Here is a 288,358-nt window from a genome sequence, read left to right as displayed (position 1 = left end):
TTTGTGCTACAACTTTTGTGTCAGTTTTTTGATAATCGTTATTTTGACTATGGAGCTTCGCGGTAACCACACAAATTATACCACTAAGGACTACACGCAAATAGTGCACTTTTATTACCTGGTGCAGGGAAACCTAGAAAAAGCTGCACGTTTGTATCGAGGTCGTTGGCCAAATCGGCGGCATTCGGATCCTCGAACCATTGGGGCTGTTCATCGCAGATTCCTTGAAACGTGAAGTGTTTTACCTGTTCGTGACGATGCTGGTCGAGGTCGCCCCCACGAGATCCTAAATCCCGATATGGAAAAGGCGATCCTAGATGCTTTCGATGATAATCCAGCGATATCGATACGTGTAGTTGCTCGTCATATGAGAGTTTCCCAAGATCAAGTCCAAACGGTAATGGCTGATAGCGGTAAGCATCCTTATCATTACCATCGTGTGCAGGAACTGCTACAGCCTGATCGGCAACCACGAGTTAACTTTTGTACGGGTTTGTTAGCTCAAGTGCGCGTAAATACTACATTTATGAACAACATTTTGTGGAGTGACAAGTGCACGCTTACGAGAAGTTGTATGATGAACCAGCATAATTACCATTATTGGGCTGAAGAAAATCCGCGGCTTACACGACCTACAATATTTCAGTGCCGTTGGAATATTAATGTTTGGGCTGGAATCATCGGTGATCGAGTTGTAAGTTTATAATTATTATTTAAACATATCGAGCCTTATATTAAAGTTTACACGTCCATAATTGGAAATCCTAGTATTTAGCATAACAATTTAATCCTTATTCAATTTGAACACAGATTAGACCAGTATTCTTGCCACCCAGACTGAACGCAGCAGCTTATTTGCATTTTCTGAGGGATACACTACCACCCTTGCTAGAAGTTATCCCACTGAACATTTGTTTGGCTATGATCTACCAGCATGATGGAGCTCCAGTGCACTTTTTCGCCAACGTCAGGAGGCTCTTGGATGAGCGCTATTCCGACCAATGGATTGGACGAGGTGGTCCAATTGAATGGCCTGCACGATCGCCAGATCTGACCCCACTTGATTATTTCTTGTGGGGGTGCGTAAAGGAGATCGTGTACAAATCTGAAACTCTTGGGGAAGAAGACTGTCATGAGAGAATCATCAACGCCTTCAACATTGTACAAGAACGGGGTATGGTGCAGTGAGCCGTACACAACGTCATTCGTCGTGCCAACTTCGTTCTAAGAATCAACGGAGGACCCATTGAGCAACTCCTGTAATCATAAACTTTAGCCATTAGCCCTTTTTAGGGCTAAAAAAATAATGTTAAGGTTCCATTACACTTTAGTACAAAGATAGAACTGTATGTCTAAACAAAAGGAGCTACAAGTATCTGCTGTAACTGCCTAAAATATTTTTTTTTTTTTTAATTAATGTTCCCTTGCATCTCATGAGGTTTTTTTTCCAAAGAAAAACGGGAGGAACATCTCTATAGACATCCTGGCTATTCTGGTTGTAGTATCGGATTCACCCAATGCGCCTATCGAGTAAAAACTAACTTTCCGTATATCACAGGTCCGTTAGAACTAGAAAACAAAAGGGTATGAGAGAAGAAAAAAAGGAAAATAACAGAGGAATTCGGCGGCCAACTCGCTCTCCAAGGGATGAAAAAGGAGGGGCACTTACGCATATGGGCGAAGCGTCACAAGATTGAAGGGCGCGTTTCGAAAGTCAATTTTGCCGTGTAAACGGCAGCGCTGCTATCACAGATCGTCATATAAGATTTAATGACTACACGGAGGATTATTGTCCTAAATAATCACTGTTCTCACATGCAAGCACTGAAAACTTGGATGAAAATAAAAGAGCATCGTCCATAAGCATGTGTGAACAGTAAAGTATGATGTATGACACGTTATTTTTAACGTACACTGATAATAAAAAATTAAGGTGTGTGTGCACGGTTACTTTGCGTGTAAATATATCGTACATTGAAATTCTCGATGAACGACACAGCGTACACCGAGATTTTCGATGTACGACGCAGGATGCATCCAAAATCTCGGTGAAACTTAAGGTGCCGTGTAGGATATTTATAAGTTGACACATTACAGGTTATGTGGCTCGTATCAAATGGTCGTGAGTATCAAACGTTCCTGGTTACACAAACGCATCATTAAAACTTTGTACCTTCCAACTTATTGGAAAGTCAAACCCTTTCTAAAAACTTTCCGTGTATTAATAACTTTATTAACGTATCATTGTATCATGGTATATGGATACAAAATCTCAACTTGAGTAACCGCTTCAACGTACACTGGAAATTTCAGAGAATGCTTCAACGTACACTGGAAATTTCAGTGACTGCAGGAGCGTTCACTGAAAACTTTGGTGTATGTATTGTGACATCGATATTAGCAATGTATGCACGCAATATAACCGTTTACATACACCGCAACTTAATGATGCTGCATGCACTTGAAATGTTTGTGTCATACATCGTACTTTTTGGTTTCAACACATTAATTAACGAAGACGCCATTTTAAGAATCGATTTTCATTTCGACAATAATTCTCCGTGTACTTGAGCTGAGATCCGAAATATTAAAACACACTTATAGAAAAAAGTGCAATTTGTTTCGGCATTTCGGACCTCAGCTCCAGTAGTCACTTTTACCTTACATGACGATCTGTGATAACAGCGTTGCCATTTACACAATGAATTTGACTTTCAGAACGCACCCTTACATAAGTAGACATACATCTTCAGTTCTTGGTCGTCTGTTCCTTAACCGTCATGAGAGACGTGATTGACGTGTAAAAAAAGATGTGAGGTTATAATATCTACACGGCGGGAATTGCCACCGTATTGAATTATCTAGCAGAAGCTATAGACTGTTTCTGTTGGCGGCAGAGTGTAAGTATACGATTGATTAAATAATAAATTCGTGCTCATGTTAGTGTTGCTGAACCCCAGACTCAGTAAAAGCCTTATACCTGCCCGGACATCGGCCGTGCCGTAACAGCAGCTTGCGCCTATAGGTAACGATCTAGATTCATCATCAAAAGTTATGTATTATGGTACCGGACATCGTTTATGTAAATCTTGCTACGTCAGATACATATACACCATGTACCCATACATTTACATTAATTTTTTTAAATGCGTGGTTCTTTGTAATTTTTTCTGTTTCAGATAATGCAGTACATGCATGACAGTATTTTTACCTGAACAATACCTAATCCACAGTTTTGTGTACTTGTGGTTAACCTGAAGCGTTTATTTTGAGAGCTGTACTGCAAATAAAGAGATATTCTAGTTTGACAATGCAGAGCACCTGCGCCAAGTACACTTCTGCTGGTACCAAAAGCATCCTGCAACCTTTGTCATTTTTGTTTATGCCCTAGCTTGTAATCAGATTTTCTTTCTTTAGTTGTGCTCTGAACTGACTGGCAAGAAGGTTTCAGTTGTGCTAGTATACGGAGTAGTCAACAGTCAGTGTGCGGACAAGTTAAAGGCCTTCCAGTGGATTAGTACTAAAAGTGACAGTGTCACTTGAAATTTTTGTATTTGCTCTTGTAAGTACTCTGATTATCTTTGTATTTAGTTGTGTAATGAATTAACTGGTCAGTTGGTCTCAAGTTAAGGGGTCCTATGCAGCTGTTACTAGTGACTATGCGAGGAAGTGGAAAGTCATAAAATGGACTGCTCCTCTTAATGAAACCATCATCTGGCACTTGATAATTATGTGCTTGCTTTCATCCATACTATGTTTGGTTTTCAGATATATAATAAGCCAACTGGTCAGTTAGTCTCAATTTTTGGAGTATACTGAGCTGTCACCAATGAGTGTGCCCAAAGGTAAGAAATTATTATTTTGGCTCTTCATATTCAAGGACTGGCAATTTGAGTCGAGTTTTCATACCGCTGTGTTAGTGTACTTTTTTACTCTCTGCATTAAATTATGTTTTTCTTTCTGTAGAGTTTATTTTTAGAAATGTCCTGAAAATTTAGAGAAAATAGATTCGTTGATTAAGAGCACCAGTACCAAGAACGTCCTGTGGACTTGGAATTTATGTGTGGATTGACTGGCCAATCGGACTTAGTTGAGTATCTTACTTATGTTTCACCAGTGAGTATTCGAGGAAGTGGAAAGTCATAATGGACTGCTCCTCTGAATGGAATCACCATCTGGCACTTGAAAATTATGTGCTTGCTTCAATCCATACATTGATTGGTTTTCAGCTATGCAATAAGCCAACTGGTCAGTTAGTCTCAATTTTTGGAGTATACTGAGCTGTCACCAGTGAGTGTGCGCAAAGGCGAGAAATTATTATTTTGGATCTTCATACTCAAGGACTGGCAATTTGAGTAAAGTGTTCATACCGCTTTGCCAGTGTCCTTTTATGCCTCCTTTTCTTTCTGTAGAGCTTATTTTTAGAGATGTGCTAAAAATTTGGAGAAAAGTGAATTGTTCATTGAGAGCATTACTAGCAACAGCATCCTTTTATTATCCCTTTTTTATTGCTACATCCTCGTTTATTTTGGCGGTGTTTGCATTACCCCCGGTTCGACGACTCATTGAATCTCTGCAGTCGATAAAGCTATACTCTGTGTACCAACCTACTTTTCCCCTAGGCACCTCCCGTCCGCCGCGCGCCGCACCTTCCATCAAGAGTCGATTACACTACCGGCACTGAGAGCCTGCTTCCCGACTAAGCACTCTGTGGTTGGCCGAAATTATTAATGTTAATTCGTCAATACCTTGGAGAATGCGCATCAATCAAAATTGTGTAAAGAGCTTTTCTATCGTCTTGATGAGCTTTCTTGCGTAGTATAGTTTCCTCACTCATTCTCGATACATGCTGTATAAGGTGTTGGGTTCTGTTTTTTTTATTTACCATGGTTATATATTACTAAAATATACGCACTGTGAAGTAACACAGGATAATATTGAGTGTTCTGTATGTGCAACGCGCAATTTATGCACCTATGAATCATGAATAAGGCAAGGGGAAATTATAAGAAGTCTTTAATTGTTTGTAAATTATTAGAAAGTTTTCAGACTTATTATTTTTTTTTTCTTTTTATTTTGAGAGTTTTTTTTTCGCGAAGATATTTAAATTGTTTTATTGTTTATTGATTTTTACTTTAAAATTAATAATTTTACTACCCGATAGTTCAATATTTAATTCGTGTAAATTATGGAAATTTCGTATTTGATCATTAATTAATTTCAATCTTTTTTCTAAAACATCTTTCTCTTTTATTAGCTTCTGCACAAGTAATTTTTCACCAGTTCTTTTACTTTTATATTACTCGCAAAATAAAATGGCAGAGGTTTCATTAAATATTATTTTATGAGCAATTGTGTGTATATAAGTGAAATTCTTAGCTTTCATTAAATCCTTACTCCATTTTTGAAAATTGTTCTCCTATAACTACAAATATTTAGTGCTAATATGTTTGTTTATATGTATTTGTTATTTTGAGAGATCGCTTTAAGTATCAAATCTAGGGTAAAGAGTATCCACTATTTTAGCAGAACTAATGAGGATGAACCGCTCTAGTTAGTAGATTCAGGGTAGGAATAGAAAGACCGCCCTGATTAGCAGATCTTGGGTATAGAAATTCCGCTACTCAAGTAGGACTAAAGGTATGAAACGCTCTCGTTAGCAGGTTCAGGATAGAGGTAGTGTATTTGTTCTGTCTCCTAAGTGTGTAGTATAAGAAATCACCTTTTTTTCTTTTATTTTTCTATTGTTATTTAAAACACAAAATTATTTTATTTTTTACTTTACTTTTTTTTTTGTTTTATTTTATAACAGCAACCTTTTCTTGTTTATTTAACTATTAATTTATTAATGTACTATTATTTACAATTTTTTTTTCACCTCTGTTTTTTGTATTATAACTAAGTATTGCGTGTACCGAGCTCTCCGCACAGGCACAGCATATACGCGTCCGCGCACACTTCACTACATGGGGTATTACGCATCATTCATGAACATGCTTCTTTGAATGGTGTTCATTATTTCTTAAAAAATAGAACTTGTAGTAAACAAACAAGTAACTAGAAACCATTAACCACGCTCTGCTACCATATTTTGTTAAATGATAATTAATATCATTTTATTTTGCCTTTGATTGCAAACCAAAGATTGTGGACTACAGTCTCACACTTCTTTATAGGCTGCGGGACAGCAGATAGTCCAACTATTTAGTCGTTCGTATATTGGAAAAAGGAAAAGCAGAAAATGTAATTAAAGAGAGAGAGAGAGAGAGTGTTAAGCTTTGTAAAATATAAATATCTACGTACCTTTTTTTCCTTTTTTATTTAACTTTATATGATTCCTTAGTTCTGCTTCTTTTGAGATTATTAACTTTATTGAATTTCAACAAATAAAATATTCTGCACAGTCAGGTATGCTTTTTCTGTTAATTTTATTTACCTTCACAATAAATCACAATAATAACTATGAATTTGTCAAGTAATATAACTATAAATTTATTGAGCAATATAACAAGTTAGATTGAAATATTTAACTAATAGTTAGGAACCACACTCGATGAGCGGTGAAAAGCTACTAACTAAAACGCCGTGCAAAGAAATGTACCTTGCACGAAGTTTTAGTTCAAATATCTTTGTCTTACTTGCTATGGGGCCGGTTCTTGCTGACTTCATGTGTTTTGGCTTAGCGGTTCGCTTCGGTTGTCACTTGAGCCACGAAGTACACAGTCAGCTTTGTGAGGTGACGACTTCCGTTAAGTACGACCTTTTTTAAGAGTCTTAAAATCTTATCATGGGAATAAATATAATATTAAACGAAGTAAAAATATAAAATTGATTAATTTACCCAAGTCGTCACTTAACATACAACGTTACACAATAAAAAGCTATTTTAAAAAATAGACAATAATTATTAGTTTTCGTTAATTAATTTTTTAAAGTCTTACTTTGAAGTGTTATTACAAACTTAATTGTTGGTTTCCAAGAAAAATGGTGCTGTTGTGTTGACACAGTCACAATTCATGTTTTAATTTTTTCTGATCTCGTGAGACATGTGCGAACATCAAATAAAATTTATACTAAACTCAAACTTAGTGCATATTCAAATTACTGATTCACTTGGTTGATTCACTTTAAATAATGTGTTGTTTTTTGAAAGTATTTCTGTAAGTTATCGTTATTTTTTATAGACATAGTAAACACATCGGACCATCGATTCTTTTTTTTCGTTAACTTGATATTTTATCCTTTACATTATAACTGTGCGTAGCCAATGTCTACAAAAAAGCGAATGGAAGTTCGTTACGACCGGGGGCCCGTCGACCCCTCATAACTGGTTTTTTACTTGGTTTTTAATGCTTCAAGATATTTATGGTAAAAATTTATGGGAAAAATTCAAACAATTTTTATCGAAGACTTTGAAAAAGAATCAGACAATAATGTTTTTTTTACGTCTGAACTTCTATAAGTAAAGGGTGGAACTCGTAGATTCGTTCTACAAACAAATAAATTTAATTTTTGTTCGTCAGGAACCAGCCATTGGCCCAAAGACCTTATTTGCTTTTACTTACAGTATACTTTTCTTTGAAATCATTGACTCGGCGTTCTAGTGTTAGGTTTTACCGAGTGATATGTATGAAGTGGTGTACGCTGAGCTGGCGTTGACTTACTGTTAAAGTTTATGTCTTATGTCATACGGTAGTAGCGTATCTTATTCTTCTTTTTATTTCACGTCCTTGTAAAGGTCTTTGTCCTACAGTGTCTACTTTTTTTTCCTCGATATTTAATTTATTCATTAAGGTAAGAATTATATGTCAAACAATTAGAATTATTGGATTCTAAAATGTTTCATATAATTTAGCAATTGGAATGTTTTTGAATTAAGAAAATTAATTCAATCAACAACCAAGTTATGTCTTATTTGATGATTTAATAAATTTAGAAAAGCCAGAAATAGTTGGTTTTACAAATAGTATAAATAATAAAGTTTTGGATTCGCATTTACGATGTTATAAGATTTATAGTTTCCTTAACTTAATTTACTTCTATGATCGTTGGTTAGCCGCTGCTTGCGCACATTCAGTTGCAAGATTTTACAAGATTGACTGCAACGATATTCCTAATCCTTCACGAGAGTACTCGTGGTGGTCACAATAGTTAGGCTTCTGCTTTTAACGTTGGAATCCAAGTCAATGGTATTTTCTTTCTTGTTTCTCCTTGATTCACTTTTTAGGCGAGTTTACAGTGGACTGGTTTTCTCGGGCTTTTAACACGTAGCTTAATCACCGAACTAAGTCTTACATCCTCTTAAAAGACGCAACAGAACTCACTCTCCAACCTTTATAGTTACTTTGGATTACTTGATGGAAGAAAAAAAGCGAATATTGTTATGTGTGAGGAGTTTTTATACTCTTGCATTTAAGGAAGACGTGTCAAGTTGGGGATCCGAACAACCAATCAGAGCTTGACTTAATTACCCTTGACTGTCACGAGCACTGTCGTGGTGCAATTATTTCACAGTAATTGATGGTTAAAGCTGCTGATCTCTCGGATTTTACATTAAGTACAAGTTGCTGTCAAAATTGTGTATGATGTTTCTTGTGTACATCCGCAGTAAAGAATGTTGAAATTGTTGATTAATTACATTATTTGGTGTACTGATGCGAATTGATTTTGTAAGATGAGAGTTCTATAAGATTATTTGAGGTTGCACGGGTAGTTTGAGTTTTGCGACGTTAGCTTGTTTCAAATGAAGTAAGTTATCCGTCACGCGATTGCAGAATCAGGTATACCGCTCGATGGTTCGAGATCGCTGAGCTTTTGCTTTTTACAATTCAAAAACGAAACTGTGTGTTTTGAAGTAATAAATATTAAGTATATGATATGAGATGTCACACTTTAATACAGCTAAATTCAATTTTTAAATTAGATGAAAACCTTAAACAATTCCCAAAAAAGCCCTAGAAGTAGTTAAAACAACGTTACATGATTCATGTGAAATAAATATCAATTTTTGTAATAAATTTATTGTTTTAGCAGAAAATTTTTGACAGATTTTTCTATTTTGAAAAAATTTTAATAGAAGCATGACTATACAAGAAAGTATTAAATAAGTTTTCAATTATCATATCTTTAGTCATTGCTCCGTGTTCTAAAAACTTACTATCAATATTCGTTCAATTGCGAGACATTTTTAAAATTATTATTAGATATTGCAGAAAAAAATAAGATCATTGCAAGCACGAAATATATGGAAAGTAATTTATGTCTGTTTCAATATTTTTGGTAAAGACATAAGCTCTTCAATGTGTAAAGTTTTACTTACTTCTGGTGAATATACTTACTTTTTGGATAATAAAACTTTAAAACATGTTAAAGTAGAAATAAAAACATATCTCAGCATAGGTCGTGCTACTAACAAAGGTGTTTATGAATCTCATAGTGATTTTTATATTAATTGAAAATTGAATTTATAAACAATATTTGTAAAGGCTTATTTCCGCATAAACTTTATCTACAAGTGGAACAATCGTTATGTTAAAACGAATTAAAGCAATTAACAAACAACTTACTAACAACTTATAAAGAATTTAAGATTTAAAAAACCAATGCGCTGTAGCACTACCTCATGAATGGTGTAGAAATGTGCTTACAAATTATATTGATAAAACAATTAATGAGGAAACCTGTGAGTTAGGGTGCAAAAAGTAAATTTACCAGAAATTACATAAAAACCCTCATAATTTAATCCCATTTCGAGATGCAGCTGAAGAGTGGCTGAAGGGAGTTTTTTTAAATTATGAAGAACGATTATTGGATTATCCAGTTACTGAGTTGTATAACTGAGTAGTGGGGTGGACGGGGGGGGGGAAGCTTAAAGAAAATTTAATCCAATAAAAATAAGATAAAAATCGATAGAATTTCACCTTATTAAAAGGGAGGATCAGAAGAATCTTCAAAATCGAGCGAGGGTGACTAAGGGTCCGGGGGGGCGGGGCACAACAGAAATGCATACTAATAAAAATAATATTAAAAAAATAGAATTTCACCTCTTTTAGAGGGGCAGTCGAGGGATGGCTGACGGATTATAGAGAGAGGGGATTGTGTAAAATGATTTACTATGATCACTCTATAATATAAAAATGTGTTATTTGTTATATGCAAAATGTTTTTATGTCAATTAGTCAATATATATATATACTACTGAGCTTCGCCCTCTGCACGCTCTACGCACCAATTCCCTATAAGACATTAATTTATTTTAGAAATTATATCCTATTAATTAATTTAATTAAACACTACAACTGGAAGATTAAATTTTTTTTTCCAAAAGATGATGAACGTATTTATTTAAAATTAATATTAAATGAGGTATAAGGTGTGACATCATTAGAGGATTGAAAAGCATATATTAGAATCATTTAAAATGACGATATATTTGAAGAATCTACTATCATCATGTTGCCTTATTCATTGAGATTATTTTCCGCATGTTTCTTACTTTCAGAAAAAGTTTTTAGTGAAAATATTTGGAATAAACATACAACGCATTTTACAGAAATTATTTTTTTTTCTTAATTTTGTTATTTTGCACATAACCCAAATTCTTGCAATAGAAAACATTTTTGTACATCGATTAATTTATCTACACTTAAAAATATTGATTGTGTACAAAAAACAGATAGCTCAGATAAAATTGCTTTTGGTAAAAAAAAATGTTTGAATTATTTAAGAAAAGCGTGAAAAAAATGAGGGGGGAGGCCAGCAGGCGTAACAACAATTTGAGGGGTGGTAAAGAAGGGCTGAGGGGGGAGCAAGAAAAGCGTGGAAAAATAATGAGAGGGACTAGCATTTCTTATTATCATTCTCTTAATAATAAAGTTTTAAATAAGACAAAAGTTAAAATAAAGACATATTATAGTAATGATTAAGCAACATTTAGAGGAGTTAACCAATACGACTATAATATCTACATCAATTTTCCGGTAAAAATACTAAATAATAATGGTAAAGATTTATTACCTTATGAACTTAATTTAAAAATTAACGCAGCTGTTATGTAAATAATAAATTTGAGTACATCAGATCGCATACGTAATGGTGCAAGGTCGAAAAATAACGAAGTTGATGAAATTCTATATTAAGACAGAAATAATATTTGATGGAAAAGTTGGACGATAAGTTTTTATACCAAAAATCATTTTAAATACTGAAAATACACCTTTATTGCCATTAATTCTTTCAAGAAAGCAAGTTCTCTTAATTTTAGCTTTTGCAATGACTATAAATAAATTACAAGATTAAACTTTTGATGTTAGGACTATCTTTTAAAAAATCATTGTTTTCACATGTTCAATTATATGTTGCCTTATCAAGATGCACAACAAAGGATGGTATTTTTGTGCAAATTGAAAATGGAAATGACGAATATTAATATTGAATGAAAATAAAAAATATTGTGTGGAACGAAATTTTTCAATCATAGATAAATTGACTTAGTCATTGTTTGCATTAATTCTGTGCAGCTCTGTCTCTCCATGGTTCATAGAGCTAATTAGCTTTTTACGTAACTACAGAAAAGTACCCTATACAAATACACACATGTATATACATATGTATACATAATTTATATATTTTTATTTTTTATACATATTTTATCATTACTGTCATGTATACGGAAAAGTGATACGATGATGTAAAGATTTCTTAAAAAGTGTTCTACTGTCTAAAAATTTTTTAAAATTATTTCATAAAATTCTACTGGCAAAATTCTAACCAATTGCTACATTGTTTTCTGTTGCAAAATTTTTTCACGTAGTACTTTCGGTTAATGTATTATAGTATGAATGTAATTTTCCATACAGGGCACATTTTTATGGTTCCACAAAACAACTGATTAGCGATGATATCCACTATTCTTACTGTTTGACCGTAGCATAAAATTTTATAATTACACGTAAGGATGCCATGTCATACACTCATCTACATGATGATGACAACAACAAAAAATCAACGCACCTGTCTGTTTGCGTCATGGACAGTGTAGAGAAAAAAAATAATATCCCAAATTGGATTAATAAAACAAAGAACCATTGATGAAGATTATCTTACTATTATATAAAACAAAGTCGCTAAAACCGTTGTAATCGCTAACCACGAAAACTACTGAACCAATTTTGCTGAAATTTTGCATAGCGATTCTTGAAACTCCCTAGATAGTTTTAGTAAAGTTTATATCTTGAAAAATTTAATAACAATAGCAATAAATAAGCTCAAAGTTTTGAAAAAATACGCCAACTTTTCACTTTAGTTCAATAGGATCCGATAGGCGGCGTCGACACAAAATCGAGACTACTTGCAACAGAACTAAATAAGTAAGATTATAATTGGCTGGAGCGTCTCGGGAATTTCTGCACTTATCTACCGGGAGTTCGTTGCATAGTCTTGCTACTGGGTATCCCTGTTACCGACGACACTATTCTCTAATAGACAAGTGACCTAGCTCTACATCCACCCCGAATCTCCAGGATTGACGAGTGACACCAATAAGAAATTATTAGAACCGATAACGTCTGCGGCGAAATAACAGGAGACGTATCTAGCCAGAACACAACCTGCTCCAACACTTCAGAGTAATGTGGCCGTACCACCATCCTGCCTGGTGCCGTCAGAGATTTTTTGGCTACAAATGTAAGACAGGGAAGACAGCCTTGAGAAGCACGGGCAGCCACAACACCTTCCTTCTCAGTGGTCGTATCCCCAACGGCATACCCACATTTTTCCGATGAACGATGAGCGGTTGGTTATCCAGAAAATGATACGAAGACAAGATATTCTTTAATCAGCGGCATGGCTCCCTCCATCACGGTCTCCGTACACAGAGACTTCAAGGGTAAGAGTCAAGCTACCCGCAGCCAGCTCTTCATCATGCAGAATAATGATAAGGAATAGCTGCAAGTTTCACCACTGGCCCGTTTCAGGGCCATTATGAGTATTTACGTTCCCTACTTAACCATCAATCTCATCAGTTCTTTTAAGGGCCACCTAAGTTTAAACTATGTTGCCAACAAATACATTTTTACTACTATTTCCGGAAGCGATTTATCGACTAAAAGACTATGTTAACTAAAGACGGGCACTATTAAACCAAGTCAGTCATTCACTGGCAAACGTCACGAGCAGAGTTGTTCTTTGCCAGGCTGGGAACCTCAATGACCGACGACCATATAATACTCTCTTGACTCTAAGCATTCAGCCAGGAATCACCGATCCTCTCCAAGGTCTGCGCTGGGCGAACCTAACAGCTATGAAGAAAAAAAAAATTGAGCCAACGGGACAGTCTCCAACGGGCAAGCATCACGAACCAATCTCCGCATCTTAGATTACCAAAACAACTGAGTCTGCAAAAAAAGGTGCTTTAGACACCAACGTCTTCAATGTTATACCAGGAGACGTTGGGAAAGAACCCTACAATTAGTTTCAACTCTTTAGACTTCGTTATTTTTCTCCCGATCAGTCTGGGGCTACAACGGCTGGCCAGAGAAGATCACCCTGAGGTATCCAGGCAGTCACAATTGCTGTAAACTTGAATCGAAAAAGTATACTTACGAAGCTCACCGGTCTTTTTTAGGATCATCGGACTTCGAACTACCTTGCCAACAAATATATTAGAACTAAACAAAGTTGACAGAAGACACCCTTTAGGGGTCACAAAAGTCTTAAGCATGCCTGAAGTCGTAAGAGGGTGAATTGAAAGAAAAACTTTAAGTATATCTAATAAATACCCTTTCAGGCATCAAGAAACTGACGCAGAAAATTTATCGAGATTAGAACAGCAGCGTCAAAATCGACAAATAAAGAATCCATTACGTGAGAGATCAATTTTTCATTTAACCCTCACAGTAAACTCTTAAATCTTTCAGTTTTTCAAATAAGTAGAAAATGTATTTGTATTTTTGTGGCGAAAAAAAATGTAGAGATTAAGTTCTAGGACTTTGTTACTCTGGTAAAAAAATTGTGAGACAAGAGAAAAAAGATTGTTTTAGTATATATTTTTTAGGGGTCTTACATCTTAACAATTTTAAAAAATAGCCCTTTTCGTAAAATATACGGGAGGAACTGCAAATCAACGGCCCCTTATGGCTAACGATTATTTTATGGCATAAAGAACGCACGGTACTTTTCAACATAGTTGTATTTTGTTTAATTTTCACAGTTTATTATTTGACCAAATAAACTGTGTGGATTCCGAACAAATATGTTTTTAATAAGAAGATTTTTGTTCTGAGAAGTGTCAGGAATATATGTAAAATTTCTAACTAAAAACGTTTTGCATTACATGTCAATACACTACAATGTTCTATTCAGTAAGTCTTGGGCAAAGTCGAGAAGGGGGGCCGCTAGTATTAAACAAATCTAATACTGAAGTGAAGAAAATTTCGACTACGTATAAAAAGAAGCTAAGGAGGAGAGCTAAAAAACTGTGAAAAGGGAATGAGAGGGGCCAGCAGGTACAAGAACAAATTAAAGGGCAGCGAAAAGGGCTGGAGTAGGCCAAGAAAAGCGTGAAAAGAGAATGAGGGGTGGGAACAAGCAGGTGCAAGAACAAATGAAGAGGTGCCAAAAGGGAGTATTAAAAAATTTTATTAGGTTGATTTTACATTGAAATAAAAACTTTTTCCTTATTTTGAGGGGGGCGAGGGGGGCTGTGGGGGGATTAAAAAAAGCTTAGAAAGAAAATGAGGAGTTGTCAAAATTTTTATTGGGTTTGTTTTACATTATTATAAAAACAATTTTGTCTCGTTCTTAGAGGGGCCTAGGGGTGGCCAAGAGAAGGGGAGAAAAATTTTAAGGGGGCTGATAGGGGGTTAACTGATTACAACGAGGGGCCAAATCAAAAATTTATTGCGTTAATTTCCTATTGAACAAAAACAATTGTCCATTGTTTTGAGGGTGTCTGAGGGGGAGTCAAATATAAGGTGAAGTGGGTAGGGAAGGTAGGTGTGGACAGCTTCTCCTAAGTGAGTATATTATAGGAAAATATATTACTGGGGCTTTTAGTGCCAACCCCCCGTTATTAATTAAGTATGCTTAGACTCAAACAAAATTCTTGTGATCTACCTTGGGGTCGATTGGTTAAAGAGAGGCTATGTATGTAGATGTATAGAGCTAGAGCTCCTGCGACGCACTGTCGTATGCGTGAACAAAGAAAAGATGGATATGTTTGAAAAAGAGTATACATATATACATGTACACATACACACACGCACACATTTCATTATATGCTACATCACATGGTATTCGTTTCGTGTCAGTGCAGTGGAAAAGTGAGAGAGATCAACAATGTTGTTGTTGACCACTGTACATTGTCGTTCTCTCTAGTACCACCAGCCCATTTGTTTACGATGACTTCGTCTGCATTTGCAAATCGAGCGCATAGCTATAGGTATATAAGCCTGCCTTCGCTAGCTCGCTCGTTTCACAGGTTAACTTCCCATACAAGGCGAGCCTAGAGAAGTTTCACTCCAAAAAGGGAACAACCGAACCAACCGATAAGAGCGAAAATTGAACGCTCCTAAAGGTTCTCACAATAACTGAAAATGGTTGTAAGGGAACTAACTTTTTTTTATGATGCAGTGACGTTGCGCAGGCTTTTTCTGCCCCATGTAACCGTGGCTATTAGTATGGATGTACCAAACAACTACACCTTAACTTTAAGTGTATGTACGTAGAGGAGTAGGTGTAATGAGCTTGTGCTGAAAAGTTTTATTTGGTAAACGTTAATTAAATTTTCTTGTTAGAAAGTTAAAATGTTATAGTTTTTGTTTATGACGAAAACTATACATTAAGTCGTTAATTTTTTTTTTAATTTTGATTTTATTTGAATTCTCATTACACGTATTAAAACAATTACTCATGAATGAATTTTTAATTAAATTATTTTTTAGTGTAATATTATTTGAAAAAATTTTGAAGTACTATAATTATTGTAGAGATTTTTAGCATGTTTTTTTTTGTAACTTAGTACCCTTTTTAATTGTTTTTACTACGAATAAATCCAAGGAATTAGTAAAGGATAGACAGGTTCTCTAGGAAAGTATTATCTAGGTCCACTTCTCCGACTAATGGTAAACGGTTGGTTATCTAGAAAATGGTCTGAAGACGAGATATTCTTTAGCTAGCAGTGACCAGCGTACCTCTCTCTAGCATGATCTCCGTACGCACAGACTCCGAGGGTAAGTGTCAAGCTACACACAGCCGGTTCTCCATCATCGAGAGTAATAATAAGAATTTGCTAAAAATATCACTACTGGCCCTTTTCAGGACCATTATAAGTATTTACGTTCCTTAATTAGATATAAATTTCATTAGTTCTTTTTAGAACCATCCAACGTCAAACTACCTTGCCAACAAATACATTTTTACTACTATTTCCGGCAACGATACATTGACGAAAAGACTATATAAAGCCGGCCACTATTAAACCAAGTCAGTCATTCACGGGTAGACATCAAGAGCGAAGTTGTTCGTCACGAGGCTAGGAACCCCAGCCACCGGTGAAGGGTCACTACGTAGGGACATTACGCTCTCGACTCTAAGCATTCAACCAATAATCACCGATCCTCTCTGAGGTCTGTGCTGGGTGAACCTAACACAATAAAACTATAAAGGAAAAATTAACTAGAGTAAACGGGATAGTTTCCAACGGTGGGTACTTGCTGGATACTTTGCGGGCGCTTGGCAAGTATCTGCTAAAAACTTTATTAATCTTAGCGGGTACTTGCCAGCGAATTTGCGAGATCTTTGTGGATACTGATCGGGTACTTGCCGGGGACTTGGGGGGGGGGGGTATTTGCTGGAAACTTTGGTAATCTTGGTGGGTACTTGTCGGAAAATTTGCGAGATCATGGTGAGTACTTGCTAGGGGACTTGGGTTTACTCGTAGATATTAGAGTCGGGTAATGGGGGACTACTTCTTCAACATTCTACAACACACAGCACCAACACTAAGTACAGTCACCTACCAGGATATCACTGGTGAAGATCTCCTTGATTCTCTTGGCAATGCTATCTGCGTCGGGAAACCTGGGTGGCCATGCAAGGACTCGCTAGTGTGTGTGTGGTATTGGGATCTCGGCGTTACTGCTTATTGCTTTACTGCAGCTTGGCAGGGGAGAGTCTGCTAATGCCACTCTACGCTGCTCCAGTGCTAACCTTGTAGCAAGATCAAGTGTCTATTCTTGTCTCGCCACGCTGGTGCACCGTATGCTATGCTGTCCACCACACACTATCAGCCAACACAGCACTACAGATTGGCCACCAGTACTACATTTGCTTCCAGGACACCAACACACCGATAGATGCCGACGGGTTCACACTCTCCACATCGCACACACACACATCTCTAGGGTAGATATGGGTAGGAAGCACGGAAAGGAAGTCAGACTGAGCTCTATAGTTACTCTTAATGCTTTGGCCTCCGGGCCTCACACAGGGATTTGAACATTACCTCAAGCCACATGCAGGAGAGAGAGAGAGAGAGAAAGCTACCTACGAGACTCTTGCTATTTATTGTCAGTGACAAGAGCTCTGTAACATGTTTGGATGTATTTCCAATTCGCCATGTCACACCTCTCATAATACTGAGAGACTCTACGAGAGCGTGCGTGTGAGGCAACGGGCATGTACTGTCTTTTAGGTGTATCACTGTACAAAGTACATATACATATCATATTGCACTCATAGTGTTTATGCAATGTCACTAGCAATCTATCTAATATAAATTTATTCATATTCTTACACGCCTCCTCAAATGTACATTACAATCTCAACTGAGATATCTTAAACTACTTAACATTTAATATGTTGCCAAATCTTTTAAACTTATTTCTGCCAAAAGCTTTAGTAAAAATACCTGCTGTATTTTCTTCTTAATCAACTTTTACAATATCAATTTCGTGTTGAGCATAACTTTCGGTAACAAAGTGATAATGATTTTCAATGTATTTCGATTTTTTAGTGAAATTCCCAAATCTACCTAACACTCATTGCACCAGAATCATCTTTATACATAATAATTAGATCATTAACTTGAATATTAAAATTAACTAACAAATCTTTTACAATTTTCAATTCACTTACACTCTTAGACAACGCTACAAACTCAGCTGATGTCAAAAATTTCGTGACACTATTTTGCTTCTTAGATTTCCAATAAATTACATTTGTATACATTTATATAACATAACCTGTCGTTGATTTTCTGTCAATAATATCTCCTGCCCAATCAGCATCAGTATAAAAATCTATAATATTATCAGTCTCCTTTGAAAAATTAATTTAAAATCTTTTGTTGAGTACAAATCTCTTAAAATTCTTAAAGCATATTTATAATGAGTAATATCATAACAATTTTGAAATATGCCTAAATGATTAGTACTATAATTAATATCGCGTCTAGTTTCTGAACTGATGTATTAAAGAGCTCTATTTAAATTTCTGTACTTAATTTCATCACATGCTGATTGCGCATCTTCCGGTTTAAAATTTTGTTTCATGGAGTTACATACAGTTTAGAATTTATAATTTCATATTTCTTTGCTAGTGTTTCAATACAGTTTTTCTGATCAAGAGTTATTTTTACATTTTCATCGTCATAGTTAATGATAATACCTAAATAAGTTTTTATTTCTCCCAAATCGTTCATATTAAATCTTTTTAGTAATAACTTTTTTTTTAAAGTTCAACTTTTCTTTATTTTTACAACTAATTTATGAGTCATCCACAAAAAGAATTAAATATACATAAATAAACATTTATATTAAGTTCTTGGGCTTTCTCTTAAATCATACAACGCTTTATCTAATTTTAATATCTTATTAGAGATATCATTATAGCCTTGTAGCTATTTTACATATACCTTAGATCTTACCTTTCCATTTAAATATGCTATTTCAACATCTATCTGTTCAATAATTAGATTATTTTGACAACAATAAAAAAGTAAATTTTTGAAAGTTTGCAACTGATGAATAAATACCATCGATCAAAACATGTTAATAACCTCTAACAACTAATCTAGTCTTAAAAATATCATTATATTTTTAGATATAAAACAATTTAAAAACTAAAGCTTTGTTATCCTTTGGTTTATTTACAGAAATCCCAGTCTTATTTTTGTTTAAACAATACATTTCTTTATCCATTGATGTTTTACGCTTTTCAGACTTATTACTATTCATTGCATCATTATAAAGAAAGGAGTCTCAGCATTTGTATAATTTACATAAATAATATTTATAAAATAATATTACAATAATAATATTATTTATCAGAACTCTATAACCAACATTTTCATAACCTAACAAAATTCCTAAATCTTCTTTTTTTTTCCATTTTGAATTTCTCTTTTGTTCGGGTGTTCTAACAAAAACTCTACCATAAATTGTTAAACTTTTTATACTAGGCTTCTCCCCAAACATAATTTTAAAGGGTGCGTTATTCTTTTCAACAGTATTAGTGATAATTCTATTTTTTAAACAAGCTCCAGTTTTAACTATTTCTGGCCAAAATCGATCATGAACCCCTGCTTGTTTTAATAAACATCTAAACGAATCCATAATATCCCTGTTTTACTTTTCTGCCGTTCCATTTAATTCATGCATATAAGGTAGACACGCTTCAATAGAAATACCTCTCTCATTTTTAAAATTACATATATTATTTTTTATATTTATTTTTGCTTCCTATGTTACTTTCAATCAAATTTACGTAGTCAACAAAACAATTATATACTTAATCTTTTGATTGAATACAATAAGTTCTAGCTACTTTACTATTATCATCGATAAAACTTAAAAAATATTTTTTGCCATCAAACCAATAATACTATGAGGTCCCTTTTAATCGGTATGTATTATTTCTAAAATTTCATTGGCCCTGGACCTTTCATTATGGAATGGCAAATTATGCATTTTATTTCTCAAACGAATTCCACATTTCTAATCATCAGTTTCTAATTTCCTGGATAAACCATTAAGTGTTCGTTTATCATACATTGTTTTCAAATAATTGAAATCTATATAACATAGTGTTCTATGCTTTTTTTCTGTTAACTTATTCTTTGTCATTGAATTTGACTCTTTATACATAATTTCACTGGTTATATCATATGATACATATCATTATTTTTAATAGCCAACGCAATTAAATTTTCAATTTGATTAAAAATTTTTGACATATACAATTTTATTTTATTTTGTTACTTTACCGTTACTTATTATATTCCTAACCATATCTTAACCAAAAAAACATTTTTCATTATACTTGTTTTACTGTGACCAGAAAAATTAAAGTTGTACCTAACATAACCAACTTTTGTTGCTTTTAAAGACCTTTCGTCTCCTTCTTTTACATTTATAGGCTCTTAAATCACCAGAATCATAAAAATATCGATCATCATTTATAAGATGATCTGAGCAACTACTATCGAGTTCAACGTAACCATTCAACCTTACTCGCACAGCTGTTTACTTCAACACGTGACTCATTGAGTATTTCCTAGAATTCCACATTGAAACTACTCACATTACTGTCTCCATTTTGATGCCCCTGATTATTTTGCTGCTGAACGCCTCCTCAACGATGTTCACTAGAGCTTCTACCAATTCCATGACTTTGGCCTTGGCCGTCGCCTATGTGGCCTCACTGTTGCCATTGCTGGTTTTGTTGGCGCCTGTCTCGTTGCTGCTGCGCATCACCTTGCCCCCATGAATCGTCACTTTGTCTCGTTCTCGTATATTGTGCCTTGAAGTGTCCATATGTTCCACACTTGAAATATGCTTCATCTTTTTTTTCAGTTTTAAATGCACTTGAACTGTTATTGCTTCCATCTCTCTTTTCTTTTAATTCAAATATTTTTAATTTACTTTTCACGTATTGAACTGTTTAATTAGATTCTTTTGAGTTATCGATTAAGTCACTAATATATCTTGATGAACTTGGAAGCATTTTTATCATGTAGCTTAATTAATTTTTTTCAGCTACATTTACATCAGCACTTTTCAATTCATTAATTGATACTTCAAACTCAGTAAAAAATGCACTATAATTTTCAAAGTCTTTTATTTCAATTCTTTCAACTTGTTTCTTACACAAATTTACAAGATTCTTTCATGTACATTTCATCAAATTTCTTTATTATTTCGTACGCCATTTCTTTGTCCTTCACAAACTGTAACTGATCTATGCAATATATAATGAAATTCTACTATATATTATACTGATCGCCTTTAAGTCCTTTTCGATCGACTCTTCTTTTTTATCAGCTCTTGTCATGGCTGTCTTTACTTCTACATCACATTTCTTCAATCTCAGAATTATCGTAATTCTCTTTTACTAACACTCAAAATCTTTTCTGTCCAAAATTTTTACTTCATCCGCCATTTTGGCTTCTTCTTCTCCTTCTTTGTTCGAATCTTCGAGAATTTTCTATATTGTAAATACTTTTTTTTTATTATCATGAAACTTTTTCTTAACTACCATTCAATTTCATAAGTGTTGAATCGATACTTTCACTTGTACCCGTAGTTGTTGATTATCACGAGCCGCCGAAGCAACACGTACAAATAAAAAACAGAGCAATACTAACCATGGACTCGGCTACCATGTTAAATAAATGTACTTGGAGGTAGTGGCTCAATAATATTACACTTGTTAACACTTGAATTCATATGTTTAACAACAAAAATAAAGATTAATCAAGATTACAAGATCTCCTCTCATACTACCGGGAGACTTTACGAGATCGTGCGTGCGCTGCAACGGGCATATTCTGTCTTTTAACTGTATCACTGTACTAAGTACACATATCATCTTGCACTCATAGTGTTTATGCCGTATAATAGATGTCACTAGTTATATATGTAATAGAAATTCACTCATATTCTAACAGTATCATTAAAACCAAGTAACAGAAAGTAACTTTCCATCTTTTAATCATAACGCTTACTTTATTCTTATTAGAAACATGCATGTGTCACGTGACCATGCCACGTATATATGACTACTAGAGGAGAACTACCCGAACAGAAATTGTAAGTAGGCGATCAGTATGGCCTACTTAGGCTGCCTCTCTTGCCAGCTGAGGTCCTACGTTGGCAGCGTTAGGTGGCATTTGGTAGGCCCTAAGTAGGCTGCCTCCATTGACGTAACATAACCACCTTTCAATCAACAAATATAGATATGTACATATGAGAATACACATTGTGTTATAATTGAACAAAAATCTTGCTTCATTTCAAACGAATCATATTTAATTTCTTCATGAAAATTTTTCATTACGGCATTGTTGATCACGTGTAGTTACAAAAGTATAACTCTAAGATAAATAAAATTTTCATATAAATAAAGATATAAATGTAACCTTAAAAATATCTCTCATTCACAATTGATATCAAGTTTACAATACAAACATGTGATTCGGACTTGGTTATTGGCCGCGCGAGTGAGTGGTTGCGTCTGAGAGAAGCTCTGTGGCAATCGATCTGTATCGTGTGTTTTAAGCATTCTTTATTATTGTTAACTGTGTGATTTTGAGTGAGTTATAAGAATAGATCGGATCATGCAGGTAGTTTTTGTGGAAACTGTGCGTCTCGGTTATTTTTAAGCGAAAAGGTGAAGGTGTGTGTTTTATAGGTTAGGGCGTGCGGCGCGGCAAGACGCGGCCTGCTTGTGTGCGTTTTAGACGAAGTATAGGAAAGGTTTTTCTTCTATACGGAAGACAATATGTCAGGGAAGAGCGGTGAGAAAGTTGATAAGAAGACGATGGACATTAAGAAGAAGTGTGAGAAAAGCGAGGTCAGTGCGAAAGAGAGAAATGTGGCGGTGGAGGTGTGTACGGGGGGGAAGGCGGTGGTGAAAGGTATAGGGGAAACGAAGCGAAACAAAGCAAGCGTGACTACGAACAGGCAGCCAGCTATAACGGATAGCTTTGCGAGAACGGTGAGATTCGACAAGAGATAGAAAGTGTTGGAATGCGGGGGCTGTGAATTGTTGAGGGAGGAGGTGTGTGAATTAAAAGATTGTTTGAATAAAGAACGGGAGGCGTTTAACAAAGTGAGAGATAGTATGATAGAAAGAATGGAGGTAGAGCTGAAAAAGATAAGGCAGGAAAATGTTGTGTGTGAGAAAAACAAAGTTGAAATTAAGGCGATAGAAGTTGATTTGTCTGAAAGAGTCGAGAAATTGGAGATTGGGTGGCAGGATTTCAGGGCTAAAGTCAAAGCTACGATGGATAATTTTGAGAAAATGGTCGATAAAGCAGATAGCATCGAGGAGGCATTGAGGGCGGAGGAGAGGGAAGGCAGTAAAACGAGTAGTAGTGTTGCTTCGGGACAATCGGGAGGGTCGATATCTAACGATGGGAAATCGCTGGCCGGTAGGAGCTGTTTCTCAGATTTTGAAGTAAGCGCGATGAAAAGATTAGTCAAATGGCAGGATGAGATGTCAAGACAAGCAAACTTAGTCTTTAGAGGCTTGTCTCTGCACGGTGAGTGGCGAGTTGGGATGAATGTATTTTTAAAAGAAAAATTGTATGTCGATGTGAATGTAGAGCATGTGAGAAAGAGAGGAAGTGTGTTCGTAGTGAGGTTTAGCAAGAAGGAGGATAGGGATCTAGTGTGGCAAAATAAGCATAAGCTAAGGGGCTCGAAATTTTACATAGAGAATGATTTAAGCTATGAAGAGAGAAAGAGGCAGGAGTTGCTGGGGAAGTGGGTGAAGAGTAAAAAGGAGGTAGGTTATCAAATAAAAAGTAGCATGGGTGGTTTTTGGTTAAATGACAAATGGTTTAAGTGGTTAGGTGAAGAAGCAGCAGAGAAAGTATGCGTGAGAATAGAACGTGCGAGTAACGGTAACGGCGATAAAAGCGGTGAGCAGAAGTCAAGGGGGAATGTGGAAGGGGAAGATGGTGCAGTGCGACAGCAGAAGAAGAAAAGTAACTTGACGCAACCGGAGTTTACCGAGAGTATGGAAGAGATTTTTCGGTAGGGCCCGGAAAAAGTGTGTTGGACGCTGTGCGAAAGAGGAAAGGTAATGCATGTAAGAACGTAATAGGTTATAATAATTGTAAAAGTTCTAGGAATTTCATTTTTTGGAACTGCGCGGGAATTTTAAATAAAGATAGAGATTTTTGGAACTTCGTTGAAAAATATGATTTTATAAGCTTATGCGAAACATGGTTAGAAAATAAAAGTTGGTTAAATTTAGAAAGAAAACTGTCAAAAAACTTCATTTGGAAATCTATAGATGCGGTAAGAGAAAATAAAAAGGGTAGAGCGAAAGGCGGATTTTTGTTAGGTATTAGAAAAAATTGGTTAAAAAATGGAAATGGTTTGAATGTAACAGTTGAAAAAAATATTGTGATAAGTAGTTTTATAAATAATAATAAGGTTGTAAATGTATGGTCGGTGTACAATTCCGGTAATCTAAAGGAGGTGGTCGAATTTTTAAAGGCTTTTGAATTTGTTGAGGGGGAGAAGGTAATTATTGGGGGGGATTTTAACATCAGAACGGGAGGGCTAGGTAGTTTCGTGGAAGGGGAGTCGGGTGAACTTAAAGGAAGGAAAAGCAAAGATGCAGGGATTGGAAATGAAGGTAGGCATTTGATAGAGGTAGTGAAAAATAAAGGGTTTTATACTTTAAACGGGTGGCATGAGGGGGATGAGGAAGGTGAGTTTACATACATAGGGCCGAGAGGAAGTACAGTAATTGATTACGTGCTAGTTAATTGTTTTGCTTTGGACTGGGTTAATAAATTTTATATAAAGGGAAGGGTGGATACGGATCACTTGCCCCTCTGCCTCGAAGTACACGATGCTGAAAGTAGAGCGGAGCGGGAGTGCGGAGCGCAAATGAAAAAAATGTTTTGTTCATGGTCGGAAGAAGATACAGCGAAATTTCAGCAGGCGGCAGAAGATTTGTGCGAAGAATGCATAGTAACGGAGAAGGATTCCGTACAGAAAATTTGGGATGGAATCAAGAGTATAGTAGACAGATCTGTTATAAAAAAGGAGAACAAGTACAAGGTATGGAGGTTAGGAGAAAGAAAGTGGTGGGATAGTGCATGTAGGAAGAGGAAAAGAAAAGTGAAGAAGGCGTATTATAAATGGAGAAAAAATCTGGTAGGAAAAGTAGTATATTTGAAAGAGAGAAGGGAATGGAGGAAGATGTGTGAAGATAAGGCAGCCAACCTTAAGGAGATGGAAGCAGCACAGCTAAGGAGCATCAAGCACGAAAAAGATGTGTGGAAGTTCTTAGGCGCTGGTAAAAAGAAAAATTTTGTTGAGAATGACATTTCAATGGATGCATGGAAGGAATATTTTAGAGTTCTCATTGAGGGAAGCTGTTAGAGAATGGTGGGAGCAAGAAGGAAATTGGAGGCAGAGGATACTGAAAGTCTAATGGAGGAGGAGGTAATAATGGCGATTAATTCGTTAAAAAAAAGGAAGGCAGCTGGTTGCGATGATATTTCGAATGAAGTCTGGAAACACGGTGGACCAAAATTATCCAAAAGATTGATGTTTATGTTAAAGAAGATATGGGCGGGAGAAGGTTTGCCCAAAGATTGGAAGTTGGCGGTAGTGGTCCCGCTTTACAAGAAAGGTGACGTCAACGAGGAAAAAAATTATAGGGGGATCTCCTTGCTGCCGACCTCATATAAGGTGTACACAGAAGTATTGAGGTGTAGACTGGTGAGGGAGGTGGAGGCGAAAGGAATTTTCCCGGAAGGGCAGGCCGGATTTCGTAAGGGGAGGTCTACTATGGATAACATTTATATCCTGAATCATGTGGTTCAAACGGCAAGGTCTAAGAAAGAAAAAGTTTTTGCAAGCTTCGTGGATCTAACTGCGGCTTTTGATACGGTTAATAGAGAGAGGCTATGGGAGGTGATGAAGGAGGAAGGTATAAGCAAAGGTTTAATTGAAAGAGTGAAAGAACTATATGAAGAAACGATGGTTACGGTAAAAGTGAACAATACGTACTCCGACAAATTTTAGAGTTCGAAAGGTGTGAGGCAGGGATGCGTGCTGAGCCCGATCCTGTTTTGCATTTATATAGCTGCTTTAGAAAAAGAATATAAAAATAGGAATGTAGGTGGGGTAGTTATTGGAGGAATAAGGGTTTGGTCGTTAGCTTATGCGGACGATCTAGTCCTACTAGCATTAAACAGGGAGGCAATGTTAGATATGTTGGGGGTATTAAAGAGGTTTTTGGAAGGCAGAGATCTGATTCTAAGCGTAGTAAAGACAAAAATTCTAGTGTTTAATAAGGGCAGGAACAGTGGGAAAGAAAAATGGCTGTACAAGGGAGAGGAGATGGAGGAGGTTAAATCCGTTAAATATTTAGGTTTTATCTTTAATAGGGAAGCAAATTTTAAAGATCATATAGAGGAGCTTAAAAAAAAGGGGATTATTGCGGCGAAAAGAGTGTGGGGGCTGGGGGAAAGAAGGTGTAAAAATGATTTCAGGAGAAGGAAGATGTTGTTTAATTATCTGGTTAGAAGTGTTATGTCATATGGGGCGGAGATCTGGGGTTTTGAGGAAAAAAAGGAATTGGAAAAAATACAGCTGGATTATTTTAGATGGATATTGAGGCTGGATTTTTGTACACCGAGATACATAGTCTATAGGGAAACCGGCATAGATAAACTATGTGTTGCGTGGCGGGTGAGAGCGTTAAAATTTGAACGGAAAATACAAAGTCTAGAGGAGAATAGGTTATTGAAGGTGTGTAGAAGTGAGAAAGAGGAATGGAATGAGTGTGATTTATATAGTGCGGAAAGAAAAAAATTTTGTAACTACGTAGGTCTAAGCACAATGATTGTTAACCAAGGATTAAACTCTGATAGGGATATTATTGCGGAAATCAGTCAAAGGATGAAAGATATAGAAAGGCAGGTATTGGATAGTAAAATTAGGGAATCTAGATATAATACTAGATACGCGAGTATCATACCCAAAGAAGTACCGAAGTACCTGACTAGATGTAGAAAAGAAAGTGAGATTAGCATAATTGCGAAAATAAGATGTGGTAATTTTGATGCGAGGAATAAATATTGGTTAAAAGCGGAAGACAGGTTATGTATGCTATGCAAAAGAGACTCAGGTACATTGTATCATATTATAAATAGGTGTGAGGTGTGTACGAATTGGTTTGAAAACAGAGCGGAAATAAAAAGAATGATCAATAAATATGTTACTAGCGAGCTCGGAATAAATGAGGTAATTAAACTGTTCATAAGGTATGAGAAGGAATGTAAAAAAGGAGAGCGGACGGTATGATTTTGTTAGCGAGGATTGCGAGGAAAATTAGCCACAGAGCTGGGTATGTGAGGTATGTTTGTATGATTTTATCTGGGACATGTGAGTATTTAATTGTAAGATGTGGATGGATTGTGTGGGATCGGATAAGTTATTTATTTTCTTTGTAAACCAAGTCTTTTTTCTGGGCCAATAGGCTGATCAATAAATAAATATTATTTACAAACATGTGATTCGTGAGTTAATTCTGAGGAACTATTGAATAATAACCAAGTAATAAATACAAGTGCTCACGCTGCAGTTTACTTTTCTTTCATACAAAAATATATTGACTTAATCAAATAACAGATGAACTTGATTTGATGGTGGACATCTAAATTACAGTGTACAAGCTGTTGGATGTTAAATTTTAGAATCTTAGTACACTTTTTAAATAGTTTTTATTGAAATTTTTTGAAGCAACAATTATTATTTCTAATTCAGTATTTAGAGAAACTTTGTTTAGTTGACAACAAATTTAATGTCGATTGATTTTTTCAGTCACATATGTACGAAAATACTCATTATTTAAATAGGACTCGATGGAAAACACTTGTAACTTGTTTACCTATGTATAATTTTACGCTACAGTTTACACTGCAACTGTAGCTGATACAACTCTATATACCGTTCGAGAGGTAAGATAAAGATCGGTTACGTAGGCTGCCAAATGAGTACCTCACGCACGCCCCCTGACGTACCTACGTGTGCCCTCAGTAGGTTGCCTAAGTAGGGCCTCATGAACTAGAGAGGCAACCGACTTTTGTTTCTGTTCAGGTACTATATGCCTTATGGGAGAAATTGAGTTATAATTTTTTTCTCGATGGAAAAGATGTTGAACACAAAAAATTATTAAGGTACATATTTTTAAAACTATAAAAGTTAGGTTAATATTTTTTTCGTATGATAAAATAATTTATCAGGGCCAGAAATAGTGGTTTGACATTACGGAGTACAACTAAGCCTACATTTTTCTGCTGCTGCTGCTGCTCTCAGGCCTTTTAAAGGTAAACAAACAGATCGATGGGTAGGGTCAACTGTACTCCGCATCTTTAAAACGCTGTTTTCAGCCCTAATCAACTATTTCAACACATGAAATAAATAGCAACCTAACTCTCAAAGTGTCAACAATATGTACTCCAATAACTGTTTGCGTTCAACATATTTTCCATCACGAAAATAAATTAAAACTTAATTTCTCTTACAAGACTTGTAGTATTTTTCTTTTAGTGGACACATAAACATAGTATGGTCACGTGGTACAGGCAAATTCCCAATAGTGACATAAACGAAACCAATAAAATTATTTAGCCAGGGTTACTCCAAAAAACGATCATCTTTATTAGCATTAGCTGCTTGTCAATTAATAAATACCGCTCGCTTTTTGACTTTCTCAACTCATTCTTAATTGTATGAGCACCACCTCCCAGCCGCTGTCAAACATATTTTTACATAGCTTAACAATGTACAACTCATTGCTATGCAGTTATTTATCGATCAACAACATGCTCTATGCCAGCCCGGGCTACTGGAAAAGCATTCTAAATAGGCCTAAAACGAACAATCTTGAAATGGATCTTATTTAAAAATCCAATCGTCCGAAAATTTTTTTTTATGCTATTCGACTCAGGATGAATTGCTGTACACGCTGATCACTGCTGTTAAAGTACTTTAGAAGATCTCTGTGCATAAGTTGAGAGTAGAGTTAAACAATGTTAATTTTTAAAGGCTTCAAAAGAAATATACTCAGTGTATTAAAAATAGCTAAATTTAGTAAAATTGTAGTAATAGAAAATTTTGCAAAAATATATTGTAAGTCAAAGAACGAACTAATGACTACAGCTAAAGTAGAAAACGGCTTGTATTATACGAAAAGTTTTTCAAATAGAGATGTCAAAAAATATGTCAACAATATTTAGAGAAATAAAAACAATATAAATAATAAAATATTAACAAAACAAATGGCACTAACTATTCAGACATGTAAATTTTCAATATTGAGATAAATTAGTGAAAAATAAAATGATCGATAATATGCCAGATAAACTAAAAAACATTGAAAAGAAGAGTGTGAATTATATTAAAAGCAAAATGGCAAATAAACAATTTGAAAATCGAAGAAAAAACGTGAAAGAAATTTTAGAAGTTATACACACTGATTTAAATGGAACACACAATACAATTGGTTACAAAGGAGAAAAATGTTTTTTAACTTTTATTGATGAATATAGCAAATGTGCAAAAACTTATTGTATAAGATAAAAATCAGAAACTATTGATTGTTTTAATGACTATGTCAATTTGGTTGTAAATCGATTTGGTAAAATAATTAAAAAATTAAATGACGGTAATGGAAAAAAATATTTTAACAAAGGCATGGATAATTTCATTAAGTTTAAAGGAAATTCATTATTGTCATGTGCACCATATCTACATGAAATAACCAGTATTACAGAAAAGTGTGATAGGTCAGCTACGGATATGGGTTGATGCTTAATAAGAGAGGCACAAACAAATGTATGATACTAGCCAGAAGTTATAAAAACTGTAGCAAGATTAGTAGTAAGAGGTTTTCAGTAAATGCGTGTTAAAACAGCGTTTGTATATAAAAACAAGTGGCTAAATTTATGCAAAAACTGCGTTTTTGCATTTGAGGTACAACTGATACGAGGGAATATATTTCTGTTACTACCGTACTGTGTGAAAAATTGGTACTATTCGGTGTAGGGTTGGTAAAAAAATGTTCACATTTCCATGAGATGAAAAAAAAAAGAAAGCCATAGAACACAATGGTTATCGCCCTTAACTTTTCATTGAGTGTCAAACGTATGTATTCTGAACAAGCTAGTATTATTTCGTTTTTTGTGATTTATGGCTTTAATTTTATCTTACAGACATAAATTTTCGTTAAAAAAATGTTACATTTTTTCAAGATCTATAAGTTTTACGTTAACTTTGTCATTTGAAATGTAAATAAAAAAACGAGTAAGTTAGATAGGGGAAAACGATAAATTTACAATTTTTTGGCATTTTTGCGATTTAGAGCCTAAATTTAATATTATAACTAAATATGTTTAATACAAAAAAGTTATATTTCGACAAGATTTTTAACTATCACGTTTAACTTACTATCTCAAGTGCAAAACAAAAAAGTTGTATAGGGGAAAACGACTTTTATTCATTTTACAAGCACTTTTCGGCTCATAGAATGTGTGTGTTACATCCTAGGTAAAAATGTTTTACACAAAACAGTTGTATTTAAATAAGATCTACAACTTTTACGTTTAACATCATTATTTAAACAACAAAACAAATAAGTTAGATAAGGGAAAACTACGTTTTTGAGATTTTTGAGCACTTTTTGGCTCACAGAGCGTTTGGGTTTTGGGTAAATTTTAAATATGAAAAAGTTGTATTTCAAGTATATCTACAATCTTGTTTTTCACAGCAAACCTCAAAAATATCACGTTATAAAGTTATAGCCAAAAAACTATTTTTTTTCACTGAAAGTACCATCTTAAAACGGCTACCATTTTTTTCTAAAAGAGAAAACTTGTGGGTTTCAAACCATCACGTAAGACTTAAAAGACGAAATTATTTATCAAATCTTAGCCCAATCCAACAAAAACTGCATGAGATCATCAAAAAACTTGAATACGCCCACACATACATACACCCCTGGCGCTGAGGTCCGCGATCGCAATTTTTTTTCATACCAAAACTTTTTTTACACAAAAACAAATAGTTTTAAAGGTACTTACCCTTTTTGCTCTGGCAAAAATATAAGGCACTACTGAGTATCAGTCGTGCCTAAAAATTAAATCTGAAATATATAAAAATCAACCCAAAGAATGTTAAACTTACGGAAACAAAGTCTGTTAATAAAATCGAGCGTTGTATAGATTTTAAAATGTCCTAGAGTATTGTATGAAACATTTGATGAGTTAAAAAAAAATTAAATTTCAAACAAAGCAATTACGACTTTTGTCTTTACGTTAACAATGAAGGATTTAATTAGAATTATGTATTAATATTTGTAGATGGTTGGTGAGACAGATTTGAAGGTTAATAGTTCGGCAATATAAGTAAGCTTTTGTGACGTAAGAATTCTTTGCAAAAGGCACAACATAACATTTTTTTGTTAGAATATGACATACTACCGTATTTTTTGTAAACTGGCGTGATATGCTCAAATTTTCGAATATCATCAATAAAGCGAAGAGCAGCATTCATGCAGCGAGTCATCTTAAGCTCTATTCCCGAGAGAGAAAGAGAGAGAGAGAGAGAAATAGGTAGTGAGTATGTTCAAGCTTTGTTTTCATTTTCAAAGTGAGGCCCACGACGACAGGGGCACAATACGCTAGATGAAGGAAGACGAGTGATTTAACAAGCAGTAGTCTAGCGTCAATTCTTCATTAAGCGTAACACCTAAAAGAGTAAGCTCTGATAAGAACCTGACAGGACAAAACGACACTTAGACCATTAACACAATCTACAATCTATCCAACTTCTAGGATACTACCAGAGGCATATATGCAAAAGTTGTCAGCGTACTGGTGCACGCTAACGTCCGTACATATACTGCAAAGATTGTTGGAAAACAATAAGAACAACAAGGGGCCGAGGACACTACCCTTCAGAATACCACTCGTCCTACGTAGTGGCCAAGATAGCCGGCCCTTTAGATCTCTAACAGCCTGAGAACAACCGGATAGGTATGACGATATTCACCCGCAAACATCAGAAAATTCAAATGCACGGAGTTTTTTGGATAGTATCAGGACATTGACTAGGTTAAAAGCTCGAGATACCTTCTGAACCCAGACTGTCGATGGTTCAAAAGATAAACATCATCAATGAACTCCATCATTTGCTTATAAACAACGGTCTCTAGTAGCTTGCAAAAAGCACATAGTACGCTGATAGGTCGATAGCAGTCAAAGGAAGTGGCCAATTATTTTTTGGGCATCGGTATCACAATTGCTCTCTTTCAAGCCTCAGGAAAAACACCGTGCCGTAAGAAGAAATTAAAAATATTAACTAAGACTTTAGAGATCGCAGGTTAGCACTGCTTGATAAATGGGAGTAGAAGGTCGTCAGAACCAACCGACGCAGCCTGTGAATCGTGAGTTGCCTTTTCTATTCCTCTGTGCAAATCACCAAGAGAACAATCTACATATGGTCATCAGTATATATCAAGTGTTTAGAGAAACGAAGAACCAGGAAAGTCATTTATAAAAATGAGAGAGAGCAGTTTGCCAAGTATACTGCTTTGTGACACCCCAATTAATAGTGAAAGTCATTTGGATCCTGCAGTTCCATCTCGGAAAACGGCTTGCTCCCACCATACAATATAGCTATAAAACCAGTTAATGGCGGAGTCATCAAAATAAAACATCCGCAGTTTTTTAAGAAGAAGTTTATGAGAAATTCAGTCAAAATCCTTTAAGAAATCAAGTAGGACAAGCTTTGTTAATTTGCTGGTATTGATAGCTGATCGCACGTCATCAAGGACATTAAACATCGCCGCCTAAGTGATAGGGCCCTAATGGAACTCTGCCTGATTAAGGGCAAGGACACCCTGACTCTCCAGATAATCAGAAATCTGAACATGTGCTAGTCTTTCAAGGACCTTAGACAACTCAGACACCTCAGAAATTGGTATAATGACAGACATGATAGTGAGGGCCCTCGCTTTTGAGAGCTGGGTAATCAAGGTACTTTTTCATATTACCGGAAAAATACCATCCCTAAACGAGGCATTTACTAATGTAGTAAGCGGACCAGGGCTCACATTGCTCGGCATTGCAGCGGAAACACCATCCGCACCATTAGAGATTAGAGTCACTACGCCGAAATGTAAGTCTAATATCTTACTACGAGACAGGCAAAAATCTAAATATCGATCAACTGTGATTTAGAAGATCAACCCAAACCTCCAAAAGGTCCTACAATTTAACGAGGGCCCCAGAATTTCAACGCTTGCAAAGTTAACATTAAGATAATTGAGGGAGAAACGACTCCGTGGCGATTGCAGTCTTGAGTCTCAAAGCTCAAATATTCGGATTTCGGACCATTTGGTTTTAGAATCCAGAGCAGATTTAATTTTGTCTGCAAGAAATCGTTTTTTCAAGGTATCAAGCAAGTTTTAAAGTTAACTTAAAAGTCCGAGACGACAACACGTTTGTAGGCTTTATCATGCCGTTTCACCACGCAACATATTTCAGGAAAGGTTAATAAGATGTCATAATCGTGATTTTGCGAAAGGGTGCAGTCGCGTCAAAAACCGAAATAATCGACTCAGTGAGGCCAATCGCAAGAGAATAAGGATCCTGCGATAAATGGATATGTAACGGTAAGGCTCGTGCTATGTATTAATTGAGGATCTTCACCTATACAGCCTTCAAATTGCGTGATCTAAAACTATTGGTGGCTGAAGGTGGTCTTTCAAGTTTGAGTGTCATTTCAATTAGATCGTGACCCGTGATAAATGGTGTATTGGACTGCTTTAAAAAACGTACAGCTGGAAGATTGCGGCCTATAAATAAATCTAGCCGTATGTGCGATAACCGTTTACGATAAACGATATGATGAGTTAGTCCAGATGGTACTAAAATTAATCAATATAAGTCAATGCAGCCACTTAAAAAATGAGATGCTGGATCTATAGTTTACATATTCACATTACAGTTTTCAGTAAGGACAACATTATTGTATTTGGGCAGGAAAGTAGACGATATCGGGAAGAAGGCATGGGGAAAAACCGAGTAGGAACGCCGAGAAAGAACTGTGAATGAAATAATCTGTGTAACCAACGTAATTTTAATGATCAAAAACTTGGGTGTATTATTAAAAATTGGATCTGAGAGTCCTAAAATTTTTACTAGAAAATTTCCCTTTAATATACTTCTACACCTCCGCCTTCCTTACACCTACAATTTAGTCTTAGGAACTTATATCCAGGAAGCATTAAAATTGCATCATTATCAAGATTTATAAAATTTGGAAGCGCGTAATTTATTATCTTATAATTTTTAATGGCTTAACGCCACAGATTATAAACTAATGAGGGATGTAAGGACCGAAGCTAGATGGTTATATTACCACCTATGCCACACAATGCATTCGAATTTACTTTTGTAAGCTGACTAGCATATTGCACGACCTGCTCTTTAATATCCACCAAAATCAAGCGTTCCACAACATCGTGGCTTGCAGTCCTTTGATTTCCTGGCACTGCTGAGACTTTTGAAGCCCAACGATGGTGCGATGTGACTAGTGGGAAAAAAACTATAGCATCTAACGGCATTAAAAACACACTTTATTATTTCTTCATCCATTAAAATAACTGATGCAGTCACATAAGTTATATTACTATTTCAACTATGAGTGTGATCATAGACCTCTGGCATCATTGGCCCTCACCGATGCGCGCAATGAAGAGATCACCTCATTGACTTTAGCAATCGGCGATGTAACGAAACCTTCGAGCTCGTCAATATGGGTATTTACTAATGTCATTGATTCACGAAACTCCTTCATATCATTATGATGATCATTTTTATAATCTTCTAAGGTTTTAGGAAGGTTTTGCAGCATGATCAGCTCGAAATTCTGAGTATTTATGGTATCATATAATTTTTTGGGAAGAGACGATCGAATATGCAATCTAGACACCTTAATTGTTATAGAAAAAAGTAATGAAGTGTAAAAGCTTACGGTTAGATTCTTCACGCAAGGGCTTAGAAATCTTAGAAAAATAATCCAGAGCCTTCTATGGTAAGTTAAAGTTAACATATAAATCTAAATCTCGCACGATAACCAAGGAGTAACACTAAAAATATCTCTTTTGAAATTAGTAAACCCAATTAAATCCACGCATCTGGAGTAATAAGGCTTAAAGCAAGCAGAGCAACGTACATGTTTATTTAGCCCAGAGAAAGAATCAAAACGGCGACATACAACAACAGATTTATGCATAATATAGTTACAGACTTAGGAACAAACAAATGTCCTATTTAAAGAGAAAAATTTGTTAAAGCTACGCATGAAACATATATACTGACGTAATCAGACATTACGGCGCATTTGTATAAAAATAACAGAAAAAATAATTACAAGACCGATACAAAAAATTACACGTATACGTACATACTAATATTTGATTAAATACGCAAGCTAAGACAATTGTCCACCGATAATCGTAATTAACAAATAATAGCACAAATTTATATTATAGCATATATTAATTTAATAAAACTTATTATCTTACGATTTTAATAAGACTTGAGAAAACGCTTGTTGTACGTTATTAAATAATGTAATAATAATAGAACCGCACTATCACACAACACGTTGAAACTCAAATTCACATTGAACTCAATAAAAATAAATACCTTATCAGCCAGTAATAAGAGTCTCATTTGCTAACGACAGTACCTTGTGATAATTTCCAGCTGGTGAAAATTCAAGCTCTACAAAAAAGGGGGATATGGCAGTCCAGAAAGCACTTAGGCAAGACAGATCCTACCACAATAAAACATTACAACAATTGAAAAAGATTGTCTGCTTAATAGTAACAAGATTTGAATAGCCATCGTTAGTTGTAGTAAGTAATAGCAGACTCCATGGTGAGAAAGCGGCCGTTTGATGCTCTCAGAAATTAGAGCTAACAGGAGTCTGGATGTGCCTGTGAATTAAAAAAAAAAAAAACCTAAAAGAAGATCAACGATAGTGTGAGAAGGCGAAATTTGCAAGCTGTCAAGAGGAAATTTGTACACACGTCTATTCGGACGTACTCTATTGAAAGATAGATAGATAGATAGATAATAGATTTTATTATGCCAAGGATTCAAGATCCGAATGGCAAAGAAATACATGGCGAATAATTAAATAAAAAAATAATTACAAAAATATAAGTATAAATTCAATAAGTAATTCTTAATACAGCAGAACGTAAAAGCCACGCAAGCATAAGAATCTTTTATAAGCTAATAAGATTATACAATTATAACTAGTTAAGTTAAATCGATACAACAATCAAAATAACAATGTCATTTTTACACAAAAGCCGCTGAATGGTTGGCAAGATAGGGCTAACTTCAATCAAGTAAATGTTTGTAAAGAGCCTCCTTAAATAAGGACTGTGACTCGATCATTTAAATATCGAAGGGCGCATCTCTCTATGAGAGAAAGAGAGAGAAAAACAGCATGAGCGTAGAGAGCAAAAGCGAGTAGGGCAGAGTGGAGAGAGGATCAGTGGAGTAGAGTACCTTGGGATTGTGAACAAAGTGAATGAGTGTGTGTTACTGTGTGACGAAGACAGGCGTGCGTTAAAGTAGAAGTCCCTCCTAGGATTTTTGAAGTGAAACTTCTTATGTTGGGCCGTGAACAGCCACGTAAGGGAAAATGCGTTACGAAAAAACGTAGCCACCCACCCTGCGGCCCAAGCCCTCTCCTCAATTTTCTCTCTTATACACTTTCTCCCGCTCCGTCTCACTCTATCACAGCGCGCGCCACTCTACTGTCTACCGTTCCGTCTCTTTTTCTCTTGCATGTATGCCGCTTGCTCCCTTCCCCTCACGCTGGTACTATACTCATGTATGTATACATGTATTATAGCTATATTAGTATGTACGTTTCTACAGTTAACACTAAACTGATTCGCTTGCTCAAGGCGCTTAAGTTCAAGCTAAGGTGTATAAGTATAGAGAACAGTCTTGCTCGAGCCCTCGTACCGAACGCACGCTTTCTGCGCACGCCCGTTACGCATTGCTCTTACTCAGACTTGAGTCCTCTCTAAACGGCCCTTTTCAGGGTTACCTATTCCTCTTTCCATAAACGCGACTTAGTCGCACCGCGCGACTGTGTTTCCACTAAATTATACACCCACGTACACACCGCCCTCAGGGGTTTCCTAATTGGCTAGCCCTTCACTAGGGCACAGCCAAAAAATGAGCACTGTGGATAATCCACAATTTCAAGTCAGTGTGACTAACTCTTTCGACGCGCTGTTGGAAGAAACAGACTCATCATCTTCCGAGATGTCTGGGCTAAATGGTGCAAATAACAGTGCTAGTGCAAGTGACAATAGTGCACAGTTCCCCACAGTGTCTGACATGACAGTCAGCCGGCCAATGGACCAGCGATCCCTCGAGCTGAAGAGCCGAGACCTCCGCATCAACCGACACAACTCTCAGCGGGAACGCAGCCCACTTTCCCGTGGCGATACACTGGCAAAAATCGCAGCCGAACTCGCCAAACTCCGGCAGCGGAACGAGTATCTGAAAAAGATTACGAGTGAGTACTCTATCCAGCTGGAAAAATCCAACCAGCAAATTGCTAAACTTGTCCAATCCAACGAGAAGAAGGACAACAATATCGCGGCTATTTATACTAAGTCTCCCCACGCAGCGGAAAACACCCTGGTAAAAGTTCCGGATTTCATCTCTCCGTCACCCGCAAACCGCGACCCATTAAACCTGCTAAATCCCTCCACTTCAGGAACAAAGCAGCCCCCTCCCATGCCCAGCCCTAGGCCAGTGGAAAATGTCTCCACAAATTCGACCGTCAAGAAACCCGCCGCAAAGAGAAGGCGTACAAAACTAGTGACCAATGTGTCACTTTCAAATTCCGAACTCTCCGATATGAAGTTTGAAGAGTCTCGCGACTCCCAACCCCCACCAAGCTCCACCCAAGCAGGGAAAAACGCGATCGACGGTCACCTCGAGGACCAAGCTCAACATGACTCGGAGGAAACCAACAGTGCCCCCAAAAAGAAGGCACCTCGACCGATCACAATCCTGGACCAAGAATTATGGCCCAGGATTAACAAAGCCCTCATAGCAGAAAACATCCCTATCCGCCGCGCCATTACGACCTCTGAAGGCACTCGCGTGTACCCCGAGAACGTTGACAGCTTTCGACGAATCGTCCACAACCTTGACGAGAAAAAGGTCAAGTTTACAACCCATCAACTTCATGAGGGTCGTGAAATGATAGTTGTCATCTGTGGAGTCAACATCGGCTACAAGGAAGCAGAAATCCTGGAGATGATCCAGGAAAAAGTACCATTCGCCCGTCAGGTCTATCGCATGACCAAGGGTGAACGGACCTGGTCCCTGGTAACCGTGTACCTGGATGCGTTGGATGCCAAATCCAACGACATCTATAACCTCAGGTCACTCGGGGGCACTTCTGCCAGAGTGGAACAGAAGCGCAAATCGAGTGATGTACCTCAATGCCGTCGCTGCCAAAAGTTCAACCACACGGCAGCCGACTGCCGCGCCGCCTTCGTCTGTGGTTTTTGCAGTTTAAACCACGCTACCGCAACCTGTCCAAAAAAGGACAAGGACCAAGTCACTTCTCGCTGTGCTAACTGCCATGGTGAGAAAAACGCCTTCTACCGGGGTTGTCCGAAAATCCCCCAAAACGGAGTTCATGCTCCAAAGAAAAGCACTACCCCACCTCCCCCCCCTTTTGGGAGAGCCACCCCTCGGACAACAGCCCAAGGCTCAAACATCATTCGCCCGGAGATGTCATACGCGAATGTGACATCCTCTCAACAACACCAAACGGGAGCTCCTCCCCAAACTCCTCTGCTCAACACACCCCCGACCACCGAGACAATCCTCCACTCAATCATGACCCTGCTGACTCGCCTTGACCAAAGAGTGTCCGGTCTCGAGGGCAACAGAACAGCAGCACGCTAGACAGAGACTTTACGCTACTCAACTTAAACGCGAACAGCATCACACACAAAACAACTGAACTCACACACATACTCCAGACAAAAGACATCGACATTGCATGCATCACTGAAACACACCTAGACAACATAAAAACACTCTACACACCAAACTACATGGTACACAGACGTGACAGACGCGAAAAATCCCATGGCGGAGTGGCTATCCTTGTATGCAAGGGTATCCGCCATCGAGTCATAAGTACGGACGCTGCCAACTGCGAAGCAGTCGGCATCACAGTACACACCACCTCATCTACTTCCATCAGGATCATCTCCCTCTATTCTCCTCCAACGGATGATCCAAACCTCCAATGCATAATCCCGCTGTTTAACTCCAACATTCCTACGATAGTTGCTGGTAATTTAAACGCCAAGCACAAATCGTGGAGATGCAAACACGAAAATCCTAAGGGTCGTTCCTTCCTCAAACACTTACGCAACCTCAACATCAACATTGAGGTTCCGAGTGAACCGACTCACTACCCCAGCTCACCAGACCAAGACCCAGACATCTTAGACATATTCCTGACGAAAAACTTGACCATTCCTACGGAACCACGAACATCCCCAGACCTCCCTTGCAACCATAACCCAGTCTACCTAGAGATCCCAAGATCCCTTCTCACCATACCCGTCACCACCAGCCGCATAGACTGGGTCCACCTTGCGTATAACCTCGAATCCTCCCCATTTAAATGTCGTCCCATCAGGTCCCAAACGGAACTCGACGTAGCAGTAGACGAATTCACTGTAGAACTCAACAAATGCACACACGAAGCCACCTCAACAACCACAGCTCCCCAACACACACTCAAACTCCCTCACGACCTCCTGCGTCTCATCAAGGAGAAGAAAAGATTCCAGAAACTCTGGCAAAAAAGGAGAACCCCCGAACTTAAAGTTCATCTTAACTCCCTTGAAGGGAAAGTCAAATCCAAAATCTTCGAATTCCGAAACAAGGAATTTCAAAAATTCATAGCCAAGGCAGAGTCCCACCCAAGAAATGCTTGGAAGGTCGTTAAAAAACTCCGTAACAAACGGCCTTCCCCCTCCTCTCTTCAACAAGGGAACAAACTCTACTCGGTAGATTCGGACAAAGCAGAGATCTTTGCAGATTCGATGCTCCCCCAACCTTAGCGCTGAAGAACAAGCGCAGGAACACACAAGGATCACCCACACGGTGCAGCAACAGGTCCTAGACAATCCAGATTTCGAACACTGCACACCCTTCGAAATCAGAGGCATCACCCGATCCCTAAGAACTCGAAAAGCCCCTGGCAGGTATCTCCAATAGCGTCCTGAAAATCCTCCCTCAAAAATTCATCACGGCGATTTGCAACATCACCAACGCCGTGATGCGCCTTCGTTATTTCCCAATTGCGTGGTGGGTAGCTACAGTCATCTGCCTTCCAAAGCCGGGAAAACCCCTCAGCAATCCCGCGAGCCACAGACCCATTAGCCTACTCTCATCGCCCAGTAAAATCACTGAAAGCGTCATTCTCACCCGCCTAAACAAGCACGCCACGGAAAATAACATCCTTCCAGACGTGCAGTACGGTTTAAGAGCCAGACATTCGGCAGTTCACCAGCTTCTGAAAGTCACCGAAGACCTCTCCGATAGCCTCATCCACAAAAACTTCACCGAGATAGCTTTTCTAGATGTACAGTAGGCCTTCGACAGAGTTTGGCACGAGGGCCTCCTGTACAAGCTTATACAGTTAGGTTTTCCACAATACCTTATGGGCACCGTCAAATCTTACCTCTCGGACAGATTTATCCGTGTTAAAGTAGGCGACTCCCTCTCCGACCCCCGTCCAATAACCTCCGGAGTCCCCCAAGGCTCCAAACTTTCACCCACCCTTTTCAACACATTTTGCCACAACCTGCCCCAGCGCGAAAACATCAACAGGTACGTCTATGCAGACGACGTCTCGGTCAGCTGCACGTCAAAACAACACTCTCGGTGCACCACCTTTCTAAACGAGCACATCGTCACTCTCCATAACAGGTATAGTCTTTGGAAACTGGTCGTAAACGAGGCAAAGACTATAGCCATGCTCGTCTCCTGGAAATATCCAAGGAAGAAACTGTAGAAGATAAAGGTCAACGGAGTAGAAATTGACTGGAGCTACTCCGCCAAGTACCTTGGCATAACGCTAGACCGTCGACTCACGTACGTTCGGCACATCAACAGCACCCACGGAAAGGCATATAGAGCCTTCGTGCAACTAAAGCCCTTCTTTAACAACAAAGCCGTCTCCCAGAAGACCAAGCTGCGCACCTTTAACGCCATCATTAAGAGCATTAGCACCTACGCGATACCAACGTGGGGCGCTGCAAAGAGAAACCAACTACAGGGCATCCAGGGCCCTTTCATGAAGATTCTGAGGTCGGTCCTGGGCATTCCGTGGTACATCAGGAATACCCAGATTATCAAGGAGTTTAACATCGTCCCTTCAATACAAGCAGCCCCCGTCCTTGCGTCTAAAATCCGCGCCTCCATTACGGACCACCCAAACCCTACCATCGCCGCACTCGCGAACCTTCAACCCAGTCGCTTCGACCTTATAAGACCTTCTATCCGCCGTATCCTCTACGGCCTCAACCCTATACAACACTTACACTAATCACAAGTACGCTTCCAAATACACAGCGGACTCACACATCTACACACACACACATACAATAACACAAAATTTAAGCTTCTCTAACTCTATTCCGGCTCAAGCCAAGATTCGAGCTTCGCCCAGATGTGTAAGTGCCACCTCCTCTCTCTTCGAGAGCGAGTCGGCCTCCGAAATTCTCCGTTATTTTACTTCTTCTTTCTCCTCTTATGCCCTTTTGTCTTCTAGGGGAGTGGTCTTCACGGACCTGTCCCATGCGGGGAGGTTAGTTTTTAGTCGGTAGGCACACCGGGTGAATCTGACACTACCACCGGATTAGCTGGGGTGTCTATGAAGATTTTCCCCTCCCCGCTCCATCAAACAAAAAAAAAAAGAAAAAAAAAAGTAAAGAGAAAAGAGAAATGAAGAGAAAAGAGAAATGAAGAGAAAAACAACAGCTGTACTCATACAAAAGGTAAATTAGACGTGTGTATTTCGTATACATATATACGCATTGCATGTCCCGGTCATTACATACATTTTTATACTCAAAAAAACGTTCATAAAGTATAAAATATGTATAATACGACAATCTTACTTTTGAAAACAAGAAAATAGCTATACTCGTGTGTTTATTATTTTTCTTAATCTCAATCAAATACGTGAAGTGAGTTATTTTACTTTCATGGTAGCCAAAATTGAAAAAAAAATTTAATTTGTCAGGTACAATGATTTAAACAATAATTGATTATATATATATGATGTCATAGAAAATGCACGAATAGTAATTTTAAATAAAAGGAATTTTTGTCCCACGTAACTGGACAACAGTACCTTTTTTTCGGGGCGTTATGGGCAAAATTTTTGTTTCGTTTTCCATTACATGACCAACAATTCGTACATATACTAACACATTTATCAAAGCAAACATGATAGTACTTAGAATTCGCTAATCACATGCAACATAAGTATATGTATGCTCGCGTGAGCTCGCGTGTGCTCGAATGCGTAATGATAAAATTTTTACTCTTTTAATATCGGATTCTTAAAGACATATTAAAATTTTTTGTGATCTAATTTTCTCAGTTTTTGTTATACTTACTAAGTTTCATAATATTTGAGTTGGAAGTTTCACTTCTGCCGGGAGTCCCAAGACCCACACATGGTTTTTTGAATCTTACTTTATCTAGCAAAGAGAGAATTGATTTAGCCCCTAAAAAATTTTTCCAGGAATACGGAAAAAATAGTTTTTTGCAAATCAGAAGTTGACTTCATTTATTTATTCAACATTTTATAGACAAATGCCAATTTTTTTGTGTAGAAAACTTCAAAATTTTAAAAATCAGTTTTTATTTGTTATCATTATTAAAATTAAATATAATTTTTTTAGCAAAGCAAAATGTCCATAAATCAACCGTGAAGTTTATAATAACACTTGAAACTTTCACTTCAAAAAATTAATTAGCACAAAACTAATAATTATTTTACTATTTTACAAATAGTTTTTCGTTTTGCAACTTTGTACATATATTCTTACTGTTACATTAAAATTGACATGATATTTTTTTTTCTACGTCGATTGAAAGTTTTTCGGTACAAAAAACTTTTTTTCTCAGTGCCTTGACATTATAGTGTTATTACCAATAAATAATGGATTGAAAAAGCGTTCACTTTATAGGAAATTAAATAACAAAGAGATTGACGGTCGTAACATACCACTAAGAGCAACAGAAGTGGAGATATACGCAAAAAACTAAATAAAAAAACCAGGTGTGGATCTTGGGACCCCTGACAGATGTGAAACATCAAAGAATACGTCATTGATATCAGTGATATTTAATTGTCTACGATAAAAAAGTAATGATCTTTTTTTACCCTAAATAATTATAATTTCATATTTTACTAGTAAAAAGACGAATATGTATTTTTATAAGTAAATATTATAGGTTAGAAAAAAGCTAATAAAAAATTATGTTAAAAGTTTTTTATTCATGAACGCATAAACAAAGAGAACAAGAAAGAACAACAATACATGTCAAGAATATCTAAACTACCTAGGTATATACCTATGTTTAACAGTACGTTCATGTATATTATTTTCTCTATCTCTCTCCTCTTCGTCTTTTTTTGGATACCTGTGCGTAATTGTGCCCGAGCGTAAGCTTCGTTGAAAAAGAGAGAGAGAGAGAGAGAGAGGGAGCGACAGCGACAGCAGACGATGAACGGCTCTTTCTATCTTATTTACTCTTTCACGTACTGCCAAAAGGCATAATTTATTTTCCATCTCAACATTTTGCGCTTGTCAAAACAAAAAAAAGTGCTTATTGATAAAAAATTTTCACCCTATAAGCTGGTATTTTTATTTTTTTGCATTTCAAACCGTTATGAGATACAGCAAAACAAACTTTAAAACATAATTTGAACGTTATCCAACAACTTAAAAATAATCATAACTATTTTATTCGCAATAAAAGGGCTTAATTACATATTATATAAAAAATGCCGAATCATCGATCAATTTTCTAATTAAGACGTTTCTCGGTTGGTATCCATAAGTAATAAGAACAGTAAGCAGGTCTGCGTTATGCGTAGCATAATGAAGAAGGTCTCTGACGAGCAATCTGAAGTTTGGGGGTTCGATTCTTGGAGTAAATAAAGTTTGAAAATTTTTTCCAACACATATATATTTACATAATATATGCTCTTTCGTACTTTTACACATAATAATATGTATATGCTACAAGCATAAAATATATGTTATTTTTTACACACAGATACACACATTTTATATATATATATATATATATATATATATATATATATATATATATATATATATGTACGTATAAGGCCTATTTCAAGGACCCTCAGAATTTTTGGTATCAATGATATCTCCGGAACTGCCTTATAATATATTTCAAACATTTAAAGTTGTATAGTACATTTTAAAAAAGTTGTGATCAATTAAAAAAAAAATATTTTCAAGGACTTAAGATACTAATTTTTCAAGGACTACATATTTTCAAGGACATGAATATTTAACGGAACTACATTATCCAGGACTTACATTGTACATCTTTGGGGACTTTCTATTTTCCAGGACATAAATATTTTTATTTCAAGGACTTAAATATTCGTATTTCCAGGACTACTTATTTACGGGGATGAGCATCTTTCAGAATAGTATTTCATTTATGTTATAAATAGTTTATTGGTACAAGATTTTGTTGCAATACTCTAAATTTTTCAGGACAAAATATTTATACGAAAACTGATGAGAAACAAAATCCACGTCAAAACATGGAAACATTCTTTCTTGTACCTCTCATTCAGAAGAAATAAGTTTTTCGATCATACTATGAAGTGACTGTACTTAAATTGATTTACTTAAATGTGCATGCTTTTCCGTATCCGAAAGTGAGATAAAGTAAAAGCTATTTAATGCTCGTTTTACTGCAGGAACTAAAAATGAAGATAAAATTACTTTAATAACATAGGTGCTTTTCTCTACAATAATCGTAAAAAGTTTGTAGAAGTTTTTACTTTACACTACCTTATACACTTACTCAATGTTGTATGGAACCACACAGAAATAGTTGCTTTACTTTAAGTACTAAATCTCAAGGAATCTACAGTATTGAGTTAGAAAAACGCTTACATAGAAAGTATTTGAAAATCCATACATATTAAATGTCTTAGATTTAAGCTCTTTACAGCAATAGATTTACATGTAATGTTGTAAAACAAAAGAAATAAGTTGAAACTATTTTTTTTTTATATTTAAGTTTTTTTTTTAATTTCTTATAAAGAGTAATTTTAAATGCTCGCTTACGCGCATTTTCGTCATTTACAAGCACAAATCATATATTTTCTTTTAAGCAAGAAAGAGCGTATTGTAATGAACTTGGAACAATAGTTAAAAAATTATGCAGTGTTATTTAGCATTAGTTTGCTTTTAACAAAATTACTTTTTTTTAATAATAAGACCTAACCCAAAGAAATTATATGAAAAAGTGGTACAACGCTTTGGTTCTTTTGAGTTCTAAAATAAATAGTCCCATGATTACAGCTAGCAGTATGACAAATACAAATAATTTATCCGTTTCAACGCTAGAAAAATAGATACTATGGATGAGGTTTTTAATAAGGACATAATTCAATAACATTACGATTTAATATTTCGTTAATTGTAAGATACTATACAATTAAAATTTGTTTTTTGACATACGCTGTGTGGCTCTTAACTTGAAATAGTAAAAAGTGCATTGTCACTCATTTACAGCCGACGACGTCACAAAACAAAATTCATTTGTTGATGTACCTACAACAATAGGTCGAAAAAGTACAGTTAAGAAAGGAGATAATGTTTGAACGGATCTACACACATTTATTTTCGTAAAATCATAATTTATTTATTTAACTTTAAAATGAGATATCAAAAAACTACTACTCTTTGTATTTGTAAGGCTCCGGAGAATATAACATGGTGGATAACCGAGAAAGATAGAAAACCGCATCTCAACCACTTAAAATATTACATGTTACAGCACTTTCTTAAGTTTTGTATTTATTAAGCAATAGTTTAAATCTTTCATACGATAAGGATTTCTAATTATATTTCTTAGTACATATGGTCATTTTCAAGACACAAAAAATCTTTACAAATAACAAGCATACAATTCAATTGCGTCTTTTGATGTTTGTTAGGTTTGTAACGGAGATTTATATTATTACTTGTTTCAAACTTCTAGCCAACTGTAAAAAAAAATTCTTCATCAGTTAATGGTAGTACATAAGGTCGCCAAATAACGGTATTTACTAAGAGAGTGATACGCTAACCACACAAACGTTACTTGTTTTATAACATTTAGTATAATAGAGGAATAGAGTAAGAGATGCTGTAAAAAATAAATACTCAATTCTATGACACTTTCAGTAAGAGTAAAATACAGCTTTTATTCAGTAAAAATGAATGATCTTAAACAGTAATGCCATGATAAGGTACATCAGAGTGAAATGCGTTGTTTTTTCAAGCATAAATGTCAGACTAAAATAAATATGAAATTACGTATGAAGTCTCTTCATTACTCAAGTTTTTATTCTATACTGTCAAAAAAGCTTGCATCCAAATCACATTTATTATGAAATTAAACATGTGTGAGTTCACTAAGTAAAAGAAATACGAAAATAAAATAAATGCCGAATTTATTTTATCAAAGGTGTGCTTAAATATGTTTTTGTAATTGACAGAATCAAATTTCTTACTTTTTTGAAGGCACAAGGAAACACTTGTTGTATTACAACATTAACAACATGTCGCAAAAATAAAGTGTTACTATCCAGGAGTATGATTTAATGTAAAAATAATATTACTTTTTACGTGCCTGATTCTCAGAAAGTGAACATTCTTGTCCACTGTGCGGATGGTAATATTGACTTTCCGAACACCAGGACACGTAAAATTTTATACGCACCACGTTTGAAGGTTAAAAAAATGCCATAGATTTCACGTTATTCACGTTTATTCACGTAAAATCTGTGACATTCTTAACCTTGCTCACTAGGTGCGTTAGTATACTATGGTGAGCGATAAGACATAATGCAATAACAAATTCTGTCTAAATATCTTTAAGGTCTTGATGCAAAATGTTAAAAATCTTGTCGTCTCAAGCTGACAGCCAGTAGTAAGAAATATACAAAAAAATAGCTGATTTTGCGATAAATTAGTGTACTACAAAAAAACGATTTTTAACACGTCCATGATTTAGTAATATACCGATTCCACCTTCTATCCGTTGTAAAAGGGGTTAAAAAAGATTTGATTTTTAAATACATAAACACTTTAATTAAAAAATTGGAATTAAAACTAATTGCCTCTTACTTTGCATATTTGCATCATGAATACAAAAAAGTTTTAAAATTTGTCTTTAAACAGGAGGTCACAAAAGTACAATTTGAAAAAAAAAGCTTCAAGAAATGTACCTTACTTTATTTAAATATGGTGTAAACATGTATATAAATTTAACAAAAGTTTGTAATGTAATGAAGGTGAAACTCGCAGACAAATTCCAACAGCAATATCATCAAATAACAATTGAACTTGGGGTACCCTCAAAGCTAAGACGAGGTACCTTTTTAATTTAGTAAGATAAAAAAGTACCTATCTTAGTTAAAAGGGTACCCCAAGTGGAACTTATTATTTGACTATACCACTGCTGGAATTCGTCTGCTAGTTTCAGCTTCATCCATTAGTATGATGAAAAAAACAATACATTTTGGTTGTTAGACTACATAAAGTATTACATGATAAACAATTCTTAAGAAAATTAGTCAAATAAAGAAAAGATCCTATGCTAACTACGTGTAACCATCAACGCTAAAGCAATTTTTGTGATCTTGCTTTTCTAAGGCAATAATTTTAAATTTCAATACATTAAAACCTTTATTAATTATTTATTTGTAACATATAGTTATCTACTCCGGACAAGATGTTATACGACAGAAGATTTTAAATACTAATGTACGGTGTCGACTATTGGTGGTAATTGAAAAATCCATTACTACTTTTTGTCAAGAATGCCGTTCTTTCATAACTTTTTTTTGAATTTCACCTAACAGCACTTTAGAAGAAGCATATTTTTCATTGCGTCATAAATGTAATAAAAACAGTTAATGTTTTTTACTAGTAAGACTTCTTAGATTAAAGATATTATTTTGATTAAAAATAGTCGAATATCCTAAATAGGAACTAACAAATATATCATAGTTTTCGCTATTTCTAATGTAATTGTTGTTACTAAATTATTACTGTGAAACTTTGAACAACCTTAATAACGATGTACTCGATTAAAATTAATGGGGAATGTATGGTGTCCAGCTCAGTTCAGAGGGAGCCAGTGCCCGCTGATCGAGAACGTTTAAATAAAAATAATATTAGTTTAAGAAACAAAGTGAAATAAAACTAGAATTTATGGACAACAACATGGATTTACTTTTGCAAAAAATGAAATAGCGCAATATAAAATGATAGTCGTTTTTGAAATCACTCCTAGCATTATCGAGGACTCCAAAAAAATGGACAATAGATTAAAGATCAACATCCTTAAATTTTAATATTAACATGAAAATACATAGAGAAACAATATAATATTTTTTACGCAATTAGTAGTGCAGGTTAAATTACAATGTTGTGCAAAGTACACAAATGCATGAATAACTTACTTTTGTTGGCTTCGCATCCCTTGTTTCAGAATATAGAACACAACAAGTTGAATTCTAGCCCTTAAAGTTTGTTGGCATAACACTAATATTTATATTCGAACTACTGACTTTTTTCTACCTTTTTTAATTTTTGGCAAACTGAAAACTAAGCGGTTGTTATTAGTACTGTAATAATTCCCAAGGTCACCAGAACAAGGAGTAAGATCAAGAACATTTATCTTGGAATTTATTTATCAACTGTGTGCAAAGATACTATCTCTTTTATTAACAGTGTCAAATTTTTTAATGAATATAAATTTTTTCATATCATAATAACTTAGCCGTAGACTGAAATATGGTTTTTGATTAAAGCATGGATTCACAATTAAACCTTCTTTCAATTTATACCATATGGGCATGTAAAAATAAAAAAAAAAAGCAGGTAGATACATTAAAACTTCTCTTCGTATAATAGGTAAGGTAAAAGTACGTAATATGAAACGTGCCCATATTATGAAAACTCAAGATTAAATAATCATGAAAATTCTAATAATAAAAATAAAATATACTGAAGAATCTCTATAATACTACCGTATCAAATTAACAAAAATAGTAAACAATTTCAAACATTATTATATTGAAAAATATAGTATTACGAATCCGGTTTTCATAATACGGACAGTTTGAAACATAACCTGCAATATGTGATGTTCCTATTTATGAAACGCACGAGCCCATTTAATTAACATGTAAATTTTATAATTGGGACTTGTGTCTCATAAATATGGACACAACTTTTTAGCTATTCCATAGTTATGGACATTTTGATCGTGTCAATATTTGCTTATAAAATTATTTTTTTTCATCTAAATTTCATTTCAAAAATGTCAATTTGTTCAGAAGAGCATAACGCTTTTATTAAAACCAAAAATTATGGACATATGACTTTTTTTTTATTTAATATTGGTCGATGAAACGTAACAATCGAAATTTGTATCCATAATACGTACTTTTACCTTAACGAAACGGCAATCACTTTTATTTAATAACGTAAAAGAATGACACTTTTTGTGTTACTTAGATTTTTTTTACAACCAAGTAGATTTACACCAAGGTGTACACTGAAAAAAGTGTTTCATTTAAAATGACCACTTGTTTCTACCTAAACCTTTAAAAAATAAATATAAGACTTAACACAACATGTTATTAATTGTGTTGTTTAAATAACACCTAAAAGCAAAGTTCTTTTTATTGCAGTTTTTCAATAAAGGCAAATTATGTATAAGTGTTAAGTGTACGATTCCTTACAACACAAACTCTCAGGAGATTGGCTTAACTAATTGTAAGACCTAAGTCCTTTACCATTTAGTTTTAAACAATGATGAGTGCAAAAAAGTGCACTGGCATTTCTACTATTATTTTTATTATGTTGTGGCCGATTCTGGAAAAAGGAATTGTTTAACTCTTAAAAGAATACGTAAGGTCACGAAAGTGCAGTTTGTTACCGAGAGCGTTCGACTAGATGTTATTTTCAAGAATACTTCGTAACATGATTTACCTTATAAACAAAGTCAAATTATGTAATAAGTCTAAGGGGGATTAGAAAAATCCTTGTAATCTCACTTACATTGCAGGTCGCAGAAGTGCAGTGTTATTACCAAGACGTATGGCGCAGCAAACGACTATAATATTTAATATTAATGTTAAGATAAAGTGCAACTTTGAAGAATAATTAATAGTATTAAAGATCCCGATGCAGAATGTTTTAAAAACGTTTCTTTTTATGCTGGCAGCCGGCAAAAACATATTAATAAACAATTCGAGCCCATAACAATAAAATGTCAGATCAAGATCATAGAATATCAAATACAATAACGCTTAAATTAGGAAAAATACTGGTTCAGTAAGGGATGAAGAAAAATAATATGAAAATTTTTTGGAAAACAACATTGATCTACTTGTGCAAAGGATAAATTAGTGCAATACATAATTAAAGTCGCTTTAAGACTCACTACTTGTCTTATCCAAAACTTTAAAAAAAAACGAGAGATTCTACATCAACATTCTCAAATTCTTATAAAAACATTTAATCACATAGAGAAACATTCGTACGGTCGCGAAAGGGCGGTTTGTATTAAAAAGTGTTTAACTTAAAAATATTCAATAAACCGCTTTGTAACATAATTTTCTTCATTAACAGATTCAAATTATAAAAAATGTTCCAGGAAGTCTAGGTTAATATTTATAATATAACTAATATCATAGGTCGCGAAAGTGCGATGTTATCAAATAGGTGTATAGCTCAGTAAACGACTATAATGTTTTATATTAATAAAAAGGTGAAATGCATTTTAAGAGTATTTGAAAAATTGTTTAAGACTCCAATGCAAAATGTTAATAGATATTTTTTTCTGTGCTGACATCAAGCAAAAATATTTCAATACAGAGATACAATCTATAACAATAAAATACAAGATTGATAAATAAAATATAATATATTAAATGGCTTCATAAATAAAAAAATAGTTTAACAGATACAGGACAATCGAATTAGGATTAACTAGACAATATCATGGATTTACTTGTGCGAAAAAAATTGGTGCTTTATAAAATTAAAAGTGATTTGCTCTCACTCCTAGCATTATCCAGGACTTTAAAAAAATGAACAAGAGATTCTAGATCAGCATTCTTAAATTCGTATAAAAACATTTAATTACACAGAAAAATTACAGAAAATTTCTGAAGTGATCAGTAGTGCAAATTAAATTATATGGTTGGGCCCCAGTACGCAACTGTCTAGATAACTAACTTTTGCAGGCTTCGCGTCCCTTTTTGCAGCATATTGAACACTAAGAATTTATAGCTAACCACCAAAGTATGCTGGCATGATAATATTATTGTATTCTAACTTCTAACATCTTTTTACCTTTTTTAGTTCTTAGACAAAGACAAACTAAGCTTCTTTTATTATGACTAGAATAGTTCTTAACGTTATCAGAACTTAAAGTATGATCAGGATCTTTTAATTTACTTGTCAATAGTGTACTGTCATACAATTTCTTATATAAACAGTGTCAAACTTCTTAGTAAGTTACATACGCAATAAACACCTTTTTGTATCAAATTTCTATCAACAAGGGGCAATGTGTCGCCTACTAAGCTAGAGGTATTAAGAACTATGATATGAATATTTCTTTCGTCAACGGTAAGTCCAAATAAACTTTTTCTTATCATTATGATTAAGTAGTTGGCTATAAAGTGGTTTGTGATAAGAGCATAGATAAATAATAAGAAATTTCTTTATTTTTAACTCAATAAGCATGTTCGAATAAAAAAACAGTTAAAAACATAAAAAATTTTTTTCAAATAATAGGTAACAAACCGTCGACCACCTCTATTTATCTAAGTACAAAAATTATGCTTTTTGTGCAACTTAGATTTTCTTGACAAACGAGTAGGTACATACAATCCGAAAGTAGTGTTGAATTCAGAATTACTGCTTGTTTCTTTCAAAACTTTTTAAAAAGTTATATGATACCTAACACAACCTGTTATTTATTTTGTTAAAAAATATTACTTTAAAAAATTCATATCTTCTTATTGCGATCAGTTTATAAGGGCAAATTATGTTGGAGTGTTAAGTACACGCTTGATTACAACACAGCCTCTCATGCGCTTGGCTAACTTTTATGTGTGCAGAAAAGTACACTGGAATTTTAATTAGTATCGTTGTTGAATTGAGGTGAATTCTATAAAAAGCAATTGTTTAACTCTAAATAAAATACATAAGGTCGCAAAAGTGCAATAGCTTACTTAACACGTTTGACGAGAAGTTATTTTATAGAATGCTTCGCCAAATGGTTTTCTTCATTTTAGTTAGCCTAGTTAAATTTTGTAATATTTTCCAGGAAGACTAGACTAATTTTTTTAATTTTTTTTGTTTTACAGGTCGCGAAAGTGCGGTGATATCAGGTAGTTGTAAAGCTTAGTAAACACCTTTAGTATTTTATATTGATAATGAGGTAAAATGGAATTGATGAGGGTATTGAATAATGTTTAAGGTCCTGATGCAAAATGTTTAAAAACATTTGTTTTTTTGCTGACATCTAGCTAACATCTATCAATATAGAGATAAAGTTTATACCAATAGAATACTAGATTGAGCCAATCAAATATATACGCGAGTATACGCTTTATTACAACAGAAAATTTCAGCTTGGCTTAACTTATTGTAAAATCTAGGACCCGTACAGTTTAATTTTAATCTTTCATTGGACCAGAAATAAATCCTGGCATTAATATTATTATTGTTGTTGAATTGTGGCCGTTACTTTAAGAAGCAATTGTTTAACGTTAAATCAAATACGTAAGGTTGCAAGAGCTTGGTTTGTTCGTAAAAGTATTTGACTTAAAAATGTTTAATAAACAGCTTTGTAACATAATTTTCTCAATTAACAGAGTCAAATTATGAAAAATGTTCCAGGAGTACTAGGCTAATCATTATAATATAACTAATATCATAGGTCGCGAAAGAGCGGCGTTATCAAATAGATGTAGAAGACTATGATATTTCGAATTAAAAATAAGGTGGAATACCACTTAAGAATGTGATAAAAATTGTTTGACGTTTCGATGCAGAATGATAAAAAATATTTTCATATATTCTGACACTAAGCACAAATATATCAATATAAAGATAAAGTCTATAAATAAAATACTAGATTAAGTTAATGAAATACAAAATATAAGGAAGTTTAATAAAAAAGACTAATTCAACAGATGAAGTGATATCTAATTAGGATTTGATATAAAACATAATAAATTTAGTTGCACAAAAAATGTATTGCAGCGTTATGAAACAAAAGTTGGATTGGACTTACTACTAGCATTAACCAGGACTTTAGAAAAATGATCAAGAAATTTTAGATCAGCATTCTCAACTTCTCATAAAAACTTTTAATTACATAAGGAAATGACCGAAAGTTTTTGAACGTGATTAGAAGTGCAAGATAAATGATATGGTTGGGCCAAGTACGCAAATGCCAGATAAGTAACTTTGGTAGGCTTTGCGTCTCTTTTTTTAGAATATAGAATACAATAAGTTCAGTTGTAACAACTAAAGTCTGTTAAAATAATAATAATTATGTATTCTAACAACCTACTATACTCTACTTTTTTTATTTATAGAAAACTACAAACTAAGCCATCTTTATTAAGTTCAGAATAATTATCAAGGTAGCCAGAATAACAAGTATGATAATCAAGAACACTTCTTTCAGAATTGACCTGTCAACTGTGTGATAACATTGAATTTTTAATATCAACAGTGTTAAACTTTGAAGTTAGTTTATAACGCTGTAGAATACTATTCGTAGTACAACTGTTGTACTGGGGTTTAAATGTGCACTCTGATAAGCTAGAGGTATTATTAACTGAACCATAAATTTTGTTTTGCGAACCGCATGTTAAGATAATTACTTAGTGTATTTTAGAAGGATTAAAATCTTGATACAAAAAAAATATCTTAATGAGTCATGCTAACGGCCAGGAGTAGAAAGAAGCGAAGAAAAAATTTATTTATATGATCATAACTTAGTAGATGGCTGTCATACAATTTTTGATTAAAGATTATAATGATCATAAAATAAATTTTTCGGTTTACAGTACATGATCATGATCAAAGAGAAAAAACAGTTTATCACCTTAAAGCATACCTATAAATAAGAGGTTAGACTTTAATCTCTAACCTATACGTAACTACGTAAATAAAAATACCGATTTTTGTGCAAAATAGATTTACTATACAAACAGGTAGATTAATATGATCTAAAAATAGTATCAGATTCAAATTTAACAATTTTATGTTCCACGCCCATCAAGAAAGTGACATAAGACTTAAAACAATCTCTTATTAATTTTCTTTTAACTTAATAATTAAAAATAACATATTTTCTAGTTGCGACAAGTTAATAAGTGCAAATGATGTGAAAATGTTAGGTAAACGCTTTGCTACAACGGAAAATCTCAGCTTGAATCGACTTAATATATAACCTAAGACCTATACAGTTCAATTTACATTTTTCATTAGTGCAAAAAAGTGTACTGGGGTTTATAGTGTTATTCTTATAAATACATGGATGATACCTTAAAAAGCAATCGTTAAACGTTGAAAAAAATACGCAAGATCGCAGAAGTGCCATTTGATTTGAAAAGCACTTGACTTAAAAATATTTGATAAACTGTTTTGTAACATAATTATCTCCACTAACAGATGCGAATTATAAAAAATGTTCCAGGAGGACTAGGCTAATCTTTATAACATAACTAATACCATAGGTCGTGAAAGTGCGGTGATATCAAATAGCTGTATAGCACGGTAAACGACTATGGAATTTTGTATTAATACTGAGGTGAAATAAAATTTAAGAGTGTTTTTTTGTTTCACGCCCGTCAAGAAAGTGACTTAAGACATAACAAAGTCTGTTATTTATTTTCTTTTAATTTAATAATTGTAAATGACATATTTTTTAATTGCAATAAGTTGTTAAGTGCAAATTATGTGAAAATGTTAGGTGGACACTTTTCTACAACAGAAAATCTTAACTTGGCTCGACTTAATATGGAACCTAAACAGTTTAATCAACAATATTAAGAAAAGCAGTTGTATAACTATCAAAAAAAGGTTAGGTTGCAAAAGTGCTGTTTGTTTTCAAAAGTGCTTGGTTTAACAATATTGAATAAATTGCCTTAAAACATAATTTTCTCCATTAACAGATTCGAATTATAAAAAATGTTCCAAGAGGACTAGTTTAATCTTTATAATATAACTAATATGGTAGGTCGTGAAAGTACGGTCTTAACAAATTGGTGTATGGGTCAGTCAACGACCATAATATTGAATATTATTAACAGGAAAAATGCAATTCAAGAGTGTGTTTTTGTTTCACGCCCATCAAGAAAGAGACATAAGATTTAACAAAATCTAACATTGGTTTTCTTTTAATTTAATTATCAGGAATGACATATTTTCTGATTTCTGAGAAGTTGTTAAGTGCATATTATGTAAAGGGTTAGGCGCACGCTTTGCAACAACAGAAAATCTTAACTTGGCTCGACTTATCATAAAACCTAAGTCCTATACAGTTGAATTCACATTTTTCGTTAGTGTGGAAAAGTGTACAGGCCTTTAGGGTGTTATTGTTGTTGAATTGTGGCTAATACTTTGGGAAGCAATTGTTTAACGTTACAAAAATAGTAAGGTCGCGAAAGTGTGGTTTACTTTTAAATGTGTTTGACCTTTCAATATTCAATCAGGCATTTTGTAACATAATTTTCTCCATTAACAGATTTGAATAATGAAAGATGTTCCGGAAGAACTAGGCTAATCTTGATATTATAACTTATATCATAGGTCGCGAAAGTGCGGTGTTATTAAATAGGTGTATAGCTCCCTAGATGACTATAATATTCTATATCAATCATAAGGTAGAATGCAATTCAAGTGTGTTTTTTTGTTTCACGCCCGTCAAGAAAGTGACTTAAGACATAACAAAGTCTGTTATTTATTTTCTTTTAATTTAATAATTGTAAATGACATATTTTTTAATTGCAATAAGTTGTTAAGTGCAAATTATGTGAAAATGTTAGGTGGACACTTTTCTACAACAGAAAATCTTAGCTTTGCTTGATTCATTATAATACCCAAGAACTGTACAGTTTTTTTACATTTATCATTATTGCAGTTAAATATTCTGGCATTTATGATGTAATTGTTGTAGAATAATGGCCGTTACTTTAAAAAGCAATTGTTTAAAGTTAAAAAAAAATGCGTAAGGGCACAAAAGTGCAGTTTGTTTTTAAAAGTGTTTAAATCAAAAATAATAATTAAACCACTTCGTATTGAGATTTTTTCAATTAACGAATTTAAATTTTAAAAAATGTTCTAGAAGAACTAGGCTTATCTTTGTTAAATAACTATATCATTATAGGTTGCGAAAGTGCGGTGTTATATAAAAGGTGTATAGCTCATGAAACGACTTAAATATTTGATAATAATAATAAGGTGAAATGTGATGTAAAAGTGTTTTTTTGTTTGATGCCCGTCAAGAAAGTGAAGTAAGACTTAAAAAAATATGTTATTAATATTCTTTTGATTCAATAACACAGGACCTGTAATTAAAAATGATTCGATCAGTTGTTAATTGCACAAAAAGTAAAGTGTTAGTTGCACGCTTAGCTACAACAGAGGATTTTAGCTTGGCTCGATTAATTATAAATCCTTAAATCCCATACAATTTAATTCACATTTTTTATAAGTACAGAAAAGTCTACGGGTACTTATGGTGTCATTTTTGTTGAATTATGGCCGATATCATATGAAGAAATTGTTTAACTTTGAAAAAAATTCGTAAGCTCGCAAGAGTATTGTTTGTTTTTAATGTGTTTAAATGAAAAATATTTATTAAAACGCTTTGTAACATAGTTTTCTCTATTAACAGATTTAAATTATACAAAATGTTTTAAAAGAACTAGCCTCATCCTTATAATATAACTAATATTTTAGGTCGCAAAAGTGCGGTTTGTATTAAAAAGTATTTGACTCAATAATATCCAATAAATCACTTTGTAATATTATTTTTTTCATTAACAGATTTAAATATAAAAAATGTTAAAAAAGGACTAGGCTAATGTTTATAATATAACTAATATCATAGGTCGCGAAAACGCGGTTATATCAAATAGATGTATAGCTCAGTCGACGATTATAAAATTGACTATTCATTACAAGCCTAATGCAATTCAAGAGGTTTTTTTTCATTTCACGCCAGTCAAGAAAGTAACATAAGGTCTAACAAAATTTTTTATTGATTTTGTTTTAATTTAATAGTTAAAAATAAAATAATTTCTAGTTTCGATAAGTTTATAAGTGCAAATTATGTGAAAGTGTTAGGTGCATGCTTTGCTTCAACAAAAAAGCTACGCTTAGTTTGACTAATTATAAAACCTAAAGCTTATATAGTTAAATTTACATTTTTCATCAGTGCAGAAAGTGTAATGGCGATTATGGAGTTATTGTTGTTAAATAATGGCTGATACTTAAAAAAGCAATTGTTTAATGTTAAGACAATTACCGTAGGTCGTGAGTGTGCGGTTTATATTAAAAGTGTTTGTTTTCAAAAGTGTTTAAGGCGAAACTATTTAATTAACCACTTTGTATTAAGATTTTTATTATTTACAAATTTGATATATAAAAAATTTTTTAATAGGACTAGGCTAATCTTTGTTAAATAACTATCATTATAGGTAGCGAAAGTGCGGTGTTACCCAAAAAGTGTATAGCTCATAAAACGACTATAATATTTTATATTAATGATAAGGTAAAATGCAATTAAAGAATGTTTTATTGTTTCATGCGCTTCAAGAAAGTAAGATAAGACTTATCAAAATCTGTTTTTTATATTCTTTTGATTTAATAATTAAAATTGACTCACTTTCTAATTTTGATAAGTTGCTAAGTGCAAATTATGTAAAGTGTTAGGCACACGCTTGTCTACAACAGAAAATTTCAGCATGGCTCGATTAATTATATAACCTTAAAACCCATACAATTTAATTGACAATTTTTGTAAGTGCAAAAAAGTCTACTAGCATTCATGGTGTTATTGTTGTTCAATTATGGCCGATACCTTATGAAGCAATTCTTTACCGTTAAAAAAAATACGTAAAGTCACGAAAGTGCAGTTTGTTTTTAAAAAATATTTATTAAACCGCTTTGTAACATTATTTTTTCTATTAACAGATTAAAATATAAGAAAAGTTCTAGAAGGACGAGGCTAATGTTTATAATGTAACTAATATCAAAGGTCGCGATAGTGCGGTTATATCAAATAGGAGTACAGCTCAGTAAACGACCATAATATTTTATATTAATAATAAGGTGAAATGCAATTTAAGAGTGTTTTTTTGTTCCACGCCTGTCAATAAAGTAAAGTAAGACTTAACAAAATATGTTTTTGATTTTCTTTTAAATTATTTATTATAAATGACATATTTTTTAGTTGCGATAAGATGTTAAGTGCAAATTATGTGACCGTGTCAGGCACACGCTTTTCTGCAAAAGAAAATCTCAGGTTTGCTCGACTTATTATACAACCTAAGACAGTTTGAAACACATTTTCCATTAGTGTAGAAAAGTGTACGGGCCTCTATGGTATTATTGTTGTTGCGTTGTAGCTAATACTTTGGGAAGCAATTGTTTAACGTTACAAAAAAAGTTAGGTCGCCAAAGTGTGGTTTGTTTATGAATGTGTTTGACCTTAAAATGTTCAATCAACAGCTTTGTAACATAATTTTCTCTATTAACAGATTTTAATTATAAAAAATGTTCTAAGAGAACTAGGCTAATCTTTGTATTATAACTAAGATCATAGGTCGCGAAAGTGCGGTGTTATGAAATAGGTGTATAGCTCAGTAGATGACTATAATATTCTATATTGATATTAATGTCAAATGCAATCTAAGTGTGTTTTTTTCTATTCTTCTTTTTAGTTCTACACCCGTCAAGATAGTGACATAAGACTTAACAAAATCTGTTATTAATTTTTTTTTTAATTAATAATTATGAATGACATATTTTTAAGCTGCGATAATTTGTCGAGTGCAAATTTTGTAAAGTGTTAGGCGCCCACTCTGCAACAACAAAAAATCTCAGCTTTGCTTGACTCATTGTATTACCCAAGACCTATACAGTTTTATTTACATTTATCATTATTGCAAAAAAATGTTCTGGCATTTATGTTGTTAGTGTTGTAGAATTATGGCTGTTACTTCGAAAAGAAATTGTTTAACGTTAAAAAACGTACGTGAGGTCGCAAAAGTGCGATTTGTTTATGAAAGTGTTCGATTTAGAAATATTTAAGTAACCGCTTTGTAACACAACTTTTTCCAATCAACAGAGTTGAATTGTAAAAAATGTTCTAGGAGGACTAGGCTTATCTTTATAATAAAACTAAAACCATAGGTCGCTTAAATGCGGTGTTATCCAATGGGTGTATAGGGCAGCAAACGACGATAACATTATATGTAAATAATAAGGTGACATGCAATACAAAAGTGTTTTTTTTTACGCCCGTCAATAAAATGACATGAGACTGAACAAATGTGTTATTAATTTTTTTTTAATTTAATAATTGAAAATGACATATTTTTAAATTGCAAAAATTTGTAAAGTGCAATTATGTAGAAGTGTCAGGCACATACTTTTCTACAAAAGAAAATCTCAGCTTGGCTCAACTTTAGATAAAACCTAAGACCTATACAATTTTTTTCACCTTTTTTATGAGGGCAGAAAGTGAATTGGCATTTATGGTACTATTGTTGTTCAATTAAGGCCGATACTTTACAAAGCAATTGTTAAACGTTAAAAAAATACGTAAGGTCGCGAAAGTGCTGATTGTTGTTAATAGTTCTTAAATTAAAAAAATTTAATTAACAACTCCGTATTAAGATTTTCTCTATTAACAAATTTAATGTATAAGAAGAGTTTTACTAGGACTTGGCTAATCTTTGTTGAATAACTATTATCATAGGTCGCAAAAGTACGGTGTTATTCAAAAGGTGTATAGCTCATGAAACGACTATAATATTTTATATTAATAATAAGGTAAAATGCAATGTAAAAATGTTTTTATGTTTTACGCCCGTCAAGAAAAAGATGTAAGACGTAAAATGCAAATTATGTGAAAGTGTTAGGCGCACGATTTGCTACAAAATTAAATCTAAGCTTAGCTCGACTTATTATAAAACGTAAGACCTATTCTGCTGAATTCACATTTTTGATTAGTGTAGGAAAGTTTACGGCCTTTATGGTGTGATTGTTGTTGCATTGTGGCTAATACTTTGGAAAGCAATTGTTTAACGTTACAAGTAAAGTAAGGTCGCGAAAGTGCGGTGTTATTAAATAGGTGTATAGCTCAGTAGATGACTATAATATTCTATATTGATAATAAGGCTCAATGCAATTCAAAAGGTCTTTTTTTTGTTTCACGCCCGTCAAGAGAGTGACATAAGACTTAACGATATCTTTTATTCATTTTCTTTCAGTTTAATGATTAATAATAACACAATTTCAAGTTTTGATAAGTTTATAAGTGCAAATTATAGGAAAATGTTGGGCGCACGCCTTCCTACAATAGAGAATCTAAGCTAGGCTCGACTTTAAATGAAATCCAACACCTTTACAACTTTGTTTAAATTTTTTAGTAGTGCAGAAAGTGGACCGGCATTTATGGTGTTATTGTTGTTGAATAAAAGCCGATACTTTAAAAAGCAATAGTAAAACGTTAAAAAAAACGTATGGTCACGAAAGTAAGGTTTGTTTTCGAAAGTGTTTTAATCGAAAATATTTAATTAACCACTTTGTATTAAGATTTTTTTTATTAACAAATTTGATATATAAAAAGTGTTCTAGTACAACTAGGCTAATCTTTGTTAAATAACTATCATCATAGGTCGCCAAAGTGCGGTAATATACAAAATGTGAATCGCTCATGAAACAACTTTAAAATTCAATATCAATAATAAGGGGAAATGCAATTTAAGAGTGTTGTTCTTTTCTAATGCCTGTCATGAAAGTGATGTAAGATTTAACAAAATATGTTATTGTTATTTATTTGATTTAATAACACAAGACTACAAAAAAAAATAAGTTGAAGGGGCCTTTCAAGCTGCAGAACATTTCCCACGTATTTTGAGGTGCTGAATTTAAATCCGTTTTCTAAATTGCTTTATTACGTTACAAATTTTTACACTTGTCTACGTAGGGACTAACTTACTCACCGAAATTATAGCATTGTTACTTATGGACACGTTTTTTCCAGATAAAACAAAGTCGTAACGTGATAGAGCAATTCTGACAACAGATTGGAATTAAGCATCTAAAAATACGTGGAAAATGAATAGTAGCCAAAAAAGACCATTTCACTTATTTTTTTTCGTGGTCCTGTATGATTAAAAATAACTTACTTTCTGATTTTGATAAGTTCTTAGTTGAAAACGACGTAAAGTGTTAGGCACACGCACAGCTACAACAGAGAATCTCAGCTTGGCTTGGTTTATTATAAAACCTTAAGACCCATACAGTTTAATTTACACTTTTCATGAGCACAGAAAAGTCTACTGTCATTTATGTTGTCATTTTTGTTGAATTATGGCTGATACCGTATAAAGCCATTGTTTAACTTCAAGAAAATACGTAAGGTCGCAGAAATACGGTTTGTTTTTCAATGTGTTTGCCTAAAATTTAATTATTAAACAGCTTTGTAACAAAGATTTTTTCATTAACGGATTCAAACTATAGAAAATGTTTCAAAAAGATTAGCTTTATCTTTAAAATATAACTAATATCATAGGTCGCAAAAGTGCGGTTTGTTTTAGAAAGTATTTGACTTAAAAATATCCAAGAAACGACTTTCTAACATTATTTTTCTCTCAAACAGATTTAAATTTAAAAATTGTTTAAGAAGGACTGAGCCAATGTTTATAATATAACCAATATTATTTGTCGCAAAAACGCGGTTATATCAAATACGTGTATCACTCGGTAAACGACTGTTAAATTCACTATCGATAATGAGGCTGATTGCAATTTAAGAGGTTTTTTTTGTTTCACGCTTGTCAAGAAAGTGACATAAGACCTAACAATATCATTTATTGATTTTTTTTTGTAATTGAATAATTGTAATTGACATAATTTTGTAGTTTTGGTAAGTTGATAAGTGCAAATTATGTGAAAGTGTTTGGTGCATGCTTTGCTTCAACAAAAAAGCTACGCTTAGTTTGACTAATATAAAACCTAAAGCTTAAATAGTTTAATTAACATTTTTTTTAGTGCAGAAAGTGAACTGGCGATTAAGGAGTTATTGTTGTTAAATTGTGGCTGATACTTGGAAAAGCAATTGTTTAACGTTAAGACAGATACCTAAGGTCACGAAAGTGCAGTTTGTATAAAAAGTGTTTGATTTAAAAATATTGAATAAAATTTTTTTTCACATAAATTTGCTTTTAACACTTTCAAATCATCAAAAATATTCTAGGAACACTAGGCTTACCTTTATTTTATGACTAGTAGTAAAAGTCGCGAAAGTGTAAAGTTATCTAAAAGGTGTATAGCTTATGAATCGACTATAATAATTTGTATTAAAAATAAAGTAAAAGCAATTCAAAAGTGGTCTTTTTCAATTCACGCCCGTCAAGAAAAAGATATATTATCAAACAATATCTTTCATTAATTTATTTAAATTGTATAATTGAAAATAACTGAATTTCCAGTTTCGATAAATTAATAAGTCCAAATTATGCAAGGTGTTGGGCACACGCTTTACTACAACAGCAAATCTTAGCTTGGCTCGACTTATTATGAAACCTAAAACCTTTAAAGTTTAATTTCACTTTTTATCAATGCAGAAAAGTGAATTGGCGTTTATAATGTTATTGTTGTTGGATTGAGGCCAATATCTTAAGATTTAATTAATTAACGTTAAAAAAATCGCAAAGTCGCGAAAGTGCGGTTTGTTTTTAAAAGTGTTTGACTTTAAAATATTTAATAAACCGCATAATAACATGATTTTTTCTATTAACAGGTTTGAATTATAAGAGATGATGTCGGAGGAATAGGCAAATCTTTGTGATATAACAATTATCATACGTCGCAAAAGTGCGGTATCATCAAATAGGTGTATAGCTCGTGAAGAAACTATAATATTTAATATTAATAATGAGGTGACATGCAATACAAAAGTGTTTTTTTTTACGCCCGTAAATAAAGTGACATGAGACCAAACAAAATCTGTTACTAATTTTTTTTTAATTTAGTAATTGAAAATGACACGTTTTTTAATTTCGATAATTTGTAAAGTGCAATAATGTAGAAGTCTCAGGCACACGATTTTCTACACTAGAAAATCTCAGCTTGGCTCAACTTTAAATAAAACCTAAGACCTATACAATTTTATTTACATTTTTAATTAGTGCAGAAAGTAAACTGGCATTTATGGTGTTATTGTTGTTTATTAAGGCCGATACTTTACAAAGCAAATGTTATACGTTAAAAAAAAACGTAAGGTCGAGAAAGTCCCGATGGTTTTTAAAAGTTTTTAAATTGAAAATAATTAACCAACCACTCCGTATTAAAATTTTCTCCATTAACAAATTTGATGTGTAAAAAGAGTTCTAGTAGGACTAGGCTAGTCTTTGTTGAATAACTATAATCATAGGTCGCGAAAGTACGTTGATATCCAAAAGGTGTATAGCTCATGAAATGACAATAATATTTTATATTAATAATAAGGTGCAATGCAATGTAAGAGTGTTTTTTTGTTTTACGCCCGTCAAGAAAATGATGTAAGATGTAGAATGCAAATTTTGTGAAAGTGTTAAGCGCACGCTTTGCTACAAAAGAAAATCTCAGCTTGGCTTGACTTATTATAAAACGTAAGACCTATATTCGGTTGAATTAACATTTTTGATTAGTGTAGGAAAGTGTACGGCCTTTATGGTGTTATTGTTGTTGGATTGTGGCTAATACTTCGGGAAGCAATTGTTTAACTTTTAAAAAAAACTAAGGTCGCGAAAGTGTGGTATTATTAAATAGGTGTATTGCTCAGTAGATGACTATAATATTCTATATTGATAATAAGGCTCAATGCAATTCAAAAGGTCTTTTTTTTGTTTCACGCTTGTCAAGAAAGTGACATAAGACTTAACGATATCTTTTATTCATTTTCTTTTAGTTTAATAATTAATAATAACACAATTTCAAGTTTTGATAAGTTCATAAGTACAAATTACGGGAAAATGTTGGGAGCACGCCTTCTTACAATAGAGAATCTTAGCTAGGCTCGACTTTAAATGAAATCCAACACCTTTACAACTTTGTTTACATTTTTTAGTAATGCAGAAAGTGAACCGGCATTTATGGTGTTATTGTTGTTGAATAAGGGCCGATACTTTGAAAAGCAATAGTAAAACGTTAAAAAAAACGTATGGTCGCGAAAGTGAGGTTTGTTTTCGAAAGTGTTTCAATCGAAAATATTTAAACAACCACTTTGTATTAAGATTTTTTTTATTAACAAATTTGATATATAAAAAGTGTTCTAGTAGAACTAGGCTAATCTTTGTTAAATAACTATCATCATAGGTCGCCAAAGTGCAGTGTTACACAAAATGTGAATCGCTTATGAAACAACTTCAAAATTCAATATCAATAATAAGGTGAAATGCCATTTAAGAGTGTTGTTCTTTTCTAATGCCTGTCATGAAAGTGATGTAAGACTTAACAAAATATGTTATTGATATTTATTTGATTTAATAACACAAGACTACAAAGAAAAATAAGTTGAAGGGGCCTTTAAAGCTACAGAACATTTCCCACGTATTTTGAGGTGCTGAATTGAAATCCGTTTTCTAAATTGCTTTATTACGTTACAAATTTTTACACTTGTCTACGAAGAGACTAACTCACTCATCGAAATTATAGCATTGTTACTTATGGACTCGTTTTTTCTAGATAAAAAAAGTCGTGACGTGATAGAGCAATTTTTACAACAGATTGGAATTAAGCATCTCAAAATACGTGGAAAATGAATAGTAGCCAAAAAAGACCATTTCACTTATTTTTTTTCGTGGTCCTGTATGATCATAAATAAATTACTTTCTGATTTTGATAAGTTCTTAGTTGAAAACGACGTAAAGTGTTAGGCACACGCACAGCTACAACAGAGAATCTCAGCTTGGCTTTGGTTATTATAAAACCTCAAGACCCATACAGTATAATTTACACTTTTCAGGAGCACAGAAAAGTCTACTGTCATTTATGTTATCATTTTTGTTGAATTATGGCCGATACCGAATAAAGCAATTGTTCAACTTCAAGAAAATACGTAAGATCGCAAAAATGTGGTTTGTTTTTAATGTGTTTGATTAAATAATATTTATTAAACCGCTTTGTGACATAGATTTCTCTATTAACGGATTCAAACTATGGAAAATGTTCCAAACAGATTAGCCTTATCTTTATAATATAACTAGCAGCCCCTTGTCTCGGCTTCGCCCGACACTTACTAAATAAAACACCGTAGTGTGTTGACATGTAACGTGAAACATTTCAAGTTAGAAATTTTACACATATTTTTGATACATCTCAGAACAAAAATCTTTTTATTGAAAACATATTTCTTCGGAATCCATACAGTTTATTTGGTCAAATAATGTGTAAAAATTAAAAAAAAATAATTATGCTGTAAAGTACCGTGCGTTCTTAATGCCATAAAATAATCGGTGGCCATAAGAAGCCGTTGATTTACAGTTTCTCCCGTATAATTAACGAAAACGGCTATTTTCTAAAGCTGTTAAGATTTTAAACCCCCAAAAAATGTATATTAAAAAAATTTTTTTTCTCATATCTCACAACTTTATTACCTGGGTCCGAACCATATAACTATTTTTCTGTACATCGGCCTATGTTATAACATAGGCCCGTGAAGCTAAAAAAAATTATATGGTACGGCTCCAGAGCAACAAAGTCCTGGACCTTAAACCCTACATTTCGATTGCCACAAAAACACAAATGCATTTTCTTCTCATTAAAAAATCTGAAGTAGGATCTTTAAAAATTTTAGAGATTGCCGTGAGGGTACAATGAAAAGCTGATCTCTCACGTAATGGACTCTTTAGTTGTCTATTTTGACGCTGCTGTTTCAATCTCGATAAATTTTCCGCCTCAGTTTCTTGACGTCTAAGTAAAATTGTATTTATTTGATACACTTAAAGTTTTTCTTTCGATTCACCCTCTTGCGACTTTTGGCATGCTTAAAATGTGTGTGACCCCTAAAGTGTGTTTTCTGTCAACTTTGTTAAGTTCTAATATATTCGTTGGCAAGGTAGCTCGACGGTCGATGGCCCTAAAAAAGACCGGTGAGCTTTTTATGTAACTCTTTCTTGACTGCAGTTAACAGCAATTGTGTCTGCCTGGATACCTCAGGGTGATCTTCTCTGGCTTGCTGTTAAAGACCCAGACTGATTAGGATAAAAATTACAAAGTCCGAAGCTTTGCGGCTAGTTGTAGTGCTCTTTCCCAACGTCTTCTGGTATAACGTCGAAGACGTTGGTGTCTAAAGCACCTTTTTTATTTTGCAAATTAAGTTGATTTGGCGATCTTAGATGGGGAGATTGGATAGTGATACTTGTCCAGTGGAGGCTGTCCTGTTAACTTAAGTTTTTTTTTCTTCATAGCTGTTATAGGTTTGCCCAGCGCAGACTTTGGAGAGGATCAGTGATTCGTGGTTGAATTCTGAGAGTCGAGAGGGTAGTATAGGGTCGTCGGTCACCGGGTTTTCCAGCCTTGCGAAGAACAACTCCACAGGTGACGTTTGCTAGTAAATGGCTGACTTGGTTTACTTAATAAAGCTTATTTCCAAAACTAAAAAAAAAAAAAAAAAAAAAAAACAGACATGGTTTAATAGCTCCCGTCTTTAGTTGATATACTCTTTTAGTCAACGAATCGCTTCCGGAAATCGTAATAAAAATGTATTTGATGGCAAAGTAGTTTACACTTAGGTGGATCCTAAAAAGAACCGATGAAATTGATGGTTAAGTAGAGAACGTAAATACTTATAATGGCCCTAAAAAGCGCCAGTAGTGAAACTTCTAGGCTATTCTTATTCCTGATGATGAAGAGCTGGCTACGGTTGCTTGATTCTTACCCTGGGAGTCTCGATGTACGGAGACTGTAATAGAGGGAGGTACGCCGCTGACGAAAGAATATCTCGTCTCGGGTCGTTCCCCGGATAATCGACCGCTTATCGTTAGACGGGAACATGTGGGTAAGCACGTTGCGGACGCGACGACCAAGAAGGTGGCCGTTGTGGCTGCCCATGCCTCTCAGAGCTGTTTTCCTTGCTTACATTTGTAGCCATAAATTCTCTAACTGCACCAGGTTGGATGGTGGAACTACCACACAACACTAAAGAGTTGGAGCAGACTGTGCTCTGGCTAGATATGTCTCCTGGTATTGTGGCAGAGATGGCATCGGTTATAATTAATTTTTTTTTTTTTTTTTCATCGCACTCGTCGAGATTTAGAGTGATCGGACACCTAGGTCCCTTCCATCTTAGAGAAGAGTGTCGTCCGTAACCAGGATACCCAGCTGCAAGACTATCATCAGCATTCTCTACACAGCTCGTTAAATTGCCGAAGCTCGACTACAACACTATGGAGACGCTTTTGCCTATTATAACCACACTTATTCAATTATGTTGCAGGTAGCTTTGATTTTATGTCGAAGCCACCTAGCGGATTTCACTGATTTAAAGAAAAAAGCTGGCATATTTTTGCAAAACTTTAAGCTTATTTATTGCTATTGTTATTAAATTTTTTAAGATGAAAACTATGCTAAAACCATCTAGGAAGTATCATGAATCAGTGTGCAAAATTTCAGCAAAATCGGTTCAGTAGTTTTCGCGGTTAGCGATTACAACGGTTTCGCGCTTTTGCTTTATATATTAGTAAGACTAATATCATAGGTCGCGAAAGTGTGATTTGTTTTAGAAAGTATTTGACCTAAAAATATCGAATAAACCACTTTGTAACATTATTTTTCTCTTGAACAGATTTAAATATAAAAAATGTTTAAGAAGGACTAGGCTAATGTTTATAATATAACCAATATTATAGGTCGCGAAAACGCAGTTATACCATAAAGGTGTACCGCTCGGTAAACGACTATAAAATTTACTATTGATAATAAAGCTAAATGGAATTTAAGAGTTTTTTTTGTTTCACGCCCGTCAAGAAAGTGACATAAGACCTAACAATATCTTTCAATGATTTTCTTTTAATTTAATAATTGTAATTGACATAATTTCTAGGTTCGGTAAGTTAATAAGTTCAAATTATGTGAAAGTGTTCAGTGCATACATTGCATCAACAAAAAAGCTTAAATTAGTTTAAGTTATTATAAAACCTAAAGCTTATATAGTTAAATTAACATTTTTTATTAGTACAAAAAGTGTCCTGGCGAATATAGAGTTATTTTTGTTAATTTGTGTTCAATACTTGGAAAAGCAATTGTTTAACGTTAAGACAAATACCTAAGGTCGCGAAAGTTCAGTTTGTATAAAAAGTGTTTGACTTTAAAATATTTAATAAACTGCATAATAACATGATTTTTTCTATTAACAGGTTTGAATTATAAGAGATGATGTCGGTGGAATAGGCAAATCTTTGTGATATAACAATTGTCATACGTCGCAAAAGTGCGGTATCATCAAATAGGTGTATAGCTCGTGAAGAAACTATAATATTTAATATTAATAATAAGGTGACATGCAATACAAAAGTGTTTTTTTTTACGCCCATCAATAAAGTGACATGAGACCAAACAAAATCTGTTACTAATTTTTTTTTAATTTAATAATTGAAAATGACACGTTTTTTAATTGCGATAATTTGTAAAGTGCAATAATGTAGAAGTCTCAGGCACACGATTTTCTACACTAGAAAATCTCAGCTTGGCTAAACTTTAAATAAAACCTAAGAACTATACAATTTTATTTACATTTTTAATTAGTGCAGAAAGTAAACTGGCATTTATGGTGTTATTGTTGTTCAATTGAGGCCGATACTTTACAAAGCAATTGTTGTACGTTAAAAAAAAATGTAAGGTCGCGAAAGTGCCCATTGTTTTTAAAAGTGTTTAAATTTAAAATATTTAATCAACCACTCTGTATTAAGATTTTCTCCATTAACAAATTTGATGCATAAAAAGAGTTCTAGTAGGACTAGGCTAGTCTTTGTTGAATAACTATCATCATAGGTCGCGAAAGTATGGTGTTATCCAAAAGTTGTATAGCTCACGAAACGACTATAATATTTTATATTAATAATAAGGTGAAATGCAATGTAAGAGTGCTTTTTTGTTTTACGCCCGTCAAGAAAGTGATGTAAGACGTGAAATGCAAATTATGTGAAAGTGTTTGGCGCACGCTTTGCTACAAAAGAAAATTTCAGCTTGGCTCGACTTATTATAAAACGTAAGACCTATTCAGTTGAATTTACGTTTTTGATTAGTGTAGGAAATTTATGGTGTTATTGTTGTTGCATTGTGGCTAATGCTTTGGGAAGCAATTGTTTAACGTTTAAAAAAAACTTAGGTCGCGAAAGTGTGGTGTTATTAAATAGGTGTATATTAGCTCAGTAAATAACTATAATATTCTTTATTAATGATAAGGCTCAATTCAATTTAAAAGGTTTTTTTTTTGTTTCACGCCCGTCAAGAAAGTTACATAAGACCTTACGATATCTTTTATTTATTTTCTTCTAGTTTAATAATTTATAATAACACAATTCCCAGTTTTGATAAATTCATAAGTGCAAATTATGAGAAAGTGTAAGGTGCATGTTTTGTACAACAAAAATGCTCAGCTTAGTTCGACTTATTATAAAACCTAAAGCTTATATAGTTTTATTAACATTTTTCATTAGTGCAGAAAGTGTAGTGGCGATTATGTAGGTATTGTTGTTTAATTATGGTCGATATTTAAAAAACCAATTGTTTAGCGTTAAGACAAATACCTATGGTTGCGAAAGTGCGGTTTTTATAAAAAAGTGTTTAACTAAAAAATATTCAATAATATGTTTTTTACATGATTTTGCTATTAAAGTATTCAAATGATCAAAAATGTTATAGGAATACTAGGCTTACCTTTATATTATAAGTAACATAATAAGTCGCGAAAGTGTGATGTTATCAAATAGGTGTATAGCTTAGTAAGCGACTATAATATGTTATTTTTATAATAGGGTGAAAGCAATCCAAGAATGTTTTTTTGATTCACGCCCGTCCAGAAAGAGACATATTGCTTAACAAAATCTGTTATTGATTTTCTTTTAATTTAATAATTAAGAATGACAAATTCTCTAATTGCAATAAGTTGTTTAGTGCAAATTATGTAAAGTGATAAGCGCACGCTTTTTTATAACAGAGAATCTTAGCTTTGCTCGATTTATTATAAAACCTAAGACCCAGTTTGATTAACATTTTTTATTAGTTCAAAAAAGTATACTGGCATTTATGGTGCTATTTTTGTAGAATTATGGCCGTTATTCAAAAAAGCAGTTGTATAACGATAAAAAAAAGGTTAGGTCGCAAAAGTTCCTTTTGTTTTGAAAATTGCTTGATTTAACAATATTCGATAACTTGCTGTGGAACATTATTTTCTTCATTAACAGATTTGAATTATAGAAAATGGTCTAGGAGGACTAGGCTATTCTTCATAATATAACGAATATCATAGGTCGCGAAAGTGCGGTGTTATTAAGTAGGTGTATAGCTCAGAAAACGACCATTATATTTTATATCACAAATAAGGTGAAATGCAGTTTAAAAGTGTTTAAAAAACTTTTTAATGTTCCATTGCAAAAAGTTTGAGTGTATAAAATTTAATGTATTAAAAAGCTTAGTTAATACAAAAATAATTCAACAGTTACAGGAATATTAAATGAGGATTAACTAGACAATATCATGGGTTTACTTGTGCAAAATGATGTTTTGTGCTTTATGAAATTAAAGTCGATTTGGGTTCACTCCTTGCATTATTCAGGACTTAAAAAAATGAACAAGAGATTCTAGATCAGCATTTTAAAATTCTTATGCAAACATTTAATTACACAGGGAAATGACAGTATATTTTTGAAGCGATCAGTTGTGCAAGTTTAATTATATGGTTGGGCCCCAGTACGCGACTGTCTAGATAACATACTTTTGTAGGCTTCGCGTCACTTATTTCTGAATATAGAACACAGCAAGTTTAATGTTAACCCCAAAAGTTTCATGGCATGATAATTATATTGTACTCTAACTACTGACTTATTTCAACCTTTTATAATTTTTGGATAACTACGAACTAAGATATTTTTATTGTTTTTAAAATAATTTTTAAGGTCGCTAGAACGAGGAGTATGATGAGGATCTTATTATTTATTTGCTAATTGTGTGCTAACATACAATTTCTTATATCATCATTGTCAAACTTTGTAGTTAGTTACATTCGCTATATACTCTATTTTGTAGTACATTTTATTTAACAGGGTGCACATGTGCTGCATACTAAGCTAAAGGTAGTGAGAACTATTATATACAAATCTTTTTAGTCAACGCTAAGTCAAAATAAACTTTTTCATATCATCACTACTGAGTAGTTGGCTATAAAATGTTTTATGATTAAAGCATAGATTAGTGTGATGATATGATATTATCATAAATTAAAAAACAGTTAAAATCATAAAAACTGTTTTTCAAATGATAGGTTTTAAACTGCCGGTCACCTGTATTTAACGACGTAAAAAAATTACGCTTTTTGTGCAACTTAGATTTTCCTAACAGACAAGTAGATACATATAATCTAAAAGTAGTGTCAAATTCAAAATTACCGCTCGTATTATTTAAAACTTTTTTAAAAGTGACATAATACCTAACATAAGTCGTTATTAATTATGTTGTAGAATAATACTTAAAATCAAAATCATATTTTCTTATTGTCATCAGTTGACAAGAGCAAATTATGCTGTAGTATTAAGTATATGCTTGCTTACAACACAAACTTTTAGACTCTTGGCATAACTAATTTTCAGACCTAAGTACCGTTGCGTTTAGTTGTAATATTTGCTGTGTGCAAAATGTTTACTGGCATTTCTATTATAATTGTATTTGAATTTTGGTCAATTCTAAAAGAAGCAATTGTTTAACTTTGAATAAAATACGTAAGGTTGCTAAGGTACCTTTAAAGTAACCGTACGTGCGGTTTGTTTTTAAAAGTATTTGACTCAAAATTGTTGTATAAAATGCTTCGTAACATGATTTTCTATACGAAACGGAGTCAAATTTCGTTATAAGTTCTAGGAGGACTAGAATGATCTTTGTAATCTTACTTATATCACATGTCACAAAAGTACAGTGTTATTAACTAGTCGTATGGCTAAGTAAACGACTATAATATTTTCTATCAATAAATAGGTGGAATTCATTTAATTTGAATATCAAGAAATATGTAAGGTCTTGATACAGAATGTTTAAAAACTTTATTTTCTGCGTTGACTGTCAGCAAAAATATGTTAATACGTAAATAGTATTCTTTTTAATAAAATAGTAGATCAGGAAAGTACAATATTTAGTACGAGTACGCTAAAAAAAAAAAAAAAAAAAAAACATGTAACACTAGTTAAATGAATAAAGTACAACAAAATTCAGACTTAATGTACAATAACAACATTGTTATGCTTGCGGAATAAGTAGATAAGTATATTCTTAAATTAAAGTCGTTCTTGGGTTCACCACTAGCATTTCCTAGGACCTTTAATAAAGGGACATGAATTTCGAGGTTGTCAGATATAAAATTTTGTATTAATTTTTGAATTTTTAAAGAAACGATAGCAATTTTTCACCGCAATTAGTTTATCAGATTAAAATATGTGGTTGTGTTTAGCACATTTTTGCATACAGGGCTACTTCTAGAAGGCTACACTTAACTTATTATATAACATGAAATATAAACAGTTTACTTTTTACTTCTAATGTTTTTTGTTAATTATAAGGCAAAATGCAATCAAGGATTTTATCTAAAAAGATTTTAGTTCTTGATACAGAAATTAAAAATTTTTTTCTTTTATGCTGACAGCAGTAGAAAATACAAAAAAAACTCGTTCATTTAACGATAAATAAGTGCAATGTAAAGATGCAATTAAAGCTTTGCTTACATACTATTGTTTATTGTAACATTATTATCCTAAAGTTTTTATATTTACGTAAAAAAACATGCGAAAACTCGTATATGTTATTTTTCTACCTTTAGCACTTTTTAAGAGGCTAGTGTGCTCTTGGTAGAAAATATAAGATTTGCAACATAAGTACCATCGCACCGTAGCTACCTAACGTTCTTTGAGCCCTGCTTTGCAGTTATCTAGGGCCGCAAAATAGCGTCGGCGATGATGGCACTTATTCGACAAAAACTACTTTGTCAGAAACAATTGCTATGCTTGATGTAGCGCTAATAGCGTTCTGAGAAATCGATAGGTTGTAAATAAAGACTTTAGTAATGCGAATTGAATGTTTACCCTAAATACTGTCTGCAGTTAAAAGTATTCCCCAAAAATAAATAAAATTGGATAATGACTTGTACGCTGAAAAAAGAAGGGTTAAAACTGCAACATATATTTACAATTTTTATTTTCACGCATTTGCTTGGAAAACACCTTAAAGAAGCCATTTTATGTAAAAAAATGATTTAAAACTTTCTGAGGCACTATACGAAACTATGTACATTGATGCTATCCAAACAACTACACTTTTCAGAAATCTATAAAACATCTCAAATAAAAGAACGACCAAATGTTGATTTAAATTTTTTTTTTATCAATAGTAAAAGGTATTTATGCTATTAGTCTTCAAATTTAAAAAAATAAACGAGTTTAAATACATTCTGTAATTCTTTTTACTTAATGTTAATGTACTATGTAGTTTTGGCAAGTTCAATATAAATGCTTTTCTCACAATTAAGAAATCAGATGGTTTTTTGTAGGTTAGTACATTTTTATTGATAGATTTTTCTACTTGTTTATGCTGTGCATTAGCGTCAAAATATCCTTAAAGAGGATCGGTTGTTTTTTTGTGGGGCAGTGAGCAGGTATGCGAGGGCTCTTATATGACAACGCGTTAAAGTGATTTGTACAAACCGTGCATGAAAACAACCATCTACTGCATCATGGTTAATTAAATTACTTATAAAAAAATTACCGTACGTACTTAAAAACAGCTAGTTTCTGATAGTATGTGTGTAGTATAAAACTCAAAAATACGCTGTTTACATTATAAAAATAAAAAAAAATTGAAAGAGACTCGATAAATTTTCGAAAAACAAACTTATTTTGCACAACATTACAGTTTGAGGTCTTGAGGAGGGCTGTGATAAGTTTCAGATCATGATTTTAAGTTTAATAAATTCTAGACACAATTTGGTAAAGATGTCTCGCTGCCTATGGAAAGACCAGGTGGCAGCAGACGATGGTTGGTTTTCTCCCATACACATAGCACATGACCTGCTCGTGACTCTGTTTACGTTTGCATATATATTTCTTCCAAATGCCTGATAAGTGCATATTTTTCACTATAAGAGTCTTCCTTAAGAGTTGAGTTCTCCAATCGAACTTTCTCCCTATTATGAATCTATCTCTTGCCTCAAAATTTGTGCAACAAAGGCTGAATAATCGCTCTTGCCCATGAGATCAATGTTAGATAATGCGATTTTAAAAATTTTTTTCTTAAAAATTTTGGCTGGTAAAAAAAATGAAAAAAATTTATGTGTACTTTAACATGCTAAAGTACAACATAATGATTTTTTTAGTGAGTAAGTACATCTTATCAAAAACGACAAAACCTTCATGAAAGAAAAGTAGTTGAAAAAAAGAATAATAGATTACGGCTCATACTAAAATTCTTAGATTAAAATGCAATGAATATGAAAGTATACTTGAATACTTACACTATTTTACTAGTGGCCTTACTTACAAGATAATAATTTTAAATTATTTATCTTATGTAATTATATTTATTGTTATCTATTAAAATTTAAATAATCTTGATTAAAATTTCCAAGGACAGTATTTACACTTTCAAGGACTGCCCTAAAATTTTCCAGGACAGTTCAAAATTTCAATGACATAAGTATTTTCAAGAACATCACTAAAATATTCCAGGACAGTCTTATATTATTCAGGACAGTCCTTGAATATTCCAGGACAGTCCTGGAACATGACGTTAAACATAATAATTTTCCAGGACTGTCCTGGAAGTATGCAAAAATCCTTGATAGTGACGTTATACATACGAAAAGTCCTTGAAAGTTACCTTATACGTATATATGTACATATATATGTATATATATATATATATATATATATATATATATAACTCCCTATATTATATAGTTATTTGTGTGGGACACTTCACATATCCTCCCACAGCCCCCTAACAGCCCCTTTACAACCCCCCTACAGTCCCTCCACACATAACCAGAAATTCGACCGTATTCACCGTTAATTTGACATTTTTACCTTTTTCCTAAAACCTCCCCCCAGCCCCTCTACAGCCCCCTACACCATTTTTCTTGGTAAAGGTAAAAAAAAATAATTGTCATCTTTTTTTCCACACCACCAAGGAGGCATATAGATGGACTTTATAAATATTGATGATATATAGAAGTCATGTTTTATTATGTATTAATATTAATTAATTGCTTATGCACAAAACCTCAAGAAATCATTAATTAATAACATACTGTAATATGTTCATCATAAAGTTTTTTTAATTCATAAATAAGCATGTAATTCTTGGTACATTCAACTTTTTTTGTGTTACTATTATTTTAGAACAACGTAACATTCATTATTTCTTACATGTATATGTGTGACATGATAAAAATACATTAAAAATTAATTTGTTACATAATTATTAAATAATAATAACGATTGTGGAAGTATCGCTTAATTTAAAGAGGTTAAATAAATAACCAATTAAATTCAGCTATATCATAACCCCAAAGAGACAGAACTCCCAGTACCCAATTTCAAATAAGGAAAATAACTGAAATATTTATAAATATTACTAATTTATACATTTATTGTATCAATAATAATTGTAATAAATAATAATTTTTTCATAATATGTATACTAACCTACTATGTAACAATAAATTTTGTTATAAGAATTACAGATTCTTTATTCTGAAAAGTTAAAGATAAAATTTTTGTAATAAAAAAGTATCATCATAAAAAAAGAGTTCATTATGTCACGATTATTGTTAAACGATGAAATATTCATAAATATAATAACTTTTCATTTATTACCATAAATTTTGTCAATTCATTAAAAATTATCATTTACTTATAAGAATTATCAAGTAAAATCATTTAATTATTCAAAATTTTGTTCCAAACAATATTTTTCATTTTTTTATATTTTTCTATTTCTACTTAAATTAATTAATGATTTTCATTTTTACATCTTGATAAAGCCACATATAATTGATTATGAGAAAATAAGAGTTTTTTTAAATACAAACCTACACTATCAAAACTTTGACCTTAAGATTTGTTTATTGTCATAGCAAATGCCTCAACGATTGTAAATTGTTTACGATACGAAATAAAAGGTAATGTTGAGCTGTTTTATGTGTCTAAGGTTATTCTTGGAATGAAGACTCTATTTCCAATTTTTTTTCCAGCTATTATTTCTTCTTCTGTATAATACTAAAATAATTTCGTGATTCGGAAACGTGTTCCATTACACAGTCCATCTGATGTACCTCAATTTCTAAGTAGCATCACTATTGTACCAATTTTTAGATTTAGTTTATGAGGTGGTCATCCTTCACGAATATTTTTCAACATTTCCACCAAAATATTTAAATAAATATTATAGTCCGATTTATCAACTCCCTTATAAGTTGCGTTATCTATACTATCGTAAGTTTTAATTTTTCCAGTTAATTTTTAAAGTATTTTTTTATTCAAATAATCGGTGTACTCGTTATTAAATAATTTTGAAACCGTTATCGTTAGAACGAATGTTGATTTCGAGTCTTAAAACTTGGAATGAGTTCCATAAAAATGAAGATTCAATAATTTGTTGAGTAATAATTTTTTTTTACCATTTTTTATCATTGAAAAATCTGACGAAAATCGCCTTCTAGGATAATTTATTTATTTCCAAAATATTTTTCAGTATTACATAAATCTCTTAACGTTTTGTCCACTATTTTCACTGCTTTTTTTGGAATTATTGAAGCCTCATCCCAAATAGTTAAATCGATTCTCCTAATTTTTTTTTTATCAGACTCAAATTCCAAAAAGTCTTTTTCTATATTACTGAGGTCTAAAGGCAGTCTAAAAATTCTATGAATTGTCATCCCCTTTGGAAGTAAAATTGATGCTATGCCAGTCCATACCGTTGACAAAATTTTTTTTATTTTGAGAAATATAAAAATAAATTAACGTTTCATATAAATAAGTTTTTCCCGACCCTCCAGGAACATCCATAAAAAAAATGTTATTTTTTTGTTCGCAAATAATATGAAATATTTATTTTTGGTCATTATTTAAACTTTTATACATCGAGTTAAATATTTCTTTACTGAAACGTATTTCATTATTTATGTTTTCTTTTTTACTCTACATTTTTTTTTTTTGGTGTAGGTGAATTAAAGCATTTACATGATTTATCTTCTGATTCTAAAATTTGTTCGATATGTAAAAGAGCTATATTTTCTTTACCATCAGGTGAATCCTCCGTCAAGAATTCTTTGTATTTATTCCATATTTTATCACCTTGAACGTTTTCTGAAATTAAAAACCAAGCAAAAAATTGTCTTCATCGATATAGAAACATAACAACCATAGCTTTTTTAAAAGAGGCATCTATTCTTTTATCATTGTCTATTAAACCTACTGCAATCGCAGTATCTTTGAATGTTTCATGTGTTATTTCGTTATATGTTCTAATATCTTTGAACGATGTCGAACTAATTTATTCATTTAATAGAAGTTTATAAAAAAATCTTTTATGATTTTTTGGAGATACAATGTTTAATCTACCGATTGCAATTTTCTTTACTACATTTTTTCTTTGTTTCCAAATTTTTAATTCATTGTTGAAAATTTAGTATTGTGAAATTTTCACATACTTAATATATTTTGCAAAATCATCATGTTTATTTAATTTAAACTAAGCTGTTAACTGTGTTTCATAGTTTTCGATAACAGTTTCAATATTATTTTCTTTAAATACAAGTTTTTGTTTGTTTTCAAGGTAAACAGCTAAATTTACAACTGTATGACTTCTACCACAAATAAGAAATTCTTGTAATCTCCAAGCTGCTTCCATTGGACCTACATTTCTAGCATCAACGTAAATATTAATTTTATCAAGGATTTCTTCGTCTTGGTCTTTTAATTTTTTAATTTTGATATATGCTCTGTCACTACCGTTATGTATGTAGTCGTAAATACATAATATGCTTTGAAAAGATGCACAGAATTCGACGTTGATATGACATTTATATTTCATAAACAAAAAGTTATTGTACGGTACAACCATTGAATTATCTACTAAAATTTTATCTTTCCTCCAAAGTTTATAAACATGTTGTTCGGAAGTATTATTTTCTCTTATATACAATGGTGAAATATAACTATTTCATTTATTTCAGAATATTAATGAAAGTGTTTTTTGAAGAAAAATAATACCACGAAAAGATTTTATAATATTTTATTGGGTATATCAATAAAAACATAATATGTACATAAACATTACGAATATTCATTTGTATACTTGGTAGGGAATACTGAAATGAATAAAATTTTTATATTTGTGGTTTTTCAATATTCCAAAATAATGCAAAAAAAAAAAAAAAAAAAAAAATGAACTTTAAGTAACTCAAAATTCACGAAATTAAATTTTTAACTTTTTAACTTATTAAACTCATCAAAACTTTCAAAACTCATTCAGACAAGATTATAGTTCTAGCATAATCTGTGAGCGAGGGGTTGGAGTGCAGAACGATACAGAGATAACTTATTAGTTGTACTCAATTATATAACAAATCCATTATTCCGTAGAACAAGTTAATACAATGCTTGGGGGGTTGGCGCGCAAAGCACAAGGGGGGCGGAGCCCCACTAGTATATACATATATAAAATATATACATATATTTCTATACACCTACATATACATAATATACGATTAGTACACGATAGTACACATTAATATAAAAAAGACCACATATACACGTCAATAGTTATAGTTACCTCGACTATTATTCCGTTCGCTTGCGCTGGTGATGATTTTTCAGATCGTGAAGGTGCGTTAACCAACTTCGCTACCAAAGCCTTGGCGGACACCCTTCTCCACCACTGCTCTGTTTAGGCGTGTCTTAGGTTGAACGTTGATATCATACGAACCTTCCCGGTAAGAAAGAGGCCCAGGTTTAACTCCTGGCCGAAACGGATACTTTTTTTCACTGCTTTATAATTTTATTTGACAAAGTTCTTTCACACTCCAGCGATTTTTAATTTTCAATATAAAAATAAGCGCGACGCTTCCATAAATTAAAATATAAAAAAAAATATATAGCGCAATTTGGATGGAGGTCAATGTATAATAACTTGACTGATTACATATAATACTTACCCGTCGAGTAATAATATCAATGTCTATGATATCGACATTCGACCTAAAACACGCATAAGCAGAGCAGTGGAGAAGGGTATCGGCCAAGACTTCAGTTGCAAAGTTGGTTAACGTGTCTTTCTGGCAAGAAGGAGGCCCCAGTTCGACTCCTGGCCGAAGTGGATACTTTTTTCACTGCTTTGTGATTTTAATCGACAAAGTTTTTTTGCACTCCTGCGATTTTTACTATAAACATAAGCGCGACGTTTCTATGAATTAAAATATGAAAAAAAATTTAGATAAAGCAATTTAGATGGAGAAGGTCAATGTATAATAAATTGACGGATTACATTTAATTTAGATTTATTTAGAACCAAAAATTCTTCGATAGTAAACCCCATTATTTTTCGAAAATAGAAGATGTCTGGCGCATTAAGATATTCGGTTAAAAGCTTTTATTTTTTTTGAAAAACGTAGTGTAGTGAAAAAATATTTACTCTAGCGCTCTTATTTATGTGGTTAAACGCTCTTGTTCGTTGGTTAACAATGCAACTTAATAATAATAATGTAATCTCTCTAGCGTTTTAAGTTATTTAATTGAAGGTGCTTGTTTAATGTGCTTTAATTCTTTATCAGATTTCTATTTCATTCAAAAAGGCCCTCATTGCACTAAGTTATTTGCTAAGAGACGCTTGCTTATTAATTATTAACATGATTTATTAGAATACGTAAGGCCTTCAGCGTTCAGAGTTTTTTGGTTTAAGGGGCTTGTTCATTAATTATTTACTAATCTTATTCATTAAAAATGCGAGGCCTTCAGCAAACCTAATTATTGTATGAAAGGCTCCTATTCATTTATAAACGAAGCAAGTTATTAGAAAAGGGAGGTCTGTAGCACTGTTACTTATTTGACTAAAGGTGCTTGTTTATTATTTACTAATATTATTTATTAAATAATAAATATCGTCTAACATTCAGTTTTTTAATTACTAGTCTTATTCATTCAAAGTGTAAGGCCTCCAGCGTACTGAGTTAGTTTATTAAGAACTCTTATTCATCAAATAACAATCAAAATAAAAAATAAAAATTGTATGCCGTTCGAACCTCATTATCCATAATCTTATTGCTCTAGTAAAATCATAACCACACTTGGACATTGCAAAAAAAAACTAACAGAAAGTTGTTTTGAGGACGTTATAAGATGTCCTAGACATTGCAGTGCTTAAGGTGGGTGTTTCGTAAAATCCCTAGTAAACCCTTTTGGTTTACCTAAGAATATTTTATTTGTTGATTAAAGACGTAATCATCATTTATCAATTAACGCGATAATTCACTTGCAGTTTTTGTATTGAATGTACATATTTTAATTACATGAATTGATTTCTTTCATGTGATGCGAATAATATAGTAATAAGTAATCAAAACATAAACATTAAAATAAAACATGAAATAGAACCGGTAATAAAAACAAACATCAGCAATATAAATCTTAATCAGCAAAAAATTTAAACCACGGTATAAAGAATTAAAACTTTACTTTTTTTGTTGATAAAGCAAATTGTTACAAATGTAGAAGTAACTAATTCTCTTATAGAATTACTAGCAGCCCCCCGTCTCGGCTTCGCCCGAGACTTACTAAATAAAACACCGTAGTGTGTTGACATGTAATGTGAAACATTTTCAGTTAGAAATTTTACACATATTCCTGATACATCTCAGAACAAAAATCTTCTTATTAAAAACATATTTTTTCGGAATCCATATAGTTTATTTGGTCAAATAATAAGGTGTAAAAATTCAAAAAAATAATTATGCTCAAAAGTACCGTGCGTTCCTTATGCCATAAAATAATCGGTGGCCATAAGAAGCCGTTGATTTACAGTTTCTCCCGTGTGATTCACGAAAAGGGCTATTTTTTAAAGCTGTTAAGATTTTAAACCCCCAAAGAATTTATATTAAAAAAAAAATTTTTTTCCTCATATCTCACAACTTCATTACCAGAGCAACAAAGTCCTGGACCTTAAACCCTACATTTTTATTGCCACAAAAACACAAATTCATTTTCTACTCATTTAAAAATCTGAAGTAGGATCTTTAAAGATTTCAGAGATTGCTGTGAGGGTACAATAAAAAACTGATCTCTCACGTAATGGATTCTTTATTTGTCGATTTTTACGCTGCTGTTCCAATCTCATTAAATTTTCTACGTCAGTTTCTTGACGTCAAAGTAAAATTGTATTTATTAGATACATTTTAAGTTTTTCTTTCAATTCACCCTCTTGCGACTTTTGGCATGCTTTAAATTTTTGTGACCCCTAAAGGCTGTTTTATGTTAACTTTGTTAAGTTCTAATACATTTGTTGGCAAGGTAGTTCAACGTCCGATGGCCCTAAAAAAGACCGGTGAGCTTCTTAAGTTAACTCTTTCTTGACTGCAGTTTTTTCCTTCATAGCTGTTATAGGTTTGCCCAACGCAAACCTTGGAGTGGATCAGTGATTCCTGGTTGAATGCTTAGAGTCGAGAGGGTAGTATAGGGTCGTCGGTCACTGGGTTTTCCAGCCTTGCGAAGAACAACTCCGCAGGTGACGTTGTGCGTCTGCTAGTGAATGGCTGACTTGGTTTAATAGTGCCCGTCTTTAGTTAATATAGTCTTTTAGTCGACGAATCGCTTCCGGAAATGGTAATAGAAATGTATTCGTTGGCAAGGTAGTTTACACTTAGGTGGATCCTAAAAAGAACCGATGAAATGGATGGTTAAGTAAGGAACGTAAATACTTATAATGGCCCTAAAAATCGCCAGTGGTGAAACTTCCAGGCTATTCTTTATTATTATTCCTGATGATGAAGAGCCGGCTACGGGTTGCTTGATTCTTACCCTGGGAGTCTCGATGTACGGAGACTGTGATGGAGGGAGGTACGCTGCTGACCAAAGAATATCTCGTCTTGGGTCATTCCCCGGATAACCAACCGCTTATCGTTAGACGGGAACATGTGGGTAAGCGCGATGGGGACGCGACGATCAAGAAGGTAGCCGTTGTGGCTGCCCGTGCCCTTCAGAGCTGTTTTTTCTGGCTTAAATTTATAGCAAAAAATTCTCTAACTGCACCAGGTGGGATGGTTGGACTGCCACACAACTCTGAAGAGTTGGTGCAGATTGTGCTCTGGCTAGATATGTCTCCTGGTATTGTAGCAGAGACGGTATCGGTTGGAAGTAATTTTTATTTTTTTGATCGCATTCGTCGAAATTCAGGGTGAATGGACACCTAGGTCCCTTCCCTCTTCGAAAAGAGTGTCGTCCGTAACCAGAATACCCAGCTGCAAGACTGTCATCAGCATTCTCTATACAGCCCGTTGAACTGCCGAAGCTCAACTACATCATCGAGACGCTCCGGCCGATTATAACCACACTTATTTAATTATGTTGCAGGTAGCTTCGATTTTATGTTGACGTCACCTAGCGGATTTTACTGAACTAAAGTGAAAAGCTGGCGTATTTTTGCAAAACTTTGAGCTCATTTATTGCTATTGTTATTAAATTTTTTGAGATAAAAACTATACTAAAACCATCTAGGAAGTATCATGAATCAGTGTGCAAAATTTCAGCAAAATCGGTTTAGTAGTTTTCGCGGTTAGCGATTACAACGATTTTAGCGAATTTGCTTTATGTATTAGTAAGATTGCAAATCGAGCTGTTAAACTTATAATCATTTCGTTTGCCATGTTACAGCATAGTAGTACAAATACATACAACGAGTAATTAATGAGAATAAAGGATAATTTTTACCTGTCAAGGCATGAATATTGATTGTGAGGACAACGGTCCTTGCACAATTTCTGATTGATCCTATTGGATTATGTGTGTTGTATTTGCACGTGCAAGCAAATGTTGAGATTGTGTAGGTCGTTTGTTCAATCCAATCTTAGTATGCATGTTGATCCTGTCAAGTATTTAAAACATGTCAATCAAATGTTTCGTAGTACTTATGAAAACGCAGATAAAAATTTACTCGTGTGCCCTAGTAGGCAAATTTTACATCTTTTTATGACGCATGCTACTCATGTACAGGTTTAGACTTAATTTCTATGCATGACTATTTTTAAATCATTGCGTATAGTTGTAAAATGCCTGCCTCGTACATACATAAAAAAATATGAATAAATAAATAAAGATTCACTCAAACACAGTCACTCTTGTAATCACATAGAATTTAAACAGAGCATGTACGATATATTTAATCAGTTCCTTATAGAATCCATGTGGTTCAACTCGCAACAATAAGAATAAAAAATGCGCGATGATCTTATACCAGTTCACCACTGCCATACGCACACAACAAAAAAAACAAATATCGACGCAAACACTAACAGCAAATTCCCTTAAGTTTACATATACCTACAATACATGTTAGAATTGTGAAAGTTTTAACTCGTAAGACCTTGGATGCGAAAACAAACGACAATGTTTACAACCATTTACTTCTTAGAATACGCGTATGAATTCATCACGTCCACATGAGCCATGCAATTCGTATTTCGATCTCTCACTAATCGACACGTGAGATTAATTCAACAGTTTATGATATGAATAATAGGTTTGTATTTTTTTTTACCTTACAAGGTGAGATCGCTCTTTTATCGTCTATTACGACTAGAATTTTTAAGGTCCCAGGAACGAATACATATGTACACGTGAGATGCCGAGGTTTGCGTGCTAACCTTGCAAATTGCGCAGTTGTGTTACGATATGACGTGCAAGTAGGTTGGTTAACCAGCCGTCCTGGATAAATCGCTTGAATAAAAAACCTGGATGAGACTTCTCGTGGTTGACGTGCTAACTCTCGCCTTCTCACGTGCTTTTCTCGTTGCTGCCTTTTTTTTACTGCCTGCCTAACGCCTCGATCCCACACCCCTTAAGCACCCAGAGAGCACCCTAAAACGGTCCCAGCCATCGCGCCATCAAAAATGTTCTCGATAGAACAGTGGGTTGGGCGATTTTTATCGACTAGATAAAAATCTCTGAAATTCTGGGATTATGTAAATAAAGTATGCCAAATGCATTTGCGATAAAAAAATACTGGAGTCAACAACTTAATTTTTTCGCAAATCGCTACTGGAAGTTCACCAATTTAACACCTACTTTTATGGACAGTGGTCACAAAATCGACTATATCTTCAGAAATCTTTGATAAACCTCAAAAATTTTAAATATTCTTTGTGTACTTTTTTACAAAGAATCTATAAAGTTCTAAAAAATATAGGGTCAACGATTTAACTGAAGAAGAAATCAGAAAAAAAGTATGAAATATTAATCTGGTTTGCCTCGCAACATCGCCCAATTTTCACAATTAGAATTACACGGTACTTTTCTGGCAATTTCTTGACCTTGTACATTGGTTTCATCGAAATAACTATATTTATTGAAAAATTTACCGTCGAAGAGCACTCATTTTTTTGGGGCCTTCATGGCACCCTACCCTAGGTACAGTACCAACTGCCCAAGTCACCTTAATACAAGTATACATGTAAAGACACCCCTAATCAGATTTTACTGTTTTTTTTCAAAGTTATCGAACACACTTGTATCTTCTTTTTACGCATTTGTATATATTTTGTAATGAAAATAACAATTATTCTGTTAAAACAAGATTTTTTGATTTATTGCTGTATAGTGAATACAGTAATTTAAAAACACGGCAGATAACACCGATACTTTTTGGATATTGACGTAGAGAACCACAATACAACTCAAAGAAAGCTGTAATTTTTAGTAACTCATTCTTTGCTTCTTAGTAGTCCGTTTGCAAAAGTCCATTATTTCTGAGAAGTATAATCAATAAATAGCACAGAACTAAAAAAGTATTTTCTTACTTTCAGATATTCAATTATTTTGTTATTTTAAATCAATCATTTTTATGTGCCAAAATAAAAACTGATGCAATGTTAGTTCTACTTTGATTGTGCAGTTTAAAAATTTATCCATCGTTGATGCCATAAAAAACTTTGTTTATAATTTTTTATAATTAAGAAAATTTATTTACCAAGTACAATAATAGAAATTTTTTTTTCAAGACACATAACACACCCTGATGTTACTGAAGTCGAGATGGCAACAAGCTCTGGGATGTCTGGCGTATCAGGCACCCTAGACATGAGAGCCTCTACCTTGGGCAGCGAACGTGAAACTATAGATGCAAGCTCTCTGCCGTTAAGTGTTAGCTCAGATACAGCTTTCACATCTTTTTACGGCAGCCAAGCAAACCTCAAGCCTTGTCGTTCAACTGCTCGGATACCCTCAAGTGCAAATCTCCATGAACCTGGTAGTGGAAACGCAACCGTACATTCTTCCTGATCCTAAGTCGACGATGTGACATTCTATAGAAACATTCTACATTCAGGTAGAGAATGAACAACTGTGACCACTGTGACATACATACACAGCTCGATGTATTTCTGTATTACGATTATTTTACACAAAATACCATATTATTCCCCAAAATTAAGAAGATTTTTTCACTATTCAACAGCACTTTTTGGCCAATGCCTACTAAAAACATTATACGTACCAAATCTCGGGAAATTAATAATAGCATGAGAAAATTTATTATTGCTAGTTTTTTGTATTCATAACAAATTATTTAACTTTCAAATACCCAAAAATTTCAGCAAAGGCCTCAAAAAAAATTGTAAAAGTGGCCAAAACAGATTTTTTGCGCCTAGAAAAAAAAAAACTATGAATCGTACAAAAAAAAGTCAAACAGAAAAAAGTTACAGAATTCTAAGACGAAAAGAATAAGCCACGTTTTACTTCATTTGGTTCAGCCGTTTTCTCAAAAATTGCCAAAAAAACCTTTTTACCATTTTTGAAAACTTAGTCACTCGCGGTCTAATGAATATTTAGAGCCCAAATTTAGACATAAGGTAGATATCATAGTTCGATATAGATATCATACAACTAATATTGCTGAAATTCTATGTCTATGTTAAAAAACATGAAAATTTTTTAAGCTTATGTAAAACCAAGCATGTTTTATTTTGTTACGTAAAAATGTTTATTAAACAAAACATATAAATTTTTTATTGATTCTCACAAGGTTCATGTAACAAAATTCACAAAACGTAACTAAAATAGGTTTTAGTAATTTTTTACTAGAACTATTTTTAACATAAATTAGAAAGGATTGTTTAACGTAAAATCAGAAGAAAATTTTTATTTCAAACCAGTCCCCTAGTAGTGGACCCCTGTACTTCTTACGCAATTGCATAAAAATTTCGTAAGAAGTACGCGGGTCTGCTTCTCAAAACTTACGATGTTCTACTAGGACACAATTTACTAAGTATACTGCAGATGAGAGCAAGGGTTGAAAAAAGTGTTATATACGTTTTATACACCTAAATCATTTGATGTTTACAACCATTCGTGTATTCCTAGTCGTATGTAAGGAATCCAATTCTTTGTTCTTTAAGATATCCTCAAAAACAAATCTTCTTAACTTTGGGGAACTTCTCACTGGATTTTTTTTTTTTTAGGAAATACTTTAGTATAGTAAAGAAAGTTTATTAGATTATATATAAGGATTGCAAAAAACTATTAAAAGATGACTATTGTTATTATAAGTATTGTAAGTATTTTAACTATAATTATTGTATTATAAACACTAGTTAAATCTTGTAACTAATTTGTCAGTTAATAAGATAATGTTTAATCGTTAGTTTTATCAACTGAATTATTTAACTTAGGATTTGTTGATACTTTTTATATGTGGAAAATCTATTGTAATGTTTTATTATAGTACATGGTAGTAATTACTTGTGACAATCTATGTATGAAAATTGTTATCTTTTACTACCGAAGCTTTCATCACTCTTTATGTCATAATTTTAACATTTTTCTGGTAAATGGACAAAAACAATACTATAAGATTTGAAAGGCCCATTCAATTGAAAAAATTTGTATTTTTTTGTTAAAAAACAAAGAGCAATAGACACCAAATTTCACTAGTTCTTAAAACTAAAAAGCTTACTTTACTACTCATGCTAAAAAAAAATAATTATATTATATGTAAACTGAAATCCTACCGTGTGACTAAAAGACACCTTTTAAGGTTGTGATTACTGTTGCTTTCTAATGTAATATGTAGCCTTTAACAAATTTCCTAGTAGTTTCCTTTTTTTTCCTTTTTTTTTCTTTTTTTTTTCTTTTTTTTTTTTTTTTTTTTTTTATAAGGGGGCAAGAAAAAGAACTTTTAGAAGACATTTTGCAATCAGAAAACCAGACGTAGTGTTAGATTCTGAAGAGTGACTATCAATTGAAACTAATCTACTAATCTGTTTGCACGAGACCAGTCAGTTAGGAGTTCATTCCCTAGAAGACAATAAAAAGGACCTTAGAGTAGAAGGGAAATGATAAAAAAATAACGGAGAATCATGGAGGCCAGCCCACTGTCAAGAAAATTAAAAGGAGAAGCTTTTACCACTGACGCATCTGGGCGAAGCTTGAAAAGAAACAGAATTTAAAAAATTTTAAGCAACGTCTTAGTCCTGACTTTAAATAAATGTTTTAAACAAATGTTGTTTGCTTGTTTGCTAATTTAAAAGATTTTTACTAGATGTTTAGAAACATATTACATGCTTACTCTCTTCAGTTACCGTTGTTATAACTTATTTCATGTGTTCTAAATATAAGATTAATTTAATCAAATTAGATTGGAGAATTATCTATGTCATCTGTCACCTGGTTAATAAAAATAGTACTATGAGTTTAACCCTTGACCGTTTTAGCAGGCAAGTCATTTAAAAAAAAATTAGAGTACACATTTGTAAGATATCATTTTGAGAGAATATATATATATATATATTACATGACTGTACAGTTTTTTGTGATTATAATATTTCTTTTCATAAAAGTATGCTTAAGACAAGGCAAAACTAGTATACAGTAGTTGGGGTTAAGAAAAATGTTCATTATCTTGCTTATATGATTGAGGTAGATTTTATCTTAACTGACTTTGACATCATTTCTTGATGGTATGTGACCGAAAAAGATTGAAAACTAGTTGAACGTGTCATGGGATACGCATTTGGAACGAAGTTCCTTTCGCATGTAGTTGAAATACTTGATCATTAACGTACCTGGCTCTTCTTCTCTCTACCCACCTCTCTCTTTAATATTTTAACGTCAACGAAGACCTCTTTTTTTGTGTGCCTTGATAATTTCATTTCCTTCAGGAAATCCGTAAAAATTATTAATTTTGGCCCATCTCGCTTTCCCTTCGAGATATCGGGTTTTTTTTTCATTTTTTAAAGTTATGTTGTCATAAAATAATTTTGGAATTGATTCTGAATAGTTATAATAATTTTTTTATTTTGCTATATATTTTTCTCTGAGGGTTTAATAATAGTACATTATGCTAAGTGGAAGAGAAGTAAGCTTTCTCTCCCTCGTATGGATTGCCACCCAAGTGGAAGAGGAAGCTTACATTCCTTCCGAGCTGCGTATACGATCTTCTCTCATATCCGGAGGAAAAGACTCACAACATAGTTTTGAATGATATTTTTTAATCGAGAAAGTTATCGAAACAAAAAAAATGCTGTCGCTACATCGTTCCACCGCTCCGTCTTTTGCTTAGAGTGCACATGCAGGTCTGTCACATAGATATAGGTAATAGGTATAAAGGCTGTATTATATGTATGGTATATTTCGTGTACACGTCAATTAATTATTTCATAACAAACGAACTCAGCCAGACACAAAATATTCGCTCTTTACAAAAACCTCGTTGATCACTGAAGGACAAGACCATTCGTCATTTTGCACGAACGGAAGTAAAAGAAAATTACAGCGTACAGTTGCAAACTGTAACGATTATGCTTAGATAACTACATCAACTAATTCAATATTTGTTTTTCACTTAGAATATTGAATAAGAGAAATAAATATTATTAATTAAATTGTAAATAAATTAAACTGAAGTTATGGTGCCCTATGGATAACGTAGGAATAAATATATATATATATAGACAACGTATAAATAGGTCACGCTGCGCCAAAATATATTGAGAGTAGTAGGAAGACAGAGAAAGAACCCACATACATAACAGTTTCATGCAGTGGTCAAATGTATAAGAGAGTTGAGTTGAATTTATTACTGTTGACAATAAATTCAAAGGCCCTACAACGCTGAGGCATAATGAAATAGTTATGCAACAGATGACTGAGCCATTGCATTAGCATCAGCCTAACAAAATTGACGTTATCTTAATGTGTATATGTATATAAGATTAGATGAAAAAGGAGAACGATTTTTATTATGTTTATAGACCGATAGAGAAAGAAAAAAAAAAAAAGAAAAGCGAAGAAGACAGTTGGGGAAAGAGGGAAAAGAGGAAAAGCGGAGAGGATAGATTAGTTTGGGCCTGCGAGCGCGCGTGAAGCGGTTTTGTTTTGTTGTTGTTGTTATACGCGAGAAGCGTTTTTTCTCGTTGTGGTGGTGTTTGCGACAACCCGTGATATTCGGTGACCACTGCGAGAGCAGATCTCACCAGGGCGGGCGAACCGCCATGGAAAACATCCAGGCACCGAACAGAACCAGGTAAAAGAGCTGAGGAATAACCCTGAGCGACCATCAGCCTTTGTCAGCAGGGATGCCTGCTGACTTGACTTCGTCGTTCGTCCTCAACTTCTCGACGACCGGAGGTACCAGTACTTCAGGATAGCACCTGTAAGTACTTGCGAGTGCTCACTCCTTCGTATGCCTTATTTCCCCCCTTGTATTGTGTTACTAAAGTCGTCACGAGAAGCGACGACACCTGTAGCCACGATACCTAGTCCCAGCGGCGACTCGAAAAGCGAGACTCGCGTATATACATATTACAGGAAGTGTCGCTGAGGGTGTCCGGGCAACACAGGCCTGGTCAAGGTCGAAGTTTTCACCTCGGTTGCACCCCATAACATACCTTATCTGTAGCATAGGCTCAGCTTAGCCCTTATTACAGCCACATTACGATTTCTATCATGCAGCAGTAGGTATATTATTATTATTGTATTACGTCATGAGGCCAGAAAGTGGCTGATGAACGACCGTGTCGAGTTCAGCTTTGCCTTGGGCGGCATCAAGCGGCTGTCCGCAGCCATCTTACGACCAAGTGATGTATACGATTTTTCGTCATCCCGTATAGGAAAGTTTATTCAATTTTAATTTCAATAGGTTGATATAATTCAATAGTAAAATCTAAAAAAATACATTTTTTTTTCATAGTTCTTCAAAGGACACTAAAAAAGAACTTTCATCAAACGATGCTTTATTCTTGGTTTCCCAGTCCATGTATTTAATATATTTGTTTTTTCATATAGAACCCAAGACTTTTCAGGTAGCAGTCCATTAATAATTGGTTGCGTTTGATTATCCATCGTTCGTTCATTCGCACTCCATTAGAATCAATGCTTAAGGAACGTAAGGAAAAATAAATTGTTCAGTAAGCCGTACGTTCTTTAAACGTTAGTTCTAATGGAGTGCGAATGAATGAACTATGGATAATCGAACGCAATGATTGACTTTGCCTCTTCTTCCAAGTATCTGACAGTTTTTTTTCGTCAAACTCAGAGTCACTCGAATCGTCTGACGACATTTTTAATAACTATGTAAGAGTAGTTGTATTGACAATTCAATGCTACGAAAAACCGTTATTATCCCTCCTTACTCTTTTTGAGGTTGTACAAAACTTTCAGATAGCCATTAAAATTTACTCACCAGTACCTATTAGTAACTCTGAACTTGAAATAAAGTTTGTAAAAGCACGTAGTGATAGTTTTGAGTACACATGCACAAGAGACAAGAAATAGATTATACGGTAAATGATTAGTAAGTTATAAGTAAAAGGAGGTTAAAAACTGGGCAACGCTATAGTTGATAGGAGCGAACTAACTTGACGCAACGACCAAGTCAGAAAAGAGAAGGCACTGAAAAGACGATGCGTACATGCATCTGGCTGCCAAGAAAAAAAACACTTGGTCACCATATATAGACATAGATTTTTTTTTTTTTTTTTTTTTTTTAGGTTCTGACCTCGTTTGAGGTATGAACACTCATATAGATATCAATATGGATATTCGTTATAGATACCATTTATACAGATAGATATTTGTTGCACACTTGAGAACACAGACCTTGTAGAAGCGCCTCGCTCAGCGGACGTAAAGAAATCCCGCAGCCGTACATTTGCCGCTTTACGTCTTACTAAGCGGACGCAAAACAACAAAGTTTACTAGAAATTAGTGTAATTTCATAGATGAATTGTATGCGAGTAATTAAATTTATCAACATTTCCCATTCAGTACGAGATTAATACTTACCCATTGATGAAATTACATTAATTTATAATATTCTTATATACCATATGAGCAAGGCGTCGACTGAAAAATAGCCGAAATTATAAAACATAGCAGCAATTGGAAAGAGAAGTCACTGAGACCTTGATGGCGAAATTGGTAATTCACTTTCCAGGAAAGAAAAGAATTCCAGGTTCAAATCCTGGTCGAAGTGGCACTTTGTTTCGATTGCTACGTATGACAATTTTTCTACAAATTTGTAGTTTTAACTGAAAACAGAGTTGCTTTGGCTATCTCGTACTGGATGGGAAGGGTTATATATATATATATATATATATATATATCATAGATCTATTTGAAAATGAAACAGGTTTATCTAATAGTAATCTTTTATACAAACAAAAAAATGAGAGCTTTATGTAGATCTTATAAATCCCATTCAAAGTGATTTTTCCATAAGGTTACATGTTAAGTTGTAAATTCTTTAAAATAAACATGTGAAAATGGGTACTGTTGAACTGTCTGCTATTTTATAAGGATATTTCTTATTTTCTCAGGAAGTTTTTTCGAAACCATAGGAAGACTCGATGAAAGAGCACAATCTTGTACTGGCTGGCTGCCATATGGTTTATATTGTATTGTGCCATACAATTTTGTTTACGATTGTTCTGTTATTAGATGTTAAAATATTTATTGAAACCACACCCAACTAACGTAGGTATATTCATTCCAACGATAATTACATTATTTTCGTACATAATATCGTTTCATACGAGGTATACTTATACTTATAATTATATTATTTGTCATATAATTTTATAGAAGTATAACTTCTTACTTGGGAACGCAAGCACCCACTGTCCACTGTCCAATTTTAGCTTAAGCAGTTCAAAATTTTTAAATTTGATTAAAAGATTGGATGTCCAGGTCCTTACCTTCGGGGGGTATGAATAATAAATGATAGTTTAAATATACTCAAACTGAAAGTGAAATAATCTATAGACTTCTTTACTAACATGTTATAAAATTTTATTCACACGGAATATTATATAAAATGATTTTTTTTTACCTAAAAAAGTTGATTGGCCGTATTAACTGAAATTTGTAGTTCAATAATGAGTAAATAATAAATTGATTGTTTAATAACTAAATCCTCATAAAATTGTTTTTAAGAAGCCATTTTCATACTCTGAAAAATATTTTGTTTTAACATAATTCAACACGATTATTTAGTAAATTAGCCAATATTTATGCGTAAATTAACAAATTTGAAATATTTTAGCAACAATTTTTCAAATCTCACTCATTAGTTTATAAACAGCATATTTTTATTTTTCACCTTTAACAACCGTGGAAACGATGTGTAAGATATTGAAACTCTTCTTAAACAATTCATTCGAGGTGAGCCGCAACTACTAACTCTCTAGTACTTAAGAGCCCGTACAAAAGTAGATGAAGTAGCTAAAGTTGAAACTGAAACCTTAACCATTTTACGTATTCAAAAGAAGAGCGTAAGAATGTAGCGCCATTCTATAATGTAAAAAAGCATCATGCATCAATAACTGAAACTAAAACCTTAACCATGGATCTCACGTTGAATTGGAAATAATTTTAATTAAGGGAGTTCTATCAGTTACAAAGTTAACAATGAGGAATTAATAAATATTTATTTACAAATGAATAAAGTCACGAAAATGGCACTGTCAAAATTTGGAGGCACGAGGGTCCATAGAAGCCGAGTAATTAGTATTCATATTTAGATAATTTTTACATGAAGACTAATGGGCAGTCACCCTTTTAAGGGCTTCTATTGCATTTGCCTCAATTATTAACAATGAACTTTAGATAAAAGTTTTATAAATGATAAAAAAATATCTTGTGAACAAAGAAATTAATTAATAAGCGAGGTAAGAACTATAAAAGGTTATGTTATCACTGGAGAATGAGAAAGACAGATGACTTACCAAACTGTAGAGAGTGTCGCATGGACTACAGCGAGGGATTGAACCTCCTTAACGATGTTTAATTTTTACATATTTGAATGTGTTATTACGAGAGTACCCTTTCCCAAACAAAACGAAACTATGGGTTTCCATGCAATGTTAAGTATATTGGCTATCTCTGGCTAGCTATAAATAATTGCAATCATGCCATTAATCCACTTTGTTAAACTATGAATTAGAAATTCGAAGAGAAAACTGGCTTTTTTGATATTATGTGTACTTAACTATGCTAACTACGAGAAAAATAACACAACGTTTTTTTAATTAGTGGCTCAATGTGAAAATTATATCTAAAGTTTCTTAGGTTCCCATCTCGTAAGCGGTAGCAAATACAATAAAAATAAAAATACCAGCACGCAGGGCAAAAATTGTCAATTAATACAGTGTTTTACTTATCTTCTTACATGCGCAAAGTTAAGAGAAAAAATTTACAAAGCATTTTTCGCACTTGCCGTAAAAGTAAGTAAGAAGAAGAGATATCAGCCACGAGCAGCAAGCGGTGGGGTAGCACAGCTAGGCTACAGTATACACAGAAAGAAATGGTGTTGCGTTGCGGATCAAAAACTTACGGTGCTTGCAGGTCTGGACACTCTAGAATGTAAACTGACGAATACCATACTGTGTGAGTCAAAATAAAAACAGTACGCAAGCGGCCAAATACTATCAGCGCTCACCTCAAAATTTGAAATACTACAGCTCGACGCCAGATGGACTGTAGAACGTTGGTAGTGGGGATGCCACAGCTCAGAGTTTGGCACCTGAGAGGCGAAATTTTGGGCCAGCGAGTGAACGTGAGATCTTGAACTGTAGCGTGTTGAACGTTGACTCGTGGAGGTAAAAAGTTCTGAGTAACGTATTTTATGGTAATAAACAATAATAAATTATGAAACGTATTATTATATAAACGTATGAATTTATATAATAATACGTTTCATAATTTGTTATTATTTATTACCATGAAGTTCCACACAAGACTACTGGGAGTAGTTTTGTTTACAGATGTGTTTTCTTTAGGGTCTGTTTTTGTAAGAGAAGTAGATGATAATGGTCCAAAGTTTGTAAAAATCGATAAAATATATAGTATTAATCGTGAGATAAAATTTTTGGCTACCAACATTGATTCAACTTATTATGACAATAAATATCAAGCTTTCAAGGTTTTATTAAACAATAATGCTACTGCATTGTACTCTCTAAAAAACCTCCCCCAAGTAGACCCAGGTTTATTAGTTACTAGCAGCCCCCCGTCTCGGCTTCACCTGAGAGTCGCTGAATGGAACACATGTCTGTTGACACATAATATAGAACGTTTTTAGTAAAAAATTTAACATCTATTTTTGATAGTTCTTGAAAAAAAAACTTCTTATTGAAAATACCGTAAAAAGGAAAAAAATGTTATGATGCTGAAAAGTACATTGCATTCCTTACGTCATAAAATAGGTATTGGCCCTAAAAAGAGCCGTTGATTTGTACTTATTAACGTTATAACATTAAAAAGAGTTAGTAATAAAAGTAGATAAAGCTGTAAAGATAAAAATATAATTTATAATTATTTTTTCAATCAAAAAATTTCAGTACGTATTATAAACATTTTTAGTTTTATTTCCAGAAGAAATTAAAACTATCTGATGAAGTAGATCACCAGTTCTTGAAAGCTTGACATACAGTTGTCCATGTGAAAAGCAGTTTGATCGTAAATCTACACCCACAAAATTATAAGTTTGTCCTTGCGACTTGTTGATTGTCACGACAAAAGAAACTTTGATAGAAAACTGTAAACGCTTGAACTGAAAAAGGAAAATCAGTTGGTATCATCCAAATTCTTGCAATAAAAGCTATTTGACCAGATGCTGGACCTGTCAAAATAGCAGCTTCTATAAAATTATTTTGCAGAGTTTTAATTTTCAGTCTGGTTTCATTACACACGTTCGGGGGTTGAAGATTACGTAGTAGCATAATTGGAGATACAACTTTTAAACTCAACTAATAAGGTGGGAATCCTGATGGAGTTAGGGAGTTTAAAAATTTCTGAGGATAATTAACAACATCTTCAGTTGCGATGACTTAATTAATAGATAGAGAGGTACTCTCAAGAATTAGCTACAAACTTTTGAAGAATAATGTAGTTAATTTCCTCTGCTGTAGAATTTCTCGGTGAAATTATCGCTCTCTCACATAACCATTGGTATAATTTGTTTGATAAATTTTCAATGTTCAGGTAAACTTCAGATATAAAATTATCGACAGTTGTAACCAGTTTTTCAATGGATTGATCTAGGGTGATAAAACCGTTTTTATTTTTCCATCGTGCCATCGCCAATTTTTAACAGCTGTGTTGGAAATTCCGTGTTTTCTCCACAGACATGTGCTCTCATATTAGTACGTAAATGAAGAGACTCTACATAATTTTAGAGTAACGATGATTTGAAACAGGCATGAATAATATCAGCTCTAGTTCTTCTCGGAATTAACTGGTAACGCCTGCCTAAAATTACCAACAAAAACAAATGTAATGCCACCCATTAGTTTCTGGTTTAATCTTCAATCTTACAATGTTTTATTAATTGCTTAAATGTGAGCTTTGTGACTCATTGTGCACTTATCCCATACAATAAATGTTATGTCTTGAAGAATTTTTCCACGTAGGCCATTTTTGTGTATCAGGCACGCGTAATCTTCTTCGGAAAAAACACATAATGGGAATTTAAAAGTTAAGTGAGCTGTTCTACCTCCACTCAAAAGAGTGGCAACAATGCCAGAAGATGCGACAGCAAGGGATAGTTTTCCAGCCGATCTTGCTTGGGTCAACATAACATTAATAAGGAATGTTTTTCCAGTGCCTCCAGGAGCATCCAGAAAGAAGACTTCTCCACTACAGTTTAGTACACTATCAATTATACGATGAAAAGCTTGTCGTTGGTCTGGAACCATTTTTGGTTTTGTTCAACGTAAGTATGTAAATAGTTATAATTATAACCACGTCTGATGGAATGCTCAAAAGGATCATTAGTACAAAGTTCATCCTGAACCTGTGAATTTAGACCAAATGCAGCCAAATTTTTTTCTGAAAGAGAGATGATCTTGTCTTCAACTTTAATTAAACCTCTGTTTAACATTTCTTCAGAAAATTCCATTTCAAAATCGTTTAGTTGGATTTGTCGAGAGTGAAGAATATCTTCACATAATTGCTGTTTAAGCATGTCCCACAAAATTTAAGGTTGCGATGGGGTACAAAAAACTAAAATAATTGCAAATAAGTCACGTAATTTAAATAGATTTTCATACAAAGCAGCATCTCCAAGTGTTTTTTTCCGTTAATCATCATTTTTCAATAAACCAAGTGCGTAGCAGGTAGCTTTGAAAGTTGCGTAAGTAACACTATCAACGGTTTTCAAGTACTCAAATGAAGATGGGTCTCAAACATATTGGAGTAACATTCGAAGATGGAAGCACTCCGACTGGGTGGGATGAATCGTATAAACTCTATTTATGGCTGAATCTTTTTTTACTCCTGGCCAGCCTAGAACATTTTTTCCATGTTTTCTTTTTATAAATTTATTATTGTTCTATCGGTAACACACGGCAACTTCGGAATGCAAAAAAGCTTTAGCAAAATCATCTATTACGCAAAAGTTCAAAAAACGCAATCAACGTTGTTTTTTCGGATTTTCAAGAATGTGTTGAACGTTTTGCTGATTGATGTAAGCTCTTTGATAATTTTCAAGTTGGACATCTAAATATAAGACTGTAGGATACCATGCGTGAATCTCAAAATCAAAAACACGCAAAATCCCTTAGAGGAACAAATATAGCGTCCATTGATATAGTTTGCAATTTCGTCAATATTTCCAACTGAAAAAGTAGCACGATCCGATCCTTTGTTGATATATTTACAAACTTATTTAATTGCTTGCACTGAGTGACAAAATTTGACGTTAATGTGTGTATTGAAACATCGAGATAAGACGGGTGAGTACGGTACAACCCAAAGGTTATCAATGGGTACATCTTTGCCACAAATTGTAATTACAGAACTATGACCTCCATCTGCAGGAGCTCTTCTAAGATAGGTTCGTTAGCCGTCATCTGCAGTTAGGGTTTCTCTAACTAAGCTTCGAGGATACTTTTTTTTACATTTTCCATTATCCATACATGGTGAAGCCATGTTGAATTCGCCGTAAGGTCCATGAATCATACTTTTTGAAATGATATTAAATAGCAAGGAATCTTGTTGAGGATCTGGTAATTCAGCTGAAATGATCTTGTCTATTTCATCTGGCTGAATTATTGTTTTAAGCCATAAAAGTATGTGCACATGAGGTAGGCCTCGTTTTTGCTATTCAACACTATAGATTCAAGCATCAACATCGCCGTTTATTACCTTCTTAGTGAGGACATCTATAAGTTTTCTTTATTTCAAGTGAAAAACCCTTGAAACAATTTCATGCCTGTCTAAAGATTTTTGATTTTTGTGTAATTCATTTTTTATTTCCAACCACTAAAGGTTACATGTGAAGGTGATAAATAAACATGGACGCTCAAACGCACGTACTTAAGCCATTGCATCTTGAGTTTTTTCATGCATATATCGCGGTGAGCCAGTGAATGAGGATGGTAAAATTACAGGCTGTTCGATACTGAAGGGTTCAATGTTACTGTCATTATTTATTGCATCTCGTAGATGAACGTAATTTTCAGCACGCAGTTGTTTTTGATGTTTTCGCAAATAAAGTAAGCGCTCTGTGATCATTTTTGCCATCATATCAACAACAAATTGATTAAGTTTAAATAATAAAGTAGATAATTTATACCATCATTTTTCAACATAAACCTATAAGAGTAGAAGTGCATACAAGAAACAGTTTTGTTTGGAAGACTGTGAAGTGGTATATGAATAGAATATCCGTTTTTTCTGAAAACAAACATAAGAGAATATTACAAGAAGTCGTATAATCGATGGAGCTCATAAACTCGCTCCAACCACCCATGTCGACCATGTCTTATAATGTCTCTAGGGCCTTTTTTCTCGTCAACTATTAGTACAGCAACTTCATTCACTCTGGGTGCATTGAATTGTCCTCGATGCTCCCCAACAGGGAGTCGGTCGGCATGAATAATCAATTTTAAGTTTTCAAATTCATCTTCTGTTCAAAAATAATTGGATTTTAAAGTTTTTATAAGAGGATTGCAATCATGCTTAATTTTTTGTAAAGATTCAACCAAAGTTTTTTTTAAGGCATTAAGGTAAAGTACCCAGTAGTTGGATAGAAATAAAAATAGCACCAGTAGTTGGACAGTCTAATTTAATTAACATTTTAGAATAGAAGACGTTTTCAAAAAAAAAAACCAATTTATTTATAATCTATCAATGCATAATAATGCCTGATGAAAAAATTGTCTTGAAAACTCTTTTTCGTTTTTAAGTGAAAAAATATGTTTTAAATGCAAAGGCATGTAAGCTTGCTGTCCAATAATAGATCCCTTTAATAAAATAGGAGTGTTCCTATACTCAGTGCTGGAACACGGAAAAAATCGCTAAAAATTATAATTTATGGTTGGGCATAGAACGTTCAAGTTATTTTCTAACTAAAGTTACATTGCAAAATGGATATTATTATAATTTTTATTGAGTTTATCAGAGTTAAACACATCGAAAAATATAAAAAATCTGTCCAAGAATAGCTTCCATTCGATAACATAAGATTTTTTCTATACCTGGTACTTGGACAGGAAAAAACACTTAAAATTATCAATTATTACAAAATACAATATCTTGATATTACTGTTAAAAACTAAAATGAAGTTAAATGATGATCAGAAACTATACCATGTAGTGAAAAAGATTATAACCATTGAGTAGTTGAGATGTGAGAAAGCATTTTGAAATTAGGTCTACCCTGACCTCCTTTCCATTTAATTAACATGGGGTATCCAACTATTGGTCCCAAGTCTTATGTTGGTCCCAGTACATGGACACTGGTGTCCAGATACTGAGTCTTGACGATTTTTCTTTGATATTAATTTTTTCTTTGTTTATTGAGCTGATATTTTTAAATTTTTTTTTCTAATAAAAAAAAAAAAAAATTTTTAAATAATTAATGCAATGTTTTCTTGAACATCATTTTTTGTTAGTTTCTTATAAATCAGCAACGAAAATTTTGACTGTCAAAAGAGTTCAACTACTAGGTACTTCACCTTATCTGACCGAATAGAAATTTGTTCTGCTTCAGACATGAAATAGATTTGTAAGCACTGTGGGCTTTTGTTCTGTTCAGGAAGTAAGCTGCCTATTAAGTGGTATACTTGACCTTGAACTTTGAAAGTTGGCCTAAAGTTTTCTCCTCTGATCTCTTTACCTCCAAATGATGTCATATAAAATTCAGTATTGTAACGTCTGACATCAAGAAAATGTTTTGATCGGGGGTGTTCATCCATCAACAGACACCTTACCAATTTAGGAGGCTTTTCCAATGGATCAAGAGAAATTTTACCACCAGAACAACAAAGCCCTAGAGCTTCATCTCTCCATTTTTTAGCGCCACAATGAGTGCAAATACAAACCATTCCACCAATTTGAAGAATGTTGTATTATTTTTTTCGTAATAAGCGTAGTTAAGTTTACCTAATGTCAAAAAAGCAAATTTGCTCTTTGAATTTCTAATTCACAACTTAACTGAGTAGGTTACGTGAACCGTGTGTATTCGGAACGTGCAACAGTTTGAAAGAGTACCACCACTGTTAATATTCGGAGTCACTGAACTAAAGATAATGCATGAAAGCAAGTTACAATTTTTCTTTAACAAATTTATCGGGTTAGACGATGTTTATACAAGTTATAATGAATTTTCAATTGTCTCGTCCATGGTTTTTCCGAGTGTTGGCTGGTTATCATTTTTCCCTGCAATAACATAGATAAGATAATAATTTTTAACTAATAATATCACTTTCAATAAATATTTTATACTCTATTTTTGCGTACGTAACAGTTACTCCCAACAGTAACAGCGAATGAATGTTAAAACACAATTAAAAATCAATTTTGTATGCTGTTGTGTGTTATGTCTGGTACAGTTGCTCCGGCTATCGCCAGTGGTGACGCTCGTTCAAATTGTCGCACGATCCGAATAGGTTGTGCGTACGTCCAGGTATGGTCTCATTGTAAGTATGGGATCCATAAGTGTGTACGATAAGAACTCTAAAATTGATTTGTGGAAAGCAGTACCTTTGAAAAAGCCGCTGGTATACTAGTTAACAATGTTACTGATTGCAATAGAAACCGAAAAGAAAAAATTTATATCACACGAGAATAAATAAACATGTTAAGTAATATCGTCAGACTCATTTGTATTTGTTCTTTTATGTTTAAAATATACAATAAGAATTTTTTACATTTTATCTTAAATTATTTTTAGTTACCTGTGATAGTTTTCATATGTTTGAATAAATTAGTTTATGTAATAACCATAACTTAAATATAATTGATATACCACGGCCAAGTATTATAGTTACATGGAATGCCGTAGGGAAAGAAGGAGTTGCGGGCACCCTTGATGTACTAAGCTCTCATAATCATTTTAGTTTAATATTAATTATAGATATTGCTTCTCAAGGTGAAAAGCTTCTACAACAGCATTAATCAAAATCAAAGTGAAGTCAGAAAAATCATATTATTTTAAAATATTGTATATTTAAGTATGAATGTACACTTTTAAAGTAAGAATTGTGAAAGTGTAAGTTGATGAATACCTTCCTTTTTCATCAAATAAAATAACGATACGTATGATTATTTTATTTATTAAATATTTAAAATCTCTTTTTATGTTATTTAAGGACATTGCCATGGACATTTCTGTTTTAAGCAGGTACCTTTATCACAAACATTTTTATTCGATAATGAATAATTTTTGTCAACGTAAGACGTATGCCAAAATAACCTGTATATTCAGGGTTCACTTATCATTAAAAGAGCCGTCGACTAACCAAACAGTGAGCCTTAATAAGCCGTGTATCAGCTTTCATAGGAACGCAGTGAACTGTGTTTGTATTTGTAAAAGCAAGTTAGGTTAGTCTTCGTGATTAGATTTGAGTGGTAATTTTTTTGTATAAGCTTGAACCATTTATATGAGCTATTAATGGTAGTCATCGTAACAATTGTGTTTTATTGTCAGTAACACAGCCAATTGCGTTATGGGGATTGTTGGGTTAGTCGGTACTGCAGTGCTGGATACATCACCAATCTGAATGAAGGCAGCCCCAATTCTGCCGTGTTCAAGAATTTGCCAGGAGGTGAATTAAGCCAGGAAGATAAAATTCTTCTTTTCTTATAAAGATAACAACAACTGATTCATTTAGAGAGATTAGTTACATAAGCCTGGTGCCACGAGCTATATGCATAGCTCAGAGCGATTGCGCTTGAGCAACTACTGAGCGTGAACTGAACTGCGCAGCAGCTCGGTTCGACAAATCCATAAATATAAGAATAGTGTGCTAAACTTCTACAATCCTGTACTAAGTTGTGTTCCACGGTGTGACAACGCTGCAAAAATTCCTGGCGTGTCTCTATCTAACTCCTGTGATTGGAAAGACATACACAGAGAACCCTTGCATCAGTCTCTTTTGCACCAATGAGAACATCGACGGCCGGGCTCTTGTCCAACAGAACTGAGTTCCCACACACTCCCCCTACCCTCCTAGTAATGCAGCATGATGTATTATAAAACATGTAGTATTATAAAAGTAATACAATTATTAAGTCGATGTAAAACGCCGTTATACTTTTTTTGTACTTTAGCCAAATCGCAAAGGCATTATTGACAAGAATATATAAAATTTGTTTACAAAGAAGAGGTTAATGCTAGGACGCAACATTTTAAGCTTAAAATTACTTACATGTGTAATCTTTAATCACAAAAGTTACAAGCTAAGTTTACAAAAATAATCGAGAAAAATTGAATCTTAACGATTATATGAAAGTTTAAAAGTTATTTTTTCCTTGCACTTACTTGTACTAGGGTATGTTTTCAGGATGGGTATGGGCCTTGGAGGCTGAATCAGGAGTGCGGTGAGATCTAGCATTGGAGTGGTGAGATCCTCGGGAATAAAGTGAGCTGACTTGAGTTGCTCGGTGGAGACAACTTTTGTAGTTCCCTTGATGTCAATCTTGTAATCAAGATTAGAAAACCGCTTTAAAACTTTGTAAGCCCCCGAGTACAGTCGCTCGAGAGATTTTGTCACGTGAGAGCGACAAAAGACGTGAGAGCAAGATCGGAGATCTTTGAAGAAAAAGGGTCGAGGTTTGTGGTGGTGTTCGACTGGCACAGGTTTGAGTTCCCTCATAAATTAACGATAATCTCTAATGAAGATTTGAGGATCAGTAAAGAAGTTATTCGGGACGAAAAATTCACCTGGAATACGAAGAGTAGTACCGTATAAAAATTCAGTTGGTAAAGATCAAATGTCGCTTCAAACGACAAAGCTATAGCCTAGGAGACCTGTTGGTAAAAGTTTGACCCAGTTGGGACTGTTGTGATACATAAGAGCAGCCTTCAAACTACGTCGCTAGCGCTCAATGAGGCCACTGACAGCCAGGTAGTAGGCTGTGGTCTGATTTCTTGGGCAGCCTATAAAGGAAAGGTAAGCCTTAAAAATAGCAGATTCGAATTGTGAACCTTGATCGGTAGTAATGAATCTTGGGGCACCAAAATGAGAGACCAAGTTTCTTAGAAGGCACAGACTACTGTGAAAGTTTAAATATCCTTGAGAGTGACAGCTTCTACCCAACAACAAAAAGATCAATGATCGTAATAATGTAAGAATAGCCTTCACAGATTTTTAAGGGACCAACTATATCCATATGGATGTGACGGAGCCTGTCATCAGGGGCAACAAATTGACTGGTCTCGTTCTTAAAATGATACAAAATCTTTGACTGCTGGAAGTCAAGGCATCCTTGACACTAAGTTTTGATGTCACCATGCATGTTGGGCCAGACGTAGCGTTGTCTAATTAACTGGTGAGTGACCTTAGGGCCGGGATGAGAAGATGAGTGGAGAGGGTCAAGAATGCATTTGCGGTGTCTTTAGACTGAAAGGGTGCACAATTTTTCCAGTTAAATCACAAAAAAGTCGTAGATGGCTGTGACCAAGTTCGATACTCTTAAGGTTCAAGGATCGTTTTGATGACTTAAGAAGAGATTTGAGTTAGATATCATGTTGCTGATTTGGAATGATTCGGACATTTCAATGTCAGTAGAAAGACGAATCAAGTTTAGGAGACACAATGGCCACAGTATCTTGAAGGTCGACCGAGTGTTGGACTTCAACTAGGCGTCGAGCCGAGTCGATGCGAGTGAGTGCGTCAGTCGTAACATTCTCTGAGCCCAGGCAGAAATTAGTAGGGAGATTGCCAGTGCCTATGGTAGAGAGTGTGTCGCTTTTTTTCCACTGATTTGAGCGCACCGTCGCAGCAGACCAGTCAAACTATACGGACGTTTATAGCAGCGGAGGATAAGACCAAAATGTTCGTACGATAGGTACCTAGTAGAAGGGAAAGGAATATGTGCGTACACATGGGTATAACTATATATAATTTGGCTGCCTCCTGCCTGAGCTCTCGAGTCGAGTCCCTCGGCTCTTGGCTATCGCTGCAGCTCTCGCATGCACGTATATACCTATATATGTGTCGGATGCGCTGTATTTCCTCAAAAAAGATTTTGTTATGAATGTTGGACAGTTAAGTATGTTATTATGTCCGGTAATATATTACTCGTTAAATAGGTAAGTATTGAAAATATTTTTACAGCTAAATATCGTTTAATACTGAGTTTTTTCTCGTTTAAAGTGACAAATCGAGTAATGATTACGTGAATCCCAATATTTAATGTAAGTTCTCGGAACTTCTGAATAAAATTATTATTTTTACAATTCGCATAATGTATGTTATTATAGGTACACTTAAAAAAAAAAATTTTACATGATATATAAATACGACGTACCGTAACGTTGGAAATTATTAATTCTTTAATAAATATTTGCTTATTAAAATTTTTTCAATCAAATAAGAGCTCTTTGATTTTATCTTAACGTTTATTTAGCAATAAATGACTTTTCTAGAATTAAAATGTCGTTCTTCAACAGATTTAACCTTTTCAATAAGAATAAGTATTTATTGAAATATTCAGAAAATTATTAAATCTGCTTTAAATTTGTTATATTTTAACTCAATTACCAATAGAGAAAAAAACTTCAACTCAAACCTTGGAGCTTCATTATAAAGGTATGTCACTTTATGCACCCGTGAGACCAATGTGCTAGTAGTCGAGGCAGCTAAGTACTATGCCATGACTCTCTACTTTAATCACTCCCGGGTTCAAATTTCCGGCGAGGTGAACTTTTTTTTTTAACATTTGGTTTTTTTCCCCTTTTATTTCCATAATACTTAGTGTAAAATTTTTTTAATAATTCTATTCTATTTTCATGTTCACGTTGCGTAACGAATACTCATAGTTTATTCATTCGTTGGGGGATTTTTTTAAATTTAAAGTATTTTTTGTAACAATATATTGCTAATAACGAGGCACATGTTAATTAACATTTCATCCTCGTTCAGAGGGCTATGCAACTATTATTGGTATATTTAAAAATTATTCAAATCACTCAAGCTATTTCACGCCAGATTGACAAAGTGCTATTATTGACACTTTCAAAGAGGATCACACCTTTTATAACCTAATTAACAATCATATAAAATGTAGCAAAATAATTATAAGACTATTAAGAATCAGAGAAATTATACTAAACTTTTTTCTGGATGATTTTTTAATCAACAAATTGATAAAGTGGGATGTCGCAGCACAAGCTCTCGTCAAGAGCAGTGTTTCTCTGCGTTACTTTTTCGAGAAACAATACGTAAATAAGACTAATACATAAACCAAAGATTACCTCCGACTCCTGTTATTTTTAACAGAATTTTATTATAAACATTTTAACTGGCCATTTCTGCTCACGCAGCTTGCATATCAAATACATGAATTTATTATGTATTTGTTCAATAATATATAATTGGTCAATAATATTTTCCCCTTACGTAGATATATTAATGAAAAGAAACAGAATCGTTTGCAACGGCGCAACGACAATTTTATTACCCAACTCCTTAAAAATTTATGAATTAGCATAAAAACTTTAGCTTTTACAACAATACCTTTTATTCTTCGTTACTCCAACGTCAGCCAAGTTTTACTTTTACTTGAGCCTTGAAGCTTTGTTATGAACATGTGTTACATTTAATCACTACGTGGACAGAGTATTGGTAGCCTAGTTGGTTACGCCGCTGAGCGAATTTTTTGCCTCAACAATCTTGGGGATCAATTTTCACTCAAAGCATAACAACTTTTTTTTTCTTTCGAAATTTTTTCATCATACAAGTATGTAATTTTTTTGACTATAGTATTTAAAAAAAAGTCCCATTAAACAAGAATGTTCACGAGTAAAATTATGTTAACGAACGTTTTTATGTATAAGTTATCTTTTGTGTGATCTTCTTTATGAAAATAATATAATAAGTATCACTTCTTCAAACAATGCTTAATAACAGTAGCTCCTGGCTGGTGTGGAAATCTGTTAAAAAAAAAAAAATTTACAAAACTAGTCTTTTGCCAAAATATTGTTTTCAACCACAATGCTTACAATAATCTTTATCAGCGGATAATCTTACATATAATTAACAAAAAAATGTAATCTTTTAGTTCCAAATGACAGTTAAGCACAGTAAAAAATTAATACGGTCACTAATGTTTTGATGCATAACTTTAACTGTAATTTGGTACTTAACATTGCTTATATTAAACCTCTTTTTACTAAAATAAATCTTATACTTAACATTTGCATATTTGTAAGTTGATGAAAGATGTGATGAACAAGTAAGTATTTATTACGGATCGTATATATGAAGCGTAAATAAATACTATAGTCAAAAAAATTACATACTTGTATGATGAAAAAATTTCGAAAGAAAAAAAAAGTTGTTATGCTTTGAGTGAAAATTGATCCCCAAGATTGTTGAGGCAAAAAATTCGCTCAGCGGCGTGACCAACTAGGCTACCAAAACTCTGTCCACGTAGTGATTAAATGTAACACATGTTCATAACAAAGCTTCAAGGCTCAAGTGAAAGTAAAACTTGGCTGACGTTGGAGTAACAAAGAATGAAAGGTATTTTTGTAAAAGCTAAAGTTTTTATGCTAATTCATAAATGTTTAAGGGGTTGGGTAATAAAATTGTCGTTGCGCCGTTGCAAACGATTCTGTTTCTTTTCATTAATATATCTACGTAAGGGGAAAATATTATTGACCAATTATATATTATAGAACAAATACATAATAAATTCATGTATTTGATATGCAAGCTGCGTGAGCAGAAATGGCCAGTTAAAATGTTTATAATAAAATTCTGTTAAAAATAACAGGAGTCGGAGGTAATCTTTGGTTTATGTATTAGTCTTATTTACGTATTGTTTCTCGAAAAAGTAACGCAGAGAAACACTGCTCTTGACGAGAGCTTGTGCTGCGACATCCCACTTTATCAATTTGTTGATTAAAAAATCATCCAGAAAAAAGTTTAGTATAATTTCTCTGATTCTTAATAGTCTTATAATTATTTTGCTACATTTTATATGATTGTTAATTAGGTTATAAAAGGTGTGATCCTCTTTGAAAGTGTCAATAATAGCACTTTGTCAATCTGGCGTGAAATAGCTTGAGTGATTTGAATAATTTTTAAATATACCAATAATAGTTGCATAGCCCTCTGAACGAGGATGAAATGTTAATTAACATGTGCCTCGTTATTAGCAATATATTGTTACAAAAAATACTTTAAATTTAAAAAAATCCCCCAACGAATGAATAAACTATGAGTATTCGTTACGCAACGTGAACATGAAAATAGAATAGAATTATTAAAAAAATTTTACTCTAAGTATTATGGAAATAAAAGGGGAAAAAAAACCAAATGTAAAAAAAAAACTTCACCTCGCCGGAAATTTGAACCCGGGAGTGATTAAAGTAGAGAGTCATGGCATAGTACTTAGCTGCCTTGACTACTAGCACATTGGTCTCACGGGTGCATAAAGTGACATACCTTTATAATGAAGCTCCAAGGTTTGAGTTGAAGTTTTTTTCTCTATTGGTAATTGAGTTTAAATATAACAAATTTAAAGCAGATTTAATAATTTTCTGAATATTTCAATAAATACTTATTCTTATTGAAAAGGTTACATCTGTTGAAGAACGACATTTTAATTCTAGAAAAGTCATTTATTGCTAAATAAACGTTAAGATAAAATCAAAGAGCTCTTATTTGATTGAAAAAATTTTAATAAGCAAATATTTATTAAAGAATTAATAATTTCCAACGTTACGGTACGTCATATTTATATATCATGTAAAATTTTTTTTTTTAAGTGTACCTATAATAACATACATTATGCGAATTGTAAAAATAATAATTTTATTCAGAAGTTCCGAGAACTTACATTAAATATTGGGATTCACGTAATCATTACTCGATTTATCACTTTAAACGAGAAAAAACTCAGTATTAAACGATATTTAGCTGTAAAAATATTTTCAATACTTACCTATTTAACGAGTAATACATTACCGGACATAATAACATACTTAACTGTCCAACATTCATAACAAAATCTTTTTTGAGGAAATACAGCGCATCCGACACATATATAGGTATATACGTGCATGCGAGAGCTGCAGCGATAGCCAAGAGCCGAGGGACTCGACTCGAGAGCTCAGGCAGGAGGCAGCCAAATTATATATATTTATACCCATGTGTACGCACATATTCCTTTCCCTTCTACTAGGTACCTATCGTACGCACATTTTGGTCTTCCCCTCCGCTGCTGTAAACGTCCGTATAGTTTGACTGGTCTGCTGCGACGGTGCGCTCAAATCAGTGGAAAAAAAGCCACACACTCTCTACCATAGGCACTGGCAATCTCCCTACTAATCTCTGGCCCGGGTAGGTACTTGACATTGATCGAATATTATGAAATAAAACAGAGTTTTCGACTTTTTTGGGGTGAAGCTTTGTGGGCTTTTTGGAAGAAGGCATGGATCAAAGGTTTGTGATCAATAAAAATTTGAAACTTTCTACCATTAAGAAAATAGTAAAAGTATTTGATGGATCCACAGATGATCGTAAGTTCTTTATCGTAAACAGTGTAGTTACGTCGAGTCGCAGAGAATTTTTGTGAGAAAAAGGCTAATGCTTTCCACACTCCGTCAAAAAGTTGTTCAAGGGCTGCATCTATAGCAAAATCTGAGGCATCGGTGACAAGATGCGTGGGATCATCTAGAGAGGAATAAGTCAGATGACAGGTATTAATTAGGTCTGACTTGATTTTTTCAAAGGCCTGTACAGCTTCGGGTGATCTGTATATGACTGTTTGGTCGTTTATTTAGGCAGTTTCTACCACATCCATAGGAGCTACGGGAATTTAATGGTGTGTTTTGTAAAGATCAAGCTTCGAGAAGACCTTCTTTCTAAGTAGATTGATTGAATTATCATGCAAGTAAGGAATGGAAAACTTATCTGGGATCGTACAGGAGTTGAGACGACAACAATCACCGCAGATTTGCCAAAAAACATTCTTTTCCTGACCACGTGAATGGAACTGGCCCAGGGGCTCTTGGAGTATCTGCAAGTACCATGATTGACCAGCTTCTCAAATTCTTCTTGTACTGCCTTGTATTTTTCAGGATCGAGACGTCTAGTGTACTCCGTGACCAGAGGACCGTTGCTTTAGATGTGATGAAATACAACTATAGCTTTCACGGGCGAGGCTGACTTTTCGCCAGTCACCTCTGGAAAATCTAAAAGAAGCTTGGAGTAAAAATGTTTGTTCCACGATGCTGAATGAAGAAAAACAGTCAGTCAACTTAACGGAATCGATAGAAAATGTGTAAGTAAATAGATCAATAATCCTGCGCCTGTAAACGTTAACAATTAGACCAAAAAAATTCAAGAAGTCGGCGTCAAGGATTGAGCTTGAGACATCAGCATAATGGAATTTCAAAGGGAAACGACGTTAGATGCGTCAATGAAGAGCAGTATCAACTTCACTGTAGGTGTTGATAATCAAATTATGAGTGGCAAGAAGGCTTAGGAAGGAGGGAGATCTCCGCTACTGTGTCAACCAAGAAGACCTTGCTGGAGTCGATATCCTGAATGTGAAAGCGTTTTGAAGTTGTGATCCCGCTCAACGCTTCTGCTAAAAAGGGAGGGTCTAGTTCTTCGGAGGAGATTTTCTTGGGCAGTTGCCGCTTTTACAGAAACGAGCTTTGTCGTCAAACTTTTTTTGATAATAGCAAAGCTGATCACCGGTGGTTTTTTTTTGGTTGCTTTTGCTTCTGTTTCTGCTCGAATTTTTATGATTCCATGACTGAGAACGGTTTCACCGTGGAGGACTGGGAGTATTACCCATAATGATGTCTAATTGCTTTTTGAGGTTGTTAACGTTAAAAGACAGCTGCTTTAGAATTTCAAATGACTTATCGTCTATCGACGAAATCTGAAAACGACCAGCTGAGATTTTAGATAGTAAGACCAAAATTTACGATTCGATTGAGGTAGCAAAATCACGAAACGTAGCATGTGAGTTGACGTACGAGACATGAGAACCATCTAGTGGAAGAGATGCGTAGAAACAATCAGCAGCCTCAGCTAATTGTGTTACTGAGGTTATGTTGTGAAGGGCCACGGCAGAGAAATACGTAGGGAAAAATTGCTCTAAAAAAAACCACTTGAAGGATGATTTCCCCACAATCAGTCTCCAAGGCACGCATACGAACTAAAATAAGCGAAGGTTTTCCCTCAAGAGAGACTTGATTTCGAAAAATTATCAAAGGCGTTTCTATACTGAGCCACCATATGTATCTAAAACGTGCTTTTTTAATTGATCGTAGAGATCCGCCAGACAAGGGGTTTGATTTAACAAGTCAAGAGCACAGAGAACATGTTCTCCAAGTTTTTTTTGCAACAAATACCATTTGCGTGACTAAAGTTACTCGAGCGTTTTGAAGAGGAATTTCCAGGATTACAAACCAAGCATGTAGGTTGGTTCCATTAAACAGTAAGATTTTGAGCGCGTGGTATGATGCTACGCTTGACGAAGGATTATCGAAATTCTCGGTGAACCTACGTCCAAGTTCGGAAATTTTATTGTTTGCTGTAATCAGCTATGCTATCAGCTGATCGATTTGCTCTTTGGTCACTTCTATAATTTCAAGCGAGGAAATAGAGCACGCAAGACAAAATAAAAGACTAAAACAAAAATTAATCCATTAAAACAAATAAATGACAGATAGGGCATTAATAGTAAAATGCAGTTAAAACAAAAATTATTAAGTTAGTGTATCCCAATTATAAGATTCGCTCGCTTAATATTTGAAAATGAAATTCGGTTATTGCAACAGGAGTATAAAAGCAAGTATTTTAAATTGAAGCGTACGGAACCGAGGATGGTGTATGATTACAACAATAAAATCAAATCTGCACTGAAAAGTAAGAGACGCATGCAAGTAAACACTTCTTTGAATAGTGACGGTTGTCACAGTAGCGCGTCTGCGTATTCATGTGTACATATATATATATATATATATATATATATATATATATATATATATATATATATATACATGCATAAACAACTCAACTCTCGCACGGGTACGTGCCCAAGAAATAAAAAAAAAAAAAAATGGCAGTAGCACTGTTTCAGGAAGCAGCAGCTTGCTTTTTATCGCACATGCATACCTGAAACTTTTTCGACGACGATTTTGATCAAAAAGCTGGTGCGCTGCATCAGAGGATGGTTGTTGATAAGGGAACGTACGTGCCAGGTGATGCATTGTCTGCTGTGCAGAAGGTCGAGGCAGCGATGATGAGCGAAAGTAGAGGATATTTTCCTACTTTTTTAGCCCTTGCAGATGCACCTGAAGATTGCAGCGTTGCTTGTTTGTCGTTTGTTTGCTCAGCGTAGTCCTGGCGTACTGAATTTCAGAGACAACAATATGGGGATTGTTTGGTTATTCGGTACTGTAGGGCTGGATATATCGCCAACCAGGATGAAGGTAGCCCCAATTCTGCAGTGTTCAAGAACTTTCCAGGAGGTCGATTAGACCAGGAAAATGAAGTGCTTCTTTTCTTATAAAGATAACAACAACTAGTTTATTTCGACAAATTAGTTACATGTGCCTGGTGGCACGAGCTATGTGTAGAGCCCAGAGCGACTGCGGTTGAGCGACTACTGAACGCGAACTGAACTGTGCAGTAAGCCTTTCACGAGCTGCGTAGCAAATTATTCCCAATGTCCTAACCATACTTAATTAGCGCTATCAATAGGAAACACCTAGTATACAGCACGGTTCAGTACGATTAGGATAAAATTTAAAAGTGGTTCCAGAATCCCGGGAAAATCAGAAAACTTTATCGCAAGCTCTTTAACCACTTAAACCACAGAACCCAATTTACCAATTACTGCTTAACCTCATTACCTGCTGCCATAAACAGTCGTACATGCATTAATTAGTAATTAATTATACTAGCTCAAATCACCAGGTAACCAGAGGTACCTACTAGTCACTTAATAAGTTAATAAATTATTATTTTTTAATACAGGTGCCAATCACTAGATGACTTAGGATAGCTAGTGGAAACTTTATTAATTAATAAAAAACGATTTAAAAATACACGTGTTAATCGCCAGGTAACTCAAGGCACTAACTGGATACTTAATTCAACATTAACTAACAATACAAGCACGAGACAGCAGGTAAGTTCGAGCACTTTCGAGCAACGTTAATAATTTTTGAACAATTATAATTATGGATACAAACCCAAAATACTAGTAAATTCGGGGTGCTAACTATAGGCACTTCATTATCAGAGTATGAAGCAATACTTCGTTACACAAAAGACAATCATTAGATATTTTGGTCCACTTACTTGCATCTAAATGAATCAATATAAAAACAAAGAATAACGCCAGCGTGCATTGTAAGTTAATCAATTTTAACTTCCTAACACAAGTACATACTATCAAGTAACTAAGGGCGTTTACTAGTTACTTGATAAGCTAATCAACTATTACTTTTAATACAAGCGCCAATCACCAGATGACCTAGGGCAACTTCTGGCCAGTTTATTAATTAATGAAGTATAATTAAATAATACAAGTGCCAATTACCAGGTGCCTCTGGGCGCTTGCAGACAGCTTAATAAATTATTATTAAAATGATCATCAACACTAGCATAAATTATCAAGTAAGTTAAAACGCTTACTTTCTACTTTATTAATTAATAAATTGTTCCTTTCAAACACAAGTGCAAATCATTACGTAACCCAGGGAGTTTACTGCACTTTATGAATTAGTAAAGCACATTTAAATATCACAAGTTTTAATCTCAATACTTGAGAAACTTGCTGGCTAATGAATAAATTTATTGAAAAACTATAAACAACACTGGCATTGATAACTAGATACCTCAAAATGCTTGCTGTTTATTTCATTAGTTATTAAAGAGTCACTTAGTAATACTAGCGCCAAATACCACATGATCCGGGATGCTTTTTGACCACTTTATTGGTTAAGACAGCATCATTTAAATTGGTAATATAAACACCATAGTTATTTATTAAGTAGTGTATTTGTAATTACGTAATATTTTAATACTCCGTTGAGTAGAGCGCTTACGTAGTCTTTACTCTTTTTAGACAAAACGCTCCACGCTTTCTTTCATAATAAACCGTAGTAAATATTGAATAAGGATTATTACCGACTTATAACCATTTCGCATACGTAATTATTTATTATTCATCATAAACTGAAATTTTTTATATAACCCTGCGATCTACTAAGATTTGGTAAAGAGAAAACTCTTGAGTCATCAAACTAAATGTCCGAAATTATTCTGTAATTTTTAGTGCGTGCTAAAAGCGTGTTTTTAAGTTTTTTAAGCTATTATTTTTATTTTACACTTTATAGTCTTATAGACGATCGACTCCCACAGAAATTCTTGTAGGTGGGCAAGGCTAATTACAATAGGGTTGCGCCTAGTACCCTAAGGTGATGCTAGCAACATGATATTTTTTACCACCCTCATACCATTTAGCCCTCGCCGCGTATCCTACCTTGGGTTAGGTGGAATCTCATAGACTCAAAGTCCAGTCTTTGTATTCCTCTCGTCCAACCTTACTGATTGATACCCATGACATGATATTTTGGTAAGAAAATGTCATTTCGCATTATTTTCAGTAAACCCTTTCGTTTAATATATATCTGCAAACTCCCTTTACTTGCTCCTTTGTCATCAAATAATATATTAAGACATAATCATGGTAATTTGGAGCATGACTATTTATTCAGAATTAAATTACATGATTCAATATTTCGATGTCCTACTGACAACCTCTTCAGGATTAACATTCTACAATCATACAGAATAAAGAATAAAAATATAGTGGAAATCTAATGCATATGAAATAAACAAAAATATATGTAACATTTAATAATACAATGTACCATGCAGGTGCTCAGACAGCATGCATTATTGATACCTATGGCACTTATTACTACGTTTACATATTACAAAACTTTACTTAGGTCTAATAATAATCACGTCCTTTAAAAGTAAGTTAAACACATAAAATTCTTTTTTGGAAAAGACATACGCAGACCGCACTGACTAGGAGAATAAAAAAAAAAAATCAAGGTCGGTACACATACCTATTATTATGGAGAACAGTGAACCCCGAAGGCGGTACAATCAAGGATGTAAAAAGTAATACTCAGATCACTTTACCAGGCGAATATAAAAGCCAATCCAGGTCAGGGCATGTACTAGTATACGTCATAGAAAGCAGTGAAACGCAAAGGCGGCACAATCAAGGATGTAAAAAGTTATGTGGAATTGTATATATTTGTAACAAACATGAGAATTTCATGTGTGTGTACAATATAAAAATTACCTCTTGTAACCTATGATTTAATATTAATATTATTTTTTATTTGAAATAAAAAATTTTTATAAGAATTTATTAGTTTTTGTGTGTCCAATCGTCTATTAACATTATCATTATTCAATGTTATAAAAATCATTTCAGAAAATTCGCGCTTATACCTATTGGGCTCTCGATCAAGAATCACTGTTTTCTCGAATTTGAAGCCCTGCGGGCAGTGTATTGAATGACAATAAGGTATTTTCACTTGTGACGTCATTTCAAGATGGCGCGATCACTGGGTTTTTTTTTAAATTTGCACCAAATGTGCAAAACCAGCTGTGAAATTCACGAGGACGTCCAAACTAATGATAATGCGTTTAAAAACTTCAGGTTTTAATAAGCTATCGAATGAGCACTAAATTTTTTACATCTTCACTTGGTAAGCAATGCAAAAAAATGAATGAAATTATCGCGGGCATAAAGTTGATTAGAAAAACATTTTATTTTTTGTGCTTACCATGATCCAGTTATAACGAATTTGAAATATAGTCAATAGCGATTCCCGATGCATTAGAGGAAATTTTTCGTTTGTTTGCCAAAAGTGTAGTTTTAATGAAAATCAGTACAGAAAAAAAAGTACTGCAATCAGGCGGATTGTACCCGTCTACTATACATATATATATATGGTTGCAAGCTTTCTCGCCTCCGCGATCATAACAAAGTCCCATAACCTCTGACGAGCTGTTAAAATTGAAGCAGTGTGTGGCAAAAACATGAATAAAAGTTGTTGTATAAGTGGTTGTCACGATAAATCTGCAAAATAATGTTGTCTTTTCATAGATAAAGAAATAATTTCATTTCGTTCCTCTGCACTGATACTTTTGTATTTTTTATTGTCCGGAGAAATCACAGATGGAATACGAAAAAAAGATTTCGCAGATTTATCGTGACAACCACTTATACAACAACTTTTATTCATGTTTTTGCCACACACTGCTTCAATTTTAACAGCTCGTCAGAGGTTATGGGACTTTGTTATGATCACGGAGGCGAGGAAGCTTGCAACCATATATATATGTATAGTAGACGGGTACAATCCGCCTGATTGCAGTACTTTTTTTTCTGTACTGATTTTCATTAAAACTACACTTTTGGCAAACAAACGAAAAATTTCCTCTAATGCATCGGGAATCGCTATTGACTATATTTCAAATTCGTTATAACTGGATCATGGTAAGCACAAAAAATAAAATGTTTTTCTAATCAACTTTATGCCCGCGATAATTTCATTCATTTTTTTGCATTGCTTACCAAGTGAAGATGTAAAAAATTTAGTGCTCATTCGATAGCTTATTAAAACCTGAAGTTTTTAAACGCATTATCATTAGTTTGGACGTCCTCGTGAATTTCACAGCTGGTTTTGCACATCTGGTGCAAATTTAAAAAAAAAACCCAGTGATCGCGCCATCTTGGAATGACGTCACAAGTGAAAATACCTTATAGAGGGCCGACCTTTTGTCCTTGTTTCCCATGTAACACTCGTGCTCGCGCAACCGTATACGTAGGTGTCTCTTACTTTGCCCAATGTAGCACATACCACACTCACATGTTTTTTATATTCTTGGATCTGAACGAAGAGCCTGCTATTTTGAAGGTTTGTCTATCATAGAAAATACGATGGCTTTTTTTTGTCATTGTGGATTGTGTGAAAAAAGTTAAGTATTGTACCTGAATCTGAAGGTTTTTTGTATAAATTTATTGTGCTAATGTAATTTATTATACGTGCAGTGTAAGTATTTAAAAAAGGAATTGAATTATTGACTTTATATTCAACTGTAAACTATATAAAGGTATTAAAATTGTTGAACAGGTTTAGGACATGATTTATTTGATCAGTTTTTACAACCAACAAGCAATCATCTACATATCTTAAATACAAGAAAACAGACTCATGCCAACGATTCAATACAGAACTCTCCAAGAATTCCAATATGATTTCTGTGAACCAAGGTGAACAATAATCTCTCATGAGAGTTCCGCAAGATTGTTTATATACGTTGCCATTGAAAGAGAAATATTTAGAATTTATGAGAAAGTCAATTCCATCTAAAAACTGAGCTCTATCAATACCCAAAAGGTTGATGAAGTTATTAATTCTTCGCCAAACACAGCTTTTTAGAAAAAAAGGGAGATTTGTATATAGTGATACTACGTCAAAGGACATAAAAGAATAGTTATTTGGGATTATGAATTTCTTGATTTTTTCTCTAGCTTCGTAAGAATTTTTTACTGAATATTTGGATTTGTTCAAAAATTTGTTGAAAAGTGTTGAAAACCATTTATCTAGTTGATAAATGTGGGAACCAATTGAAGATACGATTAACCTTGCCAGAAATTAAGCCATCCTTATGCGCCTTAATTAAATAAGCCATAAGCTTTAGACATTTGGCTTCCATTTAGGTTCGAAATACCAGGCTCCGGAATCTCTACTGCCTTAAAAATACTCCTCTCATCCCATTTTTTGATGAGACTTTTTACTGTAGAAATCATATAAAAAAGGACCCCTTTGCTAACATTATCTTGTAATTTACTACAATATAAAACGTCAGATAAAATGGCATTGACTTTACATAAATAATCATCCTTGTACACAACAATAGTGACGACTTCCTTATTCACCCTAGTAACTAATAGTTCAGTGTGATCCTATGGAAAATTTCTGTCAATTTTATATTATTAAAAATTGTATAATCGAAATAAGAAGATCTGTAATTTTTTACTATCGGATTTTTTAAAATACTATGCACGATTTGTTGATATTTTTGCACATTTCTTTGTCTAATTTGTTAAGAGTCAAGGTACAGTTCAGAGATTTTAAATATTTTATAATAAATTGAGAATCTGGAACCAGTATAGAATTGAATTTGGCTCCCAGTTTGAAAGTGAAAACAGCAAAATCAGGGAGCACAACATTAGTAAAATTCTTAACAAAAGAACTGTTACTATGAGCTCTTGCAAAATTGTAAAAAACTAACATTTCTTCTTTATAGAATTCTATTAGTATAAAATTATTAGTATCATCAACACGTAATTTTGTTTAGTGTACATTTGAATTTACTGTGATACTTCTATCAAACTTATTCCCTAATCTATGTTTTAAATTTTAATCGAGTAATTATGCATATGATAGATAAATTTAGATAACGCAAGACAGAAACTTCTGCTAAAACACTTATTAACTTTCAAAAAACATTTTTCTTTTCCTAAAGAGAGTATTATATTTATGGCAATCCTTTATCTCAACATTCAATATAGACAATTGGAGTTTTTTCACATAACTGTTATGTTCCTTGAAAGAACTGACATTTTTGAAGGAAAGAGGATTTAGATACCGCATACTGTTGTTAATGTGTTTTGGCGAGATTCTATATGTTATACATCTTAGTAAAAGGTAGTTTTTAATTTAGTGTTGGCCAATTTGTAAGATGTATCAATATACTGTTTACACGGGTCAAAAGAATAAGAATCTGAGGATCTTTTTAATTGACAATAAAAAGAAAGAACTGAATAAAATCGGTCACCATTCAACCTTGTAATAATGACAGTGTCCAACGTAAGAACTTCAGAGATGTCATTTCGTACCAAAGCATAGTTGCAAGCCATAAAGAAACTCAGCGCCAGCAGCACCAGAAACGCGAGAGTCAATCTTTCCAACCGCATGTCTAAAATCCTTTAGATTTAGATAGAAATTCCCAAAAATAACACCGGGTAGTATCAGATGAGTTTTTTTCAACCACAACTGTCCAACTTATAAATACCGGCAAACTCCCTTCACTTCCTCCTTTGTCATCAAATAATATATTTAGACTCAATCTTGGCAATTTTGGAGTATGACTATTTACTCAGAATGAAATTACATGATTCAATATTTCGCTGTCCTCCTGACAACCTCTTCAAGATTAACATTCTACAATCATACAGCATGAAGAATAAAAACTTAGTGGAAATTTAATACATATAAAATAAACAAAAATATGTGCAATATTTAATAATATAATGTACCATGCAGGTGCTAAGACAACACGCATCATTGACACGAATGGCACTTGGTACTACGTTTATATATTACAACACTTTACTTAGTACAGTTATTACAGCAGCTCGTAATGTTCTTACCGACAATGCTTATCCTTTATCTTTTATAAACAAATGTATAAAGATTAAAGTTGGTTTTCTTAATAAACAGAAGAAAGGTACACATAAATCCGACTTTAAGGATCTCCATGAATGTGATACAAAAAGGGGCTCTAGATTTTCAAAAAGATCAGGTTTAGGCAGGAATGTCCTCCTTGCCGTTCCTTTTTTACGACCTATGGAAGCAATTCTCCGTAAGACCCTGTCTAAATACAACATACAGATGGTCTATACGAGTTCAGGCAACCTAACTCGCATTATCAGATTGGAAAAGGACTCCACAAACAAGTTAAATATGAGTGGCAGAGTCTGTAAGATAACATGTGGGTGCGGTAAGTATGTGCGACATTGGGCAAAGTAAGAGACACCTACGTATACGGTTGCACGAGCACGAGTGTTACATGGGGAACAAGGACAACAGGTCAGGTTCTATTGTCATTCAATACACTGCCCGCAGGGCTTCAAATTCGAGAAAACAGTGATTCTTGATCGAGAGCCCAATAGGTATAAGCGCGAATTTTCTGAAATGATTTTTATAACATTGAATAATGATAATGTTAATAGACGATTGGACACACAAAAACTAATAAATTCTTATAAAAATTTTTTATTTCAAATAAAAAATAATATTAATATTAAATCATAGGTTACAAGAGGTAATTTTTATATTGTACACACACATGAAATTCTCATGTTTGTTACAAATATATACAATTCCACATAACTTTTTACATCCTTGATTGTGCCGCCTTTGCGTTTCACTGCTTTCTATGACGTATACTACTACATGCCCCGACCTGGATTGGCTTTTATATTCGCCTGGTGAAGTGATCTGAGTATTACTTTTTACATCCTTGATTGTACCGCCTTCGGGGTTCACTGTTCTCCATAATAATAGGTATGTGTACCAACCTTGATTTTTTTTTATATTCTCCTAGTCAGTGCGGTCTGCGTATGTCTTTTCCAAAAAAGAATTTTATGTGTTTAACTTACTTTTAAAAGACGTGATTATTATTAGACCTAAGTAAAGTTTTGTAATATGTAAACGTAGTAATAAGTGCCATAGGTATCAATAATGCACGCTGTCTGAGCACCTGCATGGTATTGTTATGACCGGACTTGCTCAGACTGAGATCTTAACTGTTTTATTAAAGTGTCATTCGTGGGGTTCTTAGAATTCAGCTCGTGAGCTTTATTTGTTTTTTTTTCTGTATTGAATAATAATCTGTATTTAAATAATATTTTTTTATAGCATCAGAGCGAGTAAAAGAGGCCTTTGGTTGATCAATGAGCAATGTTCTTGCAAACTACGTTGACAGTTGCATGATGATGTTACATGTTATGATTTTACATATTAGGAAATAACAATACAACAGTACCAATCGCATTTTCTGACAAGTGCGATTGAGTTTTCGGGTCAGTGATGATGAAAGCTCGTATTAGCAATATAAAAACGCCAAATACAAGTTCAATTATGACAGTAAGATTACAAATTTTGAAATTAATCGCTTACAAACAATTTTGAATATAATGAAGTAATCTCAGTCAAAAATTATTAGCTATTTTTCAACTATAAATTATAGCTGTATTTACAGCTATAATCAGCTACAATAATAGCTATAATTGACTACAATGTAGCTATAATTATGTACAAATAACAACTATAAAAAGTAGCTGTTTACAGCTATAAATTTCTAGCAAATTTTAATTAACAGAATTTATTCAATAATCTTTTTTTTGTAAGGTATATCAGCCTTATGTAATGATATTATCTGTATAATAACACTAAAAGTGGGGGGTTCAAGTATTTTTTAACAATAAACGAAGGAACAAAAAATGTTACTGTTAAAATTTTTTACGTTTATTGTTTAAAAATACTTGAACCCCCTACTTTTAATGTTATTATACAGATGATATCACTTTATATGGCTGATATACCTTACAAAAAAAAAGATTATTGAATAAATTCTGTTAATTAAAATTCGCTGGAAATTTATAGCTGTAAACAGCTACTTTTTTTAGATGTTATTTGTACATGATTATAGCTACTTTGTTGTTAATTATAGCTATTGTTGTAGCTGATTGTAGCTGTAAATATAGCTATGATTTATAGTTAAAATAATAGCTAATAATTATTGACTGAGAATGTATGTACTACAAATTTTTAATTAGTATACATTATCAGAATTAAACAATTAATAAGCAAGTAACTATTCAGTCATACATACATGCATTTTTACAATGAGGCTAGCCATATTCTATGTCAGCATATTATAAAGCATTCACCTTAAAGCTAATACACACACACCCACACAAATAAACGACGTACGAGCTCCTCTTGTCATATGAGCTTGCTTTATATTCACAATACGTGTCTTATCTGAATTTTGACGGGGGGATAGTTTTTAGTTATAATATAATTCGTATCAACTCAGGATGTAAAAGTATATTGTGTTATCAAATGTTACATACATTTTTATTTATTTAATATGTATTGAATTTCCACTAAGTTTTTATTCTTTATACTGTATGATTGTAGAATGTTAATCCTAAAGAGGTTGCCAGAAGGACAGCGAAATATTGAACCGTATAATTTCATTCTAAATAAATAGTCACCCTCCAAATTACCAAGATTAAGTCTAAATATATTATTCTTTTATTTTCTACCTAAATCATAGGGCTGCATTTCAAATAGCCAATCTGCCACCTTGCATCGGCTGCTACGTTGGATTTAGGCCACGTAATAATTTTTTCGTATCCCATTCAGCAAACCCTCTCATTTAATACCCATATCATAAAGGTGCATTTCAAATAACCAGTCCACCATCTTGGGGAGGACACCATATTGGATTTGTAATGACGTTTCTTAGCTAGCCATGTAGTGCCATCAGAACTCAGCTCGTGTAATTACTGGATTGTAGATTTTTAAACTGCTTTATCCCTACAAATTTCAGAAACTACCTTACTGACTTTCCTCCCTTCTACCTGGACTTCTCTCAACCAAAGAGCTCTGCTGAAGGTAGCCCATTAGAGAAAATGAGCCCTTTCTAACAGGAAACACAAAAAAAGATGGGGTGCTATACTATATCACAGGAGAAAAGAAATTCGATCAGATGTAATCACTCTTGACCCAATGTATTCACTGCATTTCACAGTATACCTCGTTATCTAAAGGCATGCATACATAGTTGTATATATCTACATGAAAGTTGTTGTATGGTTCTCGCACCGGCTCCTGCTGGAAGTCTTAGCTCGGATTCTCGTCCAGCACAACAGACGTATGTGTATATACACGAGCACGTGGTGGCTCAGTCGGCTAGGTCGTGGATTGGCCCGCGGGAGACCGTGGTTCGATTTCCGGCCAGTGCAACTTTTTGGGCAAGTACCTCTGTGATTTTTCACATGTGCTTTTTCACCACACAATGCTCCTTGAGGAGGGTTTAGGCAACCTTCTCGCAGAAAAAATTGCCTAATTTTCCCCTACTCCCCTCCTGTAATGGGAGGCCTCCCCATCCCTCATCCCTTCCTTCTCCCAAGTGCTAAGTGCCCATAGTAAGGTAAAGTAGGTAGTACTGGAACACATTCTATAACGAAAGTTGTCAATCCTTTATTTTTTCACGAAAGTAACACTTTTATTGATGTATTTTAATTTTTTTAGTAAACTATGTATTTATTAAACTAATTACAAATTAAAAAAAATAGCAAGTAATCTTTTAAATGATAAATAATTTGATTTTAAAAAGAAACTGTTTTGCTGTAGTACTGGAACTAGTGTTCTCGTATGGCATGAATACTGGAACAATATCAAAAGTAGTAGTGAAACACTAGTAATGGTATACGTTACAGTGTTTCTAACAACCAAGAGTTCTCGCGCATGCGCACAACGGTTTTACTCTCTCTCCGATCAGGCTGGCAGTGGAGGGAGAGCTCCCCCTACCTTTACTTTTAACCCAAGCTCTCCTCGCTCTAACAGCTTAAATATAATCTTATATCTTAGAGGGGTATACTCGTCGTTGGTCGAGTGGGCTACGTCTTTTGCCCGCATATAGAATCTGACCAATATGCCATCGATTCTTCATCAATGCATTTTTTTTTTTTTTTTTTTACTTCTATCATTCATTCAAGCGACATTTTTTACAATAGTCATTTTATTTATTAAATACTTTTTCGAAAAGCATCACATTTTTTGTTAAAAAGTAATCTTTAGATCCCTTTAAATTCGATTTATAATTTAAATAATGTAATGTTAAACTTTAAATATTTTTTGTATGTTTATAATAATATTTTTGACTTGTTTATAAACTTTCTCTTCAAGTAAAAAAACTTTTTTATCATGTCTTTACATGCTTGTGCAGCAAATAATATTTTTTCCATACCACCTTGCGGTAAGTATATTGGTGCGTGGTTTTTTGAAGAAAAAATTATAATTCCACAACAATACTTAATTAAAAATAAAAACTAGATAATGTGACATAGAATTTAGTAAAATTCAATAAAAAATACCTTTGGCACTGTAATTATCTTTGCTGATTTATTTTTTCTTCAAGTGGTTTCCTACGCCTAATCCCACTCGTAATCAATATTTTATATAATAAATATTTTTATTACTAAAGGAGACTATTACTATGAATGGTAAATATTGAAAAAAAATAGCTATTCCAGTAGTGCTAAGCATTACTTTAAATAAATTTTACTAAATTCTATGTCACATTATCTAGTTTTTATTTTTAATTAAGTATTGTTGTGGAATTTTAATTTTTTCTTCAAAAAACCACGCACCAATATACTTACCGTAAGGTAATATGGAAAAAATATTATTTGCTGCACAAGCATGTAAAGACATGATAAAAAAATTTTTTCACTTGAAGAGAAAGTTTATAAATAAGTCAAAAATATTATTATAAACATACCAAAAAATATTTAATGTTTAACATTACATTATTTAAATTATAAATCGAATTTAATGGGATCTAAAGATTACTTTTTAACAAAAAATGTGATGCTTTTCGAAAAAGTATTTAATAAATAAAATGACTATTGTAAAAAATGTCGCTTGAATGAATGATAGAAGTAAAAAAAAAAAAAAAAAATGCATTGATGAAGAATCGATGGCATATTGGTCAGATTCTATATGCGGGCAAAAGACGTAGCCCACTCGACCAACGACGAGTGTACCCCTCTAAGATATAAGATTATATTTAAGCTGTTAGAGCGAAGGGAGCTTGGGTTAAAGGTAAAGGTAGGGGGAGCTCTCCCTCCACTGCCAGCCTAGTCGGAGAGAGAGTAAAACCGTTGTGCGCATGCGTGAGAACTCTTGGTTGTTAGAAACACTGATACGTTATTACAATCACAATTTAATTTATTTTAAAACAATGACTTCTAATGGTGACTTACAAAAGTAAAAAAATATATTAACTAATGGTTTACCATTGTATAATCATACAATGAAATTTATAGCTTTTCTTGCTTTACTTTCATTTTAAGTTGTAATACTTGCACTTCTTCAGACATCAACTTCTTATTGATCTCGTTTAGTTTAGCCTAAAGATTATTTATTTGTTATTAAAAGCAATCCCTATTTTCCTTAATAGATTCACTCTTTAATGACTTTTTAAACTCTTTTATTTGTAAATTACAATCTTTTTTGTTTTGCACCAATGTCTTTTTCGTTTCTTGATAAATTTTATTGGCATCTTGTTCTTTTTCTCTAATAGCTTTGGCCTTTTCTTTTTCTTGTTTCTTCAGTAAAACTTTTTCTTCTTTTTATTTTTTTTTTCATTTTCTCTTCGCTGAAGAGCTACTAGCAAATCATCAACTACGTCTGCTGGTGGAAGTTTTTCTGATAAAGTATAATTTTTCCTCTTTTTTGTGCTTGAAAGACAGGGTAAGAAAATACCCGATTAAAATTAGGTAAAATTAGTTTTTTTTCGTTATCACCTTGAATGAATATTCTTTTTAAACAGATAATAAATAAATAAAAAACTATGAACGGCACACAGTATAGCTCACTGGTACTAATTAAAGGATTAATTTTTACAATGCTGTTCTCTTGTGTGGCAATGTTTTACACTTACTTTTGATTTGATCAATTTATTTTTACTCTTTTTGTTTTGTTGAATGACTCCACTTTTCTTAATGTTCTTACTTTTATGCGTTTTTCTTTTTTTTAACCATTTTTAAACTGTAGTTGAAAATTACTGAAATACAAGTATGTCAAGTCTAATTATTTTTGTTATTAAAAAAAGGATTAAGCAAATACTTAACCATTTACTTGTAAAAGTTAATGATAAACAACCTACCGTTACATGTACAGAGTAAATAGTTTTGAGGTTAGACTGCGTTATAAGCAAGAATGTTGCAAGGGGGCACTTCTATCACCTAGAATTTATAATACACGCTTTACATTTATATTTATATTCTTTTATTTATTATATTTTCTTGTAATAAAAAATCCGTCTCATAGATAATTCAACAGTACACATTTTTTTTATACATATGTTTCATTTCTATAGGATAGGTAGTTACCTAACACTAACTTTCCGCGGTTGTAATAAAAATTCGTATTAGTCTAACCTAACGTGTTTAAGCAGAGATATTGTGGGGACCCGACCCTGCTGCGCAACCGTCGGTAAAAGAGTAGGCTCTTTAGCCTTCCTCCGCTTCTCTTTCTCCAGCGTCTCTGCTCGCCGTGCAGGCCGCTGCGCGAGCAGAGAAGTCTCGACCGTCATTGCGAGCACACATTTTGTAGCTTCTTTGAGAAGCCCTTTCTTACCAGTGAATATTAAACCTTTTCTTGTTAATGTTAACAAGCGTTTAATTACTTCACCTTCCTCCTCAACTCCTGGACACGGCAGCCATGGGACTGTCACCTCTAGCCGATTCATAGGCTACATACACACCATATCCCATATCGGTGACCCCGACTGTCTCGAGGAAGAAGAAAGGTATTATCATACTTCCCGGAAGATGTAAGCAGCAAGTTTGTGTTTAGGCAGCCATTATTGTTGCCTATCGAGAGCTAGCTTTCCTGGGGCGCACGCTAACACCTCGTCGATGATTCTCCCGAAATACATCGTCTCGGCCTCTCGACGCCAAAATCACCGAGCCATCCGAGCCCTTCTGGACGCTTCCAGTACAGTGATCTTGACCGTGCAGCATTCTTGCGTGTTTACGCCGGCCAACGGCATTGCCCAGCAACAGCCCATCATCGATGCTGCTCATCATACCAGTTCCAGCTTGCAGTGGCCCTCAGCTCATCGTCTTGCCGCAGCTCCTACAGGTACTCATGCGTGACCTTGCGAAGTGCGATTTCGCCGAACATTTGCAATTATAATTAAGGTGATTCAATAGTGTTTGCATGCTTTGTTTTTTTTGCATACCGGCTTGATTACTTGTATATACATATATACTTTTTCTCGCGTTGTTTACAATTACAGCCTTTGTGCGGGCCCACGTGAACTTGCGTATTATATGTCGTGTCTCGACGCGCGCACGCGTGCACAACTCTCAGCGTTTTCTTGGAATCACCTCGTGTTTCGCTTAAAGCCGTGCTTGCTGTTGTTTATTTTTATCTCGTTCAACACGATTTTAACATGAGGCTCTGCGTATTTTCAGACTTTTAACGTTATTATTTTTCTCTTTAATTGAAATACTCCATTTTTTTTTTTTTTTAAACCCTTGCAGTCCTACACTCTCGACGTGCATTTTGCGTTGAAATTTTTTTGTTTTGTTTGTTCACTTGGCTTGTTATATTGAAATTTTTAATCATGTCCGCCGAAGAACTACAAGCGTCGCTCAAGCAAGCAATGGACAAAATCGCAGAGCTCGAACTACAGGTGCAGGGTAGATCTAACAATTTAAACGCAAGAGGTGACGACAGCGAAAATCCGACACCTCAGGTAGTGGCTGCTGCGAGAGCACCCAAAATAGCGAACTTTATGCGTTCTCACCCTCAGGCGTGGTTTGCTCAAGCCGAAATTACGCTTAGAAATTGCGGTATCACGGTCTCCACGACCAAAGCGGATTACATTGCCGAAAAATTAGATGCGGATTCTATGATGTCCATTCTTGATTTATTAAATTTGCATCCGAGGCCTCCAGATCTTTACAAGCAAATTAAAAAACGCATAATTCCTACTTTTCGGGGCTCGTTGGAACAGCGTCTCCGTCAGCTTTTGCGCAACCAGGTTTCGCTAGAAGGCAAACCGTCCATGATTTTGAGCAGAATGCGTGCCTTGGAGACAGGATGTGGGGAGGAGGTCCTCAGGATCGTGTTCCTGGAGCAACTTTCTCCCGGTTGTCGCGCAGCCCTTTCGATCCATAATATAACATCCCTTACAGCTTTAGCAGAGGCAGCAGACAGGTACTGTGACTCCCTCGCCTCCGAACACACGAATATCTCCGCTCTCAAAACTCATGCCCAAGCCACGACCCGACCCATTAGCCCGGTAGCAAACCATTCGATTTCGTCCATGGATGATCGATCCTTTCAGCTTTTTGAAAAATTGTCAAACAATGTTGATACCTTAAAAAAAAGTGTCGATCTCCTTATAGGTAAAAATTGGATCAGCCCCTCCCGCGGCCGCTCAAAGTCGCGTAATCGTAACGACCACTCTCGCCGCAATGATGACAAGGCTATCTAAGTCTGAGTCCAACCCCGACCCCAATTCTGATGATCTTTGCTGCATCCATCGCAAGTATGGCGCTAGGGCTTTTCGCTGCAAGGGCAACTGCTCTTGGCCTAAGGCACAGGAAAACTAGGTTCTCCTCCTCGCGTGGAAGCTGCGAGCGAGGTTTCTTCTGGAGCAAGACGCTTCCGTATCCGCGACATCTCGTCTGGTTTTTTTTTTTTCTTGTTGACACAGGAGCAGAAATCTCCTTGCTGCCCAAGACTGATCCTTCAGCTAGACCCACTGACTTTAAATTGTTCGCAGCCAATGATTCCGTAATCCACACTTACGGTGAGGTAGACCTGGCGCTTAATCTGCGCTTGAAACGCCGTTTCCCCTGGAAATTCCATCGTGCCGACGTTCCTAGCCCTATTTTGGGGGCAGACTTCCTGCACTTTTATGGTCTTATCGTTGACGTTTCGCGCCGCAGGCTCATTGACCCTCACTCGAACTTCTACTCAATTGGCTGTCTCAGAGAGGCCGACTCGCCCATAGTCAGTCTCTTTTCTTCTAGCTCTCGAATTTCTCAAATTCTTGCTGACTTCCCTGAAGTCACAGGTGAAAAACCTGCTTAGTTTATCACGGCTAAAGACGTTTTTCATCATATAGAAACTCACGGTCCACCGGTCACCGAACGCACGCGTCGTCTCGATCCCGAAAAATACCAAATAGCCAAAGAGGAATTCGAGCAGCTTGGCAGAAATGGTACTTGCCGCTACTCCAAGAGCCCCTGGGCCAGCCCAATTCACATGGTGCGTAAGAAGGATGGCTCTTGGAGAATCTGCGGGGACTATCGCCGTCTAAACTCTCGCACGGTTCCCGATAAGTTCCCCATACCCTACCTTCACGATTATTCTGTTCTCTTAGAGGGTAAAAAAATTTTTTCAAAACTTGACCTTTACAGAGCCTATTACCAGATCCCTATCGCGCCTACGGACATTATTAAGACTGCAGTCACGACCCCGTTTGGTTTTTTTGAGTATGTTTTTATGCCTTTTGGCCTGCGCAACGCGTCGCAGTCCTTTCAAAGATATATCAATCAGGCTTCGGGTGATCTGAACTTTATTTTTGTTTATCTTGATGACATTTTAGTTTTCTTTTCCTCTCCCGAGGAACACGAGTCTCATCTCAAGACGGTTTTTGATCGTCTCAAAAAATTCGGCCTCCACCTCAATCTAGCCAAATGCAAATTTCACAAATCGGAAATCGTTTTTCTTGGCCACCTCATCGATCAGGATGGCTCAAGGCCGTGCAAAGAGAAAATTCAGGCCATTGCCGATTTCCCCAGACCCAAAACGGTTCTCGAGCTCTGAAGGTTTTTGGGCCTTGTAAATTTTTATCGGCGCAGCCTTCCCAATGCTGCATCTGTTCAGGCTCCTCTCTATGCATTCACGCACGACTCCAAAAAAAACGATCGCCGGCTAATTGATTGGGCGGAAGAATCCATCAAGGCTTTCGAGGACACCAAAAATAGTCTTATTAACGCTTGTCATCTCGAGCATCCCTCTTCCACTGCTCCTACGCGTCTTGTAACCGATGCCTCAGACTTTGTCATGGGTGCAGCCCTCGAGCAATTGACTGATGGAACCTGGCACCCTTTAGCGTTTTTCTCGCAAAAATTCTCTCCGGCTCAGTGCAAATATAGCGCTCATGACAAAGAACTCACTGCCATTTACACGTCCATAAAGTACTTTAAATATTTTCTTGAGGGTAGGTGCTTTAAAATCTTCACTGACCATAAACCCCTGATTTATGCTTTCGCGCAAAAGGCTGACAAAGCCTCTCCTCGTCAGTGTCGACAGCTGTGCTTCATCTCTCAATATTCCACAGAGATCGAACATTTACCCGGCACAGATAATGTCGCAGCAGATGCTCTCTCTCGCGTCGACATGATTCGCCTACCTACTGATATCGAGATGCCCGAACTTTTTCAGCATCAGCAGCACGACGTCGAGTTAAAGTCACTCCTCGAGTCTTCAGACTGCTCATTAAAACTTAAAAGCATCGAACTAGGTCACGAGCATCTTCGTCTCTTTTGCGACCTCACGGGCAAAATTCTTCGTCCCTACGTTCCAAAAGTTTTACGTAAACGAATTTTTGATCTTTTTCATAGTTCTTCTCACCCTGGCGCTTAAGTTACAGATCAACTGATTCGTCAAAGATACGTTTGGCCCAACATGCACCGAGATATAAAATCTTGGTGTCATGGCTGTCTCGATTGCCAACAATCTAAGGTCTCTCGTCATGTTAAAAATGAACCCAGTCAATTTATAGCTCCGGACGACAGATTTCGTCATGTTCACATGGACATCGTTGGTCCTCTCAAGACCTGTGAGGGTTTCTCGTATCTTTTAACCATCATAGACCGTTTCTCTCGTTGGGTGGAGGCTGTCCCTCTCAAGGACATTCAAGCCTCCACAGTCCTTCGTGCCTTCCAAGAGACTTGGGTCGCTCGCTTCGGTGCCCCACGATTTCTGACCACAGATCAGGGTTCTCAATTTGAATCCACCATATTTAACGCCTACCTTTCCTTCATAGGCTGCCAGCGCAAAAGAACCGTTGCTGACCATCCGGCTGCCAACGGGCTCATAGAACGCTGGCATCGCAGTTTCAAGGCCGCACTCATGTGTCACAATGATCCTAATTGGGTTAAACTTCTCCCCACAGTTCTGCTTGGCCTCCGCACCGCAGTACGGACTGACACGGGAGCCTGCCCTGCCGAATTCTTATACGGTACAACCTTACGCCTGCCCGGTGAATTCTTCATCCCTGACAATTTTTTTGCAAATCCTCAAATTTTTATTGAGGACTACAGGGAACACATGAAAACACTCAAACCAGTGCCCGTTGAACACCGTCACAAGGCTTGCCCATTCTTTTTTAAGGATCTTCGCACTTGCTCACATGTATTTCATCGTAACCTAGCTGCCAAATCACACTCGAACGTCCTTACTCGGGCCCTTACAAAATCATCGAGCGAATTTCCGACCTCGATTATAAAATAGATATAAACGGTACACTCAAAGTTGTCTCAACAGAACAACTCAAATCAGCTCACTTTGTTCCGGAGGACCTTAAGGCACCTACTGTGGATCTCACCACACCCTGCATTCTGCCTCCAAGGCCCATTCCTGTACTTAAAACCTATCCGTGCAATAAACAATGCAACAAAAAAGTTCATTTCAGCACATCCATTAATAGTTCTAAGTAAATTTGTTTTCTGGTCTCTTCGTTACCTAGTTGCTAATATTAAGGAAAATTAATTAATATAGTCTCAGCTTACTTAACGCCAACTGTGATTTTATATTTACTCAGTTATACCATTACTGTAAAATGCGTTACATTTAATATTTAGTCACACCAAAGTGCCTTGCGTTGGCCGATTGTAACTCAGAGACTGCGAATTTATAGTTTTTAATATCTCCGTTATTGTCAAGTCAATGTTAATTGTGAAAACAGTCTGTAAAACTTCTTTCAAATATCTTTTTAACTTGCGCTAGCAACGTTTATGTTTTACGTCTAATTTATCATTAGTCAGATCTACATAGACTTTAAGTAGTGTCTAAACACATTTTGTAATTATATTTATCATTTGAGTCTTACAACTTTATAATGGCCTACACCTGCGCGGCCACAGCGTAATTACACACACTCTGTAAATTATTTTTTTTTTTCTTTTTTTTTTCTCTCTCTTATGTGTCAAGACTCTGTTCCGTTAAAACAAATTGTTTCCAACGTTAATTGTAACTAAGTAAAAATAATCCAATTTGTGTTGTACTGCGATTTAAACAGTGATGTTTTTGTCAAGCTGCGTTCAAACATTTTTTTTCATTATTTTTGTAACTCATATCAGTTTGCGATGGCCACAGCCTTCCACTTTCTTTTTTCTTGTTATGTCTCAGGGGGGAGTAGTGTGGGGACCCGACCCTGCTGCGCAACCGTCGGTAAAAGAGTAGGCTCTTTAGCCTTCCTCCGCTTCTCTTTCTCCAGCGTCTCTGCTCGCCGTGCAGGCCGCTGCGCGAGCAGAGAAGTCTCGACCGTCATTGCGAGCACACATTTTGTAGCTTCTTTGAGAAGCCCTTTCTTACCAGTGAATATTAAACCTTTTCTTGTTAATGTTAACAAGCGTTTAATTACTTCACCTTCCTCCTCAACTCCTGGACACGGCAGCCATGGGACTGTCACCTCTAGCCGATTCATAGGCTACATACACACCATATCCCATAATATTAAGGAGGGAAAATTCAAATCGTGATTTATGTAAAATTCTCTATTAAAAGGGCGGATAGATTTTAAGTAAATTATCGAGTATATTATATTTTTTTTTATTATTAACGTAAATAATTGCGATTCCTCAAATACAATTAATACATGTAAGAAATTGAAGATATAATTTCCTTAGAATCATATGATTGAATAAATATAAGATAATTAAAAATAAATTAATTGTACTTATTTAGCAAACCTTCCCCTCCACGTAAGATTGCGAGTTCCTTTTTATAGTTTAAGATAAAAACTAGAAAAATAGCTGTTAAGATTTGAAATCGTTTATACAAACTGAAAATATTATCTGGACCCCAAAAAGGTACAGGAATAAAATAAAAAAGATATTAGATTAGAAAAATATTGAATAAGTTGAAAAAGATATTAAATTATTAAATTCATTAAATTAAGGGAATATTCAGGAGAATTCAATAAAGTAATAATCAATAAACAATTGCTGTATATGGTGCAGGAATTAATTGATTATTCAACAGATAAATTTTGAAACTTTATAATAATTATTTTTCAAGTATTCTATATAATCGGCAATCTGAGCAATTTCGCTCTTTTACACAGGGCAACGAACCCGCCCTCCGACATATAAACACAATCATTGTTTGTGTGTTGGTTCCTAATCTTAGAGTTTCCTCGGTACAGATAATATTCTTAGCCGATTGTTACCACCACAAATTAACCGGGGTTATACTCAAAGAAAGGGAAGTCGTAATGTATTATTTTGCCCATTCACATTCACCCATCTGCACTTACATGTACACTTAATCAAAATACCAAGTAAAAATACTGTTATCACAAATATTTATTCAATCTTGCCTCATAAATACTAACTACTCATTTTCTCTTGAATTAGTACCCTCTGGACCCACCCATCATTCTGTTTACCATGACCAATTATCACATACTTGGATTGATCTATTTATAGTATATTCTCTCACCGATGTAGTTTCCTTTACTAAATCTTCTTCGTCGTTCATTGCAGGAGATGACTTTATAATTCTTTTACTCAGCTTCTTGAAACCATTACCATCTATAAAATCACATTAGTAACTAGACCGCTTAATTACATCAATACTCACAATCTAAACGATATTATTTTAAATACATTAAAAAAATTAAATTATACCGCTCCTAACAAAAATGTTGATCAATTAATATCTGATTTCAATAGCATCATTCTGACATCGTTTGACGCAGTTGCTCCTCTTAAAACCATTTCTATCAAATCTACTTACAAATTGTGGATAACTGCGTCTTTACGGCGTCTGGTGTACTTTTGTTTGATATATTTACTCGATTTTATTACACATTGCTTAGAATAATACTGTTATTACTTTTATTTATTATATATTACATTTATACTTTCAATACTATGTGAATTTACTTTGCTCTAACTTGTTTACTTTCTGTAATTTTTTCATATTGTAACTATATTTTATAATTATGTTTACCAATACTGCTTATCATATATTGTAAATTACTATGTATCTTCAAGAGTTACTTTATGTGTATTCTTTGTACTGCTAATTGAGGGCCAGATATGGCATAGCCACAAGGCCTAAAGCCTAAATAAAGAATCTAATCTAATGTAATCTACGATTAGGGCAATAGTTTAGACAATCGGTCAATTGCACACTTGTTTACGTTCTGCTCCTAGCTGAAAAAAAAGTAGCAATACTGGAACAAGGTATGCCATCTCTTTCCAGTACTGAATACTCATTTTAAAATTGGGAAGCATACTGGAACGAGTGATTTTTACTTAAAAAATTTTTTTTGTTGGTCATTTAATACCTTTTTTCAATTATTATTGCCATATCAATGATAATCAACAATTATTTTTGTACTGGTCACGATTTTTTTGATATTGTATCGCAAAATGCGAAATTTATATTTGGATTCAAAATGAGGAAAATAGGTAAAGTAACCTGCATCACCTAAGGGGTAGAATAAAATTTTTTTTACTTTTCTTATTTACAATTAGGTGCTGTTATTTTAGAGTATTATTACAGATAGTATTCTAAGAAATGTAAATATATTTTTTCTATTGTAATTTACAGTAGTATAACGTCTGTAACATTAATTTATTAGTGCCGTTCCAGTACTGATGCCACTTTAGTACTACCTACTTTACCTCAGTGCCCTTATCAAGGGAACCGGACGTAAAACACTATGATATATGTATATATATATATATATATATATATATATATATATATATATTAGTGGGACTCTGCCCCCCTGCGCGCTCCGCGCGCCAACCCCTCCTTTCATTGTGGTATAAATGTAATTTTTTTTAAATAAGGTTTTTATTAATATTTTTTAAAGCCTTAAAAAATGATAAAATTAGTTGTTAGTATGAAAATAATATCTCGAAGTATATTTTACAGAATTCGGAAGACTATGGCGTTTTTCGAAAATACTCCGGAATAAATTTTCTACGCTGGTGAATGATTACTGGTCTGCTTTTAAGAAAATATGAAGAACAAGCTGCTAATTTTAAATAAAAGTGGTAAAGTCTATATAGACAGAGAGATGTTCTCTTGACTTTTTTTTGGTGAGCTTTATTATTTCTTCTAGTGGCTCCCTTTTTTAAATAAGCTGTCTATCCTGTATGTGTCAATAGATACTTCTAAGCTCTTATAACTATATATGCCCCCTACGCGCTCAGCGCACCAACCCCCGTAATTGCAAATTAGATGTACGAAGTATGGAAAAAAACCCAAATTATATTAGTTGTTACTTAAAATTTATATATGTAAAAAATGTATATTGATTATAATTAATTACATGAATTTTTAACAATCACTTTTTATTTTCCCTGACTAATAACAGCTATTTCTATGGGATTAGTAGAACACGATTTTCAAAACGATATAAGTTTTGAAGAAGCATGTAACGTTATGCTGCTTTTTTAACTACGAAAATTTTTCGCATGGTTTATTATGAAAATTTTTTTAGTAATATTTTTTTGAGCAAATACAAAAAATTTTTCATTTAAGATTGTAAAGATGATCAAAATAAAGCTCTTTTACATTTAAACAAAATATTTAATTCTGAAAATATGTCTTTTAAAGATTTCAGTTTACCAGAACCAACAGAAACGATAAAAAAAAATATCGATACTGACAACGATGAAATAGATGACTAAACGAACTACAGTGAAGTTCAATCATTATTATACGAGTGTCTTGTTCGAGAATATGAAATGTGTACTACCCCTCCTCACCGCCAGATGACGCCACCGTTCAGAAATAGTAGAGCGCAAAAATCGAGAGGACTGCCTGGGCAGCCCTCGGCGCTCTCCCCGCCCCTATTTACTTCATTTCGTTTAGATAAGATGTATAAGAGGGTGGGTAAAGGAAAAGAAAGGAAAGCAAAGGAAGCTTGAGGGTGGGAATATATTCTCGAACAAGACACTCGTACAAAAATGATTGAACTTCACTGAAGTTTGTTTAATCATCCATTATACTTCATTGTCTTTGTTGACGACGAAACGAGGAAGACAGGAACAAATCAAACAAAGGAGAAAACAGGAATAAAATAATGTTGGCTTTATTTTCATAAAGTACAAAAAGGGCTAAACGCCGACACCTACCTAATCTCTCTGCAATTCACACAATACTGCATGTTCCACTCGCACGCCGCGAGCTCCGTCGTCGCACCGCCGCGACCCTATGCTCACACTCTCTCTCTCTTTCTCATACGGTTACACCTATAGGTACATAAATGTTCTCCTAAGTGTCGGCGCCAGCGTTTAAATATACGCATACACTTGAAATACGCATAATGCAAACAACCGACTGTGATCAGTGTTGGTATCCGAAATTATCATTTATTTATTGATTATTTATACTGCTGAGGCAGAGCACCTATCGCCTGAACGGCGTAGGTCGTCCTTGACGTTCCTACCCAGATATTTTAATCCTCATCAAAGTCAAGCCACTTTAGGGCACGGGATTACATAATTACACTTTGGTTGGCTTGACAGCAAGTAACGACTTTACGATACTCTGATAGCGGCCCTCCGCCTCAACATTTAGGCAAATGCTCGCCCTATTCAGCCTCGCCACTGGTCCCTAGTCGCTTGTTCGCGAACAGATAATTTCGCGGTCCGCTCACTCTCCGAACAGGGTTCCTGTTCGTAACACTCCCCACCGTACAAGAAGCGCCGCTCCCGCTTTCTTGTACCCTACTTCTGCATAGCACAATCAGTTTGTGTACAGCTCGTTCGTACTCGCTATCGCCCGACTTAATCTTCGCAGCTCGCACGACCCCATCTCGCCCCGCAAAGGTTTCCACTACGGTACCTCTGCGCCATAGGTTAGGGGTCGTCCACAAAGGACCGTCCGGTCGTTTTGGCTAAAAGTGACCCCCCCCTTCCCTCTGTCCGGTTGTGTCCGGTTTTGTTCACCCCACCCCCTACTTTTGGACGTCCAAAACTACCTTTAAAATTAAGAAAAAAATTTTTTTTCAAGTAAAAATTAAAAACAAATAAATACGCAAGCAAACAGCGAGTGGTATCTAACGTTAATAATGACATAACTAAAGCATGTAGCACACAGACATGTGTTTCTAATGGATTTCAAAATTTTGTAAAGTCAAAAATAAATATATTTAAAGAAAATTATTTACTTAAATAAATTAATCATTATAATCTGAAGTTGTGATGCGTTCTAGAAAGAATCAGAGATAATGCGTGATAAAAATGTTAAACTAAACACGATAAAATGTTAGAATAAGGAGGGTCATTCTTCTTCCCAAGGGCTTTGTAACCAATTGGGCATATTTACCATGTAGAGATAATGTGCATATTTAGATAATACCGCAAAAGTAGAGAGCAGAGATTTTGACTCTATAACAATCAGTCGGTAAAATATACCTGAAAATATTTGATTGCTATATTGGTTCTGGACGTCCAGATTGATAAGACCCCCCCCCCACCCCTTTGTCCGGTTGTGTCTGGTATTGGCAAACTCCCCCCCTCGTCCACGACCGGACGGTCCTTTGTGGACGATCCCTTACGCGGTGCCTGTGAGCTCACAATAAGCACAACGTCACCACGCTCAATTGGCTCGGTGGTTTGAAGCCACTTATTCCGCGCCTGCAATGTTCGCGCATATTCCTCTATCCAGCGCCGCCAAAACAGATCCGATAGGATGCGCGCTCGCTCGTAGTCTTTTCTAGTACACGGGTGGAGTGTTTTGTAAACCGCAAAATCGACGGCTCCCGACGACGTGACAATCAAAAAATGGTTCGGAGTCAGCGCCTCCACATCCCCGGGGCCCACGGATACATGAGTGAGTGGTCTCGAGTTGATCGTGTGCTCCGCTTCAGTGAGAACTGTACGTAGAACTTCGCCGGAGGGAGCCTGGTCTTTAAGCACTGCGTGAAGCGCGGGTTTGGTGGAACGGACGAGCCGCTCCCATGCGCCTCCCATGTGGGGAGCGTCCGGGGGGTTAAAATGCCACTGCAAACCATTTGCCAACGCGTAACGCTTCATCCGGTCTTTGTTTACCTTGGCTACCTCCAATTGAAGTTCCGTACATGCTCCACGGAAGTTAGTGCCGTTATCGCTATACAATACCGCGGGGCAGCCTCGGCGCGCTGCCATTCGCTGAAGCGCCATTATCGCCGAGCTCGTTGACAAATCGTACGCGATTTCGATGTGCACCGCTCGCGTCGTAAGGCACGTGAACAATACTCCCCACCGCTTCACGTTACTGCGTCCAATTTTGACCGTCAGAGGGCCAAAATAGTCCACCCCGCAATGCGAGAACGGGCGCTGTCGGTACGCTAAGCGACCTTCCGGTAAATCGCTCATTATCAGTGGCTTGGGCTGCCCTCGCCGCAACTTACACGTCAAACACTGACTACAGATAGCCTTCAATTCAGCTCTCACTCCTACGACGAAGTACCGTTGGAGCACTTCATTGATCACGGTCTCGTGGTTGGCGTGCAAGTAGCGTCGGTGAAACTCGCGTATGATGTCCCTCACGATCGGATGCTTGGCGTCCAAGGCTATCGGGGTGTGGTTGAATTCAGTGTCTTGAAGCCGCGTCACTCGTCCCCGGATGCGCAACAGACCACGAGCGTCGATGAACGGGGCGTATCGCGCTAGCTTACTATCACGCGGCAATTTCATTTTTCGCTCTATAGCTGCAAGCTCTCGCGCAAAACTGTCCGCTTGCGCGACCCGCCAGACATACTCTTCCGCTAATCGACGCTCGCGCCCGGGATCCATGATCGACGCTTGCCTTGCCCATTTTAAGTACACCCGTCGAATTCTTTGCGCTGCAATGACTCGTCCTTCCCAACCTAACAGTCGCGCTATTAGAGGAGTATACGGTTGAACGGCCGGCACGGCGGCGACCCGTTCGACTCGCCTCTCCGTGGCCTCCAACATTTGTCTTTCCGCATTTGTCAGCGTTCGATCTGACGGCCACTTGGCCTCGGATAATTTTAAAAACTCCGGGCCGTTAAACCATTTTTTTTCATCGAGCTCGCCCATCGGATTCCCTCGCGTAGCAAGATCGGCCGGGTTTCGTTTGGACGAAACCCACCTCCAAGTTGCATCCGCGGTAAGCTCGGAGATTTCCCCTAAGCGGTGGGCGACGAAAACCTGTCGGACGCGAGGGTCTCGGTGGATCCAATGAATGACCGTGCGCGAGTCGGACCACAATATAGGGCGTGAACACGGAATTTCGATTTCAGCCTAGACCGTTTTCATCAAGCGCGACGCTAGCAGTGCCGCTTGCAGCTCTAGCCAAGGAAGAGAAATCTCTTTGTCCGGTGCAACTCGAGATTTTGCCATTATTAGAGTGACGTGTACCCATCCGTCCATTGTTTCGCATCGTAAATAAACGCACGCTGCATACGCTCGTAGACTTGCGTCTCCGAACGCGTGCAGCTGCGCGTCCTTGACCTTCGCCCCTTTCGGGGTGATACACAGCGCGATGCGCAACGTTCCTAACCCTTTGACCACTCCAAGCCATGCCAGCCATTCTTCGTGTTCCTCGTCCCGCAGAGTCGCGTCCCACCCGATTCCAGTGCGCCAGATAGCTTGCAATATAAGCTTTGATTTGAGCGTATACAGTCCGAGCCAACCCAACGGGTCGTATATTGACATCATAATACGCAAGCACTCACGCTTCATGGGTCGCGCTTGCCCCGTTAACAACTTCTTCTTCGGTACACAGTTCAACCCCAGCGCGAAACTTAAAGAGTCATTCGCGGGCTCCCATTTCATCCCTAGCACGCGTTCGATCTCCTTGTCGCACAGTATCGCGGACTACTCTCGCGCTCTCACTGTCGCCTCTTGCGCCTCTGGGACACGCAAGTCTGCATTACACGCCCAGCCTTGCATGTCGAAATCCGCACTCCGGTTGATCATCGCGACGTCACGGGCTAAGGTCTGTAGCTCTTTGAGTGTCGGCCGGCTCACGAGATAATCATCGACATAGAAATTTACAACGATGCTACGCGCTGCCTCGAAGTGACTTGACGCGAATCGTTGAGCATTAGCGTTTTTTACGTACTGCGCGCTACATGGAGAAGACTTCGCGCCGAATGTTAGTCGCGTCATTTCATAAGTTTGCGGGTATTTGTCTCGGTTTGACCCGCGCCAGACGAATCTTACCGCGCCGCGGTCCTCCGGACGCAATCGCACTCTGAGGAACATGTCCTTTATATCGGATTTGCAGGCTACGGCGTATTGGCGAAAGCGTATTAACACGCCAGGGAGGGACTGCAGAAGATCAGGACCCGCATCGAGTTGATCGTTCAAACTCAGTCCCTCCGTCTTGGCTGCCGCGTCAAAGACTAGTCTCACTCTCCCAGGCGTTAGTGACGCCGAAATGGGGGAGGTACTAAACTCTCGCGGGAACTTTCTCGTCTTTTACTTCGCGTACATACCCTTGGCCGACGAGACGGTGCATTTCTTCGTAGTACAAGCGTGCATAATCAGCGTCGCGATCTAATCGTCGCTCGACGTTATACAGCCACTTCAGCGCCGTTGAGCGACTGTCGGCGCTAGGGATTGTGTCGCTACGCCACAGCAGCTCGGTTTCCCAACCCGTTTTCAACGGTCGGCTCGTCTGCTGCAACGTTTCGATCGCGCGCACATGTGCTGGATTGACTCGCTCCACTTCGCGTACTCCCAGACTTTCTAACCGAAAAAATTCACGCACTGCATGGTTAAGCGCGCCGTCGTTCCTTTCGCACACCTCGCAACGCTCATACACACTCGCCACTAACGCCTGCTCGCGCTCGCTCTTTCGGCTGTTGTTACGTGCGTCGCCGCGCGTTTGACCATGCACTACCCATCCCAATTGCGTCAAACCAGCGGCAATTCCCAACACAGGTATTCGGCGCGTCTCTCGGCTCAGCAGCAAGTCCCAATTGTCTTGGCCAATCAAAATCGCCGGCGTCGCAATCTCGTAAGGTTGGACAAATACGCCTACTTCGATGCTTACTCGTCGGACCAACTCGCGTGGTAACGTCTGCGTCGGTAAAGTGATCGATGCTACCGCCAACGCGTCTGTTATTGGCAACTTATCATCCCCACCCTCTATGGTAAATGATACGCGCCGGCACGAGGTAGCCTCATAAACGCTTCTTTTCATCCCCTGAATGTGTATGATTTCGCGCTTTCCGTGCAACCCGATCCTCCTTGCCATCTCTTCGGTGATCATGGTTATTGTGGACCCGTCATCTAAGAATGCATACGTATCGATTGCGCGCGAAGGTCCTTTAACTGTCACGGGTAATATCTTTAATAGAGCGTACGGACGTGCTAGTCACAACGTCGACAGCACGTTCTCCGGCTTGACACGCTGCACGTTCGTCTGCGCCTTCGACCGTCCCCCGTCTGCTTGGTTGCCCTTGACACGGTGCAACAACGTGTGGTGCGGACCCGCACAATGGATGCACTGAGCTGCTTTGCATGCCCCCTGCAGGTGCCCCCCTCCCAAGCACTTGTAGCATCGCCCCATTCGTTTCGCCAACAACCATCGCCGCCCGATAGACTCGCGTGCAAATTCGAGGCAATCCGCCATGTTGTGGTTCTCACGCTGGCATACAGGACACGCGGGAGATTTCTCGGGGAGATTAGCGTTGTCTTCCTCATCGGAGCGTACGGTCGCCATTACTCGCTGTTGTCGGGGTGCTTGGGGGGGTTGTCCCTCGCTGGCGTTCCGTGGTTCGGTGGGCCGAAGGCCAAACGATCCGCCTGATACCGCCATTTCCGCTTCGCGATGTAAGAATTCCGCTAGCCACTCGAGTTCGGTTTTTTCGCTCGGGTGTTCAGCAACATACCGATTATACGAGTATTGTAACACCGTGGGTAACTTTTCCCCTACGCTTCTGACGAGATCAGGGCTGTACAAGTGGCCTTTCAAGTTCAGGCTGTCAAAGGCCGCAACCGCATTGCACAAGCTCGACGCGAACTGAGAGAGGGTAACTTTGCCACTTGCTAAAGGCGGTAGATCATACAGGTCTTGCGTGATTTTATCCGCGATTACATGCACATTCCCGTAATGGAGGGCGAGCGTTTTGATCACGACGTCCGTGCCTCGCCAAGTCGCGAGTAGCCCGCTAACGACTTTTCTCGCCTCTCCTTGCACTGATGTGAATAAACGCGCGACGTTCTCTGAGTCAGTAAAGCCTGCGGCTGCAGTGCTCGATTCGTACATTTGTTTGAAATGCCGCCACTCTAAGGCATTTCCAGAAAACACAGGCAACGACTTCGCGTCGGTCAATCGCATCAACAATCGCGATTCATTTTCCGCACTCGAACGGTCTTGTAGCACGCGCAAGGTCGCTTCGTACACGCCGGTCAGTTGCTCGAACAACTTTTGGTTACCTGCTTCACCCCCTTGGGCGAGGCGTGTTGACTCGGCGGCTGGCCGGTCTCCACGGACCTGGCGCTGGCGGACCTCCTCGAAGTCATCGTCTGCGTCGCTGACCTCGTTGCCTCGACCATCGAAGTTGCGTCGCGGGTCTCCCCGTTCCTGCAGCAGTCGTTGCAGCTTGTCTGCGATCGTTGTCGGACGCTTGGCAGGCAAGATGGCGTCGCCTGGCGTGCCTCCCGCGTTCTCCTGGTTATCCAACTGCCTTTTCATGTCGTCGTTGTTCGATTTTATACTATCTAATTATCCCGTGTAGTCCCGGGTGTCGGCACCATTTTTTGACGACGAAACGAGGAAGACAGGAACAATTCAAACAAAGGAGAAAACAGAAATAAAATAATGTTGGCTTTATTTCCATAAAGTACAAAAAGGGCTAAACGCCGACACCTACCTAATCTCTCTGCGATTCACACAATACTGCATGTTCCACTCGCACGCCGCGAGCTCCCTCGTCGCACCGCCGCAACCCTATGCTCACACTCTCTCTCTTTCTCATACGGTTACACCTATAGGTACATAAATGTTCTCCTAAGTGTCGGCGCCAGCGTTTAAATATACGCATACACTTGAAATACGCATAATGCGAACAACCGACTGTGATCAGTGTTGGTATCCGAAATTATCATTTATTTATTGATTATTTATACTGCTGAGGCAGAGCACCTATCGCCTGAACGGCGTAGGTCGTCCTTGACGTTCCTACCCAGATATTTTAATCCTCATCAAAGTCAAGCCACTTTAGAGCACGGGATTACATAATTACACTTTGGTTGGCTTGACAGCAAGTAACGACTTTACGATACTCTGATAGCGGCCCTCCGCCTCAACATTTAGGCAAATGCTCGCCCTATTCAGCCCCGCCACTGGTCCCTGGTCGCTTGTTCGCGAACAGATAATTTCGCGGTCCGCTCACTCTCCGAACAGGGTTCCTGTTCGTAACAGTCTTGTCCGAGAATATAAAATGTGTAGATGTTTAGAATATGTAAACCAAAAAATACCATATTTAATTATAAAAATATATTTTTATTTGGTTATTACAGGAACCACTTTGTGGTCCATCTTTGACAAAAAACTTTAGTATAATTATGTAATGACTATGAATGTCTAAGTTCTAGACTTTGGTAAATTTTTTTTTATTTTTTTTTTATTATTAATTTTTTTTTTATCGACAATCTTTTCCAATTTCCTTAATTCAAGTATTTAAAGTCTAGATAAAGCTTTAGAGAGCAAACGTAAAAAAGAAGAAACACATTCTTAAGTAAATCGAGTTCTAGTGTGATTGTCTAAAACCGACGTAGCAAAAACTCCTCTTGTCAAATCTAGAGGTCTGTTATAAAATCTATTAAAGGTATTTAAACTGTCCGACCAGCCTACAGCCTGTTTGATGATCTCAATGCCAATCCCCTTGGCACCAGCCTTTGAGGTAGAAGCATGTCTAGTGGAGTGAGCAGAGAAAGATTCATCTACTCCTGCATCTTTAAGTACCGTCTTCAACCATCGACTAATTGTATTTGTGGATACCGGTTTATAGGGGGGGGGGGTGGAAAGAGGTCAGCAGCTGGCTGCATGAACCGCGAATAAGACTGGTCTTTTCTATATAAAACATAATGGTGAAGGCTATGCAAACCGCCTTGTTGTCGAACGGTAAGAAACACGCGAAAGGCTGCTTTGCTCCTGGTTTGGATGTCTTGATTAAGTCAGGGATTCTAATTTTTACTGAGTCCTCCCTAGACTTAATTCCTTCCAGCTTAATAAGGTACAGAGACTGAACTCTAAAGGCCGAACCCAATGCTAACAACATTGCTAATTTCAGGGTCAGGGTGCGCAGATCTAAGGATTCGAGAGGATACCAGGCCTCAAGTTTTGCCAATACTATGTCTACATCCCAAGTTGTATTGTATTTTGGGGTCGTAGGCCTATTTCTAAAGACACCCTTTAAAAACCTATTTAAAAGGTCCGCGCCCTGGGGGTCTGGAGGCATTATTAGAGCAACCGCTGCCCTCATGGAAGAGAGGGTACCATAAGCCGCTCTATCTTTGAATTTTTTGGTGAGACAGTCCAACAGTGTCTAGATCTTGGGCAAATAAGGGTCCGCTGAATGGTCTCTGCAGAAATTCCACCACACCTTGAGCGCCAAACTGTACTGTTTGAGTTTATTCTCCGCCACTGAAGTGACCATAAGGTCCACCGTGTCTGCACTTAGACCTCGCCGCAGGAAGGCCTGCCTGATAAACGCCCTGCCACCAGGGAAAGTGACGAGACCAGCGGGTGGACGAGTTTCCTGCAAGGAGATAAAAGGATGTTGTCATTAGGTTTCCAGATGATGGCCTCCTTAACTAGGAGGCGTTTGAACTCAGGAAACCACGGTTGCGAAGTCCAGAGAGGGACCACTAAAATTCCGGATGATCCTTCCTCCCTTACCTTTTTGAGGAACCGAGTGATACATGAGAAGGGAGGGAAGGCGTACCAATAAAGGGCCGACCAAAGGATTGTAAAGGCGTTAATGGCCCATGCTTCGGGGTCCCTATCCCAGGCACAGTACTTGGGGCACTTAGCATTGATTCTGGAAGCGAACAGATCTATATCAGGTTGGCCGAACTGGTGTACAATCTCTTGGAAGGCAAAGTCAGACAATTCCCATTCCGTGTCTAGGTTGGAGATTCTAGAACCCTCATCTGCTGGATTGTCCTTTGACGCCACGTATTCGGCAAAGATCCAAATACGCCGCTCAATGCACCAGAGCCAAAGTTCCTTGGTCAGGGCGTGAAGGTCTGGATGTTAGATTCCTCCCATCTTGTTTATGTAAGCGAGGGCTGTCAGATTATCAATTCGGAGGAGAATGCTACTGTCAAATGCGGAGGCAGCGAAGCACTTAAGGGCAAGGAAGGTGGCTCTGATCTCCAGGAAGTTGATGTGGTGCGATCTCTCTAAATCGGACCAAAACCCATGTGCTGAGAGGTCCCCGCAAGTAGCACCCCATCCAGTAGTGGAGGCGTCTGAAAAGATTGTCAGGTTAAAAGCGTAATCCCTGATCTTGTTTACTGAGGACATGATGTGAGAGTACCACCAGCCTAACTCGTCCAGCGAACCTAATGAAAGTGTAACCTTGGCTTTCTTAAAATATCCAAAAGCTGAGAGAGCATTTTGTTTTTGCAGTTCCAGTTGCTTATAAAAGAGCCAACCATAGGCAACCGCAGGGCAAGCTGCAACCAGAGAACCAATGAGCCTGGTAAGGTCTTTAAGACTGAGAGTCCCTCGAGATAGGGCAGTTCCTAAATAGGAGTGGATCTTCTCTCTCTTTTCCAAAGGGAGGACCAGCTGCATCTTGATGATAAGTGAACAGATGATGATACGGAGAAACCTAATCTCCTGTTTGGGCGAGAGATCACTCTTGCACCAGTTGATCAGGAAACCTATATTGCAAAGAAGTGAAGTCAGAAGATCACTATTCCGTCTGCACTCCGACTCCAACCTTCCGAAGATAAGAAAGTCGTCCAGATAAGCAATCACCCTGATGCCTCTTTCCCTTAGGTTAGCTAGGACAGGTCTAATAACCTTAGTAAAAATCCAAAGAGCTGACGAAAGGCCAAAAGGAAGGCAACGAAATTGGTACAAAAACCCACGATGTTTAAACCTAAGATACTTCCTATCTTCCTCGTGAAATGGTATCAGGAAGTAAGCATCTTTGAGGTAAATCCTGCACATACAATCCCCCTCAATGAGAAGATTGAGAGCCGTACGAATGTCCTCGACCTTAAAGTGCCTAGTGAGGACAAATTTGTTGAGTTGCTTCAAATTTAAAACAAATATGTGGGAGCCATCAGCTTTTGGAACCAAGAAAAAGGGAGAGATGAACTGTTCAGCATATTCTGAACAGTGCTCGATGGCCCCTATAGCAAATAATCTACGAACAGCTGATCTCATTTCCTGTGCTAAAGCTGACGACATATGAACCTCTGCAGAGCTGGAGAGTTGGAAAGGGGGCTGGATGAACTCAATCCTGTAACCTCTGATGGCCTCCAGAACCGTGGTGTCCATAGACAAACGCTCCCATTTTCGAGTAAAAAATTGCAATCTGGCAGCAAACCTTACCTCGTTCAGTACCTGTCCATTCGTCTCTGCGGCTGGGACTGGTTGTAGAGTCCCTTCGCTGAATGAAACTTGTTGTTGGAGCTGGGCCTGCGTGGACTGCGACTGCGAGGGCGACAAGGACTGTGAGAGTGCGAGGCCCGATGAGAGGATCCGAAGCTCCCCTGCTTTGCCTCTTTCCTGGCGTGAGAGCCTCTCCAGTTTAAAGCCAATCGAGGCTTGTTCTCCGATTGCTGATGGAAAGGAGTTTTTTGACTGGGGCGTAGGTCCTTGGCCACCTTTTCCAAACTCTTTGCCTTTTCCAGAGCAGCCTTAATGTCGTCACCGAACAGCAAGGAGGTAGACTTCGAGGCCTTTAGTGTCCTCTGTATGTTTTCGCTGTACCTGCCAAGTATATGCGATCTCCTGGAAAGGTTAAGTTGGTATATCAACTCCGATGTAAGTTTGAGGGAGTGAGAGAGCTTTTCCAGAAGCACATCCTTTTCCGGTGACGGTTCCAGTCCTTTGGTGATGATTTCAAAGGCCTCTGCAGTGGATGCGACCACCGATCCAGCCAGAGTTTGCAGGCCTTTGAAGGCCTTGTCCTTCACTAAGGCCTTTGTTGCGAGCCCCACTGTTAGCTCCTCGTTCAACGCTGGAGCCTCCAAGTCCAGATCCCCCTTAAGGGGCACAGCTGCCAGCGATTCGTCTTTTATGGCCTTTGGAAGGCCCGATTCAATCCAGACCTTTAGTCTTTTGGCGATTTTGTCGTTCAGCTGCATGACCTTGACCGGTAACTCTGATGAGTGTTCGCCCAGCCAAGCCGCGGCCTCGTCGAAAGGGTCTAGAGGAGTAGGGCTTTCTGCACCCGAATGAGTAGAGCTCTCTGTCCCCGAGTGGGTCAGTAAACCCAGTTCCTCCTGGGTCTGCCCGTCTTGGGGGGTCTGACCTTTCATGTTTAACGCACCCAGCGCATCTAAAAGAGAGAGGAATCGTCATGGAGGTAAGGGCTGCTACACCATCGCAATCAAGCAACGGTGAGCTAGAGGTTATGTCCCTAGTCCAACTGCCCAGAATCCAACGAAAGGGGAGAAATGTCAAAAGGAGCCTCCGACCTCTGTGGTCCTGAGCTAGCCGACGGGATCAACCGGGGCTGTATGAATGAACGTGAAGGGCATGTGTCCCGCGAACCTAATCTAGGACCAAAGAAGGAGAATGAAAACAAGACAAGAAGGAGCGTTCTTACCCTCGTACTGGAGGTCCTCGTCCTGCATGTCCTCATCCCCCTGGAGGCGTGTCTGAATGACCTGGAGCTCGGCCTCCAAGGTCCTTTGTCTATCGAGAAGTAGCACGCGGGGGTCCATCTCTGAACAGGCGCGACGTCAACGAGCGCCAAAAAGGGAATGAAGTAAATAGCGGCGGGTAGAGCGCCGAGGGCTGCCCAGGCAGTCCTCTCGATTTTTGCGCTCTACTATCTCTGAACGGTGGCGTCATCTGGCGGTGAGGAGGGGTACTACACATTTTATATTCTCGAACAAGACAATGAAGTATAAGAATATTTTGTAAACATGAATTCCATGAAATGTTTTTACAACTCAGTCATGATCGACGTCAAATTTTTCAAGAAATAATAAAATTTGAAAAAAAAAATTTTTTCATCGATGGTCCTGGTGGATCTGGAAAAACTTTTCTATACAAAACATTAATTTATTATTTCATATCAATTGAAAAAAAAATTCTTACAATGGCTTGGACAGGTATTACTTCTATTCTGCTCCCAAAAGGAATGACCACTTACATAACTTTTAGACTTCCTTTAGACTGAAGCACCATAGAAAGTGCATTCTTCCAGTTTGAGCCAGATAAACAAAAATTACGTAATGTAGAAGTAATTATTTGGGATGAAGCTTTTATGATACCGAAAGAAGCGTTAGAAATCATTGATAGGACTTTAAAAGATTTATCTAGTAGTAATAAACCTTTTGGAAATAAAATAATAATTTTAGGTCAAGACTTTCGACAAATTCTCGCAGTAGTAAAAAACGGAAGCAAAATTACTATTGTTCAAGAAACCACAAAATTTTCCAATTTTTGGCCTTTATTTAATTTTTTTTTTTTTTTAATAATATACGTTCAATTGATAAAAAATTTTCTTCATTGCTACTGGATATAGAAGAAGGCAAAATTAAAACTTTTATAATTCCTCAGACATGGAAAACAAATGATGTACGTTCTAAAATTTTCAATAATGATGATGATTCTTTTATAAGTAAAGCTATATTAACCTCTCACAATGAATACACTCATTTTTTGAACAAAAAAATTTTAAATAATATGGTAAGGACATTAGTAACGCACTATAGTATTAATTAAGCAACTCACAAAGGAGTAGACAAATCAGACGATAGTGTTTATATTAATTTCCCTACAGAATATTTAAATAGTATTAAAGAAGGTCTTCCTCCACATAAATTGAATTTGAAAATTAACGCTATTGTTATGTTGATACGAAACTTAAACATATCTGAAGGACTTTGCAATGGTACAAGATTACGAATTACAAAATTATTGAAGTAGAACATCGAAGCTGAAATAATCACAGGTGAAAAAAAAGGAAATCAAGTCTTTATTCCAAGAATAACACTACAAACTAACAATTCTTCTTCGCTACCATTTATATTGTACAGAAAACAATTTCCATTTACCTTAGCTTTTTCTATGACTATCAATAAATCTCAAGGTCAAAGTTTTGATGCCTTAGGAGTATACCTTAGAAATCCATTATTTTCTCATGGGCAATTATATGTTGCATTGTCTAGATGTAGAAACCCAAAAAAAAATTTTACTCAAATTTAATCAGAAAACAAATTTGAAATTAAAAATATTGTTTGGAATGAAATTTTAGAGTAACAAAAAAACTATTCTATAGTTCATTACTATTTTTATACTTTCTTGCAAACTTTATCTTTCATCAAAAAAGCAAATTTCAGTACCGTCTAGTACCCAGATTTATGTAATCATAAACAATCCGTTTTTTGTAATTTGGTTTCAGATACACCATCATGGATGCAAAATTTTATCAGTGTAACAAATGTAACTCAAAATTTTCAAATCAAGAGTGTTTTTCATCGCACGAAAAAATTTACAAAAAAAAATTTTTTGTATGTGATCTTTGTAGCATTATAATATTAGACATGAAAAACTATTTGCGTCACACAAAGAAATGCCAAAACATTGAAAAAACTTTCAAGTGTATTAAATGCGAAAAAAGTTTCAAAAGAAATTATCACTTACAGAGACATTTGAAAAGTCGTGAAAAAAACGTTCAAAAAAATGTTTGTCAAAATTGTGGAAAAGATTATGTAAGAGCAGAGCACCTAAAAAGACATTTTAGAGTATGTAATCAAAATGAACATCGTAAGTAAGATAATTGTAACAAAATTTTATATATGGGGAAACTGGGGGTGAGCTGGTAAGGGAGTCAGAAGGGGAGCTAGAGGGGAGCGGGGGGAGGTCGGGGGGAGCTAGCAAAAAAGTAGGATTACTCGAAAAATGCAAGAAAATTGAAGAATAACTACCTTATTTGGGAGGGAGCTGAGGGGAAGCAAAACCTCGCTCTAACTCTTACGACTATATAATATAGGAATATATATATATATATATACACAAAATACAGGTACTCTACCATAGGTCTAATCTTTCTACCCCTCTTTCTCTCACTTTCTCTTTATATATGTACTAGCGGTCCCCCGTCTAGGCCGAAACCGCAGCCTTCCTTCCTTTGCACTCATCCTCCCTAGGGATCCATGCAGGCTGCAGCCAGCCTCACCATTCACTTGTGTCTTAGGGTAGTATAACTTTTTTAAGTCACTGAATTGAGCGTTGTCGTGGACCAACACTCGAAAGGATTCCGAGAAAGATTCTCAGTCCTCTCGTCGCCCGGAGAAGGTAGCAAGACTAATGTTGGGGAGACGGAACTGATATCCTGCAGTCTTTGTGGATAGTTGGGGCTCTTTCTGGCAGAGGCTAGATGGGTCTTCGCCTTGGCGTCGAAGAGGCAAGAAAACACCTCGATGTAGTGCTGCTCTCTGCAAGTGAATAGTGTCTCGGGCTTATGGAAGACTGACATCAGGTGAAGCTTGTAAAAGGTCCTGGTGATTAGCTTGAAGGTCACCCCAGTAATTTTTCAACAGAGCCTTCCTAACTTCGATTGATCCATGTGTTCAGGATTCGGAAAATATGACCTGAGCCAGACTTCTCTTAGGGCATCGACCCAGAATCGCTCAGTGGGAAAAATGTCATCCTGATTCTCCTCTACCCTGAAACATATGAAGTTCGACCGTTGTTCTTGTAAGTGGTGTGATTGTCTCGCAGTGCTATCAATGGGTGCTATGGATTGGAGCAGGCCGATAAGCTCTCTCATGATCATTCCCGATCTGCAGGAGAGACAGTACAAGTGCATAACTTGAGTTTGGATGTAACGATAAAAAGATGGCCTCGACACCCCAAAACACTCTCACTGACTCAGCGTATACATGAAGGGCATAAATTTAAAGCTTCTCCAAATTTGTTTGTTGTTGGGAGCTGTGTGTACGCTGAGAAAAGAAGAAGATGCCAACAGACAATCAGCTGAGCCGTAAAGATACAGCAGTGCCAGCGGGAAAGAGTAAGAAAAATGAGTGACTGCTAAACAGTTTTACATAATAGGTCAGATGTGAAAGAAAGCGTCGTAGCTCACTCTTTCATGATTCTGTATTATGCACGTGATCACATGCTCGGCCGCTCATGGGCTCCCTGAAAATAGAGTAGCAAGAGCAAAAGTTGCTTCTATCGCTCTCCTCTATTTGCTCTTTGAGGTACTTCGGCCTTTACCTGCAGTTCAGCGAGCCCACCTGAATGCCGCTTAAGAAAGTTTATCCTTTCTTTTGCGTCTTCCATCAACACGAATAAATCTCTTGAAGTGCTCCACCATATGCTGACTCTGACCTCGTGGCCACGGCCCTAACATCACTTGTAGCTCGGCGAGAAATTTTGAGGATCGTATCTGAAGAATTCATCCTTACTTTCTATTTACTTACATATTGCGTTCAGGGTTGATGACCTGGCCTTCAAGGACCAATGCTTTTGGTATGAGGGTTGTCTCGGAGAAGTAAGAGATAACTAGGTAAGTGGACGGTTGTACAGAATGTGTTGCCAGAGAAAAGAAACAGAAAGAGAGCCAGACTTTCGTGAGTTGACGACTTGGTCAACTGTGTCTTGAAAGGGAATGGAAGGGGAGGCAGGGGCTCCGGGAAAACGACTGTCACCAATGTAGCATTTTGAGAAGCAAGCGTGCGATTTAAAACCAAGCATCTTTTAAAATATGAAAATTCGGTACATAAAAGCTCCACAATATACCATCCACAATGAAAAGAGCCAATTAAAGGTATTGCACATTCCTTTATTTCGGAGGGGCAAGTTCACTATGTTCATATGAGCAGGATAGACCGCTGCGAAACATATTAGAGCTCGTAGGAGCAAGAGAGAAGGAATAAGTACCACGTATCTCTCACTCGTACTCATGAGTTCAAATTAGTTACGCATCGATTTTTTCTGCATATGTAGCCATAGCGAATTAAAGCTGTCCAAAATATAAGGTCCAGAATTATATTTTGTTTGTTGTTGTTTATCTATAAATGAGTTTTTTTTTTTATGATGTAATACTAGGGTAGTAAGTTGCGTTTTGCATAAAGTTTCGAAAGTATTTTGTTTTGTTTACTTTAATTCATCACAGCAGTGACTAAAACGGACCTATACTAGTAGCAAAATAACATCCAAAATATGTAAGACTCCACAAAAGCTGCGATTGGCTCTTTTCGTTGCGAACAGTCTATTGCGTAACGTGGAACAGCGCCACAAAGAAAGTTACTATACTGCGTTTACTAATATTCAAAGCAATGGCTCGTTAAAGTATCATCATCATGTTAACCAGATGGGCCTTGGTATATAAGTTCCAAAGCGATCTCCTAATTTTCGTCCCAATAAACCTATGGTGTTCCATTGTTATAGGGACCGAGATATGGAGATGGCGGAAAAAAATTTTTTTAACGCTTGTTAACCGAACTGAATTGCGGTTAACAGATAGTATATGCTCAATGTGTGCAGTCAAAAGAAATTGTACTGTCAGCCTCTGATTTATGCAAATGGCTTGAGACAACTGACCGTTTGCCAAGTATTAACTTTGAATACTCTGATTCTTAATCAATTCATCATAATCGAAAAAAACTGCAATGAAGATTCAATATTAGCTCTAGAATACAAAACATTCAGATAAAACATTGTTTAATTCCTTTAAAAAATGCAAAGATTAGAGCGAAGACATATTTGCTATTTTCTACTTATGAAGATTTTCAAACTTTGTAATATAAGTATGAGTTTTTCATCATTCTTGACATAAATAAATTTGATAAAGAAACGGTATGATTTTATTTAAACGTACACGACAATAACTATTTGAAAAAAATTATAATTATAACAGTTGATAAGAATTTACTTCGATAAAAATGATTAAATATACCTGTTGACCGCCACTTCACATCCACCATTTTGAACTTACTCAATCTGTAACTCGATCCGTGATTGGCCACCGTAGTAACTTCAAAATACTTCAGAGTTATATAATAGCAAAATTTTATGAATATTATTCCAGTTTATCTGGCGAAAAAAATTTCCGAATGTTTATTAATTTTTTTCTCGAAATCAAAGCCATTTCCAAAAACTTTGCACGAGACATTTTCAACTTATAATTTTACGTAGAATATAGTAGTATTTTTTAATTTGCAAAATTACGCCATTTTAAAAATATTGATCGCCATATTGGATCCGGCATTTTGAATGCAACAAATTTAACACAGGGATCGTATGAAAATCCTATAGTTGTGTTATAATTTCATCTTTACACATACTTTTTTGTCTTATGGAATAAGATATAATAAAAAAACTGTGTTTTTCAAGTGTCCTCTAGCGCTTACACTGTTTCTACTTCCATCGTAAGACAAAAATGTTTTAAAAGTACACATTTTGAGCTAACTTTAGGGAAAGAAAAAATTAAAAAAAACGTCATACTTTCTGAAAAATTGATTTCAAAAATTAAAACCTTTACGTCACTGGTGCTCTGTAAGTGAAAATTACCGTTCGCTACGCGGGCGAGATTTTTTACTTACCAAGCACCAGGAGACGTAAGATCGTATACGCACCACATTTGGAGGTTAAGAAATGCCCTAGATTTCACATTAACCGTTTATTCATGTGAAATCTGCGACATTCTTAACCTCACTCAATAGGTGCGTAATGTACTATAAAAACAGAAGGAATCCTAACCTCAAAAATTTTTTAAATATTTTTATCGTATTCTAGGGGAAAATTGCTAACAAAAAGCTTTTTTTTTTTTCATACATATCGATTCGTCTAAAAAATGAATCTTTCCTTCTAATGAGAAACTCAAAATTTGTGACAGTCACTCACAGCAGAGGTAATGGTAAAAAATCAGAAAAAATTACAGTAACTTTTTCTCTTGGAGTACTCCGATCGCCAGAGAAATGTTCCATATATAGATGTATAGTTTCTAAAGAAAATCTGGAACAAGGCAGATTATCTCCCACACTGTGCCTTGACCCTCTGTAGGTAAAAAGTCGTCTCTACTTATCTCTAAGCTCAATAGCAGAGCTGAGAACAGCGTTCATCGGTACTAAGGCTACATGCAAGCAGCAGAGAAGAAAAGAAGCTGTTCATGTAGACGTGAAACCGCGACACATTACCATTAGTTTTAAATAGGACTGCGTGAATCAGTCGAACTTATTATACGGGACGAAATTAGCAATGGACCGGAAAAATTAATTCACCTATAATTTTTTTGCACCATCTTGTTTATAATGTGCTACTGTATGGGGAAGTAAAGTTTGAAAAGCGGAAATGTGGTCTGAAACTGTTCAAACAAATTTTTTTTAAACATATTATAAAAATTAATTTTTTCAAGAAACAAAAAATTGCTCCTTATTTTTTGGCCCATTCTGAACAATTAATCAATTTGGGATGTATATAACTAAACCCTACAGGTTGCGAGTAAGAAATTCGCAAAGTCTTGTGAAATGCATTTTTTCCAAGTTTCAGGACTCCACGAAAGTGCTAAATAAACATATTTTTATGTTATGACCCCCGAACGTTAACTATCAACCTTTCTTTACTACCTTCAAGAAAGAAAATGTCGAAAAGTTAAGTGGCAAGATTGTTTTTTTGGATAAACGTTCCGGGCGTTTAAAACGCACTTCGGTGCGAGTATACATCTATATAAGTTTACTACATGCTGATGGCTGATCCACGAAGCGCATGTATAGGTATACACTCGCAACAGAGGGCGCTCTAAACGCCCTGAACGTTTATTGCAAAAAACAATCTTGCCACTCAACTTTTCGACATTTTCTTTTTTGGAGATTGTAGAGGTAGGTTGACAGTTAACGTTCGTATGTCATAACGTGAAAATATGTTTATTAAGACATTCGTGGAGCCCTGAAAATTGAAAAAAATGCATTTCACAAGACTTTGGGAATTTTTTACTCAAAAACTGTAGGGTTTAGGTGTATACATCCCAGTTGATTATTTGATTGGAATGGGCCAAAAAATAAGGAGCAATTTTTTGTTTCTCGAAAAAATTAATTTTTATAATTTGCTTAAAAAAAATTTGTCAATTAAAATAGTATACGCACCACGTTCGGATGTTAAGTAACGCCCCAGATTTCACGTTATTCGTTTATTTATGTCAAATCTGCGATAATCTTAACCTCGCTCACTTGGTAGGTAATATACTCATACTACATGCATGTTTTTGAGTTAATTCAACGGATTGATGTGTTCTTTTTAGAAATAAATACAGAAGCGATTGCTCTTATAAAAACTTCGATGAGAAAAGCTACAAAAGAACAAAGTTAAAAGTACAAGGTAGTAAGAGAAAGTGTTATTATAGTCTACTTAAGTGTATATTAATTTGCCTGGAGTGCGTTCTCTTATCCTTAGTACCAGCGTGCAAGTTAAAGATGTCGATTTATATATCGACATTATTAAACTTATGTTTTTTTGCAAAATCCACTATTTTTCTATTTTTTTATAACTTGCTTATTATATCACACGTATTGACAGCACATTTAAGTTATTTATGAATCTTTAGAAAAAACTAAGATAGTACAGTGTACTAGTATAGTGTTCTCAGAGTCCTCCACAACTTTTAATTGCATTATTGTGAACTTTGAACAACAGTTATACTCTTAAGTTTTTTCATACATTTAGTTACTATCATCGTCTTCATCATAATCTTCGTCACTGGTAACGTTTAGGTCACCAATTTGTTCTTGGCACCTCTCGCACTTACATAGAAACAAGTACAAAGCTTTTAGAGCCTTTTGGCGGGAGTGTCGACTTCGTTTTAGCTGGCACTCGTCAAGGTACGAGATACAAATCTCTTGGTTAGGATGGATATCTCGGACGGCTCGCACAACTAAAGTGCTATTTGAATACGGAAATTCAATGATAGCGTTTGGTAGACAGCTGTGATTTATTGACGATTGAAGTACATAGAGTCCTGAGCCTTCACTGTTTAAAAAAGTTCCTACAACTAAAAAATACAAAGCTTTTCAGTGTTCATCGGAACAAACAGTATAACTTTTTTTGTTTTTTTTTTTTTAAAGTACACGTGCATACCATTATCCATTTCATCGTAGATTCTATCAATAAGTTTATTAACTTGTGTTCGTTGAGTCTCGTCTAAATTAAGATTCGTCACGTTCTTAACCCACTGGCTGAATGGACTTGTTCCAATACCCTGGCCATTAGTCCCCACAAGAGCCAAAAGATTTCGAAAGCCATCTGGGGTAAACCACTAAAACAGTCATTAGCATAAAAAAATAATTAGAAGACACGCCACCAGCTCGCAAAAGCAGTGAGCTTACATTGGCCACGTCTGCGGTATTCAGAGTTTTCTGCATCATCTCCCTTAAAATGTCAATCTGGCCCATAAATTGCTCTCCAAGAAGTTTGTGGGCGATCTCAAGAGTATCATTGGTAGTTCGATGGCAAAACTGAGAAAAAATACTTAATATGGATGACTTGTCTGTAGCCTGATTGACCATTGCAACAATTCTGGCAAGTAGCATGACAGTTGTAGTCTCTGGGGGGTAGTGCATCTGTTTCCAGGTTTCCTTCAACTGTAACAGTGGATGGTGTTGGTTGCATTCTCGCGTTTGTAGACACAAAGTCTCGTGATATCTAATGTATAGTAGGCAACAAAAAAAGTTTGAAAAGATGAAAACACAATAGTAAATATATTATGTTCTTTTAATGTAAGAAGCCAACGACATGAGCAAAATGTGAATACTTACTGATACAAAGCATCTCCCTTACACTGAAGACAGCAGTACTGGACACCACATAACTCGCACTCAGTAGTTAAGTTTTTTGTAGTTCCACAGCACTCTGGGAAGGGCAAAATGAGGCTAGAATTGCCAGTGAGACGGCGGGCGTTTTCTTCGGCGCTTTCAAGTGGTCGCATACAGTACTCACATGCCCGGTACTTATAGTCAGTATTCCACGCGAATTGACAGCAGACCACTGGGTTCTCCTGAAGTATTACATCACCCACCTTATATGCGGTTTCAGCAAACAGACCCTTGCCCTGAAATCATTAATCTTAGTTAAGATCATGTAGTCATCAGTCAATTAAATTAACACTAAAAGAGCCTTCTTGATGTTAATTTAAGTTAGAACTAATGCAATTAACTGAGGTAATTAAGTATATTCACGATTAAAAAATATGTTTGGCTATCGAATAGGTGCTCTAATAAAAAATACGACATAAGCAATAGTCAACAATAATGCAGTGCAGGCACCCGCCGGTTAATTGATCGTTTTTAATTAACATTATTATCTTAGATGCAATAAACTGAAATATTACCCTAGATTTATAACGAAAATAAATTTATTAATTTTTAAGAACAATAGAAGTTACACAGATTCACAATTGTTTATTTGTACCAAATCCACGTAAATAAGTGAATATAAGTGATCAACGTTGATTTATTCTCAACTTGGCATTACTAAACTTATACCCACCTGAAGAAAGGATAACGGAATCCAATGTGTAATTACTTCAGAAAAGCGGTACGGCATTACATGTAGTTTTATATATGGCTTTACATAAGGAGTTTTGGATTCGTGATGCTGTATGTAATTCGATATGGAATTAGAGTATCAAAAAATTTATCACTACAGTGCAGCGTGGCGCTTGGCTTGTTTGATGTACCAGGTACCTATAGCAGAGATGAGTAATAGTGGGATCAAATTAAGTTTTCGGCAATGGAAATTCAGACCTTAGCGCAAAAAAAAATATATTGTAGAGAGTTAAACAATGCTAATCAATTGTAATGAATTCGAACAAAAAATATTTTCCGCCCTCGGGTGGTTTTGGGAGGCTAGTACTTCCTCGGGCGAAAAAGCAGTTTTCCGGAACTCGTTCGAAAAGTCTCCTTTACGAACCTCGTTACGTCCCTCGCCTTCGGCTCGGGCCGCAAACCTCTCGGTTCGCAAACAGAGACTTTTGAAACTCGTAGGAAAACTACCATTTCCGCTAAGGCGTCAGAAAAAAAGGCAAAAATGGTAAAACACGGTTTTTAGCGTCAGAAACGAACAATAAGCCTTAAAATAAAAAATAAAAAATAGAGTAGTATGCGTGGCGAAAAGACAAACATAATGAGCTACGGTCGATCCCGATTGGTCCAGTGGTTTCCCCGCAAAATGCAAAAACCTCGTTTTTTGAGCCAATATTCAAAAATCAATAACTCTCTTTTGCATAAACATTAAGAACTTAAATTTGGCAGAATTGCAGCTTTAGTAATCTTCACTGACTACACTAATTTTCAGCAATATCAGATGGATAGTTTTTGCAAACCGCAGCTAAATGCAAAAAAAGGTACTTTGGCAAAACGACCTAAAAAAAGTTGTTGACAACGTTAGATGCAATTTTTTTGTGGGATCGTATTCTTTAATACTCACCATACAATTTACCAAAGTATCGAATTTTTTTGCAGTGTGGAAATTGCTTAAAGAATTATAAACCGTACGGGTATATTTTGTGCACGGCAGTACAGCGTGTGAGGGGCAATGAGCCCCCGTAGCCGCCGATGCAAAAACAACGTCCACTCTCTGAAGCTCGACACCGACGTTATCGACCAAGTATGTTCAAACTGCAAGCGCTCTTAAAAATAACGATATCTCGGGAACAAATAATCAACTTCCACACTGCACAAATATTCGATACTTTGGTAAGTTGTAGAGAAAGTATTAAAGAATACGATCCCACAAAAAAATTACATCTAAGTTAATCTTTTTTAGGCCGTTTTGCCAAAGTACCTTTTTCCATTTAGTTGCAGTTTGCAAAAACTATCCATCCGATCGTGATGAAATTTAGTGTGGTCATTAAAGATTACTAACGCTACAGTTCTGCTAAATTTAGGCTTGTTATGTTTATGCAAAAGAAAGTTATCAATTTCTGAATATTGGCTCAAAAACCGAGGTTTTTTGCATTTTGCGGGGAAACTACTGGACCAATTGGGATCGACCGGAACTTATTTTGTTCGTCTTTTAGCCACTCATACTTCTGTAATTTTTTTTAATTTTAAGCTTAATTGTACGTTTCCAACCCTAAAACCAGTGTTTCACCAATTTTTTTTAAAGCCTTAGCGGAAGATATTTTTTGTTCAATTTTATTACAATTACAGAATATTTTTCTCATGCTAGTCTGAATTTCATGAAAAATTACCAACATTTTAGCTTATTCGATCACACTATAAAGAGATTGCTGAAGCCAATACTACGATGCGAGATGACTTTTTGGCACTGATCGGAGCGAAACGTCTCGGCCAGCCGTCAAACCAGGCGTACATTTTTCGACAGTGCGAGACTCGAACCGAACAGCGTGCGCCTACGAGAAAGGAGTGGATTCGTGTTGAAATGAGGCACACATTTTGGAGACACGTTGAAGGGGTATACTAAATGTGCGTCTACAAGGAGGGGAATAGAAATGTTAACTATAGCTACGTAGGCTCAATGCACAAAGACACCAGCGCAAACTTGTGGCTGAATGGTGAGTCTGCGTGGTTACGAGAGTACATGAAGTAGCATGGCTGCCTAAAGTAAATAATTTTTTTTATTGATATTAAGATACTTTCTAACGGCCTGATCATCTTAATTAGAATCCCTAACTCCTTAACTTCACAAAGATATTTTTTTCAGTATGAGATTTTGCTTCAATAAGTTGTAAAAGAGACATATGTTCCTTTGCTGATCGTAAATGTGAGCTATATTGCGTGTTAGTACTACTATGTATTCTCTATCTCTTTCACACACTTTACTGATACATACAATTAATATAGCTCACACATACGAGCAACACAAGAACATGTATCTCTTTTACTAATTGTTAAAGCAAAATCTCATGCTGCAAAAAATATCTTTGTAAAGTTAAGGAGTTAGGAATTATAATTGAGATGATCAGACTATTAGAAAGCATCTTAATATTAATGAAAAAAATTATTTATTTCAGACAACCATGCTACTCCATGTATTCTCGTAACCACGCAGACTCACCATCCAGCCACAAGTTGGCGCTGGGGGTTTTTGTTCATGGAGCCTATTCGCTACGTGCACAATTTTGAAGCAGTGCCAATCAGGAAAAAACGAGAACTATTGGCCTCGCATAGCAGAAGGCAATATTCGCGATACGTACTACGTATACAACGTTTGCTTTTGTTTTCGAAGTCAGAACTTCTGCATCTTTGCAGATTACGCCAGCTAATAACTCTAAAAGATACACAGTATAAGATATACTTCATCGCATTTTAATCAAAATGTTTCAATAAACATGCATGAGTAAAATGTGTACTTACGACTCATAATTTTCGTAAAAATTTATTCCTTAGAAATATTGTAGATGTATGAAAACAGAACTTTCTTATGTTAGTAATACTTAGCAGTCTACTAGCAGAAGACAAACATATAGCGTTTAGTTTTACATATTAGCACAGGTATTGCTGCGATCGCTTTTTCAGATTGTGCATGTAGCGAATAGCTGAGGGCACAGACAAAGCAATTTCTTAGGATATGAGTATAATTTTTACATTTTAAAACTCCCAAGAAATTATAAACATCCTATGTAAGAGAGAAAAAATCCGAAGGCACAATAAAACTTACACAAAACTCCCTTAACATTAATTTATTTACCGTCTTTTGTTGTAAAAAGTTTTTAGGTACAGCAGCTATACTTGTTGTATTGATTAAATATATAATTTCAATTTTAATTATAAAATGTTGATTCTAGAGCAAAGTTTTAATTATCGTAAGTAAATATCAAAACGTAATGCTGTTGAAAATTTCGGAAAAAAAATCTGAACAGTAATGAATAACAGATCTTATGGATCTAGATTGATTTTTTAATAAGCAGTTGAAGCCTTTTTCTTGTGTACTGTTGTAAATAAGAGTTACTTAGCTTAACTTTATTATTAGTCTAAATTATCAAGACAAATCATCAGCGTCGGTCTACTACCAATAACTGCATCTTGAAATTATTATGAGTAAAAACATTCAATAAACACAATAGAAAACATTTTTGTAGAAATTTAAAATTGTTTTAAGCCCTTAATCAGGTATATAACTTAATTATAATTTCAGACTGCAAAAAGACTAATAAAACAGCAATTCCATCGATAATCAAATAAAATCAATTGGTAAGTTTCTTAGGCAAAGGGATTTTTTGAGAATATCTTATTAATTTGTTAATAAAAAAAGGAAACTATAACTTTGGAACTAAATCAGGGTGATGCAGAATAATGAATGAATGAATTTTATGTTTACTAGGGGGCTCCGCCCCCTGCGCGCTCCACGCGCCAACCTCCCAAACTTTTTTGATTAAACATATTTCTAATAATTATTTAATCTAAATCGAATGATTAAATTTTAAAAATAAATCTAAGCTCAAACGAATAAAACGACCTCGATTAGCCAGCGCTTGTCTACTTAATCTCATATGTACATTTAAATATACTGTCTTTCGTCCCTCACGACCAATCAGATCACGGCGTATTCTGTCGACAGTCACGCAATACTGATTATTTTGGGATAGAAAATCGTTTAAAATAATTATTAACAAAAAACACCGCTCTTAATGCCTTCATTAAAAAAATAAAATCTTCGTTATCCTGCATCACCCTGATAAGTTATAGTTTTCTTTTTTTATAAACAAATTAATAAGATATTTTGAAAAAATTATTATGCTGTATTTGATACATAACTTGAGAGTGTGTTTATAATCCAAAGATTATGATTGTTTTACGGTCAAATAAAAACATTATTGAATACAGCTTAAACATTTCCAAAAAAAAAAAAAAAACTTGCATACTATAAATTATTGAAAATGATTTATGAGCTTGAAACTTTAATTTTTTTTTAAACAAAACTGTCAGTTAATAGTGGTTGTAACCACAAAGTATAAATTATAAGGAATGTAAGTACAAGCAAAAAAATATAATATACGTATGCAGACAAATATTCTTGTCTAATTGGATGTATGTTCTACTCTTTTGGTAATCATCATATTTGATATTATTCTAAAAAAGGTAAGTTTTCTTGTGCCTTCAGATTTTTTTTCTCTTAAATTGGATGTATATAATTTCTTGGAAATTTTAAAATGTAAGAATTGAACTCATATCCCAAGGATTTATTTTATTATTATGAAATTACGAAAATTAAGTGTTAGCAACAGTATTTATAAATTTACATAAAACATAAGAAAAAGAAATTAAACCAGAATCATCAACCATATTAGAAAAAAAAAAATCTGCCGATCGTTGAGATCAAACCTCAGAAAGCAAAATATTTTAAGCAGCGGCATAAACCTTAACCATCATATTTAAGACATTTAAAAACAAAATGGCGGCCTATTGAAAAACTATTAATTTATAACTTTGGAGCGGTGCAGTTCTTGTCACTACATAAGTATCTTAATGCAATCAAATGGAATCAGTAGGTTTTTGCCGTATCGTTTAATTTATCCATTTTCAAATTTGTATATTAACAAACAAATTTGTTATAAAAAAAAAAACATTTTAACATCTCATACTTTCGCCAATTTGTAAGTTAAAAATTTGCAATATAGTGCATTTGATTGCACTGATTTTTTTATGAACTAAAAAAAAATTATACCGTACGAACAACAGGAGCCGAGATTCAAGAGTTTCACTTTTCCAACTGTAGCAGCTTTCAGGATCAACCTACTTACTGGAGACTTAGACAGTAACATTTGTACACTTTTCTTTACACGGTAATTTTTTTTTCATAGCGATTAGAGAAGGCTTTTTGTAGACTAAACGTTATTTAAAGCCGAGCGCTAAACAGTTAAGTAACGCGGTAGATCGGCACTAACGCTCAAGCAGTGCAGTGCGCGTATGCAGTAGCCCTTGTACCGTTTATCAGCACTTATTGAGCCGCGTGCGAGAGAGTTAGTTGCAAAAGTGATTGCTTAGCGAGAAAAGCACCTACGATGATGCATTTTTTTTCAATTTGTTCGTTTTTTCCTCAGCTTTTTGATGGTATCACGCTTGTTTCGATGAAATAACCTAATAACCTACAATTTGGTGTTTTTCATCTTAAACGTCAATCTAGCATCCTTACCTCGCACTTCATCTTGAAATAATTATTTTCTGCACTTTTATTGGGTGTTTTTAGGTATGAAATACATTAACAATAAAATATTTCTATGAAAAGCTTTGGTGGATTAGTGGCTAGCATGCTAGCTTCCTAGCTGGAGATACTCGAGGGGTCAGGGATTCGAAAATCATCGAGATATTTTTTTCGGGCTTTTTCAATGGGATATTCACCCAGGATACAGAAAAAACACTCATTCGATTGTTATAACTGATAGTCGAATTTCCTGGTGATTTCTGGACCTCCATTTTTAAACGAAAGCCAGCATCTGGTCAGGTCATCGGGTAAAAGTCACTTGTAAAAATGTTGGTACAGCGAGTTAGATGGTTTATTTAAAAATATTTTCCATTAAATTTGATAATAGCTGGGTTATGCTTGAGACAATCGCTGCGCCCTGTAAATAGTACCCAGCAGGATGGATGACCTAGTCGTCTGCAGAGGGGAACTTAGTAAGGGACGCGCACGGAAGACTCGCACACCATGCGGTCAGCACAAAAAAATTGAAAGAAAAAAAGGTCTCTGATGTGGCAAAAGCTGAAAAGAGTCCTAGAAATCAAAATACCAATACTAAATGTTAATATTATTTTAACTATTTATTATTGAATACAAACAAAGGAAATTTTAGAACTGTGTGTATTACAACATTATTTTTTTGGGTTTCTAGAAACTGGCTCCTTTTTTTTCTTCTAGTGTGTCGCTCGTAAGTCAATACATCGGATCTTCATCTTGTTTCTACTTCTTTCTTGATTCATACTGTACTCCAAGTTGCACATTTGTTATGACCTCTTTGATTTAAAGCAAATTTGGTAGTATTTCTTCTAAATACGTTTCCGTTGTGTTTACTTCAGCTGATTCAAGAATGTCAAAAGTCATTTCATTGATGTTGGTGCATTTTTTCTTTTCGCAATTTTTGCAAAATCGACACGTGAGTACGTGATTTCAATTTTCTTACATGAGCCAAGTTTGCTTTGTCACCCTTTGAAGCACAGCAACTGAAATGGTACTGTCTATAAAATATATTTAGTCTTGCATACGTGCCTATGTACATATCATAGTGCAATTCGTTACAGTTGCACAATGTAGACGCTTATGTCATTACTTTTTGTTGGAATTTGACGATATTACATTGGGAAAAATCATTATCACAAGATTAAGTACGAGTAAGGGACGCTAGATTGACGTTTCAGATGTAAAACACCACATTGTAGGTTGTTGGGTTATTTGGTTATTCAATCAAAACAAGAGTGACACCATCAAAAAGTTGAGGAAAATAAGCAAATTGAAAAAAATACATCATCGTAGGAGCTTTTCTCGCCAAGCAATAACTTTTGCAACTAACTCTCTCACAAGGAGCTCAGTAAGGGAGGCTATTCTGACACTGGGGGCGCTCGCTAACACATGGGTACTTGCGTGTATTTCGTACATCTATGTATAACGATGCACACGCAATCGTAAAAAACATAGAAATACTAACACATGTTGAGCACCTCATGTGATGGCAAGCACTCCCAGCGGCAGAATAGCTCTCAGTGCTGATAGTCGGTACAAGGACTGCTGCATACGCGCGCTGCACTGCTCAAGCGTTAGTGCCGATCTACCGCGTTACTTATCTGTTTGGCGCTCGGCTTTAAACAACGTTTAGTCTACAAAAAGCCTTCTCTAATCGCTATGAAAAAAAAATCACCGTGTAAAGAAAAGTGTACGAATGTAACTGTCTAAGTTTCCAGTGAGTAGGTTGATCCTGAAAGCTGCTACAGTAGGAAAAGTGAAACTCTTGAATTTCGGCTCCTGTTGTTCGTACGGTATAATTTTTTTTTAGTTCATAAAAAAATCAGTGCAATCAAATGCACTATATTGCAAATCTTTAACTTACAAATTGGCGAAAGTATGAGATGTTAAAATGTTTTTTTTTTTAATAACAAATTTGTTTGCTACTGTAAAAATTTGAAAATGCATAAATTAATCGATACGGCAAAAACCTACTGATTCCATTCGATTGCATGGAGATATTTATGCAGTGACAAGAACTGCACCGCTCCAAAGTTATTAATTAATAATTTTTTAATAGGCCGCCATTTTGTTTTTTGGCAACCAAACCGGGTACATTTTATTAACAGTACCAATGACTATGATACATGCAAATTTTGTTGCAAAAAAACATCTACGCGTATGTATCAATACTTTTATTATTTTTCTTTTTCGAACTTTCCGGTATGTTTTCGGTTTGATGAACAATACTTTTAAAAACTCAATTCCCACATAAAATCATTCGCTTAACAACTTTGGGTAAGACTTTTTTCTGTAAATTGCTTAGTTTTTGAGTTATTACGAAATAACTGAAAAAAGAGACGGTTTTTAAGTTATCTTACAACAATAACTATTGTCGTAGAACTTGATAATTGTAACTTATTGAACAGCTTATTATACAGGGCGTTCTGATTTTGAGCCCGGAAAACTATACCACGAGATAAAGCTCATCAAAAGCTCTCGAAAAGCTTTTTACAAAATTTGGATTCGATGGATAATTAACGAGATATTGTTGATTTAATAATCGATCAATTCCTCCAATCACAGAGCACTTAGCCTCAGGAGGCGGGGCCTAAGCATTGTGGAGGGGCGACTACGCACAGCTAAACTCTTTTACGGAGAAGGTGGTAATAGGTAGGACAGGAGACAAGGTTACCGACTGCAGAGATTTGATCAGTTACCGTACCAGCGCAAAATTCAAATAGCAAGGCCGAAGTATTTTAACCGGAGATCTGATTTTTGAGAAATGATTACGCACGTCCACTACGCTTATTCAGTGCATATTTTTTTCTCAGTAAATTTCACAGAGGAACAATTCAATTCAAATTTTTTTGAACATGCATCGCCTGATAAAAAAATCAGAATGTGAGAGGATCTCATGCGTTGAGCTCGAATACTCAGTAAAACTCTTAATCTTTTAACGTTGAACTGCTTGGAGATAAAATTTTAATTTTTTGTATACTGTAGAAGAAGCTCATTTCACGCATTAACTTGGTCAAATTTCTTTATTTCATCAAACTTTTTAGTCTGATTTGCGAAAATAAAAAAAATTAAAAAATAATAAATGAAATTACGATTAAGCAAGACATGTGCGTTCATGGGGCACACATCTCTAACGTGTAAGATGTTACTAAAAAAGGATCAGTATTTAATCCATACGAAGCTTTATCGTCTGAGAAATAACAGCTACATCTAGAAACTAGAGAAAATCTCACGCTTTCAGCGCGATGGCTCAGCGCGAATCAGAATGCTTATTTTTTCATCTACGTGTCGATAGGTCTTGAACCTTTTGGTCCCTGGAGTACAACATGACTATTTGAAAAATTTCATTTGGATTTAATTATTTAGATTCAATAAATTAGGATTCAAATCTTAATTCACAAAAAAAAAATTAATTTAATTAAATAACCTTTTAAGCAATCAAGCATCGGCGATGAGAAACCCAATAGTTTATCAGTATATTTAATAACAATGTCTGCCTTGGTGAGTAAGCAGCGGTGATTCAACCCCAACTGTTTTTTTGGAAATGAGATATTAAAATAATCTTTAAGGTGAGTAAGCATCCGCGATTAGAAGCCTAACTGTTTATTTGAGAATTAAATAAAAAAATAATTTTTGAGGCTAGTAGGCATCGGTGATTGGAAACCCAACCATTTTTCACTGGATTTATTAATAAAATAATCTTTTAACCGAGTAAGTATTGGCGATTAAAAACCCAACTTTTTTTCACTGGATTTATTAATAAAATAATCTTTTAAACGAGTAAGCATCGGCGATTAGAAACCCAACTGTTTATTTGGGAATTCACTTTTTTTAAATCTTTCAGGCGAGTAGGCCTTGGCGATTAGAACGTCAACTGTTTATTTGGGAATTAAATTAAAATATAATTCTTGAGGCGAGTAGGAATTGGTGATTAGAAACCCAACCATTTTTCACTGGACTTTTTAATAAAATAATCTTTTAATCGAGTAAGTATGGGCGATTAAAAACCTAACTTTTTTTCACTGGATTTATTAATAAAATAATCTTTTAAACGAGTAAGTATGGGCGATTAAAAACCCAACTTTTTTTCACTGGATTTATTAATAAAATAATCTTTTAAAAGAGTTAGCATCGCCGATTAGAACATTGACTGTTTGTCACTGCAGGTTTTATTATTAAATTAATTATTTAACCGAGTAAGCATCGGCGATTAGAAACCCAAGTGATTTTCATTGGATTTATAAATAAAATAATCTTTCGAACGAGTAAGCATCGGCGATTAGAAACCCAACTGTTTATTTGGTAATTTTTTTTTTTTTTAATCTTTCAGGCGAGTAGGCATCAGCAATTAGAACGTCAACTGTTTATTTGGGAATTAAATTAAAAAATAATCTTTGAGGTGAGTAGGCTTTGGGGATTAGAAACCTAACTTGTTTTTAGAAAATTTATTTACATAATTAATCTCTTTGAAGATTTATGAATAAATATACTAAACAACTGTATGATTTCTTTTCACCGATGCTCACTAGCGTAAAAGCTTATTTTACTAATAAATTCATAAAAAATATGTTGGGCTCCGTATCACTACCGCTTACTCGCCCAAAGGCAGATATTGTTAATAAATCCACTGGAAACCCATTAAGTTTCTTATCCCTGATGCTCAATTGCTTAAAAGATTATTTTATTGATAAATCCACTAAAAACTACTAGGATTTTAATCGCCGATGCTCACTCGCCAAAGAGATTATTTTATTAATATAATCACTCAAAATCTGTTGGGTTTCGTATCACCGATGCTTACTCGCTAAAAAATTATTGTAATAATAAATCCACTAATAAATTGTTGAGTTTCTATTTACCGATGCTTACTTGCCTAAGGCATTATTTTATTGATAAATCCACGAAAAATCTCTTAGGATTCTAATCGCCGATGGTTACTCGTCAAAGAGATTATTTTATCAATAAAATCACCCAAAATCTGTTGGGTTTCCATCACTGATGCTTACTCGCCTGAAGGCAGATATTACTGACAAATCTACTGAAAACCTGTTGGGTTCCAATAATCAAACGTGCTTACTCGCCCAAGAGATTATTTTTTTAATAAATCCAGTAAAAAAAAGTTGGTATTCTATTCACCAATGCTTATTTGCTTAAAAAGTTATTTAAATAATAAATTCACTAGTAAATTGTTGAGTTTCTATTTACCGATGCTTACTTGCCTAAGACATTATTTTATTGATAAATGTACTCAAGAACTGTTAGGATTCTAATCGCCGATGGTTACTCGTCAAAGAGATTATTTTATTTAAAAAATCATTCAAAATCTGTTGGGTTTTTTCTTATCGTCGATGCTTATCTGCCTAAAGGCATATATTATTGATAAATCTACTGAATACCTATTTGATTTTTTAATGCCAATGCTTACTTGCTTGTAAGATTATTTTATTGATGAATCTACTAATAAACAGTTGGATTTTTAGTCGCCAATACTTATTGGCAGAAAGAGATATTTTATCGATAGAGCTTTGTATGGAATCAATACTAATCCTTTTTTAGACGATAAAGTTTGACAAAATGCATAAAATTTGACCAACTAAAAGTGTGAAATGGGCTTCTCCTTTTTTTACATTTTTTTTATCTTAAAGTAGTTTCAAAATTTTGTAAATTTTTTTCCATAGACAAAAAAAAAAAAAAGGAAACAAAAATAAAAATTGTGGCTTCTGCTAGTCAATTACTCTCACCATGTTGGACCTTTCCGCCTACTTGAACTTTTAGTGCTTATGATGTTGGAGGGCATAAGAATAGTTATGTTTTGAAATTAGATAATGTAAGCTCTAGATTTAGAAGATTTTTGATAAATGAACTAGCTCGATGTGCGGAATTTTCTTGCCTTTTTTCTAATAGTCATGTTGTACTCCAGGGACCAAAAGGTTCAAGACCTATCGACACGTAGATGAAAAAATAAGCATTCTGATTCGCGCTGAGCCATCGCGCTGAAAGCGTGAGATTTTCTCTAGTTTCTAGATGTAGCTGTTATTTCTCAGACGATAAAGCTTCGTATGGATTAAATACTGATCCTTTTTTAGTAACATCTTACACGTTAGAGAGGTGTGCCCCATGAACGCACATGTCTTGCTTAATCGTAATTTCATTTATTATTTTTTAATTTTTTTTATTTTCGCAAATCAGACTAAAAAGTTTGATGAAATAAAGAAATTTGACCAAGTTAATGCGTGAAATGAGCTTCTTCTACAGTATACAAAAAATTAAAATTTTATCTCCAAGCAGTTCAACGTTAAAAGATTAAGAGTTTTACTGAGTATTCGAGCTCAACGCATGAGATCCTCTCACATTCTGATTTTTTTATCAGGCGATGCATGTTCAAAAAAATTTGAATTGAATTGTTCCTCTGTGAAATTTACTGAGAAAAAAATATGCACTGAATAAGCGTAGTGGACGTGCGTAATCATTTCTCAAAAATCAGATCTCCGGTTAAAATACTTCGGCCTTGCTATTTGAATTTTGCGCTGGTACGGTAACTGATCAAATCTCTGCAGTCGGTAACCTTGTCTCCTGTCCTACCTATTACCACCTTCTCCGTAAAAGAGTTTAGCTGTGCGTAGTCGCCCCTCCACAATGCTTAGGCCCCGCCTCCTGAGGCTAAGTGCTCTGTGATTGGAGGAATTGATCGATTATTAAATCAACAATATCTCGTTAATTATCCATCGAATCCAAATTTTGTAAAAAGCTTTTCGAGAGCTTTTGATGAGCTTTATCTCGTGGTATAGTTTTCCGGGCTCAAAATCAGAACGCCCTGTATAAGTGACAGTCTTTCATTAAAACTGAGTTTTATCATGTTCCATCCAGGTGCAATATTGAAACCTCTTGACAACCGGGCTATTAGTGCAATAGATCCAGCATAAATAACAATATTAATGTGATTACGGGTAATGAAAGAATTATACCGTTATAATTCTGATGGACTTTTTGTTCAAAGTTTTAAGGAATAAGTACATACTTTTATTTTGCAAAATTAATTATTAAATTGTGGAACGCAACATTGGCTGAGGCATTACGCTGTTTTTAAATATCTAATAACCTGAACCAGCCTACCCGAGATAATCCAGAGCACCGTAGCTACTTCTTATTAACTGATACACCTAATAACTTTTATATAGTTATGTGTTTTTTTGTACTTCATTTATAATACATATACTTTAATTATTAATAATTGTATCATTGTTTACTATCGTCGACTACAATCAATAATACATCATATTTTTTGGTTAATTTTTTTTTTTTAAATGAAATAGAAAATGTTACTGTTTAGAATTTAGGCATGAATTAAAATATTTAAATATTTTGCAAAAACTAGGAAAGGAAACTATAAATATCGAACGTACTTTCAGGTAAGCACACAGGCAAAGTAATGCATTAAGCATTTCCATTTGAATTTTGTTTCTGTGTTTAATTCAGATTAATAACATAAAACTAAGATTTTCTCTCTGTAACAGCTTTGCTGATAGGTAGTCAAGAATTCTAAGGCAAATCCATGAAACTCTACATACAGACTCTAACCCCGCCCTTTTTTAATGATGAAATACAAATTCAAAAATGAATGGTGTTAATCGACTGAATATTACTGTTATGTTCAATAAAATTTTCTAGGGATCTCCGTTGGTTTTCGATAAGTTCAAGATAAACCATTGTAAAATACATGTCAAACGTAGTAAGTTATTTCGTGAAATTTACTTAACAATAAAATATTTTCATTAACTTTATTCTACAACATCCAAAGGGAGTTAATAATTAAGGTGGTTCGCCAGTAAACCTGAATGGCTCACTTGAAATTATACTTGCAAGCCGGCTGACATACGAATGGTAATCGATTTTTACCAAACCAGATAAATATAACCATAAGACGCTCATGACAGTACAATAAAAAATGATAGATTAATAACTAAGATCACGCTCAGTCAAAAATTATTAACTATTATTTTAACTATAAATTATAGCTGTATTTATAGCTATAATCAGCTACAATAATAGCTATAATTGACTACAATGTAAATATAATCATGTACAAATAACAACTGTAAAAAGTAGCTGTTTACAGCTATAAATTTTTAGCGAATTTTCATTAACAGAATTTATTCAATAATATTTTTTTTTGTAAGGTATATCAGCCATATCAGGTGATATTATCCGTATAATAACACTAAAAGTGGGGGGTTCAAGTATTTTTTAACAATAAACGAAGAAACATAAAAATGTTACTGTTGAAATTTTTTTCGTTTATTGTTCAAAAATACTTGAACTCCCCACTTTTAGTGTTATTATGCGGATAATATCTCCTGATATCGTTGATATACCTTACAAAAAAAAAAAAATTATTGAATAAATTCTGTTAATTAAAATTCGCTAGAAATTTATAGCTGTAAACAGCTACTTTTTATAGTTGTTATTTGTACATGATTATAGCTACTTTCTTGTTAATTAGAGCTATTATTGTAGCTGATTATAGCTGTAAATACAGCTATAATTTATAGTTAAAATAATAGCTAATAATTTTTGACTGAGCGAGCTGTCTCCACGTACTTAAAGAGTTGGGGCTAAGCGTGGATTTTACTGAGATATTTAATGGAGAAGTAAATTATTTGTTGATTTTGTCGTCTTTTTACCTGTATAGCACTTCATACGTTACGTTTCTTGCGCATCCGCACAACGACAGCGCAAGACCTGGATGCATGTATTGCATCAATTGTATGTACATGTATTAAGTTGCTATTACTGTGAACAAATCCACTGGCGAACCACCTTAAATAGTGGTCTGCCTGAATGCGCTAGAATGGAGAAAAATATTCAATTTTTTTTATCATGCCTACATCATTGCAAGGATATCGATTGAGTATCTGATTACAAAAAAATTAGATGTATTCAGCACATCTTTTTCTGACTATATCAAAATTTCCCAACGTAATGATAAAAACTTTTTTTAACTTTTCAAATGCAATTCCAAAATCAACTCATTTTAATGGTTTAAGATTTCCACCGAAATAAATGGCATTTTTCAACATGTTAATTTCTGTAGTACGCAAGGTTTCAGGCCTGTTCATAGACATATATAAAAAATATAGACTGCTCGTTTTTATGTACAGCGCTGAAGCACAAGTAGAACGAGATACAACATCGAACGTGAGTATCTGTCTTTCTCGTGCATTGCCAAAGTTGGGAATGTGCGAAAGAGACAGATACCCACGTTCGATGTTGTGTCTCCTACTTGTGCTTCAGTGCCGTACATAAGAACGAGCAGTCTTTATTTCTTATATGTCTATGGGCCTGTTTGTTTCAGCGATTATGGGAAGTTCTTCTCCGAGGACTCGTCAAGATGATATCTAAGATATCGAGCTAGGTCTAGGAAACCGTTTATTTGACTTTTATACTACCCTGACTAAGCTTAAAAAGTATAAGTACGTGTCTTTTGGTTTGTAAGGAAGCGCCATACTGAGCGTTGCAAGCTCTGCAGCAGTTTGGCTTCAATGGAACTAAAGTTAGACTTTCTGCCTCTCTCCTCGTGTCAAGCCCTTTTTATACGCTCCTCATGGTCCAGTGACGTGGGTCTGGCATGTTGGCCCGTTAAATTATGTGGGTCCTGGAAATTATGTGTTAGCTTGCAAGCTTGCATGATTGCTTTGGGAATGGGCCACACCTTGTTAAACTGGATAGGCTGGGTGCGGAGCTGAGTCAACTTGCGTGCAGGTTCTAGGGATGCGGGTATACCAGAAAAAATGTGAGTAAGTCAGGTGTTGGCATGTACGACTTTTCAATAGGCTGTATATATAGTATGTGAGACAGCGCCACAGGCAAGGTGATACTTGCGGGCCCTGTAGTTAGTACAGTGTAAGCCACCGTGCCTTCCACACCTCTCGTCGTTTCTAGATTCATTGTCTTTGTCTGATAAGTCGGTTGTAAGTCTGTAAAGTCTGTGATTTGTATCTGTTGTGTTCTACGTCGGTCGGCAGTTTTTATTAAATAAACTTTTTGTTTATCTTGTAATACTAGTTTTTATTATTTCGCGCACCCCCTTTACTCACACCTCTACAGGTTACGGGCCCCAGACTCGCTTCCACCGCGCGTGATCTTTGTTTTGTGTGGGCGAAAGTGATAAAAGGGAGGATGGCGGAAAGGGCTGAAACAGCAAGAGATGGACGGGAGAGTCCGATCGAGGAAGCGGCCGAGAGAGTGACCCCTGGTGACCAGACCGAGTCCGTTGTCGACCAGGCGTTGTCGACGCCAGTCGAGGAAAGGGGAGCAAATTTGGACGCCGGAACCGAGATCAGCGACGAGCAAACTATCGATGCTCTGTCGAGAATATGTCGGGGAATTTCATCCCAAGTCAAGTCAGAGGGGCGACAACAAGCTGCTATCTTGTTGGTGGATAAAAGGGGAATAATGGCATGTGTCGGGCAAAGGGATATTCCCGCCAAAGATTACCTGATCGGTGACGATTACAAATACATCGTTGAATTCCTTTGTAAAAAGGGAGGCAAAGTAACGTTGCCAGAAAATCTATTCAGGGAAGACGGGGAATGCGAGGAACCTGCTCGTGATAAACCCGGGTTATTTGAAAAGTCGATCGATGTGTTTAAAATGTCAGATGAGAAAAAGTTCGAAATGTCAGAAGTCCGAAACTTTGATGAGATAAATGTAGACAGTGAAAATCTTTGGCAGAAATTAGGCGGAAATGAGTCTGTACACGAAGCACCCCCCTCTTCCCCGTCGCGCACACCGGAAAATACCCAACTTAAAATAAAGAAAGTGCAAACCATTGAAAACAAATATAAATGGATAAACGTCAGCAAAACGAAGTTGCATATGACAGATAAACAGAAAAATGAAAATTTTTCAGAAAACACCATGCTGGCCAGGTTCGACTCAATGTTGGCCGCGATTAGTCAGATGATCGAAAGGCAGGAGAAAGCAAACGAGGAGGCAAGGAAGGCAGAGGAAGAACGGGCAAGGAAGGCAGAGGAAGAAAGGCAGGAGGCTGAGAGAACAAGGGAGGAGATATTTATGGTCATGCGCAATTTTGACCAGAGGTTGTCCCGGTTGGGCGAGCGGGTGAACAGAGTCGAGTCATCCGAGGCCCAATCGTCAACCGGGGCACCCCTGCAGTCATCAACTCCTCGCAACGACAGAAGACGGGTGAGTCTGCAAGACAAATTGAAAATGTTCTTGAATGACACAAAAAATGAAAATTTGTCAAAAGGCAGCGCGGAACTTCTCGCGACAACCATCAGTCAAATACATAAATTCGGCCGTGATACTCAACACATATACAATTACCATCTGTCTAAAGATATGAAGTTCGAAGTTTTTCTCGATAAATTTAAGTCTGAACTCCGGTCTAAAGGATTATTATATGTCATTGATTTTTCGATTAAAAATACGGAATTTACTAACGAAGACATGATCAAAGAAGACAAATTAAAAGTCAGAGATATTTTATTAAGTAGAGTAACAGAAAAATATCATTTAAGAACTTTTCATCTGCAAGATCCGGTTGTAATATTAGAAAGTCTGAAAGAACTTAAAAAGGGGGAGACGCCCCTTACAACGGCCGCGATTCGTAAAAAATTGCATGAAATTAAATTTTACAAAGAAAAAGAATCGGTTGCTAAATTCATAGAAAAATTTGAGGAACTGGTCAGAAATTATGAGACTGTAAGTACGTCTGGTCCCTTTTCTGAAGAAGAGAAGCGAGATGCTTTTTATACTGCCGTAATCGGAGCGGTACCTAGCGTGCAGGTGACAGACTTCACGCTTAAAATGCAAAGCAGAGATGGAAAGGGTATGACATATGAAAACCTCATGTCATACATGTTAAAGGTCGAGTCAGAAGGCCTAGCAGAAGCCACTGAAGGTCGCCCCACGAGGGCAGCTTTGACTGCCTCTTGGCCCCAGGACCGTCTCCGTTGCTTCAACTGTGATGACTGGGACCACATGGCTGACAAGTGTCCGAAGGCAGGTACCGGACTCAAGAAGTGTTACACGTGTGGCACGTTCGTGTATGACATCCCAGCTCACAAGAGAAGCAGCCCGAGATGTGGTGAGCAAAATAAGTCTGATTCATGGGATTTTAAAAGGCAGGGCCGTAGAAGTCGAGGGAATCGAGGTGGCCGCGGTGGTGGCCGTGGCAGTGGCCGAGGCCGCTCCAATTCCCGAAACTTTGGGCAGAAAAGGGACTCTAGCAACATCAGGGACGAAAAAGATTCCAAAAGGCAGAAAGTTTCTGACCAGGGCCGGGAGACGAAGGGAAAACGAGATGCTTCAGGGTCAAATAAAGGTGAGTCTCTGACGTTGATCGAGCCCCCCAATACTCTGTTTTCAAGTTCTGCAGGTTGGGTAAATAATTCAGAATCGGATGGAGAAAATAAAATTAAATTTATCGCTGATTCGGGAGCTACTGATCATTTTGCGAAGTCAGAAAAATTATTTACAAATATTGACAGAAACAAAATTGGTAAAATAAAATGTGCAAACTCAGACTCATCCGCAGACTTGAAAACGGAGGGAGTGGGAAATTTGCTGCTTAAAAATTGCAATAACGACGTTGAGTTGCAGGGAGTGGTGTGTGCTCGCGACTTGATCGGGAATTTATTGTCGCTTCGGAAATTTGCTGATATGGGCTTGTCAATCTATTTAGATGACAAGGAGATTAGTATTTTCGATCCTAATACGGAAAATGTCTGGATATCGGGAATATATGAAAAACCCTATTGGAAGGTTGAATTTGTTAAGTCGGACAACAAAAGAATGAAAGTCTTGACGGCTGAGTCAAAAGCACACACTATTCCTGAAAATTCAACTGCAGATATAAAATTAAATAATAAGTCGGAAAATTCAGAGAGCTCGGTCGGTAAGTTAAATAATGACAGTTTTGAAGATGTATTTTTAATAAATGACAGAAAATTTCATGAAGTCGGAAAAGTCCTGACCGAAGAAATAAAAGACATTCAAAGTCCGTTTAGCGAAAATTATAAAAAATTCAAAGATAACAACGGGGCCATGCTGTGGCATGTCAGACTGGGCCATGCTTCGTTGGGGTATTTAAGGGAACTGCAGAAAAACTATCCGGAAGTAAAAAGTCTGAAAGAAGCCATATTTGATGATGTGATTAAGACTTGTGATGTGTGTTTAAGAACAAAATCCCAAAAACTGCCTTTCCCTTCGGTACGCGAACGAGCATCCCAACCTCTGCAAATAATTCATTCAGATACAATGGGAATTATTAGTCCACCCTCTTACCCAAAAAGATACAGATTTATTTCGGTATTTATTGATGATTATTCCAAATTTGCAATTGCTTACCCGATGAAAAACAAAAGTGATACGGGTGAATGTTTAGATAATTTTGTTAAAGGCTGTAGAAATCTTCTTGGGTTTGAAGCTAAAGTGTGTTATTTGAGGTCTGATCAGGGTACCGAGTACACGGGAGGCTCCGTGCGAAAAATATTAAATGACCTTGGAGCTGAACTCCAACTGAGTTGTCCGGATACCCCTGAACATAATGGCACGTCAGAAAGGCTGAACAAAACAATTCAAATGAAAGTCCGAGCTCTGATATGTGATTCGGGACTCCCGGAAAACATGTGGGACTTGGCACTAAACGCAGCTGTATTTGCGTACAATCGTACTCCGCATCGCTCAAATAACATGGAAATCCCTTTAATGAAGCTGGCTCCGAATAACAGGACAGACCTAAGTCAGATGAAAAGATTCGGCTGCATCGCGTATTTGAGAGTTCAGAGAAACACTGAAACTAAATTCCATGCAAAAGGGAAACGAGCAGTTATGGTAGGATACACGCCGACAGGGTATCGTCTGCTTTGTCTGGACGAAGGAAAGTTTTATGAAAGTCGGGACGTCAGATTTAACGAGCGTTTTGTGTATGGAGACGTTTTTGGTAAAAATTCAATTAAAAACTGGGAAACTGTGACTGTAGATATTAAATTAGACGAGTGGTTTTTAAAATTCGAAAAGGAAAGAGAAGAGACAGTGTCATCGGAGGAAGCGCCCCCGGTGGTACAACGGAAAAGAGGAAGGCCGAAAAGGCTGATAGAAACAATGGAGGCCAACTTGGTCCAAGAAAGTCGTGTAAAGGACGTCAGCTTTGCGGGCTTAGCTCTCGGGGAAGAATTAACAAAAGACCCAATTTTTAAGAACGGTGATACTGAAACGTCAGGAAATAATGCCATTTATGCGGAAGATCTAGTTTACCACTCTTTGCTGGCAGAAATAAATAAAGATCCAGCTTCATATAAAGAAGCAATGAAGGCTGTGGATAAAGAAGGCTGGAATCAAGCCATCCAAGAAGAACTTGACTCAATGGCAAAGAATCAAGTCTGGAAGTTGGTAAACAGACCTGCAGGACTGGTAAATGGTAAACGTCCGAATATCATCGATTCTCGATGGGTTCTTGAGAAAAAGGTAGATGCTCAAGGATGTGAGAAACACAAAGCACGGCTGGTAATACGGGGTTTTAAAGATAAAAATGAGTATGATCTTACGGAGACTTACGCCCCGGTGTCAAGACTGACTTTAATAAGGACTGCTTTGGCTGTTATCAATAAATTAAATTTAGATACATGTCAGCTTGACGTTAAAACGGCATTTTTAAATGGTACTCTTGACGACGAGATATATATGGAGTTACCAAAAGGTTTGGTCTGTTCCGATCTGGAAAAACAAAGCAAGGTATGCAAGCTTCAGAGAGCCCTCTACGGCCTTAAAGTCAGTCCGAAAAAATGGCATGAAAGATTCTCTGAGGCAGCAACGAAAATAGGTCTGAGATCTCATATCTTGGAACCTTGCCTGTTTACTTGGCATGAGGCAGACAAAATCCTGATATTGGTTCTCTATGTTGATGACATGCTTATAGCAAGTAATGATTCTGGCAAATTGAAGTCTGTGAAGGAAAGACTGCAAAGTGAGTTTGAAATGACTGACCTAGGAGAAGTTAAATCGTTTTTAGGCATTGAAGTCAGAAGAGACAGAGAAAACCAAGTTCTAACTTCAACCTAGACCAATTACATAAATAAGATACTTAAAAAGTTTGGGTTTGATGATTCTAAGCCAGTGAAACCTCCTATGGTCACAGGTCACGTGTTAAATCAACAAAGAAAACAAAGAGAGCAATCAGAAAGGCAGATTGACTTGAATGAGTCCAGATCGACTGAAAGCGTTCCCTACCGGGAGGCTGTTGGGAGCTTATTATATGCTGCCAATACTGTACGTCCGGATATAAGCTATGCAGTGAATGTGCTGAGTAGGTATCAAATAAGTCCGACTAACGAAGACTGGAATATGGTTAAAAGAGTGTTTCGGTATCTGGCAGGGACCAAATCTTATGGTCTAAGATATTGTGGAAGGCAGCAAGGGCTGGAAGCATTCTCCGATGCCAGTTTTGGCGACTGTAAAGGGTCTCTAACCACAAGCGGTTACGTAATTAAAATCTTTGGAGACTCAGTGGCATGGAGAACTCACAAACAAACGTATGTGTCTTTTTCAACATGTCAGACAGAGTATGTGTCGCTGAGTGAAGCATGTAGAGAACTGATGGCAGTTGATAATTCGATTAAAATCATACTGAATAATACTTTGTGTCCGGCAGATCTATGGTGCGACAATAAGGCAGCTGAGCAAAATGCTAAAATTATAGGCAGTGGTAAATTAAGACATATGACAGAAATTCATGAGCATTATATTAAAGAATGTGTAAATTATGGTAGAGTAAACGTCAGATGGCTGAATACTTAAGAACAGATGGCCGATATATTCACAAAACCTCTACCGATCGAGCTCCATGAAAAATTTGCTAGCGGAATCGCGAACAGCTTTTGCGACTCTGACTGGTAACTAATAAGTTGTCTCTGTTTCAGATAGGCGATAAAGGAGCCATGGATTACTTGGGTGCATTCCCAGAGCCGTGGAGCCGAGTCAAGAACACACATTTATTTGTCTATTTATCCATTTTAAATTACAATTTTTGTCTAATATACTTAGCTATCTTAAGTCGGGAGGAAGTGTTGGCATGTACGACTTTTCAATAGGCTGTATATATAGTATGTGAGACAGCGCCACAGGCAAGGTGATACTTGCGGGCCCTGTAGTTAGTACAGTGTAAGCCACCGTGCCTTCCACACCTCTCGTCGTTTCTAGATTCATTGTCTTTGTCTGATAAGTCGGTTGTAAGTCTGTAAAGTCTGTGAATTGTATCTGTTGTGTTCTACGTCGGTCGGCAGTTTTTATTAAATAAACTTTTTGTTTATCTTGTAATACTAGTTTTTATTATTTCGCGCACCCCCTTTACTCACACCTCTACATCAGGATTTGCATGTAGATTGCAGCCTTGTAGAAAGGTATGTGCAGAAATGTAAATGAGTCAAAACTTCTGCGAGAGCTTGCGGCTTCTTGAAAGGAAGATACGTGCAGAAATGAGAATGAGTCAGGGCTTAGGCACATAGGTGATTCCTTCTGCGAGAATCCCCGAAGCTTGCTCCGTAACAATATGTATACTTTGAACCGTTCTCACATTTCATTGGATATTTAAGTACCGGTCGCGCCATCTGAGATTAGTTTGCAAAGTCGCCATCCCCATAGACGGCGATACTTAAGTCAGCTCGATTCAATATTCAATGAAAGGCTGGCCCACTGGATCACTAGAAGGGGGCTTGCTTTAGAATTTTTTAATCGCGACGTTAGGTCGATTTAAACGCTGGCACTTTCATTATCAGTTACGTAGAGTTCGCATCAGCGGATTTTTTGGGCGTTTTTTCAACTTCACTCAGTTTTTGCTTGGATTTCACTTTCTGTAATCTGGCAATCTTTCAAAGACTTATACACATTAAATAGGCGTAGGTGCCTTCACGGTAACTACTTACTACATAATATTAATCTCTGGTGCTAATTACTACAATGTATGCGGTACTATATAATTTCTATATGTATATATGTATGCTCACTAATCACTGTCGTTCTATAAGATTTGATTATCATTTACAATTTGAGCAGCTTGCTATAATAGCTTATCAAAGCTCGTGAAAGAGCCAAAGGCTGTATTCGGCAATCACCATCAGCCAGTAAATATAAAAGACATGGCAACGTCACGTCATTGGAGGCACCACTGTCACTATTCACTGGTGCTGTGTTCGGCAATCTCGTCAGTAAAAAAGCAGACGACGTCGATTTAATTGCTTTTTTTCGTGATATTTTTTTTGCGTTCTGCTATAATGTATAAACGTTAACAAGAACGCCCCTCAACGTCCTATGCTTTTTTACTGGTGAGATTGCCGAACGCAGTACCAGTAAATAGTGACAGTAGCGCCTCCAATGACGTGACGTTGCCATGTCTTTTATATTTACTGGCTGGTGGCGATTGCCGAAAACAGCCAAAGCCATGCGCGCTGGAGCGAGTATACAGAGTATAACTGCAGTGTTCGAAAATCACTGATTAGCTCCGCCATTTTCGAAACTATCTGAAAAAACAACAATTAAACCAAGTGAAGACGTGTACATGTATGCGTGTGAATCTGTGTTTCACTCTTCACCGCTTCGAGCTACATTGCAACTGTTGGCATCTCACTAAGACAAACTGTGATAAACTGAGCCACACTGAGGCCGATTCGAACATCTGGCACAATTTGGCTCACTATGGCACAATCTACCGCAGAACAGTGCAGTTTGAATCGGTGTGGCTTAGATCACAGTATCGAATAATAAAACTCAAACTTAAACTTTATTATTTTAGTTTCTGTACACGCAGCCTATATAGTACAACTCAGTTTGGTACAATAAAGATCATTTCGACTTATACAGGCTCAGTATGTATTAGTTAGGCTAAGATTGGCTCAATTAGGCTTAGTCTAGATTAATTTGGTTTAGATTAGCTCAATTAATTTCATTGTGCAGTTTACCTCAGTTGCAAACGATGAAACCCAGATTTCTAGCCGTTTTCTATATAATTTAAACTGATTTCGAGGGCAATTGACACTAATTTTTAATTAAATCAAAGGCTGTCCACATCGATTATATAAAGAATAAAGGTAGACGATGCAATCCCTGAGAATTTTCTAGTGAATCCAGTTAAGGTTTTGAAGTGATTATGACCGTTTATCAACTTTTAGAAAAAAAGTAAAATTAGTGCTTTATGAATTATTTACTGTTTATTACTTTTATAAGTTTTTACTTAATATAAATAAATACAAGACATTTAATGATTAATCTTAAATAATTATATCTTTAGTACAAATAGTTGATGAAGCACTGTAATCATATGAAATCATACAACAAGTTGTAAACAGGTTGCAAGTTTATCAGCAGTTATTGTCATATCTAATAGAAAATTCTGTTCCTGTTAAAAAATTTTTAAGCAGAGATAAAAACTTTTTTAAATATTTCAGTGTAGTCGATGACAGTATATTAATTGGTAAAGAAAAAAAAGTTTTTTACTAATTTAGAATACGAAATTGTTGAAGATATTATTGATATTAATAACATTTAAAGTTGTTACAAGTACACTAAAATAATATAAAAAAATTTGCGTTACATGACTCAATCGTATTTAAGAAATAAAACCGTAATAATTCCATAATAGTAACTACAGATGGAAAATATGGACTTACTGAAAGTATTTACAAATGTAGAATGTCCGATGTGAGCAGAGTTATATAATTTTCATCTATTCGAATGTAAGTCGAGTGTATGTATACTGTTAATGCCACGTCGATGGATTCTGTGAAGTGCGTTGATAATCACTAAAAACTGTTTTTTACAATTCTCAATTGTTCCGATTTGTATAGACCATGCATGTATATTAAGTGAAACAAAGGACAACATTTTTATACGCTAGGTAACTAGCGCTGAAAAATACTTTTGCTAGCAGTGTCACGTCTAGTGACGTCCATCCACTGTCGGTAACAAATACCGTATGGTATTCATCACCTGGCTACCGCACCCATAAATCGATACCAACGCACGCTCGGTCGATCACGTGCTCACCAGCAACTCGTGCTCCCTAATCCCACCCCCACCGAATACAACAGCTGGCTTACGCCTGCAGCTGCACCTTTTTTCCAAGAATATGTTAAACAAATTTACCTCCACTCCTTGACTCACCACCAGTCCTACCCCCGATTATCGATCCGATTAAGGGTTTAAAAAGAACCGAGCCCTGCGAGCTCGTCCTTTTTCCTGGAGAATCCGTCGACCAACAAACAAGTAGCCGGCTTTAACTACAGCAAGTTATATTATTAAACTTTCGATTGTCTAAGATATCCTTATAATATTTGTGATTCAATAAAGCAAGTTTTGCTAATAATTCAATTAAGCTTTTCCTTTCTTATAATATATTATCGGCTCAACAAGCAATTTACTTCACTGGTCTACCAGGAGAGCTGTCAGCTGCTAATCATCCATTACTCCTCAAGGTACTGGTAAATTACTTTTAATACTTTCATTTCATTACAAACACTGCCAAAACGCAAACGCATTTTCTATCTGCACGCTGCACGCTGCATTCAAATTCTCGCGCGCTAAAGGTACGTCAAAGAGCCACGACGTAACAATTAAGGGCTCGACCTAAAAAAAAACCATTACCTTTTACATTTTACAATGGACAACCACAACGCTGACGCACTCAAAATTCTACTCACTTACAACCTACTTTTACTGCAAAAAGACAACCGACTTTCTCAGATTGTTTAACTTATTTGCAAATAAAAATAAAGACTTACCCGACAAAATAAATCTCACTAACGCTCCCGAAGAGCCACGAACGTAACAGCAGTCAATTTGAGTGCGATGTCGCACAAGCGAGTACGCTTATACATAGTCACGCTAAATAGACCATTTTATTTTTAAGTTTGGTAATAAATTAGGTATTTATAAGGTAAAAAATGTATTTTTTATACAAAAAAAGACTTTTAAGAAACAGGACTACACATTTAAAGGAGAAAAATCTAGTTTTAACTATCTGGACCTACAATTGTTTCGCACGCTGTTTCAGATAAGTATTTCTCGTGGAAAAAGATGCCAAGAAGAAAAGTCTGTTGTCTGCATTACGAATAATTCTGTTGTTGTTACAGCTTTAAAATATTGATGGATGCAATGTCGTATAATAAAACAAAAAGATCAGATCGTTACTGTTGTGTGTTGTTGGTTGTACAAATTAAAAAAAATAATTTCTTTTTTCAAACAATTCTTTGAATTTACAGCCCCTGTAATACTTCTGTAATTGTCGATCTGATGTAATATACCAAATTATTGGCTCTCTAGTTTTTGAATGACTACTTTCGAAATTTATCTAACTGCATATTGCTGCTGAATGTTTGCACAGATTTAGTCCTGCTTTACAATTGCATAAATAATTTTTTTAAGTTCAGTTTTCATGTAGCTAGCAAAATAAATGCTTATTGAAACAACGGTTAAAACATACTTTATAAGTTTGTGAGAAAGACTGTACGAATAATTTTTTTTTTTTTTGACATAAAAAATTTTATGTAAACAAAACATTTACATAACATAGTTTTGTATATTTTTATTTGAACATTATAATAATTAGTATTTGACTTTACGCTTGCAGCTCCAGGGGTTTCTCTTAAAACCAGTTCTTTTAAACAACGAGTCTGATTGTCTCGAATTTACTTTAAAGTGTTACTAACATGAAAACTTTCAACAAGTTTACGATCTTTTGAGAGGCTTTATTGCGAAAAACATTGGTTTCTACTTTTTGAATACCTAATTTTATCATAACAACAACCATATTTTTAGCTCTAAATAAAATTTATATTTCATTTTAAATTTACAAATAAATAACATTCCTTTCTGTTGGCTTTACTAAAATGCAGATGTTTCGACACCACCGCTATTCAAACAAAAAATCCAGGAGATGGCGTCACTGGCTCACACGAAAGAACCACGGGTACCCACATTATACGTTAACAGCAAACACCGATACACACTTTTAATAACAATCAATTAATTAGCAAAAAATTAGTATATTTATTCATCTGATAATGGATGTTATCATAAAAACAGGCTTCAGGAATATCACACACTCGATTTATTTTAACCCTGAAGCCTTAAAAAAAGGTAAGCAGTTGGTTGAAACTAGTCATGTGTGCGATGTTACAGAATTTCAAAGTGATGGATTTAGCAATTTGACAAGTATCGTCGCAATAAGGCAGACCTCGGTAACTTCAGCTCCGTACAAAATTAACCTGCAGGTGCGTTTTATTCAGATTATTTTAAAAATTGTCAAAGTTGCAATGCATATGAAAATTACCTTTATTTACGGTTGGATGATTATCAAAATTTATGTAATTCTACTCCATCTGTCTTTGCGCTACTGTTACACTGAACAACACAGCACTTTCTTACACCCATATTTCATAAAAGTTTTAATAATAGAAATCACAATAATCATGTCAATTTTCGCGTCTTTATCTTTCTTTTTGCTGTCTGCTTTTAAGAGTGTGCTCTGGATCGAAAACTACCGAGACTTCATTAATATATTATTACATTCAAACATTTTACAACCATTCTTGGCACAACATAGCTCATTTTTTTACATTTGTGCAACTGCAATTTCATAATATTAATACTATTTATGCATACATGATGATAACATCTGTAAATTTGACGAAAAACTGTAATTCTTTCCTTAATTAATCAAAAATGACAGTAATTTGGTACACCAGGTTTCCTGTTTTCGCCACTACGCACGCTGGCGTTGACTCATCTATCCCCTCCCATCACTTGCACCTGGCCAATTACGCGCGAAAATAAAAAATTGTAATATTAATAACACAAGTGCCTATCACCTAATGACCTGGCCACTCTGTTAAATAAATAATTATTAATAAATAACACAAGCGCCTATCACCCAATGACCCGGGGCGCTAGCTTACTGGCCACTATTAAATAATAAATTTTCAATCACTCACAAGAGCACCAATTAAAAAGATCTTTGTCGTACTAGACAATTAATCGAAATTTTGAATTGTTTACATATGTTATCAGTTAACTTTTTATTACTCAATAGTGCCACAAATAAGTGTCCTGGGTCATTAGAAAATAGGTGCTTTACTTATTTATTGATAATTATTTATTTGCAAGATTCACAACAAGCGCCTCGGGTTATCAGGTGATAGGTGCTTGTGTTGTTAATAATTATTTATTTAACAGAGTGACCAGTAAGTACCCCGGGTGATTGGGTGATAAGCGCTTGTGTTAATAATTAATATTTTATTATTTAATAGAGCGACCAGTGAGCGCCCCGGGGCATTGGGTGATGAGCACTTGTGTTATAAATTAATAATATATGTCGTTTAATAAAGCAACCTGTAAGCGCCCCGGGTCATCGGGCGATAGGCGCTTGTATTATTGCTTAACATTTTATTATTTAATAGAGAGGCAAGTAAGCGCCCTGGGTCATTGGGTGATGGGCGCTTGTGTTCATAATTAATATTTTATTATTTAATAGAGCGACCAGTGAGCTCCCCGGGTCATTGGGTGATAGGCGCTTATGTTATTAATATTACAATTTCTAATTTTCGTGCGTTGTGGGTACCGTTTTTAGCAATGCCCCTTTACTGGTGTCTGCTCGGCGAAACATTCTCCCTAGATCCTTTAACTATGTATACGATCTAGGGAAAAAATTTTGATATTGAATCCACCTAAACCAACGCTGGGCTAACTGTAACGATTCTATGAGGTGCGTTAGGGCAATATTTTGTAAGTAGTCATATATGTGAGTTTTAAGGTGGCTCCAGTGGCCTCAATGTTAAAATTATAAATAACCCAACCGAAATTAATAAAATTGAATAATATTCTTTTAATTCCCATCTTTCTATTCGTATAAAAAAAAAATTAAGGTTGACGATGAAAATTGTAAGAAATCATGCTTACAAAATCGTAGTTTTAAGACGGGTTACATAGGAAATGCAAGCTTACGCAATATACAACCTACTGCTGCACTTATATAAATAACCCGTAAGGTGTAAAAAACATACTATCTTGTATATATTATTACGCAGTTTTCGATGACATGAGAAAAGTGTCTTGTTATTAAACAAAATCTTTAAATAATCGGAGACTAAGGAGCTGTTCACATAGACATTTTTTGCTTAATTCAATGTGAACGTTCATATTGAAAAGGGTGTTCCACTGTTCCGCTAAACTCAAATTGAGTGAACAGACTGAACAGACCTATACCTCTTTTTCCATCAGGCAACAAAGCCTATATATATTTATATGGTTGCAACTACATTGACTGACAGCGAACACAGTATAGGTCTGTTCAGTCTGTTCACTCAATTTGAGTTTAGCGGAACAGTGGAACCCCCTTTTCAATATGAACGTTCACATTGAATTAAGCAAAAAATGTCTATGTGAACAGCTCTTAAGTATACAGTTGCGAGTGCAAGTCAGCTCTCAGCTGTCTGCATTCTGCAGAGTACATATATATAGGTGTAACTACTCTTGAACTTAGGAGCGTACCGTAACAGTTCATCAATTAGGGCACCATAAAACTTTTTTGTTTTTTTATATTTACTCACTAAAGTAACAGATAAAATGTAGAATATGGCTTACAACAGTCTCTACGATAATTTTATACCATATTTTAAAGAAAATAATGATTAATTTTTAGTCTCCCCATTTTGATACGGCACTAGACACTGGAGCCACCTTAATATGTTTGTACAATGAATTAATATATAATCCTTTTATAACGTATTACTGCTTATATTTCTAGAACAATGAAGTACAACAACATAATATAAACACTCTAGAAATATGTATTATGTACTAAATAATCAATTTTAGCCATACAGAGATAAACTAAGCACAAATCTGCCAAAATGAGCAAAACTTAGCCAAATTGAGCTAAACTAATTCTATCTGATCGTAGTTGGTTTTAAACGATTCTTGTTGGAGCTATAATGTTCGAAATGACTTTTGTGTTGCGCAGTCCGACTCGATTTGACACAATACGGATAAATTGGGCTTAATTAGGTTGGGTTAGGTTCAGTTGGGCACATTTAGGCTGTTTTAAGCAGTGATTTATTTTCATTGGGTTTACGTAAATACGTAGATTTGGGGCAAACAGACGCAGGGAGATCATTATTAATTAATGTACACATGCTTTTTGTACACAATTTTTTTGTAAACTGTACACCAGTCACATTTTAGTGCAATGATTCAGAATCTGTGTAACTTCTATTATTTTTACTTAATAAATCATCCATAATATTTTTGATATTTTACTGTAACGAACGCGTATGGTGAAATGTATGATACAACTGCACTCATATCGAATTTGGGCCACCTTAAGTTAGATGCATTAGATGTGCTGTCAAAGCTGTAGGTTACCCTTCGGCAGCCAATTAGGAATACCCGTACTGAAAACAGCAAATCGAATAAGTTCAAAAATAAAGGACTTACTTTTTCGTTGTCTACTAATCTAATGTCAAATTTTTTGCTGTCCTCTGTCATAGTGGTTGAAATAAATGGATGCAACAGAAATGATAATTGATCTAAATGTATCTACACTGCAGGCGCATGGTCAAAATCAGGGTGTAAGACATAGATATACAAGAAATGTAGACTGCTCACTATGCATCGGTGCCTCTGTCCTCTGTTCCGTCCTCCTGCCTGCGCCCTACGAGTCCCACGACCCCACTCGTAAAGACTTGTGAAGTTGGCGCCCGTAAATATTAAATATTAATATTTTGCACCTATTTAGGGCTTAAACAATTCCTCCTTACTTGCGGATTTATCCTCCACTTGAATTTTTATTTGCGGATCAATAGTTTGCGAGATATTTGCAAAATAAAAAGTCGAAAATGGGCGCGGCGCTGAAGTATAAAAAACTTTGTTTTAAGTGCTAAATTGGGTTAAAATCCAATTCTACCTGTACAATTCGATTCCTCCTCATTTGCGGATTACGGAGGTATATAAATTAATGTAATTAAATGTCACAAAGTTTGTAAATAATGAATTTAATTATTGAGTGAGAGAATCTAGTAACTTTTGTCTAGTGACTTTTGGTCCAGTGCACCGTTCCTGTTGTTCGGTACATGTCGTTTCCTCCGTACTGCGGGTTTTACAAAATATTCATCAGAATAGAAAACTTTAGTAGGTATTAATCTATTAATTATTAGTTATAAGTTATTCAGCTTTTGAGTCAATACACACACACACACACATACATTACATACTTGAAACTCAAAGAAAATATTATTTGTCAATAGATACAGATTTTTCATCTTGAGAATCTAATATCTGGAATCTATTGTGGCAAACACTGTGGACTAATGTTTATTCATTACGCGCGAAATTTTAATATTTGTTGTTATTCAAGAAACAAATAACAACACAACTAAAAAGTAGCAGTACAGCTATCATTACAATACAAGCCACAGCTAAGTAAGCACACAAGTCATAATTTTGTTTGGACAAGTTTTAGAAAACAGCTCAAGCTCTCAAGCATTCAAATTTCACGCGTAAATGATCAATCAGGCGAATTGAAGATCAAGTTACCGACCAGTGGAAACGGATAAAAGTGACACAGGCTGTGTTCGCCTAAGGCGAGTAAGGCTCTGTTTGTTATTAAGTCTGTTAAGGTCACGTGATTATTTATCATAAGTGCGAGGGAGACAGCATGATGTCACCGTCTCACTCGCACTTATCATAAATGATCACGTGACCTTAACATACTACAAACGGAGCCTATGCAAACACAGCCCCAGTAATAAATTTAAAAGTACTCAATTTTAAAAAATGTTTATTAAATGGGTTTACTCTAGATTGCATAGTCATCGAAAAATGTGTTTGTGTGTGTGTATTTACCCAAAGGCTGAATAACTAATAACTAATAATTAATAGATTAATACCTACTAAAGTTTTCTATTCTAATAAATATTTTGTAGAACCCGCTGTACGGAGGAAACGACATGTACCGAACAACAGGAACGGTGCACTGGACCAAAAGTCACTAAACAAAAGTTACTAGATTCTCTCACTCAATAATTAAATTCATTATTTACAAACTTTGTGACATTTAATTACATTAATTTATATACCTCCGTAATCCGCAAATGAGGAGGAATCGAATCGTACAGGTAGAATTGGATTTTAACCCAATTTAGCACTTAAAACAAAGTTTTTTATACTTCAGCGCCGCGCCCATTTTCGACTTTTTATTTTGCAAATATCTCGCAAACTATTGATCCGCAAATAAAAATTCAAGTGGAGGATAAATCCGCAAGTAAGGAGGAATCGTTTAAGCCCTGAATGGGTGCAAAATATTAATATTTAATATTTACGGGCGCCAACTTCACAAGTCTGACGGTGTTATGGAAAAAAGCGCGATTTGTTTTGGCATTTCGGACCTCAGCTCCAGTAGTCACTTTACCTTATGTGACGATCTGTGACAGCAGCGTTGCCATTTACGCGGTGAATCTGACTTTCGGAACGCACCCCTGGAAGTTCAAGACTCCATGTATACGCAGCCTTAGGTATACGCCAGTGTGTGGCTGAGAATATAGAAACATCTATACTCTCTGTTTGTGGTTACCATAGAGGTATAAGAATAGAGGGGAAAAGCGCTATACTAGCCCATTAGCGGCAGCGACATATAACTAAGTGTAACGGGGCATCCGTCCTTGTTGCCAAAGCCACGTTATTGGCTACTTCTTCGTCCTGAATCCTACAGTTGATTCAATCTCACGTATGACTCGACCAATAACATAACTGCCAGACAAAGACAGATGCCCCGTTACGTAGCGAATTCTGCTGTCGCATATCACGCCCCCTTTTCTCCTCTATTCTTATACCTCTATGGTGGTTACGAAAAAGCGTAAAATTCGAAGTTTTCAACACAAACAATACTAAGTACCTAAGCAGGCAAAAAATAGGGACGTGCAGCAGCATCAGTAGTGGATCGTTTGGTTATTAATGTCTGAGTTAAATGGCAGAGACGCTATCCGAGGGCCCAACGGCCTTTATTTCTAGCGAGCCAGAGAGTCTTGGATTCGACCTAACTTCCGGTTTAAAATGGATCTACCCAGAGAATTATCCGCGCCGAGAATACCAGTTCTCCATTGTCCAGACTGCTCTTTTCAACAATACACTCGTCTGCCTGCCAACAGGTTTGTACCATTACATGTTACCTGCCCACTTGAGACGTTAAGAGTCTTTATGCCTTGTGTTCATTCTTACTGACAGGCTTGGGCAAGACCTTCATTGCAGCTGTGGTTATGTACAATTTCTGGAGATGGTTCCCCAGAGGCAAGGTTGTCTTTTTAGCCCCTACCAAGCCACTCGTTGCTCAGCAGATTCAGGCCTGTCATGAAATTATGGGCATACCCCACGACCAAACAATTGAGCTCACTGGTTGGTCTGATGCCCTCTACTTCTACTATTTTATTACGATGAGTGAGAATAACTTACTAATATTGTATATGTTATCTTGTTCTCATCTTTAATTAGGAGCTACTGTTCAGGTCAAGCGCAGACTAGCCTGGACCCAGAAAAGAGTAATTTTTGCTACACCACAGACTTTTCAGAAAGATCTGCAACACGACTGTGTGCCTTGCGAGTTGATAAAATGCATTGTTATTGATGAAGCTCATAAGGCTCTGGGAAAACATTCCTATTGCGAGGTAGATATGAAACTTTAACTGAGGTTCTTATGACTCTCAAAAAGCAATAAAATTTGTTTCTTTTAGATTGTGCAGTTGTTAAATAAACAAAACAAGTTTTTTCGCGTGCTAGCCCTGTCTGCAACTCCCGGAAGTAAAATAGACCATGTTAGAGAAGTGAGTTTGTTGATTAAAAATCAGTTATCAAAGAAATTATGATGATTCACTATTCTCATTGCAGATAATTCAAAATCTGCTCATCTCTGAGCTGGAGCTAAGAGATGACTCTTCCCCTGATATTATACCTTATACCAATGTCAGATCGATAGAGAAAGTAATTGTTCACCTAGGCAAGGACCTTCATGAGTTTAAAGAAAGGTACATAAGGATAATGGACCCTCATGTTCGAATTCTGATTACTAATCATATTCTTCAAGGCTGCACGGCAACTATATCGAAAGGACGGGTAAATACTTGTTTTCTATTTTCAATTCGTTAATTAGTGTTTAGTATCGTATGTAAATAATTGTATCTGATGCATAGATATTCATGTTAATGAAGCAGTACGATAATAGGCCTCATAAAGCAAAAAATCACGGCACAATTATTAAAACACTTACCATATTACTCACAATGTACCATGCATATGAACTTCTGATTAAGAATGGACTTCGGGCATTTTACAATTTTTATTTGAGTACGTAAAATTGTTTTTTTTTTTCCACATGTTAATTTGCTGGCAATTGATTTTTTATCGTTTGTAAGATCATGCAGACAAATTCTGGCTTACTACGGAACTGGATTTACGGTTACTGCTTGAAGACGTTAAAAAGTACATAGGCGATTTTCCAAAAATAAAGCCTTTACCTGACGGTAGCATTCCTGAAGTCAGTACAATGAATTTGAATTGATGTTTAATCAAACAAAACTCAATATTAATCCAAAAATGACCTTTATCTGTAGGTACAAAATGATTTAGTTTTTGGACACAATAAATTTGACACACTGCAACAATTGTTAGAAGAACACTTCAGAACGTTTGCTAGTCAAAACCGGAGTACAAAAGCGATTGTTTTTGTTGAAGTATGTAAAATCTTATTGTCTATCAGTAAATATGAGCGATACACATGAATGTGTAACGGAAATTATTTTGTTACAGTATCGTGATATTGTTAATGAAGTGTACGTACTCTTATTGCAAAAAAGACCTCTTATCAGGCCTCAGATATTTGTTGGACAAGCCGGTCAAAAACAAAAAGAACAATTGTCTGCCTTAGAGAATTTTCGTAACAACAAAGTGAACGTCTTGATCTCTACGTCAGTTGGTAATGTAACGAGAATTTTTCAAGAGCAGTTTTGCAAGATAATTAAGGGCAACCAAACGTTTTGCTTGAATTTTTAGGAGAAGAAGGATTGGACGTAGGTGAGGTTGACTTAATTATTTGCTTTGATATTTCCTCAAGCACACCTATCAGGCTTGTACAAAGAATGGGACGGACTGGCAGAAAGCGCAATGGACGTGTGGTCCTGCTATTAACAGAAGGAAAAGAATTTCAGGTGTAGTTTGATAAATAATTCATTTTGCCCTGTTTTTAAAATCATTTTTGATGTTCAGTAAACATTTGTTTTTGGATTAGACTTTAAATCAGGCGTTGTCAAAGAAAGACACAATAAATGCTAAAATTCTACAGTCAAGTAATATCGCCTCATCGTTGTACCAATCAAGTCCTCGAATGGTACCAGTCAACATGAATCCTGAGTGCCATGAGATGTTTATCAAAATTTTACCTAAGATACCAAAGGTTAAGTCGACTTCGATGAAGCCTGCTAAACAAACTGCAGTGCCTAGCGAAAAAAACCGTAAAAAGAAGAACAAAACAGATGCCACTCTGGGAAGCCAGTCTGCTGAGTCTCAATCATCGACATTTAAGACTAGCCTAGGTCTTAGGAAAAATGGAGGTGGTCAGGTACTGTGTAAATATATGTGCGCAAGTCGATTCATAGCATTAAATAATTTAGTAGATATTTTTTAAAGCACAAACTTTGCTGATTGCAGCAGTACCCTAACTGATTTTAAACATTTTTTATTTTAATAACTTCTTAGACGTTCATCTTTCTTACATTTCTTGTTTTATTTTGTTTGAACAATCTTACGTAATTATACCGGTTCTATACCAATTGACACTCCACATTTTTATGTTTCTCTAGTTAAATCGCTATAGAGTCGCAATATTAAGTTTTCTTGAATATTTTCTTGTATTTCCTTTTCCAAACGCACATATTTTAATTAATTAACAGTGTGTATTAGAATTTTGACGTTGTGAAATCAATAGTAAGTACACACATTGTGAGTAGTCGATACCCTTTAAAGTAAAGTAACATGTCGCGCTCTATTCAAGGTGAAGTATGGTTGAATTAGGTGAAACTAATATCAATATCCCAACAATTCTAACTAGCTCGAAAAAAGATAGGGTGGTAGTTTCAATGCATGACAACAAATTGGCACAGAATTTAACGAATAAAAATGTCAGCAAGAGCCCCCCAAAAAATAGCAAAAATTTCCAGAACATGGATTTCGCGTCTAGAAAAAAACCGAAAAATCGCATACAAAAAAGTGTTTTCTAAGAAAGATGAGCAATTAGTCCATTGCTCGGAGACAAAACACATATAATTTAATCTTATGTTTTCCAGTATAGAAAAAATTGGTCATTTCGCTTTAGAATTTCCTCAGGGAAACGGGAAAAATAGTTTTGTCTAAATGAAAAGTCGGCTTCATTCATTTGTAATTCATGAAAAAATACTGATTTTTATTTAGTTTTTTGCTTATATCTCCGCTTTTGTTGCTCTCAGAAAAAATTTTCGATTGCCGATCTCTTCGTCATCAAATGTCCTATAAAGCAGACACTTTTGCTAATCCAGTATTGATTGATTTTTCATAACATGTTAATGGCACAAAAACGCGAAAAAAATTTTATATACCGATAAAATTGTCGATCAACGGAAAAAAATGCTAACGTGTTAATTGTTTAAAATGAAACTTTAAAGTGATATTACAAACTTTACAGTTGGTTTATCGAAATTTCGCTTCGATAAAAACATTGGGTTGAAGGTTAGTAATGTTAAAAAAAAAACAAAAATAAAAAATTCATTTTTGTAAACTTTAACGTTTTGCCAGCAAAAAATTTTATTTTACAACTAAACCAATTGTAATTATATGTCAATTTTGCATACTTTCTTACCAAACAAACGTCATTGAATTCGTCATGAAAAATCAGTAATTTGAGAAAAAAAAAAAAAAAGAAAAAAGAAAAAAAAATGCTGTAGCTCAATCTGAGTCCAAGATACAAGGAATTAATGTTTTTATTTGGCAATCATGGACTGACAATTGAATTTTTTATCACAAAAAAATTCGTGCATCATCTTCATGTATTTCTTTATCACACTACCGCAGCACTTTATCAATTTCATTGTAAAAAAAAAACTGAAAAAAAATCACCAAAATCTCATTGTAGCAGCCAAGAAAGCTTAGCTCTCCCAGAGATGAGTAGAGAGATTGCTAACGCCTACCCGATCAAAAATTTAACTAGGCTGCCTCGGTAGTTAGAGGAGGCCTAGGTAGGCTACCTCGGCAGGCCCAAGGTAGGTTTTGTTACGGTGGAATTGGCAGGGACTAGGTAGGAAGCCTAGCTAGGTATCTTCCATCTCACTTTTTCTTATACTGTATCTGTAGCAACAATAAATAGGTACAACTGATGCGAATGACAGCCATTTTGGAGCAGTGTGTGTAAGATAATTAACTTACATGTTAAGGGTTCTCTGCATTTTTATTGAATAGTTAAAAAAAATTTTTTTTGTAAAATGAGTGAGACAGTAAAACGATCGTCGTCATTAAGTAAGGAAAGGTTCAAGAGATATCGTGCTTCAAAACGTGCAATTGCAATGTAAGAATAAAAAGAAATACATGGCTCCAATATTCGTGCAAATTACGATGGGTTATTGGGTTATTGAGTCAAAATCGAAATGCTAAGGGCTAGAACATTTAAAATATTCTCACAGTCTTATTAAGGGGGCTCCTTCACGAAAGTCCCCAAACAGAGATATATTATTTCTTGTAAATAAAAGTCTACTGAATCTAATGGTGGTCTAAATTATATTTCGAATGGGTCAAAATTTTGAGAAATTCGAGCTCAAAGTTGTAACTATTAGCACATGTTCCTATGGGGCAGCGTGAAAAACAATTTGTTTTCGTTTATAATAAACCTAAATTAAATGTCCCAGCAGACTGAATATATACGTTTTGTAGATGAAGTCTTCCTCTGTAATATGCTGTATTAAAAATTGTGGATAAAGGACCATTTTAGCGAGATATTTGTGATGGAAATAAATAAATAGTGTCCGGGAGGTCAGGAGGTTACGTGGGTAGCAGACGTACTTGTTCACCTAATCGCGCGAATTTTCAAAAAGTTGAGATTCGTATAGCTTGAAGTTTGTATGTACCTAGCATTATTTTTATCGAATAAGGAGAATGGAATTAAATAAATATAAACTTTTTGTATATTTTAACGCTTCTAAATATTTTTATACATTATTTTAACAATCCTGGAAAATATATATTTGCAATGACTACCTGGTATAACCTCTTGAGTGCCTTTTTTTCTCATATTTTGTTACATACTTTTTTTTCATGAACTTGCCTTTCCTCCATCCTCTTGAGACTCTATGTGCGTGGTATTCTTTTTTTTAGGTGGATTAGAAGGACCGTCATCCATTGTTTATTAATTAAATGATGTTAATGACATACAGATACTAAACACTATAGAGGTAGAGTAATAGCAGAAATGCATGCAAAAACACGACATATATATACCATATACCTATATATTACATCGCTATACTACACCAACACAGGTGGTCTGGTCTGATGGTGTACCCTCGTATGCACTAGACTGGTCAAAACAATAATTAATTTTTCGTACAAAGTTAAACTACACACATAAATATCATTTTTCCCACTTCATACGTTATTAAAAATATAATGATTTTCAGACACATTTGTTTATTGAAAAACAAAACTTTATTTTTTGTTTGTCTTTGACCTTAGCAGTAGTCGTAGGAGCCCCCTTAAATTGAAACCATTTTTTCCTTACTGTATTTTTTTACATTTAAAAAATAATTTATGTTTTTAATAGAACAGTTACCATTGTTGGAAGATATTATACTATTTTTTATTCTCCTAGTCTGAGAATTTATTTCTTAAAGTACAGTATATAACGCACCCCTAAGAAGCGAGGCTAAGGAGCAAAGCAAACATATACTTAAAGCATTTTCGGCGGTGGTATGCATAAAATAGTCTAGAGAGGTTGCCTAGGTACGGCCAAGCTAAGCCACGTTACATCACGCCATCTGCCTCTATATTTTTGCCCCGCTAGGACCTAGCTAGGCTAGCTAGGCTGCCTAGGTAGAAACAAGCTAGACGCCCGCTAAGCTTTCCGATCAGGTGACTCCAATGCTACGATGCGCAGTGTTGGCAAAGAAGATCTTCGCATATCCCCACCACTACCGGAACTTCCCGTTGGAAATGTTCCAGAGCCAATTAGAAAAAAACTACAGCAGGAGTGTAGAAAAAGACTTATTTCTCCTAGGATTCCCGTATACTAAGGCATGCTTAGTCATTGAACAACAGGGCTCCCAAATTATTTAAATTATTAACACAACCACATATCAACCAATAACCCACGGAGCTTACTGGCCACTCTATTAAATAATAAATTATTAACTGGTAACACAAGCGCCTAGCACCCAATAAGCCGTGGAGCTTACTGGTCGTTCTAAAAAATAATCAAATCTTGGAAAATAACAAAAGCAACTATCACCCGATGACCCGGCGCGCTTACTGGGTATTCTGATAAATAATTAAAGTGTTAAATTATATCACAAGCGCCTAGTACCCGATAACTAAGGGTGCTCTTTGGCCGCTCTAATAAGTATTTAAATGACAAATTTTAACGCAAGCTGCTATTACCCGATAACCTGAGCGCTAACTGGCCACTCTCATGAATAATGACACAATTGACTATTTTCCAATGACTCAGGGCGCTGACTAGCCACTTCAATGGATAATTGAAATGTTAAATAATAACACAAGCTCTTTTTACGTCAGTGAACCGGGCTACTCACTGGCCACTCTTATAGATAATATTGCAAGCGACGACCACCCAATAACCCAGGGCGCTTACTTGCCACTATAGTAAATAGTTACACAAGTACCTATTGCTTGATGACCTGGGCTACTCACTAGCCATTTCAATATGTAACATTGGAAGCGACTTCTTTCTTGCCACTCTAGTGAATAGTTACACAAACGCATATCACTTAATGACCTGGGGCGCTTACTAGCCATTCTTGTAAGTAATAAATTATAAAACAATAACACAAGCATTTGTTTTTTGATGACTCAGGGTGCTAACTTGCCACTCTGATAAGTAATAAAATAATGACCCAAGCACTTACTGGCCGCTCTAATAATTAATTTAATTTTTAGTAACAATCCAAACGCCTGTCACCCAAAGACCCAGGATGCCTACTGGCCTCTCTACTATGTAATAAAACGTTAAATAATAACAGTAGCGCCTATTACCCGACGACTATGTGCTTACTGGCTACTTTAATAGATAATAACGCAAGCGACTATCAACTGAAGACCCGGCGGCGCTTACTACTTAGTCACTATGATAAATAATTTAAATGTTAAATGATAACACAAGTGCCTATCATCCGATGACCGAGAGTGCTTACTGGCGTCTCTTATAAGTAATAAAATGTTGAACGATAACGCAAGCTTCTTTTATCCGATGACCGGAAGTGCGTACTGGCCACTCTCGTAAGTAATAAAGTGTTCAATAATAACTAAAGCCCCTGTCACCCGATGACCTAGGGTGCTTGCTAGCTTAAGATTCGATTATTTAATAGAGTGGCCAGTAAGCTCCCGGGCTCATTGGGTGCTAGGCGCTTGTGTTACCAGTTAATAATTTATTATTTAATAGAGTGGCCACTCTGCTCCGTGGGTTATTAGTTGATATGTGGTTGTGTTAATAATTTAAATAATTTGGGAGCCCTGTTGTCCAATGACTAAGTATGCCTTAGTATACGGGAATTCGAGGAGAAATAAATTTTTCCCTATACTTCTGCTGTAGCTCTTCTTGATTGGCTCTGGAACTTTTCTAACGGAAAGTTTCGATACTACTGGGGGTAGGTACGCGAAGATTCTCATTGCCAACACTGACGATGCGAGACAACTTTTTGGCACTGATCGGGCCGATCCGCCGCGGCCAGCTGTCTAACTGGGAGCACATTTTTCGAGAGTTCGAGACTCGTATCCAACAGCGTTTTCCTACGAGAATAGGAGTGGATTCTCGTGGAAATAAACATACACCTAAGCGCACATTTTAGAAACACGTGGAAGGGGTATTCTGAATGTGCGCTTACGAGGGTACGAGGAGAGGAGTGGAAGTGTCGACTATAGCTATATAGCTGAGCGCACAGCCAAAGCAAGTGACGCCACGAGTTTTTCTCTTTTGACTGCCACCGAGTACTTGATATATGAGACGTTTCACGTCAACTGTCCTAGCGCGATCCACGAGCACCAAAACATGTACTTTTCAACTTGCTATTGCGGTATTTTAAATAACTGAGAAAAAATAATAAAAACATAAGATCGACGTGTTTTTTCCTCAGCTTTTCGGTGATGCAATCGGTTTTTTAAAAAAATGACGATTTAACCTAGAAAAAACACAAAATGTGTTGTATCTCAAAAACGGCATTTTTAATATTTTTGTAACCATCGCCAATCGAAAGAGCAGAATTCTTTACGTCGGTATGGCGATTTCCAGAGAGTACTTTCTTCATTTTTGCGAGATATTAAATGACAAAGTTAGGCGCAACGACACAGCGGCAGTGGCTGCTTAACTCGCGCGATGGTATGTTATATATATATCGCCAAGCGAACATGGTTAGGTTGCGCTGTTTTGATTCGAATTTTAATATATAGCAAAGTAAATAATTAAATAAATAATTATGTTATTCTAATGAGTTGCCATTAAAAAAGAATAAACCAAAATCGAATTTAACTAAACAAAAGTATTGAATATGTATTTACCAATCCAAAACTGACAGAGAGATAAAATAAACCATTTACATCGTTCATAATTACATTGCAATAAATTATTTACACCGTTCGATAACTCTGTAATTATATTTCTCACATAATATTTACAATAGTCACTTAGTTTTTTTCTTCGGTAATATACATTTTCTCTTCTCAAAACTCGTCGTTTTCAAATTTTCTTTCTTCACTTTAGGAAAATTTTGGTATTTTGTGGCTAAAGATGTATTTTTAAGCATAAAATATTTTTCTGAAAATCGCCATACCGACGTAAAACATCCTGCTCTTTCGATTGGCGATGGTTAAAAAAATATAAAAAAATGCCGTTTTTGAGATATAACACATTTTGTGTTTTTTCTAGGTTAAATCGTCATTTTTAAAAAAAACCGATTGTATCACCGAAAAGCTGAGGAAAAAACACGTCGATCCTATGTTTTCATTATTTTTTCTCATTCATAATACCGCAATCGCGAGTTGAAAAGTACATGTTTTGGTGCTCGCGGATCGCGCTAGGACAGTTGATGGGAAATGCCTCATATTTATTTATTGATTCTGGCTCTTGCTCTGACTTCAATGTCATGCATCAATTTTATTCAATTAAATCTTGAAACTAACTGCTTATAGTTATATGCACAGACTTTTGATTTTAAAACATTTTTTTTTTTTTTTTTTTTCATACATTAATAGTTATTTTGAAATCGAGTATTATTTTGAAAAAATTTTTAAGTTTTTTAATTAAGAATGGCAGTTCAGCTATAACGACTAATTTACTATTTTCCCTCATCATAATTGTTATGAACTGTAGGACAAGCTCCGGAGATTGTGAATTGGTATATGCGACTTCAAGATCTATCTAACCCGAAATTCAGATGGATAAGATTCGGAATGAGCCCGACCGACTTAAAAACGTATTTACCATTCACAAAACAATCAAGTGTTGCACACATTTTCAATAATCTAATAGTCTGAGGTCTTAACTTAATTTCTTTTCAAAGTTTAATGCGAAAAATTCGTAAAATTAACAAAGAATCGGACAATGCATACACTACCTACGCTATTTAGCTAGATCAGCTGTTGCTTTTCACCGATACAGGCTTTTTTTATCACACTAGATGGCTCACGTTCAGGTCCGAATAGTCAAGGTAGTTGTTTTCCAATGTACAGGTTAATAATATATATATAGATGTACAATACTAAGGTTATGTTTATATATCATCCCGTATTCAAAATATCAAAGAGTAATGTGAATACCTTTGCGTACACTTATACGCACATAAACATCTACACATATCTACTTGTACTCATATGACAATAAGACGTTGCCACATACGTGATACCTACTTGGTTATCTTTTAAAATCAAACGAAGAGCACTTTTTTGATTACTATTGCTTTAAATCTCTGTGGTAAAAAATTCTCAAAAAAATAAATGTGTTTCTTTGCTGTCGAAGGTAGTTTTCAGTAGTTTTAAAATTATTTATAGATATGCGGTAAGTTACACTTTTTAAAATAATGGGGCTATGTAGTGTTTGCACTATTGCTCTAATGTTAAAGGAGCGATTTTTTGACGAGGATATTTTAATAACGACGTAGTAAATTGGTCTCAAATTTTTTACACATTTCTCGACGCTTATATTAGTTTTGCTGAAAATTTCGTTCCTTTTTAGATACTTTTGATTTAGGAAACAACTACCTTAAGGTTTATTCCGCTGCTCGTATTGTTTTTCTATTTAAGGATCAATTCCATCTGTCAGCAGATTTTTTTTTTTTTTTTAATGTGATTTATCATTGTGGTTTCATTTCTCTTTATTTATGTTTTATTTAAATTTATGAATAATGTTACAAACATTTTTTTTTTACATACCTCGTTGGCAAGGCCATTTTGTAATTCTTTAATAATAAAATAATTTCTTGGGATATGAGTATAGTTCGTACATTTTAAAACTCTTAAGAAATTAACATTGAACGTAAGAGACAAAAATCTGAATGCACAAGAAAACTTACCTTTATTACAATAATATCAAATATGAATACTACCAGCAAAGTAGAACATACATCCAATCATACGAGAATATTTGTCTGCATACTTGTATTATATTTTCTGGCTTGTATTTACGTTCCTTATAATTTGTACCTTGTGGTTACAACCACTTGTAACTTACAGTATGGATATCAAAAAAATAACAGTTTCAAGCTTACACATAATTTTCATTAATTTATAGTGTGAGTGTGTTTTTTTAATTTTTTTTCAAAATGATGAGCTGTTCTGTTTGATATTTTTATTTGACTATATAATAATAAAAATCTTCGGATTATAAACACTCTTGAGTTTTTCATTAAAACACGTATCAACAAAAAATACTGCTCTTAACGCCTTAGTTAAGAAAAAAAAATATCTTAAAAACTGGCCAATTGATTTTATTCAATTATTAATAGAAATGCTGTTTAATTATTTTTTTTGCAGTCTGAAATTATAACTAAGTTATATACCTGATTAGGGATTTAAAACAATTTTAAATTACTACAAAAATGTATTCTAATAAATAAGTCGTTATAGCTGAACTGCCATCCTTAAAATAGAAACTGAAAATTTTTTCAAAGTAATACTGGATTTTAAAGTAAGTATTAACGTACGGAAAAAATAAGAAAAGAAATGTTTTGAAATCATAAGTCTGTGCATACAATTATGAGCATTTAGTTTTACGATTCAATTGAATAAAATTGATAGATAACATTGAAGCCAGAGCGAGAGCAAGAGTCAGTTAAATATATTTGGCATGTACTGGGTTGCAGTAAAAAAAAACTCGCGTCGTCGCTTGCTTTGGCTGTGAGCTCAGCTATAACAATAATTTTGAAAATGTTTTGCCAATTGAACAAATATTGATATTAAGTTTTAGAATACGAACAACAACCAACGATATGATGATTTAATACTTTCTTGTATGATCATGCTTCTATTACTATTTTTTAAAACTGGATGAATATGTCTGAAATCGCATCCTAAAACAATTATTTTAGTACCAAAATAGATATTTGTATCACATTAATCACGTACTGTTCTTTCAACTATTTCTACGGCTTTTTTAGGGTCATAGAAGTTCCATACAATAAAATCTACTTCTTTCAATTTTTTTTTTTGTATTTTCAGATTGAAATTTTAAGAACCCTTTTTTTTAGGCTTCTGTTTTCCTTTATATTAATTTTTGTTGGTGTTGGTAAATTAAAATTTTCAGATGATTTGTCTTCTAATTGTGGAATTTCATTTATATGTTAAAGTGCACGATTTTGAATAATGTCTATAAAATCTTCCATAAAATAAGTTTTGTACGTTTTACAAATTTTATTTCCTTGGATCTTTTCTGAAATTAGAAACCGGGCAAAAAATTGTCGTAACTGATGTGGTAACATAACGATAGTGGCTTCTTTAAAAATATCATCTATTTGTCTATCGTGTTCTGTTAAACCCATTGCTGTTGCAGTATCTTCAAGTGTTGGATATATCATCTTATTGAATGCTTTTGAATCCTTAAATGATGTTGCTCCGTTTACTTTATTCAGTATCACTTTAAAAACAACCCTTTATGATATATAGGATATACTACGCTTGATTTTCCTATTAGTGTATTTAATTTTGTATCTTTTCGTTTTTGTAAAATTTCAAGTTGGTTATTGAAAATATAATAATTTGGAATATTGACATATTTTATTAGTTTCGCGAAATGATCAATTTTGTTTAATTTAAACCATACTGTTAGTGGGATTTGCCATTTTTCTATTGTATTTTTTATTTTATTTTTTTCAAAAATAAGTTTTTGTTTATTTTCTAAATGGATTGCCAAATTTAATATCTTGTAACTTCTACCACAAATTGGGTTGCTTTTAATCTACTGGCAGCTGCCATTGAACTGAAGTATCTACCATTAACATAATTTTATGTAAAATTTCTTTACTCTCATCATTTACATTCTTTATTCCTACAAATGCTGTATCATTACTTTTGTGAATATAGTTGTAAATATTCTGAATACTTTGTATAGATGCACAATATTCAACATTATCAAGGCATTTATACTTCAACAAAAATTTATTTTATGGCAAAATCATTGAATAATAAACTGGGATTTCTTTTTTTATTTTTTTTCTTGTAAACATTATTTTTTACCTTGTAATCTCCTTGGATATTTTCTGCGATTAGAAACGAGGCTAAAATTGCTTTATATTTTCGTAAAAAGGTATTTATTAAATTTATACTACTTCTGTTTTGACTCTTAAACTACTTTACAAAGATTTTTTTATTTTTTTAACTTCAAAAAGTAAACTTTAAAAATGTAGTATTTAATTGATTTAAAAATTAGGAAGTTGGGCTTATGGAGCGCGCACGGGGGTGGAACCTCACTAGTATATATATAGCTAGGCAAAACTATAATACCAACATTTTCTTACTTACAAGTCTTTCCCCTCCCCCCTGAAACGCATAACACGGAATGAAGATTGTGAGCGTCCTTAATCCTTGGGCGTGAAAGTGCTGGTAATAAGTAGCTAAACTGTTTTTTAGCACTGCATTTAATCATGCTTGTGAGTTTTTTTTTCGATAAAGCAAATCACATTTCTATGTCAACGAATTTCAGATGATAAAATAAGTCAAGCATCATATTTCGTAGCCAAAAGTTTTAAAAAAATGGTGCAGAATGTTACAGTTTGTCCCTTAGCTAAGAGTTTTATGTCAGCGTCTTAAGAATGCACTACTATTGATGTGTATTAATTTTAAAAACTGTGTCCTTCATGCTCCAAACTTAGAAAAAGATAAAATGTACAAGCGCTTGAAGTTAAGAAAAATTTAGAGACTCTTATATCTGTAAATAATAATTAAGTGCTTCGGTATCTTATTCGACACAAAAAGTGCATTTCTTTTACTGTGCTATTCGCATAATAAACAGTAACACTTTAAAATCATTTATTTATTTAATAAAATAAGTAGTTGTTTGTATAATGAAAAACTTTTGAATGGCATAGAAAAAAAGTTTTTTTCTTTTTTTTTTTTTTATAAAACTATAAACTATTATACCTACACTTCCTACTTGCAAGTTATTGTGGCATTTTAAAATTGAGTCGCTTTTTTGCAAACAGGTGACTTACCGTACATGGGTTACGAGAGGTATGTTACCTATTTAAAAATTATTCATTCTAAGAAAAAATTCTACCGTCGGTAATGTATAGTTGATTGAAGAAGGTTCGGGCATTACAATTTTCGAAATATTTTGTTCCAGGCATTTTTTTGAGAAAAAAATTATTGAAATATGTGAATATAACATAGCCTCTTATGGGAAAGTCCATTCTGAAGGTTTTGATCATGTATGTAAGTATGTCAAAATGCTTTTCGATGTAATAAAAAAGTTTGTATAAAAAGTTCAAGTCCTAAGGAAGACACTCGTATCAAAAAATATGCACCTTATCAGGCATTTGGAAGAAAAATCTGTGCAAACGTAAACAAAATCACGAGCGGATCCTATGCTAACTATATAGGAGAGAACCGAGCATCGTCTGTTGCCAGCTGGTCTTTTCATATGGAGCAAGATGTCTTTAGAAAATTGCGTCTAGAGTTTGTTTAACTTGAAATCATGATCTGAAACTTGGCACAGCCCTTCTAAAGACCTCTAACTATAAAGCTGTACAAAGAAAAGTTTGTTTTTCAAATATTTATAACACACTTTTGTTGACAAAAACTGAGCCTCCTCCTACTTTTTTAAGGTTATTTTTTTTTATGTAAACAATATGTTTTCCATTTTTTTAGAAAACCATCGGAAACTAGCTGCTTTAAAGTATGTACCGTGATTTTTTAAAAACATTTAATGGTTCAACCTTTGAACACTGACGAGTTAAACACAATTAAATTAATCGTAATGTAGTAAGCGGGCGTTTTTATGCAGGGTTAGTACAAATCACTTCAACACGTTGTCCGATGGGAGCCCCTGCATACCCTATCACCTCTTCCCGAAGAGTGCCCTAACTTCCTTAATGAAGTTGGCTACACTGCTTTACATACCCACGTATGTACAGCTATGATATCTATGAGTACACTGCATAATATATATACACTAGTGGGGCTAACGCCCCCCTGCGCGCTCCGCGCGCCAACCCCTCACTAACAGATTGAGTAGACAAAATAACGACATTACTCGTGTATTTATCAATGCAGGCTGAAAATTAGTTCACAACAGCAGAATACGTGACTCACAAAGGAGTTAATAAAACATATGATTAACTTAACATAATTAAATTAACATAAATATTAATTTTTCAATAGTATTTTGAAATAATATTAGAGAAGGTCTTCCATTACACGAATTAAAATTAAAAATAAATGCTATAGTAGTGTTAGTAAGAACTTTAAGTATATCAGACGGTATCTGTAGAGGCACAAGATCAAAAATAACAAAATTATTTAAGTATAATGTAGAAGCAGGAATAATTATGGGAGAAAAAAAAAGCAAAGTTTATATTTCTAGAATAACATTGAATACTGGCACATTATTTTCATTACCTTTTGTCTGCTATAGAAAACAGTTTCCCTTTGTATTAGCATGTTCTATATTTATTAAAAAATCAGAATAACAGAGTTTTGATTCTTCAGGATTGTATATTAAAAAACCTTTATTCTCTTACAGACAATTATACGTTGCTTTATTAAGATATAAGAATCAAAAAAAAATTTTTATTCAAACAGCATCCGAGAATAAATCAGAAATTAAAAACATTGTTTAGCTAAAAATTTTTTAGTAATTGAAAAATATGTAACTTTGAAGATCGTCACATTAAAACAGACTTATGTTAATTCATGAAAACCATGAAAAACAAATATGTGAAAAATGTGGAAAGGTTTTTAAAAGAACAGATAAGTTAAAATGTCATAACATTAAGCTAACTGAATAAATTATTGTTTTAAAAGCTTAATGTGTTTGTCTATTTAATAACACCTCCTCCTGAATTCTGTTTTTTACTTAAGAAAGTCCTCAAGTAATCAAGAATTTTATATTTGGGTAAAGTAGACATGGACCAGAAAGAGATTTGGAATGTAAAAGTTCAATCAAGTTAAACAAATAATGGTACTTCAGAGACACATAGTGAGTAAGGAGAAGCGAAGAGATAGAGGGAGACCTATGATCAGTGAATTAAAAAACCCTAAAAACGAGGTAGGACTTAGGTACTAAATGGCGTATATTTTGTAACATTTATGATGGTAAAACATTAGATAAATAAGTATTTTTTGGGGGGGGAGGTTAAGGGGGAGCGGGGGGCTGAGACTCACTTTCGTCAATAGAACTATATAATATAGGGAGATATATATATATAAACAATATTGTGAGATTCTATTAACGTCTACTACTGTTATGCATTTTTTAAAAACCAATAAACAAATCAAAAACAATGATATTTTTATTCAAAATTGATTTTTAATGGACCCGTATTTTCCTTTGTAATTACTCGAATTTATTTGTATTTGCGTGATCTTTACTACCAACTGTCTCTACGTGCAACGAAAATTGCAGGTTTATTTTCTGCATTTATTTTTGGCTTTGGATCTAAATATCTCGATAACTAGTCACATAATTATATCCAAAGTTGACTATAACAATCTTCAAGTATTAAACAATAATAGTTGAGTTTTTAGACAAATACTCTAAATTTTCTCTAGCAAGAAGTCCAAAATAGTGACAAACACAATCTACCTTCCCATAATATGCCATGTATAACAATGAAAAAAACACGAACTTAGGATTAACATATCTGCGATACGAGATAAAATCGTCTCATTTTTCGACTGGACGTGTATTATTACTCAAATTATAACACATTCAATTTTTTTAAGATCTGTCAACTTTTTTTTCATGACCTATGTACCTTAAGACTTGTAACTTTGAATTACGATGTTTAATTCTCAATTATTCTCAAAAACAAAGGACGAAACGGCATAGGTTCTGATCTGAAATGGTAGTTTTCGTACTGGGTGGCACATGTTGCCAAGGCAAGCAGGCTGAAGGGACCTGCTAATCTGTTCTTGTTTAACAAGTGTATAGATAAAAAGAAGTCGAAACGCACATGTTAATTAGAGAAGGACACAGGGGGCCTCGTGGGTAGCCTTCTCTCACTCCGCATATCGTTATCACTTATAGGCTACGGTACCCCTAGCGTGCTCTATTTTAATATTTCTATGCAAGCAACTTATTATACACTTCTCTTAAGCAATATAGCTACTAATAATCAGCACTTAATTACTCACTCATTGATTAATTCATTTAGTATACATATTCAAATAGCAGTTAAATTTGTAATTGCTGGTGCTTGCTCGGCAAAAAATTAATTTAAGTATCTCACTATTCTTATTAGTATATAATCTCATCTTACTAATGTATACAGCAAAGTCCCAAAAAACGTTATAATCGCTAACCATGAAAACTACTTAACCAATTTTGCTGTGTTACGGGGTGCCTAATCGAGGGCCGCTGTCCTTTACAATAAAACTGCCTGTTAGCAGGTACTTACAGCGACGAGGTCACTATTTTGCTGTCGTGGGGACGCTCTTCTAATCTCGGATAAGCTGTGGCGTATTCTCTGGGGCTAGTAGGCGTCCCTACTGGCAGTGGTGGTGAACCGACGACCTCGGCGTCGACCCCGGCCTGACCTGGCAGGGGAATTCTTTTGCCTCTCGTGGAAGTTCGTGATCGCCTACCTTCACGGCAGCCTCCAGCACACACTTTCGGTCACCCTGGATGTCACACCCCAGGTCACAAAAGGCCACAGCGAAGCTTATCACGGCCGGATCTCTAACAAAAACAAAAAACTCGCTTCACGGAAGATTGTTGTTACCAGAAAAACAGGTACTATATGTTAATACAAGTATTTTCGATACTTTGTACAAGAAAAATGTGTACTGGTACAGGTATATTTGGTACGGTAGTATACTTCAAAGTACCTTCGTGAGTATAAATAAACCTTATACTTAGTACGTCAAAATCCGATACGTGGTACGGATTTTTCCTGTACCAGTACAGAAACTTAGTTGGCCAGTGGAAGCATTCAGAATGTCTGTATATATATATACATTCGTAGCTGTAAAAGTTCAAGAGGTTAGGATTTCAGTATATCCACCACAACACAGTATGAAGTTCAATACATTGATACGAATCTAACAAGATGTAATGATAAGTTCAGTAGGCACTTGTAGTCACTTTCCTGTTGCGTATAATAATTGGTTTTCACTCGCAAAGAACAATTTACATATTGAGCCAAAATAACAATGACAATCCCATACATGTATGCAAGTATGCATATACATAAGTACATACATATCTCCACTGTATATTATGAGTGCACGTACTATGCGCGGTAGACGGTACAGTAGAAAGCCATGCGCAGTATACAAATTTAATAGACTATCCATGGTACAGAAAAATCCTGTACCAAAGCTATTGAAAAACTTGTACTAGTATAGTTATAAAACCGACTAGTCACAGGTTTTTCGGTGATCCAGATAAGTATGTCAAAATGTGAGACTGGTTGCAGAAATCTCAAGACCTGTACGTTATTTTTCTATGCTCATCACTTTTGGTACAGCTTATTCTGGTAACAACAATCTTCCGTGTTCTCTTGGAGAAAAAAGAAAACAGCAAAAATCGCTTCACGCGCGTTCGCAGGCCCAAGCTAATCTCCTGCTCTCTCGGCCTTTTCTTCTCTTCCCCTCTTATTCCTTACCGGTTTCCCACCTAGTCCCTTTAACTCTTTTTCCTCTTTTCCCTGCTTCCCTACCTGCCCTAGCCTGCCGGTAATGGCCTGACGGTCTCTCACCGTTACAGCTGAAATTTGGTATACTGATTCTCAACACTTTCTAGATGGTGTTTGGATTGTGATTTTTAAAACATTCTAACAGTCACAAAAAATTAACTCGAAGTTTCGCAAAAAAACGCTAGCCTTCTGATTTATTTCAAAGGGATTCGCTTGGTGGTGTCAAAGTAAAATCGAAGCTACCTGAAATCAAAGTCAGTGAGTCTGGTGATAATATTTCCGAACAAAATAACGTTTACTATGGTTGTTCAGTGGATGTACGTCAAGAAAAATGCTATTAGTTTGTAATGTTGAAATAGCCAGTTCTGTCAATGATTTCACGTTGACGAGAAACCGTCCCGAAGCAGTGCACTAAAACATTTCTAAATCTATACTCCATCTAAAATGCCAAAGTACTTTCATCCAATATACTCTTCTTCTCAGATGACTCATACTAGGTTAAAAATTTGTTTTATATTAAAAATAGACGATTTTTAAGGGGTTACACTTTTTGTCCTGACGAAAACATATAATAAGGCATTCTCATATGTTGGCCGTGCTTTCAAAGTAGTTGAACTACGCATTACCAGCGCTTGCTTGCCCAAAAATCTGTTCAATTATTGTACTAAACTTAAAAAGTGTGAAGCTACTCATCGCTGGTGCTTGCTCGCCCAAGAATTAAATTTATTATTATTTATAACTAATAAACAGTTAGGCTACTCATAGCCTGTTCGACAAAAACCTAATGTAATCAAATAAGACGTCCAATGACAGTTGGTAAATAATTTAAAACAACGTCCAATGGTGGCACTGTCAAATTTTGTATTTATTGAAAAACAAAACGACGTTTCGGCCGTTTGGACGATGTCCCGGCCCTTATTAGGTACAAAAATCTATGAGTAATAAAAAAATTTTTTACATTACAAATTTTGTAAGTACAATAAACACAAATTAAGTAAAGTGTATAACATACCTTTGACTCTTACGAAAGTGATGTAAAATCGTAATGTAGTCAGAGTTTCAAGGTCTGTTGTTTTTATACCTTGCAAGTACACAAATGACATAGTATACGCATGTAATACAATACAAATAAGAATTGCAAGCAGTTCCTTGTGAGACGCCTATAAATAGTTCATGTTTTCCTAATACTATGAATGAAAGGGGTCCTCAAATCATGTACATCAAGTAAGTCTCCGTTCTTAATTAAGTTAACGAGAGACTTATAACAATTTTTCAATTTCTCTGTATCTTGTTGTCTATTAAAATTATTATTGAAGTGATGTATAGTTAACGTTTCAGAAAAAGGTGCTTTTTGTAATTTTGTTCTGTGTCTAAAATTTTTATTTTATCAAAATTGAGGGTATGTGTAAATTCAATGCTGTGTTGTGATAGTACATACGTATCCCTTTTTTTCTCTATGTTCCTTTCGTGTTCTGCCATTCTTAATTTTACAGCTCTCGATATTGGACCGACATAACAGCAGTTGCAATTCGCACATGGTATGTGGTAAACGACATTATTTTTATCGAGTGGCTCGGTTACGTCTTTTCCAAGTGAAAAGATCGAATTCAATTTATTGTTAAAACTGTACACAAGATCAATGTGAAGCTTCTTACAATAATATTTAATAGGACCATGCAAGTGGGAAATATACGGTAATGATAAGATTAGTTTATAATTATCATTTCTATTGCGATTGTCAATTATATTCATGTTTTTAAGGTATTTATTCTTTTGTTTAAAAATTTATCAATAAATTTTTGAGGATAGTTGTTAGCTAGTAAAAATTTATTGATTAACTTTACATTATCGTTATGGAATTGAGTGTCTGCTAATTTAATGGAAAAGTCTACTAATGTGTAAATGATACTTATTTTATGTTGTATTGGATGGTAGGAGAGAAAATTCAAGTATCGGCCTGAGTGTGTGGGTTTTTTGTACCAATTAGTTAGTACTGTGTTATTTTGTTGAATGATAGTTTCCAAATCTAAGAAACTAATGCTGTTGTTATTACATGTCTAAACAGTGAACTGTTATTTCGGACAATAGTTATTGTCCGGGCAATAGATATCCTCAAATGTGTGTCTACTAAGTATATCAACTATACTAAAAATATTTTTAATAGGAAAAATATAGTCTTGAAACAACAGTACAATCTAAAAGAAAATTACGTCGTCCGAAAATTCCATAAGAAAGTACTTTTTATAAAATATTCTTGCAAATTTAACAAAATAAAATAGATAAAAATAAAACAATCTCCATAAATATTACATTGAATAAATGAATGAATATTATAATGTCGTAACGTACTTAATTTTTACTGTATTTTATTTTGAAATAATATTCGAAATTTTTTGATTTATAAAAAAGAGATTTTTTAGCTCTATTTACAGACATGTAGTACTATCCTATTCAAGATAAAGCAGTACTACAGGATGTTGTTTATTCTAGATTAGAATTAACGGTTTAAATTTTTTACGCAAGTTATCACACGCCAATCGTGTTATTTTAAGAATACAATACAAATAAATTTAATAACTAGGTTGAAAGCCGTGCAGAGTTAACGTTAACTGTTTTCATGTGTCTTCATTTTTTAATTAACAATCATTAATTATGTATAACTTTTGTTTTGTTTGTAATATACTTCATTGGCATGATATTAATCATGTATATGAAAAAATATGAAATTGATTAGACATTTATTATTAAAACTAATTTTCAAATGTTTTCCAAGCTTTTTTTTTACAACTACTGTGTGTGTCGATACGTTACTAATTGTAAGAATGAGTGTGTCAGCGTATGTGAAAGATGCGAGCGTGATGTTAGACGTTTCGATTTAGGGGATTCGATAAAATCGGGCACTCTCTTACTGACCAGTCTGGTAGCACGTCGTGCCACGGCTGTCCTTTGTACTTTTCTCATCTACTTAATATATTCATTATAATTGATTATTTATTAAATATAAAAACATTTTATACAATCACACACTTAATTAACGTACATATACTCATTACATCAATAATTGTATCACCTTTTTTCATAACATCGTTACATAGAAGTTACATTTCTATTCATATATTTTCTACTATAGAATGTCATAGAAGTATAACTTCATACTTGTGTACCCAAGCACCCGCTGTCCACTGTTATTAAAGACAAATAAAGCTATCAGTATCAGTGGTACGCTACCTCGATAGAGTAAAGCATATTAAACTGATTACTATTGTCTGTTTCGCGAACTGCTGTCATGTAAAATGATAAACGTTTATACAAAGAATCAATTTCCAATGTCGAATATTACGTTTCAAAAATGTCCATATTTGGTTTTGTTTTGAATAAAACACTGAACAAGTACATTTAAATAAGACGTATTTTTTATTTACAATAAATTCATTTTATCAATAAAGAGACTTTTAAATTTCTTATGATGTATAATAATGGGTACACAATTAGTTGATCAATATTTTGTGATGAAATCTTAGGGAAAGAAAGGTGGCTTACATATCAAAATACTTATGTGACAATTAGTCGTGTAGGAAATACATAACTCTCATTTACAAGTTTTACAAAGATGGTGATCATCTTTTTATTTAAACGAAATTTGATGCAAACTAACGAAAGCTACGAAGTACTCAAATGTCTTATGTAAACCATTGAATTGTGACAGAAAATTTTCGACGTATTTGTGTAGGTTGAGTATGATTAAACGATTCATACTGCAATAAAATGAAGTTTTACATAAATTAATTTCCATAAAAATTTAATAGTGCAGCGTTAAGCTCAAAAATTGTGGCATAATTACAGTTTAATAGCAATAGTTTAAGGTCACTGTTGGTTGCCTAAACATTGATTTGATTACTCTACATAGCTAAGAAATATTAGGGCTACTTATAAGCTGCTTGCCGAAGAATAAATTTTTTTTTATAAATCATTGAAAAGCCGTTAAGTTACTCTTCATCAGCGCTTGCGTGCCTAAAAAATTATTTAATATTATTCATTTCTACAAATAACTGGAGCTACCCATCGCTGGCGCTTGTTCAACCTGTAATTAATAGTATTATTATACAGAACTAAAAAAATTGTTGCGACTCTCACTGCCAGCGTTTTCTTGCCTAAGAATCACTTTAATATACACACATATATATGTATTTGTTTATTATTAGTCAATTAGCTCACATAAGGACTTGATTTAAAAAAATTTGTCTTAACCACGTGCATATCTTCCTCTCACTTTCACATATACCTCGAATATTATAACTTTCACTAAAGGCTCTGTTAATAGGTTCTCAACTAGTAATTTCTTACATTCTTTCTCATATCTTTTAAATAATTTTATCACCTTAATTGCGCTTTATTTGCTATTTACGCCTAATAACATATTTATTGATGATTCATATATTTTACATTTGTTAATTATATGATTTATAGTTTCTACTTCTTTATTACAAAATTTGCAAAATCTATCCCATTCTTTTATTCAATATTTGTTTCCAGACCTAATTTTACTGCATCTAATCCTAGCTATAACACTAATATCACCTTCTTTTCTGCACTTTTCTCAATACTTAGGTTATTTTTCAACTTTAATCTTAACGTTTATGTTAATGTTAATACTATCATTGTATTTGGAATTTGTTATCTTATCATCTAAGTACTGATTTTTCACAACCAACATTCTTCTCCTTACTTCACTCCATACACATCTACCTCCACCGATTTGAATATTTATTGTTAACGTGCTCTATACCAGCATATTAAATAATTTATTTCTACCTTGACTGTATAAATATATTTTCCTTAACTTCTCCTTTTCTCTCCAACACAATTAGGCTATCCTATCATCTTACCACTTGCTTATGCTTTTCTCAAATTTCATCGCTCTGTCTCTCCACGCGTTACACATTTTTACACAATTAGCTTTTCTATAAACTATGTATCTCAGTGTACGAAAATTGAGTTTTAAAACTCACTTATAATAATCTAATTGTATCTTTTCTAGCTCTTTTTCTCTTCCCATCCCCATATTTCTGCCCCATAAGACATCAATCTTCTAACTAAATAATTGAGCCCTATGCTTTCTTTGCTGCTGCAATATCTTTTACTTTCAATCCATTTCTGTGCTTCCTATAAGTGCTTTCTTTGTTAAATGTAACACATAAATACTTGAAAGTATTAACTTCGTCCAATTCTCTACCCTTGTAAATCCATTTGTCTTTGCTTCTATTTCTTTTGCTGTTGAAGACTAAGATTTTTGTTGTCTTAGTGCTCAAAATCAGCTCTAATTTATTCAGAAATTTTCTCAATGTACTTAACATATCCAGTATTGCCGTTATTTTTAATGCTACCAAGACGAAATCATCAGCATAAGCTAAAGACCAAACCCTCATACCTCCTAAAACCAAGCCTCCTATATTCCTAGCCTTAAATTCTCTTTCTAACGATGCTAAATATAAACAGAAAAAAATTGGACTTAAAACGCTTACCCTTGTCTTACTTCTTTCGTACTCCAAAATTTTTCTGACCACTAATTTTCAACTTTCACAGTAACTATAGTTTCTTCGTAGATTTCCTTTATTCTTTTAATTGAATATTCGCTAATTCCTTCTTGTTTCATTACTTTCCAAAGAATCTCTATCAAAACTGTGTCAAACGCTGCCTTCAAATCCTCAAAAGCCGCGTATACCTTCTTCTTTTACGCCTTGGCCACCTAGACTATGTAGTTTAAAATATACACGTTATCCATAGTAGACCTTCGTTTTCTAAATCCCGCCTGACCTTCTGGTAGTATCTTTTTCTCCTCTATTTCCTCCACTAGTCTTTTCCTTAATATTTCTGCATATACGTTATAAGCTGTTGAAAGAAGAGAGATTTGCCTGTGGTTACTCGGTATATTTACATCACCTTTTTTGTATAGTGGTACAATAACTGCAACTCTCCAATCCTCTGGGAACCCTTTCCAAACTCCTGTCCAAACCTTATTCAGTAAACCTAAAAGTTTACTGAACAAGTTTCCTCCACTAAATTTTCAGACTTCATTTTTGATTTCATCGATGCCAGCTGCTTTTTTCTTTTTTAATGCTGAGGTTGCTTGCACAATTTCCATGTATAAAATCTCATTCGACCCTAAATCGTCCATGGTAACGTCTCTTCTTTCTCCTAACCTTTTTTCCTTGCTCCCCTCTATAAGCGTCTTAAAATGTTCCTCCCACTCCTCCGATGTTATATCATTTTTTTCCAAATTTCTCTTTATCTTTGTATTTCTGAAAAATTTCCACACATCTGCTCCATTTTTAATGTTACGAAGTTAAGCTTGCTCCATTACCTTAAATTTTTTCTCCTTGTCTACATATGATTTGTTCTACTGTCTTCTTTCTTTTAAATACACATCTTTATTTACTTTCTTTCATTTACTATCTACATCTTCATTTACTATCTTTCTTCCATTTATAGTAGGCTGTCCTAGCCCTTCTTTTTTTAATCCTACATGTTTTGTCCCACCACTTTTCTTTCTCCTGGTCTCCATGGCCTGATTACAATTTTCTTCTTTATAATTGCTATGTTCACAATATCTTTACTATCAGACCAGGCCTCTTCTACACTGACTATTCTCTCTGTCATCACTTCTTTGCAAAGGTCTTCAGACCCTTGTCTAAATTTTGTAATATCTTCTTCTGACCATGTAAACACTGATTTTTTCTCTAAATATAACGTTTTGCATACTTTTTTTTTCATCTTGATAGTCATACACAAGGGTAAACGTTGGGGTGTTTCCGCTTCCGCTTTCTTGCACACTGACCTACCCATGTCCGTTTTTAATTTTTCGAAGCACTCCCTTAATCCTGCAATACTGGACACATCATCGACCACAACTTTTTTAACTACATTGTTCAGTGTCGTTTGAGACTTACCACTATTTTTCTCTGCCTTCTTTACCTCTGTTATTTTTCCACTCCTCAGCTTTGACGCTGCATCACTTTTTATTTTACCCTTATTCATTTTAATTGCACTTAGTGTCTCTAAACTTAAAGTCTCTACTTGGTATTTTCACTTGCACGACTTAACGCACGCTTTCTCCCGCCTGTTGACCTACCGCCTTAACCTTAATTTTCGTACCTACACTTTTCTGCTTACATTTAGCCTGAAAATAACGTATTCCTTACAAGCCCTTTACTACACGACAGAAACGATTTATATTCTCAAAATACTCTAAAGTGTTAGAAAAATATGAAAAATAGTATTAAATTGCAATACTCTCCAGTTTTTTTTCATTTTTTTTTTATTTTTATTTTTTTTTGTACAAAAAGCCTCAAGAATCGCGTTCTGTTGCCAAGTAAAAGAATATTATATGTTAACACAAAAATTAATGGCTAATGTCTTATGTTCTGTTAAAAAAATTAATGAGTTTAGATTTGTTTTAAAGTACGTATTATTAAGAGCGAACTCTTAGAAATTAAATGTCTTCGTAAATAAAATAATGAGTAAGTATATTTCAATAGGCTATACTTTTGATTAAAATTGAATTTGTGTTTTTTTTTCTTTTTTTTTTATTTATTTTTTTTTTTATTTATACCGGGTTACAACGACAGCCTACTTGGCCTAGTTGCAGGGGCCACCCACTCACCACCTATGTGTGGGGGTGTATTGCCACACCCATCTCTAAACCTTTTTCCTCGCATCCTACCTGAATCCATGGGCACAGTGTGAGCATCTCCGGTGGAACACCTTGCCAGTTAAGCTGACACTCTCTGCACCAATGGTGCATCGGGTCCACTCACCACTGTGTAGCCTTTCCTCGGAGAAGACTCCATTATTCCAGGACATCCACTCCTCGCCGGTTAAGCTATCGCTCTCTGCCAAAGCATCAGATCCAGGCTAATTAGCATCCCCGGAGAAGCCCGCTATTTCTGGGGCCACTCCTCGCCGGGAAGGCCGACGATCCCTACCCGACGCCTGGTATCGGGTCCGCTAACCCCTACCTATAGCCCTAACACTGTTTCGAACTCACCCAGGCCCAAAAACCTGTGGGGCAAGGAAAAAACCCTGGCATTACTCTAAAGGCAAATTCCACGGAAAAACCCGCCCCGAAACAGCCGGGGTTACATAGGAACTTTTCCCGATGAAAACAGTTTTTGAAAAAATCTGCATTCACCGGAAATTGAACCCACGACCCCTAGAACTGCGTTGTATCAGTAATAATCACGCTTACCACTGAGTCAACGCCGCTCTTTTTGAATTTGTGTTATTAATAAAAGCTCCGCGCCACTGCGCGCTCCGCGCGCCAACCCTCCCTTTTATTGATTTGTAAGTGTTATTTTTTCAAAATAAAAGGTTTGTCTTAATATTTTTTAAGGCTTTAAAAAATGATGAAATTAATTGTTAGCATGAAAATAATATGTTAAAGTATATTTTACAGAATTCGGAAGACTATGGCATTTTTCGTAAATACTCGGGAATGAATTTTCTACGCAGGGGAATGATTACTGGTCTGCTTTTCAGGAAATATGAAGAACAAGCTGCTAATTTCAAATAAAAGTGGTAAAGTTTATATAGACAGAGAGATGTGCCCTTGACTTTTTGTTGGTGAGCTTTATTATTTCTTCTAGTGGCTCCCTTTTTTAAATGAGCTGTCTATCCTGTATGTGTCAATAGATATTTCTAAGCTTTTATATAACTATATATGCCCCCTGCGCGCTCTGCGCACCAACCCCTGTAGTTGCAAATTAGATTTACGAAGTATATAAAAAAACCCGAATTATATTAATTGTTACTTAAAATTTATATATGCAACTAATGTATATTGATCATAATTAATTACATGAATTTTTAACAATCACTTTTCATTTTCCTTGACTAATAACGGCTATTTCTATGGGATTAGTAGAACACGATTTTCGAAACGATATAATTTTTGAAGAAGCATGTAACGTTATGCTGCCTTTTCAACTACGAAAATTTTTCGCGTGGTTTATTGTGTCTGAAATTTTTTTGGTAATATTATTCGGAACAAATACAAAAAAATTTTCATTGAAGATTGTAAAGATGATCAAAATAAAGCTCTTTTACATTTAAACAAAATTTTTAATTCTGAAAATATGTCTTGTAAAGATTTCAGTTTACCAGAACCAACAGAAACGATGAAAAAAATATTGATACTGACAAAGATGAAAGAATATTTTTTAAACAAGAATTCCATGAAATGTTTTCACAACTCAGTCATGATCAACGTCGAAATTTTCAAGAAATAAAATAATTTAAAAAAAAATTTTTTTTCATCGATGGTCCTGGTGAATCTGGAAAAACTTTTCTGTACAAAAGATTAATTTATCATTTGATATCAATTGAAAAAAAATTCTTACGATACTTGGACAAGTATTGCTTCTATTCTGATTCCAAAGGGAATGACCACTTACAGAACTTTTAGACTTCCTTTAGACTTAAGCACTATAGAAAGTGTATTCTTCCAGTTTGAGCCAGATAAACAAAAATTACGTAATGTAAAAGTAAGTATTTGGGATGAAGCTTCTATGGTACCAAAAAAAGCGTTAGAAATCGTTGATAGGACTTTAACAGATTTATCTAGTAGTGATAAACGTTTTGGAAATAAAATAATAATTTTAGGTGGAGACTTTCGTCAAATTCTCCCAGTAGTAAAAAACGGAAGTAAAATTACTATTGTTCAAGAAATCATAAAATTTTCCAATTTTTGGCCTTTATTTAATATTTTTTATTTAAAAAATAATATACGTTCGATTGATAAAAAATTTTCTTCATTGCTACTGGATATAAGAGAAGGCAAAATTAAAACTTTTATAATTCCTCAGACATGGAAAACAAATGATGTATGTTCTAAAATTTTTAATAATGATGATGATTCTTTTATAAGTAAAGCTATATTAACATGTCACAATGATTACAATCACTTTTTGAACAAAAAAATTTCAAATTATATGTTAGGAACATTAGTAACGTACTATAGTATTGATAAAGCAACTCACAAAGGAGTAGATAAATAAGACGATAATATTTATACTTATTTCTCTACAGAATATTTAAATAGTAGTAAAGAAGGTCTTTTCTTACACGAATTAGATTTAAACATCAACGCTATTGTTATGTTAATACGAAACTTTAACATATCTGAAGGACTTTGCAATGGTACAAGATTACGAATTACAAAATTATTTAAATACAACATCGAAGCGGAATAATCTCAGGTAAAAAAAAAGGAAATAAAGTCTTTAGTCTAAGAATAACACTCAATACAAACAATTTTTCTTCACTACCATTTATATTGTTCAGAAAACGATTTCCATTTATCTTAACTTTTCCTATGGCTATCAATAAATCTTAAAGTCAAAGTTTTGATGCCTTATGATTATACTATAGAAAACCATTATTTTCTAATGGGCAATTATATGTTGCACTGTCTAGATGTTGGAACCAAAAAAACTTTTTATTCCAATTAAATCAGAAAACAAATTTGAAATTAAAAATATTGTTTGGAATGAAATTTTAAAGTAACAAAAAAACTATTCTATAGTTCATTACTATTTTTATCCTCTCTTGCAAATTTTATCTTTCATCAAAAAAGCAAATTTCAGTACCGTCTAGTACTCAGATTTATATAATCATAAACAATCTGTTTTTTGTTACATGTTTTCAGATACACCATCATGGATGCAAAATTTTATCAGTGTGATAAATGTAACTCAAAATTTTTTAATCAAGAGTGTCTATCATCGCACGAAAAAAATTACAAAAAAAATTTTTTGTATGTGATCTGTGAAGCATTATAAAATTAAACAAGAAAAACTATTTGCGTCACACAAAGGAATGCCAAAAAATAGAAAAAATTTTTAAGAGTATTAAATGCGAAAAAAGTTTAAAAAGAAATCATCACTTACAGAGACATTTGAAAAGTCATGAAAAAAACGTTAAAAAAAATACTTGTCAAAATTGTGGAAAGAGTTATGTAGGGTTAACTTAATTTTTTATTTTTATTATAAAATCATTTTAACGAGCTCTAACACCTCAAAAGAATTTCGGTGCTCTCTTGAGATCCTAAACAACAATTTAAAATTTACTGAGTCAATATTTAGTATTAAATTGTCTTACAATCATGGTAACAAAATAAAGTGAATTTACGGGTGTACGGTAGATGGTGCGTTTACCCCTAAAAGCAGAGCTCCTAAAAAGACAATTTAGAGTATGTAATCAAAATAAACATCGTAAGGAAGATAATTGTAACAAAATTTGTTGTTATGGGCAAATAAAATTATGTGTAAAAATTAGACCACTTGTAACGGTTAATATACAAGGCTTTACTAATATATTTACATTATACATGGGGAAAATGGGGGGGAGCTGGGGGGAGCTGAGGGGGAGCGGGGGGAGCTTTAAAAAAAGTAGGATTACTCGAAAAATGCAAGAAAAGGAAAGAATAACTACCTTATTTGGGGGGGAGAGGGGGGTAGCAAAACCTCGCTCTAACTCTTACGACTATATAATATAGGAAGATATATATATATATATATATATATATATATATATATATATATATATATATATAGGTCACGTGGTACCTCCCTGCAAAAAGTGAGGACGCTTTAGCGTTGTAATGTACAGAGATATGACAGAAACTGTATGCATGTATATTTTTATTGGAAAAAACTCAATTATGTTTCACATGAACATGTCATTATAAAAGTTTTACTTAATATCTAGTAATTTTAATCACAAAAATCATACATTAAATATAAGAAAGTTACAATAAATTTACTCGGGGATGACAGGGATCGAGAACTCTGCGGATGATTCCATGTTATTAGTATGTCTATATCAAGAATTAGTTTCTTTTATAGATACAAAAGTGAGGTTAACTTGTTTCTTCGTGAAGCGTTTATACATCTTGGCCGACCTTAACCACTTTTTTTAACGGGAAAAATGAAAGAACCTTTCTGCGCTGCTTCACCCTAAATTTTTACATGTAACAACGTAATAATATGCGTGATGAGGCAATTTAAAAAAAATATCCATCCCAATAAGCATTAAGCGTCCTCACTTTTTTAAATCGTCTGCTACCATGCAAAGCACTGTGGAACTTTCTATCTCTACCACGCCAACCCTCGGAGCAAATAGCTTTCACTTTTTGATAACATTTCATTTTAATTGAAAAAATTTTACCATCATTAGAAGTCTCGTAACTTAAAGTTATTTTCAATACAACTTATCACTAAATGAGCATTTCAATGTTTAAATGATCGTCTTATTTTACAAACAAATTATATCACAGAACGTTGATTACGTATCGCTCATGTCTCTATTGTTGATTATGAAAAAAATTACTAGTGCTTTTATTAATAACACAAATTCAATTTTAATCAAAAGTATAGCCAATCGAAATATACTAACTCAGTATTTTATTTGACAAGCATTTAATTTCTAAGAGTATGCTATTAATAATACGTATTTTAAAACAAATCTAAACTCATTAATTTTTTTTACAGAACATAAGACATTAGCCATTAATTTTTGTGTTAACATATAATATTCTTTCACTTGGCAACATAACGCGATTCTTGAGGCTTTTTATACAAAAAAAAAAAAAAAAAAAAAAAAAAAACTGGAGAGTAATGTAATTTAATACTATTTTTAACATTTTTCTAACACTTTAGAGTATTTTGAGAATATAAATCGTTTCTGTCATGTAGTAAAGGGCTTGTAAGGAAAACGTAATTTTCAGGCTAAATGTAAGCAGAAAAGTGAAGGTACGAAACTTAAGGTTAAGGCGATAGGGTAACAGGCGGGAGACAGCGTGCATTTTTCGAACGTATTTTGCTTCGTCTATATTTACTCTACAACTACCTAAAACGCATAAGCGTTAATTACTCTTAAACGATGTTTAAGATACTTTTTATTGGGAAAAATAAATGGTGTTTGAGGTTATTGTAGAGTAAATATAGACAAACTGATACATTCGAAAAATGTACCTATGTTGGCTAACAACTTTTTTATGGTCGTTTTTCGAGAGTACCTTTAAGGGCTATAACATCTGTCTTGTCATACAATTTCAGCTCTAAATATTGTATAAAATGCAAAATATTGAATTTCGAAAAAATGGCTGGAAATGACAGTTTTTTGCCATTTGCGAAACAATGGCTAAACCGATCTAATCTTAACGCGGCTCATTTTGTTCGTCTTAAAATTGCACATCTTTATTACAAACTTTTTTTTATGTACGATTCTTTGGTTTTTTTCTAAACGCGAAAAACATGTTTTGGCCATTCTTGCCATTTTTTGGGGGCTCTTGCTGACATTTCTACTTGTTAAGGGGATAGTGTCACAAAATTCGAAAATTTAAGAATGCCTTGAAAAAATTTGTATAAGCCTACAATTATATGTAGAATAACATAAATTTTATACACCCTAGGTTCACCGTTTTCGAAAAATAAATTATCTGTTTAACACGTACTCTTATCGGAAAAAAAGTATTTTACAGATTGCGAAAAAAAAAAGTTTTAGACATTGCTGAAATTGTAACATAACGTAAAATAGTATGTTTTAAACATTATATTTTATGAACAGCACTCGTAGCTTTATCCTTTTATAGTTATAATAAATTTAAAATGTGCATTTAAAGATCCGTAAAGATGTTGCTACGGAGATTTCACCACCAAGTCAATGTTAACGTACTATATAACTTCCAAACGTATCTATACTTATACGTACAGATGTACAGAGGGTTTTTCCATCATATGGCGTTGCCACATTTATTTTGACTTGTCTGCTTTGGAACACAATGTATTTCTGAACACGCATTGACTTTACATTGTGACACTACCCCCTTAAATTATGTTCCAATTTTTTCTAATACATCGACACTACTACCCTATTTTTTCGAGCTAGTCAGAATTTTGGGGATATGATCAGTCATTGAACAGTCAGTGTAGGTACGTATACACTTCTTGTCTGCTACGCACTATAGCTGAGTGAAGGACGGTATCCCCTCTCTCCCGAAAACGCATAAGCACGATGGAAAAAAAGCTAGTGCCTTTATGCGTTTGCTCTGTGCTTAGTGCTTATGCTTGTGGGCAATAGCTTGCATGCGTTGAAAGCACACGCGTCATGAGCCAATCACATAGGTTCAAAAGAGAGGGGGCACTTCCAACGCCGCTATGCGTTTGCTCCATGATTTTCTCCTCCGTGCGAGCAGGTTAGCTACACGTATCAGAAGTAGACGTATTTTTTCCGGAAATTGACTAAAACTGACTTATACAAAATATCGTACATATTTTGATCCAAAAACTTTGTAGTGTAATCTCTTGAGACATTTGTTGTAGATGCTAATCAAGATAAAACTGCAAAAAAAATAATTTTTTCAATTAATCACCTTGTTTTACAACGATTATTTAAGGCATTTTGAGTCACTTTTGGCAAAATCACTTAATTATTTATTCTCATCAGATATTGTGACGTGGATATTTCGGTTGAAAAATAGTCGTTCCAACACCTTGTAACAAAACTCTCTTACGTTACCTTTTTTGTCCTTACACACTGGATTCTTCTTCTTCAGAAAGTCAGCCACAGGCGTCTGGCTTGAGACCGCCAAATACTCCAAAAAGGAATGTAGAAAAGGTGTAATGGAGCTCTACCTAGAAATTAACGTTAATCACTTATATATATATTACAGCGCACCGGTGATATTTAATTCGCCTTCATCAAGTTTAATGGAAACATGTTTTTCAATAAACCAACTAACTCACTGTAACGACCTTTTTATAACTAACAGTGACTTTACCCCAGGTGTTGGCTTTCCTTTGAAGAGGAAGCCCCTGGAGGTCCAAACATCAGCAGAAAAATCGACTATTGATTTTAAAATTCAGTTAAGTGGTGTTTTAGCATCCTAGGTACTCATCTTATCGAAGAAGCCCCAAAAAAAGTCTCGATAATTTTTGATGGGATTCAGACCTACAATGCCTCGAGTATCTCTGGATAGGAAGCCAGCACTCTAACCACTAAGCTATCGAAACTCTTCTATTCTATGATACTATTCTCTACCTATTTTTGATTTCTACTCTCTCTGCTATTCTCTACTATCTCACCGGTCACTTAACCTGTATCTCTCACTATCTTTTCGCTTATCTCTTCCCACCTATACTCTTTCTTTTTTGCTGCCTGATGCAATACTATGATACATGCATTTTGCATCCAAAACCTCCAATGCTCCTAAGAACCGGCTAATAATAGGAATAATGGTAGGAAAAATAATATTTCCCACCTCGGGCGTTTTTAAGAGGCTGGTGTGCCCTCGGCAGGAATAATGGGATTCGCGTCATTGCTCCGTTACAACCTTACGCCGCAAAATAGCCCCAGAGAAGATGGTTCTCATCCGACAAAAACTACCATTGATTAGCGAATAAAATTAATGCAAAAAAATCAATAAATAAAAACCATTATTACAGCATATAAAAACTCCTATTTATTAAGATTTTAATACATTATTATAACACAATAAGTAGTTTGTTCTAAGTTACATTGTTAAATATTTACAGTGACTCTTATACTATACCATACTATACTATACTATACTATGCTTGTATAGTTTTTGTTTATTTAAAAAACCAGGTGTGGGTCTCGGGACCCACGACAGATGTGAAACATTAAAGAATATGTTATTAAACTTGGTAGTATCTGATTGTCTATGATGAAAAAAGTAGTTTTCATCAGATAAGTGCCATCGTTTCCAGGGTTATTTTGCGGCCTGCGAGGGACCTGCGAAACAAAGCCCAAGGGACGTAAGGCAGCCACGGAGCAATGGTGCTTATGTGGCGAATCCTATTTTCTCTATCGAACGCACACCAGCCTCTCAAAAACGCGCGAGATAAAAAAAGTATTTATTTTTTCAACTCTAAATTATCTTCATTTCATATTTTTGTATTAAAAAGACAGTTAATTTATAAATATATATTTTGATCAGTGAATATTATAGATTAAGAATAAGCAAATTATGTTTATAATTTTTTATGTTCATTAACATGTAAACAACGAGAACGAGAAAGAACAATAATAGACGACGAAGAGTATCTATACTATCTACCTACACGAAGGTGCATACATTAGTTTAACCAACGTTCGTGTGTATTACTTTCTCTGTCTCTCTGTCTCTTTTCGGATTCGGATACCTGTTTACTGCGCGTAGTTGCGCACGTATGCGAATTTCATTGGGTTGGCTCTTTACTAAAGACAGGTTTAGATGGAGTTTGAATAAACACAATTGAAAAAACCCGGGAAAATTTTGCATTATGGTCAAATATTGATATTTTAAAATAATCCGGTTCACAGAGAAGAAATTTTTTTAAAATGATAAAAAAATGATACTAATTCTAATATTAATTAATCATATTCTACAAGCAAAAAATATTTAAAACAGCAATAAAAAAAGCCTACCTGTGTAAGAACAATAGAGAGAGTGTTTGGAGTGTTTAGAATTTATTATGCCTTGGGGAAGATCCCCATCTGGCCAAAATTGAGTTACATGGTTGTAGGTAAACTTGAAAACTATGGCTTAAGAACTAGAGTAAGAAAAGTAGTTTAAACTACGTACGATACAGTAATTTATTGCTATGGAAAAACTAGTAAAGTACTATATGGCTAAATGTTTACAATAGATGAACTGATTTACGACCAGAAGAGAAAATAGAAAAGGAGGGCTTTGTGTATAGTTGAGATGGCTAAGGAGGGCTGATGAGATGAGGTTAAGAAGGCTGTGGATAAGACAAGTGAGAGTGAGATACAAAGAGAATGTAAAGGTGCTAGTAGGATATGAAAATGACGCGTGACATTGTTGGTGAATATAAGGCTCGATGACGCCTGGCGAGGTGGAGCTGAAATGACTGGGTGAACGAGGAGAATGGAGGAAAATTGGCAGAGCTTGTAGAGTAAAGAGATATAGGGTGACGGCAACTAAAAGATAAGATGAAGAGTGATTAGATTTCTCAAACTCCACTCACTCCACCCACTCCCCTATATGGAGCCGTCATTGGTGGGCTGTGCCATGCCCTCACGCTCTGCGCGCTCGTTCCACTCGTTCCAGTCTCGCTGAAGTAGGATTTCGTGAAGCATGGATTTGAAGGATTGATAGGTGTAATCGGCGAGATTGATGGGGGCGAGAGGGTTTATGAGATCAGAAGCTTGGATGAAAAAGGTGTCGTCGCGTGCTCGGGTACGGGAAGGGGGAACTATGAGGACAGGATGAGGACGGCGCAGGGTACGTTGGTTAGAGGTTGTTGGAGGAACATGGCGGAAACGATTTGCGAGATAGGGTGGGCATTGATGGCGGATGATGTTGAACGCGAGACACCCCAGATGGTACTCGCGTCTACGCCGAGCCGAGAGCCAGCCCAGGCCCAATCGCCATGGCGTGACGTGTGCCGTGCGAGGTATAGTACCAATCACAAAACGGACATAGGCGTTGATGGCCCTTTGCATTTGTAAGTTGCGAGTGGCATCAAGTCCAAAGAAGACCGACGAGGCATAGTCCATGTGAGGGAAAACTAATGTCTCGACCAGCGATTTACGCAGACCACGCGATAGGGCATGCCTGTGGAATCTGAGAGAGCGCAGTGTGTGATGTACTCGCTGGTTGATTTTACTTATTTGGGAGGTCCAATGGAGAGTGGGAGTGAAAATAACGCCCAAATTCGACGCGCTTTGGACAAGGGGAATTTTAACGCCATGAATGTGTATGGAGATGAGTGATGCCGGATTGAGTCGAGAAGTGTAGGCAAGGCTACCAAGAATCATGGCCTTGGACTTCGCCGGGTTCAGCTGAAGATCGTTTCGGTGGGCCCAGGATGCGACAGCCTCAAGGTCACGATTCAGGCGACCTATGCCTTGGTTAATGGAGGCGAATGGGCAGTGTAAGTAGATCTGTGTGTCATCGGCGTATATCATGTGGTTGGAGTGGATAAGGGAGGCGGGAAGATCGTTGATGTAAAGTGAGAAAAGGAGAGGGCCAAGAACGCTTCCCTGGGGGACGCCCGCCGGAGCCGGGCGCCAGTAGGAGACGGCCTCCCCCGCCCCCCCCCTCCAATGGCCTGATGACGATTAAGAAGGTAGCTGTGAAGAAGGGTTAGGGCACTATTGGTGAGGTTGAGGTGTTAGAGTTTTTTGAGTAGCTTCAGATGGGGCACCGTGTCGAAGGCTTTTGAGAAGTCAAGGAGGACCAGGATGGTCACCTCCTGACGATTTATCGCCTCTCGTATACCCTCAGAGCAAACTGAGTGCTGTACCCCTTCCTGAAGCCTGATTGACGGGGGTCTAGTAGATAAAAGTTTGAGATCTGTTCTGAGAGTTGACGGAAGAGGATGCGTTCAAAAATTTTAGAGATATCACAAAGAGAGGCTATGGGGTGAGTATCGGAAGGTGAAGAGAGTTGTCGTACCTTGGCCAGAAGGAGAAAGAGGGCCCTCTTCCACATAGTGGGAAAATGGGAATGCTGGATAAGACTATTGAATAGGAAGGTGAGAAATGGTAGAATGACTAGAAGCGCGAGGCGAAGCATTTGGTTGGTAAGACCAATTGTGTAGCGAGTTGAGGTCATCTGTGGTGAGCGGCGATCGTGTGGATGAGACCGATGAGTAGGTGTCAAGGAGTGTGTCTGATGAGAAGAACTGTGTAGGTGTGGGAAGTGAGGTGCCAGCGATTTAGATTACGAAGAGCAGACCATTTGTCTTTTGTATGTGAGGATGAGTCAATGAGATGAGCGAAGTAAGAATTTTTGGCAGTGGATAGGCTATTCGAAACTTTGCTGCGAAGGAGGCGATAATGATCAATGTCGGGGATTAATCTCGAGTGCCTGGCGTTACGATAGGCTCGATCCCAAGCCGACATCAGTTCTCTGATTTGAGGAGTGACCCAGGGCTTTCTAAGAGATGACAGAGTGATTAGTCTGATCGGGGCAAGATTGTCGAAGGCATCTAATAAAATCGTCGAGAACTAGGATATGAGGGTGTCTAGCGACTGCGGATTTACGGAAGTGATGGATGTAGTGAGGGATAAAAGAAAAGCAGAGATATGTGAAGAGAGTAATTCAGTGTTGATGTGTTTGAGGTTGCGTGATGGGATGATTTTAGTGATGCGTGGGACCTGCATGAAGCGAAGGGCGACTTCAATCCAGTCATGCCCGGCAATGAAGGGTGTGGCAGACTGTTGATAGTGAATGAGTGCAGCGGGGTCTTTTATGATAAATATGTCGATCCAGGTATGAGATGGGTTGTTACGATAGAAGGCGTGGTAAGTTGGCTTGGAGGGAACTAAATACAGTGAATTTTCGGCGATTTTGCTGGCAAGAAACTGAGATGAAAATGATGAGGTGAGCATGTTAATATTAAAGTCACCCGTGATGATGATGTTTGAGTAGGCAGGTAGATGGTATGAGAGGGTGTCGAAGAACTGGTGAGGGAGGGCGGCAGAAGGTTGACGGTAGACTATTGCCAATAAGGCTTTGTATAATGCTGTGGAAATTTCAAGTATGAGAAATTCAGGCGTGTTGTCGAAGTCGGGGTCTGAGCTTGCAAGGATGGTGGTTTAAACGAATCTCGTATGTGGGCATCAACTCCACCCCCCTCTATCCCCGCCCTATCAACACGAAACAGAGAATACCCCTGGAGACTGACTACTGAGTCCAAAGTATCCTGTGTAAGAAAGGTTTCGGTGATGGCAATAATGTCGGGGGATCTATCGACAGCTAGGAGTTCAAGTTGCGCATGATGTGGATGATTGAGTCGATTTATCTTTGCATGAATGATAGTTATAGAGTTTGCGGTTTGAGAATGAGAATTGAGGTTGGTGGGATGAGGTGATGCTAGTCATGGGCCCGTTCGGGGGGTCTGTGGCGAAAGGCGAGCCAGGTCATCCTCTGAAAGAATGGGTATAAGGTCAGCAGCTCGATTTGGTTGCATAAAGACCTGTAAGTCTCGAATTACTAGAGGCAGGTAGTTAAGACGACGCTGTGCCTCTCTGGCTTTAAGTAGAAGCGGGTGCCGAGCCGCCGGCCAAAGCTGGCGGCAAAAGATGGCGTTGTTACCTCCCGCTCCAAACAGGTCCTGGGCTTTTACGTTCCTTAGACGGTACGACTGGGAGACCACCAGGTCACGGACCCGAGCGATAGACTCGGTCAGAGAGAGAGAGAGAGAGAGAGAGAGAGAAAGAGAGAGAGAGGGAGAGAGCGAGAGCAGACAATCAATGGCTCTCTCTATCTCACTTACTTTTACAGGTACTGCCAAAATACCTTTTTCTATTTTTTTTCTTGACATTTTGCGCTTGTCGACACAAAAAAAAAAAGGTTATTGATGAAAAATTTTTCACTTTACACGCTGGTATTTTTATTTTTTCTGTACATCAAACTGTTAAAATATATGAGCAAAACGAACTTTGAAATACAATTTTACACAATTTTGACATTGATAGACCACTCAAAAATAATCATATCTATTTTTCTTGAAACCAGTAGGCTCAATTACACACCGTATAAAAAACGCCCAATTGTAGATCAATTTTCTAATTCAGAAGTTTCTCGGTTGGTGTCCATAAATATCATAAATAATAATAAAAAAGATTGGATTAGCGTGCTGCATAGCACAATTAATGAGGTCCCCGACTACCAATCATAAAGATGTAGTTTGATTCTCGAAGTCAGTATAATTTGAAAATTTTATTTACACGTGTACACGATGATGTGTATGTATATTAGGGTGTCCCTTATTCACTAATATCTATTTTTCGCCGTGCCGCCCCCTAAAAACCTTCTATTTGGTGAAAAAATAATCCCTGAATTTTTTAAGATTTTTGAAAAAATATTTAACCGTGCCTATTTTGAAATAACGGTTTTTAGTTCACGTATGCGTATTATGCTTGATATAATATACTTTCTCAAATGAGTTTGCTTCAAATTGACCATTAGCAATTTGGAAGACAAACATTTTTCATGTAAAATTTGTCGTAGAATCCGAATTTTCACTGATTTTCAACCGTAGATTGCACCAGATAGCGTAAAAAGGTTTTTTTCCGACGTTAAACGGCTTTTTTTAACGATTTTTCATAGAAAAAAGCCTTGTGACCTCGTTTTCACTTTCGTAAATGAACGAAAATAGTATTCTTCAAGTAAAATTAATCATAGTTCTCAAATTTTAACTTATTTTCAACCTTCATTCACATCAAATAGCGTGAAAAGGTCTTTGATTTTGATACACGGCCGTTTTTCAATGATTTCTCACAATAAAACTCGATAAAACTCTTGTATCTAAATAAAAGCAGCGAGTTTACAGTGAAATTCAACGTAGAATCTAATTTTCTACTTATTTTTCAACTTACAGTTTGATTACATAGTGTTAAAAGGTCTTCAACGGCCATTACCGGCCAGTTTACAATGATTTTGCAGAGAAAAGGGATTTGCAAGAGCTGGCAAGCTCAACAATGAATAAAAATTAAAATACTGACAAAAAATTTGAATTTTCTCATATTTTGATCTAAATTTAATGTGAAATTTTTTCTATCTTCTTTTTATATCCCGGGAAAGATGCGAGACGGTGACGTCCCAAGTAATTGAAGTGAGTTGTTAAAGATTGTATCCGGTATTAATTGACTTCTTTTTTAAATTTGAGAATAAATCTGATGCACTTGCAAGTACTCTGTTCGGTTCATCTTAATTAATGTAATGGCTATGGCTTTGCTTGTGTCTTAAATCACGTGTCAAAGGCAGGGATGTTGATGCAAGTGGAGTCTTAGTTTTAGAAGTTATACAAGTTATACAAGTTATTTAAGTTATATAATTCAGCCGAGTAAACCTTGTCAGAAAACAAATACACGGAAGTTACTACTACTAATCTGTCTCTTTTCTATTTGTAAGAGGCTGACTTGTATAACTTACATAAGTTATACGACTTCCAAAACTAAACTTACATTAAGGCCACGATCACATGGACCAGGAATAGATTAAATCATAGAACGTGATTTGTTTTTTGAACTGGAAGGACTCATCGCATTCTATGCTCTATTCTATTCCTGGCTCATAGAGTATCTCTATGATAGTACTATTGTAATGTCATGAAAGCTTGTTTGAAATTTTAAAATAATGACAAAAATATTGAAAAATTTATGTACCAAGTATCAATTTAAAAATTGAAAGCCGTATTATTTGGATGATAATATGATAATAACTTCTAATTTTTCACTATAAAGGTATATTATATACTTTTTATTATATTTTTATTCATTTTTATTAATGAATATACCGTTGACTGTATTTTTGAAAAACGAGAATTGTATACAATTTTAATATCTTATTTATTTATAACGAACTTATAAAAAACAATTTTCAGGTCATTTTTTATAAAAATATCAAAAATGTCTTCCACTGGCAGATTGAATAATATTTTTTCGATTGGTGATGCTATGCCACAAATTATTGGTAATAAGCTACCAACAATTAGGCAATTATTAAAAGTTTTTTTCTTCAATACAAGGCATGTAAATTTAACCATTAAGGATAGTATAGCTTTAGCAGTCAAAGAAGCTCTGATTTTTTCAGAGGAAGCTAATATTCTAACCCAGAAGTTTGACAGATGCTGTAAGAAGTTAAGCAATTTATATGAAGAGTATAGAAAGATTCAAAAAAATCTGAAAGTACCAAGCAGTTAAGTTCATGAAAATAATTTTTCTATGAAATTAGACATGTTGTTCGATATAGCCCATGGGGATGTTTTAGATAATATAAGTGATAAGCAGAAAGCATTTCTTCAAGATTAAAGATCAATAGAACCAAAATTATACATAGGAGATTTTATTTATGATATAAGTTTAGACACAGTTAAGGGTACAGTAAAGTCTTAAAATGAATTAATTTAGTTAATTATTTCAATTTCATTTCAAAAAACATTACTTTTCAGATATTGTGAGCAATGTAATCTCTCCTAGTTTTGAAGTGCCTTTTAATAATATGCCTGATAGTAATATGCTTTCTGGTTTAAATCCTACGGTAGTTCTTGAAAAGTTGATTCTTGATGAGATGACTGATAAACATGGTAAAATATTTTTTGATAACATTTTTTACTCCAATATTTTTGTAGTATTTTTGTTTTTAAGGATGTAGGGGTTAATGACCCAATTACTGCGCACTGAAATTTTTGATGGTACTAAATTTCTCATTTCTCAATGTTTTTTGATGTAAATTGAACCAGTTTTACTTAATCTTTATCTGCAGCATCTTGTGCGATTAAAACGACAAACATTTTTCTGTTAAGTAACTTTTTTTTTTTTAACTAATTGTTTTAGTGCTGATATCACTTGCTGGTATTACTGCGCACGGTTATAAAATCAGCACCAGTCGCTGCGCCCCCAATTACTGGGTGGGTATCTCCCATAAGGTTTTCATGCTGAAGCCCTAGACCCAATTGCTGCGCACCAATCACTACGCACGACTACAAAGTTTTGTAGATTAGATTCGTTTAGAGTCACTCAGTTAAACAATTATAAATGTCATGATCTAAAGTATGATTCTGGATTGAGCGTTATTAATGTCCGTACGTGTTACAATATCCAAGCACCCAAATTTTTTAGTCTGTTTTTCTTATTTTCAGTAACTGTCGAGTGCGCAGTAATTGGTGCCTGCGCAGTAATTGGGTCATTTACCCCTATCACTCAAATATTTGTCTTTTTTTTCAACTTGTTATTCAAACAAAAATTGAAAGCTAATGAAACTTTCAAATTTAAAAAGCTAATACAATTTTAAACATTGGAAAGTATGATTATTATTTATATTTTTCAAGGCTTGAATCATATACTAAATTTGAAAAATTGAATGATGTATATTTAAATCACATATTAACTACTTGAATTACATATAACATGATATCCTTATGTGAAAGCTAATACGATGAGTTCTCAATATTTTTTAGAATCAGATAAATTGGCTTAGAGCTTTCAACAATCTTCGTTAGATTCATCAAGTGAACCAAATTCACAACAAAGCACTACTTCAAAATTGATCTTGAAAGATCGTTATTACGAAAAAAAGGTGTTCGAGGTAGTATTGACATAATGACAGAAGATATTGTAGCCGTTTTGGATGCTTATAGAATATCCTACAGATATTCTGTTCTATTGATTGGAATAATTGCTAATACTTTAGGCATTGATACTCAAACTCTAATTTTGAATAAAAGTTCATTTAATCGAGTCCGACTCGATGTTAGGCAAAAGAAAGCAGAGAAATTAAAAGACGCATTCAATTCAAATTTACAAGCAGCTGTTATTCACTGAGATGGAAAAATAATACCTTACGCTTGGACTCATAAAAAAGCTGACCTCTTACCTATTCTTGTTACAAATGGTGAATCGGAAAAGATTTTGAATATACCAGCACTTCCTGATCGAAAAGGTTCTACACAAGCTAATGCTATTTATGAAACTTTGAATGATTGGGGTCTATCAGACAAAGTGAAGGCTTTATGTTGCAATACCACGAATGCAAATTTGGGTAATGTAAATGGCGCTGCAATTATTCTTGAGAATTTTCTTGACAGAAATTTGTTGTATCTACCTTGTTGACACCATATTTACGAAGTCATCTTGGCATCCGTCTTTCAACTAAAATTGCCTGGAACTAAAGGTCCAGATGTTCGATTATTTAAAAGATTTCATGATCAGTGGCTCGATTTAAATCCAACAAAATATGATATTACTGATGAACTCAAAGATTCATCATTACTTTCACAAAAAAACGAAATAATTATTTTTCTTCAAAGCTGTTTAAAAGAGCATCAACCTAGAGATGATTATAAGGAGTGCTTAAACTATGTTTGATCTTCTTAGAAGAACCTTAATCATTCGAAATTCGTAAACCGGCAGCAAACCATCATGCTAGGTGGATGTCAAAAGCGATTTACTTGATAAAAATATTTTTATTTCGTAAAACCTTCAAAGTCAATGCTTCAGAATTGAAAAAATTATATGATGTCTGTATATTTATTGCTTTCATCCATGTAAAAGCCTGGTTTTTAGCTCCGAATGCGTTGCAAGCTCCGAAAAATGATTTGGATTTTATTAAAAAGCTCTATAATTATGCTGCAGTCGATCCTTTGGTATCCAATACTGCCTTACAAAAAATCATGAGGTACTATGGTATTTACCCACGGAAGCAAGTGCCATTTTATTTTTTGATGAGGATATATCTTTTGAAACAAAAGTTCGAATGATTTTAGCATTAAAAAAAGATGTAGGGAATGATGATTTTATTTCGAAAAAATATATAATCCATTCTGATGTAGATTTAAAAAATTTGAAAAATGTGAAATTAGATTATTTATTAATTCGCAATCATTACATTTTTTTGATAGATTTGATATAAATAGAAACTTTTTGAAAACTTACTTTAAAACTTGGTCTACTAACGTTGATTATTTAAAAGGTTTAGAAATCGTAAAAAATTTACGAGTCGTTAATGATGCAGCTGAAAGAGCCGTCAAACTGGCTCAAGATTATATGAATATCTCAAAAAATAAAGATCAAAAATTATTTTTGGATCAAAATGTAAGCGAATTTCGTAGAGAATTTGATAATTCAAAAAAGGAAACAATAGTAAAAAAACTGAAAAAATCAGACAAAAATGAAACTTGACAAATGTTAAATTATAAAATGGTATTTTCAATAGAAAAATTGCTCCTCCGTAATGATTATTCTTGTAGATTTACTCAGTGCCTCTTATTTGATTTTTTCTTTTCTTATTATTTATTACTGAACAGTATTTTTTTTTTTTTTTTTTTTTTTTTTTTTTTTTTTTTTTCATTAAAACGTAAAAAATATGATATCAGTGGAAATCGTTAGTACTAATGCGAAGACCATAGTTACAGTTAATTTTTTATTTTTCAAGTATCACATTTTTTTCTAACATAAACAAATATTTCACCTGTAAATAACAACCAATATTAACTACTTTTTATCCGTTGTTGAGCTTGCCAGCTCTTACAAATCTCTTTTCTCTGCTAAATCATTGTAAACTGGCTGGTAATGGCCGTTGAAGACCTTTTAACACTATGTAATCAAACTGTAGGTTAGAAATAAGTAAAAAATTAGATTCTACGTTAAATTTTACTGTAAACTCGCTGCTTTTATTTAGTTACGAGAGTTTTGTCGAGTTTTGTTGCGAGAAATCATTAAAAAACGGCCGTTTATCAAAATCAAAGACCTTTTCACGCTATTTGATGTAAATGAAGGTTGAAAATAAGTTAAAATTTGAGAACTATGATTAATTTTACTTGAAGAATACTATTTTCGTTCATTTACGAAAGTGAAAACGAGGTCACAGGGCTTTTTTCTATGAAAAATCGTTAAAAAAAGCCGTTTAACGACGTAAGAAACCTCTTTACGCTATCTGGTGCAATCTACGGTTGAAAATCAGTGAAAATTTAGATTCTACGACAAATTTTACATGAAAAATGTTTGTCTTCCAAATTGCTTATGGTCAATTTTAAGCAAACTCATTTGAGAAAGTATATTATATCAAGCATAATACGCATACGTGAACTAAAAACAGTTATTTTAAAATAGGCACGGTTAAATATTTTTTCAAAAATCTTAAAAAATTCAGGGATTATTTTTTCACCAAATAGAAGGTTTTTAGGGGGCGGCACGGCAAAAAAAATATATTGGTAAATAAGGGACACCCTAATATATACATACATATCAACGTACGTGTATGTATATGCTACATATACCATACATATATGGTATTTAATTATTACATACTTTTCTATATAGCTACAATAATACAGGTAGTACACTTTACAAACGAGAGAGGGGTGACAGTAAGCGCGTGAAGAAAGAGATAGAGAGCCGATCCGAGTTTAACCGGAGATCGTGCCATCGCAGGGGTCGTCTGTCGCTTCATCGCGTCTCTTGAACCCCCAAGTGCGCCAATAGATGTTTCACATAAAAACACGCACACACTGAACCAAGCAAGGCTAAGTACGTTTTAAATATACTAATATTGTATTAGGTACAGAGCTTGGGGAGCAATGAGGAATTATTTTCAGCCGCTTGACGCACGCACTTTGTTTTCTTTGACAACTTTCAAAAAATGCGTTTTTTGCTATTTTCAATAGCTTGCTACTTAAAGCCCGATTAATATTTTTCAACTCAACACCTCTCAAATTGTGAGCCAAACATAGTATTTGAAGAATACGTAAAGACCAATTGATTTTATTTGGTTGTTCTTATCCAGCGAGCTTGACGGTCTGTGCCTTTTTAATGTAACCATACGGCCTCGGCGCAATACAATATATTCTGGCATTGAACATGATTATTGATGGTGGGTCGTAATATCGAAGGTGATCAATGTTTTTTTATTAACAAATTTTATAAACAAATTGCAAAAGTGTAATTTTTTCTAGAAATAATTTTTTTTTTGCTTTTATTATATTTTTATACTAAAACGTTTTTAATTCTCCAGTTTATATGGGGGCTTATGGTAGTACATATATAGCTATGTAGTCAGTTTCTTGTTGTCAACAAATTAGCATAAACCAGTAATCAAAAGTTTTTGATCTTATCAATGTGTGCAAAATAAAATTTAAGAAAATATAACAGGACTACCCCAAAGTATAATAATGTGATAATACGTAGTTTATTAAGGTACGATACATTCCTTTGTTTAGAATCTATATAATAGTATACTGCATCTTGTACATATATACATATCTTACAAAGTTACCACAATTTTTGTTATTTTATTTTCCACTGTACTTATTTTTACATGTGTTTTCTTTTTTACAATTACAAAAAGTGCAGCACGGTATTTGTTCTGCAACACATAAGCAGGTTTTTCTACTGCATACTTTACAAGAACAAGGTTGTAATAATTCTTTGTAAGGTGGAATTAAAGTTTCAATTTTTTGTGGCATAAGGAGATCGTCACACTCTATGTAACCAAACTCTTTCGGATCTAATTGTTTAACATCAACATTCAAACATTTAATTTGATAATATACTACGAAATATGCTCTTAAAATGTGCAAATTGATAGAATTAGAGGTCGGAGGTAGATCTTCAATTAAGCACTGTTTTTGATGATGATAAGACCATACACGCAATTTATCAAAGCTATTGCATTTTGAATTTTTATTAACAACACGTACCAAATACTCTTCAGCCTCGGTGATACTTTCATTCAAATTTGACTCAGAGTAATCTGAAAAATATAGTAATATAAAAATAACACCGAATACTGCTATCGTTAGAATATAGTCAAAATTTTCATGAAAATCGATAAGCTCTATCTTCTGATGTTTTTAGATATATTAACATGTTTTAGAATTAAAAAGCATGAAGCTGCTAAGTTCACTGAACAAAAATAACAAACGAATAAAATTAATCAACTATAAGACATTCTTAAACCCCAGCATGAACTGGAGAATTAAAAACTTTTTAGTAAAAAATTATAATAAAAGCCCCACGTTGCAGCTGTGTGAAAAACGGGAAAACTCAATTTTTTACAGTTCACGTTTTTTTGCGGAAATAGTATGGGCTTAACAGATGTACATTATACAAAACTTTTTGTTTAAAATAAGCTCGAGAAGCAGAAAAAAGATTATTTTTAGAAAAAATTACATTTTTGCAATTTGTTTATAAAACTTGTTAATAAAAAAATATTAATCACCTTCGACATTACGACCCACCATCAATAATCATGTTCAGCAGGCAAAAATACATAAAAAAAAATCTATGTATGGCTGTCCAGATAACGAACATTTAATGCCAGAATATATTGTATTGCGCCGAGGCCGTACGGTCACATTAAAAAGGCACAGACCGTCAAGCTCACTGGATAAGAACAACCAAATAAAATCAATTGGTCTTTACATATTCTTTAAATACTATGTTTGGCTCACAATTTGAGAGGTGTTGAGTTGAAAAATATTAATCGGGCTTTAAGTAGCAAGCTATTGAAAATAGCAAAAAACGCATTTTTTGAAAGTTGTCGAATTTTTTACGGGAAAAGTATTGGGTTTAGGCATATGGTGTTTTTAAACTTTTTTGTTCAAAATCAGCTAAAGAATAGGAAAAAAAATTTTTTTTCAAAAAAAATGAAAAGTTTTTATTTGTTTATAAAATTTGTTGATAAAAAAAAATTGTCCATCTGGATCACGACCCACCATCGATAATCGTGTTCAGCAGGCAAAAATACATTAAAAAAACTTTGGTGGGTCCGTTCTAATTAAAAAGGCCACGGGACCCTACCTGGTGCCTTAACTATGGAATCAAAGCTTAGCAACAATAATTTAAAAAGGGGACAACACAATCAGGAGAACTTCTGATTCAACAAATGTAAACTGTAACACTACCTTCAATAAAAAATTGTACAAGTGTTCGAAGTTTAGTGTTGTTAGCGTGCTGGTCAATTCAGCGGCACATACCAGTATTTTAAATACAGTTATAATTTTTACCTATTGTTTACTACATATTGCAAATAAAAATTGCTTGTATTGAAAAAACTTAAATGCATAAATGTTTGTATCTATATTTTCATACACGTATACATGAATAATTCTACAAAAATCAGCATATTTTAAGGCTGGAATGGACAAGTGGGTATTTAATTGTTATAATAATAATTTCGTATTTTCCATGACTAAAATAGTTATACAAGTTATAATAAAAAATTTAGAAACTAATCGACAAATAGATATATTCATAGTATTACCATACTCGAAAAATTATTATTATATTTTACGATTACAAATTAAGTACAACATCAGTATTCAGTGATAAGAAGTTTTAGATAATTAAATGACAAATAATCAAAACAGACTATTACCTTAACTATTTCCTTTATTACATCAAAGATTTTTTGAAAATTTTTTTTTTCTTGGGCTTTCTAACCTCAAAATAATTACATAAGTTTTTTTCTATGGGTTTTTTTTTTTTTTTTTAATTTTACAACAGACAACCTGTATTTTCAAACAAATTTATTATAGATTATTCAACCTTTATGTCGGAAAACAATCAATTCGCTCTATTTTTATTATCATCATCAGTATTACCGACAACATTATTATGTTTACACTATCTGCAAGCTCAGCAGCTACCTGAACTTCTAATAGATTAAATAAAGGCTGGCTTAAAGCATAAAGCATCTCTGCCGGAGATGCCTGCATGTCCTCTTTAAAGGCCGTTCGCAAGCCTAGCAAGACTGGCCAGGGTATGTGAGGCCAGCACATCAGTGTGGCCTTGAGTGCCCTGCGGAAGCGTTCAATCAGGCCGTTTCCTTGGGAAAAGTTACGTCGTGGTAGTGTACCCCAAGTAGTTAAAGAGGGCTGTAAAAAGGGCCGACTTAAATTGAGCGCCCTGGTTCGTAGTGATGGTGAGGGGGGTGCCGTAGTGGGCGACCCAGCCCTCCGAGAAGGCCTTAGCCACTGTTGAGGCTTGCTGATCTGGAACGGCGATGGCTGTCGGCCACCTTGTGAAGCAGTCGATGATGGTCAGGCAGTATTGTGCACCTTGTGCCATGGGCAGCTTCATGAGGTCAAGGTGTACGTGGTCGAAGCAGGCCGACTGGGCGTCGAAGGTGCCGAGGGCTGCTCTGTTGTTCACGTGCACCTTAGCCTTCTGACATGGGATACATTGCTGAACCCACGGGCCACGTCCTTTCGCATTAAAGGCCAGTAACATTTCTGAGCTACTGCTTTGCTAGTAGTCCTGACGCTGGGGTGCGACAGAATGTGTGTGACTTCAAACGCCGTGCGGCGGAGAGAGGATGGAATGTAAGGCTTGACCTGACCTAATAAGATGTCTGCGTGTATGCTGTATCCTTCTATATCCAGGGCTTGAAGAGTAGAGAGCAAGTTCGCTGATAGGTACTGGAGCTCTTCGTCGGTGCTCTGGGCCTCTGCAATGGAAGCTGCATCGAGAAGGCTGGGCACGTAGATGGCCTCTTTCCTCGTGAGCGCGTGCGCGACGCTGTTCTCCTCGCCGTTCACGTAGACTAGTCTTTCGTTGTGCTGCAAGACGTAGTCAAGGTGGCGCGCTTGCCTTGGCGAAGCCTTTTCGGATGGCTGCTGGTGTGCCAGGGTCAACGGTCGATGGTCCATGTAGGTGGTGAAAACCCTGCCTTCCGCAGTGACCGTGACGGAGTAGCCCAGGAAGGTCACCTTGTCTCTTCCAAGAGTTCACTTCTCGGGGTTAATGCGCAGTTTGGCCTTGCGCAGGGTGGTGAACAGGATCCTCAGGTGCTGGCGATGCGTCTCGTGGTCTGGGGAGAAGATCAGAAAGTAGTCCAAATAGGTCTTCATGAAGGGCAGATCCCGCAGCAGATAATCTACAGTGCGCTGCAACGACTGAGCGGCATTGCGCTGGCCCAGCAACGACCTGGTGAATTCAAACAGGCCAAAGGGCGTCGTGATGGCTGTCTTCGGGATGTCATCCCCTGCGATCGGGATTTGGTAGAATGCCTTCCTGAGGTTGACCACCGAGAAAACCTAGCTGGAGGGTTCCTAAAGAAAGTCTTCCACGATTGGTAGAGGATAGCGGTCCGGCAAGGTGATGGCGTTTAGCTTGTGGTAGTCACCGGTGATACGCCAGCCTCCGTTGGGTTTTGCCACGACGTGTAGTGGACTGGCCCATTGGCTGGCAGAGGTCCTCACTACGCCTTGGTCGAGGAGTGCGCGGAGCTCTCGTTTGGCTGCCTTACGGCGGTGTCCAACGAGTCGCCTCGGTCGTTTGTGGACTGGTAGGCCTGTCGTGACGATGCAGTGCCTCACCAGCAGATCTGGCAGGAGAACGGCGGTGCTTTTGCACGCTGTTATGTCCTTGAACTCGTTCAGGAGACCTTGTAATCTTTGCTGTAAGGGCCAGGGGCTGCTGCGTTGAGCACGGCTTGGACGCTGTGGAGATTGGCCTTGCGCAGGTGGCACGGTGCTGGAAGGCTAGTGAGAGAGTCAAGGAGTCTCTTGCCCTTGACGTTGACGATCAGGCCGGTCTTTTGAAGGAAGTCCCCTCCTATTATTGCTGTGGAGACATTGGCTACGATGAAGGGCCAACTGAAAGCCCGGCGGAGGCCAAGGCTGACCGTCATGGAGTGTGTGCCATAGGTCGCAATGGATAATTGGTTTGCTGCATGCAGCGTCAGCTTCTGCCGCGTTCTAGGCTGTTTGAAGCCTGCCTTCGGGATGATGGACACTTTGGATCCCGAGTCGACGAGGAAGAGTGTCTTTAACGGGTTGTCGAAGACGTGCAGGCGCTTGGAGTCTGGAGCAAATTGTACCACCTCTGCTGTCTGCTTCAGAGGTGGGCCGCTCAGTTTCCCTAGGCCGCGACAAAGGTGCAGGGTGACTCACAGTTCCTGGCTTTAGCGTCGAACCTCAGGTGATACCAGCAAAAGCCTGCGTCATTGGCGGCTTGCACCTGGTTGGCCTCGGATCTCGACCGGGACCTGGAGCGTTGACGTTGCCGAGGCTGGCGGCCACTGTCATTGCTGCGGTTGAGAACTGCCGTACTCAGTTGGCTGACCTGGAGAGAGAGAGAGCTGCGACCTTTTGTGCTAGGGTGGCGTCGGCTGTTGGTGGTGCGACCGTTAGTTCTGGGATGGCTGTCTGCGTGAGAGAGAAGACGCTGGGGTAGGATTCGACCCGCTCGTCTGCTGCTGCGCTAAGTTCCTTGAGAGTTAATGTTTTGAGGACCTTCAGGATCCTAGCGACGTGTAGGGGCATAAGGTGAAGCCACTTCACCTTCAGCAACTCGTTGCTGACTCGGTTGCGGGCAGTGGTGCGCATGTACCGCAAGAGCTGCGAGGGCGTCTTGTCGCCAAGCTCCAGCTTGTTGAAGAGGAGGTCAAGCTGTTTGTCTTGAGATAGAACCATGCGGTCGAGAATGGCCTTCTTAAGGTTCCCGAAGAGGTCCGTGTCTGGCGGGCTGGACAAGACGTGCATCAGATCGGTGATGGCCGCAGCGTCGAGAGAGGAGACGACGAGGTCATGTTTTTCTCTGTCGCCTGAGACTCCATGCGCATCAAATGCAGATTCCACGAGCAAGAACCAGGCGGACGGGTTAGACGACCAAAAACGGGGAAGGTTGCAGTGCGTTTTGCTTGCGAGTTGTTGAGGTGTTGTTGACTGGTCGCCGCCGGTTCCTTTATTGATAATGGTGGCGAGCGTTTGTTCTTGCTGGTTGATCTTCTGGAGCTGTTGATGGAGAAGCCGCTCTTCCTTCGCTTGTTCTTGTCGGTGGGCGCGCTCTTATCGCGCGCTTAGGAGCTCTTTTTCAGGGGCTTGCTCCTCGCTGGAGATGTAGTCATCGCTGTCAGTGGCCAGCCTTGACGCCTGGATTTCCGAAATGACAGAGCCGGTGGACTGTGGTGTGGAACGAGGCAGAGAGTGACAGCCAATGGATGAGGTGGCCTAATGTGTGTTCGTGGCGTGAGAGCGAGCGAGAGAGAGAGTTGTTGCGGGCTATGGTGCGCGCCGTTGCTGTCTGTTGGAGACTGCTTTGCGTATGATGTTGCCACCTGGTGGCGAAAGTGCGAGATATGATGCGTGGTTGCTCCTCTGTTGGTATGGTCACCCGCACTATTGCTCCCTGTCAAAATGGACGAGTAGCTTGGTTGCCTGCACCACCAGGTGTGTGCCGATGCTATTGTGCGAGAGAGAGAAAGCGAGGGTGAAAACTGCCGGGCTCCAATTTTCAAGAACAGGAGGGGGCGGGAGCGCGTGAAGAAAGCGGAGTGTCTTAACTCAGGGTTCCGGGCCCTTTTATCTTGGAAGGTCGGAGTTAATACGGCCGATGGCGCCAGCTCTAGTGCTGGGTCGAAAATGGAAGACCAAAAGAGATGCGGCTCTTGAGCGAGGACGACGAGGCACGGAAGACCTGGGGTGCGGGAAGCACGAGAATGGTGTTCTGAGATGGGTTGAATAGCACTTCTCACATAAGACAACGGCTTCTTTTTTTTTTTTTTTTTTTTTTTTTTTTTTTTTTTTTTTTTTTTTTTTTTTTTTTTTTTTTTCGTTACCGCGCACGAACACTTGACGTAGTTGCTGTCTTTGGTCTTGCTGACTCTTGGAGTTGTTGCAAGCGTGCACTGGGATTCACCTTGAGGTTGTTTTGCTGTAAACAGTAAAGAAGCCATTATTTATAAAAAATGACGTTAGGTTTGCAGTAGCATATGTATACGTTGAGGGCTAGGGCTAGAGTTTTGGGCGGAGCACAAGTCAGCTCACGGGACCAGCTGCTGCTTCCAACGTTGGGCGCGCGAGGGAGCTGATGAAAGTCCGGGCACCACATATACATATTTTTAATAGAATTCTAGTCGTACAGTCAACGTTGAATTCAGGCTTTGTTAGTTCAAGTTACTAATTTTTTGAAGCTGCTCAAATATTGTACCTAAAAAGGGCCGTACATATGCGGCTTAAACATTGTATTTTTATATTAATGAAAATAAACTGACAGTATAGCTATTAGAATTGTTGATTTAATATTATACGCAACGCTTCACTTGCAGATGCCCTAAATATCAATGATCAATGCTAGAATTTTAATACTCTTTGTCCTTCGTCATTATCTGTTGTAATAGAGTACTGCTGAATTTATTTAATTATTCTTTGGGCTGGTTTTGCTTTAATAAAGTATTTAATCAGTTCTTTAATGGTCAATATCTGCGGAATAAACGTATTTGGAGAACTTGTTACACCCAGTTTGTATTATACCCCGTCCATAACGTCTAAAAAGTAGTATCTCTTGCCGATAGTAGTGGCGATATTCATGCTCTTCACGGTAATAAGCTTGTTTAAAATCTGAGCTCTAATGACCTTGAAAACCTTGTAGTCAGCTGGTTCACCTCCATTATGAGCTTTTGTAAACAGTTTATGATATCTCTATTTAATTTATAAGTCACCCATGACTTTCTTTCTAAATGACAAATCCATTTTGATTAATGATATTGTCTCGTAAGCACTTGATTTACGCTTCAAATTGGCGAGGTGATTGAGTCTAGTTAATCTGACATAAGTACTTGTTGTAAATCAAAAACTTAATTGTTATTAAGTAATTACTCGTTTCTATATTCGAGAAAAAGAGACAGGAGAGTCTCTTCCTTGCACCTCTCTTTTGTTTTCTTAAGTTTAAATGGTTCCGTGTGCTCATTCTGGGATCCATGTAATCGCACCCTAACCACAGTCCTAACAAAATTCAGTGAACAGGAGGGTGCCAGAGAGGAGAAAACCCAGTAAAAACTGTTAGTCTGAAAGCTCCGATCGACTGAGTGGAATATATTTAAGTAATTCCTCCGTGAGTAACTAAAAACGACTTTAATAAAGACTTTACCAAAAAAGTTGTTAAAAAAATTGTTTTACATGGTATTTTTATTTCAATTACCATCCTCACTAGTTATTCTAAGCGATTTTATATCAAAGTAATTTGGTCAAAAGGTACAAGATACTTTGTAAAAGTGAATTTTAGTAAATATTACGGAAGACTATGTCTGTTTCTGGTACGTACAAGTAAGCTGCTTGTATAGTTGGAATGTTCTTATCTACCTTACATGAAAACTGCCATCACTCTATCGACGGAAAACAAAATTTTTCCATTTAGTGCCACTAATCAAAAGCTGTAGTGGCTGAAAAAAAGGCTGTTGTTATGATACAGGCGTTGATGTGCGTTTTATTATTTTGGTTTATTTAAATTTACATTTACATTTGCACTCACCTTTAGTAGTTTCCTCTGTTGTAACCGCAAGATCCATTTTATACTAATCTATTCATCTCTTTACATAAAAATACTTTATTTATTATAGTATCAAGATGTCTTATTATAAGCTGGTTCGCAAGCCTACACCTACCAAGAGTACCAGGATCTGCATGCGCCGCCGTCCCATAGAATCGGACGGTGGATCTCCCAAACGCTTTGGTCTGCTATTTTCCTTCTTTGCGAAGCCTGGCCACCCAAAATAAGGGAGCAACTGCACCAACGCATTGGGAGTGCTGCACGTGTCAGTTGTGACAAGCTAGCACTTTTTTTCAGTGTACGCAGTTTGATTGTAGCTCGATGTTCGCTTAGTGAGGGTCGAAACGTGAAAAAACTGAAAAGTGACACTAGACGAAAAGGACACTTTTTGCTCATTTTTTCGTAAATTTGACGACAACAACAACTTTGAATGTTATTTTTTATAAGTGAAACAGAAATAACACATCTTTTTACTAAATAATGACTTTTTAATTAACACATTTCAGCTCAGTACGCGCATACTAGCTGGAAACATCGTATTACAAAGATAAAGGCTCTGACCACTGATGCTGTTTCTTTTATGTGTTATGGATAGCCCATCCTTTGAAAAACTCAGTCTGTGAGAATTAGTTAAGGGCAGTCAAGGAAAAGTTTTTTTAAATTTTCTCTGGACTGCCCTTAACGAGGTAAACATATCAAGGTTCCACCAACCGAATATTACAACATGCTTTGCCTCTTTACTCCACATAAGTTTTTTAATTTGTACCATAAAATCTATAGCTACCAAATACCATATCCCAATCGAACAGCAGACATCGACTTCAATCGTAGTCAGTAAAAGAGCGTAATATAGCCAGTATAGTGTATGTACTGCAAAATTATTGGTATCAATAAGGTAGCGCTAGCATTATTTTCCCATGTAAATGTTCATTTTTCTGGACGCTATTTTTGAACATTTAGTGTTTTGTGTATTAGTCACGTATTTAGGTGACAAAAAATATTTTGTACATTTAGTTTACGTTACCAGAGTTAAACGCTAATCCGACATGCTGACAGTTATTTTACATCACACGATCTATGCATGTGACTAACGTCATAGACGCTAAACTCTAAAAACAAGCGTCCATAAAAATAGGCATTAAATATCCATTTTCTTACCCACAAAGTTCTAGCTCCTAGCTTCTAGTGCCTTACTTATGTGACGCAAAAATATCTATTTACTAATCAAAAAGATACCAGTCACGTCTAGTGTCTCTTTTTATAAGCTGAGCATGTTAACCTTTCTAAAATGGACGCTAAACTATCTTATCGACAGCTGTTTTTTGTCTCTAGACTATTCTATGACCAAGATGCTGAATGCTAGACACTAAAAACTAGTGACCAGAAAAAAATCCATCCATCATATTGATTTCGTTTGTTCAAGTCTATCCAACACACTAAATGCAGTTTTCGAAGGGTAGACTTATGTAGACACCGTTAAGGTTTGCAAATAAGTAGAGCTGTTAGATTTAATAGTACGTATTATAAGACCGAAAAAATGATATTAAGTAATTCTTTATTTGATAAGATGAAATAGCTGTAGCCAATGTAATTCTGATACTGTACAGTATTCAGTAAAAAATTAAAAAAAGCCTTTACATGACTTTTTTTTCGTAATCCTAATGCTTGCAGACGTCACTGATGAGGTTTCTACAGCCGTCAAACTCGTTAGCAGCAGCAACAGAAACAGCAGTAGTAACGGCTTGCACTAGCAGCAACAACATGGGTACCTCTGGCCCCAGTAACGACAACGACTCTGGCATTCTCTCCCAAGAACACCGAAAAGGATCGCACACCCTAGAAAACGTGTATGTGAACCTTCTCCCAGCCGATGTGCCCCTCCTGAGCTGTGACAACCTCGTCCTCGAGTTTCTCATACTGTGCACGATGAAGCGTTCAGAGGATTCAGAGCCTTTTAGCCGTAGCCCGTCCTCTTGGCTTGTCTGGTTGCCCTTCCCCGAGAAGATCAGCAGCTGTAATGACGGTCAACAGACAGATCTGGTGAACTTCTTTGGTGGGGTATGGTTACCTCCCTATAATAACCTCGAGTCCATCAGCCAGCTGGTACTGTGCAAGCCCGTTCGCTTGCCTGGCGAGTTGGAGGACTCCTTGCTAGATACTGGGTTTCCCCCGCATTACGACGTTGACAATTCCCAACAGATCTGCTCGAGTTTTGGGTCCATTGACGACTTTAAGGATTATGGTGATGTCCAAATCATCGAATCCAAGTACACTGACAACAGCAGCAATAACAACAACATCCGTAGCCAGTGGGAAGATTTGGCAGAAAATGCAACAGCAGCCTTAAAGCTGGTGCAACCTTCTGAAGCTGACTGTGCGCAAGTTGAGGTCGACTTCGATGCCATCTTAGACGAAACGTCACCAGACGCTGCTGGTTACAGTAGCAGCAATAGCAGTACTAAAAATAACTGCATCAATCCCGCACGCATCCCACGCAACATATTCGAGGAACTGCTCGAGGCAACCAGTGATGAAGACGATGTAGACCTGTTTGAAGATCTTAGCCCCATTACAACTAATGTCCAAAAAGGCGTAGGAAAACGCAATGCCAGTCGAAGTCCCAGCTACGATTTGCCCGTCATTATAAAGCGGCAGCGTCTACTGTCTCACTTTAACGCTGACTCTTCTGACGACGAAGCCGTCTTCGGCACGCCGCCGAAACCCAAACCCAAGACTAAAAAAGCTGTTCCATCCTCGGCCCTTCTACAACCACCTTCTTCCAAGGATATCCCTGCCACCATGTTTTATCTGGACTCCGAGGAAGATTTTTTTGATGACATGGACGACTTAGAGACACAGTTTAGCCCTAATCCAACGCCACCAATGACTGTTGGACAAGGTGGATGCGTCCAAGGAGAGGAGCTACCAGTCGTGCCCCAGATGTTGAGCAACAACTACAACGACCAGCAAAAAAAAGACGTTTGTGATGAGAAAAATAAGCGCCAGTCCGCTATTGACGGGTCCAAACAGGGTGTGACTAACGAAAGCGAGCTTGCGTCTGACTTGAATTTTGATGAGAATGATGATTTTGAGCAGGACTCCATCATTGTCATTGCTGTTCCGAAGGAACAACAAGAGAAGTTGAGCAGTTACTTCACAGCCAGTAATGGCAGTGGCAAGCATGGTGCTCAGAGCTCCAACGTGAAGCTCCAGACAAACTCAACAGACTGGATCTCAACTGGTGGCTGCAAGTCAAAAAACAAGATGCTTAGTTTAAAGAATCTGAACTCTGTGGGAAGTGAAGTTTTAGAGAATAATATAAATACTCCGCCAGAAGGCTCTACCAGCAGGCTGATCGATGTTCAAAAGAATTATCGAGCTGAGTTCGACAAGTCTGCCCATCTGAGTATGCGAAGAAACAGACTGAATGGAGTGGTTACCAGGGGTATGGATGGTTTCACCCTGCCAAGCCAGCTAGCTCGCAGAGCATCTATTTTGCCTGAGAAAAAAAAATTGTGCCCAGGCACCGGGACAGGGAGTTGCAAGAAAAACATCTCTGTGAGCTCGGTGAGCCCATTTTTTCGCAGACACTGTAGCGAAAGTAGCCTATTCGTCCAAACATTTAAAAAGGAAGCCAATAATTGGGAAAAGAAATGTGGGAGGGGCAGATGCCGACAACTGGTCAAGAAGTTCATCGAGGAGGAGGCCGAGGTCTCATCGGACTATGATACGTCTGGTGGCAGCTCTAGCGAGGAGAATGACGCCCACGATGACATCGGCAATTTCGTGAGTTACACTCAGGTTCCTGAGGACGAAAAAATGCGTGCTCATTACCTGCAGACCATTCATCGTGCTGGTCCAGTGCGTTCTGGTGCTTTCATTATCAAAGAACTTTCTTATCGGCCGATCGAGCACTCAAGCGTCTACTCTCAGCCTGTTTCCCAGATTGAAGATCACTACTTGCACGTAAGTTATGTTTTACGCTTTTTAGTCTAATGAGTACCTTGAAACTATAATTTACAGATGTACAGCATAATTTTTACTAAATGGTGAAATTGATTATTCTTCTACATAATTTCCCCAGGAATATAGGAAAATGGTTTTAATCAAATTATAAATCATCTATATTTATTTATTTGAGAATTTATGCATACATGTCAATTTATTTATTTGACTTTTTGCTTTGGTCTCTACTTCTAATACTCCAAGAGAAATCTCACAGCTCTCAAAACGTTTGTCAATCATAAAATTTGTCTAGGAGTATTAGAAGTGAAGACATACGCAAAACACTAAATTGTCATAAAAATGGGTATCTTTACATGAATTGTTAAATGAATAAATAAAGCCTATTTTTAATTTAGTATATTTTTCCACATTTCTGGGGAAACTCTGATGAGAATGGCCAATTTCTTTCTGTATTAGAAATATATTTGAAAAATTCCTAGGACAACGAACTGTTTTAGGATTTTGTAGACACTGCTTATCATTATGAGTATTCACTATGAGCATGAGGACTAGTGCTTTAATGGCGTTTATTGGCTATGTGAGAATAGTATTCCCTACTTACAATGAAAAACTAAAAAAATACTTATCACAAATTTTTAAAGTGATATAGCTATGAAATATTGTTGTTACAATATTCTAGAATTATTCTGGTTTGTTATGAAATACATCTGCAGTAAATTTTGTGCTCGCGTCATTAGCATGCACTGAAAAAAGTGGTGTTAGAAAAGTATTATAACTGTACTAAAAATTACTATATTTTCCAGAAAAGCTAAGACATACTCACCTGATGACGCAAATTGTTATGTTTAAAATAATTTTTATTGTATTTTAGATGATTACTATTATGTAGCACCCCTACAAAAATTATTACACGATATAATAAAAATTACTATATCTAACATAGTAACGATTATGATAGTATAATTTTTGCTATACAATATAAGTAGTAAATTTTATTTTAATCGTTTTAAAATGTCCTATATTCAGAAATAGACTTTACTACGTAACATAGTAACATTTCTCATTCCACAGCATTGCTATTCAGTATAGTGAAAATTACTATGTTCGAAAGTAATTTTGTACGATGTCTATAGGTATACAAGCCTATTTAGTTTCAAAATTAAGGTTATACTACTGTAAATATTATGAGAAACATATTTTTTGATTCATAAGAGTTAAAAATTGATACCTACAGATAATTAATTTTGAATCGACTAATCATCCGTGGTTAACACTGTGGTTTACAGGAAACCCTTTGATTTTTAACTTTATTATGTGTATCGTAAACTGTACACGTTCCCACTTGTACTTTATCGATACTTATAGTCGGATAGAATTAGCAAAAAAGCATGATCATTTTTGAAAAATTGCGTCTGACGCAAAAAAAATCTAGGTGGTAGTTGAGCTGTTTCAAATCAAATCTTATTAGTTTTAGATTCTAAATTGTGTCAGCTAACAGCCCAAAAAAAAAGTAACAGTGGCCAAAAATGGTTTTTCGCGTCTAGAAAAAACTGGAAAGTTGGACAAAAAAGTGACACCAGTGAGTAAAAAGCGCAATTTCAAGATGAAGAAAATGAGCTCCAGTAGGATAAAATTAGTCTAGCCGTTTTTTCGCAATTTGCAAAAAAGTACCACTTTGGACCGTTTTTTGAAAAATCTATAACTGGCGTTCCTTGTAATACTAAGACTTGAAAATTTAAATACAAGGTAGATCCAATGTTCCTTAATATCCACACCAAGTTTTAGGAAGATTGGTTGTAAACTTTTTGCAAACCGCTGCAAGAAGCAAACAATGGTCCCTCCGCTAAAAAAGTTGGACGTGGCTGGTTTTTTACTATATTTCCATTTTTCAAACGGTATTGTACTCGTTGAGAGTTATTCTACAACCTACCAAAATTTCGTTCTGTTTGACAAGTACGCGAAAAATTGATGTCAAAAACCAGCTATTTTCCGTGGATGTGACGGCGCACAGTGGGGCAAATTGCCAAACAGCTGTCCAAAATTTAATTTTTCAAGTTTCAAATTTACCATTTTTTGTGATGTTTACTTTTGATACTCAAGAGCATATAAATCAGTAGAATTCATAACCCAAAAAAATTTGGTCCTAAACGTGCGCAGCTTCCAAGTAGGTGAATTTCGTTTCTTCCGAATTTTTTCGATTTATTGTGTGGTTTTTGTTTCTTAAATTGATTGTACAATTTTTTGGTTTGATTTAGCTAACATTTTTTTTTTTTTTTTTTTTCACATTATTGTACATGTTATAAAGAGTAAATTTTCTTATTGACTTATGAAAGTAAATAAATCTCTAAGTATTTAATTTTATTTTTTTAAAATGGTATATTTATGCAAACATTTAAAGAAAACGTAGAAAATCTAAAAGGTTTTTTTCGAGCTTTCATGAGCTCTCTAGCGATTTCATATACCTTAACATACCTAGAAAGTAAATTCATTAAAAAATCTTGCCCATATTAGCCCCTCTTTAAATAAGATAAAAATTCATATCTTAAGTAAGCGCAATAGTCTGAGGGCTAGGTCTTTTCTGGTGTACAACCAGTCTGCACCGGATGAATAAAGGTTTTTTTAAAGTTTATTTTAGTGTATATTTTTACGCAGAATCTGAATTGACTATTTACAATTTGTTAAAAGTGGTACAATTTTTCTAAAGCGCTATTGGTTAAACAATCATAAAAATATTCAAAAAAATCGAAATTTTGGTTTCAAACTTTTTTTTTTATAAGAATCTGGCACATTTTAAGAAGAAAAAGTCTCTTGTAATTTTTTCGAAAAGCTTCAAAAAAAAGTTATAAATTTTTGAAGTCCCCAAACTGGGCATTTTTCATCAACTGTAATTTTTAATATCTTTTGATAGAAGCATGTTAGAGAAAAGTATCAAGAGAACATTTCTACTTAAAATAGATAAATAAGTTAGAAACATAAGTTTTTTCAAATATAAGTAACACTTTTCAATTTTTTATAAAGTAATTGCCTTTTTTTAAACAACCACGTACTTAAACTGACAACGCTACTAGGTATAATCGTGAAACTTAGAATTTTGGTCTGTTCGATTAGATTAGAACTAGCAAAGGTAAGATGCAGTTGCATACTGCAAAGAAAGAAATCTATCAATAATCTACTATACCATTATTGTTATAAGTAAAGTAATATTGTCTTGTCCATTGTAAATTTTCCGCGCGTATATATACAATTTAATGATGAATAAAATAAAACGGTCTGAACTCCATTATGCTTACCTGAAGACCACTGAAAAATCAATTGCCGAAAAGAAAGTTGAAATTATACAGAATTTATTAGATAAATTTAATGTTTCTAACGATTGTTCTACAAGGAAAACTCTTCAAGATAAACTAAACTCAAGATTTTACAACAGATACAGTGAAAAATGGAATGCATTAAAACGTAATAATGATCAATTTCTTGTGAAAGAGCAAGACTGGTTAAATACCGAAATAGATTTTACATTTAACAGCCACCTACGTGAGTTCAATTTAATCTTTCAATACAATGTGCATTTATTATTATCATGATTAAATCATAAAAAAAGAACAAAACGCAAAAAGAGGAAGAAACTCAGTCATTTTGTGAAAGTTCTGATCGTAAAAAAAAAAAAGGAAAACAGAATCTCTTCATAGTTCAAATAGTGTCAATGCGTTAACAACTGCAGCATCAAAGGCCTTACGTTCTAATGGAAATAACACTCCTGCAAAACTGTTAAAGAAAACCACAGAAGGTTCTCCAAATCTAGAAAAATATCGTTAAGGGATGAAGGGGGTAGATTTTTGTATGTTTGATATAAATTTCGTAATCAGTGACCCCAAAAACCTTGAAAATTGTATACGACTTGGCAACTTTATAAATTATGTGGTATTTCATGCAAGGGGGTGGTTCTTGAGGAGTAATAGGGGTATATTGTTGTCTGTTTGATATGAAATTCGTAATCAATGACCCCGAAAACCTTGAAAATGGTATACAACTTGATAACTTTATAAATTATGTGATATTTCATGCAAGTGGGTAGTTCTTAAGGGGTGGAGGGGGTAAATTTTTGTATGTTTGATATGAAATTCGTAATCAGTGACCCCAACAACCTCAGAGCACTAAATTTTATACCAATTTTTTTATTTTTAGCCAGCTTTTTGGTGATTTGCCCCACTCTGCGGCGTGGTGAGCTGCTAGCAAACCCCGGAGCTATGATGCTGAGAGAGTGCATGGCCTACGCCGCTGCCGTATCCATGGAAAATAGCCGGTTTTTGACATCAATTTTTTGCATACTTCCAAAATGTCAAATGGAATGACGTTTTGGTAAAAGAAGTAACAATTGAACGGTAGAGTAACTGTCGAAAAATACAATGCTGTTTGAAAAATGGCAATGTGTTGAAAAACCAGCCACGTCCAACTTTTTTGCGGAGGGACCATTTTTGACTTCTTACAGCGGTCTGTAAAAAGTTTACAACCGATCTTCCTTAAATTTTGTGTGAATGTTAAGGGACACAAGATCTACCTTGAATTTTATTTTCAAGTCTTAATATTTAAAGGAACGCGAATTATAGGTTTTTTCAAAAAATGGTCTAAAGTTGCATTTTTTTGCATATTGCAAAAAAACGGCTAGACCGATTTTATCCCACCAGAGCTTGTTTTCTTCGTTTTAAAATTGCGCATATTTTTATCAAGATAACTTATTTTTCCGACTCTCCAGTTTTTTTCGAGATGCGAAAAACCAATTTTGGCTACTGTTACCATTTTTTTGGGCCGTTAGCTGACACAAATTAGAGTATAAAACTATTTAGATTTGTTCTGAAATACCTTAACTACCACCCAGATTCTTTTCGCGTTAGAAGAAATTTTTCTAATCGACAACCTAGTTCCATCCCACCATTAAGCAGACATACTGTAACATAGTCTAGTGGTTCCGGAGCTCAATTCAAAAGCCAAGCGACAGAGGTTTAAGTCCTGGTGACTGTAGATCTCTTTTTAAATGAAATTATTTTTAAAACACATGGTTATGTATATTCTGAAGTACATACACATCGTTATTTATAGTCTGCACACACACACACACACGTGTGTGTGTGTGCGGGTGCATATGTGTTTCTTGTCTTACATTATTATGAAAACTATTTCTGAACAAAGTAAAAATTACTATGTTGAATAGCAAATTTTTATATTATCTGGTTTTATTACGTGGCATAGTAATTTTTACCATAAGGTGAGTATGTCTTAGCTTTCCTATAAAATATAGTAATTTTTAATATAGTTGTAACACTTTTTCTAATACTACTTTTCTCAGTGTGATTGAAACCAAGTTCATCGGAGTAACCTTATGGTACTGTTTGTACGGTATGATATACACAAATTGAGCTTCATGTTAACTTCTGCTACTTTGTCGGGTATGTGATGTTACACCACTTATTTTTTTTATCGTAGACAGACTTAATACTATGAACTTGTTCCAAATGATCATGTGTGTTGCGTGACGTGCTTCAAGTTTTTGTTAAAAATATTACTATGAATCTAAATACAAATTTAATGCTAATCTCATCTGTATCGCAGTATTTGTGGTTAGAAACTTTAAATAAATACAGTGTTAAATCAATGTAAGTGGGTTTAATTATTTGTAAATTAAAATGTTCCTTTTTTTAGATCGAGTTTTCATTGCTTTTGTCAAAATTTCATCGTAGCTAATACGCCAGGGGCCCTATTCTCTAAGCGTGTTAAACATGTTTGATCACCCATTTGAAATAGAGCTAAAGAAGCCTTTTGATTGGTTGAGAAGGGTTCATGTCATAAAAGTCACTTGCATGTAGTACGTATGAATAATACCCCAATAACCCAATAACCCAAGACAAAAGTTAGTATTACATGTACTACATGCAAGTTATGTTACTCCAACCAAGCGATTTTTATGACATGAACCCTCCTCAACCAATCAAAAAGCGCCTTTAGCTTCATTTCGATTGGTGATTAAATACGTTTAACACGCTTAGAAGCTAGGGGCCTAGGCTAGATAATTTAAGATAATACACCAGAATAACTTCATATATTTTTTGTAACAAAGCAAAATGTTTGTATTAATCTTAAAGAACAGTAGCATAGAATAATTGTGTTCTTTAACTTTTCATAGTGTCTATTGAGAAATGCTACGCTAAAGTTGTAAAAACATGTCATTGTAGCGCAAGTAGTCTTCATACACACTACGAACAGTGCTTTAATAGTGTATTAATCATACACGGAGGGTAAATTAAGAGAGTTCAAATCACTGGCATTTGACCAAAAATGTGATCTGAGGAATTCCTTATTTCCTTCCTTGAGTTGTATGATTTTTAATCAATCTTTTGCTGAGATATTAAATTTTCTTCCCGCAAAAAAAAAAATAAAGTTTTTTCTTTTAACGCCGTGTGATAAAACATGTTAACCGTACTGCGCTTTGTGGAAAAAATTCCATCTCTTAGCACAGAATGAGTAAAAAATCGAATATAACCCGTGAAAGAGAAACAAAGAAAGTCTCAGATCAGATTCTTGGTCAAAAGCCTGTGATCTGAGATCTGGGACTTATATTACTTTTCCTCCGTAAGTGAGTAATGTACCATTGCTCTTATTTCAAAACTACTCATTCTGAATCCAAATATTCTAATTTAAACTGTATTGCATGGAAGTATTTCCTTAGACTCCCACCAAAAGTTTGTGCATTATATTCGAATTTGGAGACAGAAACTGCTTTACTGTAGCCCTGCTCTAGATGCACACATAAATATAGATATATGAGCATAAAGTATTACCATAAAGATTTTAGAATGAAGCCCGCTAAAGGTCTGGTAGCCTATAATTTATATGATATGCAGCTCATTAGAGATTGCTGCTTGTAAGTTTTCCTATGTCCTTGTCTAATCCTATTAGTTGGGCAGAATTAGTCGATGGGGGGCTCAAATACGGAAAACTGATACCAACAATAACAAAATTTTTTTTTCATAGATCTTTGCGTCAGTACAAACATTAATTTTGTACCACTTTTGAGCTGCAGCGTAGCTGTCAAAATCTGTTGATACAGGTTTTTTGCGATTTATCGAAAAACTACGCGTCTGACAGCAAAAAGTGTTAAAATACTAAAATACTAAAACATTGCAATAAAATAACAAATACAATGAGTTTTGTTAAATTCCAATGGGCTCACTAGGTTCTACGCAAATTGCAAAAAACCGTGTTTTTTGGCCATTTTTTCGAAATTCAATAACTCGCGTTCGATGTAATATTAAGAGTTAAAATTTGCACTGAAGGTAGGTATTGTAGCTCTTACCATCCACACCAAATTTTAGCTTGATTGGATTTAAACTTTTTGCACACTGCAGCGAAAACCAAAAAAAGGTCCTTCCGAAAAACTACTATGAAAAAGTTTGTAGCTACTGTAGAGACATTTTTAAAACGCGATTTTATTCGTATCAAGTTGCTCTACAGTACGTCAAAGTTTCATTAAGTTCGGATGAGTGCAAGTACCAAAAATGTTAATTATAAAAACATTGAATTTCTGGCGGCGGTGTGTCGGCTAAAAATGTGATTTGTAGAGAAACTCTCTTCAATACTTTAGGAAAAAAACATTTGCATACAAAACGTTCGTAGCGCTGCCTAGTAGCAATAACTTTCCTAATAATAGTTTGCCTACGTTTAATGCGACGCTGACAAGGAGTTTGAAAAATTTTCGAGCCGATTTTAGTGGAATTGGGTTTATAGCGGCCGAATGGGTGGCACATCGCTGTCACGCCACTGTCAGAAACTCAATGTTTTTGTAATTGATATTTTCGGTACTAACACCCATTCGTACTTGATGAAACTTTGACTTATTCTAGAGTAACTTTAGACAAATAAAATCGCGTTCGAATAATGTCTCTACGTAAGCTTCAAACTTTTTTACAGCCGTTTTTCGGAAGCCCCTTTTTTGGTTTTCGCTGCGGTGTGAAAAAAGTTTAAATCTAATCTAGCTGAAGATTTTTATTGAGGATGTTGAGAGCTGCAATACCTACCTTTAGTCTAAATCTTAGCTCTTATTATTATATTAAACGCAAGTTACTAAATTTCGACAAAATGGCCAAAAAACACGGTTTTTTGCAATTCGCGCACAAGTGAACCCATTGGGATCTTTCAAAACTTTTTGTTTTTGTTTTTTTTTGTATCAAAACACTTTTTGCCGCCAGACGCGTAGTTCTCTAGTAAAACGCTAAAAACCAGTTTTGACAGATTTTGACATTTTTTTAGCCAGCTGTGCTGAAACTCAACAATTGTACAAAATTAATACGTTTATGCCAACGCAAAGATCAAAAAAAAATATTTTCTTAAATTGTTAGTATCAGTTTTTATGACGCCAAAGCTAAATCTGCCCGACTATGTATAAAAAAAGGAGAATTATATGACATAAATCCTTCCATTCGTTATATGATTGGTTGAAGCAGAGGTTACGTGGTTATGATTCAAATTATTCGTGGGTTGTACAAAAAAATGTTTTGCAAGTCATTACTACAACCATTTTTGTTTTAACGAATTATAATTATAATAAAATTTTTCCCATGCTACGCCGTATTTTTTTAGCAAGGTAAAAATAGAATTTCTCAACAGTAGAAAAAACTCAATCATCATACAACTGGGCATCAAGATACTACTTATCATAATATATATCATTAAAAGTAAAAATATTTTTAATGAGTGCACGAATCCCGTGATCTTTCTGGTCACAGCATAGTACTACACTTTTCTGTAATTAGCTAATGGGGGATGTATGGTGTAAAGCTCAATCCAAAAAGCGTGAGGGCCCACCAGTCCTGATTTATGAATGTATTGCATATCCGTGAATAGAAATGTGAATACGTGTGTGTCAACACTGTCAATGAACACGATAATTACGTTACCGATCGGTAACAAATAAATAGTGTATACGTGGTACATACACTCACACGTATTCGCAGTTCTGTTCACGGATATGCAATACATCCATAAATCAGGACTGGCGGGTCCTGGCGCCCTGTGGATTGAGCTTTATACCATACATCCCCTATTACAGCTACTAGAAAAAGGCATGGTTAAATCACTGACTCTGAACCCTCTCGCTGTGGGTATCCTAAGATTCGGTCCTTGGCGTGCTGTATTCTAATATTTCTATATGTTTTATGAGACCATAAATCCTTGCTGTGGTTTTATTGTTGTACGTAATGTATTGTAAGATGTTGAAGAAATGAATTAATTTTAGGACGTCAATGGCCTCGAAGTACATTGAAAAAACGTGGAGTTGACGTCATGTTATTTCGACTCTACGTATTGTATATCGCAATTAAATCTCAGGGATAAGAGCACCAGAGAAAAAAAAAGCAAAAAGTGGTGGCCTTTTATAATTATTTTCGTAACAACTTTTTTCTTTATGTATTTAACAATTAAGTTTTGTAATCATTAAAGATATTGTTATTGCTCATCAATCATGGAAACTTAAATATCTGTAACGTGCTGAAGACAAGACAAATTTTTATAGACAATCAAAACTTTCAATCAACATTTTGCCGTAGGTTACCGTTTTTTAAATTCATGATTGAACGAGTTCAATAATAAGCATACTGATGTATGTAACATTTCATTTTCATTGAATGTACACTATTGCAATGTGTATTTTCACGCATTTAAGTATTTTTGCATTTTTCGTCTATTATAAAAATCATGAAAGTATTACTTAAATTTTTTTTGGTTAATTCTTACGTAACATCGTCAGATTAACAATATTTGTGTGTAACATTAAAACAACAGATTTAGACATTCTATAAAAACAAAAAAAGCCGATTTTTAAATTATTTTGTTGTAATTAACAATGAAGCGCATCCTGCTGTAAATCGAGACCTTAGGACGTTCTTCGAAGTATTTTTGTACTAATTTTAAGGGCTAATTTCATATTGTTATAAAAGATCACCATTCTCTATAGCTCTAGAGCCCTGACTACATTAGCCCTTCACTGGCTCGAGGTTCTTTTCTCTCGTGTCTTCCGTGCTGAGCTTGCCAAATCTCCAGCTCTGCACGGCCAGATGTTGGCACAGTAGGTAAACCATGGCGGTTCTGGCACTCCCCAGCTCCCCCCAGAGGTGGTGGTGAGGGGAGAGGCTCTAGCTATAGTTGGGCTGTGGGTGGAGAAGAGGTGATGCGATGGTGGGGGGAGAGGCTGATCGGGCGGTGGGAGGAGAGGCACGGGTGGTATAGGAGAGGTAGTGGGGGCGGTGGGTGGTGAGGACTACTCGGGCGGTAACGTCAGGGGAAGGGGCCTCTTCCGGATGCTGTGACGTCGGATGGTACTGACAGCTCACTTTCTTTCCGACCGCGAATCGAGCTCCAACGTCATCAGGATGGGTCCGAAAGGTGTAGGTGACAAGCCCAAAGTACAGCGCGAGAGGAAGATGATCAAGCATGAACGTGTATTTCTTATCAGCGGATATTTTTTTATTTTCTTCTTCCACTCATTGTTTAGGAGTCTCAGCGTAATCGTTGTTTTTTTTTGTTCTTCTCAAGAGCGGGTGTATCGAGTTTATAGAGAGAAAATTTCATTGGGAAAAGCGGATCGCGTATCCTGTTTAGCTGCGACCAACGTTGGCTTACTCGACGCAGTACCTTGCCAAGTAATAAAACTATTATTTCTTATCCACACGGATGTACTAGCCGTGGCTGATGACTTTTCGCTTCTTATTTAGGCGTATAATGTACCAGTGTAATATTTTTTTCTTAGCAAGAGCGGGCGCAACGAGTCATGCTAGGGTACACGTATGTGTTAGCCGTGGCCGATAACTCTTTGCTTCTTATTTAGCCGTATAATGTACCAGCGTCATATTTTTTTTCTCGAGAGTGGGCGTATCGAGTGATGTATGTTGCCAGAGAGAACATGTTTACCATTTCATAACCGAAAGCGTATCCCAACATTGCTTGGCTTACTCCTCTTCACCGCAGTACCTCGCCAACGAATAGAGTCAGTTAATACGATAAAGTAATTTTAATCAGCGCAGTAATAAGGAGGCGTGAATGAAAAAAATCAACATAGATTCATGAAGAACTAATTTATTGCATAAATATTGTGTATCAGGTGTACATTGAGTAAAAAATATCGCTTTGTCGTTGTTGCTCTTTTAAAATCCATTTTTTTAAAGCTTTAGCATTCACTACAGCACAATGAGCTGAATTAAATTGGTGATTCATGCATTCGATATCATCCATACTAATTTTTTTTAAAGCTGGACATTGCTTAATATCATAAATGTACTTATCAAAATAATTATATCATGCAAATATTTAGTAAAGCGTATAAATAATACTATGAGTAATGTACCTATTAAATAGCACACGGCGCAACCATTCGATTTTTTCAAGACCTTTTACGTAAATAACATCATCTTCTTTAATAATAGCTCGAAAGGTTGTAGCTAGATCCTCGTAGGGAACTTCTCCTGAGCTCCAACGAAGACCGTGGTAATTAAACTCCAGCCATCGATTTTCACATTTGTTCTTAGGTAAGAGCTGTGCCCAAGAATATGGGGGCTTAAAGACAAAAACTGACGGTGCAGCATTTTCTTGTAGAAGTATAATAGCGACCTTTTTAAAAATAAATTCGTTGTGCATGGTTTTAAAGCATTGAACATCAACCACGTACTTCGTCATCTTAACGTTGTGACGATTATTAGTTAACTAACCCCTCTATTGATGTGTCATCTCTTTATATACAACTGCTAGTCACCGCTTGTCATCACTCGTATCGCTTTCGCAGAGGCAAATCAGTGTAAAAGAAAAGTTCAAGCAGCGTGTCATTCATTTGAGTACGTTAACGCGAGCTGTAAGTATAATGGAGCAACTCCGCGAGAATTTTGCTAACGCCAACGCCGTGAAGAGTTACGTGATTTTCTGTGAAATAGTGCGAATAGAATATCAACGCTTGCTGCATGGCGATAATATGACCAAGATACGGGATTTTATTGATAACAGTGAAATAGTGCTTAAAAGTATTTCCGACTATAAGCTGTCTGTAAAATTGTCATCACCAGTGGAAAATAAGTTGTTGAATATTAAGTGTCTTTTATCAACGTTTTTAGCAGAATTTTATAAAATTCTAGAAGTGCAAGGGTCAGGCCTCGATGAAAAATTAGACAATCAAGATGATTATAATTTTGTGACATGGAAAGATCTTAATAGTGCTCTTAAAAATCGCATAAAAATGGCTGTTATAGTAAATAGTGGGCATTTAGATATTATAAAATTTCTTAAGTCTGCAAAAAAAATATTCGTTTTAAAAGTGCGAGAAATTCTCGACGAGCAAAATGCTTTAAAAATTAATACAGTATTAGCAGCAGAGTTTTTGACCGTAAGAAATGATACAGAGACTGTTGAAGTTAAATATTTTAATACTGAATCTGATTCCATTTTTGATACAACAGACCTACATAAATGGTTTAAATCGAATGTCCAGAAGCCTATTTCTACAGATATAGAAGAGTTTCAGGAGTGGGATTCTGGATAGACTTTACGCTCAATTTTAAATTTAGTAGTAAATGTAAATAAGGAAAATGCAATGAGTGGTAGTTTTTACTTAGAAGTCCCTACTACTATCGAGAAAAAAAAAGCTTGCGTGAATGTACAAAATGCAGATCAGCAATGCTTCAAATGAGCCATTTTTTCAGCTTTATATCCAGTAAATAAAAATGCACAACGAGTGTCAAATTATACTCAATACGAAAACAAATACAGTTTCGAGGGGATCACCTTTCCAGTGCAGCCTATGCAAGTTACAGAATTTGAAAAACAGAATGATGTGTCTATTAATGTGTATTTTTTGGAGAAAAGTAAAAATAGTTACGAAACTTTACCCCTTCACTTGACAGCAGAAAAAAAGGATAAACATATTAATTTGCTGCTTATACAAAATTATTATATTGATACGTATAGTGAGGGAAAATCAAAAAAACAAAAAAATATTGACGGAGAACGTGATGAATTCGTTCATGCTGAGGCAATTTTTTTTTTTTTTTTTTTATGGACGTAGGGGAAATGCATTAAGGCACACCGCAGGGACAGCGGTAGTGTGGGACTCGGTGAATTTTTTTTATTAGACCACCTATACCTACTAAAATCTTGGCTTTTAATCCACCCCGGAACCGCATTAGCATTACTTCAGGGTGGAGCCACTAGGGAGACCATCGCGTCTCACAGCATTAACGAGCTAATTCGCCACCATTTGCTAGAGGTGCTGATGCTCTCGAGTCCTGAAAAGGACTCGGGGTCCCTGAGGACCAGCACCTTGTCTAGCGCTTCATAGTAGGCCGCCTACTTAGCCAGCACCACTATAAGCTTAATGCTTTCCCTTGCTGATAGGTAAAAAGTACCTAGCGCAGCGTAAGTCCACATTAGCCTGTCTTTCGACTCAAGGCCTTTTTGCCTTATTTTGATTCTACTTGGGCCTAATCCCTGGCCTCTTTTAGGGCTCTTTTAAATAGAGGGCAGCTCCCGCTGCCTGCTTCGAGCTTGTTTTCCGTTGTTGGGCAAAGGAAGCACCGTGCTGGGCCTGGACTGTCTATCTTCCTGTGGTTTGAGCTTTCACACCGGAAGCAAAGCTTGGATCTGTTTTCGTTATTACAGTTGCCTGAGACGGGTCCATATCCCAGGCATTTGTAACATCTTGTTACTTCAATTCTTCGAATTCGGCAGCTTACAAAGCCAACTCGTAACCTGCCTTCCTTTTCTACTTGTCTGGCAGATGCTTCGTCCACCTTTATTAAAGCCAGCCTCTGTCCTCTGGCATTTGGCTTTAAGAGAGCTACTTCTGGCTCCTGGCTCTGATGTCCAAAAGTCCTAGCGAAAACCTCTTTGACCTCATCTTCCTCTACAATGGCATCCAGGTCTCGGACCTCTAATGTCACTTTTCTGTTGCTCATTTTGACAGTACCCTGTCCTGCTACCGACTTTTCAATTTTCTGTGAGAATGCAGTAGCATTCTCTACACCTTTGGCCTCAATAAGTATGTCTCCTTTTTTTGTAGTGATAACACTTTGGACTGCCACGTTAGCCTTATCGGGGTCAAAGTTCGCCTTCATCGTCTTCAGCACCGTTGCAAAAGTCTGTCCTTCAGCCATCTTCATGACTACTGTTGTTGTGGCGTCCACTTTTTTCTTCTGGCTTGTTTTGTCATTCAGGGGAATTTTTTCTTGTTTGCCACTGCCTGTTTTCTTTTTCTTTGAAGACATAGTCTACTGGTGTTTCTCAGGGCTGTCCGATGGGCTCCTGTTTCTTTTACTTTGTTCTATTTCTTTTAGGGCAGTATTCAGGATTTTTACCGTACATGCCGTCGAAAATTATCTCGCCTTTGTTTCCTCCACTGCAGGGATTCAAATGACGACTTCCAAGCATTGGTATACACATCTTCTTCAGTAAGACAGCCTTTTCTCAGCACCTCTGCCTCTTGAAGATGCTTAAGCGCGGCTTTGAGCTTATTTTTAACAGCGTTCGCTGTGTTCCCGTACTTATCGTTAATTATTTGTAGCGTCTCTGTAATGTCTTTCGTTGCTGATTGGACTTTATCAGCAACTTGCTGTCGCTTTACTCTGAGCATAGCGACACGTTCTTCTAAAGAGGCAAGCTCCTCCCGGGTATAGTTGCTAAATACTGACACGTTGCTGTCCTCGGTGTCGTTAGTGCCTATACTCGACAGGCTTCCTCTTCGTCCTTTGTCTGTAAAAAAAAAGCCATGGAACATTTAGAAGTCCCTGTTGGCCATGAGACACGTCTTTGTTCCCCCCCCTTCCCCCATCTCTCAGAATCCGTGGGGCCTGCGACAGTCACCCGGGCTTTCACCTGATCGGAACTGCCGGCGGATTCCCTCAGAAAGGCTACCGCCTGGGGTACTAGTTTTTTATCGACGTTTTTCATTTTGGCATCTTTTTGAGTGTCGTACTGACCCGCAAAGGCCAGCACTACCCTTTTTTTCTAGAAACGAGTATTTGGAAAGGGTTAAAACCAAGGCAGCAGCCCTCTCTGTTACAGAGAGAACCGCTACTTGCTCGGGCCACTTTTGGGAGTCGCCACTCTACCTCAGTCTCACCCGCGGAGACTGATCCTGACATTGAGTAACAAGTGTAAGAATGGTGTTCGTGTGTAATGTATGTATATGTTAGTACACAATGGTCATCCCAGCAAGACGAGCGGCAGGTATACAGTCCCACGACCGCGCAGACAACCCAACAAAATGGGCTGGCGTAAGGCACTAGGGTGCCACCATATAGCCTCCTCAGTGGTAGTAAGCCTAGATTAGTCGGCCCACCACGTCTTTTTTGTTTATGAGATGTACAGCCATATCAGATGAGGTTACCCAGACTTACGTGAGCCTCATCGTCCGGCTTCACCTCCCGAAAAAGGACCCGCCACACGCAACCCAGAACAATCCGTAAGTATCCCTGTATTTGTTTAGTAAGAGTGTGTGATGCATGTATCTAAGAAGAATGTTTTAACCGCCGCTTACTTCTATACACGATGGGTGCTAGTTTTTGTTGGCCCGCATCAAGCAATGGAGTGCCACCCACGGCAGCAGCAAATAGCGAAGAACAAGGAGCACAAGCAGAGCCGGCCCATGCATCCACACCGATGGAGACATGGGGCACTAGTCCCCCGTCCACACCGCCGCAGATACACATGCCAACGCCACACATGCCTCCCGATCCACGCCTCCGACCACCACCACAGAGCCACCCCAGCTGCCCACCGTCACCTCATATTTTAAGAGGATGCCCCTATCCGCCACCCAGGGAAGCGCCCGGTATGGAGAAACTAGCGAAAACCCCACCTGGGTCATGCTGAAGCAATGGATGAAGATGAAATAGAAGAATAAATAGAAGGTTTTTTTAATGCTAAGGCAATGGACAAAGATAAGGTAGAAGAAGATAGGGAAGAATATTTAGAAGAAATCCAAGATGGTGATAATAGTGCTGATAATGATATAAAATACCACTACGTATATATTAAAGACTTATCTAGGTTGGTAAGAAGTTCTTTAAAAACATCAACATAAAATATATATTTGCGACCGCTGTCTTCATTACTTTACAACTGATGAAATGTTAAAAACACATACGATAGAGTGTGTTGAAGTGAATAAGTGTAAAATAAGCTTGCCTGGGTATGATAATAAAATTTCGAAATTTGAAAATCACATAAATAAAAATCTATGTAAAGTGCAGTTTTGATAACGCGAAATCACGATATATTTTCTACAGAAAAAAAACTGAAAGCAGTGAGAATCCAGCTACCTGGTTTGTGAAAGAAATGCAAGATTTTGCCTTAGATTTACATAGAATGTACAACAATCCAGTGCCAATGAGATCATTAACTAAAGAAGAGGACTTTGATTTTTTCAATGCTGATATATGTCACATATGTGAGAAGTCTATTAAAAATGATGAAAAAGTTAATGATCATTGCCATTTTACTGGAGAGTAAGTATCATATTTATGACTTTGTAAGTGAGAAAATTTTTCCCTTTAAACTAAAATTCGCTTTTATTTACTCAGATATCGAGGCCCAGCTCACAATGCATGTAACCTCAAGTATCAGGACTCGTGAGCAGTACCAATAGTTTTTCATAATTTTAGCAACTATGATGCCCACTTATTTATACAAGAACTTGTAACTTGCTTTCCCGAAAGAGTACAAGTTATTCCTCAAACTAAAGAAAAATATAATTCTTTTACGAAGTACGTTAAAGGGACACGCATAAACTTACGCTTCATTGACTCGTATAGATTTTTGCCGTCGTCGCTTGATAAGTTTGGATCTTTTTTAGAGCAGTATGATACTCTAGAAAAGGTTTTCAGTCAAGATGATAAATACTCTTTCGAGCAAATCAATATGCTGAAGAGGAAGGGTGTATTTCCATAGGATTATGTAGCATCATTCGAAAAACTTGAAGAAATCGGGCTCCCGTCTAAAGATGATTTTTATAGTAAATTATATAATGCACATATAAGTAGTGAAGATTATATACATGCAGAAACAGTATAGAAAACTTTTGATATTATAACTCTTGGACAGTATTTAGATCTTTACCTCAAAACTGATGTACTTCTGTTAACAGAAGTATTTGAAAACTTTAGAAATAATTGCCTCAAGGCTTATAAATTAGATCCTGCTGACTATTTCACTACTCCAGGCTTTACTTGAGATGCCATGTTAAAAAAAACGAAAGTAAGTATTATGTATAAGAATGTAATGTCAATTGTGCTTTAGTTATTAATTGAGAATTTTTTTCAGATTTCACTAGAACTCATTACTGATATAGATATATTTATGTTCATTGACAAAGGTATACGAGGTAAAATAAGCCAGTGCTGTAACAGATATGCAGAAGCTAATAATCACTGTATGGAAAATTATAAAACAGATGAAACTGAAAGATATATAGCATATTTTGACGTAAATAATTTGCATGGTTGGGCAATAACTAAAAAACTTTCTTATGGTGGATTTCAGTGGGTCGAAAATGTTGAGCAACAGCCTCATGATTTTTATAATATTGGAAATGAAAGTGCTTACGGATACATTCTAGAAGTGAATTTGGAGTATCTAAAGGAGCTCCACGATTCTCATAAAGATTTGCCATTTTGTTCCAAACACATTTCAGCACCAGGTTTGAAGCAGCCTAAATTAATGACAACATTAAGTAACAAGCATAAATATGTACTTCATTATGAAGCTCTCAAGCAAGCCACAAATTATGGATTACGACTGACAAAAATATATTGAGCCTTAAAATTCTGGCAAAGTGCATGGCTTAAAGAATATATTGATCTTAATAGCATTGAGAGAAAAAAGGCTAAAAATGAGTTTAAAAAAATGCTTTTTAAGCTATTCAATAATGCTATTTTTGGAAAAACGATGGAAAATGAGACAAAGCGTATCGATGTCAAACTTCTCAACCATTGAGATGGACGCTATGGTGCGGCATCGTACATTGCAAAGCCAAATTTTCACAGCTGTGATGATTTTGGTGAGAATTTTGTAGCTATACAGCTAAAACTTGCAGAAATGATGATGAAAAAGCCAATATACATCGGGCTTAGTGTCTTAGATTTATCTAAGACACTTGTGTATCGTTTTCACTACAATTATATGCTCTCCAAACTCAAAAATGATTATAAACTCTTATACACTAATACAGAAAATCTGATATATGAGGTAACAAACCATGATATTTATAAAATGATGAAATTGGATATTAATGAATTTGACACATCAGATTATCCAGAAAATAATAAATTTATGATGCCGTTAAAAAATAAAAAAATTGTTGGGCTCATGAAAAATGAGTGCAATGGAAATATTATATTGAAATTTGTTGGGCTCAGAAGTAAGATGAATAGCATTCTTCTTGAAAATGAATATGTGATTAAAAAAGCAAAGGGTGTTAAGAGTATAGTCGTAAAAGCAACTATTGATTTCAACGACTATATTGAGTGCCTACGTGACCAAATTATAAACATTAATCGAGGGCAAATTAATATAAGATTACGTCATCATAAGCTCTACACTGAGAGGCAAAATAAAATTGCTCTTAGTTCCCGAGATGATAAACGATATATTTTATCAAACACTACAGATACGCTACCTTGGGGCCATTATAGGATTAAAATAATAAAAGAACAAAGAGCTGGAGAGTGTGTAGAAAATCATAGCAAACCAGCAGCCAATGAAAAAGCAGCCAATGTAGAGGGTGAGATTTCTCCAGTAGTGGGAGAGTCCCTATATCATCGGCAGCATCAACCAGCAGAGCTCAGTCAGAGCTGTAGTGAGCAGATAAAAGTATCGACCGCTTCATCATCCAATGCAAGCAGCTCAGGTCAACAACAAGCTCTCAAAAGAACAGGTTTAAAGTTGAAAAATTTCTACAGATATAAGCAGATCTGTTCGGAACAGCAAAGCTCAGAAATAAAGGTTTCTAACGTGTTTTCTTATTCATATATATTTTTTTTTACTATTTATAAAACTCATATAATTTTCTTATATTTCAGATGGCTGATTTAGCAGCACTTAATTGGCTGGCCTGTGAAAGATTCCTTCCAACAAAGAAGATTAACGAAATGGTCAAAGGGCAAAGTCATGTAGTGTCGAAGCTGAGAAAAGCTAACACTAAATTCGGTACGAAAGCTATCGCTGAACTAGACAACCACTTCCAAATATTTTTACCTAATCAAGTATCTGAGTATCTTGTGAGTAACGAACTATCATTCAATAGTTTGTTGGAATTTATTGATAGAAAGAAGCTGTCAGTTCGCTACAATGGTGATAGTGTTGAATTTCTTAACCAATAAATGTTTAATTATACAAATACAAGAAAAAGAAAGTTATTTTTGTGAAACTAGTTTAACGTGGAAAAAAGTAAATAATACAATCTATTACATGTTTAGAGTTTTTATTCATCTCAATGAATCTTATGTAAGATATAACATTAGCATGTATGGTAAAAAAATTTCATTTGCACACATAATTGATAACATTGAAAGACCACAACAAGTTTCATACAAATTTCTTTACAACTTCTGAAATCCAATAATTGTTTAAAGTACATATCACTTGAATTCTTTGTTATTATCAATCCAACTGTTATGGGTATTGTCAAAGCCCAACCACTTGACGAATATTTGATTTCCTCGTCGACGAAGAGTTTTTTCAACAAGATAAGTGTCAGGATACTTGGTTTTCTGCAGTTTCTGCTCGTAGAAGCCTCCAGAAATCGGCTGATTTTGGTAATCTTTCAAATGGTAAGTTGGTGGATTGGTTAGAGCTACTCGTGCTATAGCGAATACCTCAGTCGACCAGTTAGATGTGTATTCTTTTTCAAATACTTGCTTAGCATTACTTATTCGCACTTCATCTCCCACTTTTAATTTCGGTTGTTTTCTCATCCCCATTGTTCTTAATGAATTTTTTTTCAAAATTTCATTTTCAGTAGCAGCTGACACATCCTTTAGTTTCATAGCTATTGTCCCATGTTTTCGATTATTATAGGCCATCAGTAACTTAGGTAAGATGTCAATCCACTTATATCTGCCACGCAAGCTGAAATTTTTCCACATATCATGCTTTAGTGTACGATTGAATCGCTCATATATAGACGCTTTAAGGTTATTATAAGTCAAGTACAAGTTAATTTTGTTATTTTGCATGAGACTTTGAAATTTCACATTGTAAAACTCTTTGCCAGGATCTGTTTGCAAATTAGTTGGAACTCTTCCCTCTGTTAATATCGACTTCATAGCTGCAATCACATCTTTACAGGTTTTATTCTTTACGGGCACAGCCCATGCATACTTAGAGAATACGTCTATAACTGTAAGCAAATACCTACAACCTTTATTTTCATGAGCATAAGGTATCATCTCCACAAGATCAGCTTGCCATGTTTCATCCAAGCCTCGAATATCAAACTTTTGGCAAAGGTAGTTGCGTCTCGCAGGTTTATGAAGCTCTTCCACTACTGCTTCCATCTCTCTTAACTGTCTTCTGGAGTTATACTAGATATGTGTGCTACAATCTCCTTAACTGTATTTATTTCACGCTGCAAATTAAGTATTGTTCTTGAGAATACATCACTTAAATTGCTCAATAGTAGATTTATTTTCTCTTGTTTATCTAAAATGAAACTTTTTTCTTTCTGTAAGGTAGTGAGATTTACAGCATCCTGAGGTTAAATAGCTGGTGCAACATTGCACAACCTTTTATTTTCCAAGTCAAATTGACCATCCGTGGTAAGATTATATCCAATTCCTCGAGGACCTCGACTACCACCTTCCGACTTCGCTGATCCACGTCCGAACACGTTGATGCTCATTTTGACACTGAAGTAAAATTGATAACGATGCTCAATATATGGCATGAGCTTTACGAAGCTCCTCAACGATTGAATTCATTTCAATAGTGTGACTAGGATTACCGGCTGATTTTTCTGCCACTAGTAATCTTAGCCGATGGACCAGCTCGTTAGGGTCGTCCCAGTAAACGCAGTCCATTTGCGTGTTCAGCCTAGCAATTTTAAACGAAGGTATGGACCCGCCTCTCTTCTTCATTTGAGTGAGATTAAATAATGGGGCAATAACATTATTGTATTTATTACTATTGTGTGGACGAATCGTCTCATTTTTGTCAAATTTTCTTTCATGCGCACTTGACGTTTCCAAGAATTGTTTGTATTGAACTAAATTATTTGGTGTCGTGTGCTTTTTATCAGGATGCTTTTTTATAAGTAACTCCATTAATCCATCAGTCTTTGGATATCTGAGATCCTTTATTTAAATTTGATTATTTTTGAAATATATAGACGAATCACCAAGTATACGTTGTCCGTTTTTTTTCCTTTCTTATTCCATAAATTCGTACCAGTTCTGACTCCTTTCGATCAAGTATTTGTAAGTATGGATTCATAGATTCAATTTTATCGATGTCATGCGCTGAATCATCATCGTCACTTTTTTCAACAATGGTATCATAGTCTTTGATAGTATCATTCGACGAAAAAAGTATCTTCTTCATCATCACTGTTACTATTAGCTGATTGGAACATTGATGTGACGGTATTATTAATGTTTGACTTAAAAGGCTTGAAGCGTTTTTTAAGTAAAGATTCAGAGCGAAGTGACACGTTTTTGACTTTCTTTGTGTCATCAATAATTTTAAGAAGTGGATCAGTAATAGGCTTGACAGTCTCTCCAATCTGCTTTTCAAAATCTCTCTTCCTGACTTTAACAATCGATGCTTACGTCGAACAGCTTCTCTAGCTTTTTCAACTTACTTAAGAACGTCTTTTTCCTCACGAAAAGTGTCCATGTTGATCGCTTGATGGTTAACAAGAGACTAATACGCACTTAATAAGCATGAGTAATATTTATAGCAAAAGAATCAAATCCCCTCCTATATCTATCATTATCAACATCTCTTTCCTTGTCTATTACGACAAATCCATGTTTTCTAACTCTCCAACAGTTTACACATAATTTTTTGAATTCATTGTACGTCATATCAGTATTAACATGATCATTATAGATGTGCTTCAAATTTATGTCATCTTGTCGAAATATTACTGAAAGGTTTAAATTATCTCTGACTAAGTGCTTTGGAACTTGAGCATAGGATTGGCATAGATAGAAGCAGTCAACGCTTTTGTGACGTTCTATGCAGGAAAAGGCTTTCACATTAGGCAATGTCGTCAAATATCATTATGCAGTTAGGTAGTGCCTTATCCAAAGATATGACTGATTCATGATCGCTGTATGAAAAATACTTTACACCATCTATGGGCTCCAACAGTTGTTCTAGAAACTTATACTTTGGCTGATTCAACGACTTTGAGTATATATAAACATTCTCGAATCTCAATCCGTTGGGGTGAGTAATTAAAGCCAGCAAGCTATTTGTTTTTCCACCGTTTGACGTATATTGTGATCTACGAAGCTCATGTTTACTGTATGCTCACTCAACTGAGACTGAAACATGATACTGTAAATAGTTGGCCTTTATATTTTGAAACTCATCTGTCATCGAATTTCCTAATCTTGCTTATCATTTTGTTAAAATTTATGGCAGGAAGTTAAATATTCTGTTCCCCGGAGCTTGTGATGACTGCATGCTGAAATATGAAACTATAAATAGTGCTCCACATATATTTTCGAGCTCATTCATCGTTAAGCACTTGGAAAGTAATGATCATTTATCATCGCAAAGGCTGTGGAATTATAAACACACTTATCAATGAACTGCCTATAGAGCTGCACGTACCAGAATATTAATATTGTGGACCGGGCACTAAACTAGCCAAGAGATTAGCTCGCGGAGATCTGGGTATAAATCCATTCGATCAGGCGTGCAAGCAACACGATATAGCCTATTCACAGGATCGAAAAAATATTACAGCGAGAAACACCGCTGTCAAAATTTTCGCTGAAAAGGCGTGGCAAAGATTCAAAGCCACAGACGCTAGTTTAGGGGAAAAGGCTGCTGCTTTTACTATTACCAGTGCCATGAAATTTAAATCCAAACTCAGCATGGGAGCATTCCCTAATACGAATTCTAGTAAAGTGAGTAAGAATAAAATGAAGCCAAAGAAAACTAATTTAAAAAGCTTGATTCGAAGTGCTTTAAAGTCCATGATTCCTAATCGTAGTGCTCGAAAAGCTATAAGTTTGGCGTTAAAGGAAGCGCAGGATGCTGTGAAAAAAGCTGGTGGTGGGAAAAATATTGTAATACCTCGAGTATTGCCTATCCCGTAGAAAACTAGAGGATTCTTACCATACCTTATTTCTGTATTTGCTGGCCTAAGTGCTATAGGCACTATCACTAATGGTGTAACTGGAGTTGTCAAGGCTATTAGAGGTGTTAGATGTGTCAAATATAATTATGAAAGGTTCCAAGATTTTGGTACATACAACTGCAGCCATCTTTGCTTAAGCTTTCTTCGTAAAAAACTCCATTATCAGCCAATATAAATGTATCCCAATACTCAAGTAACGTTAGTCATTGGCAAACCGTCATGGAAGAATCATTGACATTAAGTTAATCAGGAACATCATCTATTCTTGAAGCACAATATTTTCCACCTATTGAGTTGTCACCAGCACATAACTACGTTATTGGTCTAGTAGAACTCCTAACTTTCAATTCAATTCCAAACATCGACGAAGGTAATAATAAGTTTTACGTAGGTGATGAAGTGGGTGTTTTTCCAACTGGCAGCTACGAAATTCAAGATATTGAGTCATTTCTGATCGACGTGTTATAACCCGACGATATAGCTATTAGCATCAAACCAAACAATCATACTCTTCGCCGTGTGATAACGTGTAGTCATACTATTGACTTCAGGCGAAAAGATTCTATAGGCTGTCTTTTAGGCTTTACTGAACGAATTCTTAGAGATACCAGTACTCACATCTCAGATTTACCTGTTGCTATTCTCAAGGTTAACACATTGAGAGTTAAGTGTAATATCACTAGCGGAGCCTATATAAACGGAGAAAAAGTTCATACCATCCACGAGTTTTTCCCTGCTGTACCACCGGGATACAAGATTGTCGAAGTTCCATTGCAAATCATTTATTTACCCGTTGCTGTTAAAATTATAGATCATCTTCAAGTACGCATTTTTGATCAGGAAGGTAACTTAATTAATTTTCGTGGATAAGTTATAAATACAAGACTACACTTGAAACAACTCAACTTAAATGGGCATAGTGTACAACAATAGTAAAGTTGGACGAGGCTATGAAAACAAATTAACGAGGGTGAGGACGAATAGTCATCCACGAGAGAACAAAATTGGACGAAGCTATAAGAATAAACCAAAATGGATGAGACAGATCAGTCGTTGACGAACGCCCAAAGCGTTAACACGTCACAACGTGCGGTTCTTAAAAAACTTAGGCCTAAAAGTAAGAGCTCTTGGTGGCAAATAACTTGTGCTTTTTTTTGCTGCCTGCGAACGAGAAAAAGTCGTGATGGAAGAGATTCTTGGGATTCAGTCAGGTATCGTGTTTAATGAGTCGGTTGCACACTACGAAATTCATGCACATCGATCCCACATTGCATTAGCATTTAATAGCAGTGATGAAATTCGTATCTTAATTTAACATTAAGATTTATGTCTTTTACCCTCTTAAAGTTCCCTACGTAATTCTGGACGTTTAACAACTGGAGATGATAAATCTCTTCAGAAAACAAAACTAGCTTATAACGCCATCTGCCATCTGTTTGAAGAAATAAGATATGAACTAAATGGTATAGAAATTGATAGGTGTAAGAATGTTGGATTGACAACTTTAATGAAAGGATGGATATCTTTCTCTCCCAGTCAGAGTTTAATGCTTGAAAATGCTGGTTGGATAGACATTAAAGAAAAAAAATCTAATATTAATAATCATTCTTATTTTGAAGTGTCGATACCTTTGAGTATGATATTTGGTTTCGCTGAGGACTATCGCAAAGTTGTGGTTAAGGCAAAACATGAATTAATTCTCACAAGATCAAGAGATGATGTTAGCGCCGTCATACAAGTACCTGAAAATCAAATTTTCGAAAAGTATAAGCTTAAATTGACTCAGAGTGAGTGGCTTGTGCCTTAGATAACTGCATCAGACAGACGAAAAATTCGTTTGCTTGATGTTATTGCAAAAGACAAGCCTATTTCTATGAGTTTCCGCAATTGGAAGTTGTTTGAGTATCCTCTTTTGCCAAAAACTTCTAGGCATGTGTGGACTGTCAAAACTTCCAATCAGTTGGAAAAGCCTCGTTTTGTTATTTTGGGCTTCCAAAATAAGCGAAAAAATGATCCTGCTTCTAATACCAGTCTCTTTGATCACTGTAATATCAGCAATGTAAAGCTTTTCTTAAACTCACAGTACTATCTTTATGGAAATCTTAATCTTGATATTAATAAAAATCAGTTTTTAACATTATATGATATGTATAAGAATTTTCAAGCCGTCTATTACGGAAAAGAACCAGAACCTATGCTGAATAAAAAAGATTTTATCACACACATGCCTCTTATTGTAATTGACTGCTCTAAGCAGAATAAAGCTTTGAAAAGCGCGCCAGTGGACGTGCGCTTGGAGTTTAAATCACGAGAGAATTTCCCGGAAAATTTCCACTCCATGGAAATAATGAGTCTCAAGTGTTTCTATTGAAGCTGCCATTCCCTTGGCGCAAGCTGAATGATAAATACAAACGTGAAAATTTATGGCTTGAGTTATCCTATCATGGATTAGATTGGCAATCAGGTGTTATCGACTACACAGAAATCGGTTATGTTCTCCGGGAAACTCTCAAAGATGCTAAGAAGATTTTTGTGATAGGAGAAGTGAAGAAAAGGTGGCTCAAAAGGTTTAATTTTCAAGTTAATGATATGGTTGATTATCCAGAGTTTGAACTCCCAACATTAGCTACTGCATGTCCTCACCATAATAGTGCGTATAGATCTATGTGTGTCACCCACAATGTCAAACGAATGAAAAAATTCTACTTTTATATGGAATGGGAAGATGTCACTGATTTTGAAGAAAATGTATAATAAAAAACTCAACGAAACTGTTTTTTTTTTTTTAAATTATTTCATAAATAAATGTATTGAATCATATTGTTGTTATTATTTATGTTGCCCTTCTCTCAAAACTAGTTTAAGATTAAAATTTTAAGAACCGATGATTCATTCTGATAAAACACACACTTGCGCAGTGCCTACACTAACGTGTACATAAACTAATTTCGGTGCAGAGTGCTGCTTAGTTCATCACGCAGCATCAAACGTGATGGATACGCGTTTATATCGCAGTTAGTACGATGCTTTTGAGCTGCATAATAAAAATGGATTTTTACGAGAATTATGTTTCTGAAATTGGGGTTTTCTCGACGCTTCTCAACAGTTACCAAAAGAAGTGGCTGTGGTGTCGCTTATGAGACCAGCAATCAGTCATTGGATTGTGCGGCCCCCGTGCAATTCTTCCACCTTACCTATGGATGTGCGCCAAAACAACGACTTTCAGTTGAAGCGAGTGCATGGACTTCGCTGATTAGAGGACGATAACTCCATTAGAAAGTTACAGCAACATTTGTACACTGTAGAAAAAAATGCACATTGAATTTACATTTATGAAGATGATATAATACAGCCACTTATTTGGAATCGACCATAGGGTGTACTGTGATTAACAGTCAGCAGTATATGGTGCCATCGCGTCACATTCTTAATATGGGATATTTAACAAAGACGTTATTGTGTGGTACTCATGATGTACAAAAAAGTCTACGTAGAAAAAAATATTGCGCACTTAGTAAAGCTCATCAAATAAAATTGTGGCTTTGCTTTTTGGTGGAAAGTAGCATTGAACCAGACTTAGAATGTTTTTTAAACGCGCTCAATAGTTATAAGAAGAAAATTTCTAAAACGCTTCCCAGTTAGGATACTGTTAATGGAATTAATACTAATGATACTAATACTGATAGTTACTTGGAAACTAATACTAACGTTGGTATCAAAAACGATGACCGTGTGTAGGCAAAAAAAAAAAAATAAAGTAAGCATAAAATTTAAGATAAAAAAATTAAAGTACACGTTGCCGTGTGGTAGTACAAAAAAATTTGCGCCGTCTTATAAGCTCATGAGAATTTGCGTATTGCTTCAGTTATCCTGTTACGATTGAGCAGTCAACATCAATAACATGGGTCCGATCTTTAGCAAACCAAAATCTGAGAGCCTCAGTAAAGAGGAGAAGGAGAAAGATAAAAATAGCTGATAACCTTTTATAAAAAAGCATGTTAAGACATCTAAACCAAAAGTGAAAGGAAATGATTATTCCGAAAATATTCGCTCTTATCCAAAAAAAAGATAGATATGATATATTGAAAAAAAAAATCAATAACCATGAAATTCTTGTGTATATTTTTTGAAGCTACCAAAAATATTTATGTGTATTAAATTTAGAGTTTTGTTATTATTAAAACCTATTTACATACTATCCTAAAAATCTCAAACTTGAATTCATAAGCTGGCTGAATTTCTTGGCAAGGTACTGCGTCGAGTAAGCCAACGTTGGTCGCAGCTAAACAGGATACGCGATCCGCTTTTCCCAATGAAATTTTCTCTCCATAAACTCGATACACCCGCTCTTGAGAAGAACAAAAAAAAACAACGATTACGCTGAGACTCCTAAACAATGAGTGGAAGAAGAAAATAAAAAAATATCCGCTGATAAGAAATACACGTTCATGCTTGATCATCTTCCTCTCGCGCTGTACTTTGGGCTTGTCACCTACACCTTTCGGACCCATCCTGATGACGTTGGAGCTCGATTCGCGGTCGGAAAGAAAGTGAGCCGTCAGTACCATCCGACGTCACAGCATCCGGAAGAGGCCCCTTCCCCTGACGTTACCGCCCGAGTAGTCCTCACCACCCACCGCCCCCACTACCTCTCCTATACCGCCCGTGCCTCTCCTCCCACCGCCCGATCAGCCTCTCCCCCCACTACTGCCTCTCCTTCACCCAAACTATAGCTAGAGCCTCTCTCCCCACCACCACCTAAGGGGGGAGCTGTGGGGGTGCTAGAACCGCCATGGGTTACCTTCTTGGCACATTGAAAGATTGTTACAGTTTTTGAGCATTTCGAATGTCAGTGTAAAATAAATATACACGATTAATCAACATGCAAGAACAGTAAAGTTGAGTTTATAACAGTGATTCTCAGTTAAACTTGAGAACCTAATGGTCGAATTGTCGTTCATTTACACTGACTATTTAGGTTCTTAATTATAATTAAAAACCACTGCTTTATGAACTTAACCTTACACTGTTTCTGTATGTTGATTGATCGTTCTAAACAATTTGAGAGCGTTAATTAAGCGTATATACTTTATTCTGTGCATAGCTAACTAACAAACTTGAGTTTGTTACTGCTCAATAGAAAGTATGTTCATAAGAAAGCAAAAGAAAAATGATGGTGTTACGTTATAAGCGTACGTATTATGATTAATGCTAATTCTTATGGGTTTTCTTAGTCATACTGCAAGTGGCAATAAGCCTCTCCACTAAATAACTTCTCAAATTTTTTCTGTTGCACATTGAGGCTTGATATAATGCACACTCACGCTTAAGATGGTTTATCAGTGAAACGATTTTCTCAAGAATCAAAGAATTTTTGAGAGATTGTTGATTGAGTTATATTTGATCTCCTCTCGAAGTGTGGACCTCTGTTATCAAGAATTAGTTTGAAAACGAGTCCATTGAAAAATTCACTTATTACCATTGACTTTCATGGAGGTTAGTTGATCGTTCGTACATGCACGGAAATATCTTAGAAAATTGACTTACGATTAGAATGTAAAAAAATCCTCAATTGTAGAAGAACTCGTAAGCTTTGTAATGGTATTGTTTTAATTGAGAATTATCAGGGAGATAGTGTGAGATATTTTGTCTAAAAAGATTGATGTCGTGATCAAATAAGTGTGCTTGCGCTGCCGTGTGAATGAACAGACGCTGGGCATTCGCCCGCAAATTTCAAATGAAGTAATGAAGATACTTATTCATACGATTTGTTAGTATATATCAGTGCCCTCCGGTGAATTTGGAAATTCAAAGTGATCAGTGATCCGTTGGGGGCGAAATGTAAGAAAATAAATTAATACAAGTAAAGTGTATTTAAATTTTTTTGCGTTGATTTATTGATGCGCAACGTTTCGCTGACAATATGCGTCAGCCTCATCAGGCTACAAAATTAAAATTAAAAAACACACAATGAGTGATCTGGAAGGCTCAAACACAAAAATACAATAAATTTTTTATGTAAATTGTTACCGCAGGTACGCGAGAATTCGTAAGTTTGGTTGACTTACTCGTCACCTGTCGTGCTATCGACTGACAATAAATTACAACAACAAGCCAGCGCTTATATAGGTGGAGCCGCAAAGGTAGACGGTAAAGGGCGATGAACTCGATCGGGACATTTAAACTTTTGTAGTAAAGGAAGGTATGCTCTATTAAAGAAAAGCACATCCTCCTTTCTATTGATGTTGTGTTTGTCGAGTTTTATATAAAGCATTTCGGAAATAATTCTTTTTTTATAATTGGATTCTTTGTCAAGGATTTTAAAGTTATCCCAATCGAATTCATGGTCAAAATTGATTTGGTGTGCACAAACAACGGAATCGGAGTTTTTACTTTTCATATGTTCACTGATGCGGACCTCTGCCGCTCGCTTTGTTTCACCCACATATGACGCAGGACAATTTTTACAATAAAACTTATATACTACATTTGTCTGTTAATGTTTATTCGTTGTATCTTTTCCTAAGCGGACGATATGCTGCAGTTTATTGTTAATAAGAGGGTAAGTGTGAATATTGTAGGGTTTTAACATGGTTGAAATTTTTTCAAAATTATTGTCAATATATGGTATGCCAATTTTGCAGAGAGGGTAGGTGTTTGTAGTGCTTCTGTTATGATGACTATATTCGTGTCTTTTTAATCTGACCTTTATGTTTTTATTAATAAAGTTAAAAGGGTAATTGTTTTTTATCAATAGGTTTTTCACCCTAGCAATATTCACACCGTGAAAACGTGTACTGGCAAGTAAGATCGCCCTATCAACCAAATTAAAAACAATATTTCTCTTATAGCTAACTGGATGACCAGAAAAATAATTTAAGATTCGTCCGGAAGAAGTAGGTTTTTCAAACCAGTCAAAATTAAAATAATTAGAATTTCTTATTATCGTCAAGTCTAAAAAGTTGAGTTTCTTGTCAATCCCCATTTCATATGTAAATTGTAGTTTGGGATAATATGAATTAAAAATATTTAAAATTTGGTCAATATGGTCAACATTAATAAAAAGTAATACATCATCCACGTAACGAAAATAAAAAGATGGAATAATATTATAGTTATTTTTTAAGATGGAGAGACAATCATTTTCCAGGTCGTCCATTACAAGGTCAGCAAACAAAGGTAAAATAGGAGAATCCATTGGTGTGCCGAAAAATTGTTGATAAAAAATGTTGTTGAAAGTAAAAAAAGTATTAATGAACAAAAATTCTGTACATTGTCGAATTTCATCAACCGGGATTCGACATTTATTCATTATGGTCACAATACGTCGATCGATGCTCCGTAGTACCAACTCTAGAGGAATATTAGTAAATAGGGAGCTGACATCTAAAGACATCAGTCTATAATTAGTAGTGGGTTTTATATTTTTTAGTTTGTTTTTCAATTCAAAGCTATTATTAATGTGTGATATTGGAACGTTGACTGACTTCTTGAGTTCATCGTAAATTACTTTTGCTAGAAAATATGTCGGGCTATTGATAAGAGAGACGATAGGACGTAAAGAGGCATCGACCTTGTGAATTTTTGGCAAGCCATAACATTTAGCTAGAGTTGTATCTGTGAGCGACAAAGCGTTGGGATGGTATGTTCTAGAAATGAAGCCGTTAGAGTTGAGATTCTTTAAAATGTTAGAGGTTCTCTTTTGTAAAGAGTTTAGTGGGTTTTTTGAAATAATTTTATACGTCGATTTATCAGACAGTAAATTATGCATTCTTTCCGTATAGTCACTTTTTTTGAGACAAACTGTAACCTTGCCTTTGTCAGCAGAGATGAAAAATATATCGGGATTTTTGTTTAGAAAATTTTTTGTTGATTTTAAATTTTTTGCATATTGGCGGTCCTTTCTAGAAATAGCTGACTTTTGTTTACAAGCATTAACTAAATATTGAGATAATTTGTCACGGATTTCGGTCTTTACTCAATCGTTCGTATCGAGGTGTGAGAGACCAACTTCTAGGTTTTTGATAATACATAAAAAATCGCGTTCACGAAAAGATGATGGGAGATTGAAATTCGGTCCAAGAGATGCAATTTCAGCGACATCTTTAGGAATGGCTATATTCGTTAAATTGTGTATTAAATCATTATTACTGGTTGTGGTGTTTGTTTTCAGTAAGATTTTTTTAATTTTTTATGTAACGTTTTACTTATTCATATGATGAGAACTTTTATTTTCCCGCTGGAGCAACGTGCAGAAAACTTAGGAGGCATTAGTGTGTAGCAATTATTAAATTATTTTTACAACAAAAACAAAGAACAGAGGTTATAATGCTTTTGCGACGCTCGACGATTGTGTACAGGTATATAAATAATTAATAATTAAGCTGTCTGCTTGAGTAGGAACGTATGTATTATTTTTAGTACCCTGAGCAAAAAAAAATTTGTTTTTACTACTCATACATACTTCGTAATTCAATTATTCGTTTATACGTGATAGGGCAGGGCTCTGTCCCAACTTGATACGGTACCACCCTAGCGTACCACCTTGAAAGCCTACGCAGTGAAAAACACAAGCATATGCACAGGCACAGAACACAAGAATAACATTGGTTGGTATATATGTATGTATGTGTGTACATATATAACACAAGCATATGCACAGACTCAGTGCTTAAGAATAACATTAGTTGGTATACCTGTATACAGGATGCACACTGCGGTGTGCTTTGCGTTTTTACAGATATGTATCTTACTAATATATAAAGCAAAATCGCTAAAACCGTTGTAATCGCTAACCGCGAAAACTACAGAACCAATTTTGCTGAAATTTTGCACACTGATTCATGATACTTCCTAGATGGTTTTAGGATAGTTTTTATCTTAAAAAATTTAATAACAACAGCAATAAATGAGCTCAAAGTTTTGCAAAAATACGCCAGCTTTTTACTTTAGTTCAGTAAAATCCGTTAGGTGGCGTCGACATAAAATCGAAGCTACCTGCAACATAATTAAATAAGTGTGGTTATAATAGGCCGGAGCGTATCGTTAGCTGTATAGTCGAGCTTCAGCAGCTCATCAAGCTGTTCATAGAATGCTGGTGATAGTCCTGCAGCTGGGTATCCCGGTTACGGACGACACTCTTCTCTAAGGGGGAAGGAACCCAAGTGTCCCTTCACCCTGAATTTCGACGAGTGCAATCAAAGAAAAATAAATTAAGTCCAACCGATGCCGTCTCTGGCAGAATACCAGGAGACATATCTAGCCAGAGCACAATCTGCACCAACTCTTCAGAGTTGTGTGGCAGTCCCACCATCCCACCTGGTGTAGTTAAAGAATTTGTGGCTACAAATGTAAGCAAGGAAAAACAGCTCTGATGGGCACGGGGAGCCACAACGGCTTCCTTCTTGGTAGTCGCGTCCCCAACGCGCTTACCCACATGTTCCCGTCTAAAGATGAGCAATTGAGCAGTTGGTTATCCGGGGAACGACCCGAGACAAGATATTCTTTGGTCAGCGGCGTACCTCCCTCCATCACAGTCTCCGTACATCGAGACTCCCAGGGTAAGAATCAAGCAACCCGTAGCCAGCTCTCTTCATCATCAGGAATAATAATAAAGAATAGCCTGGAAGTTTCACCACTGGCGCTTTTTAGGGCCATTATAAGTATTTACGTTCCCTACTTAACCATTAATTTCATCGGTTCTTTTTAGGGGCCACCTTAGTGTAAACTACCTTGCCAACAAATACATTTTTATTACCATTTCCGGAAGCGATTCGTCAACTAAAAGACTATATTAACTAAAGACGGGCACTATTAAACCAAGTTAGCTATTCACTGGCAGACGTCACCTGCGGAGTTGTTCTTCGCAAGGCTGGGAAACCCGGTGACCGACGACTCTATATTACCCTCTCGACTCTAAGCATTCAACCAGGAATCACTGATCCTCTCCAAGGTCTGCGCTGGGCAAACCTATAACAGCTATAAAGTAAAAAAAAACTTGAGCCAACGGGACAGCCTCCACTGGACAAGTATCACTAACCAATCTCCCCATCTAAGATGACCAAAACAACTAAATCTGCAAAATAAAAAAGGTGCTTTAGACACCAACGTCTTTGACGTTATACCGGGAGACGTAGGGAAAGAGCACTAAAACTAGCCCCAAAGCTTCGGACTTTGTAATTTTTTTCCCAATCAGTCTGGGTCTTCAACAGTAAGCCAGAGAAGATCACCCTGAGGTATCCAGGTCACAATTGCTGTTAACTGCAATCAAGAAAGAGTTAACTTAAAAGGCTCACCGGTCTTCTTTAGGGCCATCGGACGTCGAACTACCTTGCCAACAAATGTATTAAAATTAACAAAGTTGACTGAAAATAGCCTTTAGGGGTCATAAAAGTCGTAAGCATACCAATAGTCGCAAAAAGGTATATTGGAAAGAAAACCTCAAATGTATCTAATGAATACAATTTGAGGCGTCAAGAAACTGACGCAGAAAATTTATCGAGATTGAAACAGCAGCGTCAAAATCGTCAACTTAAGAGTTCATTACGTGAGAGATCAGCTTTTCATTGTACCCTCACAGCAATCTCTGAAATCTTTAAAGATCCTACTTCAGATTTTTTAATGAGTAGAAAATGTATTTGTGTTTTTGTGGCAATAAAAATGTTGGGTTTAAGGTCCAGGACTTTGTTGCTCTGGCAATAAAATTGTGAGATATGAGAAAAAACAATTTTTTTTTAATATAAATTTTTTGGGGGTTTTAAATCTTAACAGCTTTAAAAAATAGCCCTTTTCGTGAATTACACAGAAGAAACCAAAACAACAACTTCTTATAGCCATCGATTATTTTATGGCATAAAGAACGCACAATACTTTTCAGCATAATTATTTTTTTGAATTTGTACACCTTATTATTTGACCCAATAAACTATATGGATTCCGAAAAAATATGTTTTGAATAAGAAGATTTTTGTTCTGAGATGTATCAGAAATATGTGTAAAATTTTCTAACAAAATGTTTCACATTACGTGTCAACACACTACGGTGTTTTATTTAGACAGTCTCGGGCGAAGCCGAGACGGGGGGCTGCTAGTATATATATAAAGCACACCGCACTATGCATCCTGTGTATAGGTATACCAACTAATGTTATTCTTGTGCTCTGTGCCTGTGCATGTGCTTGTGTTTTTCACTGCGTAGGCCTTAAGGCATACATGAATGATATAGGATTTAAATAGTTTGACTTTTTCAAAATTTCTCACACACGTTTGTTGATTGAAAACTTGGAGTCATTCAGTTTTAGATTAGATTTTTTTTCGAGTAAATAAAATAATAACTTTTTTGGCAGAACCTACAGCATTGAAGGAGTGCGCATTATGCGGTTTTTGTTTTAACAACTCGAGACCTTTTATAGTTTAAAATTCTTTTTTTTTAAATATTTCTCTTAAACATTTTCTTTATATAATTTTATGAATAAATACAAATATCGTTTACATGTTTAGATTCGTATTTAAAATAGACGACAGTATGACGCATAGATATAGGTTTAACACTCAGTGCATTGGCAGTTTTGTAGTCTTATAATACTTTTTATATGAATATGTGTTTAATACTCTTAAATTTTAATCTCAAACTTTCAATGGGACTGTGAGGAAAAAGTATACTTACTAGGGCTATAAAATAAAGTTATTAGTGACTGCGTTGAATAACCTTTGGAAGCCAAAGGTGAGGCTGGCAATCCAACGTGGTTAGTAGTTGCCCTGTTTTCTGGTATAGAAACAAAATACACTGTTATTTACCAATTTACTATTACACTGTATAAACATATTGCAATTAAATAAATGCAAATTCCACAAAAAATGTAGATTTGTTTTTATTACCATTGAAAAACGTGTGAAGCGTCTGAAATTAAATTTGTTAATTGGCACTTGTAATTGTTCAATGTTTATTTCTGTTTTAAATCAACGTAATTGAATTTTAGATTTTGTAGCATGTTAGTAGTATTTTTTAATTGTATTTTTTGTTTTACATATTATTCTGATGCTATATCTCCTGTGTTTTAAATAAGTTTTTTCTATTTTCATACAACTTTTCACATTCACAAGTACATGCCTTGGAATGTTCATGTTATCTAAAAGCTTCAAATATTTTATTTCAGTACTAAAACTAAAACATTTTTTATAGGATTCATTTTGCGTCGATGACGAGACTCAAGAAGCTACAGATAGTAGCGATAGCTTTTCAGATTCTTTTTTAGAGCACATAGAGTCTACTCTAGAAAAAAAAAGACGTGAGAAAAAGAAAAAACAAAAACTGAAAGACGTTGACAAAAAAAAGGCAAACAAAGGAAGACAAAACTCTGATAGCAATAGTGAAATTACAAATGATAATAGCAGTGAAGATGAAATCGAAATATTACGGAGGCAAGTTTTGGAAGAGTCATTACAATTGAAAAATTAAATTTTATTGTCTCAGAAGAAATCATGTTTTTATTAATACGTTACTTGTAAGACATGTAAATTTATAAATGCTTCGTGATCGTTAGCCAGAGAGTAAATTGTTAATTTTATGTTTTTATTACATATTTTTGTGTAAAAAGGTATTAGTGTAACGAAAATTTTGAATTTCAAGTGCTAAAACAGAAATCTAATTACGTAAAAATTTGAACTTTAATCTTTTTTTTTTTTTTTATAAGTTTTTTCAGCATTTGGTAGACTTAATATGTACAATAAAAATGTATACAATTTGTACTAAATTTCATTTGACTAGCCAATGTAAATTTTCCAATTTCTAAGTATTTAATAAATACATCGAATTTTATCATTCAAATCGTAATAATTTAATTTACTGAAAAAATTCATGACCGTGCATAGTGGTTGCTAAAATAAAAATTATTTTGATTACGTTGTTGGCGTCATTGATTCGTTTAAATTTTCAATGTTAAGATATTTAGAATGCGTCGAAAATGTCAAAACTTGAGTATTTCCTGTTTTTGTTATTCAAAAAGGCCATCGTATTCGATAGATTACAAGTAGTGCTGAGGGTGACTTGGTGTTTTTTATTGAAGTAATAAAAATCTATGGAACTTAAATATCATGTAAGTAAACTAAGCTGATTTCATTAGTAATAAAGTTAACTACTTTATTTTAAAGGCAATTGCTACTAAAATCTTGTCACTTTATCACGTAATCTTGAAGGTACATCATGCAATCTTGAGAGAAGCATCCCAAAAAATTACTATAACTTCGGAAGTAACTATATAAGAAACCTCAGTAATTAAAAGAAATATTAATATATTTTTTTGTAAAGAATTCATTAAGTTCTTAAAGACACAGGGTGAATGACTTCAATTTAGAGAAAATCATAAAAGTATGAAAACATTATAGATCAAATAAACTTACCTGTTAGTGAAGTTCGATCGTAATTGTACGATGAACCTCGTTCAAAGAGATCAAAATGTAGTTACCCCATTGCCCACCAGATGTCATAACTTTAGAGCTTATGTGGGGTTGAGATACCCAGAAGAAGGTATGTCCAAGGATGGCAGCCCACAGCTGCCAGGTACGTGGATGGAGGTGAGCAAGAGGTACAACTTGATCTGCAAATAGAAGTTTATTTTAGTATCAAGTCAGACATACAGTAATGTGTGCTCAGTTTGAGCAGCCAGTTCGAACTGAAGCGTGCGCGCAAGCCACGGCACAGGCACCGAGCCATGATCGGTCGGGCAGAGAGGAGAGTTGCCAACTCTCGCCGTGAGAGCGCTGTGCATCCCCACACTTGAACACTAGAAAAAAGTAGGGGAGACAGGAGGCTCTCCTCTTCTCCTTTCTCACTGTGTGTGTCGTGAATCGCATTACTTTCGAGTACACGTTAAAATTGTCTATCAAGGATTGGATAAAAACAAATTTTTTTTTTTGGAAAGGCACTGTGATCTTTTTGAACGAAATTTATCGTATACTTACTATCGAACTTCACTTACATGTAAGTTCGTTTGATCTATATTTATACTTTCTTCACCTCGTTCTCGAGATCACAATGAAGATGTTTAGAGTAAGCAGTTTTAACGGTAAAGCAATTCTTTATTGTTCAAAGAAAATAATTTAGTTCACATCAAATACAGTAATATTAGAAAGAAATACAATTTTAACTCTTATTATAATTATGTGTCACTCTTAACGCAAAATTACTATTTTTCGGTAAAATCGGTCTGTTATAAAATTTCGCGAAAACTTTGGACGATTTTGACCAACCTGCCGTTCTTCCTATCACATCCAGACTGATACCCTCTTTCAATGCCGCTGATGACGCAGCATGTCTAGTAGAATGGCCTGAGAATCTGGACGTATCAACACCGGTTTTGGCTAAAATATTTTTTATCCATCTACTTATGGTTTGCGAATTAAAATACCGGCCCATAGGGCAGTCTGGTTGAAATCAGGAAGAAATCTGTCACGCCCTATAAATATTTAGTCACTTTTAAATAATACTCTAGCAATGAGGTTACGCATAGACTAGGCTCTTCAAAAAATCTTGGCAAGACTAGACAGGGTCCAAAACGACCAGGGCCTGATGACTACTCTTTCATCGATTTGTACCTCATAGCCCTCTGGTGTCTCTGAGATCATTAAAATTTTATTTTTGACAATGTTTGTTCCCTGTGAGCCGTACATAAGGCTAATATAATAACGAATTTATAAGTAATTGAATCTAAATTGAGAGTGACAAAAGGGAACAGAGGCCTCAGGAAATCTAGCACGATTGAAACGTCCCACGTGTGGGAGTACTTAGGCTTAGCTGGGCACAATGCATATGTGCATCTAAAAAACCTGTTCACTAAAGGGTCCTGTCCCAAAGCTACTGTAGAAATCAATGAAATGGCTGATCTCATTGAGTTTAATGTGCCGTATGAGGATCCTTTATGAAACTGATCAGATAAAAAACTTAATAAACTAGAGTTACTCGCGCTAATAATAACAAACTTATTCTCTAAGCAAAACTGGGACCACGCCCTCATGGCTGAGCTGTACTGCTTTATAGTAGACTCCGCTAACGATGCTAACAGTAACTCCACCGATTTCTCCGGGGCACTATTCTTCAGCAAAGCTTGTCTGATAGCCTGCCGACAATCAAATGCAGGTTTTCCGCTTGCGAATGAGGCTTGCTCCTGAAAGGAGACAATAAAAGATGAGGGGCTGGACCCAAAATCAACTTATCACCTCTGAGTAGTTCCTTAAAGAGAGAAAACCAAGGCTGATTAGGCCAGTAAGGTACAACGATGATACCTTCAGCTTTTTTAAGCTTCATTTTTGACAACATTTTAAGGGTCATACAAATCGGGAGAAAAGCGTAGAAATTAAGAGCAGTCTAGCTGAATGTGAAGGCATTAACTAATGCCGCACCTGGTTCGGGCCAACGAGAGAAGGAAACCTCACACTTTTTGTTTAAGGCGCTTGCAAAGAGGTCTACTTCCGGAGAGCCTAGCGAACTAATGATGTACTCATCTACCGACTCCTCCAGCTTCTACTCTGTGTCTATATTTGTCATCCTTAAGAATTTATCAGCCTCCAAGTTCTCTGACGATGCAATATGAGATGCAAAAAAGAAGATTCCCCTCTGCTCGGCCCAAGACCAAATTACCTTAGTTAGATCATTGTATTTCTGAATTTTTACCCCTCCCACCTTATTTACATAATCTATAGCTGCCGTGTTATTGATTCTAAGCAGAATTTGGCAGAATTTTTTTCAAACTAGACGTCAAGCGCTCCAAAGCCAGCTTGACTGCCAACAGTTCTTTGTAATCAATATGGAAAAAGATCTCATCTGCGCTCCACCTATCCTGGATTTTCGAAAGACCATTCGTCGCTCCCCAGCCTGAGTCTGATGCATCTGAGAAAATAACCATCTCAAAATGAAATGACTTTAATCTATTAACTGCATCAGGAAGACGATCTCTACACCATCGAAGGTCTACTTTTATCGACTTGGTGATTGGCATCCTCTTTGAAAAATCTTTGTCATTCTTATACAATGCTAAAAATTTTACTCTCTCGAAACACTTCATATGGGCAAAACTATACTTAACTGCTGGTGATGCTGCCACCAAGCTGCCAATCAACATCGTAAATTCTTTAATTT

General features: G+C 35.5%; 5 protein-coding genes across 8 annotated transcripts in view; 2 read left to right on the top strand and 3 right to left on the bottom strand.

The window, feature by feature from the left end:
* LOC106643107 (queuine/queuosine transporter SLC35F2) overlaps positions 1–86,800 on the top strand; it is a 351,068-nt gene extending 264,268 nt beyond the window's left edge. For 2 of the 4 annotated variants that reach the window (XM_089597410.1, XM_089597401.1), the window contains one exon: positions 86,246–86,800. In XM_089597410.1, the coding sequence (XP_089453536.1) occupies positions 86,246–86,525 (280 nt within the window). In that variant the 3' untranslated portion in view covers positions 86,526–86,800. Of the gene's footprint in view, positions 1–78,816; positions 78,880–86,218 lie in introns of those variants that run through there. The other 2 variants (XM_089597405.1, XM_089597413.1) reach the window with 2 other exon arrangements.
* Positions 86,801–137,403: 50,603 nt separating this feature from the next.
* Positions 137,404–141,348, bottom strand: LOC149375833 (uncharacterized). Its single transcript, XM_089596937.1, has 5 exons — positions 140,570–141,348; positions 139,965–140,523; positions 139,377–139,922; positions 137,600–139,277; positions 137,404–137,537 (listed from the first exon to the last, which is right to left on the bottom strand). Exons 1-5 carry the CDS (start codon positions 141,346–141,348, stop codon positions 137,404–137,406), a joined length of 3,696 nt encoding a protein of 1,231 aa, XP_089453063.1.
* A 2,469-nt stretch (positions 141,349–143,817) lies between these two features.
* LOC149375832 (uncharacterized) lies at positions 143,818–146,601 on the bottom strand. Its single transcript, XM_089596932.1, has 7 exons — positions 146,271–146,601; positions 145,635–145,976; positions 145,410–145,559; positions 144,985–145,334; positions 144,689–144,844; positions 144,191–144,631; positions 143,818–144,051 (listed from the first exon to the last, which is right to left on the bottom strand). The coding sequence occupies exons 1-7, from the start codon at positions 146,599–146,601 to the stop codon at positions 143,818–143,820; spliced, it is 2,004 nt and encodes a 667-aa protein (XP_089453058.1).
* Positions 146,602–155,449: 8,848 nt separating this feature from the next.
* Positions 155,450–188,104, bottom strand: Smyd5 (SET and MYND domain containing, class 5). The gene is made up of 5 exons (XM_014358108.2): positions 187,924–188,104; positions 157,038–157,330; positions 156,609–156,924; positions 156,361–156,538; positions 155,450–156,274 (listed from the first exon to the last, which is right to left on the bottom strand). The coding sequence occupies exons 1-5, from the start codon at positions 187,972–187,974 to the stop codon at positions 155,946–155,948; spliced, it is 1,167 nt and encodes a 388-aa protein (XP_014213594.2). The 5' UTR covers positions 187,975–188,104; the 3' UTR covers positions 155,450–155,945.
* Positions 188,105–190,206: 2,102 nt separating this feature from the next.
* Fancm (FA complementation group M) lies at positions 190,207–285,009 on the top strand. The gene is made up of 13 exons (XM_014354576.2): positions 190,207–190,631; positions 190,708–190,875; positions 190,972–191,144; positions 191,211–191,300; positions 191,365–191,589; positions 191,667–191,820; positions 191,889–192,010; positions 192,087–192,206; positions 192,283–192,448; positions 192,526–192,680; positions 192,761–193,090; positions 246,537–248,831; positions 284,408–285,009. Exons 1-13 carry the CDS (start codon positions 190,451–190,453, stop codon positions 284,681–284,683), a joined length of 4,455 nt encoding a protein of 1,484 aa, XP_014210062.2. The 5' UTR covers positions 190,207–190,450; the 3' UTR covers positions 284,684–285,009.
* Positions 285,010–288,358: the final 3,349 nt, after the last annotated feature.

Source organism: Copidosoma floridanum, unplaced genomic scaffold, assembly GCF_036245765.1.
Source record: "Copidosoma floridanum isolate Cflo_tuat_1 unplaced genomic scaffold, Cflo_Japanese_pri ptg000004l, whole genome shotgun sequence".
Classification (NCBI taxonomy): Eukaryota; Metazoa; Arthropoda; class Insecta; order Hymenoptera; family Encyrtidae; genus Copidosoma; species Copidosoma floridanum.
This window is presented reverse-complemented; position numbering and strand designations above follow the sequence as displayed.

Excerpts from the sequence above, each read along its gene's own strand:
- LOC149375833 (XM_089596937.1), bottom strand. The coding sequence starts at position 141,348 with ATGATCACCGAAGAGATGGCAAGGAGGATCGGGTTGCACGGAAAGCGC. Across the intron at positions 139,923-139,964 it reads CAGAGGCGCAAGAGGCGACA|ATCGAACGCGTGCTAGGGAT; the intron begins GTGAGAGCGCGA and ends TGCGACAAGGAG. Across the intron at positions 139,278-139,376 it reads CGTCGCGCTTGATGAAAACG|GTTTTCGTCGCCCACCGCTT; the intron begins GTCTAGGCTGAA and ends CGCGTCCGACAG.
- LOC149375832 (XM_089596932.1), bottom strand. The coding sequence starts at position 146,601 with ATGGACACCACGGTTCTGGAGGCCATCAGAGGTTACAGGATTGAGTTC. Across the intron at positions 145,560-145,634 it reads AGGTTCGCTGGACGAGTTAG|ACGCCTCCACTACTGGATGG; the intron begins GCTGGTGGTACT and ends CAATCTTTTCAG. Across the intron at positions 145,335-145,409 it reads CGCTGCCTCCGCATTTGACA|ACCTTCACGCCCTGACCAAG; the intron begins GTAGCATTCTCC and ends TCTAACATCCAG.
- Smyd5 (XM_014358108.2), bottom strand. The coding sequence starts at position 187,974 with ATGACAGAGGACAGCAAAAAATTTGACATTAGATTAGTAGACAACGAA. Across the intron at positions 157,331-187,923 it reads GATTAGTAGACAACGAAAAA|GGCAAGGGTCTGTTTGCTGA; the intron begins GTAAGTCCTTTA and ends TAATGATTTCAG. Across the intron at positions 156,275-156,360 it reads CTACGATGAAATGGATAATG|TTGTAGGAACTTTTTTAAAC; the intron begins GTATGCACGTGT and ends TGTATTTTTTAG.
- Fancm (XM_014354576.2), top strand. The coding sequence starts at position 190,451 with ATGGCAGAGACGCTATCCGAGGGCCCAACGGCCTTTATTTCTAGCGAG. Across the intron at positions 192,011-192,086 it reads CTGACGGTAGCATTCCTGAA|GTACAAAATGATTTAGTTTT; the intron begins GTCAGTACAATG and ends CTTTATCTGTAG. Across the intron at positions 192,449-192,525 it reads CTTGATCTCTACGTCAGTTG|GAGAAGAAGGATTGGACGTA; the intron begins GTAATGTAACGA and ends TTGAATTTTTAG.